The following is a 272,871-nucleotide window of genomic DNA, read 5'->3' as shown; positions in this document are numbered from 1 at the left end:
TAATTCAATGAAGATACATATGCCATCTCTTAAGACTATCAGTGTTCCTTTCTGCATCTTTGTCCCAGGCCATTATCTGTTTGTTTTCTTTAATCTGAATTCATCAACCCCAGATTACCTCTTATTGCTAGTTTCATATCTGAGGAACTCTCAGAGGTGGGAAGGACATAGAAAAGGAATAGAAGAGCCGGGCATGGTGCCACACACCTGTAATCCCAGCGGCTTGGGAGGCTGAGGCAGGAGAATTGCAAGTTCAAAGCCAGGCTCAGCAATAGCAAGGCGCTAGGCAATTCAGTGAGACCTTGTCTGTAAATAAAATACAAAATAGGGCTGGGGATGTGGCTCGGTAGTTAAGTACCCCTGATTTCAATCCTAGTACCAAATAAAAAGGGAACAGAAGAAGCCCCACATTGACCCCAGGCCCACTGTGTCCGCTATGTCAGCTTCTGTTTTTCCTGCTTTACACATATCACTGCGACCTTCCCTGCTTCCTCCTTTAACAGACACAGAAAGATTAGTCTGAAAGAGAGAAGGGCCTTTTTGAAATCTTAGCTAGGAAGCAGCAGAGCCTGGATTCAAACCCAAGCCTGTGTCACTCTGGGGCGAGCCCACATTTTCCCCTGGTGCAGGCAGCCTGCCTGCTGGTGAGTCAGCAGAGCACTCCGCCACCGGAGAGCTGCTTATGTTAGCAGTGTGGTATGCTGTGGTGTGGCTGTGCCATCCTTTATTAACGATTTCCCCATCGATGTACATTTACAGTGTTTCTGAGATTTCGCTTTTACAAACACTTGTTGCCAATAATATCCTTGTAAACCTGATTACACATATATGGCAGTATTATCAATAGAATGTCTTGTTTGAAGTAGAATGACTGAGTCAAAGGGTATGTGCATTGGGAATTTTGTGAGTCACCGCCAAATGGTCCATTCATCTCTATTAATTTCTCTGTTCATTTCATTCATTCAGAAATTGAATGAATTATGGAATTCTGGTCGTCTGCCAGGCACAGCTGCAGACTGGAGTCCCACAGTGAATAGGACAGAGCACCTGCAGGAGCACCTATTCTAGTGGGGCAGATGACATGTGGGCAGGGGAGATGCTTGGAAGCAAAGAACTGTTGGCGGAGGGTTGGGGAAATGTTGGTCAAAGGATACAAGATTTCTTGGGGCTGGGGCTGGGGGCTCAGCAGTAGCGCACTTGCCTGGCATGTATGAGGCACTGGGTTCCATTCTCAGCACTATGTAAAATAAATAAAGGACTACCAACAACTAAAAAAAATTTTAAAAATTTAAAAAATAAAAGGGATACAAGATTTCAGTCCAACATTGTGGCTCAGTGGTAGAGTGTTTGCCTAGCATGTGTGAGGCACTGGGTTCGATTCTCAGTTCCACATATAAATAATAAAATAAAGGTCCATCAACAACTAAAAAAAAAAGGGAATGAGTTCACTTAGTACGGCAGGGTGACTGCAATTAATAGCCAACATGTCATTTATTTGAAAATTGGTAAGTGAATAGATTTAAAGTGTCCTCACCAAAAAGAAGTATGTGAGGTAAAGCTTGAGGTAGCCATTCTGCAAGGTATACCTTTGTCAAGACACGTTGTACACTATAGATATAAAGGTTTTATTTGCCAAGTGGAAAAGAAAAAAAGAAAAGATAACGGAATTGAAAGTGACAGAAGTCACAAGGCATAACAGTTGGTCAACGGAAGTTTACTTTGCAGGGGTGACACTGGAGCAGAGACCTGAAATGAGCCCTTCAGGAAGATGCTGAAGAACTGAACCTAAAGGCCCTGAGGTGGGGTGGGTCCGAGAGAGGAAAAAACCAACTCTGTTTCAGTTTCCCCCACTGTCCTCTGCAGCAGCTTCTGACACCAGTTGTGTGCAGCGGTTTTCCCCGTGTGCTGAGCAGCCGTCAGACCTGCAGCAGACAGCAGGTGTCCCCTAGTGCAATTCAGTTCTGACAGTTTATCCAGAGAGCATCAGATCCCACAGATTGTGGTTCAATCCCCAAGACTGCCTCCTGCTTCAAATGACAGCCACAAACCCCGGCTTGTTTGACCTGTGCTGAGCAACAGTCTGGAAATCCAGATCTCCACAACCTCTTCCTCGGATCCATTTAATGTGCTAGAGCAGCTCAAAGAATTCAGGGAAACACACCAGTTATTATAAAGGGTGCAGATGAAGAGAGGCCGAGGGTGAGGAACAGGAGAAGGGTCTCAGAGTTTCCTGCCCTCTGGACACGCCACCCTAGGATCCAGAAGCTCTCTGAACCTGCAGGCTCTTTTGGATTTTTATGGAGACTTGATTGCATACACATCATTGATTACACCACTGATTACATCATTGATTACACCATTCCTGATCAATGCAACCTTCAGCCCTTTCCCCTCCCCAGAGGTTGGGGGTGGGGCTAAAAAATTCCAGCCCTTTAATCCTCCCTTGGTCTTTTGGTAACCAGCCCCTAACCTGTAGCTACTTAGGGGCTGCTGACCAGCAGTCAGCTCATCAGCATGGAAAAATATAGTTTGGAGATTTCCAAGGATTTTAGGAGTTCTATGGCAGGAAACGAGGTGTGTGGAGGTGTGTGTGTGTGTGTGTGTGTGTGTGTGTATTGTTTTAAAGACAAGGTCCCACTCTGTTGTCCAGCTGGCCTCAAACTCCTGGGTCCAAGTGATCCTCTGGCCTCAAACCCTGGAGTAGCAGGGACTACAGGTACATACCACTGGGCCCAAGGACCAAATACATATTTCACAAGGTCATAGTCTGGCCCTTCATGGATTGTCCCGGTGGTCAGACTAGCAGGAGCAGAACAGCAGGAAGGGAAGAGGGACAAGATTATTTAGGGACAGGATATAGACAGGGACAGATCCCTTAGGCCCTGGGGATGTGGCTCAAGCGGTAGCGCGCTCGCCTGGCATGCGTGCGGCCCGGGTTCGATCCTCAACACCACATACCAACAAAGATGTTGTGTCTGCCGAAAACTAAAAAATAAATATTAAAAATTCTCTCTCTCTCTCTCTCTCTCTCTCTCTCTCTCTCTCTCTCTCTATCTATCTATCTATCTTTAAAAAAAAAAAGAATTTGGAACTTCCAAGTGCAACAGGAAGCCATCGGAGGGCTATGTCCAAGGACTGGCATGTTCCAATGTGTGTGTTAAAGATTCCCCAGTGGTTGCCTATAGGCAGAAGTGGGTCTGGGCTGAGGGGAAGAATTTAGGAATGTAGTAAGTTTTTTGGGCCATGTGACTAGTTTCTGTGCACACAAGAAAAGTGAAATGGAAACAGCGCCTGCAGCCTGGCAGGAGTGGGACATCACAGGAGGCGAGGAAGCCGAATTCCTGCCTGCGCCAGAGGGCTCAGGAGGATGGTGATACTGATCAGGTGAGAAGGGTCAGGAGCTGGAGTTTGTTTTGAAGGAAGAGTCAAGAGACTAAATGAGTATAGAGGAAGCGTGACTCAGGGTGCTTGAAAGTTATCCTCGAGAGCCATTATACATAATGACTGTAGTTAATGACAATGTACTGTGTATTTAAGATTGCTAAAAGAGTAGGTCTCAAATGCTCTCACCACAAAAAAAATAAGCACATGAGGTAATGCACGTGTGATTTAGCCCTGCCACATGAATACAGGTATCCAAACATCACGATGGGCACCATAAAAAGAAGTGCTCAAGGTTTTGGGCTTCACCTGCTAGAAAAAGAGTGATATTCTTTATAAGCAGAGAGATGGACGGGCTGTGAGCTTAATTTTGGGATGCACATTGGACATCTAGTCAGCAGCTGGAGTTTTAGGGGAAGCTGGAATTTGAACATGACATTTTTTCTGTCTTTTCATTACAGAATTCTAGAGATTCACGTAACTGGATCCATGTAAGCGTATTACATGTAAGGAACCCCTGGTACCCAGGGCCAGGACCGTCATCTCCTCTTTGCTGGTGTCTTCTATTTGCCTCTCTCACATATAAACACACTGCTGTTTTCCTGCAGTTTTGTTTGTTTTAAGCAAGTCACAGATGTCCTGTCCTTTTATCGATAATTATCCAGGTATGCTAAATTTGGAGGTTGATCATGTTTAGATGATATTTAAAACCCTGGGATTTGCTGAGATCATCCAGGCTGAGGAGTTGGAGAAAATGAGAGATGAAGCTGGGTCTCCTGTGCGCAGGGTCAGGGGAAGGGCAGCACCCTGGAGAGAGGCTGAGGAGCACCCATAGAGGAGGCCAGGAGCCAGAGCCAAGGGAACAAAGGGCTCCCAGAGAGGGGGATTGACTCGAGGTCACCTGAGAAAGACAATGCTTTTTTAAAAGTATTCTTTAGTTGCCAATGGACCTTTATTTTATTTATTGATATGTGGTGCTGAGAATTGACCCGTGCCTCCCACATGCTAGGCAAGCGCTCTACCACGGAGCCACCACCCCAGCCCCAAGACCATGCTTTTTAATCCCTAGGCTTAACTATATTATGGACACTTCTGAATATTATAGTATAGATTCTATAAGGAAAAGTTTATAAGTACTTATTTGTCTATCTTTTGGGGGGTTGAGGTGTAACTTAGATTGTAAAATGTGTAAAGGACACAAATGTGATGTGTAAGGTCAGAGAATTTTTGCAAATATATATACACATGTAACCACCGATAGCCAGATAGCATTCGTAGGACCTCCGGGATTTCCCCTGTGCCCTTTCCCCCCACTCTAGAAGCAACCACAGGCCTGTCACTCTGGATTAGTCGCACCATTTGGAACTTCATACAAATGAAAGCTGACAGCTTGCTTTGTGTGTCAGAGAGCTACTTCAGCACTCTCTGCTTGGGAAAGTCTTCTGTGGCATTGCAAGTAGAGGAGGTTGTTCTCTGAGACTAGCCCTGAAAGGATACCCACATACAGATAATTTTATAGTATTTAAAACAAAAAGACTCTGCATTTCACTTCCAGATGTCTTGCAGTCTAGTGAATAAGTAATGAGCCTTAAGGAGAAAGGATCAAATTCTTTTTAAAGTTCCAGTGGAACTGTGCACGCCTGCGATCCCAGCTATTTGGGAGGCTGAGGCAGGATCACAAACTCCAGGCAGCCTGAGAAACTTAGTGAGACCCTGTCTCAAGATTTAAAAAGCCCGGCTCGGTAGTGCATGCCTGTAATCCTAGCCACTCTCCCTCAGGAGGGTGAGGCAGGAGGATTAAGAGTTCAAACCCAGTCTCAGAAATTTAGTGAGGCCCTAAGTATTCCAGTGAGACCTGTCTCCAATAAAATATTAAAAAGGATTGGGGATATGGCTCAGAAGTTAAATGCCCCTGGGTTCAATCCCTGGTACCAAAAAAAAAAAAAAAATGGTGGAGGTGGGGGTTAGGGATGTACCTCAGAGGTAGAGAGCTCCTGCCTTTCCCCAGGACTACAAAACCAAACCAAAAGTTCCAGCAAGAAGCACTCTCCTGGGTTTTGTATGTTGGTAAGTATTTCACGCAGCATAAAAACTCCAAATAAGTCTTTGAACTGCTGCTCTGGCCTTGATTTGAACAGCTTCCATTATGGACCACAGTAAAGACCTGGATGAATCTTGGAGATGTTTGTTTTAAGTGGATGTGGCAGGGAGGACAGAGCCATGGGCAGTCAGACAGAGACTGGAAAAGAAGAGGAGCCCAGGGTATGAGGCAGCCAGGATGGGGAGGTGGGGAGGTCGGAGGAGGAGGATGGGGTCAAACCCTGAAGAGTCCCCAGGTGAGGCTCAGGTTTTGCTGACCCAAAGGAACTCTGCTCTGCTATGGAGAAGATGTGCAGGGTCTTCCAGCCATTGAGCAAGTACACAGCAGGGCAGGCCTCCGGGTTCCTTCCAAGGCTCAAAGTCCGGCAAAAGGAATCACCATAGAGGTCACGATGGTGGTCACTGGGAATGGAGGAGGATATTGACTAGGAGGGACACAGAGATTGACTAGGAGGGACACAGAGGGGTTTTTTTTTTTTGTTTTGTTTTGTTTTTGGTACTGGGGTTTGAACTCAGGGGCACTCAACCACTGAGCCACATCCCCAGCCCTATTTTGTATTTTATTTAGAGACAAGGTCTTACTGAGTTGCTGAGGCTGGCTTTGAACTCATGATCTTCCTGTCTCAGCCTCCTGAGCCACTGGGATTACAGGCATGCGCCACCACACCCAGCTACAGAAGAGTTTTAAGTGGCTAGGAACTTCTAGCCTGATCTGAGTGGTGACGGCTCAGGTGAATGTATTTGTAAAAATTAATTGAAACTACACTTAAAATGTGTATACTTTGTGTACATTATATCTCAATAAAAGAAAAAAAAACAGCTTGCTTGGCCTTGGAGCTAGACTTTAATAGGAGGGCAGTGGGGGCTGTGAAAGATTTTGAGCATGGCAAAGCCCTGGTCAGTTCTGAGTGTTATAAAGGTCCCCAGGGCCACTATGGGAGATGCCTAAAGGGTGAGGCCAGGGGGCTGGTCTCTCTATAATCTTTTTTTCTCTTTTTTTATTAGTTACACATGACAGTACAATGATCTCGACATATCATACTCTCTATAATCTTGGGCAAGCTCTCACCTATCTCTGGGCCTTTTCTTCTCCACCCAGTCTTCATGCGAGTAGAAGCAGAACAGAAATAAGAGAGAGAAGTCACCAAAATTGCCAGAGATTGAGCCCCTAGAAGGAGGAACAGCCCTCTGATTTGTGTCTGCACCCCAACTCCTGGCACAGTAAGAAGCATTGATTTGGTGACAGGGGGTGGAAAGACTTCTAAAAGGGGGTCATGAGGATCTGAGCACCGCTGGGATGGGGGAGGGTAGGTAGGCCAGGCAGACCCAAGGAAATCTAGAACATGGTGTCTCTTCTGTATCCTCTTCCTTCCTTATTCAAAAGCTCCTTTTAGCCAGGTACCATGGTGCACACCTGCAATCCTGGTGATGGGAGGCTGAGACAGGAGGACTGTAAATTTGAGACCAGTCTCAGTAACTTAGCAAGACCCTGTCTCAAAATTTAAAAAAATTAATCAATAAAAAGGGCTGGGGATGTGACTCAGTGGTAAGGGTTCAACCTTCATAATTGGGTGGTTGGCTGAAGGCCCCTTTTGACCGGTTTTGACCCAGTTTCAGCTAAAACCAACAGAAGGGTGATTACTGTGAAGGTGAGGGACTTTGGGGCCCCAGGTAGTCAGAGGGTTCATTCTGTGACATTTATGCCAGGCCCTTGGCCTTGACAACATGGTAGTTGACAAAAATGAAAATACAGCTGTCCCCGAGCCTGCCTGGGCTAGCTGGCTAAGCGGCGGGGCTCCGGAGCGAGGCTGCCTGAGTCTCATCCTACCCTCCCTCCACCTCTCTGCTATGACTTAGGGCAGGTTTTTTAATCTCTGTAGCTCAGTTTTCTCATCCATAAAATGGGACCAAAGTGCCCACCTTGCCTCCTTTTGTAAGATCGTTAAGGGTTTAGCATGATGGTGGCCCAATAGTTATTAGTGGGCCAGGGACAGGTTCATTGAGGGGCTTCATGGAAGAGGGGACATCTAAGCTGAGCCTGAAAGAGGCCTAGGAAGGAGTCCAGCTGAAAGGGAGTGGAGCACAGGTGCTCGTGGAGGAACAAGTTTGGCCCGGGACTTGGCTACACGGCTAGCCGGGCCTCTTGCTGGGGCGGGTATCTGGTTTCTTCCTGGAGCCCCCCTTTACTCTCCAGCCAGGCTGGGATCCAGAGGAAGACAGCATGTGGTAGAGGCCTCAATTTAGCTCTCAGGGCCAAGGGGCGAGGCTGCCCGGGAACTTTTAGGGAAATCCAAAGATAGCTCAGCAGAGGAGGGTGACTTGCAAGCTCAGCAGAGGAGGATGACTTGCAGCCGAGTTTCCCCTTGAATGGGGGAAGCAGGGGTGAATCAGTGTCTCCAGCAGGAGTGGAGCTGCTTAGGAAGTCAGACCTGGGTTCGAGGCCCCAAGGCTACTTGGCCTCTGACTCACCCCGGGCAGGGCCGGGCAGGGAGGGAAGGCACAGCAGGGACAGGCTGGGTGTGAATCTGGCCTCTGCAACCCGGATGCCTGGCTTCCTAGCTGGGACCTGGGACCAGGCCTGGCCACTCCTGAAACTCAGTTTCTATATCTGTCCGATGGGGTAGGGTGGGGCGGGGAGTGGTTAATGGTGATTGTGCAGGGAACACAAAACTGGGCACCTGACAGGGCTCTGTGGCAGCCCCCTTCCTTTTCCTGTCTGAGCCCCGACAGACGCCTCCTGACCAGAAGTGAAACCAGTATGCCGGCGGTTTGGGCTCCTGCTAGCCTCCTGGTAAGTGAATGAGTCATCCTCTAGGTTCTAGTGAGACGCGGATAGAAGGGGGCTCGGCAGAAAAGCAAGAAGAGCAACCACACACTGGGTGTGAAAATCAGTAATAGTAATAACAATGATTCTCTCTCATGTATTTGGTTCTTACTAAATGCCCAACCGTCTGTGCCACTTCCTGTTTTGATCTTCACAGCAGCTATGTGGGGAGGTAGTGCTATTTTATGGGCAAAGTAAATGTTCAAAGAGGTAAAGCCACTTTCCCTAGGTCACACTGCAAGTATATGGCAGAACCAGGATGTGGAACCCCCCCCCCCCTCCATCTGTCTGAATTCAAGTCAAGGCTCTCTCCTAGCCTCAGATCTGGATGGGGTTGCTGAGGAGCACCCAACTTATAGAGTTGATAGGGCACTCAGGAGGCCTTTTTTTATAGGTGGGGAAACTGAGGTTCAGACAGGGCAAGGGCCTTCCACGGGAGGATCTACCAGTTTGGAGCATTTATAAAGAAACAGCAACTTCTGGCTTTGTTTAACATTTATTACAAAGTATAAGAGCAGAGATCGGTGAGTTGTGTGCCCCTCGCCATTCCTCCCCACCAGGTATTCTCTGCAGCTCTGGAAAAAATAGTGTCCTCTTTGCTGTCCACCAGGGGGCGCCGCCCCCTGCCTCTCAGACCCGGTTCCTTCAGCTCTTCCGTCCAGCGGTAACTGAAGCCTCCTAGCATCCTGGACTCTGGGCCCTTCCTGCCCTTCTCCCTGGAGAGCTGGAGTGGGTGGGGAGGCGCAGGTACCTCCACTTCTAACCGAAAGCCAGAGGTCCTCTATAGCAGCACAGTGAGAGTGGTCCTGATGAGGGCGTGTGGGGTAGTGCTGGCCATGTTCCCATCTGGGGTCTCTGGAGGTCCAAGGCTTCCCCTTCAGCCGCATCCCCTGAGGGCTCCTGCCATCGGAAAGTCAACCCACCCAAGGCGGCCCCCATTAGTCCTCACACCTTGAGGTATTTTCTTCACAGGGCTAGGTCAGGAGTGGCAGGGAGGATGCTCTTGACCTCCATCTTGGGAAAGGAGCCTGATTGTCCTCCATGGATCCTGAGGGGAGAGAAAGAGGGAGAGATGGGTGGACAGGCAGTCCAGAGAGGAGAAGGACAGTGAGAGTGGCACTTACCAAGATGGAAGCCGACAGAAGCAGTGGGCGAGGCGGGAGGAAGAGGGTGGGCGGGCTGGCACCAGGAGACCAGGTGCCGGGGGCATTTGGACACAAGCGCAGGCTGCACAGAGCTTGAGTGACCAGGAACAGGCAGAGAGAGAGAGAGACCAAGCAAAGAAGGAGGGGGTCACTGAGGGGCAGGAAGGAGACCAGGGGAGAAGGAGGGGCTCCCTCCTTTTCTCCCAGTCCAGCCCTGAACTCAGAGTCCTTTCCTCCTGGCAGAGCCAGAGCCCAAGAGAAAGTGTGGCCACATTGACACTGGCCACAGGTCCCCTTCCTCCGACCTTTCTTCCTGTCCAAGTCCCAGCCCCCTCACCAGCTACGTGGCCTCCTGACTGGCTTCTGGGAGCTGCTGTGGCCCCAGGGCAGTGCCCAGCAGCTCGGTTAGGGCGTCCAGTTTCCCTGCCAAGGCATCGATCCGCTTCTCCAGGGCCCGGTGCGAGCTGCTCAGGCCCAGCTGCAGGTCACACAGGATCATGTGCATCTGGGTGAGAAGAGAGGGTCAGGCGTCAGGGGCTGTCAGGGGCTGGGGTGGACTCCTCCCCACTCCAGCACTGACGAGTCCTTACTGACCCTTGAAGATTATCCTCAGTTATAATTGTTGCCCTTTCTTAAAGACCCAAAGCCCAGAACCTCTTAAAAGCCACAGGGAGCAGGAATCCTGTTCCCATCTTATAGCTGAGGAAACTGAGGCACGGAGCACCTAGAATAGGACCTGGCACATAATAGATGCTCATTAAATACCTGTGCAATTGATAGGCCTGGCTTCGAAATCCTGACAGCCCATTTACTGCACTCCCAAACTGGGGATTCACAGTGTGATTCCCGAGGCTCTGTGAGCTTTCTTTTTCTTTTTCATTTTTTGGTGCTGGGAATCGAACCCAGGGCCTTATGCATACAAGGCAAGCACTCTACCAACTGAGCCATATCCCCAGCCCCTGTGTGAACTTCCTATGGGAATTCTTGAATGCTGTGTTTTGAATTCAATAATCTTCAGAAAAGACAACCGGCCCGTTCTGGCAGACCTGGGCCATCACCTCCTCACTGACACCTGCCATGATGTTTTTTAAAAAATATTTTTAATTGTAGATGGACACAATACCTTTATTTTATTTATTTAGTTTTTTTTTCTTTTAATGTGGTGCTACGGATCAAACCCAGTGCCCCACGTGTGCCAAGCAAGCGCTCTACCACTGGGCCACAACCCCAGCCTGGCCATGCTGTTTTGGGGCTTGAATCTGTGACTGTGTTTACCATGGCATTGGTGCCAAGAGCCACTGTTTGAACTGTCGTGGCCTAATGAGAGAAAGCAAAGGCCACCACATTAAGAAAAGGTGCCACGAACCAGACCAAGGGCGAGTGACGTCACTGTCCCTCAGCACTGGTGGAATCAAATGGTTTGAGCGAGCCAGGTGAGACACACCTAGGCTGGCAGGCAGCCTGGCCCAGCACGGGGCCCCTTCAACAGTGAGCATCCCCTTCACAATGGATTGAGTTTTACTGAAACAATGTCACCTGTATTCTTGTCAGTGCTCCTAAGTTGAATTTTGCCATCTGTTTGTTCTTGATTTGTAAATTTGCTTTGGTTTTATTGTGTAAGAGTCATTGTTGGAAAGAATTTTATATCCGTCCACATTTAAGTAACTTGATAATAAAGATAATTTGAAATCAAACATTGGGGTGGTTGTTTTTTTTTTCCCCGGTACTTGGGATGGAACCCAGTGCCTCACACATGCTAGGCAAACACTCTACCACTGAGCTACATCCCCAGTCCTTTTTAAAACTTTTGTTTTGAAATGGTCTCACTAAGTTGCTGGAGCTGGCCTCAAATTTGATATCCTTCTGTCTCAGCCTCCCAGGTCACTGGGATTACAGGCGTGTGCCACTGCACCTGGCAATACTATTTTATATTATTATTATTATTATTTTGGTACCAGGGATTGGACCCAGGGGCATTTAACCACTGAGCCACATCCCAGCCCTTTTTGTATTTTATTTGGAGACAGGGGCTCACTGAGTTGGTGAGGCTGGCTTTGAACTTGTAACCCACCTGCCTCAGCTTCCCAAGCCACTGGGATGTGTGTGGGCCACCGGGCCCAGCTAAGATCCCCTATTTTAGAGCCAGATGTCCCTGCCAGAGGCCCAGCCTCCCCTTCTTCCAGACCTGGTACCTTGGAGATGTCCACCATGGAGTTCACTTGCTCTCGGAGCTTTCGGTGTTTCAGCCGCACCTGTCGGAACCTGTGGGGGGAAGCTGGGAGTCGGTTTTCCTACAACCTGGTCCCCAGCTGGCCTTAGCTGAGGGGTGGGATGAGGGGAGCAGAGACGAACATGGACAGAGCACAAAGAAGAGGTGTGCCTGAGAGCCTGAAGGTGCGGAGGAGCCCCCACTCTGCAGCAGCCCGAGACTCCAGGCCCACAGACGCATCCAGCCACATCCAGACCGAGATCCCCGACATTTGCTGAGCGAGACCACACGTGGGTGTCCTGACCTGGACACGCATGGGCATGCACACACACAGCCACGCAGAGAGGGGACAGGACACACAGCTGCCCTTACGTGTGGATGGCGGCCAGCAGCTTGCGCTGATGCCTGCGGGCAGCCCTGGAGTCCTTCCTGCGTGTGTGTTTGTAGTACATCCAGGCCTCCTGCAGCAGGCGGGCAGCTGACTCCTTCATCTGGCAGCGGGTGGCACAGAGTCAGTGGACACAGACCTGAGGGCTCTGCGAAGGGGGCACTCCCGGGAGCTGGCACAGGGAGGGAAGGGCCCTGCTCTGGGTGGCCTGCGCCCAGCCTACCTCTTTGGCATAATGGATGTCCATCATGAAGTTGTGCACGTGCTTCTCGGCCTTGTTAAACTCTAGCTTCCGGGCCACCACGGCCACCAGCAGGGCTGTGCAGCACACCCCCTGTGGGCACAGCAGGCACTGTGGCGTGAGGCTGTGGGGCTCTGGGGGCCAGCCCTGTGCCACCAACCCTCTCTTGAAATCTCCCAGCAGTCACAGGGGGCAGGGACAACCATCCCCAGGTGACAACCGGAAAAGAGGCTCTGAAAGGACCCACAGCCCAGAGCGCCCAAACAGGGTCAGAAAGTGCACGTGTCTGAGTCCAGAGGCTCTGCATAGCGGTCACACCCCACCAGCATGGCCTCTTTCATATCGGAAGAAGAAGAGCTGGTCAAGAGGGGCAGACCGCGGGTTCCCAAGGGGCCCCTTCTCACTACTCATTCTTAGTCGGCCATCAGGTCCCTGGGAGTGACCCTCACACTCCTGAGGTCTCTTCCCAACTCATTTCCCTCCAGGACAATCTTCAGCCCAGCCCCCCACTCACCCTGCTTGACCCGCGGGAGTCCTGACACCCTATTATGACCTTGCGCCCCTCACTCTAAACCCCACCTGGGCTCCCACTTCCCTGAACTTCTCAGCCTGGCTCTGGGGGCCTTCTTTGGTCCAGGCCTCGGCCCTGGCTGTGCTCTCCCTCACCTGCCTGAGTGCTCTCCGCTGAACACTTTCCTGGGCCTTCAGGGGCCTGTCAAATCCTTGCTGCTCCGTGGCCTCTGCCCTCTCTCCCTGGACTTGGAATGAACCCTCCTTGGAAGCTCCCCCGTCCCGTGTCTCAAGTCTCAATCACTTAGAGCGGTTCACTAGTCACCAACCCGGGCTCCCAGGACTGCCTAGGTCCAAGCCCAGTTCTGAGCAAGTCATTTATCTCTCAGTATTTCCATTTCTTATCCGAAAATGGGCACGTCCACGTCCTCTGTGGAGTGTCACTGTGAACTCCATGAGTTGACACCTGGCAAATGTTTGGGGCAGAGACTGGCACAGGTATGTCCCCAGTAAAAGTAAGCCATCATCCACCACACGGTGGAACCCTGGGCCAGGAGGGGGCTGTGAGCCTCACGTGCCTTATCTCTCTGGGTCTCAGTTTCTCCTTCTGTCAGGTGAAGGAGGTGGTCCCATTCAGTCCCAAGGGGCCTGGCCCTTTGGGAGCATTTTCCTGGCTAAGTCTCTGCCCCTCTTTCCTTGTCCTGAAGACTCACCACTGGGGCGGGGGTGGGGGCTCACATTTCCCTGCCCCCCATCCCCTGTGCCTATGGACCCAGGTCTTAGGCATTCAACATGTCCTCCCTAGGACATCAGAACTGGAGGCTCAGATGTGGGAGGGCAGAGGGAGCCAGATCTTGTGGGGAGATGAAGACCAGGGCATTGGGGGCCGAGCCCTGGGGTGGGATGGGGCTATGGTGTGAAGGAGCTGGATGGCTGGGTTCAGCAGGAAGCTTGAGCCTGGGGCTGAGGGGGCCTCAGTTTCATCCTTGAGAGCACAGGAACTGGGGCGGGGGTGGCTGTGTGTCTGGGACCAGTTATAGTAATGGTGCTCTCCCAAAGTCCCATTTACTGAGCTCTTCCTGTGTGCTAGGCACTGTTTGAAGCCCTTTACATGGTTTAACTCATGTAATTGTCTCAGCACCTGATGAGGAGTACACCAGCATCGGCATCCCCATTTTACAGATGAGGAAATTGAGACCTGGAGATTTTGCAGCTTGCCTAAGATCCCCAGCTGAGAAGCAGAAGTGGAGATTTGAACCCTTGGAGCCCGGTCCCAAAGGCATGATCCTGGTGATGACCCTAAGCCCTTGATAGAGGTTAAGAGACCAGATCCCCAGGTTCTAGAAGCAAATGGGCTGGGAAATCAGGAGTCGGGGGTCCCTGGGGCAGGAACAGGTCCTAGGATCATGGTCTATGGTCCTAGGTTCCAGAGAGAGCAAGGACTTAGTGGCTGGATTCCTTGGTCTCAAAGAAAATGGTTTTGTGTCTGGGTCCCTGAGAGGGGATAAGGCTGGGTGGGGAACAAAATTTTCATGAGGTGTCCCTGAGAACCCGTGTTGGCTCCATGGTTTCCTGGGGCTCTGAGGATAAGCAGTTTGGAGGGGGCAGGGTTTCTAGGGACTTGGACTCACCATAACTCCAGTGCAGAGACAGACAATCTTGCCCCACATGGTACCTGGCACCACATCCCCATAGCCAATGGTTAGGAACGTGATGGGGATCAGCCACAATGTGTCTGAGAGGTGCCCAGTGGCATTAACAGCCTGCCTATGGGAAAGGATAGGTTAGTTCTGAAATCCCACCCTAGAGATGACCAAGATGTTTGCTCCCCTCCACCCGCCATGTGCTCTCCCTCCCCATCCACACCTAGTCCCAGGATGAACCTGGGCAGTAAGTTCTAGGCTTTGGAGAGCCTCCTTTCTGCTATGCTTAGCCACTCTGGGCTGTGGGATTTGAACTTGAGCCTGGCCAGTTCCAAAGCCTGCATTGAGGCGGTCAAGGGGTTGGCAGAGAATGTGTGGCTAAGGACTGAGAGGGGACTGAAACCCTGCCTGAAGTCAGACCTGACAGGGTTGCACTCACCAGGAGAAAGGAGTACCTTTATCTAACTTCCACAAAGGTGCTGCATGGCCTACAAGTGGCCTTATAAAAACCCAAAAGGTGGAACTCTAAAAAATCTGTCCCTTGCTGAAGATCACCAGGTGTGGTGGCACTTGCCTGTAATCTAAGTGACTTGGGAGGCTGAGGTAAGAGGATTGCAATTTCAAGGCCAGCCTGGGCAACTTAGCCAGACCCTCTCTCAAAAATAAAAATAATAATAATAATAAAGGGCTGGGGATGTTGCTCAGTGGTAGAGCACCCCAGGTTCAATCCCCAGTGTGACAGAACAAAATAAAAACCCTGAGTTTTATACAGTTTCCAGGTGGCAGCCAGGACCCAATTCCCTGCAGGGACTTTCCAGAGTAGCTGCAAACACCTCCTTTCCAGGCTCACAGCAAATTCCTACAGGACCTCTATGCTAATTTGGAACAGCTGTCCCCTTCCTCCAAGGCAGATGCAACTGGTAGCCTGGGTTTGGAGGCTGAGCAGGTGCCCCGAAGTCCGAGATGGAAGAAGGGGAGCCAGAAGGGTGGGCTGCCTGGGGTCTGGGGGGGGCAGGCGCTGAAGGTCATCTGTGGAGCACTGGCTTGGATTGCTGTGTGGATGGGGACGTGAGCAAGGATGGAAACTGACCTGTCCCCACCGTTGGCGTCCACCTGCACCACTCTGAGCCACCCGCCTCCCTCCCTAAGCCGCAGGACCCTCACCTCTCCGCCACCGAGAGCACCCAGGCTGTGGTGAGCCAGAGGCCAAGCGTGAGGCCGAGCAGCAGGCGGCCCGGGTGCGTGTTCATGTACAGCTTGGCCACGAACCAGTGGCGGAAGCGGACCTGGTTGAGAGCACCGATGCTGCGGTAGGACGCGTTGAGCAGGACGCCGCTGCGCAGGAGGACCGCGCGGGGCACCAGGTAGAGGCGCAGCAGCATGGCTAGTGACAGCAGCGCCTCCCCCTCGCCCAGGAAGCCCGGCCAGGGCTGCGTCCCCTTCTCGCCCGACCCCGTCGCGCACGGCGGGCCCCTCAAGGGTGCAGGGTGCAGCCCGCACACCGCCAGCTCCAGCACGATCTGCGCCGCCTGCCGCGGAGTCAGCGCCACGCGCCAGTCCCGGAGCCCGTTGTCAGTCATGAACAACTGCCGGGAAGGGCGACAGGGAGGGGGTCAGGTGCAGGCCGGGCGGCGGCCCGCCCGCTCTGCACCCCGAGATAAGGTGGGGCGTCTGCTGGGCCCTGGAGAGAGAGATAGCAGTAGGGCGTCGAGCTGGACAGGGCTGGGGAGGGAGCTGGGCAGGATCCGAAGACCTCTCTCCACTTTCTCCACCAACCCTTAGTTTCTGCCCCCTTCCAGAACTTTCATGAACATTGACTGAACGCAGGCTGTGTGCCCGGCCATGTCCTATATGCTGAGGATTCGAATCGAACAAAACAGAAACCTCTTCCTCTTTGGAGTTTATAGGCACATTCCTGAGGCGGCTTTTAATCCTGTTCTGGGAACACATGTAGTAATTGTTCTAGCAATAACATCAGGGGAATCAACAGTCAAGATTTATGGGGCACTTCTCCCCTTTATGTGTTGTGCCTCAGTAGTGCTATGACACAGTGAAAGGGATAGTACCTCCATTTTATAGATGCAGCAATGGAGGCCCAGATGCTTCAGGTGGGCGGTGGCACACTTAACTATTGCTGAGAGTGCTGTTGCTGTGGCAGCTAAAGCCACTTAACTATGGCTGTTATTTTTATTCATTTTTTGCAATGCCTGAGATGGAACCAGGGCCTTTGGTATGCTATGCAAGCACTCTATCACTCAGCTACGCTCCCAGCCCCTCTAACACCTGCAATTAATAAGAATGATAATCTGTACCCTTTTACTAAGTACCTCTCATGTGCCAGGCACTGCACAGGGGCATTTCCATGCATGACCAATTTAAGGCCATGGTATAAAGAGAGAGGAAATGGAGCAATAGGACCTGGGAAGATGGGTCTGGGGAGACCGGAAGTGGGGGCATGGGGGTGCAAAGAGTTCCTCCATCTGGGGAAATATTGAGCCAGAAATGGGGAAATCAGGGGCAGGTACTAGCTAGGACCTTAGGTGACTTGCAGCTGGAATTAGTGGGAACAAAGATGGAAGACAGATCTGGAGGCTGGGCCTGGAGTAAGGTGGCCTGGGGCAGAGCGCAGCTGGCAGGCAGCAGGGCTGGAAGGGTAGGACTCTCTGCATCAGGAGTGTGTAAGGGGGAGACCAGGGGCTGCTGGTGGGGGAAGGGCCAGGGCTGCCCTGGGAGGTTCTGTCCTACTGTCCTTCTTAGTGGGCAAGGGTGTGAATACATCAGAGGGTGGAGGAGCTTCAGATCAGGAGGAGAAGGTAGAAAGTGTGGGCTGAAAGAGCACAAGGACACGTGGGGTTTAGGGTTGCAAAGCTCAGGGGTAGCAATGACCCTACCTGGATCTCTTTGGCATGGAAGGCCACGATCAGGCAGAGGAGCAAGATGGTGGAAATGCTGATCATGCACTTGACCAGGAATAGGTAGAGGGCCCACTGTAGGAAGGATAGAAAACACGTGAGGTCCAGGTCTCCAGTCCACCAGTCCCCTGTACCTTCCTTGGAAACCACCATCCCTTCCATTCCCCATTTCCTAGCCCCTAGACCAGTCATTCCTGGTGTTTCAGTTCAGAGACATCTCAGAACCATTATGCAGTCCCCAGGGAGATGCTGTCTTCCTTCCCAAATGGACAGCCCTGTCCCAGATGCCATGTTCATCTTCCTTCGTTCTTCTCCCTGGATTCAGACCCCCTGAAGGGAGACCTTGAAGCTCATGCACTTTGTTATTCTCCTGTCCCCTTCCAGTAAAAAATACTGCCTGGGTTATATTTTTCTTCAGAGCGTCTAGAAAAAGACCTCTGGCCTCCCCTTCACTCCTACCCAACTGATCCTGCCCTAGAATCAATGTCAATGCTCACCCAATTCCAGAAGAGACTAGAAACCACCATTCAACCCCCGAGAACACGACACCCTTCCCTGCTATCTTCCATGAGACCGAATCCTTGAGACCCCAGCCCCAGGTCTTAGAATGCCCCCCAGTTCTGCCCCCTGCACCTCCTCCTCCCCTCTCTCCTGGCTCCAAGCCCAGGGCAGATCTAGCCGGAAGCACAGGGCCTCCAGAAACCACGAGAACTCTTTTTTCCTCTCTTTGTGTGACAATACCTTGGAGGAATCTAGAATTCTAGAGGGGGAGATTTAGAGGGGACTGCTGAATTCCCTAAGAAGGGTTAGTTTGGGGTATACTGTCAGGGGAAGGGGCCACCTGCCCCCGCCCCCAGCCCTACACCTGTTTCTCCTAAGGCTGCCAGCTCCCCTGGTTGGACCTAGGCCAGGGCTCCGCCTCTGAGCAGGGGAAGAGGGCCAGTTTCCTGCCCCAGGGGGCCTCCCCCATCCCCTCCCTGAACAATGGTGCTGTTGTCCCTAGCCCTCCCCCACCCCTTCACCCTTCCAGGGCTCCCTGGTTCCCTGTCTGTCTTCAGTGTGTCTCAACCTCATCTCATTCAACAGCACCCCCCTCCCCACACTGCAGTGCACCTCTCTGGTGGCCCTCTCTACTCTCCCACTGAAACTGTCTCTACTTGGACCCTTACCCCTTTGAATTCCCCTTTCTCTGGGGATGGTTGTTTTGAGATCTCTCTTTCTGGTGGACTTTCTGCCACTCCATATGGATTTCTCAGTGATTCCCAAGCTCTATTTATGTTGGTGGCTGTCCCTCTCTGTCCCTTACTGCCTCTTTATCTCTGGCTCTGTCTCTCTCTCCATTCCTCCCCTCCCAAGCCAAGACACCTATCATTTTTAAAAAATATTTTGTTAGTTGTAGCTGGACACATACCTTTATTTTATTTACTTGTTTTTATGTGGTGCTGAGGATCGAACCCAGTGCCCCGCACATGTGAGGCAAGCGCTCCACCACTGAGCCACAACCCCAGTCCCAAAGACACCTATCTTGTTCCCCTGTCCTTCCCAGGCTTTGGCGCTTCTTCCTGCAGCCCCTCCCCCAGGACAGCAGGTGTCTGGGACCTTGCAAAATGAGCTCATTAGCTGAGATGGACGTGCAGAGGGGACAAGGAAGTTATCAAGGCAGTCATTGAAAGGAAGCGGAGGAGGGCCCGCTGCTTGTGTGAGAACTGCAGATCAGGGATGCAGCAGCTTTCCCAAGGTCCCACCCATGGACTGGACGCAGTGGCAGGTGGTGGAGGGAAGGAAGAAATGTGAGGTGAGGACAGGGAGGAAGAGAGTGGGGTAGGAAGGACCCCCTTGCCCCTTCCCATCTGCCAGGCTCCCCTGCCCCACCTCCCCTGCTGGGCGCGGTCCTGAAGTGTGGGAGCGCCGCATAGGCCCCGGCCATGCTTCCTGTTGGCATGGGCTTCGGCTGCCCCACCTCCTCACTGCCGCTGCCCTCTCCCTGGCCGCCTGGCCAGAGGAAGCTGGCCTGCCTTGACCTCCGTGTGGCTGCCGGTTCCTCCAGAGCTGCCCACTCCCCCATCCCCAAATCTAAGACTGAGCTTCACGTCCCTGTCTTTAGCAGCCCGGTCCACAACCCTGAGCCCAGACAGGGCTTCAACCTCTCCTTTCCTGTGGGCAATTCCGTTCCCTCTCAAGCCACTGATTCAGACCCTTGTCCTCCATCTGTCCCTATCACTGCCCAGACCAGGGCTGGAATGTGCCCGTAGCCTGCTGAGACCTGTTCTGGCCCCACCTACCCCCCTCAGAGTCAGCCCTTTCCCCCAAAGAAGTGTGGGAGCACCTAAGCCTCCTTCTCGCTCAGACTCCGGAGCCTCGGTTCAGCCCCCTCTCCCGGGGACCAAGGAGTTCAGGCTACACCAACCTGCCTCTCACTGCCTCCCAGGTGAGGAGCACGCAGATCTGGGGGAAGCTGGGCTTCTAAGTGACGGTGATGGGGGACGGGAGGTGCTTCCACTTCCCACCCCCACCCCGTCACTGTTCTGGGCTCTGCCCCTGGCAGTCCCGGCAGCGGGCGAACGTTAGATAAGGAGCCGCCGCCTCCTGGAAGAAGTTCGCCTTTCTCTCCACCCTCCCTTCACCGAGGCCGGGGCCATGGGGTCAGCCTTCCTCTGACCTCCACGGGGCCTGCACCTCCAGGGGTCCGGTTACAACTTTTTCAAAGACTGAAACACTGTGACCCTGTTCCCTCCCCAGCTCTTGCAGGGAGAGACCCCCACATTGAACTCTCCAAGGTCTCCGGAGCCAAGGCCCCAAGTCTCCTCCTCCCTCAGACCCAGAGATCCAGAAACTCACCCCTCCTCCCTCAACCCAGGGGTCCACGCCCAGCCCCCCTCCCTCCGACCCAGGGTCCAGCCCCAGCCCCCGCCCTCAACCCAGGGGTCCGACCCCAGCCCTCCCCTCTCAGAGCCAGGGGTCCAGGCCCAGCCTCCCATGCCCCAGCGGGAAGGCTGCACTCACCGGGCACCCCCCAAACCACAGCATCTCCGCGTGCAGCACCATGAGTCCGATGCCAATTCCCGCCAGCGCCAGCGCCCAGCCGGCCAGCCACTTCTCCTGCTCCAGCAGGCGCTTTCGCCGCCGCAGGGCCCCCAGGCCAGACACCAGCTCCCCGCCCATGGCCCCTGAGGTCTTGGGGCTCAGCCAGCTTCCTGCCCAGGGTCCCCCACCTCGTAATACGCAAATGGCAGCCACTTTGGCTTCCAGGCGGGCGGCCGGCTCTGCTCGCACTGGGGCTTTGGCTCCGAGGCACCGCGGAGCCCTGTGCCCTCTGGGGAGTGGTAACGTTGGCGGCTGGGCAGGGCGGGGAGGGGCAGGGGAGGTCCCTGGGTAGGGGGAGGCTCCCCAACCCCCCTTTCCAGACTAAGGAGGGGCTGGGGTGTGTCTTGGGGCAGAGCTAGAAAGAGGCATCCATCCACGTGGGAGAGACACACACTGCCACACAGGGGCTGTGACCAGAACGGTCTGCACCTTGTGATACCACCTACACCCACCACACCCAGACACCACAGGACACCCCGGCCGGAGTGGGAGCCTAACACACTGGGGCCCGCGACGCAACCTTCAGAGTGACTCACAACTCCCCACAAACTGAAATCTGCAGCCACACCCAGACACCACACACATGGTGTGACACACGCCGGCACTTAGCAAGGCAGGCAGTGTCCCCGGCCCACACGGCCACCCAAATATTGTCCCCACACAAGCACAAGCATTACATTCAAAACTGCCACAATATTCTCTGACACAGTCACACCCAGACATCACACCTAGGGCAATGCCTATCTGTAGCCATACAAACACAACAAGCACTACACAAACACACAATACGTATTGACACAGTGATACCCAAACGCCACTACACCCAACACATACAAGGCACTCGTGGTGTTCCGCACACCACACACCCATGTAGCGACAGCCAGTACACACAAACACGCAACACCTAGGCACACGGCCATGGCAGCCCCCGGCCACACAGCTCATAGAGAAACACACACTGACACACATCGCAGTGCATGGCCATGCCAAGGCACATGCTCACATGCTCATGAGGATGATTCACAATACACACTGATTCACCCGGACACACAACGTGCCCCAGTGTACAGCGTGGTTCAAATGCATGGTCAGAGACCCAGATCAATGGATGCCTGCTGAGACAGACACAGGCACACCTAAGGGGACCCAAGCAGCACAATGTATCCTTTCTTTTTTTGGTACCAGAGATTGAACTTGGGGATACTTAACCACTGAGCCCCATCCTCGGCCCTTGTTATTTTTTATTTTAAGAAAGGGTCTCACTAAGTTGCTTGGGGCCTCACTAAGTTGCTGAGGCTGGCCCCGAACTTGCAATCCTTCTGCCTCAGTCCCCCATACTGCTGGGATTACAGGCGTGTGCCACCACACCTGGCCAGACTGGTTCATCTTGACCACACCAAACACAACCGGGGATGATTACCCTGAGGTGGAGGGATTATGCCCCAAATGTAACACACGCCATCCCCTCTGACCCACAAGCCACAACTGAGCGTCACATATGACACCCGCACGCGCTGTATTTCAAGATGTGTGGCTGCACAACCACAAAGCATAAACAGTCGTATGTAAACATATGGCGACACAACATACTGACCCATTTCCCAAGAAAAACAACCTTTCACAAACAACCACCTGTCACATAAAACACCAGATGTGCCCCCATTGATTGCAGCCCACACCAGGGTGGCAACAAGACCACCCAGGACCCCAGACAAGCTCATCCACAACCACACAAACACAGCACACCTTGAGTGTTCCTTGGCAGGGAAGGGAGAGGCCCCCAACAGGGCATACACCCGGATGTAAGATGCAGGATCGCAACGCTGAGTGATACACAGTGTCACACACACAAGTTCCACAAAGAGACACAACACACACTGACACACAGCAGCAGTGTCAAATGTGGTGCAGTGTGACCCATAGTGACTCCCAGATCGATGTGCAGCAGGGAACACATACGTCCACACACTGTGTCTGCACACAAATCAGAACCTACCCATGGTGACACAGGGACACACTGACGTGGTCACACAAAACACCTCACACAGCAGCGCACATCAACCTCACCATGCACGGGACTCCTGCTCTCCGAGGAGCGTGTAGAAATAACCCTTCTGCCTCCCGTGTCCTGTGCCACGCAGGACCCAGGACCTGCCAGCCACAGGGAAATCAAACACTCGCGGACAGACGTCTGGCACCACACCAAGGCAACCCACAAGGACACACCCAGAGACACCAAACCACACACACAGACACGCCCGGTGACAAAAACACAACCCCTGGGGGTGCCTTGCCATGGGGCTGGGCACACTGTTCCTGATTACCACTCGGTGACATACATGCGGCCAGCGGCGGGAGAAAGATGGAGACACACCCAGGCGCACCCAGACACCACGCTTGCGTCTCCTTGGAGAAAGTGCAGCCACCGGCGGGTGCTCCTGCTCCTGGAGAAAGTCTGTGCCTGGCCGCCCGCACCCTCCCTCAGCACCTCTCCTCCCTCTTCCTGTCCCTGGCTCTCACCTCTGACTCCTTCCTCAACTTCTCCCGCTCTGGGCGCCTCTGGGTTCTCTTTCTCTCCTGTGTCTGTCTCTGTCACGCTCCCTCTCTAACTATGTCCCTGTCCATAGGTCTGTTTCCATTGCCTCTCTGTCTCCCTGTCTCACTGTGTCTCAGCCTCTTTGTGTCTCTGGTCTCCCTTGTATCTCTGTCTGGGTCTCCTTCTTTGGTCCCTGGTTTTCTATTTCATTCTCTCTCTCTCTGCACCTCTGCATTCACCATTGTCTCTCTCTCTCTCTCTCTCTCTCTCTCTCTCTCTCTCTCTCTCTCTAAGGATTGAACCCAGGGGCACTTGCCCACTGAACCCCATCCCTAGCCCTGTTTTGTATTTTATTAGAGACAGGGTCTCACTGAGTTGCTTAGCGCCTCACCATTGCTGAGGCTGGCTTTGAACTCATGATCCTCCTGCCTCAGCCTTGGGAGCCGTAAATTTTTTTGTTTTGAGACAAGGTCTTGCTAAGTTGCTTACAGCCTCATTAAATTGCCGAGGGAGGCTGGCCTTGAACTTGCCATCCTCCTGCCTCAGCCTGCCAAGCCGCTGGGATGACGGGCGCGTGCCACCCACACTGCTTGTCTGTTTCTTTTTCCACCTGTCTCTGCTCTATGGGCTTCATTCTGTCCCTAGGATTCTGTTTCTGTCTCTGTCTCTTGCTGAATTGAGGTCTCAGTCACTTTTTTTCTGTCTCTGTCTCCCTCCCTACCTCCAGGTCTCCCTCCCCTACCCCCAGCTTGTCTTTGGGTTTCCCTCTGCTCTTCATTGGCTCCCCTGTGGACAGCCCCCCCTTCCTTCCAACTTGGTCCTGGTCCCATTGAGGAGCTGAGGCCCAGAGAACCATTATGACCCACGTAAGAGTCAAAAGCCACAAAACAGCTCCAGCTTCTCCACAGCTTCTGTCCCCAGCTTCAGGTACTTTTGAGAAACTGACAGAGACTGACCCAGAGGGTGGGAGAGGACAATCAGAGAGACTGAGTGGGACAGCCAAAGAGAGATGTAGGAATCAAAGCGGGGAGAGGTCAGCTCAATGGCAGAGTGTGCTTGGCATGCACAAGGTCCTGGGGTCCACTCCTGGCACCACAGATACACAAGACAGGAACAACGAAAATCAGAGAGATGGAGGGAGAAGGGACTCAGAAGTGAAGAGAAAGAAAAAAAAGAAGCCTGAGCGGGCAGCCCTGAGGGTCATGGTGGGAAGGGGACCTGCCTTCAGCTGCTGAAGTTCTGGGCAGCAGGGTTCCGTGGGTAGGAAACAGCACTACCAGCCAGGCTCTCCAGCCCAGGGAGGGGCGTGGGGGCCGTGACTCAGGGCCCCAAAGCTTCCTGTGACTCAGCCTCCATCCCAACCCTGAAGGGGGAGTGGAGGGAGACAGGGTCTCTGTAAAGAAAGGGAGAACGAACACCAGAGGATCTCAGTGAGTAAGAGAAGGGACCAAGGAGGGCCTGGGGCCTGGACGCCTGAGTCTGAGGAAGGGGGGCTGGGGCCTGGACCCCTGGGACTCAGGGAGGAGGGGGCTGGGGGCCTGGACCCCTGGGTCTCAGGGAGGAGGGGGCTGGGGGCCTGGACCCCTGGGTCTCAGGGAGGAGGGGGCTGGGGGCCTGGACCCCTGGGTCTCAGGGAGGAGGGGCTGGGGGCCTGGACCCCTGGGTCTCAGGGAGGAGGGGGCTGGGGGCCTGGACCCCTGGGTCTCAGGGAGGAGGGGGCTGGGGGCCTGGACCCCTGGGTCTCAGGGAGGAGGGGGCTGGGGGCCTGGACCCCTGGGTCTCAGGGAGGAGGGGCTGGGGGCCTGGACCCCTGGGTCTGAGGGAGGAGGGAACTGGATCCCATAGTCCGGGTCCAGGAAGACTAGAAGAACTGATTCAGAAGTTCCCAGGGCTTCTCCCTGGCCTGGTCCCACCTGCCCCACCTTCAACCTAGCCCCATCTCCGGGCCTGGAAGGGACCCAGGTGCCTTAGGGCCCAGCCGGAAGGGGCCAAGGACAAAGAGTTGTTTAACTGGGAAGGGTGGTGGAGGGGACTGAAGAAGAGGGTGTCTCAGTGGAAAGGTCAGTTGTCGCCCAGGGCTGGTGCAGGGGAAGTCGGCAGGGCTGAGCCCCGGGGAAGACATCCTGAAAGTCAGAGGCCTGTGGGGGCCAATCCTCCAACCACTGTCTTTGGGACCTTGGCATAGATGGGCTCAGGGGAATAAGGAGACTCCCACCTTGTGGTGGTTTTGGGAACTGCAGGCCCTCTGTTTACCCAGTTCTTGTAATTGAGCCTTCCTGAGTGCCAGGCACTCTGTTCTAAGAACTGGGGAATATCATGATTAACAAAGTAGGCAACAGACCTGCCCTCGTGATGCTTCCAGGTTCCGGAAGACAGACCTCGTGGTTAGTTGACCTCAGTCTCTCATTTTCACTCAGTCTGTCACTGGACTGACTTCTCTGTTTCTCTTTTGGTCTGAATCTCCAAGAGCATGCCTTCCTCCTTTTTCTTTCTTTCTGTGTTTATTGATTTTCCCCCTTTTTTTTTTATCTGTGTTTCCCACCAAATAAGAATCGTGTAAGTTATTATATTAACATGCATACATATGCACATGTACACACACACACACACAAAGTCCTAGAGACTTTAGTTTTGTCTCCATGTGAATCTTAGGGAGGAGGGCTGGAGCATGCCTCCTGGGTCTGAGGGAGGAGGGGCTGGGGGCTCCTCCTCCTTCAGACTTTACCCTGCATGGGATCTAACATACATACAGCCTGCTTTAGAGAGACCTGAGTTCAGTCCAGCTGCTGTCCCTAGCTGGGTGTCCTGAGCCTTGTGAAATGGGGATGATAATTACTCTACCTCTGTCATAGGGTTCCTTGAGGATAAGGTGAGGTACACTGTCAGGAGCCTGCAACACAGGACCTGGTTTATGTATTTAGCACCTATGGTACATTGGGTCCCAGGCTGGCTGCTAATGGTTCCTTCCCTGGCTGTCCTGGCATGTGTCTTCTCCCACCAAGAAGTACAGTCCCCTCTCCTTCTGTCTGTCTTTGATGAATAGAATGTGGCATAAATGATGTCAGCTAGTTCCAGGTCCAGTTGTCAAGAGAACAAGAGACTTCTGTTTTTGTGCTCTTCAAACTTTAAAGCCACCATGCTATAAGGAAGCCCAAGCTAATCCCTTGGAGAGGGACTATCAGAGGAGAATCAAAACCTGAGCAAAACCTCCAATCTAGCCCTTGCAGAAAGTAGCCACATGAGTAACCTCATGAGACAGACCAGAAGAAGGGCCCAGCTAACCCTCAGAATCATGAGAAATGATACTTTTTTGTTGTTGATTTTAAATACTAAGTTTTAGAGTGGCTTGTTATACAATAGTAGCAAATAGTATATTCTTCTGTTCACTTCTGTATGTTTGAAGTTTTCCACAACAAAAGGGTACATATATGAACATGCGTGTACATATGTGTGTATACATAATACATGTATATACATATGAATCAATAATGGAAATTGCACTCCATGAATTGTAGCCAGTACAGTTTTGCTTCTGTTTGCCTCTGAGTCTTTCCAGTAAATCTCTGCTTGTCTTTTACACTTTCTTGTCTCTCTCCATCTCTTTCTGGGTATTGTCGCGGACCTTGCCCAGCCTCTCTCCCCTGCCTTCCCCTTGTGTCCTCCCATTGGCTTTTTGGCTGATCCTTCAACAGGCCACGCTATTTCTACCTCAGGGCCTTGGCGTTTTCTGTTCCCTGAACCTCTTCATGTGTCATTCCCTCTCTTTAGTTCTCTGCTCAAATATACTCTCTTTCTTGATAATCCCTTCCAGAATGGTCTCTTTCATCCCCTTATACATCCTGTGTCCCATTTCATTGTCTTATCTTCATTATAGAAATTATAACCATGTAAAGTGACTCTATTCTTTCTTTCTTTCCTTCCTTCCTTCCTTCCTTCCAATTGAAGCCAGGGGTGCTTTACTACTGAGTCACATCCCCAGCCTTTTAAAAAATTTTTCATTTTCTTCAGGGTCTCACTAAATTGCTTAGGGCCTCGCTAAGTTGTCGAGGCTGGCTTTGAACTCACAATCCTCCTGCCTTAGCCTCTGGAGTTGCTGGGATTATAGGCATGCACCACCATGCCTGACAACCTTATTTTCTTAATTGTCTAGTTGTTTAAGGACAGAGATTGCTATTCCAGCGAATAGAACAGTGTCTGGCATGTAGGGATGCTCAAGGAATATTTGTTGAAGTAATACTCTCTTTTGATGATACCGAATGACTCTTCTTTGACTCCAGGTGGGAAGGATGCGTCTCTCCATTTTCCACCTTTTGTGCGCCATTAGTCAAGTTGCTGTCTGTGGTTCTGAGACCCAACACCATGGATCTGTCCTTGGTGCTGACCCAGGCTTCCAGTTTCCTTAAACTAGGGAGGGTGGAGTCATCTTGGGAAGGGGCAGTGTCCCCTGTAAGACCCAGGCATTGAATTGTTTGCATAACTGAGGAAAGGCAGACATCCTGAGTGCCCAAGGGAGGGAGCAAACGGGTCACTGAGAGTTGAGTGGGGATTTGAACTCTCTTTCATCTATTCATATATATGTATGCACTTACACGGTCGTTCCTTAGTATCTGCAGAGGATTGATTCCAGATCCCTCTCTGCCTCCTGCCCAGGATACTGAAATAAAGGGATGCTCAAGTTCCTTATATAAATGATGCAGTATTTGCATATAACCTATGCATATTCTCTTGTACACTTCAAATCATCTCTAGGTTATTTATGATGCCTAACCCAGTGCAAATGATTTATATACGATCTGCAGTTGATCGAATCCACAGATGAAGAATCTGTGGATACACAGGGTTCACTATATATGAGAGCTTCAACCATAGAGAAATGAAGAGTACAATAGACTTCCAGGAATACATTTAAAATACCTTCTATGCTTCCAGCCGCTTCCTCACTTTCTGTGTTATTTAAATGCAAATCTCAGAAATGATATCATTTAATTATATGTTGTATTTTAAATTATTTGCTTTCTCTTGAGATATGACATACCTAGTAAAATCCACAAGTCTTAAGTGTATAAACTGGTGCAGTTCTACTTATATGTAGATTCGTGTGCCCCCCCCCCCCGCTGCCCCAGGCATCTCCATCTTCTCAAAAGGTCCTTTTACATCCTCTTCCAGAGATAGCAAGCATTTTGAACTTCTGTCACCAGAGTTTTAAAAGTCACAATATGGAAATCCAGAGAACTGGGTTCTAGCCTTGGCTTTGCTAGGGACACTATTATTTTTAATGAATATGTCATATGTGCAGAAAGTACATAAAGTACATAAAATCAGATGGGCATGATGGCACACACCTGTAATCCCAGCTGCTCAGAAGGTTGAGGTAGAAGAATCGCAACTTAGCATGTTCAAAATGCAAAAGGGCTGGGGCTGTAGCTCAGTGGTAGAGCACTCCTGGGTTCAGTCCCCTGTACCTCCCCCACCCCCAAATAGAAACAAGTTTCTAAAGGCCTCAGACATGGGTGAGGTCAGGAGGATCTGAAATGACAGGCTCTGTCGAATGTTCCAAGAGAATGGCATCAGCACCTGCTTGGCTTCTGGTGGGGGCCAGAGGCTGCTCCAATTCATGGCAGAAAACAGAAAGGCAAGCCAGTTCATGCCAAGGACACAAGGCACATGGGATGGCCTTGTCCTGTGATAACCCACTATCATCAGAAGGCCTCAGGTTCTCCTTAGGACCTAATCGCCTCTCAAAGGCCCCAAACATTGCACTGGGAATTAGCATTCAGCATGAGATTTGGAGGGGACAGACCTTCTAGGAATGAACTCTTGGGTCATTTTACTAAGTAAAGACCACCAGCCAGCTGAGGGCAAAGGAAACATGGGATGAAAAATAGAAGAAGGAAATTAAACACATCAATGGTGTCCTTGAGACCAGTTATGGGTATGCAAGCTGTAGCAGCTACATTTCTTTTCCTTGGCTTCCCCCTTCCTTCCTTTTTAAAAAATATTTTCTTGTATATGTTCATCTATTAATTTATTTTAATATCGTTTCTTCTTTCCTTTTATTATTTTATATAAGGATTGTAGGAGATCGTGACCCTTGTGGTGTTTTTTGTTTGTTTATTTTTATTTTTAATTTTTACCACTGAGCTACCTCCCAGTCCTGTTTTTTACTATGTTTTTAAAAAATATTTTCAGTTGTAGGGGCAGGAGTTGTAGCTCAGCAGTACAGTGCTTGCCTGACATGTGTGAGGCACTGGGTTCGATTCTCAGTACCACATATAAATAAATAAAGGTCTATCAACAACTAAAAAGAATTTTAAAAATATTTTCAGTTGTAGATGGACACAATACTTAAATTAATTAACTAACGTATTGATTAATGTGGTGCTGAGAATCAAATCTAGTGCTTCACACATGCTATAACCCCAGCCCATATTATTATGTTTTTAAATTTTGAGACAGGGTGTCGGTAAATTACTGAGGATGACCTTGAACTTGTGATCCTCCTGCCTCAGCCTCCTGAGTGGCTAGAAGTATAGGCAGGCACCACTATACCTAGTTGGTCCTTGTGTCTAGACATCAAAATTTTGTCAATAGAATCCATGCTTTTTCTCTGCTGTCTCCTTTGCTCCATCAAAACCAAATATTTCCTGCACATTATGAGACAACAGTAATTATTTGCTGAAAGAGTAGTACAAAAAATGGCTATAGATGACCACAAATTAAGATGACAAGACATGTATGTGAATGGGGTAGACAAAAATGAATGGTATGCAAGTTTAACTTCAATCAGAATATAGATAATAAAATATTAAATATTCCCTGGGTAATTCAAAACCAGTCAACAAAATGCAGACCATATCTTCTGGATCTTTTAGTCAATCCCTTTCTTTCTTTTCTTTTTTTGGTATTGGGGATTGGACCTGGGGTACTTTACCATGGCATTACATCCCAGCTGTTTTTAATTTTTATTTTGAGAAAGGATCTCACGAAGTTTCCCAGGCTGACCTTAAACCTGCAATCCTCAAGCCAGGCATGGTGGCGTATGCCTGTAATCCCAGTGGCTTAGGAAGCCAAGGCAGGAAGATCATGAGTTCAAACCCAGCCTCAGCAATTTAACAAGGACCTACTCAGTGAGACCCTGTCTCAAAATAAAACATGAAAAGAGGCTGGGGATGTGGCTCAGTTGTTAAGCGCCCCTGAGTTCCATCCCTGATACAAACAAACAAACAACAAAATTGCAGTCTCCTGGGTACCACTGCATCTGTTAGTCAATTCTTTTTTGTTTTTAGTACTGGGGATTGAACCCAGAGTTGCTTCACCACTGAGCCACACCCCCAGCCCCTTTTTATATTTTATTTTGAGGCAGGGTCTTGCTGAGTTACTTAGGGCCTTGTTAAATTGCTGAGGCTGGCTTTAAACTTGCCATCCTCCTATATCAGTCTCCCGAGTAGCTGGGATTACAGACCTGCAGCACTATGACCGGCCCATTCTTTTCTTTAATGTGTTTCCTAAAATTTAAGAGTTCATGTGAGAAGATGACTGACTATTGGAAGTCTTTACCCCTTTGCTCCTTTAGTTGTAATTAAATACATAATTTTTAAGAAAGGCTTTTTTGTTTTTCTCTTTGCCTCTTTCTTCATTTGCCTTTTCTGCACCAAAAAAGCTTTCTATCTATCTATCTATCTATCTATCTATCTATCTATCTATCTATGGGATTGAACCCAGGGCCACACACATATTAGGCAAGCACTCTAACACTGAGCCATGTCCCCAGTCCCCCAAGAAAACTTTTTAAATCTCTTAAACCTTTTATGGAAAATAATGTACATATAGAAAGAGCTCAAAATCATAAGCAGACAGCTCAATAAATTCTCAGATCAAGTAATACAATGACTGAGTCCCCAGGAACCTCTGTATTCCCTCTTCTAATCACTAATCCCCGTGGATAATCACTGTTCAGATTTCTAATTTCATATGTTAGTTTTACAAACTATGCCAACAAAGTTTTTTTAAAAAATTTAATTAATTAATTTTATTATTATTTTTTGGTACCAGGGATTGAACCGAGGGCTGCTTAACTACTGAGCCACATCCCCAGCCCTTTTTATTTTATTTATTTATTTTTAAAATTTTAAGTCAGGGTCCTCGTGAGTATTTGCTGAAAGAGTAGTAGGGCCTTGCTAAATTGCTAAGTTTCTGAGGCTGGCTTTGAACTTGCAATCCTCCTGCCTCATCTTCCTGATCTGCTGGGATTACAGGCTTGCACCACCATGCCCAGCCATTTAATTTAATTTTCAATACTGGGGATTGAACCCAGGGGCATTTTAGCTCTGAGCTACATCCCTGGCCCTTTTAAATTTTTATTTGAGACAAGATCTTGCTAAATTGATGAGGCTGAACAAGAACTTGTGATCCTCCTGCCTCAGCCTCCAGAGTAGCTGGGATTTCAGGTACTCCCATGAGCCACTGTGAGGGGCTGCTGATGATATTAACTGAGACAGCATCATGGATCCTTCCTAGCACTGTGACTGGGTTCTAGAGGAAGAGCCTGGGAAACTGTCACAGGTTCCTGTAGTAATGGCTATTGTCAGAACTGCTCCTCGGGTGGGGCAAGGTGTGACTGTTTCTTGGGGTGCTGGTGACTGGGTCCAGTTTCTTCCAGGCTGGCTAACCAGCCCTGGGCAGGGTGGTGGTAGGCAAGCAGGAGGGAGAGGGAGGTGGATGGTCATGGCCAGAGGGACAGGGGTGCTGCTCTTGTTTTGACATCATTTTCCAGCTGGGGCTGAAGCAGTGAGGAGAAGGAGGTGTACCCTGCCCAACATCCCGAGGTGGGGGGAACTATATGGAGAGCCAGAGGGGTCCTCCCAGAGAACTGACCAGAAGAGGGGCTAGGAGGGCCAGGGTCATGATGTGGGGCACCCGGTGAGGAGCAGCAGCTGTAGGGGTGTTGAAGGCCTGGGTCACGGAGTCCCTGTTGCAGAGATGCCCTTCACAGCAGGCGCCCTGGAGGTCAATGGCTGTCCAGGGGCTGGTGGTGCCCATGGTGGTGCAGGAGGGCCGGTGGCAGGTTCGGATGTACACAGGGACTGAGAAATTGCCTGGGGTGGGCAGTGGGGAGGGATCAGAACCAGAGAGGCAGTTGCACCTGAGCCTCCACCCTAGAGGCCATGTCCAGTGCCACGACTCAGTCCTCAGACTCACTTCAGTGCTTTCTCCTTCGGCCAGGGCCACGCCTCCTCCCGCAGATTGGGGCTGTCTCCCTGTCAGGCCTGTCTTGTGCCTCTGCCCTGGGACCCGCCTCGCCTCCACATCCCTTGCCCAGGTCCATGCCCCCTTCCAGCCCCTCACCGGTGGTCATTCGGCCATTGCCCTGGAAACAGACGCTCTGGTCCTGGTGACACTGGACCCGTCGGGACTTGTCAGGAGAGCAATCCTCGGGGTGGACGCCCACGCAGGCGTAGCACTCGGTGCCGCTGAGCCTCGGTGGGTCAGGTGCTAACAAGAGAAAGCAGACGCGCACCCAGGCAGTCGTTCCCAGGTTCGGTTCCGCGGCTGCGCACTGCACCGGGGTGCCCGCCGAGCCCAACGGGGAGGCTGGCGAAGGGGCGCGACCGCCGCGGGTGCTCAGCGGAGGCCACGCCCCACCCGGCCCCTGACCGCCCCGCCCCGCCCTGCTTTCCACCTTGACTCAGGTTGGGGATGACGTCATGGGTCACGAGGTGGTTGTTGCAAAAGTCTCCCACGCAGCCTCGCACCACCGAGAAGTCCGGCGGCAGCGCGTCTTGGTTGGACTGCATGGAGCCGGCCGTGGGTCCCGTCCAGCAGCCCTTCTTTACCAGGGTCACCGGTGCGCGATACCCTGGGGACGCGAGGAGGAGAGGCCTTGAGTTCAACACTCCTCCTTCTCTCCTAGCTCTCCTCTCCCCCACCTCCGCCAGGCTCTTCTCCCCTGCTCCTCCCTCCCTCCTTCCCCTCTTCCCCACCTAATCGTTCCCTCTCCTCTCCCTCCTTTCCCACCTCCTTTTCCTACCTTCTCCGTTGTCTTTTTCCTCCCCATCTCTCTCTTGTGCCCCGTCCACTCTTTTCTCTCTCCCCTCCTCTCCATCTGTCCCTATCCTTGGCTGCCTCGCTAGCAATTTCCCCTCCTTTCCTCTTTCCTCGCTCCTTCCCTCCCCCCCCTCTCTCTAATTTCTCATTCCCCTTCCTCTCCCCTCTTCCTTTCTTCTTCTGCACGCCCTTCTCCTTTTCTAGCCTCTGTGAGGCCCTCACCAGTGTCCAGGGACAGGACAACCTCAGAGCATCCGTGGGGACAGGAGATACTGGGGAACTTCATGTCACTGAGGTCAAAGGGCCCCGTGTAGGTGTGCTCAAAGCTGTAGCACTGCAGGGCTCCGGAACCTAGGAGGGGCGTAGGGGCGGCATCAGCAGGGCCAGGGCAGGAGCCTTTCCTAGGGACTCAGGGACCACACATGGCCAGGCCCCTCCGCCCAGAAGGAAGCTGGGCCTTGATGCCCTGAGAGAACAGGGTCTGTTATTGCAGCCAGTCATGGTTGGGTCTGTGTCGCCGCAGAGCAATGCCCTCTCTGCAGTTTTTCCCTCCAAGTTGTTCCAGGTCTCCACCCTCATCCAGGAAGCCCTCTAAGACTTAGATAAGGGAGGAGGAAGTGATTCATTGCCTCTGTCCATCCCTCCCCAAGTAAGCACGTTAGATACAGTAGCACTAAAAGACTTCCGACGGGAAACAGGTGCCCCAGTTGAAGTCCAGTGAGGTGCAGTTTGGTGTGATAATCTCACACACAGCCAGCCCAGTAACACACGCACAGAACACTAAACACTGAGGTAAGGCAAACTGAACTTGACACAGGTCCATGCACATCTCATAAACACAGATGGAACAGCCTGAACGAACCCATGCAGGGTTCTACAGTCTCACACAAAACCAGTGTTCACCTGGACGCCCATTACAAACACTCCAGCCCATGTCGCAGAACCTCAGGCTTGGGAGTGTGATTTTGTATACATTGTTTTGAGGGATTCAGAAGTGCAGGAAATCATACCAAGACACAGGGAACTACAGACCCAAGAATCACATATATGCAAATAAAACAAGAGACCACAATTAGACAAAGTTAGAGATTATTGAAAATGAGACCATAAGTACATACAGTTTAAAATCATTTAGGGATCCAAGATATATAGACATGCAACAGGTGCACACAGAGAAAAATACACACACACACATGTGTGTGTGTATATATGGAGAAAGACCCACAAATCAGAGATGCACAGAGACACAGTTACACCTAATTATATGCATCTCTCTTATACAAAGAAAATAAAGTTCGGAGATAAACAGAGCCACAAAAGCATTTTTTAAAATATGCAGACATCAAAATCTGGCACAGAGAAACACACACAAGCACAGAGACCCCAAGGACACACTGACAACACACAGAGCCCACACTCTCTCCAGGGATGCACAGATACACACGTGTGCACAGGAATAGCCTCCTTCTTGCCTCTCTTTCTCTTTGTAGCCATTGCCATTCTGAAATGACATGTCCCCATCCTAGACCAGTTAGGGGAAGAGGAAACCTGAAGATGAGGCCAAGGTCCCTGAGAGTTTGGAAAAGGGCACTGGTGACTCCCCAGAAATACCCTTGAATGTGGGGCTGGGCAGGGAGAGGGAAGGCTGGAGTAATGGAGAAGATAGTTACTGGAGAGAATGACTGAGAAGGGGAAGAAGAGAGAGGAAGAGAGAGAAATGAGTGAACATAGCCTCCAGCCTCCTCCCTGCCTTAGACCCAGGAGTCCAGCCCCAGCCCTCCTCCCCCTGACCCAGAAGTACAGGTCTCAGCCCTCCTCCCTCAGACCCAGGGGTCCAGCCCCAGTCTCCTCCCTCAGACTTAAGAGTCCAGGCCCAGCCTCCTCCCTCAGACCCAGGGTCCAGGCCCTAATCCCCCTTCCTCAGACCCAAGGGTCTGGGCTGCAGCCCTCCTCCCTCTGACCCAGCGGTACAGGCCCCCAAACCCTTCTTATATTGGGCTCCGAGGTTGAAGTACCTGTCGGACAGAGCACAGTCCCAAAGAGGCAGAGCAGAAAGGCCCTGGGGACCCCCATTGCCAGAGTGTGGATCTGCGCTGAGACACCCAGGACAACTCCTGCTGCTTGGTTTGCTGTCTGGCTGGTTCTTCTTAATGAGCCCAGGCATCCTGGCTGCCCAGCCTGGCCAGGATTCCTCCACCCCACCCTCCCTTATGTGGGCTGATCTCCTAGGTAATCATGACCTGGCCAGGATGAGTCCTGGGTGCTAAAGGAAGAAGGGATTCCTGTCCCAAGGAAGGAGCTAGGGGTCTGTAAGACTTAATTTGTGGGGCACAGTGGTGGGGTTTGTGGTTTCTTCCTCCCCTCCTCCCCATACTCTATCCTAGTCTGGGAATGGCCTCTTGCCTTCTCTTCTCTTTCCCTACATCAAAACACGCTTCCTGCACACTCAGACACACACAGCTCCCAATCCTGGGGCCACGTCTCCAGATTTAGAGATACACACACATCATCCCCTCCCTGGGGCCATCTCTGACCCTCACCTCCCTGCTCAGCCATCTCTCTTTGGCCTCCAACACCTCACTCTCTCCCAGCCCTGATCAAACTAGGCTGGGCTGGTGTCTGTCTCTTCCACCAGGCTGTGACCTCCTCAGGGGCCTCCAGGGATAGCTGTGATATTGCAGAATAAATGAGTGGATGAATCAATCAATTAATCAATCAATACACAAAGAGGCACAAGAGAGAAAGAAGACATATAAGAGTCAAGTGCAGTGGCACATGCCTGTAATCCCAGTGGCTCAGGAGGCTGAGACAGGAGGATCGCGAGTTCAACTACCTCTTTTTTGGGTGGGGGGTACCAGGGATTGAACTTGGGGGCGCTCAACCACTGAGCCATATCTCCAGCCCTATTTTGTATTTTATTTAGAGATAGGGTCTCACTGAGTTGCTTAGTGCCTCATTGTTGCCGAGGCTGGCTTTGAACTCACCATCCTCCTGCCTCAGCCTCCAGAGCTGCTGGGATTTCAGATGTGCGCCACCCTGCCCAGCTGGATTGTGAGTTCAATCAATCCCAGGGGTCCAGGTCCCGCCCCCCCCCCACAACCAGATGTGGACAGATGTAAATGTAGACACAGAGACAAACTCAGAGGGAAAGAGGGATACCTGATGGATAGTACATGACCACAGAGGGTATTTAATGAGAGTTTATTAAATGAATGAAACAGGCCTTGCTTTGCCAGCACAAATCCTAGCATGGGTGAAGATCTGAGAAAGCAGATGGCGCTGTCCAAGGAAGTCTATGGATGGGGAGCTGAGGGGTGGGCTGACAAACTAAGTGAGCTTTCTGCCGGCTCTGATGCTGTCTTTTCTCCCAGGGACGATGCAGACAGAGCTAAGAGCAGTGGGTGGTTTGTGTCACTGATCCTTCTGGTTCTGTCCCAACAAAGCTGTGATTGAGGCTTTCGATAATCCCCACTTGTACGAATCTGTGGCTCCCCCATCACTGATTTTATCATGTTATTTTAGAGTTTGCTTCTGTGTGGGTGGACATCCGTGTGAAGTTACTATTAATACTGTATTTTGTGGTGGTAGGGATGGAGCCTGGGGCCTCATGCACACCAAGCATGTGCTCTATCCCCGAGCTCCACCCCCAGATCATGTGTGTAATTTTGAAAATAGCTTTAAAAAATTGCATCCTAATGATTGCATAAATGACAAATGAAGTAGCCAGGTGCAGCGGTGCGCGCCTGGAATCCCAGAAACTCAGGAGGCTGAGGCAGGAGGATCACTAATTCAATATTTTGAATTTGTACTTTTCCACTGGGCAATTAGACAATGTCTCAAAATAAAAAAGTTAAAAGGGCTGAGGATGTTGCTTAGTGGTAAAGTCCCCTTGGACTTTACTCAGTTCTTTTTTTTTTTTAAGAGAGAGAGAGAGAGAATTTTAATATTTATTTTTTGGTTCTCGGCGGACACAACATCTTTGTATGTGGTGCTGAGGATCAAACCCGGGCCACATGCATGCCAGGCGAGAGCGCTACCGCTTGAGCCACATCCCCAGCCCTGGATTCAGTTCTTAATACCAAAAAACAAAAAATGAAATTAAAAAAATAAAAACACCAGGGAGAGGAATACGCTGGCACTGGAGGACACGCACACAGAATCACATGACATTCCGACGTTAAACAGGTGGGGGTATCTATATGGATGCCCCAGTAGGCTGCTGGAGTTGGGGACAGAGACCTTGAGCTAGGTCTTCTGACCTGTCTCACTTCCTGCTGCCTGGAGATGCTGCTGCCTGGGTCAGACACATCCACACGTGCCAGGTGGGTCAGGTGGACACTGGGCATTGCAGAGTCTGCGGATCATGGACCCACAGATGGATGGGATATCCAGTCAACATGATGGCAGCGACCGAGAGGGCCTTAGAGTCCTCTTGGTTTGACTAAATTTTAGACAGGTCTTCCTGACTCAGGGCCTCCAGTTGCTTAGAGGACTGCTATGTCTGAATGTGTCCCCCAGAAGTTCAGGTGCTGGATGGAAACCTAAGATGAGGTCATCAGGGTAGGGAACCCGTGACGGCATTAGTGATTTCATAATAAGAGACCTGAGCTAGTGCACCTGCTCTGTTTCACCATGTGATGCCCTTGGACCTTTATTTTATTCATTTATTTATGTGTGGTGCTGAGAATCGAACTCAGTGCCTCACACATGCTTGGCAAGCGCTCTACCACTGAGCCACAAACCCAGCCCCCACCTCGGCCTCTTGCGATGCAGCAAGAAGGGCCTCACCAGATGCCGGTGCCTATTCTTGGGACTTCCCAACCTCCAGAACCATGAGCTAAATAAAACTCTATTATGTACAAATTAGCTAGTATGTGGTGTTCAGTTATAGCAACAGAAAATGAATTAAGACAAGCACTTGCTTAAGAAAACTTGTCATTTCAATTTCTTTCTCTGCTCCCTTTGAAATGGAGGTGAATCTTTTCTGGCCCCTGGCTGACTTTTCAACCTAGAATTGTCTTCCTTAAGGACCTGGGAGCCAGGTCTGTGAAATATAATCATCAAAGGAGACGGGGCCCCTATCTCCCAGTCTTGTGTGAAGTTAGGAGCCTAACTCTGATAAGGGACAATGAGCAAGCACAGTTGGCTCAATCAGAGAGATAAACTTTTGCAACCTCAGGAATAACTCTAAGTCCTGGACACATCCGTTGACCAGCTTCCTTTGGTCTTTCTTCAGTACTTTTCCACTAGCTCTTCCAACATTCAAAAGCCCTCCCACTTTTGTTTCCGTGGACTTGAGTTTATCTTCCCTCCTCTGTGGCAATCTTGAATAACATCTCCCTTGCCTGTTGAACTTCATCTGGTGCAATTTTTCTTTGACGGGAGACACCCAGCCACTGTGGACACTCACAAACTCCCCTGCCCTCATCTTGCCAAATCTCTGTCCCTCCCATCAGGCCTCACTTCCCAGAACCTGTTCAGCACCTAAATTACTCTTCCTGCTTCTCTGGTTCCTGCCCCAGGCTGTCTGTGGGGGGGCCGTCCAGATGGGGGCAGGGTGGACCTTAGGGTCTCTGGAAAGTGGAGTCTTGCCTGGAAGAAATCTGGGTTCTCCAAAGCCCCTGTGGAAAGTGGAGGAGTTGGAGGTCGTCACAGGAGTTCACAGTTTTAGAGATTGAGGTTTATGGAGATGGTGGACCAATGGTTGGGGTGGATTTTGACTCTGGTAACCTTTAGCAACTTTTAGAGTCTTTCAGGTTATCAAATAGGAAGTTCCCCAATACAGGAAGTAGTGATCACAGGAAATAGTGATTATAAAAACATAATCTCTGGGTTCACAGGGAGCTCAGTGTTCATTGAATAGCCCTCTGCAACGCAAGATTCCCACCAAAAGCCCTAGCATTAAATGAAATGTATAGGGGGCCATTGGTTTGGAACAGAAATCCTGCACTAAGCCCAAAAAACTCAAGCCAAAATGGACCTAGTGACCATTACTAGTGTCAAAAGACAAAAATTACAATAAATGTAGCTTAAAGATCTTAATGGACTTTATTTGTTGTTCTCAAATCCAGCAAGACTTCATTCCTTAAAATAAAATGAGTGTTCTAATGAGCTGAGCAAAGGAGGTTGACTTTGTACACAGAAGCATTAACAGCAGATAAAAAGCAGATCAGTCATTTTAAAACAATTGTTCTTTTCTACAGGTTAAAGGAACCTTGTTGGACTGGCTAAAATGGCTTGTTTGGTGAGTTGACTATTATCTTTGTTTCTCCCGATTTCTTGGAAGGTGAGCTAATTTAATTTCACTTGGTAGCATGGGACTTTGGCATGAGTGACTCCATTTTGGTTTGGTCTTCTGGGCTTAGTGCAGGACCTCAATCCAAACTGATGGTCTCCTACATGTTTTATTTAATGCTAGACATTTTGGTTGGCACTTTTGGGTTTGCACACAGCTATACAATGAACCCTGGGCTCCCTATGAACCTAGAGATTCTTTATTATTTCATAATCACTTTTTAGAAATTAAACTTTAGTAATGAAGTCATTAATTACTTAAGAGCTTGGAGAAAACTGAGGCCATTTTGGGGTTGCCATTAAGGTACTATTTTAAACATTTTTATTTTAGGAATTTTTAAACACAAGCCAATGTACAGAGAATGAAGTACACATCATGCAGGCTCCACAATTGTTGAAATGTCACTGATCTTGTTCTCCTTTCCCTGTTGGTGCTTGTCAGAGCATTAGGTGTTTTAAAGTGGGGTCCTGTGTTATTTTGCTCAAAATATTAATTTTGCTTAAAACACCATTTAAATGTAGAATTTTCGGGGGCTGGGGCTGGGGCTCAGTGACAGAGCACTTGCCTAGAATGTGTGAGGCACTGGGTTCGATCCTTGGCAGCACCACATTAAAAAAATAGTATTCTATATACTACAATAAAAAATATTTAAAAAGTAGAATTTTCTTTTTCAGTACAGGGGATTGACCTCAGAGGCTACTGAGTTACAACTCCAGCCTTTTTTATTTATTAATTTTGAGACAGGGTTTCGCTAGGTTGCCCAGCCTAGTCTTGAACATGTGATCCTCCTGCCTCAGCTGCCTGAGTAGCTGGGATTACAGGTGTGTGCCACTGCCCCAGGCTCTCGAAATAATTTTTAACCGGGGCTGGGGATGTGGCTCAAGCGGTAGCGCGCTCGCCTGGCATGCGTGTGGCCCGGGTTCGATCCTCAACACCACATACAAACAAAGATGTTGTGTCCGCTGAAAACTAAAAAATAAATATTAAAAAAAAAAAAGAAATAATTTTTAACTGATTGTAAACAGTCTTTGTGTCCCAAATAGTTGAGAAATATTCAGTATTTCTTGCCTTATTTGAAACTACTCCATTAATCAAGCATTTCATAATCACAATGATCGTTTAAAATATTAAGCCCTAGTAATGTATAATCAGTTGCTTTCAGTCGTTATGTTCTACATTAACTGTTCTCCGTATATTATCAGAATTGTGGAATTTCCTTCTGGAACTTTAGTCATTACCTTGCCAAAATCTGAATCATGTATATTGTGTGCCAATTTTTTCTTTTGTTTTCACAGATTGTACTGGCAGCATCAATATTTCTTTCTCAAAGCATATCTTAATTTTAAAAATATTTCAGTAGTGTTAAATAAATTCAAATTATTGTGCAACCAACATCTAGAACTTTCCATCTTGCAAAACTGAAACTCTACACTCATTAAACAACAACTCTCCTTTCTCTCATCCACCCTTGCTTAAGTCCCTGATGTCTTAGTCTGTTTTCTGTTGCTGTAACTTAATACCATAGACTAGGTGATTTATAAAGAAGAGAAGTTTATTTAGTTCATGGTTCTGGAGGCTGAGAAGTGCCAAAGACCATGGCACTGATATTTGGGGAGGGCCTTTTTGCTGCATCTTAAGGGGCAGAGGGATCACAGTGTGAGACAGAGTGGATGTGCTAGTCACCACCGTCTTTCTTCCTCTTATAGAACCACTAATGCCATCAGGGGGCTCCACCCTGATGCCTTCATCTCACCCTAATTACCTTTTAAAGGCCTCACCTCCAAATTCCATTCATATACAAGTTTGGGGATTATATTTCCAACACATGAACTATGTCCACCAACTACAATTTTCTACTTTGTTTCTGTGAATTTGACTACTCTACACACCTCACGTAAGTGGAATCTTATAGTATTTGTCCTTTTGTAACTGGTTCATTTCATTTAGCATATTGTTCTCAAAGTTTATCCATGTTGTAGCATATGTCAAAATTTCCTTCCTTTTAAAGACTGAGTAATATCCCATTGAATGGATATACCATATTTTGTTTATCTATGCATCCATCAATGGACATTTGGGTGTTTTTACATTTTGGCTATTTTAAGTAATCATACTATCAAAATGGTACACAAATATCTGTTTGGGATTCTGCCTTTGAAATGTTTTGGATATATACTATATTGGATCTTCATTTTTAAAATAAGTGAATTTATTTATGGTGCCAGGAATTGAATGCAGGGGTACTCCGCCACTGAGCCACATCCCCAGCCTTATTTTGTATTTTATTTAGAGACAGGGTCTCGCTGATTTGCTTAGTGCCTCATTTTTGCTGAGGCTGACTTTGAACTCCCAATCCTCCTGTCTCAGGCTCCTGAGATGCTAAGATTGCAGGTGTGTGCCACTGAGCCTGGCTTAATTTTTTTTTTATTAGAGCATCACCACTATGCATAATAGTGAGATGCATTATGCCAGATTCATACATGCACAAAATTTGATCAATCTTATCCCCAGGATCTTCCCTTCACTGCCTCCCTCCCTCCTCTTATCTACTCTATGCATCTCCTTCTTCTATTATTATTGTTATTATTATTATTATTCATGATCTTTATTCTGGACGTGTCACACTATTCTAGTTGCAACCTTCACCTTCTCATTTTCAAATACTATGCTGCTCATCCTCTATAGTTTGAATGCCGTTCGTCCCCCAAGGTTCCTGGGCTGGAAGCCTGGTCCCTAGTGTAGCAGTGTTGAGGCGGTCCGGCCTCCTGGAGGTTAACTAGGTCACGGGGGCTCCACCCTCTTGGACTGATTAATGCTGGAGGGGGTTCGACCTTATCTGACTGGATTAGTTCTCATCCACGTGGGTTGTTACATAGAAAATCTACTCTGTCTGCTTGACCCTCGTGCGTGAGGCTGGTTCCCTTTCTGCTTCTCTATCATTGACAAAAAACGGGGCCCTTGCCAGAACACTGGTGCCATACTGTTTAAACCTTCCACTCACTGGAATGTGGGTCTTAAAAAAACTTCTTTTCTTCTTCTTCCCCCTCCTTCATTTTCCCTCCCAGTACTGGGGATTGAACCCAGGAGCTTGCACATGCTAGGGAAGCTACATCCCTATCCCTTAAAAAATAATTTTTTTTTTGTATTTTTTTGAGACAGGGTCTCAGTAAGTTGTCCAGGCTGGCCTCAAACTTGTGACCCTCCTACCTTAGCCTTCTGAGTAGTTGGGATTACAGGTGTTCACCACTGGGTCTGGCTAAATCTCTTTATATTTCTTTTTTCTTTCGTGTTTTGAACCCAGGGTCTTGTGCATGTGAGGCAAGCACTCTACCAACTGAGCTATAGCCCCAGCCCTTTATATTTCTTTATAAAGGACCCAGCCTCAGGTATTTTGTCATAGCAACATGAATTGACTGAGACATCTCTATTGTTGCCGTAGACTCTGAGGCCAAGATTAGCATACAGGACTTCAAGACCAGTAGCTGAAGAAGGGATTTAAAGAAGCTAGGTTAAATCGAGTGTGAAGTTGGGCTGTAAATCTGTCCCAACAAAGGGCCCAGTGTGCCCCAGGGAGGGTGCTGGCACTGGGCATGTGGACTCTCACCTACTACAGCAGGCTGACAGTGGCAGCAGCTGAGAGTATCCTTGGTCCTGAAAACATCTCAGAGTGAAATCATAGCACCCACCATCCTCCCACCACCCACCACCCACCTTAATTTTTGTGTATTTTTTCCACTTCCAGAGCTCAAAATAAGGATGAATTACAGGATATTTTGAGATGAAATAAAATGCTTATTCTTACCATTTCTTGGAGGTTAAACATTCTTTTTTAAGTGAAACTTCTTTTTAAATAATATTTTTTAGTTGTCAATGGACCTTTATTTTTTAATTTTTAATTTTTTCAGGTTTAATATTAAAAATTTAAGAGTTTAATATTTGAATTAGATGGCTGGGTATCTGGATTGGCTGGGGTTGTGGCTCAGTGGGGGAGCACTTGCCTAGCAGGGGTGAGGACTGGGTTCGATTCTCAGCACCACAGATAAATAAATAAAATAATTAAATAAAGGCCCATCAACAACTAAAAATAAATAAATAAATAAATTCTTCATTACCCCCACTCCCTTGTCCAGGCACTTCTTAAAAATGTTCTTTCCTGGTTTACACAAGGTGAAAGGTAGAGTATGTTCTGTCATTAATGAATCTGTGCTATGTTTGGCCAGAATAGCAAATGTGGGGGAAAAATTTCCTCTGTCATCTTATTTTCTCAAAAAAATTTTCAATGGAGAGCGGCCGAGTTCCGGCTCCCGGAACCGTCCTGGAACCGCCCTGGCTCAGGGCTGCGGAGCCCGCGGAGGCTGCTTCTTGGACCCTGCTACTATCAGAGCATACACCAAACACTAAGCGGCCGAATTCCGGCTCCCGGAACTGAGCCCGCGGGGGCTGCTTCTTGGAGCCTACACTTATAGGAGCTTACACCGAGCACGGAGCGGCCGAGTTCCGGCTCCCGGAACTTCCCTGGACCGGGGCTAGGAGCCCGCGGAAACTGTGTCTCGGTCCGGGTCCTGCTGAGGGCAGGTCAGGACTCACCCATTGCTTGGGTTGCCTGGCAAGGGGAACGAAATGCTGCCATTCGCATAGGATACCAACATGGCAGAGATCTGATGTCAGCAGAAAGCGGTGGAGGAGAGATCTTCATCAATACCAGCGGTGACATAAGCAGTTGGTCTCCTGGTAAGGGGGGTGAGGCTCAGTCACCCGAGTCTCCTCAATTTGTCCTCGAGCCAGAGGGAAGGAGCCGGGCCGCCGCCAGCCCCCGGAGCAGGCCCAGCGGCTCGCCAGCGTGGTGACCGCGTGACCCCAATTGGAGAGGGGGCGGAGCGGAGCCGCCACCCACACCCGCCAGGTGGGCAGACCCACGACCCAGTAGTACATGGGCGTGGTAGGAGGGGCAGGGCAGAGCCGCCCTTCGCGCTTGCAAGGTAAACAGACCTGTGACAGCCTGGCGGGACAGGCCCAGTGGCCTGCCAGTGTGGTACACACGTCACCCCAACTCGAGTAGGGGCAGAGCAGATCCTTATCCAACGCCCGGATCAGGCCCTGCCGGTGTGGTGGTCACGTGACCCCAATTGGAGTGGGGGTGGAGCGGAACCGCCACCCGTGCCCGCAGGGTGAGCAGACCAGTGATCAACCTGCAGATCAGGCCCAGGGGTCCGCAGGCGTGGTAGGAGGGGCAGGGCAGATCCGCCGCCCGCGCCTTCAAGGTAGGCAGACCTACAACAGACCGGCGGATCAGGCCCAGGAGCCTGCCGGCGGGGTACAAACACCACCCCAATTGGAGTAGTGACAGAGCAGAGTCGCCTCCCTTGCCAGGAACAGACCCAGCATCCTGCAGGCGGGGTAGTCACGACACCCCAATTGGAGTAGGGGCAAAGCAGAGCCTCCACCCGTGCCCGAAAGGTGGGCAGATCTGCGACCGACCAGCAGGACAGGCCCAGTGGCCTGCTGGTACGACAGACACGTCACCCCAATTGGAGTAGGGGCAGAACAGAGCCGCCACCAGCTCCCAGAACAGGCCCAGTGACCTGCCGGCGTGGTAGCCACGACACCCCAATTGGAATAAGGAGAGAGCAGAGCCACCGCCCGCACCTGCAGGAAAGATACGCAAGCAGTATGAAAAGACAAGGAAAGAAAGGACCACAAGCAATGCAGGTCAACGCAACTTTAGAAGAGGTAACAGCTGCAGCAGATGGAATGTCAGATAAAGAATTCAGGATATACATGCTTCAGATGATCTGGAGTATCAAGGAAGACATTAAACAGCAAAATCAGACAATGAAAGATCACTTCGACAACGAATTACGCAAACAAATCCAGGAAGCAAAGGATCAACTATACAGGGAGATAGAGGTTATAAAAAACAAGCAATCAGAAATCCTAGAAATACAGGAAGCAATAAACCAACTTAAAAACTCAATGGAGAATACTACCAACAGAGTAGAACACTTAGAAGATAGAACATCAGACAATGAAGACAAAGTATTTCAACTGGAAAAGAACATAGACAGCTCAGCAAGACTGTTAAGAAACCATGAGCAGAACATCCAAGAAATATGGGATAACATTAAGAGACCAAACTTAAGAGTCATTGGGATACAGGAAGGTACAGAGCTCCAAACCAAAGGAATGAGCAGTCTATTCAATGAAATAATACAAGAAAACTTCCCAGACTTGAAGAATGAGACAGAATCCCAAATCCTAGAAGCCTACAGGACGCCGAATGTGCAAAATCATAAGAGATCCACACCTAGACACATTATAATGAAGATGCCCAACATACAGAATAAGGAGAGAATTTTAAAAGCTACAAGAGAAAGGAAGCAGATTACATTTAGGGGTAAGCCAATCAGGATAACAGCTGATCTTTCAACACAGACTCTGAAAGCTAGAAGATCCTGGAATAACATATTTCAAACACTGAAAGAAAATGGGTTCCAACCAAGAATTGTGTATCCAGCGAAATTAAGCTTCAGGATGGAGAATGAAATTAAAACCTTCCACGATAAACAAAAGTTTAAAGAATTCGCAGCTAGAAAACCATCTCTTCAAAACATCCTAGCCAAAGTATTACAGGAAGAGGAAATGGAAAATAACAAGGAAAACCAACAGTGGGAGGTAGGACAGTAAAGGGGGGGGGGGAAACAATCAAAGAGGAAAACAAACAATGTTTAGTAACAGAAATAAACAAATATGGCTGGAAGAACAACCCATATCTCAATAATAACCCTAAATGTTAATGGCTTAAACTCACCAATTAAGAGACACAGGCTAGTAGAATGGATCACAAAACAAGACCCAACAATATGCTGCCTACAGGAGACGCATTTGATAGGAAAAGACATACATAGGCTGAAGGTGAAAGGTTGGGAAAAATCATATCACTCATATGGACTTCGGAAACCAGCAGGCGTGTCCATACTCATATCAAATAAAATAGATTTCAAGCCAAAGTTAATCAAAAGAGATAAAGAGGGACACTACATACTGCTTAAGGGAACCATACACCAACAAGACATAACAATCATAAATATTTATGCCCCAAACAATGGTGCAGCTATGTTCGTCAAACAAACTCTTCTCAAGTTCAAGAGTCTAATAGACCACCACACCATAATCATGGGAGACTTCAACACACCTCTCTCGCCACTGGACAGATCTTCCAAACAAAAGTTGAATAAGGAAACTATAGAACTCAATAACACTATTAATAACCTAGACCTAATTGACATATATAGAGTATACCACCCAACATCAAGCAGTTACACTTTTTTCTCAGCAGCACATGGATCCTTCTCAAAAATAGATCATATATTATGTCACAGGGCAACTCTTAGACAATATAAAGGAGTAGAGATATTACCATGCATCTTATCTGATCATAATGGAATGAAACTGAAAATCAACGATAAAAGAAGGAAGGAAAAAGCATACATCAATTGGAGAATGAACAATAGGTTACTGAATGATCAATGGGTTATAGAAGACATCAAGGAGGAAATTAAAAAATTCTTAGAGATAAATGAAAACACAGACACAACATATCGGAATCTATGGGACACATTGAAAGCAGTTCTAAGAGGAAAATTCATTGCTTGGAGTTCATTCCTTAAAAAAAGAAAAAAACAACAAATAAATGATCTCATACTTCATCTAAAAATCCTTGAAAAAGAAGAGCAAAACAACAGCAAAAGAAGTAGAAGGCAAGAAATAATTAAAATCAGAGCTGAAATTAATGAAATCGAAACAAAAGAAACAATTGAAAAAATTGACAAAACTAAAAGTTGGTTCTTTGAAAAAATAAACAAAATCGACAGACCCTTAGCGATGCTAGTGAAGAGAAGAAGAGAGAGAACTCAAATTACTAGCATACGGGATGAAAAAGGCAATATCACAACAGACACTTCAGAAATACAGAAGATAATCAAAAACTATTTTGAATCCTTATACTCCAATAAATTAGAAGATAGTGAAGGCATAGATAAATTTCTTAAGTCATATGATCTGCCCAGATTGAGTCAGGAGGATATAGAAAACCTAAACAGACCAATATCAATTGAGGAGATAGAAGAAACCATCAAAAGACTACCAACTAAGAAAAGCCCAGGTCCCGATGGGTATACAGCAGAATTTTACAAAACCTTTAAAGAAGAACTAATACCAATACTTTTCAAGCTACTTCAGGAAATAGAAAAGGAGGGAGAACTTCCAAATTCATTCTATGAGGCCAACATCACCCTGATAGCTAAACCAGACAAAGACACTTCAAAGAAAGAAAACTACAGACCAATATCTCTAATGAACCTAGATGCAAAAATCGTCAATAAAATTCTGGCGAATCGGATACAAAAACATATCAAAAAAATTGTACACCATGATCAAGTAGGATTCATCCCTGGGATGCAAGGCTGGTTCAATATACGGAAATCAATAAATGTTATTCACCACATCAATAGACTTAAAAATAAGAACCATATGATCATCTCGATAGATGCGGAAAAAGCATTTGACAAAGTACAGCATCCCTTTATGTTCAAAACTCTAGAAAAACTAGGGATAACAGGAACATACCTCAATATTGTAAAAGCAATCTATGCTAAGCCTCAGGCTAGCATTATTCTGAATGGAGAAAAACTGAAGGCATTCCCTCTAAATCTGGAACAAGACAGGGATGCCCTCTCTCTCCACTTCTCTTCAACATAGTTCTCGAAACACTGGCCAGAGCAATTAGACAGACGAAAGAAATTAAAGGCATAAAAATAGGAAAAGAAGAAATTAAATTATCACTATTTGCAGATGATATGATTCTATATCTAGCAGACCCAAAAGGCTCTACAAAGAAACTATTAGAGCTAATAAATGAATTCAGCAAAGTGGCAGGATTTAAAATCAACACGCATAAATCAAAGGCATTCCTGTATATCAGCGACAAATCCTCTGAAATGGAAATGAGGACAACCACTCCATTCAAAATATCTTCAAAAAAAATAAAATACTTGGGAATCAACCTAACAAAAGAGGTGAAAGACTTATACAATGAAAACTACAGAACCCTAAAGAGAGAAATAGAAGAAGATCTTAGAAGATGGAAAAATATCCCCTGTTCATGGATAGGCAGAACTAACATCATCAAAATGGCGATATTACCAAAAGTTCTCTATAGGTTTAATGCAATGCCAATCAAAATCCCAATGGCATTTCTTGTAGAAATAGAGAAAGCAATCATGAAATTCATATGGAAAAATAAAAGACCCAGAATAGCAAAAACAATGCTAAGCAAGAAGTGTGAATCAGGCGGTATAGCGATACCAGACTTCAAACTATACTACAGAGCAATAGTAACAAAAACAGCATGGTACTGGTACCAAAACAGGCGTGTGGACCAATGGTACAGAATAGAGGACACAGAAACCAATCCACAAAACTACAACTATCTTATATTTGATAAAGGGGCTAAAAGCATGCAATGGAGGAAGGATAGCATCTTCAACAAATGGTGCTGGGAAAACTGGAAATCCATATGCAACAAAATGAAACTGAATCCCTTTCTCTCGCCATGCACAAAAGTGAATTCAAAATGGATCAAGGAACTTGATATCAAATCAGAGACGCGTCGTCTGATAGAAGAAAAAGTTGGCTACGATCTACAGTCGGTGGGGTCGGGCTCCAAATTCCTCAATAGGACACCCATAGCACAAAAGTTAATAACTAGAATCAACAAATGGGACTTACTCAAACTAAGAAGTTTTTTCTCAGCAAGAGAAACAATAAGAGAGGTAAATAGGGAGCCTACATCCTGGGAACAAATCTTTACTCCTCACACTTCAGATAGAGCCCTAATATCCAGAGTATACAAAGAACTCAAAAAATTAGACAATAAGAGAACAAACAACCCAATCAACAAATGGGCCAAGGACCTGAACAGACACTTCACAGAGGAGGACATACAGTCAATCAACAAGTACATGAAAAAATGCTCAACATCTCTAGCTGTCAGAGAAATGCAAATCAAAACCACCCTAAGATACCATCTCACTCCAGTAAGATTGGCAGCCATTAGGAAGTCAAACAACAACAAGTGCTGGCGAGGATGTGGGGAAAAGGGTACACTTGTACATTGCTGGTGGGACTGCAGATTGGTGCAGCCAATTTGGAAAGCAGTATGGAGATTTCTTGGAAAGCTGGGAATGGAGCCACCATTTGACCCAGCTATTCCCCTTCTTGGTCTATTCCCTAAAGACCTAAAAAGAGCATGCTACAGGGACACTGCTACATCGATGTTTATAGCAGCACAGTTCACAATAGCAAGACTGTGGAACCAACCTAGATGCCCTTCAATAGACGAATGGATAAAAAAAATGTGGCATTTATACACAATGGAGTATTACTCTGCATTAAAAAATGACAAAATCATAGAATTTACAGGGAAATGGATGGCATTAGAGCAGATTATGCTAAGTGAAGCTAGCCAATCCCTAAAAAACAAATGCCAAATGTCTTCTTTGATATAAGGAAAGTAACTAAGAACAGAGTAGGGACGAAGAACAGGAGAAGAAGATTAACATTTAACAGGGATGAGAGGTGGGAGGGAAAGGGAGAGAGAAGGTAAATTGCACGGTAATGGAAGGAGACCCTCAGGGTTATACAGTGGAGGGGGTAGAGAGAGAGGAGGGGAGGGGAGGGGAGAGGTGGGGAGGGGGGAGGGTGGATGATGGGAAAGGCAGCGGAGCACAACAGACACTCGTATGGCAATTTGTAAATCAATGGATGTGTAACTGATGTGAATCTGCAATCTGTGTATGGGGTGAAGGTGGGAGTTCATAACCCACTAGAATCAAAGTGTGGAATATGATATGTCAAGAAATTTGTAATGTTTTGAACAACCCACAATAAAAAATTAAAAAAAAAAAAAAAAAAAAAAAAAAATTTTCAATGATCCAATTGATTTTATAATTGCTTTCCATTTTCTGATCTTAATTAGTTTTCCTTCTTGATAGATATCAATAGGATTACTACTTTATCTTAGAATTTCAACATCTTAAAATAATATGTAAGTAACAAGTCATTAGGTTTCAGTAATAGCTTATTTTTATGCTGATGAAATTTCTAAAATGATAAGACAATTGCTATAATAATATATAACAAACTGGTTATTGCATAATCCTGATTTCTGCCCACTCACATTCTTTATGGATGATTAATGGTAATCGGATATTAGTTAACATATAGTGATTCATGCCAAGGAAAAGACTTGTAGATTTAAATTTGGAATTTAACAATTCCAGTCTGGCAGAGAAAACAAGTAGCTGGAAATATGAACTGCAACATGAAATATCAAATACAACTGATATGCAGACCCTGGAAGGGGACTGTTTTCCTTAAAAGATGTTTTTTAGGGGCTGGGGTTGTGGCTCAGTGGTAGAGCGCTTGCCTAGCATGTGTGAGGCACTGGGTTTGAGCCTCAGCACCACATAAATGTAAAATAAGGATACTGTGTCCACCTAAAACTTAAGAATAAATAGTTTTTAAATTTTTTTTTTGAGGAGAGAGAGAGAGAGAGAATTTTAATATTTATTTTATTTTTTTTTAGTTTTCTGTGGACACAACATTTTTGTTTGTATGTGGTGCTGGGGATCGAACCCGGGCCGCACGCATGCCAGGCGAGCGCGCCACTGCTTGAGCCACATCCCCAACCCGAACAAATATGTTTTTAAAAATAAAATAAAGGTATTGTGTCCACCTACAACTAAAAAATAAATGTTTAAAATGTTAAAAAAAGAGATGGTCTTTATCAGATGCAATAGCAGCTCCTTGTTTAGAAGCACCAGCTATTTTAGATGATACAAGCAAGGTCTTTCCATTTCCAAACTGATGCAATGGTAGCCATCAACCCTGTTGGAACAAAACACTCTACTGCCACCTGCTGGAGACAGTTGCAACATACTACAAATCATATGGGCTTTGCAAATAGCAAAGAGATAACATAAGACACAAACATTTCCAAATATTTGTTTTCAAGATAATAAAGATGCCTGCACTGATAATGGTACCTCCTTAGGTCTAGGGTTCTTGTGCAGTGCCCTACATAAACAGCGGTATATGGTGATAGTGGAAAGCTTCACACAGGTGGGGCAGATGTGAGGGTTGGGTTGGCTCATGACAAAGCAGAAGACAGAAGGCTTTTAGGGAAAGACCCACAGTCAACAGTAGCAGGACTTGGGAATTAAGTAGGAGTGGGTTTTAGGACCATCTGAAGGGATGGTTGGGGTCATAAGGAGGCAAATCAAGTTAGTAGGTGTTGACGGATGATCATCAGTTGTGGGCCAAGAGACTCAGGCTCTAACCTGCATTTGCTGTGTCCTTGGGAGAGTCCGACTCCCTGAGCTTCTTTTGCGCACTCTTTCTGGAAGTGTTGCCTTCTGCCCTCTCAGGTCTTAGAATAATGGGTCCGGGACACAAGGGATCCAAGGAATGGTGTGTTCTCACTGCAGTTTTGGTTGCAGCAGCCAGGGGGAACTTGGCCACATTCTGGTCACCCTGGTGTCGCACACACCCACGGGCAGGTGAGGACTAGGGGCCTTAGATAAATGCTGGGAAGAATATGCAGAGGGTCTCTTGACCTGGATTCCTCCATTTCTATCCACAGCCTCCTGAAAGCTCCCAGCTGCCTTTAAATCCCACACCTCTTTGCCTTTTCCAAGGATTTACATTGTCCACCCCTTTCCTACCCTCCTCTCACTTGTATCCTCCGTTTCCCTCACTGCCCTTCACCCCCTCCTGGCACATCCTTCTACCCCCACTTCTCCTCCACTTCTCTACCATCATCCCTGCCTCCCTCACACTCCAACCCCGCCCTCTCCCACCACTTCTTTCCTTCCTCCAGCTCCCAGCCCCTTCTACTACCCCTTATAACTCCCCGCCTTTCCTCAGCCTCTCTTCCCCTCACTTCCCATCCCTTCTTTTCCAAGTTCATTCGACTATAGAGTGTTGAAGCTAGATTAGTGTGATTCATAAGGAGGTCAGATAAAATATGGGATGCTAATTTCCATTTGAATTTCTGGCAAACAATCGATAATTTTCAGTAAACTATGTACCAAATGTTTCATGGTGCCTCCTTATACTAAAGGGCTAACTGTTGGGGCTGAGTGTGTAGCTCAATGGTGGAGCACATACTTAGCATTCATGAGTACCAGAAAAAAAAAATCCAAAAATTCTTTGTTGTATATCCAAATTCCAATTTTGTTAGGTGTTCCTGTGTTTTTATTTGCTACATATGGTAATTCTGTTCCTGTCTCTCTCAGACTGGTATCCCTAGAGATACTACAGCTCTCAGGCAGTCCAGGTTCCCCACTCTGCCCAACTTAGTTCTTCAACAGTCACCCTGGGTTCCCCTGTTCCCCATAACCCAGCAACTAAATGGTTCTCACCAGGCAGTGCACTGGAGCTACAGGACATTACTCCAGCTCCATAAGGACTACTGGCTCTATTTGGTTGGGGCCTGACTTAACTCCATTTTTACTGCTATAACAAAATACCCAAGGCTGGGAAATTTATAAAGAAAATAGGTTTACTTAACTCACAATTTGGGGTAATTTTTTAATTTACCACATCCACTTGCTTTAGACATGTAAATTTTTATAGAGACAAAGAGAAATCAATGGGGATATGATGGGGGAAAATGATCATGTACCCTCTTAAGTTTTTGGCATAGGTACAGTTCTCTACAGGGCTTTCCATGATACAGTGGTAAGTTTCAAGTGTTTTCACTTGGCCATTTATACCATAATCACCCTTAATTCACAGGTTCAGAAGCCATCGAGGTGAATTCTACCAAATGATGAAGTGCATCTATCCAAAATATATATTAAAAGGTGGAGGAAAATAAATTAAAAGGTGGAGGAAAATAACCACAGGGTGGATTCATGCACTCATGGACCTCATTGTGAGATGGACTTGGGCCAAACTTGGGTAAACAATCAACTCGAAGTCCTAGTACAAGGGTCTGCTTCCGAGAACCTCCCCTGGAAACAAGCCTCTTGGCTTATGTTCCCCACAAGGAGAACACTGAGAAGTTTCTGCGCTGTTTTCTCAGGCAGTACCATTCTGGGGAAGCTGACATAAGGGAGAGCAGGGGAGGGCGTTGGAGATTGTCTGCCTGAGCTGACCACTGCTAGCTGTCAAGTGCGATTCAAGAAGGGAGATGAATTTAGCCACTGGCTCCTGTCACTCATGAAAGGCTCCAGACAGCACGAACTTGCTGTGCTTCCAGGTTGTGTTTGTCCGGGAGTTCAACGGGTTCTCTGAAGTGTCAAGTGCTGGCATCCACAGGGAAGCCCCAGGGCTTAAGGAAGAGGTGCCCAGTGCAGCCTGAGGTCAGGGGCTGCTGCTGCTGTGCCCATGTGGGCTGGCGTGAGTTCACATAGTGTTGGTTGCTGCTGCAGAGAAACAAGAGAAACGAGTTTCAGACTGGGTGTGGTGGGGCACACCTGTAATCTCAGACTTGGGACATGAAGCAGGAAGATCACAAGATCAAGGCTAGTCTGGGAACTTGGTGAGACCTTGTTTCAAAATAAAAACTAAAATAGGCTGGGGATGTACCTCAGTAGTAGAGCGCCCCTGGTTTCAATCTCCCCCCAACCCCCAATAGAAACAAGTTTCCAAAGACCTCAGGCCCAGGTAAGGTCAAGAGGATCTGAAATGACAAGTAAATGACACATGACATGAACCCTAATTAAGCTCTTTCACACAGTTGCCTAAACCTGGTGATTAGGATTTAAATTCTAAACTACTGATACTATGTCATTGAAAGCTGGCTGTCTACTAATAAAGTTTCTTCTGTCAATGTAGTTATAGCTTGCCAGGAAAATGACTGTTTCGTAAGTTTTCAAGTTTATTCTAATTTTTAAAATTATTTGTGTTCTTTTCTTTTTTTTTTTTTTGCGTAACTGAGGATGGAACCCAGGATGCCAATGCTTTACCACTGAGCTACATCCCCAGCCCTTATTTTTTTTGAGACAGGATCTCACTAAATTGCTGAGGCTGGTCTTGAATTTATGATCCTCCTGTCTCCTGAGTTGCTGGGATTATGGCATGCACCATTGCACCCAGCTGCTTCTTTGGTTTTCAAGCAATCAAGTTCCTGTATTAACTTCTGAGTGAAACAATTGAAATTATTTCTCATTCCTTCTTGAACCTTGAGTAATAAAGAGGTACATAAAACAATAGTGTCTTCTACAATCAGTGGCACCTTAGATTTGTTGAAATATTTTACATACATTGATTGCTAAAACACACTTTCTGACTTGTTCATTTATTTTAATATGGATGGTTTTAAAAATTATATTATTTAAACCTAAAAGAATGATGTAGGAGTCTTATTTTGGGGGAGGTGGATACCAGAGATTGAACTCAGGGACACTTGGCCACTGAGCCACATCCCTAGCCCTATTTTGTATTTTATTTAGAGATAGGGTCTCGCTGAGTTGCATAGTTCCTCGCTAAGTTGCTGAGGCTGGCTTTGAACTCGAAATCCTCCTGCCTCAGCCTCCTGAACTGCTGGGATTACAGGTGTGTGCCACTGTGCCCAGCAAGAGTCTTATTTAAAAGGTGTAAATATTCAAAATATTGGACTTTTGTAGTTATTCAGTCACATTATTTAAAATTTATATGCCATCTTAAATATATATCAAGGCCTTCTGGTGGGGACATGAATGTAAGTTTACAAAGACCCCTGATAGAAGAAACCCAAACAATCGCCCATGGGATAAAGTTTGAACTTTAAACATCTGTTAGGACTGTGGAGTGTTGAAGCTAGATTAGTTTGATTCAGAGGACTAACTAGCAATCCTCCTGCCTTTGCCTCCTGAGTGCTGGGACTAATAGCAGGTGCCACCACCCTACTATAAATCTGTTATAACAGAACTTTCAGGTGATTCTGGTGCATGCTAAAGTGTGAGAACCACTGAACTGAAGTTTCTTGGCAGTGCCAGATTCTTCTATTTCACCCCATCCTGATGCAACATTCCTGGTTGGGAGGAAGAGTCAAAGAATTTGTGATCCTCCTGTTTCAGTTTCTTGGATAGCTAGGATTACAGGCATGTGCCATTGAGCCAGGCTTGATCCAAATAATTATACAGCAGCATGTTAATTATCTCCTTCAAGGGCAGTTGGGATTAATAATTAAGATGCACAGCCATTACTTCCTTGATTTTTTTCTGGGTGACAATTGAGACAAATAAAAGTTTGATGTCCTCACAGTAAAATTCAAAGTTTTATTTTAGTATTTGGCCTCGGTATAAATTTTCACTATAAAACTCAGTAACTCAAGCCTTAATAGATCATATGGGCAGTGCTTTGTGCCACATGACTTGACTTCATCTGTAACTAACAACCTTTGCTTTCTTGCTTCGTTCCCCCTTGATGTCAATGAAATAACACAATTCTGTTTCCTTCTTCTTAGTCTCTGTGTGGCTGGTTCCCACTTCTTCATTTCCTACTTTGCCAAAAGTTTTGTGTCAGGAATAATTGTTGAATGTTGTCAAAATGCTAATTTTATTTATGGAATAATCATGATAATTTCCTTTAATCTATTTTGGTGAGTGACATACCTATATTTCCTGATGTTAAATCAACCTTGCATTCCTAGAAAAACTTCAATTTGAATTTAGTTTTTCTTTTCTTTTTTTTTTTAAAGATTGCTTTTTAGAGCAATTTTGGGTCCACAACTTAACTGAGCAGAAGGTACTGGGGGGATGCCCATAAACACCCTTGCCTCTGACACACACAGCCACTCCAGTATCAACATCCTGCATTGGAGTGAGAAACTTGTTACATTCAATGAATCAGCACAGACACATCATTATTACTTAAAGTCCATAGTTTACAGAATGTACATTCTATGGGTTTGGATAAATGCATAATGCCATGTATCCACTATTATGATATCATACAGAGTAGTGGCACTACCCTAGCAATCTTCTATGTTCTGCCTATTCATACCTCCTTCTCCCTCTAATCTCTGGCCACTGTGGATATTTTTATTTCCACAGGTTTTCCTTTTCCAGAATGTCAAATGGTTGGTATCACATAGTATGTAGCCTTTTCAGATAAGTTTCTTTCATCTAGTAATACACATTGGAGGTTCCTCAGTGTCTTTTTATGCTGTGATATCAGCTCATTTATTTTTAGTGCCGAATACTGTTCCATTGCATGGATTTACCACAGTTTATTTTTCCATTTCCCTACTTAAGGACATCTTGGTTACTTTCAAGTTTTGGCAATTCTGTGGTGGTGGACACCTGAAATCCCAGCAAACTGAGAGACTGAGGCAGGAAGATTGCAAGTTCAAAGCCAATCTGGGGAACTTAGAAAGGCTATCTCAAAATAAATAAATAAATAAAAAAGGCCTTGGGATGTGACTCAGTGGTGGAGCACCCCTGAGTTCAACACACAGCACACACACACACACATTAAAAAAAAAAATCTCAAAGTTTTGGCAACTATGAATAAAAAATGCTATGAACATGCATATGTAGATTTGTGTGAACATGTTTTCAACTAATTTGGGTAAATGTCAGAGAGTGCAATTGCTGGATTGTATGGTAAGAGAATGCCTAGTTTGCAAGAAACTGCCAAACTGTTTTCCAAAGTGGCTGTACCCATTTTGCAACGCTAGCAGCAATGAGACTTCCTGTTGCTCCACATCCTCACCAGCATTTGGTGTTGTTAGTTTTTTGGGTTTTATCTATTCTGATAGGTGTGATAATCTCATTTTACTTTTAAAATTCTCTATGACTCATGCATGATATTGAGCATCTTTTCAAGTGCTTATTTGCTAAATTTGTATCTTTTGTGAGGTGTCTCTAGATCTTTTGTCTATTTTTTTAAGTCAGGTTTTAATCTCTTATTGTTGAGTTCTTGGTACATTTTGAATAATGGAACTTTGTTTGATATGTCATTTTTTTCCCAGCATGTGGCAAATCTTCTCAATCTCTTGACAGTGTCTTTAACCCAGAAACTTTAATTTTAATGAACTCCAGATTTTTAATAATTTCTTTTACAGATCTTGTCTTTGGTGTTGTATCTAAAAATTAATGCCAGATCCAAGATCTTGCACTCAGATAGATTTCTCTTCTGCAATATTCTAGTAGTTTTTATAATTTTGAATTTACATTTAGGTTTTGATCAATTTTGAGTCAATTTTTGTAACTGGGTATAAGATCTATATCTGGGTTCTTTTCTTTCTTGCATGTGGATACCCAATTGTACCAGCATCATTTGTTGAAAGGACTACCTCTTCTTTATTGTACTGCCTTTGCCCCTTTGTCAAAGATCAGTTGACTATATGAGTCAATTTCTGAGGTCTCTTTTCTATTCCATGGATCTATTTGCCTGTTCCTTTTTTATCTTTTGGCAGTGTTGGGGACTGAACCCAGAGCATCATGCATGCTAAGCAAATGCTCTACTACTGAGCTATACCCCCATTTCCATTTGCCTATTCTTTTGCCAATACAACAACTGGACCTTGATTACTATAGTTTATAGAGTCTTGAAATAACTTAATGTTGGTCCTGTGATTTTTTTTCCTTCTTCTATATTGTGCTGACTATTCTGGGCCTTATGCTTCTCCATATAAATTTTAGAATCAGTTTGTCAATATCCACAAAATTGCTGGAATTTTGACTGAGATTTCATTGAATCTAGAATCAAGTTGGAAGAACTGGCATTCTGACTATACTGAGTTTTTCTATCTGTGAACATGGAATTTCTCTCCACTTATTTGTTCTTTTTTGATTCATTTTATTGGTCTTTCAGTTTCCCTCATAGATCTTGTACATATTTTGTCAGATTTATAACTAAGTATTTCATTTTGGAGAGACAATAATATTAAGATAGCATGTCTTTAATTTCAAATTCCACGTTAACCTTATATGATAAAACCCAGTTACAATCTTTTATTAGTTTTAGGAGCTTCGTGTGCTTTCCTTTTTTTGTGTGTGTGGGGGCATACTGGGGATTGAACTCAGAGGCACTCAGTCACTGAGCCACACCCCAGCCCTATTTTGTATTTTATTTAGAGACAGGGTCTCATTGAGTTGCTTATCACCTCGCTGTTCCTGATGCTGGCTTTGAACTCTTGATCCTCCTAGTGTGTCACCACACCCAGCCTCATCTGGTTTTATCTCCATTCCAGATAGAAAAAAGGAGACCATCAGACATGTCAGAAGAATAGGGTCATTACTGACAGATGCAACAGAGAAATCAGGCCCTGCTTAGAAAATGGAAGTGACATTTTGTATATTTAGAATGTAACAAAACGTGTTAATTATTACTTTTTAAAAATAAAGCAAGTAGTTATGTGGTGAATAACTACATATAATGCAGTCTCAGAAAGGTTCTTTGCCTTACCTGACCTATAATCTAGTACATCTGACTTCCTAATTCTGGCTGTGTTTCAATCCACATGTCTTTACAAGTGGAAAGCTATTTCTTAACCCAGGGCTCTCCAAACTTATCTGCTCAAGTCCCTTCAATATTATAGAAGAATGGGAGCCTACCTCAGCCACTTCATGACTTCATGTTACTTTGATTTCTTCTTTCTTTTTAAAAGTTATACTTCTGCTGCGCGACCAGCACGCTAGCTTCATACTAGAGGTTCCAAACATAGAAGTTAACTAGTGAGATCAAAATAAAGACACATAATCAATTTACCTTTTTCTTGCCCAGGTAAGAGACGGCTTCTCCCGGCTCCTGCCTCCAGCCACCTGGCGGTAGCGAGGTTTACACAAGAGACCAGCAGGAAAGAGGAAGAAGCATGCCAGAGAGTGGGCTTTTATTGGGGAACAAAAAATTCAGGGGAAAATTCCATCCAATGAAGGTAGAGGGGGACAGCATTCCAAGGTCAGGGTCAATGATTGGTTTCCAGGTCAATGGTCAGTCACACCCCCACACGGACAAGCCCTCCCACCTGGAAAGGGTGGGGAAGGCTCTGACACAGCTGGTCTGAACGCCTGACACCCAGTCAGGGAGGTAGACCAATCACGTGCAAGAACGGCTTCCCATATATACTGATTTGCACTCTTTCCAGAAAACATCTTTGATTCATAATACATATCTAAATAATACCAGATAAACTGCAAATCTTTTTCTGCATCTTAAACTTGATGCTACAGTAAGATGTAGCCAGGTGCACACGCCGATAATCCCAGTGGCTCTGGAGGCGGAAACAGGAGGATCCCAAGTTCAAAGTCAGCTTCATTAATGGCGAGGCACTATGCAATTCAGTGAGACCCTGTCTCTAAGTAAAAATACAAATTAGGGCTGGGGATGTGGCTCAGTGGCCGAATGAACTCTTACTTCCTATGTGTGAGCTTCCTTCTTTACTCTTTCTCCACCTTTGCACACTTCAGAGGGACTAGTTAGATTGGATCTTTTAAAAGGGCTAAGGTATAGCTCAGTTGGTAGAGTGCTTGCCTTGTATCTGCAAGGTCCTGGGTTCAATCCCCAGTAAAACACACACACACACACACACACACACAAAGTAACTGGGCTGGGGTCATAGTTCAGTGGTAGAGCCCTTGCCTAGCATGTGTGAAGCACTGGGTTTGATTCTTGACATCACATATAAATAAGTAAAGGTCCATTAAAAACTAAAAAAAATTTTTTTTAAATTGTAATAACCCAATATATTTTACAGATAATGTAACCGCAGTTTATTGCCGCTCACAATCACAACACACAACCACAGTTTTCCACATAGTGGCCAATAGTCAGGTAATTAAATTCATACCAAATTAGATAACATTGAACAGTTTTTTAAAAAATCACAGCTGGACAGTGATCCATTTTCATGGTCACCATGGTATGCAGACCAAGAAATGTCTACTTAAAAAAACATCTCACAGGGGCTGGGGTTGTGGTTCAGTGGTAGAGTGCTCGCCTAGCATGCATGAGGCACTGGGTTCGATCCTCAGCACCACATAAAAAATAAAGATATTGTGTCCACCTAAAACTAAAAACTAAATTAAAAAAAAACTCACAAATACTGAAGTCATCTTTGGTTACAGATATTAACAGAAAGAATCTTACAGATCTCTTCAAGTCTCTCGGTCCTAGAGACCGTCGCACAAACCCCCAGTCACTGCATTCATTCACGACCCCCGGTGTGACCTTCCACCAGCGGGACGTGATCTCTTAACCCCGAAAGAAGCCGACTCACAAGGGCGGGAGCTCAGACACTAACCATTAACGTAATTCCACACAGGGTCCCCACAGCGAATTCACCAGCTCAGGCCATGACACAGCCATCTGTTCAACCGCCAGGCACCGCGGCAGGTAATCTAAGGCACCCAGGTAATCTCGAGGTCTCCCTCAGGCCATTCCCTTGGACTTCACTCAGCCCTAAGTCCTCGGACGCCCCCATTCCCATCTCTACCTGCTCTGGACTCCAGAATGCCTTCCTCAGCCTTTGCTGGGAACATTTGGCTTCTCTCAACCACATCAAAGACCACGGAGCCGTGAGGCTCGTCCGAACCCGGAACAACTCACCGGCACGGACTCGGGACAAGGGCTCTCACAAGCCAGCCGAATTGCATGCCGGGAGCATTCCTGCCGCCCGCGCTCCAACTTCCGGGGGCGCTCAAGCTGCGGACTACATTGCCCAGAAGTCTCCGGGGCATAGAGCTTTTGGGGGCGGGGTGAGTCTCCTTGCCGAGAACAAGTTTATGATCCAATTCCCAGCCTCCGAGGGTTTCCCGGTTCTAATTTCCCATAAGCCTCCATGTCCACACTAACCTCGGTCTCAGGGTCCCTTTCCAGTGTCCATAAGGTTGTCGGACTCTGCGTGCTGAGTCGGTCGCGTCCGAGGAAGTAAATCAGCGCCGGGTGACTGGGAGGGCTCAGCGAGCAGTAGCGGAGTCGGATCTGAACTGGCAGCGAGGGTGCGGGTGACACCCGGGAGTTGCTGGAAGTAAAAAGGCCGGGACAGCTTGTTGTGTCCAGAGCCTCAAGCCTGCGTGCACGCGAGCAGCTGAACTGGATGGTGTGTGACAGACGGCGTGACAGGGCTGAAAGGTGACTCCGTGATGGTGAGTGCGACGGGATGTGATCTTATTCGAAGGTCTGGTTTACTTTGGCCACGTGCTCTAGGTTATCTTTAGGCTGTCTTTGAGCCTGTTACAGATAAATGACCACAAGAAAGTCTGAGTCCTTGAAAAGATTTCAGAAAAGAAGAATGAGACTTAGTTCTGCACGTGACCACATGACAGGCTCCTGGAAAGATATGATAGGGAAGTCCTGGAGGTAGGATCCTAAAAGAGGTGCTCCAGGAGCTCTTTAGGTACCATCTACATATATCAGAGCTGCTTGCAAGCAGACCTCTATCCTGAGAATTCCTATCAACTCAGAGATAAGACTCCAGTCTCCCTTTTAATTGTGTGGATGAAGGCAGATGTGGCTCTCGAAGTTGTTTTACTTTTTTTTTTTTTCTTTTTCAGTTTGTGCTTGGAGAAATGCTAGTGTCTTATTATGATTCCTGATTTTTGACCAGTGTTGCCAGGTTCCTAAAAAGTACTGGGGGAGGAAGAAAGATAATTTTTTGCATATTTAGAAATCAAGATTCAGATGAATTTGCATTTTCTTTCTTTTTCATATTATTACTTTTGCTTGATTAAAAGAACATTTACTTAGCTGGAAATATCTTGACTAGTATTGTCAGTCTGAGTCTCCCTTCTGGACAGTTACCCACCATGTGCATACACACAGTCCCCTGATCTTTAGCCATCTGTTTTATTAGCCATCTGTTTAACTCTTTTAGTGAATTCTAACGTTATAGAAATATACCTCCTGGAGATTCATGTTAGAGCTTTATTTTAGAATATGAGTACCATTCAAATACTGGTACCGTGTACAAACTTAAAAAAAAATCTTTTCCACAGTTATGATTTAAGGTAAGGCAAGGTAGGAGGGTTTTAAAAGAAGGCAAGATTTCAGCCAATAAGTGCCAATATTGTCTGTTTTTAGGAGTACAAACATGATTGAGCTTTGAGTACAGGGATTTACGGTTTGCACCAACAAGGGTAGGGACTTTCAAATAATCTGTAAGTAAAAATCTGTAATGTTGTCAAACATGAGTTGTTTCAGGTTCAGCTTTTGTGATTTGTGGGAGACAGTATTGTGTTGTGGGTAAGAGTAAGGGTGTGGATCCAGACTATCTGTAATCAGATCCCGGTTCTGCATGTAGTTAGCTGCATGGACTTCTGGACAATTGAGTCAGCTCTTATCTATTCACCTGTTTGGAGCATTTCTTGGAGCCCAGTTGATTATGACTGACACATCTACAAAATTCAGACAAAATAATATCTACTTTATGGGGTTGTAAGGATGTCAAATGAGTTAATATGTGTAAAGCTCTTTAGAACAGAGTCTGCCCCATGATATGAGTTTACTGAATATTGAAAGTTATGACTCTAGATCATTCTCCATCAACTTGTTATAGATCAGGAACAACAGAAATAAGAAGTTGATCATGATGAGTGCTTGCAAGTTAAAAAAGTTGCCAGAAGCTCAAATGCTCTAAGACAGGAAATCTTAGACTGAGGGTTTCTTATTCCATTGATAAGGTTCCTGGTGACCATAAACCTTTCAAAATTAAGACCAATTTTTTTCTAAGTATTTGTAAATGTGTTTTTGTAAGTGGGAAAACATGTCTATGATTTCATGAGACTGTCAAATGTGCAAAAGTATCTGGCTGCGTTGGTCTGGAACAAAGACTCTGGGAGCTAGGAAGGACCACATATAAAATTTGTGTCCTTTAATATGGAAATAGTTAAGTAAAAAGCAGTATATCTTGTGATAAAATATTATGCACCTAGCAAAAATTATGTTTATAAATAATCAGTAAGAAGGAAAAATATAAATGATATAATATTAAGTAATCATTATAATCATGAATAAAAGTACTCAAGAATATAAGTAATATTTGAATACCATTCACTAAATCAGGGTTTTAAAAGACTATCTTTAATCTACCATATCCAAAAGTTATTTTAATTAGTAATCCAGTGAAAGACAGAGGTATAGTCACATTTATTGAGCATCTATTGTGTACCAAATACTGTTCTGTTTATGTGCATGTATTTTGTTACACAGACTTTGAAGGTGGCTTACCTACTTCATTTTGACAGTGAACGTGTGTCATTGTATTGATGAGGGACAGCTACAGAAGGCTCAAGAGCTGGTAGGTATAATTTGTTTCACTGATTTTCAGTGTTAGTGCTGTTTTAGTTCCTTTAATGACTGAATACACTTCTTCTATCATTCAGTTTATTACCTTTGGAAATGTCTTTATATTTCTCATTACGGAGTAATGAAAAAAAATAATAATCCAGGAGATAGAGAGAGAAAGAAGTTAAAATTATGTCTGTAGAGTTAATCATTCTTAATATTTTATTGTATTTTTATTCAAATCTCTTTCCTATGAGCTTATGTCTGGTTTTGTTTCACAGAGTAAAATCACAGTAATTGGTGAATAAATGAGTTGAAGGCTATTTATATTTTAGCTTAAAAAAGAAATCTAACCCAGATGTGGGTTTTATTTTAACTGTATAATAAAGAGAAAGAGAGGGACGGGGGAGGAAGCATCAGTGATTCTTTTCTTATTTGAAAACCTTCAGGTACTTACAACACTTAGGATTACAGAAATACCATTTAAAAATTACCAGGCTCCTGAGTGTCTCCATGTGGTTTGGTATTTCTGTTTGGTCATTTCAGTGTAGCCTTATATTATGGAGTCAGTTTCCTTCAGAACAGGCGTTCCATTGAGAGCTCCTTAATGGGAATACAAGATGGAATACGTGATTATCTTTAATCTACTGCAATGTTTATTAAAAAGTAATAATACACCAGGCGCAGTGGTGCATACCTGTAATCCCAGCAGCTCCGGAGGCTGAGACACAAGGATCATGAGTTCAAAGTCAGCCTCAGCAAAAAGCGAGGCACTAAGCAACTCAGTGAGACCCTGTCTCTAAATAAAATACAAAACAGGGATGGGGATGTGGCTCAGTGGTCAAGTGCCCCTGAGTTCAATCCCTGGTACCTCCCACCCTTCAAAAAAGTAATAATTTGGGCTGGGGTTGTGGCTCAATGGTAGAGTGCTTGCTTAGCATGTGTAGGATGCTGGGTTCGATCCTCAGCACCATATTAAAATAAAATAAAAAAGTATTGTGTCCAATTACAACTAAAACAATATATATATATTTTTAAAAAGTAATAATTATGTGAAGAAGAAAAAATTAGTTACCAAGGCAACACAGATGTTTGGGAATTATTTTAAGGGTTACTTCCACATAGCAATAATCTCCAACATTAAGTTATTTTACAAAAATAAAATGTTTAAGGATAGATATTAATAATAGAAGGTAAGGTAAGAAGGACACAGTTGTAAATATTCAAGTAAACCCAAATTTGCATGGTAGAACAAGATTGAACCTCTGGTTAAGTTTTTACTTGACAACTACTCAGGTCATATTTTATTTTATTGTGGTGCTGGGAATTGAACCTAGGAGTAGGAGCACATGCTAGGCAAGTGCTCTATCACTGAGCCACATTCCCAGCCCCCAGGTTGTATTTCATAAGCCATCTTTTTGATCTTCTGGGAGGAAGGTATATTTCCTGAGAACTTGTTTTGCTCATATTATTATTTAGGAAAAATATATGGGCTCAAGGCTGACCTTTAAAATTGTAATAAGCATTACAAAACAAAACAAAACAAAACAACAACAACAAAAAAAACCCAGACCTGAGAAGCACACGTTTTTACAGTGGGGAAAATGGAAATAGTGGTCTAAGGTCTCTTTTTTATTATAATGGGATAAGGGCTAGTAATATCCCTCATCTTTAATAATAATGGCTAAAGCTTATATTTAAGCAATTATTATATGCAATTCAGAATTTTGTATGGATTTTATGACTTAATCTTCAATGCAGCTATCTGTGGTAGACACTGTTCTCATCCCTCATTTATTGATGAGGAAACAGAGGCACATTGATAATTGGAAATTGGTAACCATCAAGCTCAGATTCATATTCTGAGAGTGTCTGACACCAGAGCCTTTATCTTAATTTCAACATATATATGTGATCAACATTATGCTACAAAGTGGCCTACCTCAATAAGGACTTGGTCATGCATGTCTTTCTTCATCAATTAATATTAGCCAGTATCATCCTAACTAATGAGAGTATAAGGGGTCATAGTTATTAAGCCTTCAGCTTACTATTAAGATAGCTTCTAATTCTTGGGTTTCTGAAACTATTTTTGGTTGAATGACTTTGTGTATATATCCTGAGTACTTCACTGGCTATTTCTTATAGTTACATTTCTAGAAGTGGAATTGTGGGTAAAAATTTGTCCCCAATACAAGACCCTGTGATAGTAATACTTGGGAGCATAACATGCTTAGAATAAGTGTAAGACAGCCAGCAATAAAGGCCAATAGCAGTACAGGTGATCTGCCTTAGGAACTCACCAGAAGGTAACTGTAGGTAACACTGTTAGATCATAACCAACTTTATGGAGGCAAATGGAATTTTTCTGTAAGTCTTATACTTTTTTAGTTTTTAGTCTACTAATGGTAGCTGCAAATTGAATCTACTTGGATCAACCAGTTTGACATTTATCTAGAGACTGTCATGTCTAAGATAGGTTCAGATGTATAAACTGGTCTGTCAAGAAGACACAAAAGGACACAGGATCAAGATCTCATCATTCTATAACATTGCTTGGGGACCAGAAAATCAAAGATTGAATGATTTATCTCATATGTGGAAGCTAGAGAATGGGGTGGGGGGTGGGAATAAAAAAGGGGATCTCGTGCAAAGAGAAGGGTGACCAATAGAGTAGAGGAAGGGGATAGAGAGGGAGGGAGGAGGAGAGGGTGTGGGGATGCACTGGGGAACTAAATCTACCAAATTATGCTATGTCCATGTACAAATATATTACAATGAATCCAGCGTATATATATAGTGATAATGTACTAATGAAAATAATAACAATAATCATAGAAGGAGATCAGTAGAGTAGAACAAGTGGGTCAGGGAGAGGAAGGAGAGGAGGGGTAGGGAAGGTACTAGGGAAGGAGATTGAGCAAATTATGTCATGTGCTTGTATCACTGTGGCATCATGAATCCCACTATTACGTGTGACTATAATGCATCAGTAAAAATATAATAATTGTACATATTTAAAAAAATATATATATGTTTATTTTTTAGTTTTAGGTAAACATAATGTGTTTATTTTACTTTACGTGGGGCTGAGGATTGAACCCAGGGCCTTGCACATGCTAAACGAGTGCTCTACTGCTGAGCCACAGCTCCTAATAATTGTACATATTAACCATGTGATGTTTCAATACATGTACACATTATGCAATGTTTAAGCCAGATTAAACATACCTATTTTTGCAAAAAAGTGCAGATCTTTTCATGTTAGTGCCCTAGTTAAAAACAGCAACAACAAACCTTATTTGACCTCCCATTGTCTCTAGGGCAAACCTTTTTTTTTTTTTAATCAAAGGACATAGTTTATTAGATGAAAAAGATTGCTTGGGGGAATTCAGCCACTTTTCTAGGCAGAACATGGGCATATGTGTAAATCATGGAGTTAACATAGTACACAACCAGGGTTACAACAATTAAGCAGAATATCTAAACAAAAAGAATCTAATGATCACTATGAAAACATTATTAATATACAGATGTGTAACTTTCCAAATTGTTTTCATTTATTGACAACTTATTGTCTTTCTCTATTGATATATGTTTGTATTGTATAAATGTAATCATACTGTATATCCTATAACCTATTTTTTCTATTGACAGTCTATCTTGATTAGAAAAATTTATCAATTTCATATCATGAACGTTCTGTATGCCTCAAAAAGTCAACTTTTTGGCTCCTGAACAATTCCTTGTCCTTGCTGTCTAGCTCCTGAGTTTTGACTAACTTTTTTTAGTCCTGAGCCTATGAAGGAGGTTCTAGTTTGTACCAAGAGGCCCCTTCTCAGCCTGGAGGGGTGGGAATGGTGGAAGGAAGATCTGCTCTGGGCAGGACTGAGTAGCCTAATCACAGGTCCAGATTAGCATCCCTAGAACCAGGTGCTGCTGGAAACCTTCCTACTGAAGAGCCTTGGGGGCTCTTTGGGACTAGAGTTTAGGTTCCATAAATAGCATGTGGCGTGTGGGGTAGAAGTAGTCATGAAGGAGATTAAAGCTTATGGCAGCTTACGTCAGGATGGGCTCACTTAGGCACAGCTGGTCTAACTCTTCTTTTTACTTCCCCAGTTCTGGCTTTTCTGGATCCTGTGCTTCACCAATAGGGGAATCAATGGATCATTAATTAGCTCTCACAATTCTAAAACCATGACTGATGTAAGTTGGTATTTTTCTCTTCTTGAAATATTCTGATTTTTTTGGTCACATGAATTTTTCCCTTGTACCCTAAGCTTTCTACCTAACAGAACTCCAACCCTGAACCCACTTCTCAAGCCCTTTTGTTCCAGTCAAGATGGTGTTAAATAGCCCAGTGTCCACCCTCAGTGCCTCTCCCTTTTCCAATCAATGTCTTATTCATTGAATCTAATATTCAACATTTCCTGTGTGCTCAGTCATACATCTTAGATGTAATCTAACAGGATGATTTACTTGAGACTTGACAATAATCCTTAACTTAGTGGAAATCACTTTTCTGATTCAGAGATTTAGAGTACATTTGTGAGTATGCTTGAAAAGTTTTTGTGAATTTTTTTTCATATTCCTTAAAAGGAAAAGATGGCTAGCACTTCACATTTATAAGGAATTTATAGGTTGTAAGTACATGTATACACACTCAATTTTTATGTAATAGAGGAGAAACTGTGATTATTTATATATTTCCAGATAGATCTCGATAGCTGAGTTATTTTACTGCATCTAGGAAGTTTTTTTTTTTTCTGCTATAAGAGGATCATTCTAGAATATTGATGTTCTGCTTTGGTTGCCCTGGTTTTCTTATTTTTCCCTAGCTATATCATAGGCTTCCAGACTTACTTGATTGATATATTTTCCAAGTAATACGTGGGTTTTTGGTTTCAGGAATTGGTGACATTCAGGGATGTGGCCATCGATTTCTCTCAAGAGGAATGGGAGTGCCTGGACCCGGCTCAGAGGGACTTGTACATGGATGTGATGTTGGAGAACTATAGTAACTGGGTGTCACTGGGTAAGGTCAACTGCCTGAAATAATTTAGAATCTCTTCTCTGCAACATCACCTTTCTCCACAGGAAATTATAGAGCTATCTTCAAAGAACACAGATGAATTCCAAGAATGTTTCAATACTTTGTTGGGTTAGAGATGGGCTCATTAAGCACCTTGATTTCCCTATCCCTCAGTGAGCTTCATAACTTCCTCTGGCTTTCCCTGCAGTTGGCTCTCTTCTTCAATGACCAAGGGGCTTGGTTTGCATTGGAGGACATTCATTCCATACACCATGGTCAGAGAAACCAGGTCACATGCTGTGTTTACTTCCAGACTCTCTGTAGATGTGGTTCTCCCTCCTCAAAGTGTGGTTCTTTTGTTTGAGGAACCGTAAGAAAGCCAGAACAAAGTTAGTGAAGGAGAGAGGACCAAGAAATTTGTAAGGGAGATCAGTAGGAGCCAGATGATAGGGAGATGTGTTGGTTTTTTGTGAGAATTATAGATGGTTTTCTGAGCTTCAATGTCATGGTTTGGTTGGTGGGCATTAAGTTTTATCTTTTTGTTGTGAACTCCTACGCAAAAAGCATCAGCTTCTTCTGGGGCTGGTCAGAATGCAGCATGTCAGGTCCTAACCCTGACCTGCCAACAGAATCTGCCTTTACATGAGATCTGCCCAGTTATCCTACACATTCAGGTGAGAAGTGCTGCTCTTGGTTATTTTCTGACTCACATACAAGGAAAACAGCTAGAAAGAGAGACCTGATATACTTTGACTTTTGAGAGCCTCTGCACTTTATTTAGGGGCAGATTCAATGAATAGAATTCATTTAATAGTAAACACATTATTTACAAAAGATTTGAAGTTCAAAGTTCAAACCTATGAACTTTGCGTTGAACATTTTGTTAAATCCTAAAAATGTCTCATGAGATGTTTTGGTTTTCCTCTTAGCAAAATAACAATAATCATGTGCTAATATTAATAGCACTATGCTTTACTATATACCAGGCTCTGTTCTAAGCAGTATAAATACATTATTTAACCCTTATGACAGCTTCAGGTACCATCTGTCCCCATTTTTGGTTGAGAATACAGAGGCACATACATTTGAAACGACTTGCCAAGGTCACAGAGCTGGTAGAAGTCAGTGGCAGGTTCTAAGGTATATGTTCTCAACCACTGTCTATTTTCTCTAGAGGCAGAGCCTTGAATGAGTCTAAAACAAGGTCATTTTCTCTTCTCTGAAGTACTTACCAGTACTGTATTTTACCGTTGTTGTAAATTTCACTAAATTTTTTGAGCTAAGAAAATGTCTACACTATTAGGCATTTATTTTCTTGCAAGCAGACACTCTGTTCCTAAGGCAGATATGACTACATTTATTAGAGAAAGGGAAGAGCCCTGGATGGTGTGAGAGGGAGGACAAGCAGTTGGAACCCAGGAGAGGCAAGGCAAGGCAGAGGCAGGGAACATCCTCTCAGGTCACAGAGAAGAAGGAGCACCTGGTATGGGGCTTGGGAAGTTCCCTGTGAAGGACCAAGACCCATGGAGTGAAGACCTGAGACTTAGGATGAAACAGAAATCTCAGTTTGGGCTACCAAAGGAATGTCACTTCTTTTTTTCTCTTTCCACTGCAGAACCCAGGGTCTTGCATATGCTGGGCAAGTGTTATTCCACTTAGCTGCACCCCCAGCCTAGAATATCATCTTCATCCCATTTACCTGTTTTTGTTGTCTTTTCATATTTCCTGCCTATTTCAATGAGGAAAGTATTCTATTTATACTGGTGCAACCATTTTACCTGTATGTTGAATTTAGTTGTGCGCCTAAGTGAGAAGTGAAGATATGTATTCATTTATAAATTCTGCAGATATCGTATTGAGTACCCACTCTTAGCCAGGCATTGCATGGGACTCTATCAATACAGTCATGAACAGGATTGAGAACTTGCCCACTTTCATGCCATTTACCTTATAGTGGGGCAGGAACACAAATAAGTAAGCAACTAAATAAATACTATTCTGTAATTAGTCATGTTGTTCAGGAAAGGTATAAAGGAATAGAAAGCAATGGGGATACTTTTGATAAGATGTTCAGGGAAAGCTTTCTTGAATAGAGACACAGTCTGGAATAGTAAAATATTCTGTCCTATCCTGTTCAAAAATAGCTTAGATGTGTGGTAGGAGGTAGCTAAAAACATGAAAATCAGTGTCTTGAAATCTAAATTATACACAGAGGTGTGGCAAAGTTAAGTTTTTTTGAAGAAAAGAAAGGACTTTCCTCTTACAGAGAGGGACAGTTTATCCCAAGGTCGTTTTCCTTTTGCTATTAGTTCTTTTGTGTCAATTCATGCTTTTGTTGCTCTTTTCTTACATGATGACATGACATGGCATTTCTGATGCATTTAACCACACTAATATTGTCATAACATCTGAATGACAGTACTTAAAGCTTTACTTTTCCATCTTAAAATACAGTTGGCAGGGGCTGGGGTTGTGGCTCAGATGTGGAGCACTTGCCTCGAACATTTGAGCCACTGGGTTTGATCCTCAGAACCACGTAAAAATAAAAACAAATAAAATGAAAGTATTGTGTTCATCTACAACTATTTTAAAAAATACAGTTAGCAGTATTAGTGTTTTGTAAGATGATGTGTGGCATCATTGATCTTCACCATTGATGTTGATGTTTGAGTTTAGTTGAGTGAAAATGTGTTTTAAAATAGTCAAGAAATAAGTAAACTTAACTGAACTATAACTTAAAGTATTTGCTCTGTTTTATGAATAGCTTCTTAGAAACTAATTATATCCAAAAATTATTTACTGTCAAGATCATTGTCACTGAGTGTGTTAGAGAACTTATAATTTATTTATTTATGTAGTTAGTTTGTTTTTTGTGCCAGGGAATGAACCCAGGGGTGCTTAACCACTGAACCACATCCCAGTCCTTTTTGTTGTTTGAGACAGGGTCTCACTAAGTTACCCAGGGCCTTGCTAAGTTAATGAGGTTGGTTTTGAACTTGTCATATTTAGGCCTCGGCCTCCTGAGCTACTGAATAAAAAGCATGTACCACCATGCCTGGCTTTAAAATTATTTAATTAAAGTAAATATGTAGATTTGCATAATTTGCAGCATTATCTGACATTATCAGAATCAATCCTTTCATGCAAATCTGGCTTAATTTAAATAAATATAAATTTAATTGAGCATGCATTTTTGTCATTGTAAATATTTATGAAAGCAACATTAGCTTCATCTCAGAGTTTGGCAAAGAATGGTCCTGGAAGCCCAAACTACCTGTTTTTGTAATTCAAGGGGAATTGGGATATGCCATGCCTATTTATGTTTATATAACATCTGTGGCTGCTTTCTTGGTAAGAGGGTAGAGTTGAGTAGTTGGGACTGTATGGTCTTTTACAGAAAAAGTTTGCCAAACTACTTATCTAATGAGTACGACATATACAGAAAAATCTACATAGCACATAAACTTTTTTTTTAATAATAGAACTCTTACACCTTGATATTGTGATAGGCTTTTTTCATTCTGATAATATTCTTGGATTCTCTCTTTTTTTTTTTTTTTTTAGAGAGAGAGAGAGAGAATTTTTTTAATATTTATTTTTTAGTTTTCGGCAGACACAACATCTTTGTTAGTATGTGGTGCTGAGGATGGAACCCGGGCCGCACACATGCCAGGCGAGCGCGCTACTGCTTGAGCCACATCCCCAGCCCTAGCACATAAACTTTTGAAGTTGTTTTACAAACTTTAAAAACCTAATAGCAATGCTTTTTTTTTTTTTTTTATCTTATAAACAGAGCTATTACTTTAACTGGGAATCAAACCCTTTTTCCTTAGATATAGCTCTAGCAAGCATCAAAGATTTTCTTAAAGATCTATAACACTTTAAACACTGGGAGTCAGTTTTTTCTGTCTTAAAAAATTGTTTCAAGTTGGGCCATGGCCCCAGCACCTGGTCCAGAAAGAGGGCCTAGGACACATCTCTGTCCCTTCTGCTACCCTGTGCTCCCTGCCATTCCTCTGTTATCTGCTCAGCTGCAGGCACCACTGGGGACTACATAGGTAAAGTATCGCAAGTAAGGGCACAGGTGTGGACACCTCCCACCAGACTCACTAGGAAGAGGCCAACAGCACCTGTTATATCTGGCTTTTCCCCAAGGCCATTATATCAACAGTAGGGGATTGGGAAGGGCAGACATGAACCCTGGGAACACTCTAGTGTACTGGGGAGAAAGAAGGGCTCAAGCTTGAGGCCCAAATCTTTTGTGTCCCTGTGTCTTTCTCAGTCTCCGTTGTGTCTAGGAGATGGTGAGCTGGTTGGGTGCCAGTGGATCCCAGCCAGATTACCTGAGGATTGTCTTCCCACCCACCTTCCATCATGACTGGGTTCTGATGATTGCCCTACCTGAGGGTTCACAATCCCAGTTTTGCAGAATGAAAATCAATCATATTGATACAATGGCAATAAATAAATTATAAAAATTAAAAATAAATAAAATAAAATAATTATTGAATTATATTTTTAAAAGTTTATTTAAGCACTTGTTAGTCTCTATAAATGTAGCTCCTTAGATTTTAAAAATTTAAAAAATTTTCTCCTTTGTATTCTAGAGCTATATGGAATTGAAGAAGCATGTTAAAATTTAAAATCTGCTAAAAATGGCTACTGTAGTTCTAAATTATCCTGAATGAAAGGCTGCCACTTTGTTGGATATGCCTGGGAGTTAAGAAAAATAGTGCATATACATATAAAATGATGAATGCTCTAAAGTTGTTGTTTTGTGCTTGCAGATATTTCATTTAAATCAGAGCATATACAAAGGCATTATTTCTTTGAGGAGATACCAGTGATGTAAAGACTGATGAAGAGGGCTGGGGTTGTGGCTCGGTGGTAGAGCACTCGCCTAGCATGTGCGAGGCCCTGGGTTCGATCCTCAGCACCACATAAAAATAAATAAATAAAGTAAACAAACAAATAAATAAATAAATGGTATTGTGTCCAACTACCAAAAAAAAAAAAAAAAAAGACTGATGAAGAACATTTTGCCAACTATATGGTCAGGGCAGTCTAGCAGTGTGGTAAATCACTATGAATCTACATGGTGATCAAATTCTTACTATTAGGAACTTCAGCTGATTATGTTTTGTATAACCTGGTCAAAGTTTTCAGTAACATCTAGATTGTTTTTTTTTCCTCTTGCCAAAATCTCCTGAAAGACTTTATTCACTCCAGAGTTTGTTGCCTGAATTTCCAAACCTGATATACTGTTTGATTATTTGTGTGCAATTTATTAGGAGATAAGGAATGATCTCTACTTTCTAATTGGCTTATGTGCATACTGGGTCATAGAGCCCAATGTAGCTGATTCACAGGAAATTATTGTGTCACTTTCTATACCTTATACTTGGCACGAGTCATTGACTGTGGATTTTGGTGTCTGTAATCAAAATTTGAGCCACACCCTATTCCATGGCAAGATCACAATTCATGCCTAGCAAGGGACATTGGATAACCACACCCAGGAACATAAGGGCTTGACTGATGGAAGCTCACATTTTGGTTTAAGAGACTATCTGCATGGCTTCTCAATGTGATCTCTGAATTCTCCCCAAAACTATCAGATCATTAAGATCACAAGAGCTGAAAAATAAAAATAATTTGTTTAAAAAGGGATAACCTTGATTCTCAGGAGTAAGTTCAGTAAGTCTCCTAATCCAGTTTACTTATGGAAAGTATTATCTTAGATCCCTCCCAAATCCCCTTCTGCACTATAGAAGTTTTTGTTTTTCTGGTAAAGGAAATAAGGAGATGTGTTTTTTTTTTTTTTTTTCCTTTCAGATTTGGACTCAACATATGAGACCAAAAATATATTTTCAGAAAAGGACATTTTTGAAATAAAATTTTCCCGCTGGGATACAAAGGAAGAAAGTAAAACCCTGGGCCTTGAGGCATCCATTTTCAGAAATAATTGGAAGTGCAAAAACAAATTTGAAGGACTACAGAAACATCAAGGGGGATACTTAAGTCAAATGATTATCAGCTATGAAAAAATACTCACATACAGAAAAAATAAATCTCTTATTCAACAGGAAAGAATTCATGATAGAGAGAAACCGTGTGTTTGTAAGGAATGTGGAAAGACTTATAGTCATGGCTCAAAACTTGTTCAACATGAGAGAACTCATATAACTGAAAAACGCTTTGAATGTAAAAAATGCAGGAAAAACTTTTTTAGTGCCTATCAACTGAGTGTGCATCAGAGATTTCATACTGGTGAGAAACCCTATGAATGTAAAGAATGTGGCAAGACCTTCAGTTGGGGATCCAGCCTTGTTAAACATGAGAGAATCCATACTGGGGAGAAGCCCTATGAATGTAAAGAATGTGGGAAAGCCTTCAGTCGTGGCTATCACCTTACTCAACATCAGAAAATTCATATTGGTGTGAAGTCTTATGAATGTAAGGAGTGTGGGAAGGCGTTTTTTTGGGGTTCAAGCCTTGCTAAACATGAGATAATTCATACAGGTGAGAAACCTTATAAATGTAAAGAATGTGGGAAGGCCTTCAGCCGTGGCTATCAACTAACTCAGCATCAGAAAATCCATACTGGTAAGAAACCTTATGAATGCAATGTTTGTGGAAAGGCTTTTTGTTGGGGTTATCAGCTCACTCGACATCAAATATTTCACACTGGTAAGAAACCCTACCAATGTAATGAATGTGGGAAGACCTTTAATTGTGGATCAAGTCTTGTTCAACATGAGAGAATCCATACAGGTGAGAAGCCTTATGAATGCAAAGAATGTGGGAAAACCTTCAGTCGTGGTTATCGTCTTACTCAACATCAGAAGATCCATACTGGTGAGAAACCTTTCAAATGTAAGGAATGTGGAAAGGCCTTTAGTTGGGGTTCAAGTCTTGTTAAACACGAGAGAGTCCATACTGGTGAGAAATCCTATGTATGTAGAGAATGTGGGAAAGCCTTTGGTAGCAGGTATCAGCTTACTCAACATCAGATATTTCATACTGGCAAGAAGCTCTACCACTGTAAGGAATGTGGGAAGACCTTTAACTGTGGATCAAGTCTTGTTCAACATGAGAGAATTCATACTGGTGAGAAGCCTTATCAGTGCAAAGAATGTGGGAAAGCCTTCAGTCGTGGCTATCATCTTACTCAACATCAGAGGACCCATACTGGTGAGAAACCTTTCAAATGTAAGCAATGTGGAAAGGCCTTTAGCTGGGGTTCAAGTCTTGTTAAACATGAGAGAGTCCATACTGGTGAGAAATCCTATGAATGTAAAGAATGTGGGAAAGCCTTTGGTAGTGGCTATCAACTTCAGGTTCATCAGCAATTTCATTCCAGTGAGAAACTTTATCAACATGAGGAATTTGGGGAGACCTTTACTCATAGTGCAAACTTGGATCAACTTGAGAGAACTCATGGTAACAACAAACCCTGTAGATATAAAGATGTGGGGAGGCCTTTATGTGGACAACTTGCTCAGACAAGAAAATTGATCCTGGAGAAACCTTGTAATTGAAAAGATATGAGAGAACTTGTTAAACATGTTCAAGTCTTGTTAAACACGAGAGAGTCCATACTGGTGAGAAATCCTATGTATGTAGAGAATGTGGGAAAGCCTTTGGTAGCGGGTTTCAGCTTACTCAATATCAGATATTTCATACTGGACAGCTTAACATGAGCAGAAAGCTTACTCCAAAGAAACCATATGAAAGAAACCATACGAATGTATGCCAGGCAATGGTGGCACATGCCTGTAATCCCAACTACTCAGGAGGCTGAGGCAGGAAGAACTCAAATTGAAGGCCAGCCTGGGTAATTTGGTAAGACCCTACCTCAAACTAAAAAATAAAAAGGACTGGGGTTGTAGCTCAGTGGTAGAGCACCCCTGGGTTCATTCAATTGTTTGAATGATATAGCAGGAAAAAAGAAAAAGAAACTCTGTGAATGTAAGGAATATGAAAAAGCTTTTCCTTATGTGTATAGACAGTTTACTTGTCATCAGCAGATACATATTAGTGAGAAATATTTTGAATATAAGGAATATGAAAAGACATTTAGATTTTTGTGTGATCTTAATGAACATCAATTTATATTGATGTGAAACCATTTCCATGTAAGACGTGAAGATCTTTATTCATGGCACAAAGTCTAGTCAACATCAGAGAGTTAAACAAGTTAGAAGCTGGACGAGGTGGTGCATGCCTGTAATCCTAGTGGATTGGGAGGCTGAGGCAGAAGGAACACAAGTTCAAAGCCAGCCTCAGCAAAAGCAAGATGTTAAGCCACTCAGTGAGACCCTGTCTGTAAATACTAAATATGGCTGGGGATGTGGCTCAGTGGTCAAATGCCCCTGAGTTCAATTTCAGGTACAAAAAAAAAAAAAAAATGTTAGAAATACTTTAAAATGGTAAGGAATCTGGGAAGGATCTGAATTTAATTCAGTTCTTGCTTTCAGAGAATTCATACTGCTATGAAATATACTGTATGTCTGTAAGAAATCTGGGAAGGCATATAGACATGGTTAATATTATAGAACACATCAGAAACTTCATCCAAATGAGAAACTCTTTGAATTAAAACTGTAGGAAGGGTATCACTTGTTCACTCACCACCTAGTATTCTACACATCTGCAATTTCAATAATTACGTTTGACACAAAGTAAAAACTTGAGTGTTATAATAGGATCCATCCTTCCTGATCAGTTAGTAGTCTACCCCCACCCACACCATTCCCAAGGTACATATTTGTATGTTAACCAGAAGATGTGGAGATGATGTCTTATAGCACTGAAATGATGTCTCAAGAATGCTTACTAATACTTGACAAAGAAGGGATATTCTTTCGCTAAAGAGGCTTATGAAGTAGCATCTACAAAAACTCTTTAGGAAAAATTAAAAGAACCTCATCAGCTTAAAAAAGAACTGGTGAGTATTCTGGTAAAGAAAATTGTTCAAGTTTTTTTTTTTTTTTTTTAGTTTTAGGTGGACACAATATCTTTATTTTATTTTTATGTGGTGCTGAGAATTGAACCCAGTGCCTCACGCATGCCAGGAGAGCACACTACCACTTGAGCCACATCCCCAGCCCCTCAAGTTTGTTTAAACTGGTGTATTCCAAACTTAACCATGGAAATACTGATTCTTATTAACTACATCAGGAAATGCTATCATAACCAAAATAGGCTCTTAAAGTTAGAAATTTCAGCCACCAAGTCTAGATGTTAGCTTTGATGGACTGGCATCCTCATGCTTTCAAAATGGCTGCCTTCTGCTAATGTTTTCTCTTATTTGTGAATAAAAATGTTTCTTACAGGGGCTGGGGTTGTGGCTCAGCAGTAGAGCATTGGCTTAGCACGTGTGAGGCCCTGGGTTCGATCCTCAGCACCACATAAAAATAAATAAAACAAAGGTATTGTGTCCAATTACAACTAAAAAATACTTTAAAAAAAATGTTTCTTACATCTAGGTAGGATTGGCTCCTGAGTTTTATCAAAAGCCATTTCATCTCTTTCTGCACTTGTGTAATATTTGTTAATCTGATAAGTTATAATGACATTATTTAACTCTTTCCTCATTCCTGCATATACCCAGACTAGTCATTGTACATTATTCTGATGCATTACTTGATTTCATTTGCTTGTATTTTACTTAGGATTTTGTATCTCACAGTGAGGTTGCATTAATAGTTTTCATTTTTTGTTGCCTTTTTTTTTTGTTTGATTTGGAATTGCAATTACCTGTTCTTTAAATTATATGATCATTGGGTTGTTTTCTTTTGAAAAAGAGAGTCTTAATCTCTTGTCTAGTTTCATTTGTTGCCTTTTTTTTTGAGTACCCAACACAATTCCTTGTCGGAGGCTTCCTAGAGATGTAGTACCAGCTAAGACCCACATAAAAGAAGCATCCTGATGTGGCCTCTCATGGAAAAATCCTTCATTATATGATCTTGAGAATACTAGATTGGGAAGTCAGAGCTCCTTATGGGTCTGTATGATCACCCGTGCATGTGTTCTTTGGAGCACATAAAGAAACATTTCATATATATATATATAATTTTAGATGTTGAGAGACCTTTATTTTGTTCATTTATTTATATGTGGTGTTGAGAATTGAGCCCAGTGCCTTATGCATACTACGCAAGTAGGCAAGTGATCTACCACTGAGCCACAACTCCAACCCAAGGAAACATTTCTTGCTATGAAGATTGGGAGTGGGATTTCTGGGATTGGGTTGTGCATATCCCTGTGTTGAACTTTAGTAGTTGAGTCCTACCAAAGTTTAAATCCTTCTAAACAGATTTCCAAACAAATGTGCTGACTGACACCTATGACCAGAACTGTGTGAATATTCTTATTTTGCCACATCTGGTGAGTACTTGACATCATCAATTTAAAGAAATTTTTTTTTCTATATAGTCTGGTTGGAATATAGTGGAATCTCATAGTGATAACTGGTTTAAATTTGTATTTTTCTGATTTTTCATTGACTGTTCTACTGTTCTTGCAATCTTTCTCCATTCTTTGCTCTAGCATTATCTAGTATCATGTAACATCTGTAAAATCTGTAGAACAACACTTAACATTTAGGTCGTGTGTGTATGTGTGTGTTTGTGTGTGTGTTTGTGTGTGTGTTTTCATCTCCTATTAGTGAATTGGTTTTGATTGCTGTGGTGGAATCAGCCTTATATTTCCATCTCTATCTCCTAGTATGAACTACGACGCTATTTGTTTGAGTTAGTTAGGATACACTCAATAGAAATTAAAATATCAGTGACTAGAGCAATGAGAAAGTACCTTGAATCATATAACAAGTTTTTAGAAGGTCATTAAGCTCCAGAGATTTTTTTGGTTTGTAGAAAGTTCAGAGTCAGCCTCAGTAACTTAGTGAGGCCCTAAGCAACTTAGTGAGACCTTGTCTCAAGAAATTAAAAATCTGCTCACCTCCACCCTTCAGTCTGGACTCACTGTCTGACCAGCTGAGGCAAACCTGACCTTCACTAACCAGGGCTGTCTTTTGCTCTTAGCTTCGTGGGACCTCTGCTTTCCCATTTGGTAGGAGAAAGTGATCATTTTAAGAAAAAGCCCAGCTCTTGAAGTAAACACCTGATGTCTAAGTGATACAACAACCATGGACTATAGATTCTATCATCTGCCAGGAATTGTTTTGAGAACTGAGTATACAGTAGGAGTATATTTTAATTTGTGGGCCATAGTGTCTCTGTTACAACTACATAACTCTGTGGTTACAGCATGAAAGAAGCCATAATATATAAATGATAGAGAATGGCTGTGTTTCAGTGAGACTTTATGGGTAAAGACATTTGAATCTTGTAATTCCCAACTGTCACAATATGTCATTTGTCCTTTGATGTTTTTCAACCATTTAGGAGGCAAAACTATTGTTATTCTTAGCTCATTTGTCTGAAGCATTCAAAAACAGGAAGTGGGCTGAGTTTGGTACCATGGGTCTTATAGAAGAATAACCAGAGTCAAAATTCTTGCTGTAGTGGATATTTTATTTGACTGACAGATACGGAATAGAATAATCCAAGTATAAATAAAACTAAAAATCAAACATTGTGAAAAATGATCACATGAAAAAGGAAAGCCTGTTTTGAGATGGGTAATCATGCTTTAAATATGCAAGGGAAATGAAAAATTAAGCTGAAATTTGCAGAATGAGAATTAACATGTAAGGCAAAGACAGCAGAAGAGAATTCCTGAGAAAAGGCTTAGACTTTGAGAGGTACTGAGATCTCAGAGGTACTGGAGTATTTTTTCTGGGTAGGTACCTCATGTCTCTGTGGAGAAAGTTCTGATCATTTTGAATGAAACCTCTCCTCTAAGTCCACTCAGGCAGTTCCTGTGGGCCACTTAGAGCAGACAGCATATACACTGTGGCATGTGGAGGCCTGTATGACCGTTTCCTTCTTTTCCTCTTATATTGTCTGGGTTCTCCCAAGAAACAGAAAATAATGTGATATAATTGGCTCACATGATTGTGAAGACTGAGACCTGTCTGAGATCCTCCTGCCTCAGCCTCTTTCATCTCTGGGATTAGAGGCGTGCACCACCACATCCATCTTTTTATAACATTCCCATTTATTAGTCACAAGCTCAGGTATGTTTCCATGTTCACCTTCATAATTTTTTCTTAAATTTCCACCTACATCCTTTGCTCATTATTTTTCACAGTTGTGTATCCATCTATACATTAACATATATTCTCAGATAAATTTGTCAGTTATTTATGATTTCTATTTGGATGTCAGGTACTCACATTAAAGATTAAAATCATTTTCATTTGTTTTTATACTTTGGTACTGCATAATTCCTTCGTTATTTTTGTTGAGATAGAACATGTAACATAATATTTACCATTCCAACCATTTTAAGTGTATAATTGACACTAAATATTCACATTGTTGTGCAGCCACCAATACTGTCCATGCCAGAACTTTCTTATCATCCCAAATTGAAACTATTAATAATCCCCTTTCACCCTCTCCTCCACCTCAATCTCCTGTTATTCTTTCTGAGTAAAAATTTGATTTTTCTAGGTAGCTCATATTAGTGGAGTCATACAGTATTTATCAATTTGTGTCTGGGTTACTTCACTGAGAATAGTGTTTTCATGGTTTATCTATGTTATACCATATATCAAATTTATGTTCATTTTAAAAAGGCCAAATAACATTCTGTTGTATGTACATACCATATTTTGTTTATCCACTCACTTACTTATGGGTACTTGGGTTATTTAATGCTGCTATAAACACTGTGTACAATTATCTTTATGAGTCCCTGATTCCAGTTCTTTTAAAAAATTATTTTATTTATTTTATACAGGGGATTGAACGCAGGAGCGTTTATAACCAAAATAAGGCTTTAAACTTAGAAATTTCAGCCACCAAGTCTAGATGTTAGCTTTGATAGAATGGCATCCTCATGCTTTCAAAATGGTTGCCTTCTGCTAATGTTTTTTCTTATTTTTGAATAAAAATGTTTCTTACAGGGGCTGGGGTTATGGCTCAGCAGTAGAGTGTGCTTGCCTAGCACGTGTGAGGCCCTGGGTTTGATCCTCAGCACCACATAAAAATATCTAAATAAAACAAAGACACAACATCTTTATTTTATTTATTTATTTTTAATATTTACTTTTTAGTTGTAGTTGGACACAATACCTTTATTCTTATTTATTTATATGTGGTGCTGAGGATCAAACCCAGGGCCTCGCACGTGCAAGGCGAGCGCTCTACCTCTGAGCCACAACCCCAGCCCCCCCAACTCTTTTATTTATTTAGAGACAGGGTCTCACTAAGTTGCTTAGGATCTTACTAGATTACTGAGCTGGCTTTGAACTTGCGATCCTCACTAGATTACTGAGGCTGGCTCTGAACTTTTGATCCTTCTACTTCAGTTTTCCAAGTTGCTGGGATTACAGGCGTGAGCCACTGCACACAGCCAATTCCAATACTTTTTGGTATGTATGTAAAAGCAGAATTGATGGATCATAAGGTAATTCTATGTTTACATTTCTGAGGAACCAATTATTGTTTTCTACAGGAACTGCATCTTTTTAGTTTTGCACCATCAATATATAACGGTTGCAATTTTTCCATATCATCTCCAATATTTGTTGTATTCCTTTTCTATTTTTAAGAAATAACCATCCTACTCTATAGTCCCCCCGCCCCCCCAGTACTGGGGATTGAATCCAGGGCCACTCTACCACTAAGTGTCATCCCCACTCTTTAAAAAAAAATTTTATTTTTTGAGATAGGATTTCACTAAGTTGCTAAGGTTGGCCTCAAGCCTTCTGGGATTATAGGTGTATGCCAGCACAGAGCCGGCTCACTGTTTTTCATTTGTATTTCCTTAATGATTGATTTTGAGCACTTTTTCAGTGTGCTCATTGGTCACCTGTATAACTTTGGAGAAATCCAATGCTGGATTTTTAAAAAAAATATTTATTTTTTAGTTGTGTTTGGATACAGTGCCTTTATTTTCCTTATTTATTTTTATGTGGTGCTAAGGATCGAACCCAGGGCCTCGCACATGCTAGGCAAATGCTCTACTGCTGAGCCCCAGCCCCAATTTGCTGGATTTTTTTGAGATTTTGTTATTGTTGTTGAGCTGTAAGAGTTCTTTACATATTTTGGATATTAACTCTTGTCAGATATAAAAATTTCAAATATTGCTCTTATCATTTAGTTTGCCTTTTCACTATGTTTATCATTTTTTTATTATACAAGTTTTAAGTTTTTTTTTTTTTAGAGAGAGGGGAGAGAGAGAGAGAATTTTTTTTTAATATTTATTTTTTAGTTATTGGCGGACATCTTTGTTTGTATGTGGTGCTGAGGATCGAATCCGGGCCGCACGCATGCCAGACAAGCACGCTACCGCTTGAGCCACATCCCCAGTCCCTATTATACAAGTTTTAAATTTTGATGAAATATATTTTTTCTTTTGTTGACTCTTTTGTGACATGCCAAGAAATCAATGTCAAATCCAATGTAATGAAGCTTTCCATGTTTCCTTCTAAGAGTTTTACATTTAGCTCTTTGATCCATTTGAAATTAAATTTTACACATTGTGTTTGGTAGGTAATCCAGTTTCCTCTTTTTGTAAGTGCCAGGTTTGCAGAAAAAAAACTTGTGAATCCTGTGCCTGGTCTAGGGGATGGAACAGAGAGCACTTGTCATGTTAATCTCCAAGCCCCCCTGCCGCTCCCCCAGTATAAAGTTCAAAGAATTTCCAAAATCCTTGCTCAGAAGAAGAATTCTTGGGCGTGAGCCACCTGTGAACCCTGCAGTCAATAAATCTGCTTCCTGAAAGTACCTCTGGTACCCAGCCTCTTCTGTCCTACTTCATTACAGGACATTATGGAGTTACTGTTAATTGTTTTAGGTATCAATAGTTTAGTGGTCATACAGCAAATTATCTAGAATCCTAGGACTTGTATATAGTTTTTTTGCTTTGTTGTGCTGTGCTGGGCCTCATATCCTGGGTCTCACACATACAGGCAAGCTCTACCACTGATTACACTCCCAACTCCATATGTCATCTTTTTAGAGGTGAAGTGATACCCAAAACATTCACTTAGAAAACAGCAAAACAATATGTGTAGTATATAGGACAAAGTATGTATGTTGTTGTGGTTTACATAGGGGGTGACCCCCTCCCCAAAGCTCCTGTGTTAATGTAGAACAGTCAGAGATAATTATGAGAGCTATAACCTAACCAGTCCATCCTAGTTTGAATGGACTAAATGGGTGGTAACTGTAGGCAGGAGGGATACAGTTAGAGGAAGTGGGTCAGTGGGGGTGTGCCCTGGAAGGGCTGCCTTCCCTGTGACCTGCTCTCCTCTCTGCTTCCCGGCCATGATGAATGGAGCTGCACTCCTCCACCATGCCTTCTTCCATGATGTTTTTGCTTTACCTGGGCTTACAGCAATGGTGTTAGCCCACTGCAGACCAAACCTCTGAACCTTGAGTCAGAATAAACTTTTCTTCTTTAAGTTTTCCTTGTCAGGTATTTTGGTCACAGCAACAAAAACCTGACTACACATATGCCTATGAATACAAACAAGAGACATGCACATCCATATGGATTCATGTGTGTATATAACACATGTAAATACATATGAAAGACATATCAGGTATACTGCCACTAGGTGGAGAGTAAACAAGCCTTCATCACCCACTGAAAAGTTACCTCTTCTATAAATATTTAAGTCTGAAACTTGCATAAAATTGGAAAAAACTTTTCCAACTCAATATGTGTTTTTTGGTCACCCAACTGTTCATTTTTTATTTCTTCATACTGTAGCAATATGGCTTGCATTTTATCTGCTACAGAATTTATTACAAAAGAATTTCTTCAAATCACCCTCTGATTTTTCACCAGTTATACTCTCAAGATTTAATAAAGACAGGATATTTCCTTTGGGCATTCTTTAAGTGGATAAATTCGAAATAAGATTTCTTATATAACACATTCTTAAGGATTTTTTCCAGAATGAATGAGGTGAAATGATGATAGAAAGTTTTTTAAAATATCATACTCTGGTATCTTTCTTACTCATGAATTTATTTTTAATAATATTAATCATGGACATAAAAGAATATATTAAGTAAATACTAAGGTGCCAGAAATCCTTCCAAGGATTTTTATTTCATAACTTGTGTTATCTTTACCATGATGATATCATCGGGAGGTGGAACAGTGATAACAATAAAGGTTGTGCTACGGCTCAAGGCTTTCCTCTTTTCTCACTTCTGTGAAAACTCTGATGTTGAGCAAGTAGATAGCGACGACCAAAGGTCTTCCCACACTCTTTACAATCATAAAGGTTCTCACCACTATGAATTCTTTTATGGTTATGAAGGCTTGAGCCCCTGCTAAAGGTCTTCCCACACTCCTTACAATCATAGAAGTTCTTACCACTATGGATTCTTTTGTGGTTACGAAGGCTTGAGACCCTCTTAAAGGCCTTCCCACACTCCGTACAATCATAGAGGTTCTTTCCACTGTGAATTCTTTTATGGTTCCGTAGGCTAGAGCCCCTGCTAAAGGCCTTTCCACATTCCACACATTCATGAGGTTTCTCACCAGTGTGGCTTCTTTGATGTTCAATCAGTAGATAGTTGCGAATAAAGGCCTTTCCACATTGTTTACATTTATATGGTTTCTCACCAGAATGAATTTTCCTATGTTGGATAAGACCCGAACAACGACCAAAGGCCTTCCCACATTCTGTGCAGATGTAGGACTTCACACCATGATGACTTTTCTGATGCAGACACATATGTCGGTACAACCTAAAGCTCTCTCCACAATCCTTACATTCATAGGGTTTCAAACCAATATGAATTCTCTGATGTTCAACAAGGTGAGACTGACGTTTAAAAGCCTTTCCACACCGCACACATTCATAGGGCTTCACACTAGTATGAATCATCTGATGTCGGATCAGTTCTGAAGAAAACCTAAACGCCTTCTCACATCTATTACATTCATAGGGTTTAGGATTAGTGTGAAATTTTCGATGTTTAATAAAATTCCGGAGAATTACAAAGGCCTTTCCACATTCCTTACACACATAGGCACTCGCCCCAGTATGTTCTCTCAGATGTTCAGTAAGTTGTGAAGATTTTCTAAAGCATTTCCTGCATTTCTGACATTTATATGATTTGTTTACAGCATGAGTTCTCTGGTGGAAAGGAAGGGATACAAGTTTTCTGATTATCATTTGACATTCCACTTTAGTTCCCTGCTGTCTCCCAAATTCAATTCTCCATGGTGGCTCATTACTGAAAATAAACCCCATCAGGTTGAAGGTTTTATTTCTTTTCAATGTCTCCTTATGGTGTGAATTTATTTCACAAATGTTTTTTTCTGAAGACAGCTTGTTGGTCTCAGTTGAGAAATCAAAGTCTAAAAGAAAATGAGAAAAACAAATGCCATTTTTCCTATGGGGGAGGACAGGGAGGGGCTTTTTATATTAACAACAAGAACCGAAAGGTTGCCGGTGTGCAGTGGTTTGGGAGGCTGAGGCGGGAGGATTATGAGTTCAAAGCCAGCCTCAGCAAAAGTGAGGCTCTAAGCAACTCAGTGAGACCCTGTCTCTAAATAAAACACAAAATAGGGCTGGGGATGAGGCTCAGTAGTTGAGTGCCCATGAATTCAATCTGCAGTACCAAAACAAAACAAAACAAAATAAACCTGAAAAGATTATCCTTTAGAAACAAAGGATAGGGCTGGGGTTGTGGCTCAGTGGTAGAGTGCTCACCTGGTGCATGCAAGGCCCTGGGTTTGATTCTCAGCACCACATAAAAAAAAATAAATAAAAATAAAGGCATTGTGTACAACTAAAATAAAGAAATATTTAAAACAACAACAACAACAACAAAAGGATAAGGAAATTCTAAAATACAGCCATGATATTTTTAAAAGGCAAGAAGGGCTTGGAAGCTGGGTGTAGTGGCACATGCCTCTAATTCCAGCTGCTCGGGAGGCTAAGCAGGAGGATCATGAGTTCAAAGCCAGCTTCAGCAATTTAGCGACACCCTGTCTCTAAATAAAATACAAAAAAGGGCTGGGGGTGTGGTTCAGTGGTTAAGCACCACTGCGTTCAATCCCTGGCACCAAAAAAAAAAAAAAGGGCTTGGAAAGTTATAAAAGTTTACATTAGGATGTAAGGCATGAGAAGGCAAACAGAAAAAGTCAGTAGTTCTCATATTTAGTTATGAACCAGAATTACTGAGGCTTACACTACCTTTTAGGTATCTACTAGACAAGTCAATCAGAATGTACAGAAGTAGAGCTGTTCATCTGCATTTCTGACACCATTTACCAGATATTTCTCTATATCACTTTTCCACATGATTTATCTTGATTTTAGAATGAAACCCAAATATATAATGATAATAAAAGGCTCTGCCTTATCTCCATTACCTGGGAGTGTCCCATCACCCACAGGGGCTCTACATTTCAGGACTTTTATGACACTCTGGGCCTAAATCTTCTAATTTGTGAGAATATATAGATGATTGATTCAGATTCTTTAGAACTGTGATACTTTTGAGGTTTTCTTTTTATTTTTTCCTTGAGTGATTCTTATAGATTAAAATCTACTAATAATGATTTCATTGATTTGTCAAAATTTTTGGAATAATGTTTTTCAAAATATCATATTTTTGCCTGGCATGGTGGCACATGCCCCAAATTACAGCAACTCAGGAGGCTAAGGAAGGAGGATCATAAGTTCAAGGCCAGCCTCAGCAATTTAGTGAGGCCCTAAGCAACTCAGACCCTGTCTCAAAATAAAATAAAAATTAAATCAAATTAAAAAGGGCTGGGGATCTGGCTCAGTGTTTAGCTCCCCTGGGTTCAATCCCTGGAACCCCCCCGCCCCCCTAAAAAAGCCCTCAACAAAACAAGGAAGGAATTCAACAGGTAAATGGAAAATATAAAAATCAAACTGAATTTCTAAACTGAAAAAGACAGTATCTGATACAAATATATATATATATATATATATATATATATATATATATATATATGCTCTTTTAAGAGCAGACTCATTTCAATAGAAGACAAAAAAGTAAGCTAGAATACAAGTCAACAGAAAATACTCAAATTCCAGCACAGAGAAAAATGGAAGAGCAAAAGAAGGTAGTGATAGAATTGCAAGATCTGTTCAAAAGGTCTAGCATGGGTATAGTAACATTTCTAGAGGAGAGGAGAGGATGGCCAAGTATTTTCCAAAATCAGGACAAAGACTTCTACCTCTGGGTAGAATCTATCAGATCGCTGCAAGTCAATATTCCCACTGCTCTAACAACAAAAAATAACAGAAAGAAAATGATCTTGAGTCATTCTTCTACAATGAAAATCAGAGGCTCTTTTGTAGTAAAGAAGAAAACCAAGATCCTGTAATATCTGTTCTCTGTGTTGGAGGATCAGCAATTACAACAGAATATTTACAAACATTCAGAGCACACACATAATATGAAATTCATTTAGAAAAAATTCAGTTACAGCATAGGGCAGAGGAAGGCAGAAAGGCATGTGAATAGGGAAGATTGAGGCACAAAATGAAGGTTCCTGTTTCTAAATAACAAATTTCAAATCAATATTTTGAGAACATGGAGCAGAAATTTAGCTGATTTCCTGGCATATAATATATACAATAATCAATATATAGTAGAGAAAGCCGATACTCCAGAGAGCAAATTCTTACCCAAAGAGACCAAGTTGATATAATTCTCCACCATCACATCTCTGTATAAATCCCTCTGATCTGAGTTTAAACATTCCCACTCCTCCTGAGAGAAGTCTATGGCAACATCACTGAAAGTCAGTGGTACCTGAAATGATAAACCCATATATTAGTTTCAAAAGAAAACTTTTCCCAGATGAAATACATAAAGAGGCAATAAATATATAAAAAAGAAGAGTTTGAAGTTATGAGATCATTACATGGTTAAATGAGAGTAAATAACTTATCTTATGTGGAATCCTACATAATCTTATTCCTTTTGAACCACAAAAAATTACTTCGACAACATGGAAAAAGTATTTAAATATATGAAAATGAATAAAGTAATCAGACTTTCCAAATTAAATTAAATGGTATATATTAGGACATTACACAAGCCACCAACTAATAGTCTGTACAAGTTCTTCATGGAATATGTAAAAAGAATTGATACAATTCACCCCCTCAAAACATTATGAAATCTCTCCTACTCTGATGGAATAATAGAGATTCAATTTGCCATTCTACATGAAATAAATGAAAAACTGGATAAAATATGCGAAACATGGTTTCAACACAGAAAACACTGGATAATAGCAAACTATCATCTCTGAAATAACAAATGAGGTGTGACCTACAACTGATATAGCTCACTGTAAGAAGACAGTTTCTAGACTGTGGCACAGGAAGGGGGAACCGAAGTAAAACCCAGTGGACTTCCTGAGTATTATCCTCATAGCCAAACCAGATAAAAATACTATAAGAAAATTACAAGTTTCATATCCCTCATGAACATAGATGCAAAGATTCTAAACAATTTTTAGCACTCTGAATCCAACAACATAGAAAAACAATAAAGTTTATTGCATGAATTCAAGGTAGGTCTAACATTTGAAAACCAGTTGATATAATTCACCATATTGACCTCTTTGAAAACCTCTAGTTCTTGCTGATGGGAAGAATCACAGCCTGTGGGTACAGGAGTCCCCTGTATTTCTCCTTTGGTAGCAAAGCAATAAGCTGTCTTTGTCCTTTAAAAAAAAAAAACAACAAAACACCATATTAAGAAAGACCATATAATAATATCAATAAATGCAGAAAAAGCATTTGATAAAAATCCAACATCTAATCTTGATAAAAATTCTCAGCAAAACAAGAAACCTCAACCTAATGAATGACATCTACAAACAAACAAACAAACAAAAACCCATAGCAAGTATCACATTTATTAGTTAAAGGCTAAATGCTTTCCTTCAGGAATAAGGCAAGGATATCTACTCTCACCACTTCTATTCAGTATTGTGTAGAGGTTCTAGTCAATGCAACAGGCAAGAAATAAAAAGAATCCAGATTGTAAAATAAGTAAAATTCTCTTCATTCACAGATGATATGGCTAATGATATAGAAAATCCAGCAGAATTTTATGGAAAGTCACTGAAACTATTAAATGAGATCAGCAAGAAGACCAAGTTCAATATATTCAAATATTAATAACATAACATCTTTAATGGGACATAGTAGTTAGCCTTAGAGCTCTTGTCTAGCATATAGGAGGCCCTGGGTTCAATCCCCAACACCATAAAACAACAACAAAAACTGTACTTATATCTCAATATTAGCAAAAGCTGGTGGAAATTTAAATAAGAAATACTGAATACTGAGTGGAAAAATATCAAATACAAATTTTATAAATCAAATAAAAGATGTGCGATACTCATACTTTAAAACCCAGAAATAATGGCTGAGAAAAAAATTTAAAAGACATAAATAAATGAAGAGATAACATGTTCATGGATCAGGTGATGATTATCTTTGCAAATACACAGATTCAACACATTCCCAATCAAAACCCCAGCAGGATTTTTTTTTGGGGGGGGGGTTTGTTTTAGAAATTGATAAGCTGATTCTAAAATTCATTTAAAAAATATAAGGGACCTAGAATAGTGTAGACATCTTTGAAGAAGGACAAAGTTGGAGCACTATCCCTCTGACTGGAAAACTTATTATGTTAAACTACTGAAAAGAACATGGTGTTGGGCTGGGGCTGTAGCTCAGTGGCAGAGTGCTTGCCTTGTACAAGGTACTGGGTTCAATCCTCAGCACCACGTAAAAGTAAACAAATATAATAAAGGCATGTTGTCCATCCACAACTACAAAAACAAAAACAAAAAACAATGTGGTGTTGATATCAGAACACACAAACAAACCAAAGGAACAGAACAAAGAATGGAGAAACAGACCTACAAATATACAGACAAGTGACCTTTATTCCTTTTTTGGAGACAGGGATCTCACTATATTGTTGTTATGGTATGGATGTAGAATGTCCTCCAAAAGCTCATGTGTTGAAGGCTTGGTCACCAATGCAGCTATGTTCAGGGACAGGGCTTTTGGCAAGTGATTGGATCATGAGGAAGCTAACCTCATCAGTGGAGTTCATAACTGAATGGACTATTGGGAGGTGGTGGAAACTTTAGAAGGAGGGGCCTAACTGAAGGGAGTGGGTCCTTGGAGGTATGCCTTTGGGGACTACATCTTGACTACAGCCTCTGCTGGCTACCATGAGGTGCAGCTCTTCTCTACCACACACTTCCCACCATCATGTTCTGCCTCACCACAAGTCCACATGATGGGATCAAGTGACTACGTACTTAAACCTCTGAAACCATGAGTGAAAATAAAACTTTCCTCCCTTAAGTTAATTTTCTCAGGTATTCTGTGACAGAATACCTGATGAAAAGCTGGATAACATAGTGGCCCAGTCTGCTCTTCAATTCTTGGACAAGTGATCTTCTCACCTCAGCCTCTTGGATGCTGGCACTACATATATACGACTGCACTTGGCTCTGACTTCTAACAAAGGTGCTAAGACAGTTGAGTAGAGAAATACACTGGTAAATTGGATTTCATAAAAACTTATAACTCCTGGACTTCAAAAGTCGCTGTCAAATGAGTAAAGAGATAAGCTACCCTACAGAGAAATTAACTTCCACACAAAATTTGGTTCAGATGTTGAGACTGATGATCCTACCACCTAAGGAGGTATAAAAAGATTTATTCATATATGGTGCTTTCTGGGGAGAGTCAGATGATTAAGTAGGTAGACAAAAGGCTTTCGAGAACAGAGAAAGGAAAATACCTTAGAGTTTTTATTGTGTTTAAGGAATGGGGTTGGGCGAAGGTTCTTGCATGTAAGGAGATGTGTGTAGTTTGAACCAACCTTCCACTAGCACCAAAGGAAAGAGCCCCTGAATTTTCTTATCATCTTGCTCAGCTAGGATATGGAAGGGAAAGAGGATGGGGTGAGGCTTAAAAATGATCAGCAGTGAAACAGCACGAATGAAGTCTAATTACCCTATAGACTATGAGAAAATATTTGCAAACCATATGTATGATAAAAGTCTTATATGAAGACTAGATGGGCTGAGGCTTGGATTGTGGCTCAGTGGTAGAGCACTTGCTTAGCATGCGTGAGGCACTAGGTTTGATCCTTAGCACCACATAAAAATAAATAATAAAATAAAGGCATTGTGATCATCTAAAACTAAAAAATATTAAAAAGTATACATATATGGGCTGAGTTTGTAGCTCAGGGGTGAAGTGCTTGCCTAGCAAGTGTGAAGTACTGGGTTTGATCCTTAGCATCACATAAAAACAAAACAAAAAAATAAATAAAGTAAAGGTATTTTTTAAAAAGACTATATGAACAACTCTCAAACTTCAAAGCTAGAATAATAACTTAATTTTTTAAAAGGCAATAGGTTTGAACAGACACTTCATAAATGAAGGTATATATACAGCTAAGTAACAAATGAAAAGATATTTATTTGGGGCTGAGGCTGTGGTTCAGAGGAAAAGCATTCACCTAGTATGTGTGAGGAACTGGGTTTGAATCCTCAGCACCACATAAAAAATAAAGGTATTGTGTTTACCTAAACTAAAAATAAATGTTTTTTTAAAAAAGATATTTATTAAGCAGCATTATTTATTAGGGAAATGCAAAATAAATGTTGATACAAATTAAAACCACAATATACAATTATTAGAATGACTGCCATTAAAGACACTGACCATCTGAAGTGTCCCATGGATGTGGGAACAAAACAGAACTCCTGTACCCCACAGGTGGGAATGTAAAATAGTTTAATCACTTTGAAAAATCATTTTTGGTTTCTTAAAAAGCTAAGCATCCATATGACCAACCATTCTAATCCCAGTATTTATCAAAGATAAATAAAGAAAAGAATATGTGCCTATAAAGATTTGTGCAGGAATGATTACAGCAGCTTTATTTGTAATAACTAAAAATGGGAAAAATTCAAATACTCATCAAGAGATAAATGGATAAACTGTGGTATTACCTTAGAAGAGAACACTAGTGAGCAATAAAATGGAATGCATTACAAATATACAGTACAACCTGGATGAATCTCAAAATGTGCTGAATGAAATAAGACAGATCTTCCAAAAAAGAACATTATATAAGATTCCAGTTATATAAAATTCTAGAAAATGCAAACTATCCCATATAAAGAGAAAATAGAACAATTGTTGGGAAATAAAGGTAGGATGGGTGGGCAGGAAGGAGGCAATCATAAAGGGATATAAGAAAATGTTTAAAAGCTGGGTATGGTGGTGCACACCTGTAATCCTAGCAACTTGGGTGGCTGAGGCAGGAGGATCAGAAGTTTGAGGCTAGCCTCTCAGCAAGTTGGTGAGGCCCTAAGCAACTCAGTAAGACCCTGTCCCAACATAAAAAATAAAAAGGGATAGGGATGTGGCTCAGTGGGTAAGCAGCCCTGGGTTCAATCCCTAGTTCCAAAAAATGTTTGGACTGATAGATTTGTTCATTATGTTGACTGGTGATAGTTTCTCAGGTGTATTAATGTACATACCCAAATTTACCAGATGCCTTAAATATGAACAGTTTATTATCTGTCACTTATAATTAAATAAAGTTTCTATAAAAAGGCAAAAATTAAAACACTCATTTATGTCATTTATATCTCAAAAAAGCTGATAGCCTCTATCTTAGAAAACAATTTAAGGCCATGCATGAGGGCGCATGCCTGTATTCCCAGTAGTTTAGGAGGCTGAGACAGGTGGATGGCGAATTCAAAGCCAATCTCAGCAAAGCAACTCAGTGAGCCCCAGTCTCTAAATAAAATACAAAATAGGGCTGGGGATGTGGCTCAGTGGTTGAGTGCCCTTGAATTTAATCCCAAGTACTAAAGGAAAAGAAAAAAAAACAACTTAAGTAAAATTAAGTCAAAACACAAGTTTCTTATATGTCAGATTATGTCATAAGCATTTCCCTTATTTTGACAAATTAATGATTTCATTTAGTCCCTCTTGTCAGGTTTAATGTTTCTTAAAGTATTAGGTTTTATTAATAATAATAATATACATAATATTATACCATTTATATTGGACACAAATCCCAACCTTCCTTTTTTTTTCCTTGCAGAAAAGCATCAACTCCTCTATCAAGTTCTAGATGGACTTCCTTTCTATAATCCCTTACTGAACTACTGTTACTGAGTTAGAATACACTAATGCAGAATGATCCAGAACAACACTGATTCACTAAAGATAAGCAACTTCCCTTCCACTACAAAACAGACCTTGCTACCTTATTCATCTCTCTAGCTAGGCTTCTGATCTCTCTCTAGGTAAGACCCAATCCTCTCTCTACCCAAACCTAAGAGCTTATCAGAGCTGAGACTTCATCTTGCACTAAGACTTAGACCATTCACAACAAAATTTTCCTTTATCTATTCAAAAAACTATGGAGAAAGTTTTCCTTCTTGTGGTCCAACAAGACCATCACTTCTATATCATGAAACTGAGAATCTGACAAGGACAGCTTAAATATTTCCTTCAAGGAACTTCTTTTTTTTTTTCTTTTTAAGGAACTTAATTAATTTTTTCACTACTCAAAATCTGCTCTTTTTTCTTGGTACCTAGGGTTGAATCCAACAGCACTTAACTACTGAGCCACATCCCCAGCAACCTCCTCAACCCCTTTTCTTTTACCTTTATTTTATTTAGTTTTTTTATGTGGTGCTGGGAACGAACTCAGTGTCTCAAGCACGCTAGGCAAGTGCTCTACCACTGAGCCACAACCCAATCCCAGCCCATGTTTTTTCTTTCTTTCCTTTTTTTTGATACTGGGGATTGAACTAAGGGGCACTCAACCACTGAGCCACATCGCCAGCCCTATTTCGAATTTTATTTAGAGACAGGGTCTCACTGAGTTGCTTAGCACCTTGCCTCGCCATTGCTAAGGCTTGCTTTGAACTTTCAATCCTCCTGTCTCAGCCTCCCAAGCTGTTGGGATTACAGGCGAGCACCACTGCACCTGGTTCCTTTTTATTTTTTATTTGAAGACAGGGTCTCACTAGGTTGCTTACAGCTTTGATAAATTGCTGAGGCTGGCTTCAAACCTGAAATCCTCCTGCCTCAACCTGCAGAGCTGCTGAGATTATAGGCATGCACTACCACACTCGGCTTAAAACCTGCTCTTGAGAGAAGACTGAACATATTGCAAAATTAATTGATGAATAAGTAAAAGTAAGTTGACACATGGGAACTATGAAATGCGTCCAACAGCTGTCTTACAAAGGCTGTTTAGGGATAAAAACAGAAAATATTACATGAGTTAAAATCATAACTTTTCAAGAAATAGAAAGAGACATCAACTTACCTGGGCCATGATTTAACCATGCCGGCCTTCCTTGGTATTCCTCTATTAGAGAAGAAAAGTTCAGAGAGCCAGAGCTAGGGGAGGAAAAAGAGACTTTGAGACCTGGTGGACTTCAAAACTCTGAAGCTTTTTTTTCTTTATTCTTTCTTCTTCCTCTTCCTGCCATACCCTAAACATTAACACATGTCAAGGGATATGACACATCCAGACAAATCCAAGCCCTCTCCATTCAGACCACACAAGTGGGGACACAGAGAAAAGGTACCACTGCACCAAAGTGGATCCATCTGATCTATGGCCTCTCTCATTCTGAAGATGCAAACTCCAAGGCTAGGGATATAGCTCAGTTGGTAGAGAGCTTGCCTCACATGCACAAGGCCCTGGGTTCAATCCCCAGTACCACAAGGAAAAAAAAAAAGCCAGGATTAATTAGGCTGCTTATAAGAATTGTACCTTAAATATAAAGACACAGATATGTTAAAGAATGGAAAAATATATTAGATATAAATCAGAAGAAAGCTGGTATATGTGTACTTGTAACAGAAAAAATAGACTTTGATGCAAGAAATATTATAAGTAACAAAGGGGACATATTCTACCTTTCACCAAGAACAGAATAGTAGTCCTAATATTTGTAGGTACTTAATGAGAGAGCTTCAAACTATATAAAACAAAAGTCAACAGAAGTAAAGGCTAGACATTTAAAATTAAAGTTAGAGATTTTAACACTACTGTTAACAGAAAAGACAACACACAAAGCAAAAATCAACAAGTCCATAGAAGTTTGAACACAATCAAATTGAGTTATAAACTGCAGTTTATACATTCTTTTCAAACATTGATATCATAATTACCAGGATAATATTCTGGGTCAAAAAACAAGTATCTATAAATTTCAAAGGGTTAATACAAAACAATGGATATTTTCTTAAGTCTTTAGAATTAAAAAATAGGCATTCCTCAAATGTTTTCAAATATAAGGAGTATAATTCTAAATAACTATAGTTCAAAGAATAAATAAAAGTGGAAGGCACAAAATATTTTTAATTGAATGATAATGAAAATACAACTTATCAAAGCTTGTGTGGTGCAGTTAAACCAATGTTAACAAAGTCATGTTTGGATTTAAATGTATGTTTCAAGAAAACATAAAGGTTTAAAATTAATTCTCTACCTCAAGAAATAGAGAAAAGATGGGCTGGGGATATAGTTTAATCTTAGAATGCTTATTTAGCATGTAGAAGGTGCTGGGTTCTATCTCCACATTGGAAAAAAAGAGGAAGAAGGAGGAGGAGGAGGAGGAGGAAGAAAGAAAAGCAAATTAAACTTATAGAAAGTAGAACATACCAAAAGAAACCAATAACATTAAAAAAAAAAGAACTGGATATATAAAAAAGCAAAATGAGTACAGTCAGAAGCTACTTCATTGGAGAGATGAATAAACCAGTAAAAAAAAAAAAAATCCTGTCAATTATCAGGAATATAAAAGGGGTATCACTATATATACTGCAGAAATGAAAATGATAACAGACCTTATAAACAATTTTATGATGATAAACTTGAAAACCTGGAGGAAATTTTAAAAATTACTAGAAAAGGCAGTTTAAAATGATATAAGAAATGGCAAATCAGGATATTGCTATATGTATTAAAGAAATTAAATCCATATTAACTATCTTTCTACCACAATAATGTTAGGCCCAAAGGCTTCAGTGGCAAATTCTTTCATTTACAGAATTAAAAATACCAACCAAACTTGGCCTTCTCAAGTAAACAGAAATATATGGACCGTATCATGAAGTGAGCTGTCTTAGTACATTTCATTTGCGAGAGCAGATCCCTCATGACCCCCAGGTGCCCCTCAATTCCCTGTCACTCTCAAAGCCTCAACATGAATTTTGGCTTGGAACAAACCACATCCAAACCACACCACCTGTATAATTGTGGTATAAAAACCTATCAAGGACATTTCAAGAAAGGAAAAAATACAGCATATCTTTCCCATGGGCACAGATGCAAGTATATTAAAAAATATTGCAAAGAAAAACCAGTAATATAAATGACTGAGAGAGATTTATTTTAGAAATGTAAATGTCATTTAATTAAAAAAAAATCAATTCAAGAAAAAATTTTCTGTAAATTTGGAGCAATAGGGAACTTCTTTCATGTGATAAAGAAAATATATGGAATAAAAACTATAACTACCAGGCTGGGGATATAGGTCAGTTGATACAGTATTTGCCTCACATCAAGACCCTGGGTTCAATCCCCAGCACCACAAAACAAAACAAAAAACTATAACTACCATTAAACATAAAAGGAAATATGAACCACTATCTTTCTGAGTTGAAGAAAAAGTAATGTTGTCTGCTTTTATTGTATCTATGATTTGACTGAAATTTCAAATCTAGAAGTTTATCCTCAGGGAATAACTATAAAAAGACATAGAGGTCTATGTATAATGATATTCATTATGAGTTTAGTTTTTAGTAAAAACTTTGAAGCATAATAACTAACAGTAAGCAAGAGGTTACATACATTATAAAGAGAAAGCCCTGAAAGTGAGATCTTGTATTTACAGACCAGTCACTATGAGGCAGAACATTTCAAGAGAAAGGAAAGAGTCTCAAGTATTTGAAATTAAAGTGCATTTTATGAAGAATGAAGAATCATAAACTCACCTGAACTTTTAACTTTCAGATGTGCAACAAAAATTCTTTCTTCTTCCAGGATTTTTATTTGTCTGTTTTTTAGAGAGGCGTGGCACTGGGAAAAGAGGCAAGCAGAGAAAGTGAGTTTTATTTAAATAATAGTAACAGATGTCTCCTGAAAGGGAAAAGAGGGCCATAGCTGGTGTCCTCCTATCCCAAGAAGTAAGAGTATCTGTCCCTGTTGCAGAAAGTTCACTCCTTGTCCCCAGTGCCAATTAATGCCAATTTAATAATGAGGACATAGTTTTGAGAAAAAGCAAAAGGTTGTTTTATTGCTTTGCTATCAAAGGAGAAAAACAGGGGACTCCTCTCCCAAAGGCTATGAATGTCAATCAGGAGGGACAGGAGGTTTTTAAAGGAACCCTAGAAGAGTTACATTCCAGGTGTGCTCTGGTAGGGGGTCCCAGGGCGCCCTTATGGTATGCTAGGATTCACATGTTAATTTGGGAGATATTCCACTTCCCAGATCCTCAGACAGTGGGTGTGTTCAGGAGCAATTAACTAGAGGAAGAAAAAGATAACACTCCATTCCCTTTGAATCATCTGCCATCTTCCCCACCAACCAAGATCACCTATCTACACTGCCTGTCTTTAATTCTTGCTTCACCTGCTCACCTAACCCACACATTACCAGACCTGGGTAGGAAGGAGACTAGAACTGATCTTCCCAACCCAAGAGAGGCCAGGGTCATGTCGGAGCCTTTGGCCAAAGTTTTTGGAAATACTGTAGTTATGAAAACATGTCATTAACTCCTTGGAACTTCCAGAGAGGAACCTCCCAAAGGTAATCCTACTCCTGGGATAGCCTCATCAGGTCTACCCAGACTCCAGCCTTAAAATATGAGGCCATGTTAAAAAAAAAAAAAAAAACGAAAGAAAGTCTTTTCTCAAGATCAAGTCTGTCTTCTGGCTGGGATTCTCTATTCTAAGGTTCAAAATCTGGTTTCCCTCTTTTACTTGCTGCAGACCCCAAGTGACTGAAAGGAGAGAAGGCTGAGGAATCAGAACCTAGAGACATTAAGTAACAATGTCAACACACAGCCACAAAACTCTCGCCTACCCATAAGCCACGCATCCAATCAACCAGTTAGTGATGCGCCAACACAAACATCGTCAGAGACACAACGCAGTTCCGCAGTTCCCCGTCTGCTGCTCTAAGACTTCGCACAGGACAAGACCTGCCCGCTCTCTGGGTGTGAGGGGACCTTTAATTAAAGGAGTTTTTTGGAGGAAGGAAGATACTGTGCTGTGCCTAAGCGGGACAGAAAACAAAGACATAGGGCTGCCAGCTCAAAAAGGTCAGGGATTAAAGGCGCTTCTGAGTTCTTTGTTCACCTTTGCCGGGCTTTTTGCTAGGAATGGTTTAAGCTAAACAAGGAATGATTGACAGATTCATTCCCCACAATGCTTATAGCGCATGCGCCAAAGCTCCCATTCCAGAGTTTTACCCTAGAAGTGTGATATGCAAGTCCTACAAATGGGATCTTCAGCAGGGGCGGGGAAGGGGGGGTTCTCCTATTAGGTGACTCTAGGTAAAACGTGGGTCTCTGCGCATGCTCCTTCAGAAGGTCGGACACATTTTTTGAAAAACAATCTTGTCGCGAGTAGCGCCACAAGCCTGTAATCCCACCGGCTCTCGAGACTAAAGCAGGACCTAGAGTTCAAAGCCAGCCTTAGCAATTTGGGGAAGCCCTGTCTCTAAGTAAAACACAAAAAAAGGGCTGGGGATGTGGCTCAGTGGTGAAGGGCTCCCGGGTTCAATCCCTGGTACAGAAGAAAGAAAAATAGAATCTTGCTGTTCACTCTTTGAGGAAAACAGCTCCTCCAATAACAGAGGGCAGGAGGCCAAATCCTTAGCCTCACCAGTTCGGCTGCCTGAGGTGGGGTGGGGCTTGGGACCAGGGTCCCTACCTCACTGGGCTTCCTCGCCTTCGGAGCCTCTCACCCCCACCGCCAGGTCTATTCCGGATGTGAAAGCCTCCGCGGAATTTATTTTTGGGAAGGGGGTTTTGGGAGGGGGACACGATTTTCTCACCACGCTGGGACTGTGGCCACTGGAACACAGGAAGAAGACTAAAGGGTGAAAGGTGAGTCAACCTCCAAGGCTCCTGGGAAATGTAGTGCAGCTGGAAGAATCCTGACTCTGTAGCCCGTGCTCCAAGTGGGCATGCGCGGTACGACCAGGTACTGGAGCGGTCAGGAGGACAACGCTTTCAAGACGTTAGGAGAGGAAGGCGGAATCTGAGTCCCACCAGGATCGAGGAGCCAAGGGCAAGCGGACAGGAAATCTTCAGTTCAAGAGGAGGAGGTTGTGGGTTCCAAAGTGCAGTCTGCAGCATGTATCCAGGGGGAGAGCTCTATAGGGACAGGGACTTTGTTTTTTTTTGACCCTCCAAGTTGGTATTGTTACGAGGAGCCGCTCCAGAAAGCACTCTAAGCCCCAATTTCAAATTAAAAGAGAGTTTTATTTACCTGGCCAGGGACTGTCACCCACCGTAGAGACTCAAGTTCTGGGGCAGGACAGCAACTTCCTAGTCCATCCAAGGAGAATATAAGCACAAAAACCACAACTTAGTGACTTGCTTGTCCTCATGTAAGCTACCAATCACAGAAATTAAAACATTCATAAGTGGGGCCTGTGGGCTCTAGGCAGGGCTGGAATTTTCCAGTCAGCAAGCAAGTGATAAATAGAAGCTAAAAAGCATTAGCTTTGGAGTTCAGTTGACACTAAAAAAAGCATTAGCTTTGGAGTTCAGTTGACCACAGTCCGCGGTTCAAGCAGGTACTAGACAGTCATTTCCTGAATTTGGGTGGGGGTCTGCAGGGCAAGAATCTACTTCAAAATCATGTAGACCTACAAGGGCATTCAAACCCAGGATGTAGCTCACCACCACCACCGCTGCATCCTGAGTAGGGTACAATTTATGGGGTACAAAGTACAGAAAGACAATTTTTTAAAATAAGAAAACAGCTTTAGTTTCTATTTCCTAGAAATGGGTCATGCAGTTCTCCCTTCACAGGGACAGTAAAAAAAAAAAAAAAAAGAAATTAAGATGAAGTTTCTCTAGTCACATCTTTTTACTCAAATGACCCTATTCTCATAATCCCAGCAAGATGTGCATTGTTGAAAGTAACTAATGAGTCTCTACGAGAGCAAATGCTTTACACACTCAGTACTAGTAACTTGTTTGATGCCTACTTAAAACTACAGTTATCTTATGGCCTATACGCACATTTTCATCTGTCATTTTACTAATATTCATAAACCCTATGTCCTTTATCCTATGCAAGGCTACAAGAGCAGGTTGCTATGTTAATCTAACCTTATCTATATCTATATTAATCTACTTGCTTATTTATCTATAACTACTGACACACTGACTTATTCTATGGCTTAAATCCTATGTTTTACAGTTACATGATTTTTCTACTATTACTTAGGCTTATTCCTGGTTTCTTTTAAAGGGTTGTGGTCAGACCTGCTTGCATCGGTTTGATTTTTTCTTGTTAGTCTTGAACAACGTTGTAGTTGGGTAGACCTTTTTATCATTCTTTTTAAGCATAAAGCATGTAGTGCTTTTCTTTTAACCTTCCCCAATTTAAATTTGAACTCTTTACTCCTGTCCCTGACACTCAAGCCTGGAAAATGTGCCTTTCAGTTAATTATCACCAACTTTGAACCCTATACTTCTGTCTCACAATGAGAAAACAACAAAACAACAATCACCACCAACCCAGGCCGATTTGGAAAACAAACATTGATTTAGATTCCACCTGCTCATCCAAAGGAAAATTGCAGGATCCACCTAACAAGAGGAAGCTCAGCCTTACCCAAGATTCTGGGACGTGTAGTCCAGACCTTTCCTCTGGCTGGAGCACTTCCGCCCCGGGAAGGCGTGGCCACGGTAGTTGCTCCTCTGAGGGACATAAGGAACTACAGGGATACTACAATGTCCAGAATATTTGGTGGCACTTCGGCTGCCGGAGAAGAAGAATATAAAGCCCGCCGTTCTCGGAACTTTTCAGGCGATGCAAGTCGGCGCCAGCACTTCCGCGGGGGGGGGGGGGGCGCGGGGCGGGGGGGGGGCGGCCCAGTGTCCCGCGGGATCTTGGGAAGTGTAGTTCCGGAGCTCGGAGCCACCCGGGCACTTCCGTCGCGGGGTAGCGATCGCGGCCTGTGTAGTAGCTCTCAGGGCGGTGAGTGGATTTGGGGACCCTGCGGTCTTCTGTAACCTTTCTGATCTGATGGTAGGGTCAGCGAGATCTGCACCTGGGTCACCGAGAAGAGAAGCCGCGACTAGCGGCGGAGGGCGGGGTGGAGGGGCAGTGGCGGCGCCGTCTTCGGTTCCCTGGGACCTTTGCTGTTGGTGGGTTCGCGAGTCCCCGGGTTGGAGGCGGACCTGGAGCTCAGCCTTTGAGCTCTGGGCTCTGCTGCCCGACCCGCCTTCCCTCTCCTTCCCCACTCCCTGTGGCTTTCAGCAGCATAAGGTTCGGTAGGAATCTTTCAGAGCATTAGTTTCCTCACGTGTAAAAGGGAATATCCCAAGTACCTGTCTTAAACATCTGTTTTCAGTCTGAGAGTACAGGTTAAATGTGCAGGACAGTGTAGGCTTGTGGCCGGGTGTTGGCGTTACTGGTAGGACCACTATAGTAAACACTGTTCGTTTCCTTGCAAGGTCTTTGCAGTACCACTCGCTCTTCCTAGCGTAAAGAAGGCCGCTCCTGGACTACTGCTACATCCTCAGCCCCTGGACTACTTCTGACCTGTTTTTTTGAAGAAAGCGTGCATCGCTCACAGATGGAGTTTAATGAGATCCTGTGTGGATTTTCCAGTACCACAAATAAGATCATGGTATCCCCCAGCCTTCTTCCCTTCCCCTGCCCCGTCTTCTGAAAGGCTGCAGAGAGGAGGAGTAAATCCCAGACTCCTGGCAGCAGAGCCTCACTGGGCAGAACCTAGGATTCATCTTCCTGTTCTGTTCAGAGTGGAAGAAGGTATTTCGTTCATTAACAAATGTTTTTGCTACAAAAGTTAAATTATTGTTGAATAATTGGGAAAATGTGTCATGAATAATAGCCATAATAGGAAATATTGAGTGCCAAGTAATGTTCTAAGGGCTTGCTGATGAAAATTAACTCATTTAACCTTTACAAAGGCCCTATGATGTAGGTATTGTTATTAGTATTATTTCACAGAAGAGGAGGAGGTATAGATACAAAGAGCTTAAATTGCTGGAGGGCCTGTAATCCTAGTTGCTCCAAGTCTGAGGCAGGAGGATTGGGAATTAAAAGCCAGCCTCAGCAACAGCTGGGTGCTAAGCAACTTGTGACACTGTATCTCTAATTAAAATACAAAAAAAAGAGGACTGGGAATGTGGCTCAGTGGTTGAGTGCCCCTGAGTTCAATCCCAGGTACCCAAACAAACAAACAAAAAATAAAACAAAGAGCCTAAGTTACTTATTCTTTGTTACAGTGCTAGTAAGAACAATGGAGTTTCTGTCTAGGGCTTGTGTTCTTTATATCTTTGGATATCCTAAGACATACAATTTTGAATTAGGAACTAAAAAAGAAAAGCAATCCATATAAATATTCACCCATAAGAAACTAGATGCAAGGGAGTTATTTGGGAGTAAGTTGGAGAGAGAGGTTGGAATTTTATTATAGAGGATTTTGAAAGCAAGGTTAGTGGGTTTGGCCTCCTCTATAAAAATTTAAAGCATTATCAGTAACTTTATTTTAAACAATATGTATAGTTCTGATCATAAAAATTCATGCTCTTGGGCAGAGGAAAGAGCGCTCACCTAGCATGCGTGAGGCACTGGGTTCAGCACCACAGAAAAAATAAAATAAAATAAAGGTATTGTGTCCACCTACTAAAAAATAAATGTTTAAGAAAAAAATGCATGCTCTTTGTAGAGAATTCCAAAAGTTCAGAAATGTTAAGAAATACATTAAGAATTACTTGTCCTACTAGAATATAGATTTATTAACTTTTTAATGCATTTCTACTAGCAGTTTTTAAACAGGTATTGTCTATATTTATAAAATATTAATAGTGAATTTTTACTTCCTTAGCTCTTAGGTATCTTTTTTTTGGGGGGGGGGGCAGGGACAGTATTTCATCATGTTGGCCATATTAGCCTTGAACTCACAATTCTTCCTGTCTGAGCCTCTCTTTTTTTTTTTTTTTTTGGTACTGGGGATTGAACCCAGGATGCTTAACCCTGGGTTCACATCCCAAGCCCTTTTTATATTTTATTGAGCTATAGGTTGTTGCCGAGTTGCTCAGGGCCTAAGTTTCTGAGGCTGGCCTTGATCTAGCTATCCTTCTGCCTCAGTCTCCCAAGTTGGTGGGATTACAGGCCTAAGTCACTGTGCCCAGCTCTCTGAGTCTCCTGAGTAGTTGGAATTAGAGGTGTGTGTTACTACCTCATCTTTTCAGTTTTTCACTATGGAAATTTCTAGATATACCCAAAGCATAAATAGCTCCTATGTAACTTCAGTCTTTTCTAATCTTGATGCTTCTCCTCTTCACCTGCCACATTTTTCCCCCTTGAGTATTTTAAAGTGAATTCAGACACTGAGTAAGTAGAAGGTATATGTATGATGTGTGTGTATGTATGTATGTATATATATATATATATATATATATATATATATATATATATATATATATATATATATATATATATAAAGTTTTTATATGAAGAACAGGGACAGGAGATTATATTCATTTACTAGGGCTCTAATGAGAGAGTTCTACAGATTAAGTAGCTTAAATAACTGAGATTGATTTTTCTCATAGTTCTGGAGGCAAGAAGTTTAAGGTCAAGATGTCAGGAGTTTTGGCTTTTTCTGAGACCTTCCTCTTCCATGTGCCAAAACTCCTCTACCGCCCCTCTGTGTATTAATGTAATTACTTCTGTAAAGGCAGTATCTCCAAATAGTTACGTTCTGAGGTGCTGAGAGTAGGACTTCCAGATGAGTTTGGAAGGAACACAAATGAGCCTATAACAGATGTTAACAGCAACTCTTAGGTTCTTGCTCTTGGCAACTTGGAGAATATTATTAATGTGAGAAAGAGTTGTAGTTAGGAAAGGGAAGTTGGTGAATTTCTTTGCTGCATTGAGGCGTATAACCCTTAGTTTCTTTTCTCTGTCCTGTTAGGCTATAGGGACCTTTGATTCATGGACCTCATCATATTCTCAGAGTGTTCAGCAAAAGGTTGGCAGAGAGGAGTTACCAGTGTGTAAGTGTGATTCATGTAGCTGTCCCATCAGGCAACTGGAAATAGGGTGCTCCAACATGGCTCATGACACAAAAGGAATCTTCCTCCTGTCATTTGCAACTCAAAAGAGATCTAGACCAACTAGTCTAGTCTTGCCATGTGCCTGTGCCTGTCTGGTGGTGGGTTCATTCATTCTTTCAGTCAGTTTTACTGAACCAGTTACTTTCTTGGAGATGTTTTAGGTACTTGGAATATAAAACAATAACTGTTAATCACAAGAGAGATAGTTGATTTACTAATTATTTCTTTTCCCCCAGAGGGAATAGGAGAGGGCAAAACATTCTTACCAAGCAGAAATTGCTGGGCAGATATGGAATTAGAACAAAGCAAATCACAAATTTTGAATGCGGATTTTCTCCATGGTTGGGAAGAAATTCATAGTAGGTTCTTCTACCTATCTAATAATTAACTTAGAAGCAATAATTAACTAATACTGATCTCTTAAGCTGGATATTTTTTTCTCTATTTCTATCTTCTTCAGAATCAGAACCGTATCCTGAGATCTGGAAGGAGAACTTGTATTAGGGCCACTGTGTGTAGTTGATGCCTTGTACACTGTGCAGGGGCCTTGGCTGAAAGTTTGAGTAGTATCTGGAATCCAGCCTACATTTTACTTACCAAGGTGTGTGCAGCTGTAGTCACCTGAGTGTCTTTGTCAGTTTCGACTCCTATAACACACCACATACCAGGTGGCTTAACAACATACATGTATTTCTCATAGTTCTGGAGGCTGGAGAGTTCAGGATCAAGGTGTTGGCAAACCTGATGTCTGGTGAGGCCATGTTCTTAGGTTTGCAGGTGCCATCTTCTAGTAGCCTCATATTGTTCATACTGGGGGTTGAGGGACTAGCTCACTTTTTCTTCTCCTTTAAAAAAAAAAATTAGTTGTCAGTGGGCCTTTATTTTATTTATTGTATGCGGTGCTGAGAATTGAACCCAGTGCCTCACACTTGCTAGGCAAATGCTCTACCACTGAGCCACAACCCCAGCCCTCACTTTTTATTCTTGTAAGGACACTAATCCCATTGTGGAATTTCCACCCTCATGATTTAATTTTCTCCCAGAGGCCCAGTACATCACATTAGGGTTTTAACATATGAATTTTCAGGGGCCACATTCATTCAACTCATAGCACCAAACAAGGAACATTTTTGACTCCTTCACATGAAACAGCCATGTTGGTCCCTGGGGAATATATATTGAAGGTTTAAGCTGCCAGACATTTCCAAAAGCTTTATGTATATTTAGATACTTTGACTGACCTTCCTATGAGTTTGGTATTATTATTATTCCCAATTTTTAGATTAGATGCAAAGGCACAAAGTACTGGCAAGTGGAGATGTCATTATTCAAATACTGACGGGCTGGTTAGAGCCTGTCCCTTTCATAGCTTAGTTCTCATCTCCCTCAAGCAGATCCTTTGACTTCGGAGTCCTCTCTGTTTCTGTGTCTGTCTTTTATCCATAGTTCTCAGGCTGTCATTTCTCTCTCTGTCAGACTTAGACTTCCATCTGCTTATTTTTTTCTTTAGAAGCAAAAGAGAAACAAGATTTACAACACTGGCTCTGGTGTGAGAGCTGGATTCAAGGACCACTGCTGCCTCTTGACCTCACCTGTCAATGGGTATAAGAATTGTCATCATGATTTCTTGAAAACTTGCTGAAATGCCAGGTACTTTGCCAAGGGTACTGCATGAATTTATTCATTTATTCCCCATAATAATCCTATGACTAATATTCTGTTTTTCTTCTTTTTATAGCTGAAGATGGGCACCAATGTGTAGGTGGTTGGACAAAGGTCACCTAACTATCGTAACAGTAGCTTCTTCACAGGTATGTGTGAGGGACCTAAATGAGACATGTGCCAAGTGCTTCACAAGGCCTCTAATATCTACTTAGTGTTTATTTAATGTTAGCCATTATTGTTTTTATGATTATGATGATAATTAGCTTGTTAACTTCATTGACACTGATTATCAAATTTGGGGTTAAATAAAACTTAGAGAGACACAGGTTTTTGTTAAAGTTCCTTATCTCCATGATAAAGTCTTTTTAAGACCCTACCTTGTTAACAAGGTAGATTTTGCAACCCAGTCATCCATAGAGTTAGACACATAGACACAGAGGAGGAGTCACCAGTGGCTTGGGAGTGGGAGTTATTGCTTAGTGGGTTCAGAATTTCAGTTTGGGGTGGTACAGAAGTTCTGGAGATGAACAGTGTGGGTGGTTGCACAACATTGTCAATGCACTTACTAAATTGTACACTTAGAAGTGGTTAAAGTGGTAAATTTTACATTTTATATTTTATATCCCCCAAACCCCAGTCATTTAGGAAATCTTAAATATTATTTCAGAGGCATCAAGTTAAGCATGACAGACTAAGAGAATAACAGATACTCCAGAAGTTCGAGGTAGTTTTCATTTGAAAGCAACAACCTTTTGGCTTTTTTTCCTCATTCTCATGTTATGCCTTCCTAAGACTCAGTGTTCCCCGAAGGAGGAGGACACAATGACCAAATTCAAGGTGAGTTGGGCTTACTGTTCCACATTTTAAATTGTCATTTCTGAGAGATTACATACATCTTGCTTCTTTTTCTGAGGAAGAATTAAGGATAATAGTAGGCATTTGAGAAGCTCTTGGGTGCCAGATGCTTACTACCTTTTAGTATAGTTTAATTTTCATTGCTTTATCATTTTATAATTTGATCAAAAAGCATAGAAAAGTCAATAGTGGATAAAAATCTTCCAATTTTCTACTATTTTTTTTTTAATAAAATGACAGTTATTTTCCCATGCTGTTTTCTTCATATGCATTCAAATATAGGATACAAAAAATTTTATATTTATTTACAGGTAAATATAATGGTATATTTGTAATCATTGTATAGATAAAATTCTGTTATACCTTTTATAAGAACTATTATATGCCCAGCATTTTTTATGATTACATCATTGTGTTAGCTGTGACCAAAATACCTGACATGCTGGGCATGATGGCGTGTGCCTGTAATCGCAGTAGCTCTGGAGGCTGAGACAGGAGGACCTCAGCTTCAAAGCCAGCCTCAGCAAAAGCAAGGTGCTAAGCAACTCAGCAAGACCCTTTCTTTGAATTGAAATACAAAATAGGGCTGGGATGTGGCTCAGTGTTTGAGTGCCCCTGAGTTTAATCTCTAGCACCCCCCCCCCCAAAACAAACAAACAAACAAACAAAAACCTGACAGTAACAATTTAGTGGAAGAAAGATTTATTTTGGTTCATGGTTTTAGAAGTTCAGTCCATGGTCTGCTGGCTCCAGGGCAGAAATATGGTGGAGGAAATCTGCTCAGCTCGGGACAACGTGGAAGGAGACAGGAAGAGACCAGGAACAAATATAGTTCCAAGACCATGCTCTAGTGACCTGCTTCCTCCAGCCAGGTCTAACCTGCTTATCATTTTCACCCCTCCTGGTGAAGTCCATTCAAATTATTATTATTATTGTTTTATATATATATATTGGGCTGGGGATGTGGCTCAAGCGGTAGCGCACTCGCCTGGCATGCTTGCGGCCCAGATTCGATCCTCAGCACCACATACAAAGATGTTGTGTCCGCCGAAAACTAAAAAATATTAAAAAATTCTCTCTCTCTCTCTAACATATATATATATATATATATATATATACATATATATATATATATATATATATATATATATATATTAGTGTTGATGGATATTTATTTATTTATTCATTTGTTATATATACAGAGCTGAGAATCAAACCCAGTGCCTCACACATGCTAGGCAAGTGCTGTACCACTGAGCCACAACCCCAGTCCCCATTCAAATTATTAATTCATTAAATGGATTAATCTACTGATGAGGTCTGATTCCTCATAATCCAATCTTTTCACCTCTGAACATTGCTGCATTGACTAATATATGAGCTTTTCAGTGGATGTTCCAGATCCAAACCACAGCAATTAATATTCCATTAAGTTGGCATATTCTGTTGCGAGGAGAGTTGAGAGATAATTTTTCCCTGTTCATGGACATTTAAGTAGTTTAGAATTTTTACAGTTATGTTAAGGAACAGTGTAGTACAGTTTTCCTAGATCATAAGCCTTTCCCCAAAAAGGAATTTGAAGGAGTTTTGTTATTATTTTTTTTTCTAATATTTGAGGAACACTAAATTGAAAAAGCACTTTTGATATGTGGTACTTTGTATATAGACTATAAAAATACAGCATGATGTAACATGATCTAACTAATCAGAGATCCACACAATAAAGCTAGATATCTTTTACCCATGCTGGAGTTACACTGCAGATGTGTTTACTTCCTGATCTACATTTTTTAAATCCATTACATTAATTTATTTTATTGAAGTAATAATGTATTTATTTTTTAAAGCTATAATACAAGAAGACTTGCTAGGTACTTTTATTGCATTTAGATCTCAAACCAACCTTAAAAAGTAGTGCTTGGTTTCATGTGCATTGCTAAGAATCAGGATTATAGAATTTCAGAAAACTGCTAAAATTCACACTGGAGACTGAAGATTCAACTGATTCAGAAAGTCTCCTAAAGTTTTTGCTTGGATAAGAGAGCAGGGAAGGGAAAAGAATTCTCTGTGTAAAGGATTTAGGTGCTGGGACACAGAACTAAACCAGTCAGGGTCATTCCTGGTGAACTGGGATGGCATGAAATAATCACACAGAGACAGAGAAATACCTTTTTCTTTGGGTTCTGTGATGGCTCTTCTGACCCAGGTCCTGCAAAGGAGGCAAAGCCGGCAAGAAAGAGAAAGACCATGCCTTGAACCTGGTTTTTTTGGGGGAGAAGCCATTCAAATGAGGCAAGGGGTAGGATTACAAGGGAACAGGTGAGTGTAATTCAACCCCACCAGGTGACACCTACTCCTGGAGCCATGCCTCATTATCTGAGCGGAGGTAAATGTTAATGTGGGGAGCAATAATTGTTCAGTATCTCTTGCTCAGGGCTTAAGGACGTGTATTTCCAGAGCAGCTCCCAACACTTAGGCCTTTCTTTGTGGGTGCCAAAGTTGTCCTGGTGGGTTGAAGATACTACAGATCATACTGCCCCTTCTCAGTTCACGCTTCAGTGACCCATTGTCTATATTATTGACATAATTCATAGTTCTGCACATTCAGGCACAACTCTGGGGATGAACAGTGTTCAGATGAAAAGTTAAAACAGTGTTTAATTCTTATCAAGAAAATTCTTAATCATGAGTAATTCTATTTCCTAGGCAACATCTTGAAACAGTTTTGTCACAGTTGAGGGTGCTAGTGGATAAAATCTAGGGATGCTGCTAAACATCTTATAGTGCACCAGACAGCCCCCCATAGCCAAGAAGTGTCTGGCCCAAAATATCAGTTGTGCTAAAGTTGCGAAATACTGCCGTTACACAAAGCTATATAAGAATAATAGCAAAATATGGGTGGAAATGTCCAATATGTACACATACATACATATACCCAAAAACAAAAGTTTAAAATATTTAGTAGAAATTTAACAGAGACATAAGGTAAAACTCTAAATGGGATATAAGAAAAAAGATAATAATAAGCAAGGTACCAAAGAAAAAATTAAAAAGGCCAGTAAATATATGAAAATAGGATCTCATTAATCATCAAATAAGTGCAAGTAACCAAAACATGTTTTTTTTTTTTTTTTTACTAACTAGATTACCTAGAATTAAAAAAAAAGTCAGTGTTGTCTATGATAATTTAGATAAATATGTATATTCTTTTGGGGAAGGATAAAATAGGGGAAAATTTGAAACCTGTCACTGTACATCAAATTTTGAAGTTGCATATTCATTGATATTGTAATTTTCACTTCTAATAATTAGATGGACTAATATTTACAAAAAAGTTGATCTTTTCAGCATTTATTATGACAAGAAAGAAATCTTTAAAACTTATATTATGGTAAAGTTGACTCTGGTCTCTTAGAATCTAGAACTGCAACACATCTTTTCTACTTTTCTCAGTGTTACCCTTCTTCCAGTGGATTTTTGCGGCAGCATTTAGGTGGAGTCTGTTTGATGTTTTAGGAGGTGGTGACATTCAAGGACGTGGCTGTGGTCTTCACTGAGGAGGAACTGAGGCTGCTGGACTCTGCCCAGAGGAAGCTGTACCAAGATGTGATGCTGGAGAACTTCAGGAATGTGGTCTCAGTGGGTGAGGACAGATGCTCTGGTGGAACATTAGCTCCCTGTGGCACGTCTGTGTCCCTAGATGTGCAGGGCTTTGGAGTTTTCTTTGGAGTTTTCATCATGAGACAGAGTTGAAATCTTTTTGATTTTTCTCCCCTGAGTAATGTGTTTTTTGTAAATGAATAAGTTGACAATATGATTGCTGTAATTTTTGTCTTTTCTCAAATTGCAGTCATCTGGGCTGGGGATATAGCTCATTTGTTAGAATGCTTGCCGCACATGCACAAGGCCCTGTGTTCAATCCCCAGCACTACACACATGCACTACACCAAACATACACACACACACACACACACACACAAATTGCAGTCATCTCCAATTAGTGGGTCATGGTATTTAGTGAATTGTATGAAATTTTTTTTTTTTTAGTTGTTGATGGACCTTTATTTTGTTTATTTACATTCGGTTCTCAAACCCAGTGCCTCACACCTGCTAGGCAAGAGCTCTACCACTGAGTCACAACCTCAGCCTTGTATGAATGTTTCTTAATGAAATACATTACAGTAGAAAATACTGTACGTGGCCATAACTGCAAAACTGCATCGCATTGCCAAGAGCAGTGTGAGAGACAGTGGGGAGGGTACAGTGAAAACAGACATTTCTTTAAAAAAAAAAAAAAAAATTATTTATTTACTTATTTATTTTTAGCAGTATGGTGAGGAAAGCAGGTCATGACACGGCCACCAAGAAGGAGAAAAAGAGGAGAGAGGAGAGAGAGGACTTTTTTTTTCCAGTAATGTATACTAATGTCTTCATTATTGGGGTCTTCGCATAGAATATATTTCCTCTGTTGAGTCATGATTGAAAGTTTGGAAAACACTAGCTTTTTTTTTAGTTGTAGATGGATACAATACCTTTATTTCATTTATTTATTTATTTATTTATTTTATGTGGTGCTGAGGATTGAACCCCGGATCTTGCACATGCTAGGTGAGCACTCTACTGCTGAGCCACGACCCCAGCCCATAAACACTAGTTTTGATGTCCTGAAGATGATGCAGGGAGAATGACAATTTTTAGCAATTTTGGCCTCTAATGTATTTTGTTTTTGTCTTTTCGTAGGACATCAGTCCATCACACCAGAGAGAGAGAGAGAAGAGCTTTGGATGAAGAAGGTGTCAACTCAGAGTGGTAACTCCCCAGGTGAGAACCATGCATTTCTGCGTCTGTCCTTGTCATCTCCACAGCTTTGCTCTGAGTTAAACTAGTGCCTGGGTCTCTAATCACCGAAGTGGTCTTTATTCTGCCCTCACCCTTCAGTTGTGCTCTCTTATAAGTCCACTCTCCACTTTAATTGGCTCCTTTTTTTTTTTTTAATTTTTTTAAGTCGTTGATGGATCTTTATTTATTTTTATGTGGTGCTGAGAATCGAACCCAGTGCCTTACACATGCTAGGCAAGTGCTCTACCACTGAGCCACAATCCCAGCCTCTTTGACTCGTGAATGTTAGTCAGATCATGTCTCATTTCTTATTCTAAACCTCTAACGACTTCTTACTTCATTTAGAGTAAAATCCAGGTACCTAAAGTGGTTTATAATGTCTCATGTGTCTGTCTGCTCCTTGTTCCCCCATTGTTCTGTAAACACACCTGTGACTTTCCTCCTTGTCAATCAGTTCCATCCGTACTGGCCTCTCTGCTAGGCTGAGTGTGCTTGTGCCTCATCACCTGCTGCTTGGACTGCTTTTTGTAAGGAGTGGTGTTTCCTTCTGAAGTAAGGCCCCTCCCTTACTTCATCAGGTCTCTTCTCAGATGTCCTATCTGAAGAAAAGCCTTCCATGACCACTGTTAATTTTGCCTTCTTCCTTTGCTTCCCTTTTCCTGTTTATTTTACATCTAAGCATTGATCACCACTTATTATATTAACATATTTTTGTTTACATGATTATCTCACTGTATTCCCACTGGAATGTGACCTCAGAAGAAAGGAAAATTTTTGTCTATTTTGTTGGTCTATCCTCAGTGTATAAAATTGACCCGGCAGAGGGCAGGTTTCCTATAAATACTTGTGGAATGAATTAATGTGTTAATAATGGTTACATGGATTTTTTTCTATTAGTTATGGAGATACTTAAAGGTTGGTAAGTACAAATGTACAAATGTGTGATGAAACTCAATCTAGAACAGCTTTATTCGGTTAGGTGTCTAACCTATTTCTAGTTTACGAGGTTCTTTTGGATATAGGTAAACATATGCTAATATCCATTAATTCACTGTCTTAGTCTGTCGAAATTGCTATAACAATTACCCTAGACTGAATGGCTGAGCCAGTTGTACATGCAGTAAGCCGAAAAATTATGTAGAAGATTTTACCAGACACCTGCTGTAGCAAAAGAAGGCAAGCCTTTTGGTAAGGTTCAGCTTCTTGGTATAGGTTTCCTAGGAAGTATTATTCTTGCTCTTTGAGTATCAAATTTCTAACTTATAGCTTACTTATAAAACTTAGGAAAACTCTAAATTGGTGTCATTATTGTGCAGTGAATGGGAGCATAGTAGACTGTCTCTTGGTTTTGGGGCTCTTTTAAGACAGATAACCTAATGCATGATGATAAAGAAAAATAGAACCTTCTTAATAAAACCTTAGGCTATTGGCCTTATCATGTAACTGAACAGAGCTTATTCACATGCCTCATCTCTGAATTCTCTTTGTCCTTTTAGGAAATAAGAATCTAAGTGAGATAGAGACTCTCCAAGAAGTAAGGTTACAGTATCTGCCCCGTGATGAGCTTTTCTACTCACAAGTCTGGCAACAGGTTACAGGGGACTTAACTGGGCATCAAGATTCCATGATAAATATTCAAGGAACTGGCTCTTGGTTAAAAAAACAAGATGTTGCACTCTCTGAAGATGTGTTCAAGAAATGCTTTAACAAGGATTCACGTCTTCAAGTTTACCACAGAATCCATGTTGATAAAAAACATTACAAAAGGGAGACATGTAAGAAAGGTTCAATTTGGGATTCTCATCTTGAAGTTAACCAGAGACCCCATGCAGGAGACAAGCCCTACAAATGTGAAAAATGTGATAATACCTTCCGTCGATTTTCCAGTCTGCAAGCCCATCAGAGAGTGCACAGTAGAGAGAGTTCAAACAAATCTGATGAATTGTGTAAGGGTTTCAGTCAAAAGTTGCAATTTCCCCATCATCGGAGAGTCTGTACTGGAGAGAATCCATACAAGCATGAGGAGCATGGGAGGAGTGTCCGAAAAAGCTCATATTGCCAAGGTCCTCTGCTAGTCCACCCAGGAGAGAAACCCTATAAATGTGAGGAGTGTGGAGTGAGCTTCAGCCAGAGCTCTTATCTTCAAGTCCATCAGAGAGTCCACACTGGAAAGAAACCTTATAAATGTGAAGAGTGTGGGAAGGGTTTCAGTTGGCGTTCACGACTACAGGCCCATCGGCGAATCCACACTGGAGAGAAACCATACAAATGCAATGCATGTGGCAAGGGCTTTAGTTATAGCTCACACCTTAACATTCACTGTAGAATCCACACAGGGGAGAAACCCTACAAATGTGAGGAGTGTGGGAAAGGCTTCAGTGTGGGTTCACACCTTCAAGCCCATCAGATAAGCCACACTGGAGAGAAACCATACAAATGTGAGGAGTGTGGGAAGGGTTTCTGTCGGGCCTCAAATCTTCTGGACCATCAGAGAGGCCATACTGGAGAGAAACCGTATCAGTGTGATGCTTGTGGCAAGGGCTTCAGTCGTAGCTCAGATTTTAACATTCATTTTAGAGTCCATACAGGAGAAAAACCCTATAAATGTGAGGAGTGTGGTAAGGGCTTCAGTCAGGCCTCAAATCTTCTGGCCCATCAGAGAGGCCACACTGGAGAAAAGCCATACAAATGTGGTACTTGTGGGAAGGGCTTCAGTCGGAGTTCAGATCTTAACGTTCACTGTAGAATCCATACAGGAGAGAAACCCTATAAATGTGAAAAGTGTGGCAAGGCTTTCAGTCAGTTCTCAAGTCTTCAAGTGCATCAGAGAGTCCACACTGGGGAGAAACCATATCAGTGTGCTGAGTGTGGGAAGGGCTTCAGTGTAGGTTCTCAGCTTCAAGCCCATCAGAGGTGCCACACTGGAGAGAAACCATATCAATGTGCGGAGTGTGGGAAGGGCTTCTGTCGGGCCTCAAACTTTCTGGCTCATCGTGGTGTCCACACAGGAGAAAAACCATACCGATGTGATGTGTGTGGAAAGCGTTTTCGACAGAGATCCTACCTTCAAGCCCACCAGAGGGTCCACACTGGAGAGAAGCCATACAAATGTGAGGAATGTGGGAAAGTCTTCAGTTGGAGCTCATACCTTCAAGCCCATCAGAGAGTTCACACTGGAGAAAAACCATACACATGTGAGGAATGTGGGAAGGGCTTCAGTTGGAGCTCAAGTCTTATAATTCATCAGAGAATCCATGCTGATGATGAGGGTGATAAGGACTTCCCTTCATCATAAACTCATAAATTTTACGTTTTAGTATCTCAAATGGGTGCTGAAATAGTCCAATTATCAGAGCTGTCATAGAAGATAAAAGATTTGCTTAATAAAAGGGCTGGATTTTGCTAGAGATTGATAGTGGTTGAGAGACCAAACACAGAGAAGCCTCATAAGAATGGAACCATAGGACTTTATTCAGAACCTTCACCTCTAACAGATATATACAGACAAGAAGCTCAAGAAGGATGAATCTGATCTGGAAAAATCTAAAAAGTACCAAGATGGAAGTGCCAAAATCCATTCAATTAGAATATAATTTCCAAAAGAGTAGAGACCTTATTGACTGCCAAATCTCTGCATTTTCAGTGCCTAGTATATTGTATGCTCACAGTAATTGCTAAATAGTAGAAAGGAGACCAGTTATATTTAAAGTTTTTTATCCAGTTCATCTCTAAATTAGTTTCTGTAAAATTATCCTCAGATGAATTGTTCTACAAGGCTTAGAGGACATTTAAATTAGATATATGCACACATCTTTCCAACCCTGTGCATCCTATAAATGAAGATTTATCAAATTGGGGAGTGGTATAGCTCATTAGTAGGTTCATAACTCAGTTCAGTGGATTGTGGCCAGAATTATTGTACCTTATTGGGGTATAGTTTGAATTCAGTAACATGTATAAATCTCAAATCTGTGGCTTCCTAAATTGTTTTTTGGTGCTGGGGATGGAACCCAGGGTCTCACCCATGCTAAGCAAGTCCTCTATCACTGATCTACACCCCAGTTCACTTCCTAAGTTTTGACAAATGTGTACAATATTTTTGTTAAGCAGAAAGTTTCTCCATGCCCATTCCCAGTTAATCCCACCTTCAATGCCAATATATATTATGATTTTTACTCTATAAATTAGTTAGCTCTGTTGAATATCATATTGGTTCAGTACTTTTCTGTTTGTGGATCCTTAGGATTAGTGTTTCAGATTCAGAGAAAACATTTAACAAAATTTAGCATCTGTTCATGATTAAAAATTTCTTAGATAAAAGATATATGAAACATTAAAAAATTTTTAAATAAGGAATAATTTATATACACTAAAGCTGAGCTTTGGTAAATGTTTACTGTCAGGTAACCACCACCACAGTAAAAAACTTTTAAAAGTTCTAGTACCCCCTGCCTCAAAGTTCCCTTGTTCAGTAGTCAGCCCTTCTCCCCATTGCCAGTCTGTGGCAACCACTGACATGTTTTTTTATTACTTTTACTTTTCCCAATGGAATCTAATAGAATGTAGATTGTTGATTCTGGCTTTTTGCACTTTGCATAATGCTTGGGAGATTTGCACGTCTTCTTACATGTATCTGTCATTTCCTTTTTTTGTGGAGCGGGACAGTGCTCGGGATCAAACTTAGGGCCACATGAATGCTAGGCTAATGCTCTACCACTGGGCTCCTTCCCCAGGCCTCAAGTCATTCCTTTTATTGCTGAGTAGTACTCTGTTGTGTGGATGTACCACATTTGCTTATCCATTTGTCACTTGAAGAATATTTGGGTTTTCAGATTCAGCAGCTATGAAGAAAGCAGCTAGAAACATTTGCATACAGTTTTGTGTATCAACATGATTCCTTTTGTCTTCATAAATATCTAGAATTATTGCTGGGTTGTATGGTAAAAATATTTTTAACTTTCCAAAACATGGACAAACTTCTAAAATGGCTGTCCATTTTGTATTCCCATCATCAATGTATGAGAGTCCCAGTTCTTTCTCACCAAGATGTGTTAGGGTTTCCTTTTGTTTTTGTTTAATCTGTTGTGTTTCACAAGGCTTTAGTGGTATCTCATTTTGGTTGTCATTTGTGTTTCCCTAGGACTACGTTCAGTGTCTTTACATGTGCTTGTTTGGTGTTCTTATTTACTTTGGTGAACTGTTGAAATCATGGCCCTTTAAAAAAAAAAAAAAAACAGAAAAAACAACTGTGTGTGTTAAGGAAAAAAAAAAAAAACTCTGTGTGTGTGTGTGTGTATATAACTGATCCAAATACATATCTGTTGTTAGCCATGTGCTTTGCAAATATTTTATCACAGTATGTGGCATTTGTTTTTATTTGATTAACAGTATTTTTCACAGAGTGGAAATTTAAAATTTTTTGATAAGGTTCAATTTTGGACTTTAATGGATTATTATTTTTCTGTTCCCAGATATAAGTACTCTACCTAATCCAAGGTAACAAAAATTTTATGTCTTCAGGACTGTGAAGATATCTAGGACTGTGAGCCATTTGAGTTAATCTGTTAAGGTGTGAGGCCAAGGTCCCTTTTTTTGTATGGACACTCAATTATCTACCTTTTCAACACTGAATTGCTCTCTCACCTTTGTCGAAAATCTGTGTGTAGGTCTTTTTCTGGCCTTTGGTTTCATTGATCTTTGGATCTATCATTTTGCCAAATATTGCACAACCATAGCTCTTGTTTATGTATCTTGAAATAGGATAATGTAAGTCTTCCGATTCCATTGTTTTTCAGCACTAATTTGACTTTTGTTTATCCTCTTATAATCTGTAGACTCTAGCTTTGTGATTTTTAAAAGTGCATTCTTCTGATTTTTCTTAGGATTTCATTGAATGTACAAAATGAATTTAGAGACAATTGTCATCTTAGCAATATTGAATGTTCCACATCATAGACATGGTATAATTTTGTTTGGAACTTCTTTGGTTACTTTCATGAGAAGTTTGTAGTTTTTAGCATATAGATCCTGTACATATTTTATTAGATTTATACATAAGTATCCCATGCTTTTTGGTGCTAAATTAAATGGTACTGTTTATCAAACATTAATTTTCAGTTGTTCATTGCTAAAATGTAGAAGTACAATTTTTATGTACTACAATAGAAGTACAATTGTTTATATCCTACCCTCTTGCCAAACTGAATAGTTTAAATTGTTAAATAGCTGAAGGAAATCCTTCCTTCCTTTCTCTCCCCCATGTATTGTGCCCAGGGGTCCTTAACCACAGGACTACCTCCCAGACTTTTTTTTTTTTTTTTTTCCATTTTGAGACAGGGTCTCACTAAATTGCCTAGAGCCTTATTAAGTTGCTGAGGCTGGTCTCAACTTGTGATTCTCCTGCCTTAGTCTCTTGAGTCACTGGGATTACAGGCATGCACCACCATGCCCAACCCTTGGGACTTTGTGGGTGGATAATCATGTTATCTGTAAAAACTTTTTTTTTCTTTTTCCCTGCCAATCTGTATACCTGTTACAGCAACTGCATTGTGACATGGAGCAGCTCTCTCCAAAGTTAGGTTTGTTTTTCATGAATTGTGACAGTAGCCCCTTTGATTCCAAAAGGTGAGGAATGGGGTTTATTGTGAAATCTAGTACAGAAAGAGTAGTCAGTAGAAAGTCTAGAACAGAAAGAGTAGTCAGTGTTCATATTATACAGGGGAAGTTCTGCCAGCAGGAAGTTTAAAAGAGATGGTGGGAGGGCACATGCACTTGGGATCCACAGGGGAACCTTGTCAGGATTGTGAAGGAGGCAGTAGACATGGGAAGGTGATGAGGCTTATGGATTGCTTACACTAAGTCAAAGTGTAAGTTTCCTAGAATTGTCACGGTTCACCCCTAATATTTGGGTCAGTACTACAATCTCAGGTTTCCTGTGAACAAATATGTATTGGAGAAAGGTGAAGTTTGCAAATTGACCCAAATTAATTAGTGACTTAGGTTTTAAAAAACTAAAGAGGGCATGAATTGTTACCATCCAAAACCAAATGGGACAAGTTAAGGCTTGTTTGAGAGATCAAAGCAAAGAGAGCCAATACTTATTGCTTGAATGCATACAGCTGCTTTATCATGGACCAAATTTTGCATCCAAATTTGATAGAGGTAGGTCTCTGGACCTTGTTGTACGTCATGGTAGTTTAGCCAAGGTCAAAGTCTTATCAACATTTCTAATGTCTTATATGATGGCTTCATAAGTTTCTTTCTTTAGTACAGTATCATCACTAATTCCATAGCTGAGTGTGTGGGGATATACAGGCCCTTGATTGTCCTTTCTCCATACATTTTGAACAGTGGAGGGCTACAGAAATAGCCAATAGGTATATATAAAAAAAAAAGTATGTGTAAAATGGGATCCCTCAGATAAATGTAAATTGTAGTTTTGGTGGATAAATTGGGACAGTATAAAATATTAAGCTCGATCAGTAGCTTTGAAGCAATATCAGTAATATTTGGTAAGGGGCCTTAACTGGAGATATTATAGGGATTATGAATGTTATGAGGTATTCATTTTTACTCGTGTTAAGGGTAGGCCAAATAGGGCAACTGGAAGGAAAAAAAGGAGACAAGGATTCTTTTTGCAATGAAATTATTAAAAACAACACTTAATTCTTTCAACCTTCTTTGTTCCGACAACATGAGGTGTTCATAAATTTAATAGGTCATTGTTTAATAGCACTAGCATAACCGTTTGTAAAGGGATTGGCATTGGATTTCTGCAGTCTTTCTTACTCCCAACACTTTTGACAAAATATGTAGGGGCTTTCTATACCACTTCTCCAACTCTGACACCAAGTGGGTGTGTAATGAAATGATTTATTTCATTTCTGATAGTAAGTACCTGGTTAGCACCAGATCCCAAAGATTAAGGGCTCATTCCCATAAGACTCCCCCAACTGAGAATCCAGCCTTGAAGTCCCAGGCCTCTTAGTTCTGACCAACTAGCTCCCTCCTTGGATGCAAGAATTTCCTAGAATGATTTGCAGAACTCAGGAATTCCTGAGTTTAATTTCTCTTGCCAATCTATTACAACAGATAAAACAGCCACATGGAAGAGGTACATAGGGTGAGGTACCTGGGAGTGCCGGAGGCAATGCAGCGTTTCCATGCCCCTTCCAAGAGCATCCCTCTCCCAGCACCTATCAAGGTGTAGTGTTGTAGTCACCAACTTGGAAGCTCTTTGAACTCTCAAAGGGGTTTTTATGGAAATTTCACTATGTGTGCATGGCTGAGGAAATTTACCCTTAGATTGAGCTCCATCTGTGCCCCCTCTTCCCCTTCTGAGACATCAGTAGTGAGTGGGGCTCATGGTTCCAACTCTAAAAATGTTGTAGAATAAGAAGTGTTGCTTTCAAAATGTTCTGAATGTGCCGATATCTCTTTGTTTTGTTTTGTGGTGCTGGGGATTGAACCCAGGGCCTTGTACATAAGAGGCAAGTACTCTACCAACTGAGCAATATCCCCATCCCTGTATGGATATCATTTCTTTATACACTTAAAAAGGCTGCTTTTGTGAATTACATATAAAAATACATTTTTTTTTGTTGTTGTTTGTTTTGTAGTGGAGAGTGAACCCAGGGCCTGGCATGGGCTAGGCAATCATGCTACCCCTGAGCATGTTTTCTAAACATTATGTTAAAAATACTTTTCATGGGCTGGGATTGTGGTTTTGTAAGCGCTTCTCTAGAACGTGTAAGGCACCAGGTTCCATCCTTAGCACCAAATATATATGAAAAAAAAATTCATGACCTTAAAAAAAATTTTTTTTCGTGGCCAAAAAAGAAAAGGAACAACCAGAAAGTAAAAAAGAAAAAAATAAACTGGGAGAAAATATTAACAAGAAAAATGAGACATGAATACATAAACAATATTTAAATGAGGTTAAAACATAGAAAAGGTTTGGAAAATTTACCAAAAATTAATAATAATGACCCTTGAAAACACAAAGGTGTTCTATTTTATTTACAATACAGAAAATATAGGTTTAAAACTACATTTAGATACCGGTCTACCTCGCCTATTCTGCAAATCAGGCTTTAGCTTCATAACGTCAGATTAAATACCTTTTCAGTCGCTTACTGAGTCCTGGTTAATTCCTTGAAGAGCCTATCTCATTCGTTCCAACAACCCTGCCAGGCTGGAGGGTATTTACACTGTCTTTGAAATAGTTTTGTGTGAGGATTCGGGTGAATGTGAGGACAGCCCTCAGTTCACATCATCACATAGGAGCCTAGGAATGGGCATGCAAAGACGTTCCGTGGAGAAGCAACGCTCTCTGAAGCGTTCTGGGAAACGTCCATTGGTTACTTGGAGTCCCGCGTAGTTCCCCTGGGACGGGGGTGGCGGGGGAGGGGGGGGAAACGTCCCAGGAATTCTGGGAAGTGTAGTCCAGGCAGTCCGTAGCGTCGCGGGCATCTTTGCTTAGGAGGGCGGATGCCTGGAATTCTGGGAAGTATATTCCGGAAGGCTGAGTCAGACACTTCCGCTCCCTGAGCCGGAAGTTGCTGCTGTTTGTGTGTGTTTTTTTTTCTCATGGTGATTGAAATCAGTTTCTTGGGCCTTGGGAGCTCTTCCGAATTTCCTGGCCCCCCACCCCACAGGCACCCTCAATGACTCTGCCTTCAGTTTAGGGGAAAGGAAGCCTCCGCGGAGAGCAGGGGTTTGGAGCGGTGACAAACCAAGTTTCCGTTTTCCCCGCGGAGCCTGCTCGCGTTTGAGAGTCTGTGGTGGAGTCCCCGGGTTCGTGACCTGGTCAGGGCGTGTATCACCTGGTTTGAGGGTTTCCGGGGCTCTCGGCTTGTCTAATCCGCCCCTCTCCACCGCTAACGCGAGGCCACTTCCTCGGGTGGCCCACGTTGGGGACTTACTCGATGGGGGGGGGGGGGGCTCATTGTCGTCATTTTAAATGTACCATCCTAATGGCATGGCTTGGGAATTGCAAGAGGATCTTCAAAGCAAAGACTTAAAACCGTTACGAGCACCTAGTGAATGGTGGCTTTTCTTGTTACCATTTATTTCCCGCTGAATGGCGGGAGACGCTGGGTTGAGGCTAGAGAGCTCCAGCTGCCGGTGTTCTGGCTCTTGTTTGGGGTCCTTGCAGACCCGTTCATTCTGGTGCCTACTTGAGCAGAGGGAGGCCATGATTGAACTTCATTCCCATCAGAGGGTGCACAGTGGAGAAAAGCCATACCGATTGAGGAGTGTGGGAAGAGTTTTACTCAGAATTCCCAACTTTATTCCCATAGGAGGGTCCACACGGGAGAAAGACCCTATATTTGTAAGGAATGTGGGAAGAGCTTTGGCTGGGCCTCCGATCTTTTGAAACATCAGAGACTCCACAATGGAGAAAAACCATTCAAGTGTGAAAAGTGTGGCAAGAGCTTTACTCAGAATTCAGAACTTCATACCCATGGGAGAGTCCACACTGGGGTAAAGCCATGAAAGTGTGAGGAGTGGGGATAGCTTCAGTTGGGCATCAAGTCACCAAGACACCACGGTGGAGTAGAACCCTTCAATTGCAAAGAGTATGGGAAGAGCTTTGGACACAGTTCATATGTGAAAGTGCACAATGGATAAATGGCTTACAAATCAAGGACTTTGGGTAGGATTACATTGGAGCTCAAATCTTGATCTGTGTTTGAAGGTCCACACAGGAGATAACCCATGCAGATGTGGAGAATGCTATAATTCTTTCAGTCAGTCTCACAGTCTCAGTTTTGAACTGCATCAGAGCACCCCCACCCCTCACCCCCCGCCAAATTACCTTGGAAATGTGATGCATGTCTTTAGTTGGTCTTCACAACTACTCCTATTAGAAACCGTAGAGATGGGGGATGTCTGGGGTGGATCTGTAGTTCAGTGGTAGAGTGCTCGCCTAGTATTTGTGAGGCACCAAGTTCTATCCTCATCACCGCATAAAAATAAATAAAATAAAAGTATTATGTTCATCTACAACTAAAAAGAAAACTATAAAAAAAGGTGACGGTATGTGTGATAAGCACTCAGTTAAGTGTACCTTAAAATTCATCACAGAATCCATACTGGTGAAAAATTTTATCCAAGGAAATTTACGAGGGGAAACATTCATTAAGGAAAGTTTGATCATAGCTCAGCAGTGATCATAGCTCCAGTGGTCTGAGGACCACATAATAGAGCCTTCTTGTAACTGGTGAAGTAAGGGTCATATTCAGAAGTATCAAGAAAATGAATCCTGCAGAAAATAACTTGGGGAACAAACTTGAATTAAAATGCAGAATGCACACAGTACTGCAATCCAGAGCATTAATTTGAATATTATCTTACTACACTTGTCTCCTAGCCTCTCCCCATTCTGAATCTTTTGAATTTTTCTCATACTAAGACTGAAAGATTTTAAACAAAAGCAAAAACAAATGACTAAATGGTTTTGTTAACTGCAATAATATACTACAGCATATTTCATAAAGTTTTCGGTAGTGTTAATACAAGATTTACAGTAACAGTCTGAAAGATTGTGATGTAGTTACTTAATCCTGAGTTGATAATGACTTATAATTAATTTTTTATACTTCCAGGCAGTGACTGTATTTTGATGAGATTGTCTTCTGTTTGCTGTAGTATTTATTTTAATCAAACTTGTCAGGTCATAACTATGCAAAAATGGAAGGACACTTGTCAAATTCCCTACCCCATATTTTTGCTCTTTCCCTATGAATAAGTACTTTGAAAACTGGAGTTTGGTAATTTCATCAAATATATTCATTATTGGGGCAGGATTAAAATTTATGTGGTCTTTGTTGGCGGCAGTAAAAGTATGTCTTTTGGATAGCAGTATGTGTCAGAAGTATAATCAGAAATCAAAGAATGGGAAGTTATAATTTTATGAGGTTAAAGTACCAAAAGGTAGAACACCATATTGATGATGTTATTCCCCCCTTTCCCCCCAAATACTAGAGATTGAACGCAGTCCCAGTGGCACTCTACCACTGAGCTATATCCCCATCCCACTTTCAAAAATATTTATGTTTTTAGTTGTAGTTGGACACAATATCTTTATTTTTATGTGGTGCTGAGGATTGAACCCAGGGCCTCACACGTGCTAGGTGAGTGTTCTACCGCTGAACCACAATCCCAGCCCCTATCCCCATCCCTTTTAAGGGCTAAGACAGAGGTTGTCCTCCGACTTGTGATCCTCTGCCAGATCCTTTTGAGTAGCTAGTATTACAGGTGTGTGCCACTGAGCCTGACTTGTAACTCCATTTTTATTTTTCACTTTTTGGTAATGGGGATTGAACTCAGTGTGCTTAACCACTGAGCCACATCCCAACCCTTTTCATTTTTTGAGACAAGAGTTTTCATAGCCTAGATGAAATAGGCAAATTCCTAGGAGCAAAATCTGGCAACACCAAATTTTGAAGAAAGGATATCTAAGTCAACCTGTAACTAATAAAAGATTGCATCTGTAATTAAAAACTCTTCATAGGCTGCAGTTGTAGTTCAGTGGTAGGGCAATTGCCAGGCAAGTGTGAGGCACTGGGTTTGATACTCAACACCACATAAAAATAAATAAAATAAAGATACTGTATCCGTGTACAACTAAAAAAGTTAAAAAACAAACAAATGGGCTTGGGTTGTGGCTCAAGTGGTAGCACACTTGCCTGGCATATGCGCAGGTCTCTGGGTTGAATCCTCAGCACCATATAAAAATAAAAAATAAAGATGTCGTGTCCACCAAAAACTAAAAAATAAATTTTAAAAAATTATTTCTCTCTCTCTTAAAAAAAAAAAAAACCAGCTCTTCACAATCCAAAGAAAACCCATCCATTACCAGATGTCCTCTGGTGAATTCTACCAACATTTAAGGAATATTTACTGCCATAACTATCAAAACTCCTCCCCAAATCACATGGGTAGGCTCTTCTTTGTTCATTCTATGAGACCAGCGGTACTTTGATTCCAAAGCTGTAGACATTAAAAGAAAATTATAGAGCCATATCTTTTGTGAATACTGATGCAAAAACCCACAACAAAATACTAGAAAAACCTGGTTTGAGGTTGTGACTCAGTGGCAACATGCTTGCCTTGCACGTGTGAGGCACTGGGTTTGATCCTCAGCACCACAAAAAAATAAACAAAAATAATGATATTATGTCCATCTATTAAAAATACTAGAAACCCAAATTCAGGTGCATATTGAAAGGAATATATTCAATGACCATGTGGATTTATATCTGGTAAGTGGTACATATATGCCACATAAACAGAATGAAAAATAATGAAAAATAAAAATTGCATGATCTCAGGCAGAAGACTCACTTGACAGAATTCAACACTATTTCATGAGTAAAACAAGCCTCAACAAAATAGGAATAGGAATAGAAGGAACTATCACAAATAAATAAAAGGTTCATATTGAAAAACTTGCCAGTTATCAGACTAAATGGTGGGAGACTGAAAGTTTTTCCTCTAATGGAACATAGTAGGGTTGCACTGCTTTCTCCAAATTCATTCAGCATAGCATTGGAAGTTCTAAGAGCAACAGAATAATTTGTTATTTGAATGCTTTGGCATTCAAACTGGAAATAAAGATGTGAAACCATCTCCACTTCCAGATGATATGCTGTAAATATATAAATGTTCTATAGCTGGGGGCTGTGGTGGCACATGCCTATAATCCCTGCAACTCAGGAGCTGAGGCAGGAGGATTGCAAGTTCAAGACCAGCCTTAGCAATTTAGGAAGGCCCTAGGCTACTTAGTGAGACCCTGTCTCAAAAAAAAAAACACCCCCCTCAAAAAAAAAGGCTGGGATGTTGCTCAGTAGTTAGGTACCCCTGGGTTCAATCCTCAGTACCAGAAAACAAGCCACCCCCCCAAATCTATAGAATATATAAGAAAAACCAATTATGAAATCAGGGAAATTAGAGTATTGTGAGTTCAAAGCCAGCCTCAGTAACTTATGAAACCTAACCTACTCAGTGAGACCCTGTCTCTAGATAAGATATTTTAATAAGGGCTGGAGGTGGGGTGCTGGAGTTGTGGCTCAGTGGTAGAGTGCTTGCCTGGCATGTGTGAGGCTCAATTCTCAGCACCACATATAAATAAGTAAATAAAATGAAGGTACATCAACAACTGAAAAATCTTTTAAAGTAATAAAAATAAAAAGGGCTGGAAAGGTCGTTAAGTGCTCTTGTGTTCAATCCTAAAAATAGAAGAAGAAGAAGAAAATCCAAATGATATACATATAACTTGTGATAATTGAATTTGCTAAGTTTAGTGGTACAAGATCCAGTGTAATTTCATTAGAAGTAGTTATAATAATATTGTCTTCTGATTCCCATCTCAAAGGTGAAGTTTTCATCATTGCCTCATTATTAAATTTTTATGCAATCCATTTTAGTTTTGTTCATTTTTTTTCTAGAACTATATTTCATAAATGTACAAATAACTGTTACAATGTTGTTAATAATATCCTACAATTTTCTTTGATGTTCTCTTTTATTTTTCTGGCCTTGGTAATTTTTTTATGTCTTTTTTGCAAGGTCATTCTCACTACTATTGTCATTTAATGTTTTCCTCAATAGGAGTGTATGTGTGTGTGTGTGTATAAACTTAATTTCATTTATTTTACAATTTATCAATCTGCTCTTAAGTATTCTGCCATTTTCTTTCTTGGTTTTGTTATTCCTTTATGAAAGTCCTGAGATGGATATTTTTCCCTAATTGATTATTAGTTTCCCTTCTATTTTAATATACCAATTTAAAGCTCAACATTTCCCTCTGTATATCTGATTTTTGTGTTTCTTTTGGTGGTTCTGTCCATTTTTGCTTTATAAAATATTAGCTTATACTTTATGGTAACTTGAGCCTTTTAACCATTATAAAGGGTCCCTGAATGTTAATTATTTATTTATGTATGATGTTGGGGATTGAACCCAGAGCCTTGTGCGTGGGAGGGAAGCACTCTACCAACTGAGCTATTTCTCCAGCGGCCCCCCCCCCCACTATTTTTTTCCTTTAAGTTCATTTGCTTAAGCATTAGTGTAAGAAAAATTTACATTATAGAAATAATTTGAAACCTGGGATGATAGTATTTTTATTGAGAGAAGATTTTTATTTACTTTTGTGAGGGCCAGAAAATGCTAACAAAATACATCCACCATCATGCAGTTTCAGGGATTTGGTACTTTGGTATCAGTCCCTTCTAGAGAAGTCCTAATTCCCTTTTCCCAATACTCCTGTGGAGAAGGTCTTTGATGGTTACCAAAGGAAATGAACTCCTATTCCTTGAAAATGACCCCTTCAATAAGTCTGCTTTAGTTCATTCCAGATCTTATACAACACCATAACTGGCTAGCTTATAAAGAACAGATCTTTATTCCTCACGGTTCTGGAGGCTAGGAAGTCCAAGTTCAGGGTGCCAGGGGATTCAGGGTTTCTGAGGGTTCACTTCCGGTTCATAGGTAGTTCCTTCTAGTGATTTCTTCACGTAACTGAAAAAGCAAATGAGCTCCCTCGGGACACTTTACTGACAGTACTGATCCAATTCAGGAGGAAAAGCTCTCATGATGCAATCACTCCCAAAGGTCAGCTTCCTAATACCATTATCTGGTGGGTTTGATTTCAACACATGAATTTGGGGGTGGGGACGGTGACACAAGCATTGATATCACAGCCAATATCTATGTCTGCTTCTCAGTCTTCTATGTCTTCTAATATGTCTGCTTCTCAGTCTTCTAAGAATCTACAGTCTTCTAAGACTGACACACAACAATGAACAGACATTTGCCCAAAACCTTCTCAGGGATTTCTGGGAAGTGAAAACTAGGAGGGCAGAGTATTTGGATACTTCTGCTCCAGGGAACCGGACTTCGTCTCTCGGGAAATGTAGTCCAGGACTGAAGTACTGTGGCTGGTTTCCCGCCTAGAATCCTGGGACCTGCAGTCTAAGCTCAGAGCACCTCGCGTACTTCCGTTTCTAAGCCCTTCCTGTAAACGGGCCCTCTCCCCCGCGGAATCCTGGGAAGCGTAGTCCCGGAACTCCTGTACTCGCAGGCTCTTCCAGTGGGGGAAGGCAGTTCTGGGAGTTCTGGGCTGAGCAGTGTAGCCCAGGAGCTTTTGGTAGTCGTTGGTACTTCCGCTCCAGGAGGATGGCGTAGCAGCCATCTTTTCTCGGGCTTTAGTGGTTTTGATCTTCTTCCCTGAAACCTTTCGAATGTCTCCTGAATGTACTTGGGAACAACACTTAGCAGTCTTTCGTTTGGGGAGGACCGGCTGACAGCGGACGTTTGCGAATAGCGTTTTGCGTTCTCTAGGGCGGAGCTTCCTTGAATTGGGGGCGTACCTGGGTCGACGGAGTTTGAGGGTCTCCTGGGGGCTGGCGCCTCCTGCCCGACTCGCCCACCTGCGAGCCTGACCTGCAGCTTCAGACGGTCTCACCTCGGACCGCCTAGTTAACCCCTTTGTGCTTTTGATTGTTCTGTAAAAGGAAAATACAAGTTACACCTTCAAATGATGGAATATTTTGAGAAAAACGTGGTATACTACAAAAGATTTAAAACTGCCTGGTACATGGATTTTTCTTGATACTACTAGAAATTTTCCGAGAAGCGCATGTTTCTGGACTTCATCTGTCGGGAAATGTAGTCCAGGACTGAAGTACTGAGCGTCCTGAGGTCTGGAAGCAACTGTATTATCCCTAAACCATTGACCTTTTAAAGAAGGAGAGTGTTGCTTCTAGCTGGTCTGGAAGATGTGACTGTGACTGATTGGAGGTGGAGACACAACCCTGGTTTTTTACAGCCTGCTTTTCTTCACTATTCCTGACTTGTCCAAAAGCACTGCAGAAAAGAAGAGGCCGCAGAGCCCCACGTGAGTAAGACTTGTCATTCCACAAATGTCACATAAATCTGAGAATGTGTTACAGTTAAAGCCTAAGTTTCCAAGTTCCATTCCAAATGCTTTATACAGATGAAGCCCTTCAGAGTGCTTTGTGAAGTGGTACCGCTATTTTTCCTACTGTGAAGATGAGGAGACTGAGAAACAGGGAACGTAACCTGTTTGCCCATGGTCCATTGCTAGTAGGTGGCAGGAATAGCATTGGATCCTAAGCAAGGTGAATCCAGATCTGAGCTCATCCTGTCTTTGGTATGGTCTCTCTGGGTCATAGGACTCTGGTCACTATTGAGTGGAAATAGGCCGAGACTTGAGGGGATCTTGAGAGCAAGATGTGGATTTCATTTTATTTCAAATAATATTTGTTATAGAAATAACCTTTAATCATGGAAAACACAAATTTATAAAAAACTTTAATTACCACAACTATATCATGTAAAAATAACAAATATTAATAGTTTAGTGCCTTTTTTGTCATCATTGTGTATGTTTTTGTTTAGCAGAGGTCTTTTGGGGGGACACTAATAGTCACAGCAATGCTTTTGAGACTGGGATCCCCTAGGCATGATTGCACTCCCTTATCATCCCAGCTGCTCTGGAGGCTAAGGCAGAAAGATCACAAGCTCAAGACCAGCCTTTGAAACTTAGACCTTGTCTCAAAATAAATTTTAAAAAGACTGGTGATGTAGCTCAGTGGTAGGAAGCATGTTTTATCCCTCCTATGGAAAAAAAAAAAAGGAAGAAGAAATGAGTCTACAAATCAACAGCATTAGGATCACATAGTGAGAAATACCCAGCCTTAAGTCTCATCTAAGACCTTCCACTTTAGAATTTCTGTAGATGGAACCCAGAAATTGGGATTTCAACAAAATCCTAAGGTGATTCCTACACAGGCTCGGGAAAGGGACCTACTTGGAAACTCAGGCCTAAGGCAATTGATCTTGCCAAATGTCACAGTTGAAACTGAGCTGGCCACACAAGCATCCTACTCAGTCCAAAGATTTTGTTCAGTAAATGTTGTCAGTTATCGAGTCTTCTGAAAAATCCTGACATGAGCAGAAGGCAGCTAGCAAGTCTCGAGTTAACATGGAGAGAATTAGAAATGCGAAGATAAATTTTTCCTAGGATTTGGGGAATGGGTTCATTGCTCTTTTGTACCAGAGGATTTTTGTCTAAAGTGGCAAGACTGACCACTAGTTACTGTCAATTAATGCTAGATACTTTTTTTCTGTAGTCATTACTATTATTACTACTGTTGTTGTTACTATAACAATTTCCTGATTTCATTAGTTTTTTATTTATTTACTTATTTTGGTGTTGAGGATTGAACTCAGGGGCACTTGACTACTGAGCCACATCCCCAGCCCTATTTCATATTTTATTTAGAAACAGGGGCTCACTGAATTGCTTTGTGCCTTGCCTTGCTGGTTTGAATTCACAATCCTCCTGTCTCAGCCTCCCAAGCCATTGGTATTACAGGTGTGTGCCACCACACCTGGCTAGTTTTTATTTTCATATAAATTTTAAACTTTCAGAAAAGTTGCAAAACACTAAAAGGAAATCTCATACTCAACTGAGATTCACTAGTTGTTTGCATTTTGCCTATTTTCTCTGTTGGTAACCATGAGCCAAATAACACCAGGAACATATCTGTAACCAAAGGCATTTAATTTTATTTTAGCTTGCTGCAACAAGGGAACCCACACACTGTTGGGAATCAGGCCTGGGGTCTCTTGGTAAGAGGCAGTTAGGAGGAGCTGGTTGTAGCGTTTTGACTTGTATAAGCTGAGATGGGGAGAAGTGTAGGCAGTGAGTTTGTTCTGGATTTGATGATGTCAATAATCAGAAGTAATTTGATGGGGCTGGGGATGTGGCTCAAGCGGTAGCGCGCTCGCCTGGCATGCGTGCGGCCCGGGTTCGATCCTCAGCACCACATACAAACAAAGATGTTGTGTCCGCCGAGAACTAAAAAATAAATATTAAAAAATTCAAAAAAAAAAAAAAAAAAAAAAGAAGTAATTTGATGACCAAGTATTCTAATAATTTTTCCCTAGGAGGTGGGAGAAACCAAACAGATTAGAGTTTTCACTAGTAATGAAGTGGTCACTCATGTTAGTCAGGAGAAACAGTTATTTGGTTATTTTTTGTTACTATAGAATGTGCCTCTGTGTTGGAATGTCTTCTTTTCTTTCTTGTGCATCACTATCACTGAATGGCCTTGCCTCATTTTTGTTGGTCAGCTGGAAACATCAAGTATTGGCCCTTGCCACTACTAGCTATTAGAGCTTTTTTTTTTTTTTCTTTTCTACAGCTTTATGTATATATACGTATACATATGTGTTTGTATACTTATATATACACATTTTTTTCCCCAACTACTAAAACAAACTGGAGACAATGATTAAAATGAAATTAATTACATTGATAGCATACTGTTATCTAACTCACAATTCATAGTTAAATTCATTCAACTTTCTCAATAAAGTTGTTGTTCTCAGAGTCTTTGAGAACACTTCACCCCCAGGTCAGAGATTAGCCCAGTTTTATTGCACATTGCACATAAGTTTTTTATTGCATTGAACATAAGTTTTTGTTTCATTAGTCACTTTAATCTAGAATGATTCCTCAAACTTTTTCTTTTTTTGCTTTGGATATTTTTGTAAAGTATTGGCAAAGTATTTTGTGGAATGTCCCCACTCTTTTTAGTTTATTTGGTATTTGTTCATGATAATCAGGCTGTGTATTATCAGCAGAAGTGCCACAGAAGTGAGCAGGCTTCCTTCTCTGTGCATGATGTAAGTCAGATGTCACTCAGTGGTGGTCTCAGGTTTGTTCTTTTGGCTAAGGGCTAATACTTGATGTTTCCAGCTAAACAACAGGTTATCTTTTTCCTCAATACTTTGAGATTATGTAGCTATCTTTTTCCTCACAAACGTCAACCAACTTTTAGCACTCATCAGTGATTTTCTAGTTATTTTTTATTCTAAATGTATTAGTGTATGTGTTTTATAGAAAGGACTTTTTCTCTTCTCATTTATTTGTTACACATTATTTATAACAATATGAACTCAGATTTCTATCTTTCTCACTTAAACAGAGTGTAGATTGTCACACTTTTTATTGCAATATCTTAATTTTATCAGTTTCTTTACCTCTATGCATATGTGCTAAAAGGGTACTTCCCACTTAAAAAGGAATAGCAAAGGCTGGGGGTGTGGTTCAGGAGTAGAGCATGTACAGTGTCCTGGGATAAACCCCTGGAACCACAAAACCAAAAGGAAACATCACAGATTTCTATACTTTTTAAAGTTTTCCTAATCAATTTAAATACTGTTGTTGGTCTTCGAGTATACTTTAGTGGTAAAGTATTTGCTTAACATTCATGAAGCTTTAGGTACAATCCCCTGCACAGAATAATAATAGTAATAGTAATAGTAATAGTAATAGTAATAATAATATTGTTGTTGGGGTAGCAAATTATTAAAGACAACCAAATATTTTTTAGAAGTTTTAAGAGATTTTCACATCAAAGAGGGCAACAACATGTGAGCTCCGTGTATCTTAAAATATTTGTAGCAAGTACCTTTGCTTATTTGCAAGGAGCAACCACATGGGTTAGTTACATACTTTCTCAGTTTCTGATGATTTCTCTCTTTTTCCAGTTCTTCTTCTTAGGACTCTGCACTCCCTGGAAAGATAAATTAAAGATGAACACATTCAAGGTGAGTAGAACTTACCTTTCTCACTACTAAAAGTGCCTCTTTAAAAAGTGCTCAGAGATTGGAAGTGTTTCAAAGCAAGTCAAGTCATGAGGAGCTGCAGAATGTACCAGGTGCTTGTTTTGTCCCTTTTAAGTTTAGCTGGTTGGTATTAGTTCTTGTTTTATTTCATTTTTTACTTTACAAATAAAAGTCTATAGATTAATGGACAGGTATGCTCATAGTTATATGTTTCTGTTCATAACAGATACAATTTTACTTAATCTCATGTATTCTTTTTCTATGCTGGGAGTCAAATCCAGGGCATTGTGCATGATAGGCAAGCTCTCTGCCACTGAGTTATATCCCCAAGCCCCTAAATGCTTCATGTTTTCTATTTTTGTTGTTGTTGTTGTTTAATGTTATACAAATTTATTTTTAATTGCTTTACTAAATTTCCACCAAATTTATATACCCAGTTCTTAAACTATTCTCTATGTAAACATTTATTTTAGTTAGCACTTTCACTGTTTCAAGAACATTATAGTGAACAGTGTTCCTATATTTAGCTTTTTCTGAAAAGTCAATTTTGAAAAATACTGCAGTTTTAAAGGGATTCTTAATATACTAGGTGTTCAGAATTGAAAAGATATGTCCTACATGTGGTACCTTAGATATTTTGGGTAGATTTAAATACAGCCCAATGCATCAGATTTGACTACTGCTTCACATAGAAAAACATTGCTCAACATTTTCTTACCACAAGATTTAGATTCTGTCTTTCCCATGCCTGAGTCATACTCTGGGTATATTTCATTTACTGATCTATTTTTTTTCCTCTGTGGGTTTGGTACTAGCAATTGAACCCAGGGGCGCTTGACCACAGAGCCATATCCCTATCTCTTTTTAAATTTTTTTAGATTTTGAGACAGAGGCTGACTATGTTGCTGAAGCTAGCTTTGAATTTGGAATCCTCCTGCCTCAGTGTCTTGAGTTACTGGGACGTGTGCCTGGCTTTTAAATTTTTCTTCTTTTTTTTTTTTGTCCAAGTAATATATGACATTAATGTAAAAAGTCTAATGTAAAAAGTGGCACTAGAGAACTTGCCAGGCACTTATGCTCTATCACTGCATTTATGCCTCAGAGCAACTGTATGAGGAGGTACTGTGTTTCCTCTTCATTTTAAACATAAATAAAAGTGGCTGTGAAAAGTATTCACATGGAATACTAAAGATCTAAGGTGAAGGTATCAGGTTCTAGTAAAAGATGGAGAGACTTGACATTCCCTTTGGTTTATTTCAACCTATACACTATTTAAAGTCATCTGGCTCCGACCTCAGTGGGAAGGCAGCTGCTATCAGGCACTGTTGGAATTTAATTGATGAACAATTCTGAGGAAATTGGAAATCTTAATTAAAATGTTTACATTTACATCCATTAGATTTCTAGGGAGCTTACTTATTATAGTATAAGCACCAGGTCTCTTTTTCATAGTAGCATTTTTGGTAAGGCTGAGGAAAATCAGTGTATGGCATCAATGAGATAGAAGGAAAAGGGCTGGGAAACCTACACATGGCTCAGAGTCCAGTGAAACCTCCCACCCATTATTTTTCTCTTCTCAGTGCTATCCCTCTTCCAGTGGACACTGTAAGATTGAAGTCATGTGTGTGTGTTGTAGGAAGCTGTGACTTTCAAGGATGTTGCTGTGGCCTTTACTGAGGAGGAGCTGGGACTGCTGGATCCTGCCCAGAGGAAGCTGTACCAAGATGTGATGATGGAAAACTTCAGGAACCTGGTCTCAGTGGGTGAGGCCTCCCTCTCAAATAACTCTGGTGACCTTGGCATTTTAATGCTTTGATGCTCTTGAAATAGTTCCCAGACTTTCCTAATTCCTGTGGGCTATAGAAGCAGGATGTTTCTGATTTTTAAAGAATGATACATGGACAGTATATTACTATTCCTTGCCTATTCTTTTTCAAATTTTGCTTCTGTCCCATTATTGAATTTTAAAACCAATTTATTGAATCCTGTCAGCAATTTTTAATTAAATAAAAGAGGGTAGGAAATATTGGTGCTCCTTAGGAAGAATGGTACACATTCTAGCAAAAACTGGCTAACTGCATGAATGGTGTAAGGGTCAGTAGAAAGAAATTTAACAAAAACAGACATTAGATAAGTCATTCAGCTGGACATGGTGGTGTGTGCCTGTAATCTCAGCTACTTAGTCGCTGAGGGAGGAGGATCATGAGTTGGAGGCCAGCATCGGCAACTTAGTAAGACCCTGTCTCAAAGTTTAAAAAAGGGCTGGGAATGTAGCTCAGTGGTAAGAATGCTTGCCTACCATGAATGAGGCCCTGGGTTTAATCACTAGTATCTTCAAAAAAGAAGAAGAAAAGAAAAGGAAAGAAAAATATCATTCAGACTTTTTGTATTGTATGTTTTGTACACATATTTGGTTCATGAAATAAATTATATTTTGTGGTGCCAGGGATTGAACTCAGGGCCTTGTGCATGGAAGGCAAGCACTCTTCCAACTGAGCTATGTCCCAGCCCACATGGGTGATGTTTTTTTTTTTTAAAAAGTGTGATAAACACTATTTTCAGTGTCTTGAATATACATTTGTAACTGTTTCCAGTAAATTTTAGCTCTACCTTGTCATTTAAACTTATGACTTTGCCTGTTCATAGAGCATCAGTTCTTCAAACGAGATATATCATATGCAGAAAGAGAAGAAAAGCTTTGGATGATGAAGACAGCAACCCAAAGAGAGACAAGTTTAGGTAAGGACCAAGCAGTTTTGAATCTTTATAGTTAACTGTCCATCTCTTTTGTTCTCATCACCCCTGTTGCTGTCACCTGGTACAACTTGCAAACTCTTTCCTGGATTATTGCAGCAACCTTGGTACTGACTGCTCTCTCCCTTTCTTCCCCTTCTACAGTCTATTCTCTGACATGGCACTCAGAGTGATCCTTTGTAGCCTTAAGTTAGAGTGTGAGATATTCCTCTGCTCAGAATTCTCTTGTGGCTTATTTTACTTAGAGTAAATCCACATTTTATGGGTGTTCAGATTTATACACCTTTAGAAGACATTTAACATAGTGACACCATTATTGCTTGTGATGATTCTCTGATCATTTCTAGTCTGTTCTAAACATTTATCACTAGCTATTAAATTTTTTGCACATTTCATTAATGGTCTGAATTTATCAGTTTGGAAAACATTTTTGTCAAAGGCAAATATCTCTGCATCTAAAATTTTCTGTACTTTGCTTTCAAAGAGTCAGCATTCTTCTTGCCTCTGAATCTTGACTCTTGCTTGAGAAAGTAGAAACATGTTAGAAAGATTGTATAAAGGCCTTAGAAAAATTCTGGGCATGTGGCTTAGTGGTAGAGTTCTTGCCTGGCAAGTCTAAGACTCTGAGTTCAATTCCCAGCACTGCAAAAAAAGAGGAAGGGAAAAAGGAAGAAAGGAAGTAAGGAAATCTTTAGAATGCTCTAGTACACAAATCTTCATGCTTTTCTTTCACCCCAAGTGATTCTTACCATCTTTTATTTTGTCCTCAGCATTAACACACTTGGTGTACCCCTGCTTCATGTACAGCTTTGTGCCTTCTCAGCAAAACTGCACTTTCCATTCTTTTTGGATTTTGTATACTTTACTTTAAAAACAAAAACAAAACAAAACAAAAACCCCTTGCATCTGATCTAGCTCAAACTTGGATTTGGAATTATGAGAATCCCAGAAGTCAAATTGTGATTTATCTGTGCATCCATTGCTTGAACACCTACTAAATGCCAGTACTATTCTGGGCAGTAGTTATAAAACTCTGAGCTCCATTTTGTCCTTATTGGTACTGTGTTGTAATAGGAATGACTTGAAATTTTAATGAAAAGATTTAGTATGTCAGTAATTGTGTTCTTAAATGAGTTTCAGTAATGCTTAGTAGTTGGGAGCTTAATGGACCATCTCTTGGTTTCTGCCAGTAAACCAAAAGCCTTCATGTATGGTGAAAAACTGGACCAGGGATGTGATTCAGTGGTTAAGTGCCCCTGGGTTCAAAAAAAAAAAAAAAAAGGAATGTCATATATGGTGAAAAACTGTGCTAAACCATCCTGAGTTTTGTTAATGTCTCTTACTGTTCCTAAGTGAATCTTCAAGTAAAGCTTTTACTTGTTTGTGTCTCTGAATTCTGTTTTTATAGGAGAGAACAATCAAAGTGAGTTAAGGACTGTTCAAGACAGAGAATCCCATGAAAAACTTTCCTGCTGGCAAATCTGGCAACAAATTGCAAATGACTTAACCAGGTGTCATGGCACCATAATAAATAATACTCAGGTCCACAAACAGTGTTATTCCCCCTGCCAGGTTGGGACAGGACTACCTGTTCAAATTTCTGAAGATGAAAATTTTAAACAGAATCATAAAGCTGATGGTCCTAGCCATACTGAAGACTCAGAGTTTCCAACTTTGAGAATCCAGGATTCTTGGAGGAAAACTTCCATGATTGAATCACAGAATTATCAGGGTAGATATCAACAGATTTCCATGAAAAATAAACTCTGTCAGTACAAACAGAGTATTGACCCCATCAGTTGGATTTCACATCACCATGATGATCTTAAAGTAGACAAAAGTGAAAAATCGTATGGCCTCAATGAATATGGAAAAGAGAGCCTAAAGATTTTGACACTTTGTAAGCATAGAATGACTCCCCCAGAACAGAAGCCTTACAAGTGTAATGTGTATAAAAAAGGCTTCAGTGATTTCTCCAGCTTTGATCCTCAGCAGCAATACTCAGGAGAGGAGTCTCAGACATGTACTGAATGTGGAAAAGGTTTCCATGACAGCTCAGTTCTTTGTGTTCATCTGAGAGTTTGCATGGAAGGAAAACATAAGTGTAATGAGTGTGGTAAGGAATTCAGCCAGAGCTCACATCTGCAAACCCATCAAAAAGTCCACACAAGAGTAAAACCATACAAATGTGAGCATTGTGGGAAAGCTTTTAGTCGTAGATCAGCACTTAACGTTCATTGTAAAGTCCACACTGGAGAGAAACCTTATAATTGTGAGGAGTGTGGGAGGGCCTTCAGTCAGGCCTCTCATCTTCAAGATCATCAAAGACTCCACACTGGGGAGAAACCATTCAAATGTGATGCTTGTGGTAAGAGTTTTAGTCGGAATTCACATCTTCAGTCCCATCAGAGAGTACATACAGGAGAGAAACCATACAAATGTGAGGAATGTGGGAAGGGCTTTATTTGTAGCTCAAATCTTTATATTCATCAGAGGGTCCACACAGGAGAAAAACCCTATAAGTGTGAGGTATGTGATAAAGGTTTTAGTCGGCCTTCAAGTCTGCAGGCCCATCAGGGAGTACACACTGGAGAAAAATCATACATATGTACTGTGTGTGGTAAAGGCTTTACTCTAAGTTCAAACCTTCAGGCTCATCTGAGAGTCCACACTGGAGAGAAACCATACAAATGTGAGGAGTGTGGGAAGAGCTTCAGGAGGAACTCCCACTATCAAGTTCATCTAGTGGTCCACACAGGGGAGAAGCCCTATAAATGTGAGGTGTGTGGGAAGGGCTTCAGTCAGAGTTCCTATCTTCAAATCCATCAGAAGGCCCACAGCATAGAGAAACCTTATAAGTGTGAAGAGTGTGGGCAGGGGTTCAATCAGAGTTCACGACTTCAGATTCACCAGCTGGTCCACACTGGTGAGAAACCATACAAATGTGAGGAGTGTGGAAAGGGATTCAGTCGAAGAGCAGATCTTAAAATTCATTGTAGAATCCACACAGGAGAAAAACCATATAATTGTGAGGAATGTGGGAAGGTCTTTAGGCAGGCCTCAAATCTTTTGGCCCATCAGAGAGTCCATAGTGGAGAAAAACCATTTAAATGTGAAGAGTGTGGGAAGAGCTTTGGTCGGAGCTCACACCTTCAAGCCCATCAGAAGGTCCATACTGGAGACAAGCCATACATATGTGAGGAGTGTGGGAAGGGCTTCAAGTGGAGCTTGAATCTGGACATGCATCAGAGGGTCCACACAGGAGAAAAACCATATAAGTGTGGGGAGTGTGGGAAGCACTTCAGTCAGGCCTCAAGTCTTCAGCTCCACCAGAGTGTCCACACTGGAGAGAAACCATACAAGTGTGATGTGTGTGGTAAAGTCTTCAGTCGGGCTTCACAGCTCCAGTCTCATCAGAGAGTTCACACAGGGGAGAAACCTTACAAGTGTGAGATATGTGGTAAGAGCTTCAGCTGGAGATCAAATCTTACAATTCATCACAGAATTCATGTCAGTGATAAGTCCTTTAAAAGAGATAGTAAGAATAAAGAATCCACACGGGAAGAAAGTTCTATAAAATGATGTTTTTTGGAAGACTCAAGTGTCATGTGAATCCTTCAGTTCCCCCCAAAAAGAAATTTGTTTAATTGAATTCAGTGTTTCAGCCTTAGCTCTTCATGTCCCAGTGGTTCAGAGCACATGAAGGAACTCTCATCATTGGTATACTAAAGGTTTCAGTCAGAACCTTGAACTTTCCCAAGTGCTACTCAGAAGAGAGACCTTAGGATGAGTTTTATCAGGGATTTTGCAAATAGTATTATCATTGACATGCCAAAGTTAGTGTCTGCTGGAACGATAATTTATTTCATAAATGGAGAGACTGCTGAATCTGCATAATCTTAGCATTGCTGAGTACTTCATTGGTACTATATTTAATAAATGGGGAAAATGTGTAACTGAAAATTGCATTGGAATTACATACAGAATATTGCAAATTTGTAATCAGAATTCTGAGATGTGAAAGTAACCATAATAAAAGTAAGAGAGACAGTTGAAAGGTAGAAAAACACTCAGTACTTCAAACTACAATGTTTATTTGGTATTAGCCCCATTATGATTATCACCTGTCCTCTGCCAGACTTTCTTAAGAAGCTGTGTCCTATCTTATTGGACTTTGCCTAGTGTTCTTTTGTTTTATACAGTATATTCAGTTATTTTTGTGACAATATAGAATGAAAATGAATCTTGTTCATCTTGGAATGGTAGGACTCTATCCTACTATTGATATTTTTTTTAAATATGTTTTTGGTCATAGAGGGACACACAATAATTATTTATTTTATTATTAATTTATTTTTTATGTGGTGCTGAGGATCAAACCAGTGCCTCACACATGCCTGGCAAGTGCTCTGCCACTGAGCTACAGTCCTAACCCCAACTATTGGTTATTTTCAACACCATTAAGACAGAGGTTTGTCAGAAGTTACTCCTGACAGATGTTTTTCATAGTATTGTTGGAATTGATCATTTTCTTATTTTCTACATTTTCATCTGTTCTAATGGCTTTAATAAGTTTAATCAAACATGTTGCTTCTTGGGGCATTGATGACTCAATTTTTCCTAGCAGTGGAAATGAAGGAGGAGCAACTTGGAAAAAGAATTGGTCAGGATGCAGAATGTGCATCCTTTGGTAGAACAGAAACTTACTACTAGGAGATTCAAATGAGTAGGAAGCACATCATTGAGGTTGCTGACTCTCTAAACATGGAAGTAAGCATTCACCAATATGAATTAATTTTTTAATTTAAAATTATACGTAAATTGTACATATTGGTGGTATGCTGTATGATGCTTCAATTAGTAATTTAAATAATTGTTTAAACTTATCTGCAATAACATCATTTAAAATGATGGCCAAGACTTATGACAATACAAGAATAAATTTAATGTAGTGTAGGGAGAGCACCTTAAACTGGTGTGTGTCCATGTGCACATCCAGTCATGTGTGACAGGTTATTTACCTTACATAATAAACAGCAAGGAGAATCTTCAGGGATTTTTCCACATTTAGCTTTTGCATTTTAAAATTTTCAGTGAGAATTTTTGTAATGAAATACTGTAAGTTCACAGTAACACTGGTAGTAAAACTATATCAAATAAAATTTGAAATATTACTAAGAATATGTTAATGCCTTAGGGTTAATGAAACATAGCATATAAGATCAAAATTAAGAAATAAACTCTGGAAATCAGTTATTTTTTAAAAATGGTATACTTGTTCAAACATACGTTAGTGAGTGTGAATATCTATTTTCAGTTAATACACTTGAATCTCCTTGGGCATAAATCCATGCAGAGAGGTGTTTTTCCAGTAGTAGAAATTCATGCATCCTTGTTCTTGTGAGACTTGCCGGATAAATACAGAGTCCAGGGCACTACCTTGTCCTTTTTGGTGCTTGATCTGATTGGGGAAGTAGCTGAATTTTTCCAGACAGTGTGTGCCAAAGAGAATCTTGAGCTGTGGGGAAAAGGAATAGTATGCAGGCTGTTTACAAAGTAACAGGGTGAGGCAGATCCTGAAGATGGAGAGTGGAAATATTTAAGTTCTGGAGGTGTACGTAGAGAGGACAGCCTGACTCAGTGGAGCCTAGTGATGGGACCAAGCAGCTATGCAGGGTTGAAGAGCAGTTTTTAGGCAATTCAGTTATCTTGGCTTTGGGGCGCTCTTCAGCAAAGGGTACATGTCATGAGAAAAGCTAAGTATGGAAAGACTATGCTACCTCAAGTCGTGCCACATATCACAAATCCTGAGTCTTTGATGTTTTGTATGTTCTTAGTAGGTATATCAGGATAGCTTACCAACTCTCAAGGTGATTTGTAGTTTAACAGGTTCAACTAGAGGTTGGCACATTACCTCCTTTTGTACAGATCCAGTCCAGAGCATTTGAAGCTATGTTGGAATATGGCAGTGCCTAATTTATTTGTTGTCTATGCTGCTTTCTTGCTATGGAGATAGTTTAGTTGTTGTGGCACACTATAGCCACAAAACCTAAAGTATTTACATTCTGACCTTTTATAGAAGAACTTTGTTGACCACTGTGTTAAACCAAAATGATTGGTCTTTCATAACTGAAAAGATCACATGTAGTTCAGGGTTTAGACCTGGTTCAGTCAGGATTCCCAAATGATTTCCTTTTGGTTCTTATATCTGCCTTTCTGATTTACTTTATTTCTTAGGTTGGTGCAAAGATGGCAGTGGCAGCTGGGGACTACCTGCTTCTTCACAGCTGATGGGAGACAGCTGCATTTTTCATTTGTAGTGTTTGGTAGTTCACTCTTTACTCCCAATGTACATAGTATTCTGACCTTGACTCCCATCTATGGTCAGGATTAAACTTCTAGCTGTGTGTCTAGCTCCCTTGGCCTTTGTGGGCTATTGAGTTTCAACTCCCACTTGGCCTTCATGGCCTTGAGTTTTGGACCTCTGGAAGGTTTTTCTATTTTTGAGTTTTGACTACATACAAATATTTTAGGGAACTTTATATAGTATCAGCATATCTTTGTTGTTGAGAATAGAGGTACCAATAAGAAATTCAGTCAGTGGTTGAATGGCAACACATTGAATTCACAAACAGGCCTAAGGTCACAAGACATCAATTTTAAGTAGAAAATCCTGAAAAACTGGAATGGGAACATACAGCAGTAGGGCTGAGGGCTTTCACTTCCACACTTATCTAAGACCCTCCTTTGCCATTAGTAGGAGCTCCATCCTCCCCACTCTATGGACTGAAGAACCTATAATAACCTTTCCCAAGATAATTGGTCTTGCAAGGAGCTATAGATCTTTAAGACTTGCCTCCTTTACCTCTAGTATTTTTAGACCTATAATAAGTTCTCACAGGCAATGAGGAAAGGAGTCTTCAGGTAAAAAGTATGACTATGGGGGCTGGGGTTATGGCTCAGTCTTAGAGTACTTGCCTAGGATGAGTGAGGCTCTGGGTTTGATCCTCAGCACCACAAACAAACAACAACAAATAAATAAGATAAAAATGAAATTCTTTTTAAAAAAGTATAACTATGACACTATATTAGGCCAGCCAAAATAATGATTTTTAGATTTTGTATCAATAGAAACCTTAGAAAAATATATGGTTGCAGGGCATGGTGGCACATGCCTATAATCCCAGCTACTTAGGAGGCTGAAGCAGGAGGATCCCAAGTTTGAGACCAGTGTCAGAAATTAGCAAGACCCTGTCTCAAAAATTAAAAAGGTCTGGGGATATAGTTGAATAGTAGAGTGCCCCTAGGTTCAGTCCCCCGTACTGCAAACCTGTGTGTGTGTGTGTGTGTGTGTGTGTGTAAAGAGAGAGGGAGGGAGAGTGTGTGTGTTTTGTACTTTAGGACATAGAAGTCAGTGGAAAGAATACAGTGATAGATTTGTTGGTGTGGATACACTGAACAGTGATTGCAGACCCACTATGTTAGCTTGAGCACCTGAGGATGTCTTCAACAGTTTGTTGAAAAGAGAAGTTGGCTAACCCTTAAGTTAAAACACTAGAACTTTGTAAGTATGTCATAGAACAGTTTCTCGACGTTGGCACAATCAACATTTTAGACTGGATAGCTCTGTTTTGGGGGGATTTTCTGCATCATAGGATGTTTACCAGCATCATTGACCACTAGCCACTAAATGCCCATGCATGCATGTCAGTTGTAATAGACAAAAATGTCTAGACACCTACTCAGGTGTTCCCAGAGGGCAAAAATCACTCCCAACTGAGAACACTGTTGTAGATGGTATACAAAGACATAGGAATGCTGACATGCTGGAAGAGATTTGACATAGAAAACCTGCTCACCCAACCCTGTATGGGCCTAGGAGTGTGGTGTCCAGAGGACACTCTTTACAAAAGGTATGAGAAATTCCCTGGGGAGGGGATCATTGGCATCTCAGAGAGCTCTGTAGCGACTCTTCTTATGGACCAGGAATAAAAGTGGGGAATTTTGACATACAAATGGAAACTTGATGATGTGAGGATAATGGGATCCTGGAATGTCCAGAGTCAAGTAGGGGTACCTCATTGGCAGAGACAAAGTAATTGTGTTTATCATAATGATCAGAAAAGCAAAGGATCATCAGAATGGGTTAATAGGAAGAGATTTCTGCATTCACTCATTGACTGTGGCATCCCTTTGGCTACAGTAGATTAGAAATCTTGATTTGGTTAATTGGAAAAGCTCTAGATCTGGTAAATCAACTTAAGAGAGAATTGTGTCCCTTCATCTAAATTCTGTAATGTGAGTTACCACTTCCAGAGTACCTTGAATGAACGGCAGATCAGGTCCTCTTGAGGAAGTACCCTTGATATGCTACCCAAACTGAACTGTTTTATACTACTATAAATCATTCTAGCTTTCCCCAAAAGTGACTTGCAGCCATAGTTTGTGTGTATATATATTAGGTACATGGAAACAAATCAGAATTCAGAGTTACTACTGGAAACTACAGCTAAATTGACATTAACTTTTAGAACCCCAAAATGTCATTGTGGTTTTCCAGTTAGTAGAGAGATTAGAGACAACAAAAAAGTTAACGGATGTTTTTGCTCAGGTCCGAATGAATCCGTGAACCAATCCTATGATTATTTCCCAAACTCCAGAATGCAGAGTTGGAATAGAAATACTCAACAACTTGCAGAATCCTTGTATTGATTCCCTGACACATGGATGAGGGCTATTCTGGTAAGAAAGGGTAAAAAAATGCCTTGTATGTACCAAAATAGTAAAAGAAAATGAAAATGACGTTCAGAGGGATCAGTGGCATCAGCAGTATCTTGAAAGTTTCAGGGTTCATGATTTTTGTCACACCCTCATTTATTCACTCTGACTTATGCAGAGGATAAGTGAGTCTCAGAGAATGACAGGAAATTATTTTATTTGTTTTTATTTTATTTATGTATTATACTTAGTTGCATATGACAGCAGAATGCATTTCAACTCATCAAACACAAATGTAGTACAACATTTCAATTCTCTGGTTGTACACAAGGCAATTATTTTAAATTTAACCTAGAGTTGATACCAGTTGCAACTCCAGGATGTGGTGGTATTGCTGGAGCAAATCAACATGTGTGCTGGCACTGACATAGCTTTAAACTGATATGTGCTTTCTTCATTACACCTAATAGTAAATATTCAAAATCTAGTTTTATCTGATAAGGACATCAATGCACTCTTATAGTCCCAGCTTAAGGTAACATCAGCTTTCTAATATTTTCACATTTATCCAAGGTTTGGTAAACTGTGGTCCACAGACCTAATTTGGCTGCCAGTTGTTTTTGTAAATAAAATTTCATTAAAACATAGCCATGACCACTTTTTACATGGATGTTTTTGTACTAAAATGGCAAAGTTGTGAATCTAAAAAGCCTAAAACTTTTACTATCTGGCTCTTTCTATAATTTCTGATTTCTACTCTAGTTTGTAGAAATATTAGTTGTCTCTCCATTTCCCAGGACATCATACCAACCCAATATGATGAAAAAATTATGTGTTACATACACACACACACACACACACACACTCTGCAGATTGTACTTTGTAGGCAGGAAGAAGTAATCACAAAAGACATCTTGGTTAGACATATGCATAACTGTATACTAGAAATAACAAAATATTATTAAAATGGAATAAATTGCCTATATTCAGAAATTTACAAGGATTGTTTCAAAAATGTGAATATAGAAGGGATTAATAGATGGGAAAGAGAAATTAGAAGATTCTAGGCATGGAAACCATATTTAATAAAAGAAAAAAAGTGTTTTTGGATAAGAGAGTCTATGTGATTAATAAGAGGGTTTAAGTAAGTGATAAAGAAGGTCTGTATATTCCCTGACACATGGAATGAGGGCTATTCTGGTAAGAAATGGTAAAAAAATGCCTTGTAAGTTCTGGCTATATATGTTTTTTGATCAAGTAATTTTGAAGGAATTAAGGATTATACAATGGTGGTTAAACAACAACTGTTAGTTTGCAATATTGTAATATATTATTTCTTAAAGAGCTAAACTTGATTAATATAAAAACATCAATGTAATTGTGGTGCTATTACTCTTCTTTGTATATTAATATGTTCATATTTTCCAGGCATATGTCTTTAAGATTGAAGCTTTAAAAGAGAATTATATCAAGCTGGTGTTCTCCAAATAGTTGCATGGTAATTTTAGGCTTATAAGAATAAGATAGTGGAGATTTATTTATATCATTTAATGTTCTATAACTAGACCTATTATCAATAAGATTAATATAAAGTTCTATACACTGGGATACAATTTAAATGTAATATCATATTTTGTTAGCCAATATTCAAGTGACTTCAAGCAACAATATATGTAAATTTTCAAAATTATATTTAAGAAGCAAAGATCAGCTTCAATATTATAACACTTTACCTAAGATTTATAAAGAGCCCTGCCTTACCTGAGATAAGGCTCTGCCTCCCATCTTATTACATGTCAGAATGACTGACTACACAGTCAGCCAGACTTCAGTTAAAGTGCAGTACTCTTAATTTAAGACTGGTGAGACTGACTTGCTGGATATTTAAGATGAAGACTTAAATTAAAAGGTCTAAATTAACCAATATTTGGCTCTTACCCTCTGAGTCAGTCTGAATACAGGGAACAGGGAACTTCTCTAAAGAGCTTTTCAACTCTGGGCCACATAACCTCCTGATCAGGGAGATCAATGAGATCACTGGAGAATGAAAAGCCAATCAGTGCACTTGCTGTGAATAGGAAGGTCATTGGAGAAAGGAGACATCCCTGATGCTTCCAAGGGAAGCCACATGGTCAAGCAAGACTTGGATCCATCCTAGTACAAATGGCACTAGCAGAACTAAGAAGCTGCTCTCAAGTTCTCCCACGAGTGACCCCTATGGAAACTTGGCTGACTCTTAACAATAGATAGAAACAAAGTCAATTTTGCCCAGTTTGATCTTAAACACCTAACAAAATCAGTTAAACCCAAACACAGTCATTCCTGGGGGTAATGAAGGACAAGAACAGCTAGAAAAGAGGAGACAGTAGCAAGGCCAACAGTCTCCATGGGGAATGTTCAGTCAAGTATGGCCTTGGCTCCTCCCCATCATAGGGCCCCTATTAGTCCTCTTTATGTTTCTCCTAATAGGACCATGTCTATTAAATTGCCTACAGAAGTTCCTACAAGATCAGATGTGGGGAGCCACTCTGAATGATTCGCATCTTCTGTCTTAGAGCGGAAGGCCTTGACCATCACTACATTTTGTAGTGACTTGAACATTGCTCCCATTTTGGAAGTTTAAGGATGCGTCTTCAGACGTAGGATCTGCACTACAGCCCTTGGGTTCAATTACACCCACATGTTCCTTGTAACTCCACTCCTTCTTACCTTTTTTGGGTGGAACTTTCTAAGAATGAGGGTCCTGCTAATAAAAGCCCACTTCTGAATGTACTTGCACTCTCTTTCTCACCAGTCTCTCATGAGTATCCCTCGCTCTCCCATTTGGGGACCTTGAGGTTGAGAGCGGAGGAACCATCCTGAAGCTTGCTTAAAGGTAAAGTGTGTGTCTATTTTATCTGGTGTCCCTAGAAATTCACATGAGCAACCTTAAGTTCAGCTGCCCCCACAGCCCAAGGGGCAGCAGGTGGCTCCTGAACAGGGACTGCTTGGGGGTGAATTTCTAGGTTGACTGAGAGAGCGTGCTATAAAAATTTAGTGAACTGTGATTCTTTAGGGGATCACAGAGGAAGCAGACAGTTTCAGAGCCAGAGTTTTTAAAGAATTATCATGGGCAGTTCCATGTTTTCAGATGAAGAAATGTATTTAATAATTCTGGAGACAATAACCAACAAGAGAGGTAAACAAGTCAGAAGGACCCAGCTAGCTCAGTTCCTGAAAGCGGTTAGTGAAGTGTGCCCGTGGTTTTGTCAGCAAGACTCACCAGATTTACATACTTGGGAGAGGCTAGGTAGAAAATTATATAAAGGCTGCCTCTCTGTCAAGCTGTCCAAAAGTACAATAGAGAGGGATGGGGATGTGGCTCAAGTGGTAGCACGCTCACCTGGCATGCATGGGGTGCTGGGTTCGATCCTCAGCACCACATTAAAAAAAATAAAGATCTTGTGTCCACTGAAAACTAAAAAATAAATATTAATAAAATTCTCTCTCTCTCTCTCTCTCCCCCCTCTCCCCATCTCTCCCTCACTCTCTCACTCTCTCTTTTTAAAAAAAAGTACAATAGAGAGTGTTCAGAAGGTCTGGACCATTTTAGAAACCTAAAATCAAAAGTTTGGTGTCCTCTGAGCTGGTCAGACCCAGCAGTTTAGAGGAGCACCAAGGGGCATGTTCCAGAGAGGAAACTAGCTCAAATCAGATTTTGGTGAGGCAGATACAAAATGCAAAGGAACAAGATGGACAGGAAGATACAGATGAAAAAGAGTCACATTCTGAGGGGACTGAATCAGAAGGTGAGGACGACCTGGAGGAGGGTTTTACTAAATTACATCTAGCTGGCGTGGCACCTGCCATCCAAATTCAGCCACTCTTCTGCGGGAGAACAGGGTTCAATAATTACTCTGAACTGGCAATTGCCATGCTTACACCCCTACAACGTGGCCTTAGAAAAGCACAGGAAGCAGGGGAATATATTGCAGGTTTTCAGCTTTTGATCAGATGAACAAACAAAACCAGCATGTCCGCGTGCACGCTGCAGTTCCCTTTAAGACTCAAAAGGAACTCAAAAGCGCTTGCGGTACCTATAGTCCAAACTCACTCTTTGTGCAAAAACTGCTTGATTCATTATGCCACGAGTCTCTAACCCCCAAAGACTGGGATTTCAATGACAAAGGTTTGCCTTTTTGGGGGTGATTATCTCCTTTGACAATCTCACTAAACTGATTATTGTACTGAACAGGCTGAGAGGAATAGGAGGCAAGGCTTTGTTTGGTCCCCCTTTGGAGATGTTGGGGAATTTGTGGACCTAGAGAGACAATTGAATTATAATCTAGCCATTTATGATCAGATCACTGCATGTGCATAAAAAGCATGGCTCCAGATATCTTCCTGGGATGAAGCAAAATTAGATTTTAGCCAGATAAAACATGGATCAGAAGAACAATTCTCTGATTTCATAGCGTGCCAGTACCAGGCAGCTAACAGGTCAATCAGAGATTCAAATACCTCAGAATTCATAGTTAAACAGCTAGCATTTGAAAATGCCAATAAGGTTTGTCAGTATATCCTCCGAACCAGTTGGAAGAAAGGAACAATTTCTGAATTTATTCACCTTTGTGTGGATGTTGGTCTTATGCAATTATAAGGTTTTATGCTCACTGCGGCTTTAAAACAGGTACTCAGCCCAATCCCAGAGATGCCATTATCGTGGGCGGTGTTTTAATCATGGCAGGACTGGGCATTTGGTGCGGGACTGGGCAATTGGTGCAGGACTGGGAATCTCTGTGCAATAGGGCAAAAACCTCATTGGCAGCATTAGCAGACAGAAAGCCGCGTGACAAGGGGGGATGAGAACAGATATGGTGGTGGCCCGCCTGCATTTCTAACTTCACTTCTGCCTCCTTTGGGGCCAAAAACTGGAGGGCGGGGTCTACCCCAGGCCTAACAAATAATGGGGGCTCTGCAGTATGTGTGGGAAGAGGAGTCAGAGTGGCAGGCCTTGATGTCATCACAGCCAGCCATGGCGGAGCATCACTATTACCAGCCAGCTCCACCCAGACGGTACTTTAATGACCAGCCAGTAGTAACAAACTTAATCCCTGCTGAAATGGAACCATAGTGAGTTCCCACTGGAATCCATGGACCATTACCCCCAGATAAAATAGGCCTAAATTTGGGATGAAATAATTTTAAAGAAGGAATTCAGGTAATGCCAGGAGTTATCGATTTGGATTTTAGAGATGAGCTAACAGTCACTGGGAAATCAGAACATACCATTCGGCTCTCTACAAAAGCCATGCTGGCACAATTAGTACTTTTGGCTTATTCAGCAAATTGCCCCGCAGCTAGAGTCTGCGGCGCGCGCTGGGAAACGACGAGATAGCAACGCAAAGATACAGCGCTGCGGTTTCTGCAGGCTTCTGCCAGCTGTGCAATCACCATGCTCAGTGCTGAATTCTGGGTTTGAGATGGGGGAAGGAAGCGGTCCAATTCGGTTCTCCACACCGGTCAGACCACAGAGGAAGCCAGCGGCCACCATCTTGGAGAGCTGACGTCACCATCTCTGTTTTCCACTGATTGCAGCTCATTCAGCCACAGAACAGGTAATTTCAGGCTGCCATTTGCCTGCGTCTCGCAGACAAATTACTCAGGCTCAGTGCTAAAGAACCCACGGAAACTGCTTCATGGAGCCTGCTCCTATCAGAACATACACCGAGCACAGAGCGGCTGAATTCTGGTGCCCAGAACTGCTCTGGCCCAGGGCTAAAGAACCCGCGGAAACTGCTTCTCGGTCCGGATCCTGCTGAATACTGTGGAGGTAAATACCAACCGAGCCTTCATAGGCAGTAGCAACAGGATTGAGACGGGGCTTGTGAGGGCCAGTCAGGACTCACCCGTTGCTTTGGTCACTGGCAAAGGGAATGAAATGCTGCCATTCGCATGGGATACCAACATGGCAGAGATCTGATGTCATCAGAAAGTGGCGGAGGAGAGAACTTCATCATTACCAGCGGTGACAGAAACAGTTGGTCTCCTGGTAAAGAAAGTGAGTCACAAACACCCGAGTCTCTCTCACTTTGTCATCAAGCTGGAGGGGCAGAGCAGAGCTGCTGCCCGCGCCCGGAACAGGTCCAGCGGCCCGCCAGCGTGGTAGTCACGTAACCCCAATTGGAGCAGGGGCAGAGCAAAGCCGCCACCCGCGCCCGCAAGGTAGGCAGACCTGTGACCGACCGGCAGAACAGGCCCAGGGGTCCACGGGCGTGGTAGGAGGGGCAGGGCAGAGCCGCCGCCCGCGCCTGCAAGGTAGGCAGACCTGCGACAGACCGGCGGATCAGGCCCAGCAGCCTGCCGGTGTGGTACACACCTGACCCCAATTGGAGTAGGGGCAGAGCAGAGCCTTCGCCCGTGCCCGGAACAGACCCAGCAGCCCACCGGCGTGGTAGTCACGTCACCCCAATTGGAGTAGGGGCAGAGCAGAGCCTTCGCCCGTGCCCGGAACAGACCCAGCGGCCCACCGGCGTGGTAGTCACGTCACCCCAATTGGAGTAAGGGCAGAGCAGAGCCGCCGCCCGTGCCTGCAAGGTAGGCAGACCTGCGACCGACCGGCAGAAAAGGCCCAGCGGCCCGTCAGCGTGGTAGACAGATCAACCCAATTGGAGGAGGAGCACAGCCGCTGCCTGACCTTCAAGGGAGACTTTTCAACTATACAAGAGCAATATAAATATATAGGGGGAAAATTTCAAAAACACAACAGTCTCACCAAGCAGAAAGAAATGCGAGCAGTATGAAAAGACAAGGAAAGAAAGGACCACAAGCAATGCAGGTCAACTCAACTTTAGAAGAGGTAATAGCTGCAGCAGATGGAATGTCAGATAAAGAATTCATTATATACATGCTTCAGATGATCTGGAGTCTCAAGGAAGACATTAGACAGCAAAATCAGACAATGAAAGATCACTTCGACAATGAATTACACAAACAAATCCAGGAAGCAAAAGATCAACTATACAGGGAGATAGAGGTTATAAAAAACAAACAAACAGAAATCCTAGAAATGCAGGAAGCAATAAACCAACTTAAAAACTCAATTGAGAATACTACCAGCAGAGTAGAACACTTAGAAGATAGAACATCAGACAATGAAGACAAAGTATTTCAACTTGAAAAGAACATAGACAGCTCAGCAAGACTGTTAAGAAACCATTAGCAGAACATCCAAAAATATGGGATAACATAAAGAGACCAAACTTAAGAGTCATTGGGATACAGGAAGGTATAGAGGTCCAAATCAAAGGAATGAGCAATCTATTCAATGAAATAATACGAGAAAACTTCCCAGACTTGAAGAATGAGACAGAATCCCAAATCCTAGAAGTCTACAGGACACCGAATGTGCAAAATCATAAGAGATCCACACCTAGACACATTATAATGAAGATGCCCAACATACAGAATAAGGAGAGAATTTTAAAAGCTACAAGAGAAAGGAAGCAGATTACATTTAGGGGTAAACCAATCAGGATAACAGCTGATCTTTCAACACAGACTCTGAAAGCTAGAAGATCCTGGAATAACATATTTCAAACACTGAAAGAAAATGGGTTCCAACCAAGAATTGTGTATCCAGCGAAATTAAGCTTCAGGATGGAAGATGAAATTAAAACCTTCCATGATAAACAAAAGTTAAAAGAATTTGTAGCTAGAAAACCATCTCTTCAAAACATTCTCGGCAAAACATTACAGGAAGAGGAAATGGAAAATAACAATGAAAACCAACAGTGGGAGGTAGGACAGTAAAGGGGGGAAAATAATCAAAGAGGAAAACAAACCATGTTTAGTAACATAAATAAACAAATATGGCTGGAAGAACAACCCATATCTCAATAATAACCCAAAATGTTAATGGCTTAAACTCACCAATTAAGAGACACAGGCTAGTAGAATGGATCACAAAACAAGACCCAATAATATGCTGCCTACAGGAGACGCATTTGATAGGAAAAGACATACATAGGCTGAAGGTGAAAGGTTGGGAAAAATCATATCACTCATATGGACTTCGGAAACAAGCAGGAGTGTCCATACTCATATCAAATAAAATAGATTTCAAGCCAAAGTTAATCAAAAGGGATAAAGAGGGACACTACATACTGCTCAAGGGAACCATACACCAACAAGACATAACAATCATAAATATATATGCCCCAAACAATGGTGCAGCTATGTTCATCAAACAAACTCTTCTCAAGTTCAAGAGTCTAAAAGACCACCATACAATAATCATGGGAGACTTCAACACACCTCTGGACAGATCTTCCAAACAAAAGTTGAATAAGGAAACTATAGAACTCAATAACACAATTAATAACCTAGACTTAATTGACATATATAGAATATACCACCCAACATCAAGCAGTTACACTTTTTTCTCAGCAGCACATGGATCCTTCTCAAAAATAGATCATATATTATGTCACAGGGCAACTCTTAGACAATATAAAGGAGTAGAGATAATACCATGCATCTTATCTGATCATAATGGAATGAAACTGAAAATCAACGATAAAAGAAGGAAGGAAAAATCATGCATCACTTGGAGAATGAACAATAGGTTACTGAATGATCAATGGGTTATAGAAGACATCAAGGAGGAAATTAAAAAATTCTTAGAGATAAATGAAAACACAGACACAACATATCGGAATCTATGGGACACATTGAAAGCAGTTCTAAGAGGAAAATTCATTGCTTGGAGTTCATTCCTTAAAAAAAGAAAAAACCAACAAATAAATGATCTCATACTTCATCTCAAAATCCTAGAAAAAGAAGAGCAAAACAACAGCAAAAGAAGTAGAAGGCAAGAAATAATTAAAATCAGAGCTGAAATTAATGAAATCGAAACAAAAGAAACAATTGAAAAAATTGACAAAACTAAAAGTTGGTTCTTTGAAAAAAATAAATAAATTCGACAGACCCTTAGCCATGCTAACAAAGAGAAGAAGAGAGAGAACTCAAATTATTAGCATATGGGATGAAAAAGGCAATATCACAACAGACAATTCAGAAATACAGAAGATAATCAGAAATTATTTTGAATCCTTATACTCCAATGTATATCAGCGACAAATCCTCTGAAATGGAAATGAGGACAACCACTCCATTCACAATATCCTCAAAAAAAATAAAATACTTGGGAATCAACCTAACAAAAGAGGTGAAAGACTTATACAATGAAAACTACAGAACCCTAAAGAGAGAAATAGAAGAAGATCTTAGAAGATGGAAAAATACACCCTGTTCATGGATAGGCAGAACTAACATCATCAAAATGGCGATATTACCAAAAGTTCTCTATAGGTTTAATGCAATGCCAATCAAAATCCCAACGGCATTTCTTGTAGAAATAGAGAAAGCAATCATGAAATTCATATGGAAAAATAAAAGACCCAGAATAGCAAAAACAATGCTAAGCAGGAAGTGTGAATCAGGCGGTATAGCGATACCAGACTTCAAACTATACTACAGAGCAATAGTAACAAAAACAGCATGGTACTGGTACCAAAACAGGAGGGTGGACCAATGGTACAGAATAGAGGACACAGAGACTAATCCACAAAACTACAACTATCTTATATTTGATAAAGGGACTAAAAGCATGCAATGGAGGAAGGATAGCATCTTCAACAAATGGTGCTGGGAAAACTGGAAATCCATATGCAACAAAATGAAACTGAATCCCTTTCTCTCGCCATGCACAAAAGTGAATTCAAAATGGATCAAGGAGCTTGATATCAAATCAGAGACGTGCCGTCTGATAGAAGAAAAAGTTGGCTACGATCTACAGTCGGTGGGGTCGGGCTCCAAATTCCTCAATAGGACACCCATAGCACAAAAGTTAATAACTAGAATCAACAAATGGGACTTACTTAAACTAAAAAGCTTTTTCTCAGCAAAAGAAACAATAAGAGAGGTAAATAGGGAGCCTACATCCTGGGAACAAATCTTACTCCTCACACTTCAGATAGAGCCCTAATATCCAGAGTATACAAAGAACTCAAAAAATTAGACAATAAGATAACAAATAACCCAATCAACAAATGGGCCAAAGACCTGAACAGACACTTCTCAGAGGAGGACATACAATCAATCAACAAGTACATGAAAAAATGCTCACCATCTCTAGCAGTCAGAGAAATGCAAATCAAAACCACCCTAAGATACCATCTCACTCCAGTAAGATTGGCAGCCATTATGAAGTCAAACAGCAACAAGTGCCGGCGAGGATGTGGGGAAAAGGGTACACTTGTACATTGCTGGTGGGACTGCAAATTGGTGCAGCCAATTTGGAAAGCAGTATGGACATTTCTTGGAAAGCTGGGAATGGAACCACCATTTGACCCAGCTATTCCCCTTCTAGGTCTATTCCCTAAAGACCTAAAAAGAGCATGCTACAGGGACACTGCTACATCGATGTTCATAGCAGCACAATTCACAATGGCAAGACTGTGGAACCAACCTAGATGCCCCTCAATAGACGAATGGATAAAAAAATGTGGCATTTATACACAATGGAGTATTACTCTGCATTAAAAAATGACAAAATCATAGAATTTGCAGGGAAATGGATGGCATTAGAGCAGATTATGCTAAGTGAAGCTAGCCAATCCCTAAAAAACAAATGCCAAATGTCTTCTTTGATATAAGGAGAGTAACTGGGAACAGAGTAGGGACGAAGAGCATGAGAAGAAGATTAACATTAAACAGGGATGAGAGGTGGGAGGGAAAGGGAGAGAGAAGGGAAATTGCATGGAAATGGAAGGAGACCCTCAGGGTTATACAAAATTACATACAAGAGGAAGTGAGGGGAAAGGGAAAAATAATACAAGGGGGAGAAATGAATGACAGTAGAGGGGGTAGAGAGAGAAGAGGGAAGGGGAGGGGAGGGGAGGGGGGATAGTAGAGGATAGGAAAGGCAGCAGAATACAACAGACACTAGTATGGCAATATGTAAATCAATGGATGTGTAACTGATGTGATTCTGCAATCTGTATGCGGGGTAAAAATGGGAGTTCATAACCCACTTGAATCAAAGTGTGAAATATGATATATCAAGAACTATGTAATGTTTGAACAACCAACAATAAAAATTAAAAAGAAAAAAAAAGCTAATGGTGATTAGTAGAGGAAAGTGACTAAAGCAGAGAAGAGAGGAGAAAGAAGGGAAGTGCTAGGGAATGATATTAGCCAAGCTATATTGTTATATTGTGCATGATGTACATGTACAAATATGTAACAATAGAGCCCATCATTATATACAACTATAATGCACCAATAAAAATGTGGGGAAAAATAATAATTAGAAAAAATGACATACCATATTTTCAGAAGCATGGGTTAATCATAAACCAAAATTTTTCTTGCTGTATTTCATGATGTTTTCTGTAAAAGTATATTTTTAATTTGTTACATTTATGTTTCTCTTAAGAATGTTATTAAAGGTTTATCACAATAAATAAATAAATAAATAAAAATTTAGGTTTTATTTAAAAAAAAAACAATTAGTACTTTTATCTTTCTTTTCTGTGGACAGTCTTCTGAGGACCTCAGCTTCTGGGTTCCTGGACAGAGTGTACTGGGCTCAGTTAATCTGGTAGGAGCGCCCCATACTGGAACTTAAAATCAATCATAAAAAATTTTGAGGTATCTTAGATACTGGGGCAGATAAATCTTTTTATCTTGCAGTTTTTGGCCCCACAGCTGGTCTTTACATATTGCGCCTGCCAATTTAGAAGACATAGGAAGATTTCTCAACCTTCCCAGAGTGCCCAGTATCTTCGCTGGGAAGACTGAGATGGTAATACTGGAATTTTCAAGCCTTATGTTTTGGACACGTTAGTGGTAAATTTATGGGGTAGAGATATTCTAAACAGATTAGGATTATTATTGGTAACTCCAGATTCTATCATGTCATTTGAGGGACTTAATCAAGGATCTACTCCTAGGAAAACTGAGGGAAACTTACAGAAAGAGTACTTACCTATGACCCAATCTCCTCAACAGAGATTAATTAATGCACCCAACCAAAATTTGGTGGGGGCCCTGACCTTTTCCCTGACCACAAAAACAGCAGAAAAAATGAATTTGATTACAGAAGAGCCAATCTGGGTTAGTCAGTGGCCCCTAAGAGGGAAAAATACTTAAAATAGCCCATATGTTAGCTGAGAAACAGCTTCAAGCTGGTCATTTAGAGCCTAAGCTCAACCCTTGGAACACACCCATCTTTGTAATTAAGAAAAAATCTGGTAATTGGAGATTATTACAAGACCTTAGAGCTATTAACAGGTCATAGAGCCCATGGGAGCATTACAATCTGGGCTTCTTTCTCCTACAGCTATTCCTTTAGATTATTACTTGATAGTAGTAGATCTAAAAGTTTGTTTTTTCTCTATACCTTTGAAACAGAATGAGGAAGCTACCTTCATGGAAGGACCTGAAGAAATTGACACTGCAGTCTGCACAAATGATTCAACAGCAAGGAAAATTTAAATCTCCAATAATGATGCTAGTTGCAATATTAGCTCTATTGAGCTGTTAGGTAAAAGAGAATCAGGGAAAAACTTATTGGACATATTTTCCAGATCCACCTCTAGTATACCCAGAAATGTAGACTGGAGAATCCATCCCAGTATTTACTAATGTCTCATTCATGATGGGAGGATTCACAGACACTCATATTACTCCCAATAATGTGACTGGATTTAATTATTCTAGCTATAGTGCCCAATTACCTTTGTTTGGTCCCAAGATAAACATGCTGGATGTCTAAAAGTGTCATTTGAGGAAACTACAGCAATTGGGAGACCTAGACCAACTAATCATAGTGTTACTGGAGATTCAAATCCTTATATCACAGCAGTTATTGAAATGGGACTTTCTCATAACAAACCAGTCATCTCAGAATACTTCCAAAGCTCTTCATAATCAGATAGATATTAATGAAAGGATTGAGATCAAGCTAAATGCCTTAGTGGCTACTGACATAAATATTGGTAATGAACTCTTGGCTTTGAAATTCAAGGAAAGACTTAAATATCACACTAGCTATAAGTATGTATGTATTACTGCTGCCAAATACAATGCTTCCCAATGGGATTGGGAGAAGGTTCAAAACCATTTATTGGATATTTGGCAAAATAATAATAACAGCTTGAATCTTTTGGAGCTCCATCATAATATTCAAGATATACAAAAGTAAGATTGATTTTTTTTTCCGGATCCTACTTCTTTAGCTAATTAAATATTTAAAGAATTAAACAGCTTTAACCCTGGAAACATTCTTAAACATTCTGCATGGTATATCCTTGTATTGTTCTCTTTGGTACTAATTCTCTCTTTTGTTGTAATTGCAGGATGGTGAGCCTTCAAAACAAGAATTCAGGGACTCGAAATAGTGACTCATCACTGCTTTTTCAAAGAAAGAAGGGGGAATATGTGGGGAGCCACTCTGAATGATTCGTGTCTTCCAGGGTGGAGAGGCTTTGACCATCACTACGTCTCATAGTGACTTGGACGTTGCCCAGGTCCCAGAAGTTTAAGGATGTGTCTTCAGACACAGGTGTCGCCCAACAGCCCTTGGGTCAAATTACACTCACATGTCCCTTGTAACTCCACCCCTTCTTTTCTTTTTTGGAAGGAACTTTCTAAGAATGAGGTCCTCCCAATAAAAGGCCACTTCCAAACGTTCTCTCTCCCCCCCCCCTCTCTCTCCCCAGCCTCTTGTGACTATCCCTCAAACTCCCATTTGGGAAATTTGAGGCTGAGAATGGAGGACCTGTCCTGAAGCTTGTTTAAAGGTAAAGTGTGTGTGTCTGTGTTTTACTTGGTGTCCCTGGAAATTCACACGAGAAACCACAAGTTCATCTGCCTTGCAGCACATTATGAATCAACACCTGCACTTCTGGACATGTGTCCTGAATAAATTTTCACATATTTGTATAAAGATGTATAAAGACTCTATTATTATGTAGATGTTTCTAGTATCATCATTGCCAATGGAAAACTGGTTGTAATGGAAGAGTAAATAGATGAAATATTCTGAATAAAGACAGTAAACTATGTTAGGTATATGGGAGAAACAAGGATGAATCTTTAAATATATGTCTGAGTAAAGAAAGTAAAAGGCAATTAGATTTATGACAATATACCACCTATGTAAATTAAAAATATGTGCACAAAACACATTTTTTAAAAATAGTTTTTTTAGTTGTTGATAGACCTTTATTTTATTTATTTACATGTAGTGGTGAGAGTCAAACCCAGTGCCTCCCACATGCCAGGCAAGTATGCTACTACTGAGTCACAGCCACAGCCCCGTACAAAACACATTTTTGCACCAGGACACAAACAAAGAGAAATACATCAAACAAAATAATATCCTGGGATAGGGGAGGGAATAAGAATAGGAAACAGGAATAAATATAAAATAAAACTATTATATTTTTACACAATTTCTCCAGAATTTCAGCTTACTTATGTTGAAAAGAAGCTCTCCATTTGCTTTAAAATATTCCAGCCAAGCCAGGGTCAGTGGCACACACCTATAATCTCAGCTACTCAAAAGGATGAGTTCAAGGACAGCCTAGGCAATATAGGAGACCCTGTTCTTAAAAAATATTTCAGTCAAACAATTTTTAAGTGAGAATGGCCTACAAGAAAATATTTTCAGTGCACATAGAAAAAATAGTAGAAGGTATAAGGATTAGAAAAGAAGACATAAAAATTGTCATCATTTACAGATGATAAATTACAATTTAGAAAATAGAAAATAATTTATACATAAATTATCAGGATTGACAAATAAGTTTGTACACATGGTTAGATAGAAATTTCAGTAAAATTTTTAAAAAATAACTTTTATTTATTTATTTATGTGGTGCTGAGGATCAAACCCAGAGCCTCATACATGCCAGGCAAGTGCTCTACTACTGAGCAACAACCCCAGCCTGATACAGTACAATTGATTAGAAGTGACGTATTCAGTATTGTCTTCTCATCCTGAGATAAAATTTTAACCTGTTATCACCAAGTATTATTTGCAATTGTGTATGTTTTAGTTTTAGGTGACATTTTTCTAGGAATTTATATTCATTCATAAATATTTTCAAATGTACCATTATAATGTTTCTCATAATGTTTTCTTAATTTCTTTAATGGTGTTTCCTTTTAACTTTTGACACACACACACACACACACATTATATATTTATGGGAATATGACGTTCCTTACTGCATACAACAGGTAATGAGCACATTAAGGAAACACATTCATTATTATGTTCTTTTTTTCTTTCTGTTTTGCTCTACTAGTAGGGATAGAAACTGGGGTGGGGGCTGGCAGGTGAGCTCTACCACTGAGCTACAGCCCTAGCTCTTTATTTATTTTTTTTTAATTTTGCAGTTTGGTCTCAAATTTGTTATCCTCCTGCCTCACCCTACCAAGTAGCTGGCATTGCAGGCACTTTTTTAAAAATACACTCTAGTTTGTTTTCTCTTTTATGGATCTTCTCTTCATCATTTCCTTCCATATATTTACTCTGTATGTATTTTGGAATTTGTTTATGAAATTCTTTAGATAGGTTCACTGGGGATATGCTTTCACTTACTTTTTTTGTTTATTATTATTTTTTTGTTTAATTTTGGTACCAGGGATTGAACCCAGGGGCACTTAACAACTGAACCACATCCCCATCCTCTTTTTATATTTTATTAGCCACAGGGTCTCACTGAAGTTGTTTAGGGCCTCACTAAATGGCCGAAGCTGGCTTTGAACTTTCAAGCCTCCTGCTTCAGCCTCCTGAGTTGCTAAGATTACAGGCTTGTGCCCTGCTAACTTAGGTTTTTGCATTTTCTTTTAAGGCTCTATGTTTCCTTCTAAATACACACTAAAAACCAGTCTGATTATGAGTTTGTGATTTTCTTTGTGGTCTGACAATTTTATTTTATATAATATGTAATGCTGCTATTCCTGATAATTTGAAACTCTTTATTATGAAGTTCTATGTATCTTCTAATCCTCTTCTAGGCTAACTCTGTGCAATACTACTAAATTTTAAAATTAATTTCAGGGCTAGGAAAGCTGGTCTCTTTAGATAGGATTTTCATTTGTTTCTGCTAAGTTCACGAGAATGCTTACAAAACAAAACAAAAAAAAAAAAACACTACCCGTCTTTACGTATTGAAATTTGAAGTTCGCTCTAATTCCTCCCAAAGACTTAAAGACTCCCTTTCTCTTTTATCCTTACAAATATTGTGCAGTTCTTTGAGGTCTTAACAGGCACCCCTTTGCTTCCCATCCTAACTTCCTCTCTGAGCCCACTGAACCTAGCTAAACTTTCAATAACAACATCAGTACGTGCCACCAACCTAAAATGGGAAAACTTTGCCGAGCTTCGCCTTGGTATCCCAAGAATGCCCCCAAATTCAGGGCACTTCCGCCCACCCCCCAACCGTTGCAACTGCTCTTTTCTTATGAGGCTTTCTGGGAAATGTAGTCCGGTGAGGCATAGCCCAGAGACACTTCCGTTTCTGGCCGCTGGGACTGGGGGATTCTGGGAATTGGTCCAGGGGCTTCCTATTAGTCGGAAGAAGACTCTTTCCCTGTGGGAAGTGTCTAGGGGGCTCCTCTGATTGGCGGGGACCCTTCAAGCTTTCTCGTCCTGGTTGAGAAGCTCCAGTGCCACTGAGGGTTCGAGGATGGAGCTGGGAGCGGTTCTCCTTCCCCTGGGCAGAGCCTCCTTTTGTAGCCCACTGTTCGTTGCGGGGCGGAGGACTGCCTGGGTAGCGTGTTGCCTGGTTTCAATGTTCTCATTGTTCCCAGTGGCTTCCCTCACCTTTGTGTCTGCTCTGCCATTCTTAGCATTACATCGTTTTGCGAATTACTCAATCTCCATCTGCCCTATTCTTATATTTGAGGTGATATAGCAGACCCGTATCAATTTAGAGGAATTAATTCACTAAATGATCATAACAGATTTATGAGGTTTATGCCTACACCACCATTTTCCCCCTAAAGATAAGAGAATGGAAGTGCCGACAAGAAAGCAAGCTATCTTATTACTGAATGGGATATGCAGAGTATCTTATGTTAGGCAATCTGCAAAAGGGATTATATTCCAAGGGGACAAATTCCGGACCTTTGAAAAACACTTCTGGGCTATAAACTTTGGAATTTTTTTAAGCCTCTAAGAAGATTTACATGTGTATCAAATGTTATGGGAAGAATTCAGAAGCACTAGATTGCTTGTGAAACTGCTCTAAGAAAAAGGAAAGGAAAAACGGACCCTTTGGGCAAGGCAAAAAAATTTTTTCATTTACTTTTTTTTTTTTTTTGTACTTGGAATTGAATCCAGAAGGGGTTTACCACTGAGCCATATCCCCAGCCCATTTTATTTTTTGAATTAGGGTCTCACTAAGTTGCGTGGGATCTTGATGATTTTCTGAGGCTGGCCTTGAACTTGCAGATCCTCCAGTCTCAGCCTCCCCAGTCACTAGAATTATAGGCATGCACTATCATACCCAACCCCCACTTACTCTCTGTCTTTTTAAAAAATATTTTTATTTGTCAATTGCCGCAGTCTGGCTGGGCACAAATGCCACAGTCTGGCTGGGCACACGATCACGAGCCACCACACAGCTTGTAGATTCAAACAGCAATTCTTTATTCCCGAACTCACACCAGCCGTCTACAATCACGTTCTGGGGAAATCCACGTTCTCTTCCCAAATCCACGTTCTCTGCCCAAAATCCACCTCCACTGGGCTTCTATCTCCAAAATATATTGTCTGAATCCCGTGAGAACTCAAGGGGAACTCAGGCAGCAGGATACGCCCTATTCCCAGCAGGAATAATCTTAAACCTTAAACCTGGAACCTAAACTGGGAACGCCCTAAACAAGATTATCTTAAAACCGGGAACACCCTAATCTGCCTTGGTCCTTGAGCAAGGTTAAGTACATTCAATGTCACTGCAACATGGGGTACGCTGGCAAGGAAATTGTCATACTTACTTGGCTAATGGCTCCCAGCATCTCCCCCCTTCTGATTAATTAAACAACAAGCAATGTGGCTTAAGGACCGTGCCTGGTAGGTTGTCCAATTCAACATATGGTTCTTACCCGTCATCGGAAAACTGACCTTTAGGCGTCAGCCTCCTGTCTTAGGTTGATACCACTGCAATTGAATCATACCCGTCACTGACTACCGGTCCAGCATACAGCCATACTTGTAGATAGGTCTATGCACCAGTGGGGGGGTGAGGTTCTTTGCCTCACCTCTGTTGGCCCCCAAATTTGGCCTTGGTGCCAGTGGGGGAGTGAGGTTAATGTGGCTTATGGACCGTGCCTGGTAGGTTGTCCAATTCAACATATGGTTCTTACCCGTCATCGGAAAACTGACCTTTAGGCGTCAGCCTCCTGTCTTAGGTTGATACCACTGCAATTGGATCATACCCGTCACTGACTACCGGTCCAGCATAAGCCATTGGCCCCCAAATTTTAGACCATCACTAGCAGAAGGGAGGAGGATACAGAAATGCCACGACACCAAGCCAATTGACGGCTCCTTGGGAAAAATTGCATCACTGGTGACACCATCAGCAAAGATATGTCAGCACTACCACAATTAACATGGGGTGCGCTGGCAAGGAAATAAAAATTGCATCACTAGTGACACCATCAGCAAAGATATGCCAGCATTACCACAATTCGCTGCACCAAACGATAGTTACATAGTCCAGGCAAGTTCTGCAAGCAGTTCAAAGCAGAGGAATCTATCAATATGTCCATTTCCTCCCAAAATCCGTTTCCTCCCAAAGTAAGTTGACTCTTTGATTGAGCATTACTTGTTGAGTTCTTCACTGGCACTGGGATGGAGATAGGAATTCTGGCAATGATGCTAAAGAGACATTATCCTGAAAAGAATTATTAAATATAATGAAAAGGAAAGGTGAAAGTAAACAAACAGATCTGTTAACCTACTTTAAAAACAATGCTTAACAGCCTTTTACCTAATTTAAACTAGTAAACAAACAGATCTGTTAACCACCTTTAAAAACAATCCTTAACAGCCTTTTACCTAATTTAAACTAGTAAACAAACAGATCTGTTAACCACCTTTAAAAACAATCCTTAACAGCTGTTTACATAATTTAAATTAAACCATTTAAATCACGTGAATAAAAAAATAATAATAATTCGGATCCATTTTTTCATGAGCGCTCCTCATATAAGAAATATGGACATACGCACATACAGACATACAACACAAAACACAAGAGTGTACACAAACGTACAACACATAAGAAAATAGTAAAGGCCTTGTAGCTTTACCTAGGTGAAATCTCCATTGCAATGTTTAAAAACTCCACAGTCAAAAAATAAAACTGATCAGAAAAACATTAACCTAGGTTTGTATGAGCTCAAAAAATAAAAATAGAACCTTATGATGTGGAAAAATGCAATAATAAAATAGCTATTGAAAAAAGCATCCTGGTTAATCACTGTCGCAGATGTAAGAATGGCCAAGCTGGAGTTCTGGATATCAGCTGTTATGGATTTGAGTCAAATCATCTTCTTTTCGATCTGTAGAAACTGTTTTAGTTAATCTCTCTGGAATCCAAATGGGCTGCTGTTCTCCCTGTGGAAAAACACAAACAGACCCCCGACTCCAGACAATCACTGGGTCAGGACCTTTCCATTGTCCTGTTAGAATATCTTTCCAAAGTACTTTAGGCTTATGTACATTTTTTGGATACATATGCCTTTCCGCAGCACTAAGTCCTGATGAATCCAAATTTAAAAAGTTTAGAGTAAAAAGCGTTATTTTAAGTTTATCTTTGGGGGATATATACCCCCTTCCAATTCCCTCTTTTTGCTTTAATAAGTATGTCTGTATCTAATAGTTGTCTTAGCTTTTTGCATTTTCTATCTGTGTAATACCTTACTTGACATTTTCAACCATTTTCTATCTTATTTCTATCTTCCAGTTTTTTTTTTTCCTAAGGTTTGTATTTTTACCCTTAGTTGCTTATTTTCCTCCTAGTTTTTTTTTTCCTATTTTGTGGGTTTAAAATTATTGTCTTCCTACATCTTTTATCTTCCTTCATCTTTTCTATCTTTTTCTTTTTAACTTTCTATACTTCTGTCTTTAAAGTTTTCCACTTCAAATTTTTAATCTATCTTTCTACATCTTCTCTTTTTTTACCTTTCTGTACTTCTGTCTTTAAAGTTTTTCACTTTAAATTTTTAATCTTCTTTATCTAAATATCTTTTATCCTATTATCTTCCCATTTTTTTTTAAAGTAATGCCTTTAAGATTAACTAGGCTTCGAATGATACAATAAAGCAATCTTTTTTCCGCCATGAAGGTATCTCGACCACCTTCAATTTAACCTTTTAATTATCATCTATACTGTACTTTTAAATGTACTTTTTCACCACCTACAACTTCACTCTTTTAAACGAGGCTTAGATTTTGTTTAAATCGCTTCAGTGTTAGTTTACATGGCTGCCCTTCAACCAAAGGCTTTTTTTTTTTAAACTCCATTGAGAAGCTTTGTCTCAATCTGCCATGTACAAATACCTTTTTCTTCTTTCTTCCTTTCTCAAGCTTTTAAAGTAAGTCTAGTTTCCTCAAAATCTTTTTAAATGGCATTTACAACTTTTTACTTTACCACACAGAGATTATCTCATCTAGAAACATTTCTTTTTCCTTTAACCTTTTATATTAAAATATATTTCCACATCTTGAATCTTTTTATATCTCTTTTTTAACTGTTAACCCTTTTTATAAATTTACATTCTGAAACAACTCTTATAAAATTTCTGATTTAGACAAATTACTCCACTTTAATAAGATGAAAAACTTCCATGTTTTTTATGATCCTATAATACTATAATTGAAACCCAACTGAAAATTTTTCTACTCTTTGTATATAAATTACACATGATAGAATCTTAACACTTAGTAACCTTGTTTTAACAAAGACACAGACCAAAGCAATATTAAACCTTTTTCCATTTACCAATTTAGGAAAACACACATAATGTTTAAATATATTACCTTATGGAACTTAATAAGTAAGAGTACTTGATTTCATATTTAGTGGCTGATATTTTAACACTTTAGCTTTGTAAATTAATCAGATGTCTGTAAAAACCAAGATCTTAGACAAATGTAGTAAACAGAACTAGCATCTCTTTCTTGTTGAAGAAAAATCTTTCTACAGGATACCATGATGGTCCCATTGATATACTTAATAACTCATCTTTAAAAAGCCATTTGCTACATTTTTGTATTTTATCAACATATGCCTTAACTGTTCTTGGTCTTACTGGGGTGCCTCCTTTCTCTAACAATTTCTCTTCCTCGGAGGCGAACAACTTCAAACCTTGAGTCAACCATTTTCCCCAGTTTGCCTGAGAAAGTTCTAGAAACAGGCAACTTGAAATAAAAATAAAATAAATCAAAACGAGAACACATTGTTTTTTGAATTGGTCACCCATTCTTTCTCTCTACCTCAAGGGTGAGAAATTTCACTTACCTCTAAGCTTCAGAAGTTCCCCGCACGGGACGCCAAATGCCGCAGTCTGGCTGGGCACAAATGCCACAGTCTGGCTGGGCACACGATCACGAGCCACCACACAGCTTGTAGATTCAAACAGCAATTCTTTATTCCCGAACTCACACCAGCCGTCTACAATCACGTTCTGGGGAAATCCACGTTCTCTTCCCAAATCCACGTTCTCTGCCCAAAATCCACCTCCACTGGGCTTCTATCTCCAAAATATATTGTCTGAATCCCGTGAGAACTCAAGGGGAACTCAGGCAGCAGGATACGCCCTATTCCCAGCAGGAATAATCTTAAACCTTAAACCTGGAACCTAAACTGGGAACGCCCTAAACAAGATTATCTTAAAACCGGGAACACCCTAATCTGCCTTGGTCCTTGAGCAAGGTTAAGTACATTCAATGTCACTGCAACATGGGGTACGCTGGCAAGGAAATTGTCATACTTACTTGGCTAATGGCTCCCAGCAGTCAATGGACATTTATTTTATTAATTTATATGCAGTACTGGGAATTGAAAGGAGTGCCTCTTATGTGCTAGGCAAGCGTTCTACCACTTAGCCACAACCCCAGCCTCCCATTTACTTTTATAGAGTTTATGTTGTTTGCTCAAGACTTATAGTTAGTAAGAAGCAGAATTTCCATTTGAATCCAGAATTGGAGCCTCAAATCTGTGTTCATAATCTTTGTTGTACTTTTTTTTTTAATCCATAGAAAATAGTCATGTATATGGTTTGAGGAACACTTTCAAGAATGATGACCATGGCCAGCGTCTCAATAAGGAGTCCTCCTTTTTTGTCCAAGAATCCAAGCCACCCTAATACTTGCAATCTCAGATAATTAGCAAATAACAAAGCATAGATCTTCAGAAATATATTTACAGGAAATAAAGCCCCTGATAGAGCTAGTCCACATGGGTTCTGAAACTAGACAAGCAGAAAATGGCTTTGAATAGTCTGAATCCATCCCATTTATCGATTTATGATTTTATTTTGTGCTTTAGGAGTCTTGTTAAAGAAGTCAGAGTTAAGCCAACATGGGGAAAAAGGCACACTCATACGTTGCTAGGGGGAAAGAAAATTTGGTGCAACCATTGTGGAAAGTGGTGTGGAGATTCCTCAGAAAACTGGGAATGAAACCACCATTTGATCCAGCTATCCAACTTCTCAGGTTATACCCAAAGGACTTACAATTAGCATATTACAGTGATGCACCCACAACAATGTTTATAGCAGCTCAGTTCACAATAGATAAACTATGGAACCAACCTAGGTGCCCCTCAAAAGATGAATGGATTAAAAAAGTGATAAGTGAGATATATATATGATGGACTATCACTCAGCCTTAAAGAAGAATTAATTTATGGCATTTGCCAATAAATGGATGAAGGTGGAGAATATCATCCAAAAAAGCCAATCCCCCAAAACCAAAAGCCAAATGTTTTTTCTAATATGCGGATTCTAATTCACAAGGGGGATGGGGGAGGGAAGAATAGAGATACTTTAGTGTAGGTAGAAGGGAGTGAAGGGAGGGAAGTGAAGGAAAGGATAGTAGAATGAGTCAGACATTATTATCTTATGTACATATATAATTATAGGACTGGTGTGATTCTACATCACATAAACCCAGAAGAATGAGATATTATACATTATATATGATGTACAAAGTGCGCTCTACTGCCATGTATAACTATTTAAAACAAAATGTTAAAAAAGATAAAGTTAATGAATTTGTTCATTTTTCAAGTTTGAAATTCCCCGAGAAACGATTCCAGTGGCCTCAATTACTTTGAAGAGTGCATAGAAGTCTATGCTGAAGCTTGTGCGTGTGCGTTTTTTTTTTTTTAACTCTATGTGTAGTTGTGCTCAATATGTCAGTTCAGAATTATTTATGCTGCTAACAAAAGTGGAATTCTACAAAATATTCTGCATCCATTGCATATTTTTGGTCTTTGATTCTCTTTGTATCTAAAAAAATATCTTTCCTATTGGTTCATCCTGTTAAATGTAAACATTGAAAATTAAAAGGTATTCCTTTTTTTTTTTTTTCTTGTTAGTGCTGGGTGTAATTCTATTAGGAAAGGATTACATTATATGTTTCTTACAATCTCCGATTTTCATATTTGCTGTTAATTTTTATTTATTCGCTAGTGAGAAAAACCTAAACTTCTGTCAACAGGAACTGCTTCAGGTCTGCAAAAGGACTGGAAGTCGTGAAGAGGCTCCTGGAAGTCGTAGTCCCGAACCTCGGAGAGTTTGGAGACATTATTTTTTTTCCTCTGAGAGAGGGAATTCCGTTTTTCCCCCTCCGGGCATTCTGGGAAATGTATTTCAGAACTCCGGAAGTCATCAAGCAGCGGACGCGCAGCGTTCCTTCTCCTAGGGTCTTCTGGGAAGTGTAGTTTAGGCGTTTCGAGTAGTCTGAGCCGCTTCCGCCGGGGAAAGCAAAGCAGTCACCGTCTTTTGGTCCGGGAGGTGAGGCCGCCCTGCCTGCAGCCACAGCAACCCGCGGAACCTTTTCAGCCTGAGCTTGAGTCTCGCGGCCACCTGACGGCAGTTTAACATGGAGAAGTCGCGGCCGCCGGGGGAGGCCGAGAGGCGGAGGGCAGAAGCGTGGATCCCCTCGGCCCTCCCTGCTTACGGAGCCGCGCTCCTGCGATCCGTGTGAGACAGCTCCCCGTTGCCACCTCTGCGCCGTTTCCTCTGGGAGAGCGGTAAAGCCGGCAGGTCCTGCGGAGGAGCCTAGTTAGATGAGGCTCCGGTCAACGCTCAGGTCGGCGGCGGCGGCGCCTGGTCCCGGGTCGCCTTTTGCTGTCCACACAGTTCTGCGTTCGCAGCGCGCGTTTCACCTGGAAGCTGGCGAAGAGAAACGGAGGCCCGGCCTCGGGAGAAGCCGCAACCCGCCGCCTCATCCTCCGAGAAGCCGAGGGCGTTGTTTCACCGCAGCCTTTTCTTCACCCCTGAATCGGAGCTGGAGGGAGGGACTGTGCTGCCACTGAACCGAAGGCACGTCCTTGCTCCGTGGTCTCTTGCCATCAGCCGGGTTTCCTTCTCTCTGTAAATTATCAGGAGGAAAATGACCAGCTTTTTGTCGAATACCTGAGTTATGCGTAGGGCTCAGAAGTGAGTTTATTAATAACACCTCACCCTGACGTCCAGACATTCTTCTGTGGACTGTGTAGATTGGTGTAAGTACTGAATTTGATTTCACATCAAATAAGTCGTGTTCCAATTTACTGAATCCTTAAGTAACCAGCAGTTTCAACATTTGCTGCAAACTGCCTCCCCTTTTATTTTAACTATAGTCTTTTAAAGCATATCACAGATATTAGGCCACCTTAAATTCTTTTTTTTTTATTGGTTGTTCAAAACATTACAAAGCTCTTGACATATCATATTTCATACATTAGATTCAAGTGGGTTATGAACTCCCATTTTTACCCCAATTACAGATTGCAGAATCACATCGGTTACACATCCACATTTTTACATGATGCCATATTCGTGACTGTTGTATTCTGCTACACCTTCTTAAATTCTACCATGAGCTCTGCCGAAGCTTGTGTTTGACATTTGCTCAGTATCTCCTTCCATTCCTTTTCTTTCAAACTTTTTTTTTTTTTGTCATTAAACGTTTTTTAGAAAGCAGATGGATTTTTAAAGTGCAGTCAGGGATATTGAATCTGTTTCTTAAAGTGTATTTCTTTTCTATTGTATTTGTATATATTTTTAAATTTACCGTACTTCACGTTTCTTCTTTTTGCTCTACGTTTTTGACAGTTTTTTTTTTTGTGTGTGTGTGTGTGTGGTTCATTCCCCCTTCTTGTTATCCTCAACTGGCTTAGAATTTGCAGTCTTATGCCATTCTTTTAACTTTTAAAAATAATTAAAAGGGTCCTTTTCTGATATCATGAAGTACCAAGAAATGGTACTTTTAGAAAACTGATACCAGTATCAGTACCTAATCAACAAATACTAATTTTAACCAGCATATAGTCTCATTTTGAAAAAATATAGACTAAAAATACTTAAAATTTAATGTTCCTTGTTGTTGTTGTTGCTTTTTAAAATATTTTTTTTTAGTTGTTGATGGATCTTTATTTTATTTATTTATATGCATTGCTGAGAATCAAACCCAGTGCCTCACACATGCTAGGCAAGTGCTCTAACACTATACTACAATCCCAGCCCTATTGGTTTGTTTTTAATTGGAGACTAAGTTATAGGCCTGCTTTTTTAAAAGCCATCCTCATTATAGTTACTGTGATTTTTTTTTTTTTTTTTTTAATTCAGAGACTATTATGTAGCCAACATGTTGACAGATGTTTTCTTCCCGTTACTTCTTGCAGCTCATCTTTCAGGGTTCATATAGCCATACATTTTCTTCATTTTTGTTCACTTAAAATATCTTTGTTTCTCCCTCATGTAAATAATCATTCATTGAGCATAGAAAGGTTGACAATTATTCTGTTTATAGTAAATGAAGAGAATATCTTCTTGTTTTCAATCTCCAGTTAGTTTTCCTGTTTCTGTCAACCTAATTGTCATTCAAGTAAACTAAATATATTTTCTTTCTAGGAGTTCTCAGATTGTTATTGTTGTTTTCAGTTCTTTGCATTCTTTTAGTCTATCACTGTCCCAAGTTGTGCTGTGATTTATTAGTTTAGGAGTATATTTATTTTTATTTATACTGTTTAGAGTTCCTGTAGGAAATTCTGAGTAATTACCTCTTAAAATAATATGTCTCTGCCATTTCTTCCATTCGCTTCTCTCATTGCTTTTAGACAAATGTTGGAACCTTTTCATTTTAGTTTCCATTATCTTGATTTTTTTTGTCTTTATCTTTCCCTTTGTTATGTGTTTTTCCTTATATCCATGTACATATAATTAAAGGGAGCCTTTTCTGATATCATAAAGTACCATGAAATGGTACTTTTTAGAAAACTGATACCAGTATCAGTAAAATATTATTAGTGGGCAACAAATTATTAATTAAGAAGATATTTTAAATCAGGATTAGACTTTTCAGAAATTAAAGGTGATTTTATAGACTAACAATGTTTGCAAGTATAGTTTAGGATACAAAATATCTTTTTGTTTTGTTTTGTAGCTACAAGAGAAAGGGACTCCTGGTTCTTAGAACTTTCCATCTGTTCATTTAATACTTGGAGCTGCTTTATGAGGTAGGTACCATGTTTGATTCTTGTCCTCATTGACACACGACAAAAGTAGGGCACAGAGAGAGTTCTTAACATGCTCTGGGCTATTCAGAATTGTCATTTCTAGAAACCAAACCTGGCATTTGGCTCCAGAACACAACATCTTTTTAGCCCACATGTTAGCCTTTCATCTCCTACCATTCCCAGAAATTCCTACAGTAGGTGGCATTTGGTTGTGTTCGTTGGTCACACTGCCAATGGCATTGAGCTGACAGGCCTCCGAGTAGACGGAATCTACTTGTGCTCTGATTATGGAGCTATGTGGTGGCATCTGTCTGGAAGTGGGGACACTCGTACTCTTCTATAATTTCCACAAAAATCCATATGAGGTAGTGGGAGCTCTAACTTGTATCTCACATCTTCTTCATCCTTCTTCAGACATGCCTATTCAGGAATCTGACCTTCCCCAGAAGGAACAGGAACAAATGACCAAGTTTCAGGTAAGGGATTCTGTGTCTTAGGTATATACTTTTCTCTTCTTTGGAAAGGCTGATGGAAAATAACAGATTTTTTTTTTTTTTTTTGGACCCGGGATTGAACCCAGGGGTACTTAACCACTGAACTACATCCCCAACCGTTCTTATGATTTATTTTTGAGACAGAATCTTGCTGAATTGCTTAGGCCTCGCTAAGTTGCTGAGGCTGGCTTCGAACTTGTAATCCTCCTGCCTTAGCTTCCCAAGCTGCTGGGATTAGAGGCATGTACCACTGTGTCCTACAGAATAACAGGTCTTTGAGTATACATTGTATGCTAGATGTGTGTGTGTGTATGTTTGTGTTTTGTTTCATTTATTATCTTTACCATTTTACAAAAAATATTTGAAAAGAGAAACTTTAAGAACAAAATAATCTATATTGCTCTCTTGCTTGTAAACTAGCTCTTTTTACTTTCCCATATTCCTTTTTCAAGTTCATGTAACTATATATTTGCAATAATGGAATAGGTGAAATTTTGAACGTTTTTTTCATTTAGTTATATCAAATGTATTTCAGTGGCTATATTATATTCTATTGAATTGGAATGCCCTTTAAAAAATAAATTATTCCTATTAAAACTTTTAAGAGATTTAAGAATTTTACCATTTTAAGGAACACTATAGGAACATTTTGTCCCCAGAAAACAATTCTGGTGGAATTCTGCATTGTTTGTCCTTCAAGTTTTAGGAACTCTAAATTGAAGAGGTATATTTCATGTCAGTTCTCTTAGGTATTTTGTAAGTAGAGCATCCAAAGTATGACATGGTGTAAAGTTATTAAATGTTTTTATAGAAGGAGAGCTATAGTTTTTCCTTGCATGCGTGCGTGCGTGCGTGTGTGCATGTGTGTGTGTATATGTGTATGTGTATTTTAGTCACTCATCTATTTATTTTGTCAAAGCAATTGTATATAGGTAGTAGTTGTATATGGTCTAATAGTGTTTAAATACCTCGCCAGTTCTTTCTGTCTTTGCTTTATTCTTTAGAGCACTGTGTGAATATGTAGGTGATTTATCTGCATTTTAAACATGAAGATAGGGGTGTGGGAATATCATATAACTACCCACCTTTTCCCAGGTCACCTGTACATTCAACTCTGAAGTTTCTGACTGTTAGGTAGGAATATTTTCATTCCATTTTTATGAAGAGGTAGACAAGGCAAAAGTATTTTCCAGAAACTGGAGTGCATATCATAGAAGCACCTGCATATGACCCTTTGAAACATAAACTTTAATGGTGCCCTTCATTTGGGTCTCACCAAAGGGCTTGTCTCCTCTCTGTTAGGTGTGTGTCTTAGTCTTCTGAAAACCTAGATGCCTAAACTCAGTTTAATATAAGTAGTTTAAATTTTTCTTCAGCACAAGAAATCAGGCACAATATTACAAGACAATAACCAACTGGTGGGATATATTTAAACAAAGTAAAGGTCAATAGTTCAATTTCCTGCTAGGACTAGTAGGATAGCCTGATGTGGTGGTGCATGCCTATAACTTTAGCAACTTGGGAGGCTGAGTCAGGAGGATCACAGCCTCAGTAAGTTAGTGGAACTGTCTCAAAATAAAAAAGTAAAAAGGGATGGGGGTGTAGCTTAGTGCTAGAACGCCCCTTAGTTTAATCCTGTACCTTCTCTGCTAAAAAGAGTAAGATAAAACCCATTTGGATTATGAGGAAAAAAATAGGGGTTTCTTCAAAAAAGGAAGTGAATTTATGAAAAAAATAGTGTTAATAATGTGTATGAATATTAATAAAGAGATTTATTTTACTTATGTTGTGAAATTTTTTTTTAAGAGAATTAAGGTATATTTGGCCGAGTTTAAAGATGCAGGAACACTTGTATTCATGTGAAAAGTGGATTGAGAAAACTTTTCTAGGGACATTCTGCTAGGCTGCTTTTAAAGTTTTAAAAGTGACTGTTCTATGACTTTGCAATTGCTGCTTCTTGGCAAGATATCTCTCTTTCTCTCTTTTTCTTTCTTTCTCTCTTCTATCTTTTTGCTAAGATCTCCATAAAGGAATTTTTGAAGTATTGATTATAGGTAAAAACATATGACTAATTGTATATCATTTGGATTAGTTAAATATACATTGTTCCAAGGAATACTGTTCTTTTCACAATGGCGTGAAAGAGATTATAGCAGGGATGTGAATTGTTCAGTTTCTAAGCCCCTGTGGTGCAGTCTTAAGTGCTTTACATGTATTCACCTACCTAGTCTTTTCCAGCACCTTGTGATTTAGACAGCATTGAAGAGAAGAGGAAATTGAGATAGTGAAAAGTTAAGGAACTTGCCCAGGTTTCTGTAAACTAATAAAGGACAGAAATTTTGAAATTTGAACTCAGACAACCTGAGTCCAGAGCTGATCTCTGAACCAACTGTGAATCGGCAGATGGAAGCATCCAGGAAGAGCTATATACTGTCCTAGAGGGTTGCCGAAGGCCTATGAACTTTGCAAACATTTAAAACAGATAAAGAGTTTAAAATTGGGGGGTGGGGGTAGGGGACATTAAAGGAGGGACAGTAATTGAAACAAACTAACTGGGATCCCTTCAGATCTGTATGTACTTCTTATTCTGTTGTTTAATATCCTTTTCATGCTGTATTTATTTTTGGTTTGTTTTTGGTGGTACTGGGGATTGAACCCAGGTGTGCTTTACCACTAAGCTACATCCCTAGACTTTTTTTTTTTTTTTTGCTTTTCTATTTTTTTGAGACATGGTCTTACTAAATTGCTGAGGCTGCCCTTGAATTTGTGATCCTCCTACCTCAGCCTCCCAAGTTGCTGGGATTACAGGTGTGCACCACTGTACCACGCTTGTACTGCACTTTTTCTGGGGGAGCTGTAAAATTGAGGCTATGTGTGTTTGATATTGTAGGAGGCAGTGACATTCAAAGATGTGGCTGTGGTCTTCACCACAGAGGAGCTGGGGCTGCTGGACCTTACTCAGAGGAAGCTGTACCAAGATGTAATGGTGGAGAATTTCAAGAACCTGGTTGCAGTGGGTGAGGACAGGCACCCTCTGACACTGAACTTTAACTCCCTGAAGTATCTCTGTGTCCTCAGATGTTCAAGGCTTTGACCCATTTGAAATGGTTCCCTGCTCTTGAAGGCAAAATGATTTCTAATGTCTGGGATGATAGGGATAGGTTTTAGTGGTGGTTTTGCTACATGATATTCTTTTCTTTTGAATCACTGGTTCTCAGCTTGGGTGATTTTTCTGTCAGAGGACATTTGGCAATGTCTGGACCCAGTTGTCCCATCTAATGGGTGGTAACCAGGGATGTAGGCCTGCAATGCATAGGACAACGCTCCACAACCCAGAATTCACCAGTGCAAAGGATCAGTCTTGCCACAGTTGAGAGATGTTCTAGATGAACTGTAGATGGGCAACTTTGCTTCTATATTTTATCTTTCAAATTATGGTGGTAAACTACTCCTGGGTCATGAAGTAAACTTAGGGCTTTGTACTGGCATTTTCTTTTCAATGAAATATATGAGGGTAGATTATATCAGAATTCCTTATCAAAAACCACTCACAATTCATCCATAGCATTTTTTAAAATTTATTTTTTAGTTATAGGTAGACACAATGTCTTTATTTTACTTTATGTGGTGCTGAGGATTGAACCCAGTGCCTCACACATGCTAGACGAGTGCTCTACTTCTGAGCCACAACCCCAGCCCTATGACAAATTTTTAAAAAAATAATATTATTATATTTTTTATGCCTTTATTTATTTATTTTTATGTGGTGCTGAGGATCGAACCCAGTGCCTCACACATGCTAGGCAAGCTCTCCACCACAGCCCATGCTGTGACCACTTTGAATGAGTGATGGGAAAGACAGTGTTGGCCAAGTGTAATTTAATACATATATATGTCAAATGTATCATCTGAGAACTAGGCAAGACCTGAGTTTTTTCTTATAGTTCCTGATTTTAAAAAATTCTTAAAATACCACTAAGGATTATATGACTTAGGCAAAAATGTATTTTAGTTGTGTGTTCACCTTAAATATATGTATCTCTGCTTTTTCATAGGGTACCTTCCCTTCAAAGTAGATATGGTGTCCCAGTTGGAAGCAGAAGAAAAGCTTTGGATGATGGAGACAGAAACCCAGAGAAGTAGCTATTTTGGTGAGAACCGTGTAGCTATTCTTTCAGACATGAGCTAGTGAGCTTCTTACATGTATCATTGCCACCATAATCTAAGTGTTATCACCTCTCACCTGGATAATGACAAGCACCTCCATGCTGGTCTCCATGCTTCCTCCCTTACATTCGTATAATCTGTCTCTACACAGTAGCCAGGTGATTCTTTAAAAAATAATAAAAAAAATTAGAGCATGCCACTCCTCTAGTTAACCCCCTTCAACGCCTTCTCTTGTCACTCGACTGGGCTGTAAGACCCTGTCTGATCTTGTATCCTCCCCAAGTTTCTATTTCATTTTCTATCCTTTCTTCCTTGCTTAGATCGTTCTGGCCTTTTGGGTCCCCTTGGCGTGGACTTTCTGAGTTCTTCTGTTTCGTGGCTTTGGCTATTTCTGTTCACTACCTCAGCAGAACCCTCCAGCCCAGCACAGCCCCTTCCTTACTCCTTTCAGGTCATTTCTCAACTTTCATCCTTTAGAGAAGCCTTCTGTGTCTGTTGTGTTTAAAGTAACTTCTTCCTTCCACTCTCCATCCTCTTACCTTATCTCTTTTGTGGCTAAACACTGATTACCTAATGACATATTTTTTATTTTCTTGTTTATTATCTGTCTCATCCCACAAGAGTAGGGATTTTGGCAGTTTCATTTTTTGCTATCCACTCAAACCTCTGATGGGCCTTCTGTACTTAGAAATACTTGCTGAGAGAATGAATTATTAGGGTTGTGGTGGTGGCTCAGTGGTAGAGCACTAGCCTAACGTGTGAGGCACTGGGTTTGAGTCTGAGCACCACAATTAAATAAATAAATAAAGGTCTATGGACAGCTAAAAAAGGAAAGAAAAAAAATATCTATATATTAGTTGTAAATGGACACAACACCTGTATTTTATTTGTTTATCTTCTTTTGTGGTTCTGAGGATCAAACCCAGTGCCTCACACATGCTAAGCAAGTGCTCCACCACTGAGCCATGATCCCAGCCCAAGAATGAACTATTAACGTAATTCCTATTCACTGGCACAGGAATGGGAAAGCTCCCCTTGCAGCTCCCCCAGCCTGTGACCCCAGCCTTTCTCTGCTTGAAGGCTGCCTTGCCCACGTGCTGCCAGCCACCGTGCTCTTCCACTAGCTTGTCCTTGCCCTCCTTATCCCCCTTCACCTCTCACTGCATTCTTCACTTCCTTTCTCTTTTTTCCTCTTTAATTTGTGTATTTCTCAGTTCTACTATTTAAAAATTAAAAGTAAAAATTAGTTCATCCTAGAGGCTGTAAAACTCTCCCAACCCCAAAAACAAAATAGAGGCTTGTCTGCAAGCACACCAGTTGAGGCCCTGAATTCTGGAGTGGTTAATGAATATAACCATTCTTCTTTTGTCTGTTTCCCTTTTACGTCTACATGCTGCATCATGTTTAATGTGTTCCGGATTATTAGATACTTGCTTCACTTGACTGGGTCTCATTTTCATATGCAAACAACCTCAAGAATTATGGTCCTAAGTATTGTCATTTTTCATTTTTACCTAACAGACTAAGGTCCTTTAACAAATCAGGCAGCATTTTCTGTCCCCCTTTCAAAGATTTCCTTTTCTTCTTCAATACCAGTATATTTAAGGACTTTGCAATCATGCCCCATGTGCCAATAATATCCAAGAATTATATAATCTATATATTCCCTGTAGGTCACAAGAGCACAAATTACAGTGCTTGTTTTTATAGTGATTCTTAAAAACTTACAGAGAAGAATGGAGACAAATGGACCTTACATCCCTATTACTCCAAAGATAGCTCATTGATTTAGAACACACTAGAGTGATTAATGGGTAATTTTGGAACATCGTTTTACAGTGAATCTATAAATATAATTAAATGTTTAGGTAATTATAACATAATTATTATACAATTATAATTTTGTAGACATCTTTAGATATGTAGAGATTCAGACCTTTTAAATTTAGAAGGTAAAAGTTATTCACAATTATCAGGCTGTAATTGAACTCATGGTAATTTTTATCAATATCAATGTACTAGGCATTATGATTCATCAATTTCCACATAGTAACTTCAAGTTGCTACATTTTAGAGAAAACTACCCTGTGTACTGCCAGCTTCCTGCTTTCCCCCTCCCTTTATTGTAATATCTAAATAGTTATATTCTATATGCAGTTGTTTAGCAGTGTTGGATTGAACATTTTCAGTGTCCACGTGCACTGTCATACCTATGGAGATGAGCAGAGTGCTGACTAGGAAAGGAAAAATTATGGGGTTTTATTGTTTGTTTGTTTCTCTGCTGGAGATCAAACCCAGTGCCTCACAGTCCAGGCAAGCCTCTACCACTGAGCCACCACCCCAGCCTCTGTATAATAGTACTCTTTTGATATAGAAGTCTCACTGTGTTGCCCTCGCTGGTCTCAAAATCCTGAGCTCAGGCAGTCCTGCCTCAGCTTCCTGAATAGCTGGGATTAGAAGTGTAGAGGTACTCACCACCTCAACTTGTGTGTACTGGTATTTTTTTTTTCCTTTTGGGTACTGGGGATTGAACTCAGGGTACTTGACCACTAGCCACATCCCCAGCCCTGCTTTCTATTTTTTATTTAGAGACGTGGTCTCACTGAGTTGCTTAGCATCTCTCTTTTTGCTAAGGCTGGCTTTGAACTTGGGATTCTTGCGCCTCAGTTTCCCAGACTGCTGGGATTACAGGTGCATACCACTGCACCCAGCTTTAGTGGTACTCTTATTGCTTATAATACACTTAAGTTTTTGTTCTGCTTTTTCAAAAAATTGTCACAAATTATAGAATTGATTTCATAGTATACTAACGTATCCCAACAATTTGATAAAAATCAAATTACATTGGGAACAGAGTTTATGCTATTCTTGTGACCATTATATTCTAGTCGATATAAAAAGGACAAGACAGAAAAATAGGAAGTATATAGTAAGTCAGATAATGCAGAATAAATCTCCTTTATCCAAAATGGTTGGGACTAGAAGTATTTTGGATTGGGTGGGATTTGGGAATATTTATATGTACATAAGGAGATAATATTGAGGATGGACCCTAAGCCTAAACTCAAAGTTTATTTATGTTTCATAGATACCTTGTAACCTGAAGGTAGTTTTATGCGGTTCGCTTAGTACACCTGCATTTTGACTGTGACCCATCACATGAGGTCAAGCGTGAAATTTTCCACTGTGGCTCCATGTCAGCACAGTTTTGGGTTTGGGAATATTTTGAATTTTCAAATTAGGGATGATCAACTTATAATAAGTGCAGTGGAGAGAAATATGGTGCTAGGGGGTGGTAGAGCACTTCTCTAACATGCATAAGGCCCTGGGTTGCATCCCCAGCACTGTGAGAGGGAGAGAGATAAAGCATTATAAGGAAAATGGGAAGGATCGAAGGTATAGGAGTTAATGTGGAATTATTTTTACATTGAATGTTAGGAAGGTATTTGAACATAGACCTAAAGGAAGTGAGAGAATCAACAAATCTGAGTTTTCCAAGTGAAATATAATTCTTCTCTTCCGGGTTTATTTTTGAGAGCCTGCACTATGCCCTGTTTTATTCCTTCTCCCAACTTCTTTCTCCGTTGTACAAGATTAGCTTTCCCTTTTCTTCTACTTTTACAGACTTGAATTATTACCAGGTTTCAGAACAGTGCATGTTAGTATTCCAACCACTTTCCTAAATTCTTCTTTTTTTTTTTTTTTAAACTTTTCAGTTGTAGTTAGACGCAATATGTTTATTTTATTTATATGTGGTGCTGAGGATCGAACCCATGGCCTTGAATAGGTGAGCATTCTATTGCTGAGCCACAACCCCAGCCCCATTTCCTAAATTATTCTTGAAGTATAATTTCTACCAAAACCTAAAGTACTATTTTATGCCCAAAGAAAAGGTAAATAAGCTTTTAATTTATGTTATTGTGGTTGGAACGTAGATTGTTTTTTTGTTGTCTTGAAACCATCTGATTTCAAGCTTGTGGCTGTCATAGTAAACATCATATTTACACTTCTAGAAATGAGCCACATTTTACATGTTGGAGTTAGAAGACTCTTGATCCCACTCTTTACTTCCATCTGGATGAAAAACATGAGAAAAGGATAAATGATGTTGTAAGGACAAGATGACTCTTATAAGGCCTTACCCTATGTCCTTACTGTGATTTTTTTTTTTTTTTTGGTTCCAGGGATCAAACCCAGAGGCACTTAACCACTGAGCCACATCCCCATCCCTTTTTATTTTTTATTTTGAGAAAAGATTTCACTAAGTTCCTGAGCCTGGCTTTGAACTTGTGATCCTCCTGCCTCAGCATCCTGAGACTCTAGGTTTACAGGCATGTGCTACTTAATCTGGCCCTACTCTGAAATTCTGATATTTCTAAAGAAAGTATTAACCTGTCCTTATTTCTGAATGTTGCTTTCTCTTATAGGCAATACAAGTCAAAATGAGATGGAAACTCTTCAAAAATTTGCATTAAAATACCTTTCACATGCAGAGCTATCCTGCTGGCAAATCTGGAAACAGGTTGCAAGTGAATTAACCAGATGTCTTCAGAGGAAGAATTTCCATTTATCACAAGGTAATTCCATTCAGGTTTTTGAAAGTGAGAGCATTATAAAGAACCATAAAGGAAATGGTTCCAGGTATGCTGAAAATGAAGAGTTTTCAACTTTAAGAACCCAGGATTCTTGCCAGAATGCATATCTGAGCAAGTCACAGAATCTCAGTAGAAATAAGCAAATTGATGTGAAAAGCAGTCTGCATTTGTTTGAAGACTTGATGAGGAAATCACCAATCAGTGAACATGTTAAAAATGAGACAGAGCAGAAGCCCTGCAAATGCGACAAATGTGGCAGGAGCGATATCTATGGCTCCAATCTGCAGTTACCCTTTCAAGAGAAACCACATCCATGTAATGAGTGTGGAGTGAGCTTCCATTATAGTCCAGTGCTTCACCTTCATCAGAAGGTTCACACAGGAGAGAAGTGCTTCAGTCAGAACACACACCTGCAAACTCATCAGAGAGTTCACCCAGGAGAGACACTGGGTAAGTGTCAGGAATCTGGTGATTGCTTTAATAAGAACCCTTTTTATTCTCACCAGTCTAACCCAGGAGAAAAGTCCTACAGATGTGACAATTGTGGCAAGAGATTCAGTAGCAGCACAGGTCTCATCATTCATTATAGGACTCACACTGGAGAGAAACCTTATAAATGTGAGGAGTGTGGTAAATGCTTTAGTCAAAGTTCCAATTTTCAGTGCCATCAGAGAGTTCACACTGAAGAAAAACCATACAAATGTGAAGAGTGTGGCAAGGGCTTTGGCTGGAGTGTTAATCTCCGTGTCCATCAGAGGGTCCATAGGGGTGAAAAGCCTTATAAATGTGAGGAGTGTGGGAAGGGATTCACTCAGGCTGCACATTTCCACATCCATCAGCGAGTCCACACTGGGGAGAAACCCTACAAATGTGATGTGTGTGGTAAGGGCTTCAGCCACAATTCACCACTGATATGCCATCGCAGAGTCCACACTGGGGAGAAGCCATATAAATGTGAGGTGTGTGGGAAAGGCTTTACCCGAAATACAGATCTTCATATCCATTTCAGAGTTCACACAGGAGAGAAACCTTATAAATGTAAGGAGTGTGGTAAGGGCTTCAGTCAGGCCTCAAATCTTCAAGTCCATCAGAATGTCCATACTGGAGAGAAACGATTCAAATGTGAAATATGTGGGAAGGGCTTCAGTCAGTCCTCAAAGCTTCAAACCCATCAGAGAGTCCACACTGGAGAGAAACCATACAAATGTGAAGTGTGTGGCAAGGACTTCAGTTACAGTTCAAATCTGAAACTTCACCAAGTAATTCACACCGGAGAAAAACCATATAAATGTGAGGAGTGTGGGAAGGGCTTCAGCTGGAGGTCAAATCTTCATGCTCATCAGAGAGTTCACTCTGGAGAGAAACCGTACAAATGTGAAGAGTGTGATAAGACCTTCAGTCAGGCCATCGATTTTCGGGTCCATCAGAGAGTCCATACTGGAGAGAAACCATACAAATGTGGTATATGTGGTAAGGGCTTTAGTCAGTCCTCGGGCCTCCAATCCCATCAGAGAGTCCATACTGGGGAGAAGCCATATAAATGTGATGTGTGTGGAAAGGGCTTTAGATATAGTTCACAATTTATATACCATCAGAGAGGACACACTGGAGAAAAACCTTACAGGTGTGAGGAGTGTGGGAAGGGCTTCGGTAGGAGCTTGAATCTTCGCCATCACCAGAGGGTCCACACAGGAGAAAAACCTCATAAGTGTGAGGAGTGTGGTAAAGCCTTTAGTCTTCCCTCGAATCTTCGAGTCCATCTGAGTGTTCACACCCGGCAGAAACTCTTTAAATGTGAGGAATGCGGGAAGGGCTTCAGTCAGAGTGCACGCCTTCAAGCCCACCAAAGAGTCCACACTGGAGAAAAACCTTACAAATGCGATGTATGTGGCAAGGACTTCAGTCACCGGTCCCGTCTTACATACCACCAGAAAGTCCACATTGGCAAAAAACTCAAGAAATGAAAATTTTTTGTTGACTTCTGCCTGAATGTACAACTTCAAGTTTTTTGAGTCTGTGCTGGTGATGAAACCCTATTAAAATATCGAGAGTGGTAGGGGTTTTCTTCAGACTCAGAATCTAACACATACTTTAAAATGATGACGTAGAACCAGAGTAACAGGACTAGAATTCAAATTTCGGGAAGAAATTGATATTGCCATCCTGTTGGCAAGATCCAGTTAATATAAATGACCATCTTTCAGTGTGACTCTATGCTCAAAGGTATTGTATAAAAGGATATTTGCCATATGTTAACTAGTTATTATTTTTGATCAGGAAGGGTTTTGAACTATTTTTCCTTTAACTTTCCTTTTATACTTACAGTGGTCATTATTTTTACTAAAAAGCTGTAAAGCTATGGAAAAATAAAATTGCTGACTAAAAATTTCCTGTTACTAAGGATGTACAATATGATTATTTTATGTAGTATAAAGGGCTATAATTAAGTAGATTCCCAGAGATGAACTTTTGATCTTCAAATGTAAATTTATGTCTGCCATGATATATAAGAAAAGATATTCATTGAATCATTGTTTTAGTAGCAACAAATAACCAGTTGGATTGCCAAAGTATTTTATGCATTATCATTGCATGGAATACTATACAAACACTAAATGAGAGAAAGTAAATTTGTAGTTACAGAGGTTGGAAGATTTTCAGAATTTATTAATCTGGGAAAACATAAAACATGAGTTTTTGTGGAATCCTATTTTTTTAATAAAAAGTATAGATGTATAGATATTTCTAATTATCTCTAAATGATGAGATTTTGATTCATATGTTTATATTTTTTTATTTTGAAATCATATGAAACTTAGAAAAACTGTAAAATTTATATAAATTCTTTCATATACCCTTTACCCAGATTCATCTTAACACAATTGAGTCAGTCTTCACTTATCTGGATGTGCATATGTATACTTACTGATGCCTATGTATACACACTTTTTTATTAACCACACAAAAGTATATTGCAGTCATCTTGCCCTTACACTCAATACAAAGTATATTTTCCTAAGAATAAGAATATTTACTTAAAACAGCTATGCTATAATATTCAGGAAAATTTAATATTGATATTTAAGATCTTAATTCTTTCACAAATGCCCCTTATTACTATAGCTTAATTGTAAGTCTCTAAATCAGGTAGCATGAGTTCTCTAACTTTGCTTTTTCGAAATTGCTTTAGCTATTCTAGTTCTTTGTTTTTCCATGTAATTTGGAGAATCATTTTGTTGATTGAAAAAAAAAAAACAAAAAAACCCTGCATGGCTTTTAATGGGAAGTGTGTTGGAAGACTTGGCATGTTTGGGTCTTCCCATTCATCTATCTCTTTCCTGTTTACTTAGGTGTTTTATTTCATTAGTGATTTTTATTTTTCAGTGCACAGATATTGCTTGTGATTTGTTAGATTTGTAGTGAAAAGTTTTCTGAAATCTTAATGTATTACAGGTTTCTACTTGTTTATTTCTAGTATATAGGAATCCATTTTATTTATATTAATATTGTACTCCTAGAACTCTAGACCTATCTAAACTCACTAGTCTGGTACCTTTTAAATAGATTCTATATAATCATGGTGTCTGAAAATGGAGATACTTATTTCTTCTTTTCCAGTTTGTTTTTTGCTTGTTTGCTTATTTCTTTTAAGCCTTCCAAAAAGTTGTTGCATGGAAGAGTTGAGAGGTAATGTCTTAGCCTTTTTCTTGATCTTAGGAATTAGTCTTTTTTTTTTTTTTTTTTTTTTGTGGTACTGGAGATTGAACACAGAGCTTGGTGCATGCTAGACATGTGCTCTGCCACTAAGCTATGTCCCCAGCCCAGTCTTTTAGGTGTTATATTAGCTGGAGGTTTTTGTCACAGCCTTTATATGAAGTTCAGGGAAATCCCTCTGTTCTTAGTTTGCTGCAAAATTTTCACAATAAATGGATGTTGCATTTTCTTAAATGCTTTTTTTCTGCATGTATTAAAATAGTCATGTAGTTTTTCTACTTATTACTCATTCATTTTCAAATGTTGGAGTAACATTGCATTCTTGATAAATCGAATTGATCATGATATATTCTCATATATAGTATTCTACTTGTTAATATTGAGTTTGCATGAGGATTATTGGTCTGTTGTCTTCATGTAATATCTTTTTTTCTTATTTTGGTAACAAAATAATGATGGCCTCATAAAATGAGTTGGAAAGTGTTCTATCCTCTTTTTTTTTTCATTTTTTTTTTGAGAATTTTTAATATTTATTTATTTTTAGTTATCGGCAGACACAACATCTTTGTTTGTATGTGGTGCTGAGGATCGAACCCGGGCCGCACGCATGACAGGCGAGCGCGCTACCACTTGAGCCACATCCCCAGCCCAATGTTCTATCCTCTTTATTTTCCTAAAGTATTTGTGCAGAATTAGTGGTGGAGAATGGTGTCCTTAGTGTTTGATAGATGTAAGAGTTGAGGCCTGTTGTTATTTTGGAAGTTTTTTTTTCTTTTTAAGCTGGAATTCAGTGTTGTTAGATACAGGAATTTTGGATTTGTGTCTTTTAAGGAATTTGTCCACTTCACCCAAATTGTCACATGACATAAAGTTGTTCATAATTTTCTTTATTGTTTTACTATCATTAGAATCTGTAATCATGTCTTTAAATCCTGCAGTTAGTAATTTCTACTTTTTCTTTTCATAGTTTATTGATTTTTTGACTATTATTATTCTTTAATTTCTGTTTTTATCTTTATTATTTTCTACCTTCTTTTTGGTTTGTGTTTAATTTTCTCCTTTTTAGTTTCTTACGGTACAAACTTAGGTAACTAACTTAAGGCTTTTCTTCTTTTCCAATATAAGGATTTAATGCTCTAAATTTTCCTCTAAATGCTGCCCCAGCTTCACATTTTATTTTTTACTTTAATGATTTTTTTCCATTTTTCCCTTGTGACTTCCTTTTTTGATCCAAGGGTTGATTTCCAGCTATTTGGGGACTTCCTGAGATTATTTTGTAATTAGTTCTCATTTCACTTTGTTGTACTCTGAGAACATACTAGTGTTGTTTCAGTTCTTTTAAATTGATTGCAGTTAGTTATTGTGGCCCAGAATATGATCTATCTTAATGTATGTTCCATTTGCCATTGGAGAAAAAAGCATATTCTGCTGTTGTTGGGTAGAACATTTTATAAATGTTAGGTGAGGTTTATTAATAGAGTTATTGAGACTTTTGTATCCTTGCTGGTTTTCTTTCCACTTATTGCATTAACCAGTGAGCACAAAGTCTCTGATTGTAATTGTGGATCTGATTAGTTTTTCAGTCTACCAGTTTTGGCTTCATGTATTTTGAAGTTCTGTTGTTTTGTGTATACACATTTAATTCTATACCTTTTTAGTGAAATTACTCCTTTTATTATTTTTCAGGGGTCCTCTTTTCCTAGGTTAATTTTCTTGTTTTCGTGTCTACTTTGTTTACTTCTATTTTTTTATTTAAAATTTTTTTTTTTGTACTTGTAGATGGACAGAATGCCTTTATTTTATTTATTTTTATGTGGTGCTGAGGATCGAACCCAGTGCCTCATGCATGCTAGGCAATCTGCCCCTGAGCTACAGCCCCAGCCCCTGTTTACTTTTAATATCACCATTCCTTTCTGTTTGTTTCTGTTTTATTATTGCTTTTGAGACAGGGCCTTACCGTGTTGCTTAGACTGGATTCAAACTTGCAGTCCTCCTGCCTCAGCCTCCTTGTAGCTGGGATTATAGACATGCACTACTGGGCCCAGTTTCCAGCTTTCTTTTTATTTGTGTTGGCCTAATATTAATATATCCATTTTAGCTTAGATCATTGTTGCTTTATTCTCTAGTGTGACCATTTCTGCCTTGTTATTGGTGTGTATATGTCATGTTTCATGTAATTATTGATCAGATATTAACCCATACTTTTAGTTGCCTTCTGCTTTTTCTCCCTTCCCTTTCCTCATTATAACTTCTTCACCAATTAATTTGAAATTTCTAATGATTTCATATTATGTCCATACTTGACCTATTATGCTTCTTTTATTGTTATCTTAGTGATTATCATAGAAATTGCAATACACATTGTTGATTTCATGGGCATATGGAATATTTTTTAGGATAGATCACTAGACCATAACACAGGTCCAAATAAAAATAAATCTCAGGTCTCAATAGAATGATAAACATATACAATATATTCTCTGACCACAATTAACTGAAGCGCCTCAATAATGGGAGGAAAACTAGAAAATTCACACACTCTTAAAAATCACCGGGGCAAGACTGTGTCACAGGAAACTTAGAAAATGCTTTGGGATGAAAACAATTCTTCTGAGTTGAAGACATTTATGGTAGAAAATACCAAAAATAGTTCCCTATCCACATTAGAGGTAAAATATTACAATACTGTGTCTCTCCCAACTTAAAACAGCTTTCTTCTTCTGAAACAAATCCACGTTGAAGAAATATCCTGCAAGAAGTCCTTGTGTGTGTGCTTTTACAGGGCTGCTAAAGGTTACTTTGTTTTGGATTCCACCTAACTTTTTTTGTTCCCCCAAAAGCTATTGTTCAAAAGTCCTAAACCCTCATTCCTGCAAATGTGATCATATTTGGAATTAGGATCTTTAATCCAGTAAGATGAATTTGTACTGAATGGGATGATGGTCCTGATTCAATGTCTGGTGTCCTTATAAGAGGAGCTGGGTGTGTGCACAGGGAAAGGCTGTGTGAAGACAGAGGCCAAGATGACACCATGGCAAGCCAAGGAGTTCCAAAGCTTTCAGAGACTGCCAGAGGCTAGGAAGAGGCAAGGAAAAGCACACCCCTGGAGTCTTCAGTGAGTGTGGCTGTGTCCACACCTTGATTCCTGACTTGCCAGCTCCAGAATTGTGAGAAACATAGGTGCTGTGAGCCACGTATGTTTGAGATAATTTGTTACTGGATTCAGTCTGAGGAAACTGGTGCAGAATATAATGCCTCAAAGTATAATTCATTTTCTTTAGACAAAGGACACTTTATAGAGTCAAAATAATAGAAAACCATATTGCTTGTGGTGGATTTCAATAGTTTTAAATTGTTTCTGTAGTTCTGCAAGTCTTTAGTACAGGTGAGTGCTCATTTCTTTCACCCGATCTTTAGAGTAGAGTTCTAGTTTTACATTGTCCTATTCTGCCAAAGGCTCCCACTTCCATTTTGGGATCAGTTCATGATGTCTCCAATGCCTGAATGGCATCGCTTACCATTGAAAATGCACATAGTAAAAAAATCTAAATCTCAGAATCCCTGCCATTGCCTGGAAACTGAGGGCAATTTGGCAATAATCTTTGCTTATCAGAGGCACAGTGCTGCAGAAGGGAATTCTTAACAGTCTCACTTCTTAAGCATTCAGGAATTAATTTATCAGTGTCTTCCTTGGAGCACTGACTTACAGTGATTAATGGATGTAGATTAGAAAATGACACTGCCACTAAGTCATCAGGCTCCTGAGAAACATTGACAAGTGTATCCAGTGGAAGAAATGGGACTCCCAACTTCTTCATTGTCTGGTCTTGAAGGTTGTTGCTGTATGGATGTGCTAACTTAAGAGAACACAGCAAATAAAAGAACAAGATGCTGCCTCAGGGTGCTGAGGCATGAGAAGAGCTCCTGAGAATCCATTAATTTGTGGAGCATTTGTGGCCTCCTGCCCAAGAAGCTTTGTTGTTGTCGAAGACAAGATATCAAACCCCAGAGAAAGACCTGGCATATGGTTTTTCTAAAACTGAGAAACTCAGCGTTGGAACTCGGAAACTCCAAGTGGGGAATACTGAACAGCATCTCACTGTCTTTATGCCAGCCTTACAAGTTTGTGGTTAGAAAGATCTAGTTCTGACACAAGCACAGAAGTCTTCAGTTTCTCTCATCTCCTGCAACGGCCACTTCACAGTCGATCAATGCTAGTATACATGGGAGGTTAAGATAGTGTTTAAAAGGGTTACCCCTGTCCTTGGTCCACTGTGGTTAAGGACAGTTCTTAGGGATGTGTTTTTTAAAATATTTTTTAGTTGTAGTTGGACACAATACCTTTATTTATTTTTTATGTGGTGCTCAGGATCAAACGCAGGGCCTCACACATGCTAGGTGAGTGCTCTACCACTGAGCCACAACCCCAGGCCTCAGCGATATATTTTAAAATAAAAGTTGGTTGATCCATTTTTTCCTAAAAGTCACTCTGGCTAGGAAGTGGGGCAGCTAGCTGCTCTTGTGGCTTCTCTAGCATTGCTGCTTCAATTGAACCCACCCCGAGCCCTGATAAAATTGTAATGTGATTGTTAATAGTGTGAATAGAATTCCAGAGTATCCACATCATTATCACTGCACCACTTTTCCTTGAAACTCAGAATTTACCTTTAATTTTAACTGGCTGCTTTCACCCTCCCTCTTTCTTTCCCTTTGTCTTATAGGTGCTAATTAAAATCAACTCATGGAATCATCAAAGGAAAGTATTATTACCTCACATAATTTTTATCTCCATATGACTACCATTCCTATATCAGTTATTGAGAAGTTCCTTCCCCACTGATTGCATTGTTACTTTAAAAAATCATAAATGCAGCCGGGCATGGTGGCTCACACCTGTAATCCCAGTGGCTCTTGAGGCTGAGACAAGAGGATTGCAAGTTCAAGGCCAGCGTCAGCAACTTAAAGCAACTTAGTGAGACATTGTCTCAAAAATAAAAGGACTAAGCCTATGGCTCAGTGGTTAAGCACACCTGGGTTCAATCCCTGGTATGAAAAAAAAATCAAATGCATAGATGTGTCTTGTTTCCCAATTTCCATTGATTAATCATTTTCCAGTATTTTTTTATCAATATACTGCTTTTGTTATTATACTTTGGATGTGTATTCCATTGGAATACAGAAAGTATGGAAATAGAACAAGTTCAGCAATACAAGAAGGAATGATCCATAAGATGGCATATGTCACAGCACAAATGATCTGATTTCCCCAACAAATAACTGACAAAACAGAGGACCATTGTGATTTAAACAGATTTAGGAGGCATAACAAATTCAGTGGGTGGAACTTGTTTGGATTTTAATTCAACCAAAACAACCATTACAGGATCTTTGGAACAACAGGATAAATGGTATTCTGGACTGAGCATTACTTGATATTAAAGAAATACTGCTAACTTTTAAAAGTATGATATAGGTATATGTGAAGAAAGAACTTAATGAAGGAAATAAAGAGGAGAAGCGCCTTAACAGTAACAGGCTTATTTGGGATAAACCTGGGGAAAGGTGTCCCAGCCGAGATTGGAGCCTGTCTTCTGCTTACAGCCTAGGGGAGTGAGAGGGTGGGGGAAATTTTTGCAGTTTAGCTGTTGCTAGGGGGTTGTCAGAGAAGGATTCTTGGGGTCATCATGCCATTCTTCATGGTCACTGCTGTTCCATGTAGAACAAAATGTTTCTCAAGATTTCAGTTCAAGATAACAGGGAACAGGGTATTGTCTGGGATTAGGTCATGCTGACCATTGTTCTGCATCAGAGTGATCTAGGTGACAGTTCTAAAATGGAGGCTATGTTTCCAAATGGCATTGCCTAAGTCGAGTTGTCCCTTACAGTATAGAGATTCTTTTATTAAAAAATTTATGAAGGCTGGGGTTGTGGCTCAGTGGTAGAGCACTCACCTAGCATGTATGGAAGCACTCGGTTCGATTCTCAGGACCACATAAAAACAAAGTCCATCAAATTAAAAAAAATTTTTTTAAAGTTATGAATGCATAGATGTGATGCCTGGAATATTCCTTAAAATTTACAAGTAAGAACTGCTAATAAATGGATTCACTGATAAATGAGAGATACTAGCTAGTGCAGTAAAGAAACATTAAAAAGTATATGGCACAACCATTTAAAATGTATATGAAGATTACTTGTTAATGCAGAAAACACTAAATCAACAGATAAGTTATGGGTCTTTTTTTTTCAGATATTTCTAGCCCATCAAATCTAATGAAGACTTTAAACCTTACATTGAAGATTCCAGGATTTTGCATAACTTGCAACCTAACAAATTACCCTGACACTTTTTTGTGGATGCTGGCAAACAAGACAAAAACAAGATTTCTGGGGGTTTTGTTTGTTGGTTGGTTTTTGAGACAAAAGTCATGTTAGGACGTTTGTCTAGCATGGGCCAACCCTTGGGTTGAATCTCCAAATCCCCAACAAATAAAAACCCACCAGTCCTACTTTCTGAAAAGTAATTGTTCATTGAGTTCAACTAACTTATAGAAAAATATTCTGTATTTATGATTTCTAGAGCGGCTGGTTGTAGATGAAAACAGTTTTGAGCTGGGGAAGGGAGGTATGGAAAAGTGAAAGGACGAAAAGTTAAAGCGCTGAGGACGCTGTGAACCAAACGCACTTACATATTTTTAGAAATAAAAGTGACAACCTTGCATAAGAGCTACTTTGCTGGCGATTCTGGGAAGTGTGGTCCAGAAGCTCCAGGTGGTCAGCCACTTCCGCATAGCGCGGGGACTACTGCCCGTGTTCCTCCCAGGAATTCTGGGAAGTGTAGTCCGGGAGCCGAGTCCAGGCCTGAGCACTTCCGCCTCAGGAGGGCATCATCAATGCCCACTGGGAGGTGAGTATCCTTTGCGTCTGCTCAGGTCTTTCCTGGGTTGCGGGTGGAATACGGAGGTGTTGGCCCTAACTCTGGGGGAAAATAAGCCTTGGCGGCAGAGGCGACGGTCTGCGTCTCCCTCGCTTGTAGGGTTTTTGCACGTCCCTGAGTCGGGGGCGGGCCCCGGTCGCGCATCACTGCTTTGAGGTCTCCCCCGCTCTCGGGTCTCCTGTTTCCCCCGCTTTCCACACGCTCTGCAGCTCTCTGGCCGTGTAATCTTAGTAGTTACCCAACGACGCCGTTTCCCCTCTGCACAGGGGTTTATTTGTAGCCGACCTAGTAGGGGCTGGGAGGGTTATCAGAACCATCCTGGCACGGCTGCTGCCGGCGGCCAATTCCCGAGAAGCCCTCGGGTGCTGAGCTCCCTCCGCAGCGCCTTTGGTCCGGCTTTGAGCCTAATGACCCCTGGCCTGTGTCCCCCTTCTGTCGCATGCCTGGGGTCGCTCACTGGGAGTTATCCTGGACCAGGGACACAATCTCATATTCCATCCTCCTTTCCTTCCTCGGCCCCCACTTCTCAAAAAGGACTGCGGATAGTTGAAGGGTGTGACCCCTTGGCGACACCATCCAATGTGAGAGGTTGCATGCCATTTCTACTCCGTTATTATTCCTGAGCCACAGAGGAGGCCCAAGAGGATAATTCATCTACAGAATGTCACTCAGCCATCACTAGAAGTAAAGCCATCTGAAATGGCATGTCCCCATCTTTTTCTCCCTGACACCCTTCATCCTGATCTGTTGGTTGTTATTATTACTTGTCTCCCCACTGTAGTATCCATTTCATGGGCACAGGGACTTTCTTCACTGCTGTCTTTAATACACAGAATTGAAGATTTATTGAATGAAGAAACGAATAAACCTGGTCAGCAGTAATAAGGTGCTCAATTAATGTAAAATGTATCTTGATCACCTTTTCATGCAATCATTCATTTTTTTCAGCATCTCATATATTGCCTGCCTGCTGCATTAACGAATGCTCTACACTGGATAAAAAGCAGTGAACAAAACAAGGAGGCTTCCAGTCCCAAAGTGGGGATAGACTGAAAATAAATAAAATGTGCATTGGTATGTTAGAGAGTGAGAGTGCTAAATATATAAAGTGAATGGGAGAAGAAGGAAAATGGTGTGTGTGTGGGGGGGAGTGTTAAAATTATATAAATCATGTCCAGAGAAGAACACTTTGAGAAGATTATGAAACTATCTGATGGTGTTGTTAAAACTGATAGGGTTTACATCATCCAAAGCCCATGATTGACCCTTTTATGAACCACTTCATTTTTAAGGATGACCTTGATGTTACTCAGGCAAAAAAAATAAAATTTTAAAAGCCAAAGGAAGAAATGAGATGATACAGTCCATCCTCCCCTCCTCCCAGTTAGGGACAACCTCAGAGTTTTACAGCTTCAAGAAACCTCACAGATGAGTTTATACTGTCCATGTCTGAGTGTGTGTCTTCAGTCGTTCTTGGATTCCCTGTGTTTTGAGAACTTGCGACATTTTAGTTGCTGGGGACAAAAAGGTACCTAGGTGTTCCATGTTTCACAGGCAAAAACAGATGCTTAATCTCATCATTTCCCCAACTCCTCTGAAGACTTCTCAGCAGAATTACAGGATAAGAAAGGGAAGTGGTTCTCTGGGGAGGAAGAGTGGTGGGAACAGGGACAGGAGAGAACCTGGCAACCCAGGAATGAGCAAGGGCTGGGAACCTGGGCCTGGGAAAGTGCCCCTGCAGCTTGCCATGAGCAGGATTGCCGCAGTCTGGCTGGGCACAAATCACGAGCCACTGAAGCAGGAACAAACTTTATTTTTGAACTGCAGGAAAACACTTCACACAGCTCCCGGGGAATCCTCCCGAACACCGCGCTGCTTGTCCAGGAACCCCCAGCCGGAAATATCTCTCCCGGAAATCCCTCCTCCTGCACTTCCCCAACCAATGGGAACTCTCGGGGAATCCCCGGAAATCCCCACGAGAACTCCAAAATAGTGCGAGAACTCAAAAGTTGCGGCAGAGGCAGATAGTAATGCCTCGCCTGTCAATCAATACTGTTGGCAAAATGCCAGGGGCCATACAGACTCCGCCGTGGCTCTCAGCACAGGATGGAGCCAGGCCCTCTTGCTTTTCTCTCATAACTGCTGTGTGATGTCAGGTCTCCTTCAAAACCCTGCTACCAAGCAAAGCAGGAAGGTGCAGATGAATGAGGGCCAGGACAAAGGGAACTGGATGTTATGATGGGATAGTTTCCCCAAGCTTTTGAGAAGTGGCCACATTGCTTTTGTGCCTACTAGTGTGCCGCTGCTTGAAGCAGAAAGACCCAGGAACAACATCCATTCTCCTGTATTGAGTGCATCTTAACAACTTTCTGAAGTTGACTTTGTCGCCATGCCCGTTTTGTAGATGTGGTGATGGAAAGAGTCACAAAGAGCTAGTGAGTCAGGGGTCAGTGTTAGGATTCTGATGATCTGGCTTCAGCATCTCTCAGCAGAGTCCATGTCCTCCAGCTCCCCTTTTTCTGATCTGAAAGACACCCCAGTCATCTCTTCAGACTTAAAGATTAGAGAGGAAAATGAAGTCAGCTGGATTCAGATGCAGTCTCTCCTCACCAGCTCTGTCACCCTGGGTGAGGTAATCGCACCACTCCTCAGTTTCCTCATCCATTAAATGGGAACATCCCTTCTTGAGAGTTTGTATACTATGGCAGGCACTGAGACAAGATTTTTTTCTCCTATTTTAAAAATCAAGTTGTAATTCACACACATATAATCCACTTCTTTAAAGTGTGAAATTTAGTGTTCACTAGGTTGTTCAACCATCACCACTACCCGTTTCCAGAATACTTTCATCACACCAAAAAAAAAAAAAAAAAAAACCCAAAACTTACAGGTCTTATGCTTTACTACCTGCCCCCAGCCTCTGGCAGCAACTCAGACCCTGTGTCATGGATTTGCATAGCCAAGGCTGCTGATCAGCTCACTGAACACCCAAACACCGAAAGCACCTCTGTCACTTAGGATCTGTCATTACTCCTACAGTACTGTTCATTTAAATGAGACTGCTGGAGCTGGTGTGGTGGCTCAGTGGTAGAGCACTTCCTAGCTTGTGTGAGGAACTGGGTTTGATCCTCAGCACCACATAAAAATAAATAAATAACACTAAAAAAAGAATGCTTTTTTAAAAAAGTAACTGCTGTACAGTTTTAAAAAGTGACTGCTGAACATTTGTTTAAAATGAAAAAAAATCAACAGTCCTAGTTGTAGTTTTTCTTGATCACAGAGAGTGTAGGAGGAAGAGGCTGTACCACTGATACCATCCTAACTACACAAAGAAAATTGAGAAGTATTTGTACCTTTTATAAAACCACAAACTGATGTCAATTAAATATTACTACACAACAACACAGTACTAAGTAACATAGCCAATGGGACTCACAGACTGAAGGCAAAGACTAAAGGAATTTCAGAGGACACAGCATTGTACAGTCTATGAAATCTGGGTGTGATGATAGACTCCTTCATTGGACATGACAAGAGACATTCTCAGGGACAGTTTTAGGATGCACACTGCTGCTGTGCTGCAGTAGCAAGAAAATCAGGTGTAAACTTTTCCATCTACTCATACTCAAATCCCGTGAGGGAAGTACTATTTTTCTCAGTTTTACAGGTTACAAGTTTGGGGGAAAGGGAGGTAATTATCTTGACCAAATCAGCAGCGCCAAGATTTTACTACAGATCCTTTGGCTCCAGAGTTTGGTACATTCCGCTATCTTTTGTTTCCAACAACACCCAGGGAGAGAATGGCAAAAACCTTGAGAGCCACAAGGACTGTCCAGGGAGGCTTGCTGCTGAGAGTAGAGTAGATTGTTCATCGTGCAAGGGCCCCAGGATGCGGGGCCAGTGGTATGTGCTACTCTCCATTTAGAAATTCCCACAGAGCAGCAAATGGATTGGGGCCTGTCTCATGGCTTCTTTCCTCTTTCCCAGTTCTGACTTCCCAGGACTCTGCCCTTCCCCAGAAGGAGCAGGAGAAGATGACCAAGTTTCAGGTGAGTGGAGTTGGGATTTTCATCTCTTAAAATGACATCTCTCTTCTCAAAGATGAAACGTCTTTTTTTTCTTCCTTGGGAAAGACAAAGGAGGAAGATATATTTGTGACCTTCCAGTTACTTGGGTTTTTCTGGGGGGTCAATTCTTTAAATTTTTGTATTTAGCTTTTGTTTACTTTTTAGTTTTAATTGTTTTATCATCATCTTTATTCTGCAAATAATAGTGCAGAAACTCATAGATATCAAAAAATAGGGGGAAATACACATTACTATATTAGTTACAAATCATCTCTATTCTCCATACTATTTGCATACCTTTATAGATCTTGTATGTTTTGTATATGTATGCTTTTAAAAATATATTTTATGTAATTAAGTTAGTGTATGTAGTTTTCAATTTTTTTTAAATAGCATCACTTGAGTTTGTTATGATCCAGCATTTTTTATGTACCTGTCTCCAAAATTTTCCATTTTTAATGTAATCTTTCAGAGACTACCAACAAACATACACTGCATGCATCTAAATAAATTTGTTTTTGATTTGTAAGAATTTCACATGGGATTCTTTGAAATGAAATATAATTACAAAAGTCACACAGATCATAAGAAAGTGACAATCATACACCCGTTTGACAGCTGTGTTATTGCATTAGACCATCACCCAAAACAAGATACAGACATCTGTCTTTCCCCCCAAAACTTCCTTCGAGGGCTAGAGTTGTAGCTCAGTGGTAGAGCACTTACCTAGCATGTGTGAGGCACTGGGTTTGATTCTCAGCGCCACATATAAATAAATAACAATAAAGGCCCATAGACAAATTTAAAAAATTTAAAAATAAAAACTTCATTTGAGTCTCATTACAGGCACTTTCTTACTCCCCAGAGGCTACCCCTGCTCTGATACATCATCATGTATATTTCCTTGTTATCAAACTTGACATACTTAGTGGAATTGTGCAATACAGTCGTGTTTTTGTCTGATGTTCTTTACTTAGTACAGTGTCATTGCATGTATCAATTGTTCTCATTCCTGAATTGTATTATATATTATAAGTATGTAGCAGTTTATCCTTTTGAAGAATAAACATGATTCTTTTGAAGAGCAAGGCTTTTTGCAACTTAAATTGTTCCATGTAAAAGTGTCAATGTGCAAATGGTTGTATTTTCATGTCACGTGTATCACCCACATCCCACTTGGGTGATGGAATCAGGATCCCTCTGCATGGTGTGGGCTGGTGGTAAAAAGACCACACAGACACAAAAGTAATTTTTTCACAAAGCGGGGGTAAGATGTCTCTGCAATCTTAAGAGTCCTGCTGTCACACTGGAAGGCAAGAGAGCAAGAGAGAGTGTGCACCCAAAATCCCTTTATTTATAGGGAAATTAACAAAGAATTTTTGATAAATGTTTTTCAAATAAGGCAGGGATGGGCTGACCTAGCCCCAATGGGTAATGCCCAGGTCCAGAGCTATGAGAAAACAGACTTATTTCTTTGCTGAGTGAAGGTGGAGGCCACCTGTATCATGCAGCCCACAGCGTGCAATGGCAGACCAACACCCCCTTGGCTCAAGGCTGAGAGAGAATTCTAAACAGCTCATGGGCAGCTACCCACATATTCCCCCTTTTTACTTTGGAAGAGTAAATGATGAGCCATTATCTCAAGTTCCTGGATTCTTGTTCTGAGGGCACAACATCCTATCATCACAATACAAAAGAGAACTAATAGCATAGATAACATTGCAATAATATACCATGGATAATGTTTAAGCATGTTTCCAGGATTAAAGCCATTTAATTCTTGAAGTATATGGTCAGCTAGAGAGGTAGGATCCAAAAGATCAGTTTTACTTTTTTGAATATCCTGGATATGGTGATGTAACTCCAAAAGATCCAGGCTAGCTATTATTATTGCTCTACCAAATACTCGTTAGATGGTTTTTAACCTTTTTCCAATCCCATTGGGAAGTATTGTACTTGGCTGCAGTAACACAGATACATTTATAATCAGCATGGCACTTAAGCCTTTCCTAAACTTGAGAACAGAAAGCTCATTACCAATATTTATGACAGTGGCTTCTAGAGCATTCAATTTAGTTTCAATCTTTTCATCAATATTATCTGATTATGGAGGGCTTTGGAAGTATTTTGAGCCACATTGTAAGAACATTTGCATGTTGAATGTTTTGAGATATACCCACAGAGGCTGTAACCATAGAAGCAATGAATGAAATTAAAACAGACACTCCAAGGATTATGAGACCAAGAGCTCACTTAGGTCTGGTTAACTGAGCATGCATCTGTTGTAAAACCTGGGCACCAGCATCAGCATACCATTGTTCTAAAATGTTGGCTGGTAATAAGACAAAAGAGGGCTGGTGAAGGATCAGTGTTCCTTTCCCTCTGTTATATCTAGTAATGCAATTAGTTAAATTGCACTTTTTACAAGCTATAAGATATTCATCATCCTTTCTCTAAATTCTCACATTTCCAATAATTAGAGCATAAGGAGATTGAACACAGGCTTGCAGGCCATAGCAGGAACCCTCCGTACAGTTCCTGCCTATGAAATCAGGAATAGTGCAGGAAATCTGAGGCTGTAATTAAGCGCCAAACATCCTTCTAGAAGCAGCCTTCACTGAAGGTTAGGATATTACCAACAAAGACTTCAGGGTTCATGGATTCTTACATAATTGTCTTTGTCATTTCTAAGAGACCAGTCTAAAATGTACCCACTATTTCTAGAAACTTTATGTTGTACTCCAAGGCATTTGCACAATCCATCCATTTAGGAAAAGTGCCAAATTCCATTGCACAAAGGTTAGGACAGTGAGGTATTGGCGGATGTTCTGTGGAAATGACTGGCTTGTTATGAGACAGTCCCATTTTAATAACTGTTCTAACATATGGCTTTGAGTCCCAGGGGCCAGTGTGATTGGGTTCTGACCCAACTGTCTGCACAACTCATGTTCTTCCTTTAATAACTAACAGCAATAAAGTCATGGAATAGTGTCAATGACTTTTGAGGAGAATGATCTAGGTGGAGCCATTCAATAATTCCCAATGATTGCCATATTCCTCCTGTAGGAGTATGAACAGTGGGAAATGCTAGCAAGTATATAGGCTCCTGTGGATTAATTCTGGTAAGATGTGCAGTCTTAACAGCAGATTCAACCTTTTAAAAGGCAATCCTTGCTTTTGCTGTAAGTTGATGAGGAGAAGTTGGAGAAGGATCCCATTGAAGATCTCAATCAGAGGACTCAAATCTGCAGTGGTTAGTTTTAAACTTGGTCTCAGGCAATTGATATCACCTAGTCTCACCAGTGTCCCATGCTGACGAGATGGGCTGGGTTTAAAAGAGCTTGGTGGCAACATTAAACTAAGAAAATGGCAAAAAAAAGCACAGGACACAGAAGTAATTTTCATATTGAGGGTGGGACTGCTCTGTGATCTTAAGGGTCCTCTTCCATGTTGGAAGGCAAGAGAGCAAGTGCACCTGAATTGCTTTATTTATAGGGAAAAGACAATAAAGGATTTCAATAGAATATTCTACACCAAATAAGGCAGGGAATAAGGTTTCAAAGGTGGAGTCTTGCTTTGTGATATCTTGTGGTCAGCAAATTGACATTTTGGCAAGCCACACCCATTTCAGGTGCTGTGTGGGATCACAGGCAGAGTGAGAGGAGAAGGCGCACTTGCATCACACAGCCCAATCAGTGAGCACCCCAGACCTGTGCCCTCATTTATCTACAATGCGCATAGCTCACACATACCGCCCATGGATGGCTCGAGACATCCTAGTAACTTTTGAAAGTCATTAAGAGTATGTAAACCATTAACTCTTATTTGTAGATTTTGTGGACAAATTATGTGTCCTTCAATTACATTACCTAAATATTAAGAAGGAGAGGTCTTTTGTACCTTTTCAGGTGCCATGCATAAACCAATTGCAGTAAGTGAATTTTCTAATTGAGCAAAAATTTTCAAAATTACATCTGGACTAGCATGATCCAAAAGAATATCATCCATGTAATGGATAATATATACATCGGGGAATTCTTTTCTTACAGGAGCACTAGCCTGAGCTACAAAGTTCTGACAAAGCATTGGGCTGTTACACATACTTTGAGGCAAAACTGTCCAGCAATATCTTTTTATTTTATTTTTTTTTAAATTTTTTTTAATATTTATTTTTTAGTTTTGGGCGGACACAACATCTTTGTTTGTATGTGGTGCTGAGGATCGAACCCAGGCCGCACGCATGCCAGGCGAGCGCGCTACCGCTTGAGCCACATCCCCAGCCCAGCAGCAATATCTTTTTAAAAAATATATTTTTATTAGTTGTTCATGGACACTCATTTTATTTACTTATTTATACGCAATGCTGAGAATTAAACCCAGTGCATTGTACATGCTAGACAATCATTCTACCACTGAGCCACAACCCCAGCCCTCCAGCAATGTCTTTTAACTGGTTCTTTGAAACTTATAGCCGGAATGGTAAAAACAAATCTCTGACAATCATCTGGATGCAGTGGGGTAGTGAAAAAACAATCTTAAACCTATTACCATTGAAAGATAATCAAAAGGGATGGCTGTAGGAGAAGGAAGCCCAGGCTGTAAAGCTCCCATGGGTTCTATAATGTGATTAATTGCTCTAAGATTTTGTAATAGTCTCCATTTGCCAGATTTTTTTCTTAACTACAAAAACTGCTGTATTCCAGCAACTAAAAGTAGGCTCTAAGGCCAGCTTGAGGTTGTTCTTGGACTAAAATATTGGCTATTCAAAGTCTCTCCCCTGTTAAGGGCCAGTTAACCCCGATGGGCTTTTCTGTTAGCTAGATCATTTTTTTCTGCTGTTTTCCGGGCTGGGGAGGAAGTCAGCTCCCTCATTAAGAACTTTGATTGGGTGAATTAAATTGAGTCATAGGTAAATACCCTCTTGCTGATTCCCTTTTAATCCTTTAGGAGAAATAGAACCTTGATTAAACATCTGAGGTGACACCATAGAATCAGGAGTTATTAATAACACACCTAGGTTACATAGAATAGCTCACCACCATAAATTTACTGGCAAAGTATTGAGGACATAAGTTTTAAAAAGTCCTGCATTGCCATCCGTATCTTCCCATTGGAGGACTGGGCTCTGAGAAGGCTAAGAGATTTGACCAGTCCTTTCTAAGCAGGCAGGGGCAGTATGCAAAGACAGTTTTGGGGCAAATTTCTGCTGGAAATAACTAATTTATCTGCTCCTGTATCTCGTATGCCTCTAAAATTATTTGGTTGATTTTACGATCCAATAGATGGTGCTCTTGCTTGATCAATTGAGCCAAATAGGCCTGGCCGGGGGACCTGGAAGCCGGGATTCCACCCAGACCATCCGCTAAGCCTTTCCCTGCGGATCAGCAAGGCAGAAAAATTATCTGTGCAATTATATCCTTGGAGAAAACTGAATGATGCAATTTGCTTGAACCATAATCTTTATTTCCCCATTAAAATTTGTATCAATAACACCAGGTAACACTTGAATTCCTTTTTGAGTTAGGCTGCTTCTTCCCAATATTAAACCTATCAATTTATGGCAATGACCCATAAATCCCTTAAGGATTTATTTTGAATTCCAGGGCTGGTCAGAGCTCCAAGCTCCGGCCTATGAACTTAAACTGTCTCTGATGAATTGTAAGATTGGGCCTGCACATAAGGAAGCTGGGCTAGAGTTGATGAGCATGATCTGGAGCCTTTGGCTCTGCCCTCTACTGTTTGGTGGGGCCGGGGTGGTCCCACTTCCAGTTTCCCTACAGCATAATCAGAGGCTGGCCATTTATGGGTGTGGCCTCCCCATGCCTTGTAGTTGCCCCTCTAATAGGGCAGCCAAAAATCCGGTGAATTTCCTTGCCTTTGTGGCAATCTACAATCCCTTGCCATGTGCCTGACTTTACAGCAATTAAAACAGTGCCAGCAATTAAAACAGTGCCTTTGGTAATTACAACAGTGCCTTTGGTAATTTCTTTTCTTTGACAGAGTTTGCAGAGCCTGCTTTAATGTGGTAGCAATAGTTAGACCTTGCAAATGCATTGGACCTACATTGGAACAAAGACGGATGGATAAACTTGGACACAATTCCTTTCTTAAAATGTGGCTGAATTATTTCTTGACAGACTTTATTAACATTTTCATAAGCTAGATTTTTAATCAACACCTTGGAGACATTTGTATCCCCTACCATGCAGCTTGTAGCCTGGCACAAATGCCCCACAAAATCCAAAAACTTTCCTGTGGTCCCTGTTGGATTTGACTGAAACCTACTTTTTTTCCCTCCTTTATTAGGCAATTCCCTCCATGCCCTTCTGGGACATGCCCTAATCTGATTATAAACTTGTAAATCATACTTTAACTGCTGTTCCAAATCAGTAAATTGTTCTGACCCAGTCAACATCTCTACCATAATGTCAATCCCATGTTTTTTGTTAGTTTCTGACTGCTTAGAGCAAAGATCTATCCAATCAGATCTCCACAGTAAATAATCACCTCCAGAAAGACACACTTTAGCTAGTATGACCCAGTCATGAGGTGGCAGAGCCTCACTACAGATGGATTCTATGAGGCTTTGAACAAAAGTTAAGTTTGCTCCATATGTGGAGCAAGCAAATTTCAACTCTTTTAACATTTTAAAAAGGAACAGCAGCATGAACTCGCACATGTTGGTTTTGCTCATTTATCTGTTCAAAAATTGGAACGAATTTAATTCTAAAATATCTTCTCCCTCTTGTATTGCAGTTCTGAGACTAAGTTGGAGGGGAGAAAGATTTGTAAGGGCCATGTTGAAGAGATTAAGCCTCAACCTTCCTGAAGAGAGAGGGGAGATCCGGATTGATGGAGCAGGACCACTTAAATGTAAATTCTGGAGGCCTATTTCCAACCCAGATTCCTCCTCTGACTGTGAATCCTCCTCCAAATCCCCCAGCACGGTTCCTCCCCCATCATCTTGCATCTCCCTTCCTAATGAAATTTGACCTGGGGCATTTCCCTGCCTAGCACTGGTCTGGAGCAAAGACTCATGCCCCAGCAGCTGGATTTCTTGACTTTAACCTGATAAGAATGGAACAGGCTTAGATTCTGCTTGGAGGCTTTCTCTCTGAGTTTCAGGAGTTACAAATCCAGCCTGGTTTTGTTCTACCCTTAATCTTTCTTCCTGCCTTTGATGTGTCAGGTTACCTGCAGACAGAGAAATCCTCAGAGCTGGGAAAGGCTGCCTACCAGGTTTGAGGCTTTGACTGCATCTCTAAGACCCGCAAGTAAGTCTTTTGAAGACCACTAACCAAAATCTTGGTCTGAATATAAACACATCTCTATTGCAGTCAAAATTTTTTTCTTAGTTGTTGATCTTTATTTTATTTATTTATACATGGTGCTGAGAATTGAACCCAGTGCCTCACACATGCCAGACAAGTGTGCTACCGCTAAGACAGCCCTGCAGTCCAATTTTTTTGTACATTTTTGATCATACTTTTAGACAGGTCAGCTGAAATGCAACCTTCAAATAATTTTCTACCAAGCCTTTCCCAAGAATACAAATCAAGCGATTCCTCCTCACAAAACCATGGACAAATGTCCCTAATCATTTCTAAAAACTGATCGAGCTGGGCTCTTTTTATATCTTTTACTCTTTGTTTAATTATCATCATCAGAATTGCAAAATAGATCTCCCTTTCTGAAAACACAGAATTCCCCATGCTTAACAACTAACTAACTTTTCTCTCTACTTTCAAAAACCAATCCACAACACTCTGAAAAATATAAGTGCAATTTTCCTGTGAGAGAAAACCAGACCCACTATGTACCTTGAATACACATGATGAGTAGTGCCTGTCCAGGAGCCAACTACCACCCACATCCCACAATGGGTGTTGGAATTGGGATCCCTCTGCGTGGTGTGGCTGGCAGTGAAAAGACCCCACGGACCTGGAAGTAATTTTTTCACAAAGTAACGTCATAAGTTCCACATAATTATTAAAGCTAATCTTGCTTCATCAAGTTATTGAAGATGTCCATACAACTGTTTCTTTATACATAAAAATTATTTTGACGTAAGTCCTTTAAGATGTCATTGATAACTCTATGTTATATGAACTCTAAATGAGACCACTGTCCTAAACAATACTGTTCACTTATTTTTTACCCATCCACTGTTGAAGTACTGATTCCCCATACTTAAATAAACATTAGGTTTACTAATGATACTAACAGTTTTTCATAAATTGGTAAATATAGGGCTATTCATTTTTCTATTTCATTTTTAATTAGTGGTAAAAAACAAAATATCTTTCCTATGCTTATTAAACATGTACTTCCTATTCTAGAGAGATGTCTATATATATATATCTCTCATGCTCCTAGTAAAGGCTACCTCTCTTAAGTTAACTCTGTCTCTCAACTCATTTCAAATTAAGATAATTATGTAAGTTAATCTAGAGCTAAATTCAAAATACAAATTGTTATATACAACTTATTATATACTTCATTTTGTAATTCTGTTAAAGTCAAAATCAAATCATACATTTAGTAAAAATTGTTTCTATTTACCATAGTCCCTTTCCAACTCAATAATGTCGACCTTAACATAGCTAATAAGTAATTTTTGTCAAGTTTCATGACCAATTAAAGATAATAAATCTTTTCTTATTATTAAATACTTGTACTATACTAAACTTTGTCTATGACTTAAAACCAATGATACTATGATACTATGCCAAACTTTTATTAAATTTTAACAAATAATAAAAGGGGGGGGGAAACAGTACCTTACATGTATGTACTATATCTTAGAAAATATTTCAAAAATTTTTTCTTAATTTGTGATAAATTTCTGCTGAACATGGCTCAGTAAGTTAAATCAGATTTCAAGGGATAGAATCTAAACCTGTCATCATGGGAATGGCTGAAAAACCTGACACAGGAGGGTAAACCTCCACCCACAGATTTCACAGCCATGTAAGATTCACAAGCTGCCAGGTAAGAAAAATCTATGAAGAGACTTCTGTGGATCCATTCCCGAATCCATTCCCATTCCGCCCTTAATGTACTTTACAATGCGGACTGGAAAATCCACCTAGATTTAATGATATTGACTATAATGGTCAGCTACCTATATGTTGATCCCATGGTAAGAATGCTGGCTGGCTAAGGGTATCTTTTGAGGAAAAGACAGAACATGGGGAACCTAAACCAGCAATCATGCTGGTACTTAGAATTTAAGACTATACTTATATACCTGGATAGTTTTCAAAATAGAAAGAGTATTGAGATGAAATTTTCCCAGACAGGTCAGTTATTTACATAGAATATCCATCAATGTATTATTGCCCTAATCATTCTACAATAGAATTTGGCACCTTTCCTAAATGGATGAATTGTGCAAATGCCTTGCCAGTACAACAAAATTTTAGACTGGTCTCCCAGAATTGACAAAGACAATTATGCAAGGATGCCATGACACCTGGAGGTTTTATTGGTAATATTCTTACCTTCAGCAAGGTGGCATCTAGAAGGATGTTTGGTGCCTAATTGCTGCCCCAGAATCTTTGCACAACTGACAGACCTATGCCTGATTTTGTAGGCAGGAATTATAAGGAAGTTCCTGTATGACCTACAGGCATATGTTTAATCTCCTTATGCTTTGTTTATTGGAAATGTGAGTGTTAACAGAAAGGATGATAAATATCTTGTAGTCTGTAAATAATGCAACTTAACCAATTGTATCACTAGTTATAATAGAGGAAAAGGACATTCATCCTTCACCTCAAAGGAGGCTTTGTCCTGTTGCCAGCTAACATTTCAGAAAGGTGGTAGGCTGAAGTTGGTGTTCTCGCTTTACAACAGGTGCATGCCAGTTAAACAGACCAAGTGAGCTCTTGGTCTCATGATCCTTGGAGTGGCTACTTTTCTTTTATTCATTGTTTCTATGATTATAGCCTCTGCAGCTGTCTTAAATATTACAACATGTGAATTTTCTTAAAAATTTGGCTTAAAATACTTCACCAAGTACCAGGAAGGGCATAGAAGGCCTATGTGCTTGTTAGACTGTGACAGAACAGGAGTGCACAGGTTCAGTTGATGTTTGAGAAAGGAGGGGAAAGTGGTCAGACCCCTGGGACCAAACTGACCTGACACTTCTAAGATAGTTTGTCAGCACAGGTGTGTCCCTTATCCAAAACGCTTGGCACCAGGAGTGGTTTTGATTTTAGATTTTTGGGGGATTTTGTAATAGTCACATAATGAAATATCTTGTGGATGGGACCCAAGTCTAATCACACAATTGTCGAGAGCCATCTGTGGACTATGTGTGGACTAAACTGGCATGGTACCCCTGGTGTCTGGAAACTTCCAGCAGCAATTCCGCTGGTTAAGACTGCCCAGATACATGTGAATTTCTATTTAGCTCTGCCAGGTTCCACACAGTACCAGAGACGGGGTGATCTGCTGTAGCCACACAGCCTCTCTGAGATGGGTGTGGCCTGCCAAGATGCCAATCAACCTGTTGACTGCAAGACATCATGAAGCAAGACTCCTCCCCTGAAACCTTATCCCTGCCTTTGATGTTCTCCCTTAAATAAAGAATCAGAGCAGTTTTTTTTACGTCTTCTGTTTCAGCTCCTACCAGGACTGGAAGAACCTATCAGACACTCTCTTAAAACAATAATTCTGACTGTCTTTTATTTCTTCATTAATTACTTCAGACTTTATTTTCTCAGGCTGCTTATCTCCTCCTTCACAGGAAAAATTACCCTGGCAAGGTGCTCATACAGAATTCATTTGTTTCTTATACACTTATACACATAGCCTGAAGGTAATTTTATACCATATTTTAAATAATTTTATGCACGAAAAGAATTTCATGGTGCAGAATTTTCCACTTGTGGCATCATGTCAGTGCTAAAAATGTTTTAGGTTTTGCAGCTTTTCAGATTTTATATTTTTGGGTGTTCAAATTGTATCAGTCAAATTAAAAAAATATGTATATCCCATGATTCACCAGTTACAGTTTTAGGGCACTTACTGTTGGAATATTCCCAAATGGCACCACATTAAATATAAAGGGGTTATTTTTTAGTTTGCAAGAACTTCCCACAAACCCTTATGCTGGGATTTAACCCAGGGTGAGCCACACCCCAGCCCTTTTACTTTTTTGAGACAAGGACTTGCTAAGTTTCTGAGGCTGGCCTCCAACTTGCCATCCTCCTACCTCAGATTTCAAGGGATAGCCTTCTGAGTAGCCGGAATTATTGGTGTGTGCAAAACACCTGCCTTTAGTTGCATGCTTTTGCTGTGTTTGTAGAAAACCAGTGTATGGAATCAGCATTCAGGATAGAGAAGGGGAAGAAGCAATTTAAAGTTGTCAGAGTCATCAAAATTGAGAACATCTTTAGGCTGGGGATGTAGCTCAGTTGGTAGAGTGCTTGCCTCACATGCACAAGGCCCTGTGTTTTATTCTCAGCATCACAAAAAAAAAATTGAGAACATCTTTCCACTTGTCCTCATACCTGCTCAGTGTGCCCCTCTCCCAGTGGATGTGGGTTTTGTGTGTTCTCTGTTGCAGGAGGCTGTGAACGTCAAGGACGTGGCTGTGGTCTTCAGTGAGGAGGAGCTGGGGTTACTGGACTCTGCCCATAGGAAGCTGTACCAAGAAGTAATGCTGGAGAACTTCAGAAACCTGCTCTCTGTGGGTGAGGACCAGTGTCCTGAGTACTGAAAAGTCAACCCTCTGGAGTACATTGTTTGCAAATATTTAAGACTTTGGGATTTTTTACAAATTTTTTTAGTTGTAAATGGACACAATACCTTTATATTGTTTATTTATTTGTTTTTATGTGGTGCTGAGGATTGAACCCATTGCCCTACATGCATGAGGCAAGTGCCCTACTGCTGAGTCAAAACCCCAGTCCCAAGACTTTGGGATTCTTGAAATGCTTCTCTGAACTTGGGAGTATGGATTCCCTAATTGTTGAGGGACACTTTGTACTTTACTCTTCTCAAATTTCAATTGCAGAATCTTGGTGGGTTTTAAAAGTGATTGGTGAGTTACACCATTTTTTTTTAAACGCAGTGGAGTAGAAATACAACTTGTTAGGAATCACATATAGTACTCAAGAATAGTGAATGAAATAGGAAAGGAGAGGTAATAAAAGTGGGTGTTGGTTAGCATCAGATCCACTGGTCACTTGTGTTGAGAGCCACAGCCGAAGGGGCCCCAGCAAACTTCCAGCTGCCAGCAAACTTCCAGCTGCCGGCTGATGATTGGCTCACAGCAGCCCCAGCAACATCTAGCTGATTGGCTCCTCTGCGGTGATGCTCATTGGAGATGCTCATTGAGCTGTTTCCTCGCCCTTTCAGACTGCCAGCTGATGATTGGCTCACAGCAGCCCCAGCAACATCTAGCTGATTGTCTCCTCTGTGGTGATGCTCATTGGGCTGTTTCCCTGCCCTTTCAGACCATGGAACTGCTCATTGGGGGACTTTTTTGGCTCCGCCCACACGACCCAGCCAATCTGCCTCAAGAGCAGGAGGATGGTGGGAGGTGTGGAGGCTTGTGGTTGAGAGAGAGGCTTGTGGGAAGCTGGTGGTGGCAGTTGGGGCTCTGAGGGTTTTTCCTGAGGAGCTGTTTTGTTTGGCGTGTGTGGTTCTAAAAATAAAGTTAGGTTCTTTTGACAAGTGGCTCCTGATTGTGCCCAGCCAGACTGTGGCATTTGGTGGCTCACACGGGGAGCGACTGAGGGTAAGTGATAAGGTAAACTACTCGCCCCTGAGGGCTGGGCGAGAGGATGGGTAGCCATTTTAAGATTCCTCTTTTGTTTTGCTTCACTTTTGTTTTAAGTTGCCTGTCCCTGGAGATGTGTAAGATGGAAGAAAAACCGCTCACATCTGAGGAACAGATAGGGAGAAAGGACGGATGGACATTTCAGGAGGATAGAAAAGCTATTATAATGATTTTCTGTTGTTCCACTTTTGTTTCATTCTGGCTCAGTTTTGTTTGGCGTTATCTTCTTGGGTTGTATTATAGTAGAAATATTCAATTAAATTATATAATTATATATAAATTATATATAAATATATATAATTTATATAAATTATATATAAATTTATAATAAATTATAAATATATATATAATATATATAAATTATATTATATATATAATATATATAAATAAATTTATATAAATTATATAGTAGAAATATTCAATTAAAAGAGAAGGTCTCTCGAACTAGTCAGACAGAGGAAAAAATTCAAGTAAAAGAGAAGGCCTCTCAAGCTAGTCAGACAGAGAGGAATTTTGCAAGGAGATGGCTAGGCGAAATGCAGCAGCTGGTTATCCTCAGAGAAATCTAGATATGTTGTTAGGAAAGGGACCTTATGAGGATCAACAGCAACAAATTGCATATGATCCTGGTGTACACGCACAAATTGCTGTAGATGCAGTTAAGGCATGGAAGACTTTACAAGGACATGGAGGTTTACAAGGTCAATTATCTAAGGTAATGCAATGAGCTAATGAATCTTACGCTGAATTTATAGATAGGCTTATTCAAACAGCTACCAGAGTTTTGGGGAATACAGAACAAGCAATGCCATTAATAAAACAACTGGCTTATGACCAAGCAAATCGTTGGTGCAGAGATATCATTAGACCATGGAAACATGAAGATTTAAACACATATAAATTATGTAGAGACATTAATGAACAAGAACAAGTCATGGCAGCTGCAGTAAAACAGGCTTTAGATGCCAGAGACATTAATGAACAAGGGCAAATTGTGGCAGCTGCAGTAAAACAGGCTTTAGATGCCAGGCCAAGAACATGCTACAATTGTGAACAAACAGGACATTTTAAAAGGAATTGCCCCATAGGAGGAGGGTTTCACAAAACTAGGTATCAAAGGAGTAGAATATCGGGTATTTGCCCACGATGCCGTAGAGGGAGACATTGGGCTAATGAATGCCATTCTCAAACCACATAGAGGGTACTCCATTATCAAAAAACGAACAAGGACCAGGTGTTTATCCACGATATCGTGGAGAAAGGCATCGGGCTCCATTGCCAAAAAACGGACAGGGGGGCCCAATGCTCCGGGGCCCAAAACCACAAATATACGGAGCACTGGAGGAACCCAGCAACCCCATCAGGGTAGTGCCCAGGACACATTGTCCATCAGATCCCTCATCAGACAAACCAGAGGGAGCGCAGGGTTGGACATCTGCGCCTCTGCCAGAGCAGTACTAACTCCAGAAATGGGAGTTCAAATCATTCCCTCAGGGGTAAAAGGACCTCTTCCCAAAGGAACAGTAGGCTTATTATTGGGACGCAGCTCTTCTACTCTAAAAGGACTTATGATAAGTCCTGGGGTAATTGATCCCGACTATGAAGGTGAAATAAAAATTATAGCCAGTTCTCCAAAGGGTATATCAGTAATTTCACCAGGAGATAGAACACCACAGTTACTAATAATACCCAGCCTACATGATAAATTTTCCAGTCGTGCTGTAGAAAGAGGTTCCAAGGGATTAGGCTCCACAGGTGTAGATTGGGCTATGCTTTCTTTAAATTTAGATTCTCGCCCCATGCTAAAACTAAATATTCAAGGACATGAATTTAATGGGCTACTGGATACAGGTGCAGACCTTAGCATCATCTCTCGTCAAGAATGGCCAAAACATTGGCCATTACAACAAGCCACTCAAACGCTTTGAGGCCTAGGAGTGGCGACTAATCCCCATAGAAGTGCAATGGTATTAGATTGGAAGGATCCTGAAGGATGTGAAGGAACTATACAGCCATATGTATTGGATCATCTTCCTGTAAATTTATGGGGATGAGATGTCCTAGATCAATTAGGTTTGACAGTAACAAATAACATCAACCAAAATGCACCCACTATTATGACTAGACAAGGTTTTAGGAAAGGAAAAAGATTAGAAAAACAAAAACAAGGTATAGCAGCACCAATACAAATAGATCAAGGAACAGACAGATATGGGTTGGATTTTCAGAAAGGGCCACTGAGACAATAAAAATTACTTGGAAATCAGAAAGACCAGTATGGGTTCTTCAGTGGCCCCTGACTAAAGAAAAGATACAAGCATTCCATGACCTGGTCAAACAACAATTAGCGGAAGGACATATACAACCTTCTGTATCTCCCCATAATACTCCCATTTTTGTCATCAAAAAGAAATCTGGTAAATGGAGATTACTGCAAGATTTAAGAGCCATTAATAATGAAATGGTTATTATGGGACCTGCTCAATCGGGGATTCCTCAATTGTCTGCTTTGCCAAAAACCTGGTATAGATATTAAAGGTTGTTTTTAGTTATAGATATTAAAGATTGTTTTTTTTCAATTCCAATTCATCCTGAGGATAGTCCACGTTTTGCATTTACTATCCCTGCACTGAATCATGAAGGTCCTGATCAGAGATATGAATGGAAAGTACTCCCTCAAGGGATGGCTAACAGCCCAACTATGTGTCAAATTTATATTAACAAAGTAATCCAGCCACTTAGAAATCAAAATCCTGAACTACAAATATTTCGCTATATGGATGATGTATTATTACCACACAAAGATAAAAACACATTGCTAGAATGTTATGCCACACTTACAAACTTATTAAAAAATTATAATCTAGAGATAGCAATAGATAAAGTACAATTAAATTTTCCAATTAATTATTTAGGAGTTCTATTATCCTCAACCATGGTCTGTCCACCAAAAATTCAAATACGAGTAGATCAACTCAAATCACTTAATGACTTTCAAAAGTTATTAGGAGACATAAATTGGATAAGGCCTTATCTAGGTATACCAACAGGAGAGTTGGGACCTTTATTTGATAACCTAAAAGGTCCATCAGATCCAAATGCACCCCGAATGTTAATGCCTGAAGCAAGAAAGGCATTAAAAATCATTGAAACATATATGGAAAATATGCATTTGGATAGAATTGATATAAGTTTGCCTTTATTATTTATTGTACTACCAACAAAAAATATTCCTACAGGAGTATTTTGGCAAGAAGGTCCATTATTATGGATACATTTATCTTATTCTCCTAACACTATTCTTACTAGGTATCCTGAGGCTGTAGGACAATTAATACTCAAAGGAATAAAAGCAGCAAAGGGAGTGTTTGGAATTTCTCCCAATAAAATTATTACTCCATATACTATGAATCAAATTGATGAGTTAGCTAATGAGTTAAATACTTGGGCAATAATCATGTGCAAATCTAATGTTTCATTTGATAACCACTTACCATCTAATCCTTTATTGTCTTTTTGGTCTTCTCATCCTGTAGTTTTTTCCAAAAATGACAAGAAAAACACCTATCATGAATGCTCCAAATATATTCACTGATGGGTCAAATAATGGTACAGCAGCAATAGTTACACCTGATCAAACTTTTACATTTTTAGTACCCAAACAATCAGCTCAAAAGGTAGAGCTTAATGCAGTATTACAAGCTTTTGTGATGTTTAAAGATTCTGTATTTAATTTATTTTCCAATATAATGCTATAGTATCCCTTGAAGATGCTGGTAGGATTTCCCCTTCCTCTACTGTTTTCTCTTTGCTTTCCACTATACAAAGTCTAATCTGGGATAGAAAAGATACATTCTTTATAGGACATATCAGGGTACATACAGGATTGCCTGGAGCCCTTAGTTTGGGCAATGATTTAGCAGATAAAACTACACATAACATAACATATTTTCTCTACACTAGAAGAAGCTACACATTTTCATAAAAAGTTCCATGTCAATGCTAATACTTTACAAAAGCGTTTTAAAATAACTAAGGAACAAGCTAGACAAATAATAAAACAATGTCAAAATTGTGTGACCTTTTTACCACAAGTTAATCTTGGAGTCAATCCTAGAGGACTGATACCTAACCATATTTGGCAGATGGACGTCACACACTTGCCAGAATTTGGAAAATTAAAATATTTGCATGTTACAGTTGATACTTCTTCTGGATTTTTGATGGGTTCCCTTCATGCCGGAGAAAAAACTAAAGATATTATAGCTCATTGCTTACAAAATCTTTCCACTGTGGGCGTTCCAAAACAGTTAAAAACAGATTATGCCCCTGGTTTTACTTCTACCTCTTTTAAACAATTTTGCTCATCATTTGGCATTACTCATATAACAGGAATCCCATACAATCCACAGGGCCAAGGCATAGTTGAAAGAGCTCATCAAACTATTAAAATGTACTTATTAAAGCAAAAAAGAAGGAATTGGGAAGGGGTATATATTCCCCAAAGATAAACTTAAAATAACACTTTTTACCCTAAACTTTTTAAATTTGGATTCATCAGGGCTTAGTGCTGCGGAAAGGCATATGTGTCCAAAAAATGTACGTAAGTCCAAGGTACTTTGGAAGGATATTCTAACAGGACAATGGAAAAGTCCTGACCCAGTAATTGTCTGGAGTCGGGGGTCTGTTTGTGTGTTTCCACAGGGAGAACAGCAGCCGATTTGGATTCCAGAGAGATGAACTAAGGTCCTGACCCAGTGATTGTCCGGAGTCAGGGGTCTGTTTATGTGTTTCCACAGGGAGAACAGCAGCTGATTTGGATTCCAGAGAGATTAACTAAAGCGATTTCTACAGACCAAAAAGAAGATGATTTGGCTCAAATCCATAACAGCTGATATCCAAAACTCCAGTTTGGCTATCCTTACATCTGCGACAGAACCAGGATGCTTTTTTTCAATATCTATTTTATTATTACCCTTTCCCACATCATGAAGTTCTATTTTGTTTTTTGAGCTCAAACAGACCTAGGTTAATGTTTTGCTGATCAGTTCTATTTTTTTGACTATAGAGTTTTTAAACATTGCAATGGAGATTTCACCTGTAAAAAGTTATAAGGCCTTTACTATTATGTTATGTGTTGTGTGCACACTTGTGTTTTATATTGTATGTTTGTATGTACGTATGTCCATATATCATATATGATGAGCACTCATGAAAAAATGGATCCAAATATTTTTTTTATTCACGTGATTTAAATGATTTAATTTAAATTGGGTAAACAGCTGTTGAGGATTGTTTTAATATGTGAACAAAAAAGGAGGTTAACAGATCTGTTTGTTTACTTTCACCTTTCCTTTTCATTATATTTAATAATTCTGTTCAAGATAATGTAAATTGTTCAGAAAATTGTTTTCTTTTAGTGCCTTCTGGAATGTTACATAATTTTTTTCTTTAGCCATTATTGCCAGAATTCCTATCTTCATCCCAGTGCCGGTGAAGACAAAGATAAAACCAATCTACAGCTTCTGCAATAGCCATCACTGAACTGCTTGCAGAACTTGCCTGGACTATATATCACTTGTATGCATTGTGAACTATCTGTTGGCGCAGCGACTTGTGGTAGTGTTGGGGTATTTTTGCTGATGGTGTCATCGGTGGTACAATTTTTCCAAAAGGAGCCGTGAATTGGCTTGGTGTATCCTCCTCCCTTCTGCTTGTGATGGTTGTTCAGCTAAAATTTGGGGGCCAACAGAGGTGAGGCAAAGAACCTCACCCCCCCCCCCCCCCGCTGGTACAAAGACCTATCCACAGGTGTGGCTGTATGCTGGACCGGTAGTCAATGACCAGTAAGATCCAATTGCAATGGTACCAACCTAGGACAGGAGGCTGATGCCTTGAGGTCAGCTCATCCGACGATGGGTAAGGACCATATGTAGTATTGGACAACCTAAGGCAGGCACGGTCCCTAAGCCACATGCTTGTTGTTTAAACAGAGAGGGGGAGATGTTGAGAGCCACAGCCGAAAGGGGCCACAGCAAACTTCCAGCTGCCAGCAAACTTCCAGCTGCCATCTGATGATTGGCTCACAGCGGCCCCAGCAAACTTCTAGCTGCCAACTGATTGGCTCCTCTACGGTGATGCTCATTGGGCTGTTTCCCTGCCCTTTCAGACCATGGAGCTGCTCATTGGGGGACTTTTTGGCTCCGCCTACGTGACCCAGCCAATCTGCCTCAAGAGCAGGAGGAGTGGGGGAGGTTGAGAGGCTTGTGGGAAGCCGGTGGTGGCAGTTGGGCTCTGAAGGTTTTCCTGAAGAGCTCATGTGTCATGTGTGTTCTAAAAATAAAGTTCATTTCTTTTGGTAAGTGGCTCCTGAATTGTGCCCAGCCAGACTGTGGCAGCCCTCTGTTCCTAGGAGAAGAGAGGTCAAGTTGTTTTATTTGTTCCCAAGGAAAAGAGTCTGTGAGTAACTGGTTGATAGAAGTAGGAACCGATAGCCACAGCTGGTTAAATGTTACACTTCCTATAAGGTGATGTCCAGACCAACTAGTCCAGGAGGATTGTGGTTTGGCAGGCCTGATATCATGGTTTCCTTCTTTTCAGCCTGTTCCAGAACAACTGGACCTCAGAGTAGGAGGACCAGTTCTAAGGTGCTTGAGACCCAAGAAAGAGACATGCAGATCCGGATTTCACAGAGCATGATTTATTGGGGGACTTACTGATGGAAGATTTGTCGTGGGTGACAGCAAAACCAGTTGAATTCCAATAACTTGGGTCAGAAGGAGGAGCAGGTAGCTGGTGACTTCATCCTGGCTGGAAGGTACCTGGTTTATCTCTAACTAATATCTAAGAGGAACATGCATAAAGCCAGATTATGGTTATAAAGCTCCACATGCCACTTGAATTGTTTTGTCCAGTTTTCTGGGAAACCATGCAGAAAAACTGACTAGGATAACTCTGGGGCAATCATGGTGGTTACAAATCAAGATGGCTGCCATCACATCAAGCTGAATCCATATACTGTCATATCTGCCCTCTCAGTGTTAGGTCGGTTTGAGAAGGCTAAGGGAACAAACACCAGGCAACCCACACGTGACAGAAGCACCAGTCAGGTGCTGAGAGAACCACCTGTCAATCAGTGGGGTCTCCTGACCAATCCTGGATCTCAGCAAGCTGCCCTGACCAACCCCAGTAGGACAAGGGACTCTAAAAACCTCCCTTTCCTGTCCCAAGCCCTCCTCTCCTGCCCTAAGCCCAATAAAAATTCCAATCCGGATGAGCCTGCACGCAACTCCCCTGACCCGCACTGTTGGACTGGGGGGGGGTCTCACCCGAAATCAGATCTCAATAAAGCCTCATTCAGCAGCCTTTTAATCTGCCTCCTTTTGGTCACTGGTGCCTGACCTTACATCTGGTGCCAAAACCTGAGAGGGCTTTTTGGGCCTTCCCCATACCTTACATCTGGGGTGGAGACCACCCTCTCCTTCAAATGAAACAGGAAATTCCATAGCTGCTCTTTCTTTCCCTCTCCCTTCATCCAGGTCGACAGGAGTGGCATAAGTTCCCTTGTTTCCCTGACCTTCCAACCCCTCTCTGTCCTGGGGGGGGGGTGGGTCTATCCACGCACTTGCCATAGACACCCACCCATTTTGTTCAAGGCCCCAGGAACAGTGGAGAGGCCTCAGTCCTCATGTGAGCCATTTCGATCCATTTAGGCCCCCGATGGACTGAAGGGATGTCTCAACCACCCCCAGCCCTTATCCATTCCTTGGGTGAGTGTGATCAAAATTTGGGACACCTTTTTCTGCTCCCACTCACCCCCAAGAGTGCCCGGAAGGTCATGGGAAACACTGAGTCCTTCTTAGACCCAAAACACCTTTGGGTTGTCTATATTCCAATTTTGCCAAATTAGAACTCACTCAAGACCTACACCATAAGTGGCTGGTCTTTTACTCCACTGTGGCCCGGCTCCAGTAGGACTTAGACAATGGATCAAAATGGCCCCCAGAAGGAACTTTTGATTTTCAAATCCTCACTGATTTGGACAATTTCTGTCACTGGACAGAGAAGTGGGCAGAAGTCCCTTACATCCAGACTTTTTGAGATTCGCTCCTGTCCTACCCTCTGCTCTTCCTGTCCTACTGCTCAAGTTTTTCTTGCTAGGGAAAATCCCAAATCCCTTTCCCATTGTTCTCCTACATCTTCTTCCTCATTCCCAGATCCCCCCCCCCAGCTGCTCTCATCCCCACCTTCCTGTCTTCCCCCTCCCTACCCAGGCCAATCCTCTCCCTCCTATCCTCCCCCTCCTCTCCTCCCCCTCCTCCTGCAACCACAGCTCCTCCTCTCCTGCTCCCCATAGCTCCTCCTCCGCTGCTCCAGGACCCTCCTCCTCCCTCCTTCTCCTCCTCCTCTCCCTCCTCCTCTCCTGCAGTCATGATTCCTCTGCCCCCTCCTCTACTGATACAACCCTTCCCCTTTCCCCCTCAATGGATCCCTCCACCCACTCACTCCTCTCTTCTCCTGTTAGTGCCCACACCTGGTCCCTCCAGGCCCTCTTATCAGCTAACCCAAAGCTTTTTTGTCCTCTCAGGGAAGTGGCTGGTGGCAAAGTGATTGTCTGTGTACATGTCCCCTTCTCACTTCAAGATCTTTTCCAGATTGAAAAGTGCCTTGGGTCCTTCTCTTCTGACTCTTCTACTTATATTAAGGAATTCCAATACCTCTCTCAGACTTACCATCTTTCCTGGCATGATGTTTATATAGTTCTCTCCTCCACTCTTACTGAGGATAAGTGAATCTGCATCCAGCAGGCCGCATGAGATCATGCTGATCAAATTTGTCTAGCAGATATAACTCTCTCCACAGGTGAAATAGCCATTCCCCTAACCAAACCAAACTGGGGCTACCAGGATGGCCAATGAGGTCGCCATCACTGTGCTCACATGGTCCAAAATCTTATAGTGGGCATGCAGGTGGTTTCCAATAAGGTGGTTAACTTTGATAAGCTGAGAGAAATCACCCAGGATCCAGATGAGAATCCAGCCTTATTTCTCAACCGCCTTACAGAGGCCCTCACCAAATATACTAAGCTGGATCTTGAGTCTCCCTCCAGGGCTACAGTGTTATCAACCCATTTCATTCCTCATTGGCCCATGATATTAGAAAAAAAGCCCAAATGGGCTGAGGAGTGCCCTCAGACCCCTATCTGAGATCTAATGCCCAGGAGGAATCGGCTGAGCTAGGCAGGCAGGCAGGCAGGCAGGCTCAATTGCAGAAAAAAGTAACACTCCAAACCCAGGCCTATGACTCCAGCAAGAGCTCCATGGGGGACCCAGCATTCCTCTCCACCAGGGGATTGCTTCAAATGTGGATGCAAAGGTCACGGGGCTCACCAATGCCCAAAGCCATGGTCCCCCCTCCAGGCTGTGCCCACCTGTTAGCAGACAGGACATTGGAAGAGTGACTGCCCTATGGCTGGCCCTTCCTCAGCACCTCCACATGGGGGTATGACCATCCAAGTTGTCCCTTCTCTTGAACTATTGGGGTTCACAGAAGACTGAAGAAGCCTAGACTCAAAGACCCCCATCACCCTCTCTGAGCCCAGGGTAACGTTCCAAGTAGTGGGTAAGTCCATAACCTTCCTTGTGGACACCGGGGCTACTGATTCTGTCTTGCCTGCCCACTCTGGGCCTCTGAATGTGGATTCTTGACAACAAAAGGATCACCAGTGGTAAATGCCTCTCTGATTTCCTGACACTTAGAGACACTACAACTGCATCATGAGTGGCCATCATACACTGCAGAGGACATCAAAATTCCTCTGGCCCTATAGCTATAGGCAACAATACAGCAGACTCCATAGCATGAGAACTAATGGCCAAATCCTCAGCAGCCTCTATCCTATTTCTATCCACCACAATTAAACCTAACTATTCTCCACAGGAACCACAGGACCTAATAACATGAGGTGGCCATTTCCAGGAGGCTGGCTGGATCTTTCTGGGGGATCAAATTGCCCCCCCCTAAACAGCAAGCTTACAGTTTACTGATGGACATTCATAACTCTCTTCATATTAGCCCCAAGCCCCTTTTCCAGTTTTTACAACCCCTCTTCTTCCCAGGAATGAGAACTACTCTCCAACAGGTCCACTCGGCTTGTTCTATCTGCTCTACAGTATCCCCACAAGGGGGCCTCAAACCTAAACTCCCCACACATCAGATGAGGGGCCACCAGCCAGGCGAAGACTAGTAGATTGACTTCACCCACATGCCTAGGCACAAAAAGCTGTGCTACCTACTTACTTTGGTTGATACTTCTCCAGGTTGGATAGAAGCCTTCCCTACCTCCAGGGAAACTGCTGACACTGTCACCTCCATCCTCATTGAGCAGATCATTCCCAGGTTTGGACTTCCTGCTTCCATCCAGTCAGACAACAGTCCGGCCTTCACTTCTCAGGTTGTTCGACTAGTCTCCAAAGGCCTCAACATCACCTGGAGACTCCACATCTTCTACCAACCCCAATCCTTGGGTCAGGTTGAGAGGGCTAATGGCACTTTCAAGGATCATCCCTCTAATCTTACTATTGAACTCAGGTTCTCCTGGCCCAATCTCCTGCCATTGGCCCTCACCTGAATTCAGGCAGCCTCTAAGCCCCCTCAGGCCTTAGCCTCTTTGGGCTACTCCATGGGTGCCCTTCCTTAATCAACCAAAGCTTTCCAGTCACTTCTCCTCCCCTTGTGTCCTACCTGCCCTATCTCACACTTCTACACAAACTCCTAAGGGAACACGCAGACCAGTGCCTTCCTGTGCCATCTGTTGCCTCAATCCCAGTGCAACCACAAACCAAACTGGACCCTCTTCAACCGAGTGACTCAGTCTTACTTCAGGAACTGCATCCTCTATAATTGGAACCTCACTGGATGGGACCCCATAAGTCATACTTACCACCTCAATGGAAGCCAAGATTTTGGGCCACTCCCCCTGGTACCATGTCTCCTGCCTTAAAAAGGCACTTGTTCCAAATGTCCAGCTCTGGACTTCCACCACGCTGGGGCCACCAAACTCAAAATTTCTCACCAACCCTCTTCTTCTTTTACTAATCATTAATCTCTCTCAAGCTTCTATCCCAACCAACTGATGGCGCTTCTACATCCAAGTGACATGGCAGCAGGATGACACCACACATTCTGTTTATGGGTCAAGGCAATTGCCCTTCCACTGGCTGAAATCAGGCAATCACCCTTAAAATTACTGAATTCAGCGGAGCCACCTGGTCCCAGGTATGTGCAGCAACCCTCTGCTTCCTATCAGACCAAACTGAGGAATCTTGTAAGTGCTGGCCCGACACCTATGGTGGGTGCCCTTATAATTCATGCAAGAAACACTTCCTAGATAAGCCTTGCTATGAGAAAAGAGCATACACCAAATTAACATTTGGGACCCATGGGACCCTAAATAGGCTTCTGGTGTTTATGGTAAATTTATTCTTGGGCTTTTGCCAAGTTCCCCTTGGCCTCTATCCGAATCTGCAGAACTCAAATTCCCATAACCATCCAGGAGCAAGAGAGGGAACTCCAACTCCAGCTGGATGCAGTTGCCCATCCTAAAGCTGAGCCTTTCTCTGGATGGCCCTAATGCGACAGGGCCTTCAGCTTCTCAATTTACCCAAAGTTAATAACATTTCAGACTGTTTCCTCTGCGCAGGTTTGGATCGTACTCTGTTAACTGTGATTCCCATTGATCTTCCTCTCCACACCTCAACTAGACCCCAAGGACCCCCCTCTCCAGCCTTTAGGAAGTCCCTCTTTTTTGTAACTCATCAGAGAATTTCCCCTGCTGCTACACTGCCTCTGGTTCAGCACCCTGTGACCAGATTATTTGAATTTCTTCCCCAACCTTTGCTCTCTCGGGGTTCTTTTCCTGGTGCAATGGTACCCTAACAAAAATCTAAGCCTCAGAATGCCCTTCACTTTTTGTGTTCCTTCCACCTTGGTCCCCCAACTAACTCTGTACAGTGAGGCTGAATTAACATGGCTTGTCACCACCTCCCTTTCCAGGGAAAGATGAGCCGTCTCTCTACCCATAGGGGTTGGATTCTCCCTGGCCTCCTCACTTGCTGACTCCAGTCTGGGGGCAGGAGGACTTGGTTCTGCAGTAACCGCTACTCAGAAGCTTGAACAACAACTTTAGGAAGGGGCAGAGGCATCGGCCGCCTCTCTCACTTCCCTACAAAGGCAAATAACATCCATTGCCCAAGTTTCATCACAGCACCGTGGAGCCCTCCATCTCCTGACAGCAGACAAAGGAGGAACCTGTCTATTCCTGAAAGAAGAATGCTGCTACTATATCAGCAAAACTGGATTGGTTGAAAAGAATGTCGACAACTTCCATTCTTTCAACTGGGTGAAAGTCTTAAACAGCAACAATCAAATGACCCCTGGCCAGGCTGGCTAAACTCTGCCTTCATTAGGTGGCTGACTCCCATTCTCACTCCTATATTAGTCATAGGGCTTCTATTAATGATTGCTCCTTCCCACTTCACATTCACCTGAAAGCACATGGGTGAAATTGCCAGAATGACCTACAACCAGATGCTCCTATACCCCTACAGTCGCCTCTCCATCCAACTGACACCCGAGCCACCCACTTCCCCTCAGCGCCCCTAGCCACAGGAAGTAGCCAGATGTAAATCGGCAGCCTATATCATGAAAAAGACTGGTATGTTAGGTCTGTTTGGGGTGGCTAACAGAACAAAGCACCAGGCAACCTGTGTGCATGAAAGAACCACTAATCAGGTGCTGACACAACCACCTGTCAATCAGTGGGGTCTCCTGACCAATCCTGGATCTCATCAAGCTGCCCCGACCAACCCCAGTAGGACAAGGGACTCTTAAAAACCTCCCTTTCCTGTCCCAAGCCCTCCCCTCCTGCCATAAGCCCAGTAAAAATTCCAATCCAGCTGACCCTGCACACAACTCCCCCAGACCTGCTCTATTGGACTGGAGGGTCTCACCTGGGAGTGAATCGCAATAAAGCCTTGTTCAGCAGCCTTTTAACCTGCCTCCTTTTGGTCACTGGTGCTTGACCTTACACTCAGTATCCTGCTCTGAGACATTGAATGAAATCCAGGTAAACAGGGTTTTCATTCTTAAATACCTTTCTATTCTCAGATAATGGATATGTGTCTTATGAAGGGATTTTAACATCCTATGAGGGACACCAAAGGATTCCTGGGTCAACCAAAGGATTCCTGTGACACCAAAGGATTCCATGTCAGTGGTAAGTAGTATTCTACACTGGTGTTGAGGGTCCACTTCAGGGACCATGAACAGGGGGCCAGTTACCAGGTGTGCAGATGGGTTGGGGCTTCCTCCAGGGCCCTGAAAGGACTCCTTCTGTGTCAGTGGATAAGTCCCTGGCAGTCAGCACTGGCTCTGGACTATGGCCAAGAGGGGTGGAATTGAGTTACAGGGATGGTCCAGGTTCCCCAGTCAAGACGGAGCTCTGCAGGCTGCCTCTGGTGGCCAGATGAGCTTGATTCCCCCAAGTTCCTGGGTGGTCAGGACTGGCTCTCAGACCACAGATTAGCCATGTTGTAGGGACTGGAGCTGCACCTTAGGGCCACTTCAAGATCCACAGTGTGACTGCGCCTGGCTGGCCTGTCAGGAAGGGTATAGAGGGGTGCCTGGAGTGTGGGTCAGAGCCTGTCTGATAGAGGGGATGCAGTCCTCACTTGTGAGCCTGGACTGTGAAATAACAAGTCCAGATTTAGAATCAGGAGAGACTTTGTTCAAAAGAGTATTAAAGAGAAAGCTCTGATCTCAAATACACAAGTGTCTCAAACAAAAAAGGGCTTTTCTTTTATAGAGCATGGGGGAAGCCACCCAGGAGATACATGATTGGGAACTATCCCGGCTTTCCTGAGGTATCAGACCACCCAAGGTATGAGATCTTTGTCTTTGCTCTACTAGTGAGACAGCTCTTGTAGCTCTGCAGTTGGGCGTAGCCCATTGGGAACTGGACAGCCCATCCCCTACCTTACTTGGCAAAGAACATTCCATGGAAAACCTTTGATGTCCCCCATATAAACAAAGCAAGCACAGGCTCCATCTCTTTCCAGTGAGAAAGCTTAATCCCTAAGATTGAAGGGCCATCCGCCCCTGCTCTTTAAAATTAGTTCCTGTGTACTGTGATGTGTTTTTTTTTCCATTTCCTTCTTTTAGCTTTTATTCTGCAGCCAGCCTACTCCACGAAGAGGGACCCCGATTCTGCCTCCCACACAGGACGTGGGCGAGAGAGCAGGCAGGTAGTTTGTGAGGCAGGCACTGGGATGAGCAGGAGCTGAAGTTTGAGATTTCACAGGAGAAATTCAGCATCTTCAAAGATGTCCCACAGATGTCCTTGAAGATGCTTGAGGAACTCAGGAAAGACTCAGAAAAATGAGACTACTGCCCCCAAATCCTCTGCTCTAGGAATATCAGGCCTGTTAAACTTGGACTGGACACCTGCCCTGGGCCCAGCAGGCCAAACCCAAAACACTTAAACCTAGTGACTGAGCTTTCACTGGTCACAGAACACGCTGCGGCCAGTTAACTGAGTAGGCTGTAAACAACTAGCTAGTTAAGCTGTACCCCTGTGTCCGGTGGATTGACTAGGCTGTAGCTAATCATATATTTTTTTTAACCATACGATTTATTTTTATTTTTTTTAGTCATACATGACAGCAGAATGTATTTTGACATATAATACATACATGGAATGTACATACATCAATCATATTGTCTATTCTATTCTGCTGCCCTTCCTATCCCTCCTACTCCTCCCCTCCTCTCCAATCCTTTCTCTCTATCCAATCTAATGTGACACACTTTTTTTTTCTTTTTCTCATCACAACATCATATATGTATTCTGTATAACAATGAGGTTCTCCTTCCATCTTCGGTGCAACTCCCCTTCTCCCTCTTTTTCCCTCCCACCTCTCTTCCCTATTTAGTGGTAGTCTTCTTCTCATGCTCTTCCTCCCTATCCCATTTTGAGTCACCCCCCCTTATATCGGAGAAGACATTCAGCATTTGTTTTATAGGGATTGGCTAACTTTACTTAGCATGATCTGCTCTAATGCCATCCATTTGCCTGCAAATGCCATGATCTTGTTATTTTTTAGTGCTGAGTAATATTCCATTGTGTATAAACGCCACATTTTTTTAATATTTATTTTTTAATTCTCGGCGGACACGACATCTTTGTTTGTATGTGGTGCTGAGGATCCGCACGCATTCCAGGCGAGTGCGCTACTGTTTGAGCCACATCCCCAACCCAAATGCCACATTTTTTTAATCCATTCATCTACTGAAGGGCATCTAGGTTGGTTCCACATTCTAGCTATTGTGAATTGTGCTGCTATAAACATTGATGTGGCTGTGTCCCTGTAGTATGCTCTTTTTAGGTCTTTTGGGTATAGTCCGAGAAGGAAAATAGCTGGGACAAATGGTGGTTCCATTCCCAGCTTTCCAAGGAATCTTCATACTGCTCTCCAAATTGGCTGCACCAATTTGCAGTCCCACCAGCAATGTATGAGTGTACATTTTTCCCCACATCCTCACCAGCACTTATTGTTGTTTGACTTCATAATGGCTGCCATTCTTATTGGACTGAGATGGTATCTTAGAGTAGTTTTAATTTGCTTTTCTCTGATTGCTAGAGATGGTGAGCATTTTTTCATGTATTTGTTGATTGATTGTATATCCTCTTTTGAGAAGGGCAGAGGAGCCATCCCGGGGCTTGAATTAAAGGTAAATTGTGTGTCTGAGTTTTATTTGATACCTTAGGAAATTCACTCAAGTGACCTCTAGTTTGGCTGCCCGTGCTGGTAAGGGGCAGTACCCCCTCAGGGATTGATTGCCTGATGCAGGTGAACCTCCCCCTCAAGCTCTGCCTAAGATCCCCCACTGCACCTGAGATGGGTGTGACCTGCCAAGATGTCAATCAATCTGCAGATCACAAGACATCACGAAGCAAGACTCCACCCTTGAGGCCTTATCCCTGCCTTTGATGTCCTTGTTATAAATAAACCAAACATTGGCTCACTTGTCCTCTCCTTCTAGTGTGGAAGCTGGACCCTTAAGGTTGCAGAGCCATCCCACCCTCAATTCCAGAATTATTTCTGTGTCATGTGATTTTTTTCCTTGTACTTCACAGACAGCTCACTACTCGTGGCGGGACACAGCTTATCTTGGCTGGGCATGTCACGAGCAAGATGTGTGGGTCATGGCAGCAGCCTAGTGATAAAGATTGGGAGCCAGACTCCACAGTGAGTTCCAGATTTAGGTCCAGTCTAATGATTCATTTCATTTCTGATGCCAAGCACCAGATCCCACAGATTAAGGGCTCATTTTCATGATTGCTCCTAATCAAGTCCAAACTTGAGGTCCCAGGCCTCTTTTAGTTCTGACTGACTAGCTCGCTCCTTGGATGCAATCATTTCCTAGAATGATTTGCAGAACTCAGGAAAAGAGTTTATTTTCTCTTGCCAATCTATAACTACAGATAAAACCGTTTTGAGTCACAAGAAAGAGGTGCATAGGGTGAGGCACCTGGGGGAGGGGGAGGCAGTGCAGTTTCTCTGCCCTTGCATGGCCCTCCCAGCACCTATCAAGGTGTAGTGTTGTGTTCACCAACTTTGAATGCTCAAAGGGATTTTTATGGAAATTTCACTATGTATGTGTGGTTAATGACATTTACCCTTTGACTGAGCTCCATTTGTGGCTCCTCTGCCACTTCCTAGATGTCAAAGGAGAGTGGGGCTGATGGTCCCAACTCCTCCAGAAATGTTGTAGAAGAAGAAGTGTTACTTTCACAACACTGTGAATGTAGCAATGTCACTTCTGTTGTACACGTTAAAGAAGGCCAATTTTGTGAATTACATATCAAAAATATTATTTTTCTTTTTTTCTTTTGCAATGGGGAATGAACCCAGAGCCTGGCATATGCTAGGGAAGAATGCTACCCCTGAGCTACATCCCCAACCTCTCAAAATATTTTCTAAACATTATGTTAAAAATATTTTTCATGGGCTGAGATTGTGGCTCAGTGGGTGCTTCTCTAGCATGTGTAAGGCACTGAGTTAGATCCTCAGCACCATATAAAAATAATACATAAAATACAGCTAAAAAAAAGCCATAGCCTTAAAAATTTTCTTTTCATGGCAAAAAAAGAAAAACAACCAGAAAAAAAAACTGGCAGAAAATATTAGCAAGAAAAAAAGAATCATGAGTATATGAATAATACTTAAATGATGAGGGGGAAATGGTGGGAAAATCCAATAAAATTGGGCAAAATATTTGGATAATTTATCAAAAATGTAATTGCTGCCCCTGTCCAGCATGGGCAACTGAACGAAAGTCATTCATGTAAATTTGGGGTGACACAAAATACCATGCAGACATGGAATACATTTTTATAAGCTTCAGGATGGCTTCCCTGGCTCCTGGCCTCAGGCTCCCATGGGGGGCGGGGGCAAGAGGAGAGGCTGATGAGAGAGAGCGAGAGAGAGCTTGCCCCATGTATGTTCTGGAGATGGCTTTTATTGGGGGATGCTACTGCTTAGAATATTCTATCCAAAAAAAAAAAGGGGGGGGGCAAAGGTAGGATTACAAATGAACAGGTGAGTATAATTCAACTCCACCGGGTAAGGCTTACTCCTGGAGCCACGCCTCATTATCTGAGCGGAGGTAAAGCCAAGTTATTGCAAATAATTGTTCAGTATCTCTTGCTCAGGACTTAAGGTCTGTATTTCCAAAGCGGATCCCAACGTGTAATAATGACCTTTGAAAACCAAAAAGTTTCCTGTTTCATTTACAATACAGAACATGTATGTTAAAACTACAATTAGATACCAGTCTACCTCGCCCATTCTGTAAATTATGCTAAACACCTTTTCACACAGTTCTCTACTGAGTCCCCATAGTCATTCCCTGTCAATTCCTTGAAGATCATATCAAATTTGTTTTAATAACCCTGCAAGGCTTGAAGGTATTTACTCCGTCCATGGAATAATTTTTTTTGAGGAAGAGGGAAAACATGAGCACTGAGACCAGTTCACATAAATTCCCATGAGCTCAGAGCAGTATAGCCGCCAAGTTAGCTGAAAAGGAAACGGCTTCTTTAAGTCTTCTGGGAAATATAGTTCAGACGCTTGTGGACACGCATGTACTTCCGCTCTGACAGGCCGGTCTTGGGAATTCTGGGAAATGTAGTCCAGGCGATCTGTGGCCTGCGGGTGTCTCTGCCTACAAGGGCGAAGGCCTTGAATTCTGGGAAGTGTATTCGGGAAGGTGGGCTGAGTTATAGATATTTCTGCTCCTTGAGTGGGAAGTCGCTGTCTTTTTTTTCCCGTGGTAGTTAAGATCAGTTTCTTGGGTCTTGGGAGCCCTTCCGAATTTCCTGGCCCCCACCCCCGGCACCCTCCATGACCTGCCTTCGGTTGAGGGGAAAGGAAGCCTCCGCGGAGAGCAGGGCTTTGGGGCGGTGACGGCCGCAGTTTCCGTTTTCCCCGAAGCCTGCTCGCGTTTGGGGCTCTCTGTGGTGGAAGCCCCGGGTTCGTGGCCTGGTCAGGGCGTGTGTCGCCTGGTTTGAGGGTTTCCGGGGCTCTCGGCTCGCCTAATCCGCCCCCCTCCACCGCTCGCGCGGCCACTTCCTCGGTGGCCCACGTTGGGGACTTACCCGATCTCGGGGGGCCTCATTGTCGTTCTTTAGAATGTACCATCCTAATCTCATGGTTTGGAATTGCAAGAGGGCCTTCAAAGCAAAGACTTAAACAGTTACGAGCTCCTAGTGAATGGTGGCTTTTCTCCTCCCTGAATGGGCGGGAGGCCCCGGGCTGGGGTCAGAGAGCTCCTGCTGCGGGGGTTCTGGCTCCTGTCTGGCTCTGCAGGAGCTCTCCGTTCATTCTGGTGCCCACTTTCTTCTCTTTTAGGAAGGGTGGGGTTGTCTCCAACTTGAGCAGAGGGAGGCCGTGATTGAACTTTTTTTGTCCAAGCCTGTGACACGATCACATATTTAACAGCACGCTTTTCTCCCCAGCCTGACTGAGGGGAGGTAGAGGTAGTGGCTTCTTGACTACTGACAGCAAAGCTCCTGGTGAGTGCGACCTGACTTTTTTCTCTTACAGGGATATGCAAGTCTATTATAGGACATGGGCTCTGGCCTGAATTTTGACCTTAATTGCTATCTTCATTTTAAGGACTCTAGACAAATAAATACATGTAGGCCACCCTATGGCTCTGTGGAGAGGTACAGGGTTTTTTTTTTGTTTTTTTTCTTATTTTAAATATGAGGAGATTGAAGTGCAGGGAGTATTTGTTACTTGATCATACACAACCAGGAAGAGTGAAAGTTAGGGTTAGAACTTAGGCAGGCCTGGTTTATAGCCTGAGTTCATAACCTCTCAGATACATTCTCATTGAGCCATAGAACTTTTGGAATTAATTGGAGAATAAGTTGGGACTCCATAGTAGAGACCGTGATAACAAGGCTCATGGATTTTTCTTGAATTTTTAATAACACCCTCTTTTCCCTTAGTTTACCCCTAATGTTTTACATACTTATGGAATCATATCATTGTGGAGTATTCAGAAACATTAGGAGGAAAAAGTTTTGTTTTTTTGTTTTTGGTTCCAGGGATTGAACCCAGGGGTGCTTAACCACTGAGCCACATCCTTAGTCCATTTTATTTTTTATTTTGATACAGAGTCTGGCCTAGTTGCTTAATGCCTGGCTTTGAACTTGTGATCTTCCTATGTGTTCGCCACCAAGCCTGTTTGAGGAAAAAGCTTTTGACTGCCTGTGAATCCAGCATAGGATAGTAACTGTTAAACTTTGAAAGCATTTTCTTTAGTGGTTCCTTGTGTGCATTAGTAGTTATTTATGAAAAATGTTATCATATTTTTTGTTTTCCTTTTTATCTATTTTATCTGGAAATTTCCAAACATCTCCAAGAGAGTAAACTAGCAAATTGCTACATTATCATGCTCATTTTTATTCTTTTTATTCTTTTTCTTACTACTCTTTTGACTTTACTAATATTTAAGAAATTTTATATCATTTCAAATATATAGAAATTTGTGAAAAACCATAAGAAGCACCTCTCATCTTTTGGGAAAATTTACCACGTTTTGTCTGTTTGGTTTGTTTATCCTCCTCAGCCAAATAAATTCACTATGAATTCTAGAGATAGTGCATTTTTTTAGCTTTCTCCAGCAAGGAAGCCCACAGTCTAGGTATTCATCAATGCTTGATAAGAGGCATTTGGGAAGATCAAGTTATAGGGTTTCACATAATATGCTAGATAATTTTAAATACTAAACTTGATAATGTTATCTATGGAATATTAATATCAATTAAAAGACTACTAATAATTACTTCTGTTATCTATTAGATTGTGCTATGTAACTGCATGTTGTCTAATTGGCAGTCTCATATTTAAATCTGTTCTGGTTTTCATATAAAGTCCTTAGAACATTTTCCCTCAGGTCAAAGTTTAATGTATTCACTTTAGTTGCCATGTTTTTATGCTCTTTAAACTGGAAAGATTGGATAGGTTTTGTCTTTTTTTCTTCTTCACGTAACTGAAAAATATAGACAGATCATTTTGGACAAAGGTATTCATTGTAGTGTCTAACATGTTTTCTCTTTAGGTTTAGATTATGCATTTTTTTGGCAGGGATGCTACAGAAGTGGTGAAGGGTCCTTTTTATTGTGGCATGCCAGGAACTGAGTGATATTTGTTTGTTCCTGTATTGGTAATCTAAATTTGGTTTACTTGGCCAAATAATATCTATCAGATTTTTCCATCATAAAGTTCCCTTTACAAAAACAATCTTAAGAGCTGGGTGTGCTGACAAACATCTGTCTTCCCAATGACTTGGGAGGCTGAGACAGGAGTATCATAAGGTTGGGGCCAGCCTCAGCACTTAATGAAGCCCTAAACAACTTAGTGAGACACTCTCAAAAAGAACGGGATGTGTCTCAGTGGTTTAACACCCAGGGTTCAATCCCCAGTACCAAAAAAGGGGAAAAAATTGTCATAAAGTTACTTTTGGGGAGATATTTTATTAGTGGATATTCTGTTGTAAAGAAAACTTCTCCTCTCCCCCTTTTTAATTCATTCATTCAAGTATATTCAATCAATGTGGACTCTGAATTCAGCTATTTAAATAACATGTAGGTTAATAATTGTTTTCCAACTTTTTGAGTTATATTTTACATATCACCATTTCAAGTGTACAATTCAGTGATCCTAAGGTACTTTAGATTAGTAGAACCTGAGGTTAGTAGAGTAACCATCATCTAACTTAGTTGAGATTGTTTTCTTTCCTCAGTTATATACTATATGCCACTTATAGTTAAACCTTATTCTCACCCCAAATCTGTAGCAACCTCTAATCTACCTTTTCTATACATTCATTTGCCCATTCTAGATATTTCATAGAATCATACTATATGTGCTCCTTCATGACTGGCTTCTTTCACTTAGTTTAATGTCCTCAAGTTAAGCTGTGTTATATATGTCAGTACCTCATCCTTTTTAGTTTCAGAGTAACATGCCCGTGTATGTGTATGCCCTAATTTGTTTATCCATTTATCCACAGGAGGGCATTTTAGTTGATTTTGGTTTTGCTTTATGAATAATGCTGCTGAGAGCATTCACATGCTAATCCACTGAACTGGAATGTGTTGGTGAGCAGCACCCTGGCCACCCTTTCATGTCTTGTTTTCTGCCTTCTGTGGCACTTTCTAGGCACAGTTCTGCTTTCCTGGGATCGACGGGCCTTAGGACTCTGCCTACTCCAGGAGGAGGAGGGAAAATGACCACATTCAATGTGAGTAAGGCATGTTTTTCTCACTGTAAAAGTTCCATCTTGCAACTCATATTGTCAGGTTTTCTTTTTTGAAGACATTTGTTGGTCATAGACTTCCTTTGTTCACTCTGAGTTGACCTTGTTATTAATTCTTGTTTTATTTCATATTATTTACTTTATAGAGTAGAAGAACTTGTTTGAGTAGATAATTATTGCACTTCATACTTCCATGCTCACATGTTTACCATTTTTGTCTTTGTGTACTCTTCTTCATATGTATATACAATTGTATTCCTATTGATGATACACCTTGAATTGTAAATTGCAATATTTTTTTCCTGTTACTGGGGATTGAATGCAAGGACACTCTTCCTCCGAGCTACAATCCCTACCCTTTTTACTTTTTATTTTGAGAGAAGATATCAGTAAATTGCTAAGGGAGGCCTGGAACTTGCTGTCTTCCTGTCTCAGCCTCCCAGGTTGCTAGGATTACAGGCAGTTTTAATTGTGTAAATTAGGATTACTGTAAGTTTAATTGTGCTGTTTTTATACACTGTAATGTTCATAATGTTACATGATATTCATCTTTTATGGTGTATTGTGCTTATACACATTTAATTGATTTAGGCATTTGACTTTTTTAAGCAACAGTGTAGTGGCGACTTTCCTATATATAGACTGTTCCCCCCAAATCAATATTGAAAACAGTGTATCAGGTGTTTTTTGTTTGTTTGTTTTTTCAGCAGCATAATTTGAAGCTCAGTTTTGAAAAGGCATTTGGACATGTACCTTGTTAGCTGTTTTATGGATAAAGCATCCAAAAACTGCACCATAGGCTGTCTCTGCTGCTCCACACAAATATTCTTGAAGGTTTTTACCCAGGAAGAGCTGCACTCTGTGGTCCCCATGGCTGTATCATTCTGTGTTTTAAGTGTTGCTTAAACAGCAAAACTGAGCACAGTTGTACACTAGACGGTTACTCCTCAGTAGTACTCTTGAGTGTTTGAAGTAAAGGTATAGGACTTTTTCATCACTGCGCTTCTGGTGAATCACAGGAAAATCTGTGTGTGTCATTGTGGGGGTACAGATGGCATGAGAGGGAAATTTGAGATGACCAAGTTTCAAAATCCAGAACAGTTTCCCACCCATCCTCTCTGCCTCCCAGTAAACATTGATAAGATTGAGGTCAAGTGTGTTTAATGTTATAGGAGATGGTGACGTTTAAGGACGTGGCTGTGGTCTTCAGTGGGGAGGAGCTGGAGCTGCTAGACTCTGCCCAGTGGAAGCTCTACCAAGATGTGATGCTGGAAAACTTCAGGAACCTGCTCTCAGTGGGTGAGTTTAGTTCCTCACTCTGATGGCGTTTCAGCTCCCAGAAGTGATTTTTGTATCCTTCAAGTTTGAATACGCAACGAGAACCTCAATTCCTAGTAAATTTTATCTAGATGTCACCTAGCATGTGTTTTAATCCTGAGTGTCTCTGCATGTTCCCAACCATTCAAACAAGATACATTCCACTTGATAAGGAAAGAGAAGTTTTGGATGATGAAGACAGCTACCCAAAGAGAAGGGAATTCAGGTGTGAAGCAAGCAAATGTGTGTTCTTGTACTTGACTCTTCCATCTATTTTACTCTCCTAAGATGCTGGGCAGCAGCAATCAGGTCCCGGTCATCCATCCAACCATGAGAGTAAACATCTGATACTGTACAGTACTATATTGGGTAAAGGATGTGAGATAGTATTTTATGAACTAAGTTTTGTGTTAGATGATTTTTCCCAGATATAGATTAATATAGGTTGTTGTGAGAATGTTTAAGGTAGGCTAGGCTAAGCTCTGGTGTTGAGTTAGGTAAGTATATTAAATGTATTTTTTAACTTAATCATGGGCTTATCAAGGTATAATACCATTTTAAGTTGTGGAGCATCTGAACTTTTGTTTTCCTATCTCTCCCTTTTGCTATATAATCTCAAAGAAGGGGAAGTTTGTCTCTTTTGTTTATACCTGTGTCCTCACTTTGTAGAATAGTTCTGGTGTATTGCAGGTATTGGCAAACACTTAACCCAATGAATGAATTAATGGATGGGGGGACTTCACTGTCTCCAGGGTCATTGAAATAGCTAAGGAGTGCTACACAAACCAAATGAATCAGAACTGTTGGGGGGAGTTTTTCTTTCTTTTCTTTTTTAATCTTTTCAATCTTTGGCTGCTAATTCAATTTCCGCCTTCTTGGTTTTCCTCGACATGATTGTGTTGTACTATGTGCATTTGACCTGCTTCCCAGGAAAACTTCCCAGCATTCTTCCAGTGACCACATTGAGTAACGCGCCTTTACTCTGAATTTTCCTGAGCCTGCCATAGTTCATTTATAGGAAGAAATCCTTCCTGATATCCACCTCTGAGGCAGCTCCCTAATCAAGGGAAAAGAAGTCTTCATTTCCTGAGGTCTCAGACAACACCCAGCTTTCAGGCTACCTTTCTCCTTTGAATGATTTTCTCTCTGCAGCCCTTTGTCTTCTCCAAACTCAAAGGCCCATCACTGCACCCAGGTTTTGCCTTCCTTGTGCATGAAAGGGAGCTGATGGACGTGGCTGAATGCTGCCTATATTTCTGCGCATATTTCTTAAATACACAGTATATATATTTAATCAATATTTTAAACAAATGTAGTTGTCAATATGTTAAAGAATATAGATTTCACACAATTTTCCCTTTATTATATAAGAGATATAATTTTGTATTTTGAACTGGTGAACTTTATACCCTGGAAGGAATTGGTAAACTGCTCTCTCAAAACATAAACTTCCTGAAAGAGATTCCTTCTACTCATAAAACTTCTATCTCTAATTGACAGTATATTAAATATATCTGCATTCCCATGTGTATCAGTAGTTACCTATTTACCTGTTAATGTTTTCCAAGATTTGTCATTGGAAGTTAACATTCAATTTGAAACACTTAATTCAGGACTTGGTACTATCCTGACCAAAGTTTTTAGTGTTTTATGAGCATGAGAAATACATCTTTCACCATAACCAGGATGGATGTTTTCTCTTTGTGTAGCTATACCTGGGAGACTTCAGAAGGCATTTCATGTAATAACAACTTTCTTGCTTGTCACGAAGCTCTGATAGTTTCTATTCTAGTCCTTTTTTCTAAATCCTTACTATAAAGTTTTAAATTTATTTCATAGCTTCCTAAAGGTTTGTAGTCTTCGGTTTGAAAATGGTTATAAAGGCATAATTCCATCCTAAATTTTTGACACTCTATTTTCAAAGAGTGCAGTAGTTGCTGGTAGAACCAACCAAGGCATAGCCCCTCACACTTTTGTTTCACACCTGGTAATCCTTGCCACCTTTGGTTTTTTTCATTTGGAGCATCACCTTTTTATAGATATCTGGTGTGGGCTTTCAGATTCCTGTCACAACTGGTATGTTCACACACACACCACTCTGCCTTGTGTGTGTATGTGTGTACTACTAGGCATTGAACCGGGGGGTACTCTACCACTGAGCTACTTCCCCAGCACTTTTCAGTTTTTATTTTGAGACAGGATCTCCTAAGTTGCTGAGGCTGCCTGGAACTTGAGATTCTACTGTCTCAGCTTCCTGTGTTGCTGGGATTGTGGGTGTGCACCACCATGCATGGCTTGTCTGTCCTTTTCTTATTTTACAAAACCAAGTTATCGTCCATGTTAATTTGGTATAAGATTAGGTATGCATGTTATAAAATTCTTGTGCAGAAATACTTTGAAGATTTTAACACTCCCAGGTATTTGATATTTATGAATGTCATGAATTTAACCAACTACAAAGTTTAGAGAGACAGTTTATACCAAGACTGCACTCACTTTATACCAACTAAAATTTGTAGTTTCCCAGCACTACCTTCACATTGACTAATTCACACAACTTTGCTTTATTTTTATAGAGGGACTAGTGCTATATTTGAAGTAGAAAGAATCAGAACTCACTGAATGGTTTTACTTTCATGGTTACAGAAATTTACAGGGAAAAGATGTGTATTACAATTTGCCTATAGGAAAATCCTATAGCACAGAGTCTAGAGAAGTACTGTGTATAAGTGGTTTTCCTCATACTCTTCCCATAGAGTCCAGACATGTTATTTCCCCAGGATTAAAGTATGACATTGTACAGAGACCTGGTATTCAGAGTTGTTTTTGTGGCTCCATTCCATAGGCATCATTATATAAGTCTGACTGTTTGATAACTTCCCATGTGATTAATTTCAATCTCCTGGTCAGCTGATTCCACATGACCTAAAGCCCCACCTTAAATCACATTGTTAGCCTTTTTGACATGGGAACATCCCCACCCAAATGTGTATAAGTCATAATAGTAAATCATATTGTTAGACTCTCCAGAGTGACCCATGACTCCCCAGGCAAATAAATAAATAAAAGATCCTCCCCAAACTAGGTATTACAAGGGCCTGGCGATTATCTCTCTGAACAGATCTAGACTCCTTTTGGTAAGGTTTCTTTCTTTCCTTCATGAAAATATACTAGAATATCCAACATAAATCCAAAGACACAAAGTATTAACTATGCCATTTTTTATTAATGTTCTGTTGACCAGTATTTCATTATATGCATGATTTATTATGATAATTGATAATTTAAGATCCTAGACTGCCTAGGAAATTCAGTAAAAAATATTAATAGGTTAACTCTTTTTATCACATTAAAATTTTTATCACATTAAAATCTTTTTATTTTTTCTTGTAAGTCACATTTGGGATTTGATGTGTTTTAAATAGTCTCATACAACCAGATACCATGGTGTACAATGAAAACAACATTTTCCTGTACAAAACCTGTATTCATTAAAGCCTCGTGTCCTTTTTCATGTTGAAAACTCTAACAGAGCCTTACATTGTCCACATTTCTGAATTCTCTGCCCTGATAGGAGGCAGGATCCAAACTGAACTAGAGACTTTTCCAGAAGCAGGACCACATGAAGAGTTATCTTGGCAGCAAATCTGGGAACAAATTGCAAGTGACTCAACCTTCAGTCAAGACTCAAGTATTCGCAGCTCTCAGTTCCCCAGCCAAGGTGGCTCACTGTGCCAGGACGGGCCAGGATTATTTCTAATTGACACAAGAAAGAAAGTTTACCTGGATGATGAGTGTAAGCAGTCCCTCAGTGATGTCTCCAACTTTGACCTTCAATGGTTATACTCAGGAGGCAAGTCTCATAGATGTCTTGAGTGTGGAAAAAGCTTCAGTTGTAGCTCAGGCCTTCGTATTCATCAGAGAATTCACATGGGATTGAATTGCTATAAGTATGATGAGTGTGGAAAGGAATTGAGTCAGAGATCCTCCTGGCTGCAAACTCATCAGAATGTGCATACTGTAGAGAAACCATTCAAATGTGAGCAGTGTGGGAAAGGCTTCAGTCGTAAATCTGTGCTTAATGTTCACTGCAAATTACACACAAGAGAGAAACCTTACAAATGTGAGGAATGTGGACAGGCCTTCATTCATGATTCACAGCTGCAGGAACATCAGAGAATCCACTCTGGGGAAAAACCATTCAAGTGTGACGTATGTGGTAAGAACTTCTGTGTTAAATCAACACTTCACAGGCATTTCTTGGTGCATACAGGAGAGAAACCATTCAGATGTGACACGTGTGGTAAGAGGTTTCGTCGGAAATCAGCCCTTAATAGACACTACATGGTCCATACAAGAGAGAAGCAATATAAATGTAAGGAGTGTGGGAATAATTTCATTGATAGGCGAGAGCTTTATAAGCATCAGATGGTTCACACAGGAGAGAAACCCTATAATTGTGAAGAATGTGGGAAGAGGTTTAGATGGTCCTCCTACCTTTTGAACCATCAGCGAGTCCACAGAGGAGAAAAACCATTTAAGTGTGAAAAGTGTGGGAAGAGCTTTACTCAGAATTCATATCTTCATTGCCATCTGAGGGTGCACTCCAGAGAAAAGCCCTACCGATGTTAGGAGTGTGGTAAGTGCTGCAACTAGAAATGTAGTCTAGACACGTATGTGAGATTCCACACAGGAGAAAGATCCTATGCTAATAAGGAATGTGGGAAGAGGTATTTCTGGGACTCCAGTCTGTTGACACATCAGAGACTACAGTAGAGACAAACAATTCAAATATGAGTGTGTGGGAAGAGATTTATTCAGAATTCACAACTTCCTTTCCATCAGAGAGTCCATAATGGAGAAAAGTCATGAAAGTGTGAGGAGTGTGGGAAGAGCTTCAGATAGGCATAGACTCATTTGACCCATTAGAGACTCCTCAATAGAGCAGAACCATGCAATTGTGAAGACTGTGGGAAGAGCTTTGGACACACTTCATACATTAAAGACCAAGAGAAAGTCCACAGTAGATAAATGCCTTAGAAATCAAGGACTGTGGGAAGAGAGAAGCCAAGCAGGAGAGAAGCCAAGCGGGTATGGAGAGTGAGGTAATTGCTTTGGTCATCCCTGAGATTTCAACTGCATTAGAGCACCCCTCAACCCCTGAGAATTACCTTGGAAATGAGATGCGTGTGGTGATGTTTTGTTTGTTTGTTGTTTTCTTAATATATATATACTTTTAGTTGTCAGTGGACCTTTATTTTATTTATTTACACAGTGCTGAGAATTGAACCCAGTGCCTCACATATGCTAGGCAAGTGCTCTACCACTGAGCTACAACCCCAACCTGCGGTGAAGTCTTTAGTCAGTCTTTATAACTAGTCTCATTAGAAACCTCATAAATGGGGGTGGGGGTGATAAGCACTCAGTTTAAATTCATACCTTATACTTCATCAAAAATCCATGCTGGTGAAAAATGTTATCCGAGGAAATTTACAAGGGAAACCATTCATTAAGAAATGTTTCACCACAACCAGTGGTCTAAGGACAGCACCCTTCTAAGTGGTGAAGTAAGGGTTTCATTCAGAAGTTTGACAATTATAGTTATCATTCAAAGATAGCCCTTAGGAAAAATAAGTTGGTTAGGCATTTACAAAGGTATAATGATTCACATGTCTACTAGACATGTCCCTGAGGGCAGGGACTTTGCTACTGAATCTCCACAACTTTAACATCGATTAGCATTTGGTAGGTGTGTTCAGAACCTATTTGTTAACGAATCAAAACTAGAAAACATACAATATTTGAAAATTGTATCAAGACGAGGAAACCTGCAGAAAATAACTTGAAGAACAAACATGAATTAAAATGCAGAATGCAACTAGTGCTGCAATTGAGAGCACTATTTTGGATATTATTACACTTGCCTCCTTCCCTCTCCCCAGTCTCTGAATCTTTTTAATTTTTTTCATATTACGCCTGAAAGGTTTTGTTAACTGCAATAACATACCACTGCTTATTTTTACAATTAAATTTTCAGCACTGTTAGTTCAAGATTTACAGTAACACTTTGAAAGGCTCTGATGTAGTTCGTTAATCCTGAATTGGTCATGACTTGTGGTTCTCTGCACTTCTAGGCAGGGTTTGGCATGATTGTCTCTGGTGCTGTAGCTTTTTTTTTTTTTTTTAAATCCATCTTCTGAGGTCAGAACTATGCAAAATTAGAATGATATTTGTCAAACCCCCTACCCCATATCTTTCTCTATCCCTGTGAAATACATGCTGAATAAAATGGAGTTTGGCAATTTCATCGAATATATTTCTTATTGGGGCAGGATTAAAATTATGTGCTCTTTGTTTGTGGCAGTAAAACTATGTCTTTTGGAAAGCAGCATGTTCAGAATGTACAATCAGAAATCAGAGAATGAGAGGTTATAATGACGCTTCAATACCAACCAGGTAGGGTTTTCCTAAATGAGAACCATTTATTTAGAGAAGAGCATTTAGTGGAAATGTGGACGTGCCTAGGATTTAGGGTTTAGCTGCAGTGATCACAGAAAGTATTATATTTATTTATTTATTTTTTGATACTGAGAATTTAACCCAAGGGTGCTTAACCACTAAGCCCTATTGAGCCCTATCTTCCACCCCATTTTCATATTTTATTTAGTGAAAGGGTCTCACTGAGTTGCTTAGGGCCTTGCTGAGTTACTGAGGCTGGCTTTGAACCTGTGATCCTCCTGCCTCAACCTCCTGAGCCGCTAGTTTCTATTTCTTCAGTAATATTTCTTCATTATAATAATCTTTTCCCTTACATTGTAAAGCACAGTTATGGAAGTTTTGAAAAATCTTTGCTAAAGCATCAGTGGACAACTGCCTTTTTGAGGGTAGTCTGAGACCTGCAGGTCTTTTAAACAAAAGTTTAAAAAATCCAGCTTCTTTTAAACAAAAATTAAAGAAAAATCCTTGCCTCTTAATTCCATCTGGATTCTCAAGGTTGATATTCATTGATTTGTTTCCCCCTGATAATGGTCATGTTTTTCTGTCTTTCCCTGGGTCAGTAATTTTGGATCATAGCCGGAAATTGTGATTAAGATACTGAGGATATCTGAGTTCTATAATATTCCTCCAGAGAGTACTGATTTTCGTTCTTAAATCGTATTTGACATTTAAATCAGCTGGCCTCAGACTGAAAGTGCTTCCCACGTGTGGCAGTTCAAATCTCAATTAGGTTCTTCACATTATTTTGATTAAAGTCTGTTCTGTTTGCTAGCCAAGGTATGCGCTAGCTAGATATGTGGTGGCATTTATACACACATTTTGGGAATTCCTCCCTTTGGTTCTCTCTTCCCAGGGTCTTCTCACTACCAAATTTTCCATCATATTTGCTTGAACTCTTCTGAGTCTTTTTCAGTTGGAAAACTGCAGATTTCCTCACAGAGTTTTAGTTGCCTTCAGTTTTGCCAATTGGGACTTGCTCCCAGTCCATAAAAAGCAGAAAACTCCGTCATTCACTCCTGACAGTGCTGAAACCACCCAGGGGATCTGCCTGCACTTGCTCATTCTCCAGGGCCATTGGATACACACCAACACATATATTTTAAAATATAGAAAATAGGTAAGCTTATCAAGTATTCTAATATTTAGTCTAGAGTTTATGTAAAGTTGGTATCTGCTGAAACTTCAGTATATCAGGAATTACTTACTATATCAGGAATGGAACCCCATATAAAAGTATTTAAAATGCTTCTACCACACTCCTCTTTTGCTCTTTATAGAGGCTTCCCAACCATCTCATGCCGATTCATAAACTGTCTCACAGATGACAAATTTCAGATTTGATCAATTGTTACAATTTTTTAAAAACCCAGGAGGGTTGCCATTACACTGTAGCCTCCTTCTCATCACCCCTGTAGCATTCTGAAGACAGACAGACCTGGTATTGGCACTAGTGTGCACAAAATGTGTGCAGGCCACAACTGATCTGAACCACACAGCATACCTTGCATCATCCAACAAACACTCTGGCCCAACTGTCTCTTCTCTGCCTTTTCTATAATCACTGGAAAAATACATGACCAGCTTTCCTTCTTGCTAGCGTTTCACGTAAGATGAAGTTCTGGGCAACTGGCAACTTGCTGGCCTTTCCAGGCTTACTGGGGTGGGGGGGGGGAGATTGGTCAAGAGGACACACAGTGGTAGTGTGAAGAGGTGACAGATGATGGATGCCATATGCTTCTAAGTTCAAAGGGGCCTTTAAAAAAAATAAGAATGAAAGAGGTGAGCTCCAAGAGGGAAGTGGCAGTTACAGAATTTGATTTGTTTGAAAGTGAGATGACAGTGTATGGTGTCCAAGGACTGAGAGGCCATGTTTTAGATGTTGTACCCTGCAAGTCCTGTGGTAAGAGAAGTGGCAGGGGGGAGAGAATGAGTGTGGAGAGAAAATCTGTCAGGGAGGAAAAGGGAGAGTCAGATTGTTGATGACTGGATGGAGAAGAGCAGTGGGCAGTGGGCAGTTTGACATGAAAATCCATGCCAGGGAAGCAGACTTCGAGAAAACAGACATCCCATTTCCAGGCCTCGTGCTGAAGGCGTGAGAGAGAAGATGGATATCAGTATTTCTTCTAATGAAGTTATTTAATAAGGATGTAATAAAAATGAATATTGCTGCCCCTAACCTGTGTGGGCAGCTGAACTAAGGGTCGCTGGTGTGAATTTCCTGGGACACCAAGTAAAACAGACACACACTTTACCTTTAAATCAAGCTCTCGGCCTCAAGCTCCCCAAATGGGAGAGTGAGGAAAGTCAGAGAGGCTGGCAAGAGAGAGTGAGCAGTTTTGGAAGTGAGTTTTTATTGGGGGGACCCTCATTCTTAGAAAGTTCCATCCAAAAAGGGTCAGGAGGGGCAGGGTTACAAGGACAGGTGAGTGTAATTTGACCAGGGGGATGCAGGACAGCACGCCTACGCCTGAAGACACATCCTCTACCTCGAGGATTGGGGCAATGTCCAGATCACTGCAAAAGTGACTGACAGAGCCTCTCTGATCACGGGAAGGAAAATGCGAATCATTCAGCAAGACAGCTTCCCACAGAATATAAGCATAAAAATAATTAGATTAAATAACTACAACAAGGTCCTTTGTCCATACATAGCTAGTCTAATGATTTAAAAAATTTCTGCAAACAGTTCTTGAATACTACCAAAATTTGTATTTTGCAATAATATTTAGTGATTCTAAAGCTATCTGCTGTACACTGGAGGCCTAAACAAATGAGTAAACATATTGATGACCCGTTTCTGCCCCTTGGAAAATAGAAGTCAGTATGGAGGTGGAGAAGACAAGAAGAACTGTGCAATAGTTATTTATTTGATATTGGAGGTATCAGTAGTTTACACATAACCCTGATATCTCAATGATGAGTACACAGGAGACCAAGAGCTTGGTTATACTAGTCCTCACTGAAAGAAATTGAGCTCTCTAGATAATCTCTCCAGAATCTGGGGCAGGGAATATTCAAGATTTTTTTTTTTATTGTGCCATAAAACAAGGGCTCATACTGACAATAGGAAGCCATTGCTAAATACAGAAAAAGTGATGGAATACAAAAGTCACTACTCGTAGTCTTCACAGTAATAAGTGATTCAGGCAAGAATCAGCAAACACTAAGACAAAAACTAATGGGGTAGTTACAAAATACAGAGATCTCCCCATAAAATACTAATTTCAAAGACAAAACAGGAACGGAGAAACCTGGCAGTCACCAGTTTATTCAAGTGATCAAAACTAGGATCACCGATGAAGCCAACACATTTCCTGTTGTGACACATCATTCATGGATTACTCGGGCCACACACACTTACCTTGTATCTAATCATGAAGACTCAAACCCAAATTTAGGGATGTTCTTCAAAATAACTAGCCTGTACTCTTCAGCAATGTCCACTTCATGAAAGACCAAAAAGCTATGGTACTGATCCAGATTGAAGACAAACATGTAAACTAAATTGCAGGATGTGGACAATCTAGATCAGATCCTAAAACAGTGCTGTGCACATATGGGGCAGTTGTCTAATTTGAATAAACTAGAATAGGAAATATCATCAACACATAGTGGTCCTATAATGTGTTTAGAATTTCTCCTCCTTGGCCTTGGTGGGCCTTCATGACCCCACAGTTCACTGGCTGAGGCAGAAGGGGTATCTTCCAAGGACAAATAGAAAAGGCCACAGTATTTGTGTGAGCTTTCCTCAGGAAAGCTTTGTGGCTTTGGGCCACAGTGTGATGTCCAGTTACTGTGAAGTCAGTGCTGCAGATGCCACATGATAGACTTTCTGAAAAATACCAAAACGTCTGGAGCTGCCACGTGGGAATTGAGTGCACCATAGCTTTGAGCAATGAGTGTGGGGCTGTGGCAAGCCAGCCATGGGCCGTGTGTGTGTGTGAACTATAGAAAAGAGTACACAGGAGAGCACACAAAGTGGACTGAAACAAAGTTGCCCCTCTGTTTTGGGGGCTTTGCTCTGGTCTTTTCACTTGTTCTGCCATGACCCCCACATAGCTAATGAGATGGTTGTGGCCTTCCTAGATGTCAGTCAACCTGCTGACAGCAAGACCTCCTGAAGCTAGACTCAACCCTGAAACCTGACCCCTTGCCTCATTTGAATGGCTTCTCCCCAATAGAAGGGTTTAGCATGTGCTGGTTCTCTTTGGTCTTTCTCGCCTGCCTTCTCCCCCACCCCTTGTGGGAGCTGCAACTGAGGAGCGGTCACTGAACCCAAAGAAAAGGTACTTTCTGTGTCTGTCTTTATTATTCCCCAAATTCACTTGGAGTGACACTAACCTGTTTAGTCGTGTGATGCAACACCAAAATGTGGGGAGCCACTCTGGACAGGAACTTTGTACACACCTTTAAGTCCAGCGTAAAGAGGTACTGAACTGGTATTGCACCCACTGCTCTGCAATTGGACCTTACCTCCACTCGGATAAGAGAGGTGCAACTCCAGGAGTGGGCATCCCTGATGGGGCTGGATTACACCCACTATTTGTTGTAACCGTACCCCTTGCCTCATTTGAATCGCTTCTCCCCAATAAAACTCGGGTTTGAGGCATACTCCCTCTCTTTCTTGCCTGCCTTGCCCACCTTTTGGGAGCTGTGGCTGAGGAGCGGTCACTGAACCCAAAGAAAAAGGTACTTTCTGTCAGTGTCTTTATTTAGTCAGCCCAAATTCACTAGGAGTGACTCTGATTTAGTCTTGTGTCCCCCACGTCAAAAAGAGTTCTTTCAGCTCAGACACTCGACATGTGGACCAACAGGTCTGACTGCAGTTATGCTAGACCCAAAAAATATATGGAATTCTTTGTGTAATTCTTGAATCTTTTGTATTCATAAAGGTTTTTAAAGCATATTTAGAAATTACAAGAAAATACTATTACCTTTAAAAGTATCAAGATCATATATATATATACGTGTGTATGTATGTAGATGTGCATACCCATATACACATGATCATACAAATCTTGTCTCTGAACATTTTTCTAAACATATTCTGGGTATCTACCAATGTCAGTAATCATAAATTTACCTTCTGTGACTTCCTTGTGCACAGTATGCCACTGCAGGAGTGCACAATCCAATCGATGGATGGAAAGTTTGCTGTTACCTACAGTGAACATTCTCTTATGGACCCCTGTAGCACAGGTTTACATGCCATGAGGTAAAGTAACAAAACTAAGATTTTGCTGAAAGAGACTGTCCTTTATGCATTATTTGGTTTCACAGCTTTGGTAAAACTGCTAATAGTTTACTGTAAACAAGTTTTTGAAGTTAAACAAAAATCATCCCACTGCCCCCTGCCAGGGTAAGCCACTGTTAGCCTGTTGATGCATGTTCTTCTGCACATTCTCCTCATACCCACAATCACCTTCAGTGACACACATTTCCACTGACTGGATCACACCAGGGAGGCTGTAACCTTTCCCATTAATAACCTGTGTTCTTTTCATGTCCTCGTCTTTAACGGCTGCAACTAACACACAAGATTTATCCAAACCATTTATTACTGCCCTACTTTAAAAAACTCAGGATATCTTTGTGAACAATCTGTTAGTAAAAAGGGCTCTCTGGTACATACTGGCCACCCAGTCTTCAAAGCTTACGTTGTTCATTCAGGTGAGCGCGCTACCACTTGAGCCACATCCCCAGCCCACGTTGTTCACTCATAGTGACAAGTGCACACAGAATGCTGTGGAAATGTGGAAATGGAAATCCACTGAACTCATTGCACTTAATAAAAATTTGCCGGCTATGGTTTGAACATGTCCCCTAGAATCTGTGTTGAAATCTTAATCCCTAATACAAGTGGTGAGGGGAGCCTTTAGGAGGTGATCGAGTCACAAACATACCCAAGCTGTTATGTCCTGGGAGTGGCCCACATCCCCTCTCCTACCCTCCCTACTGCTGAGAGGATGCACTCAGAAGCCCTCGCCACATGCTGGTCCCTGGATCTTGGATTTCCCAGACTCCAGAACTCTAAGGAATCTGTTCCTTATCAATTACCCAGTCTCAGGAATCCTGTAGAGCAGAAAGAAGAGACTAAACCACTGCCAAAGCCTCGGGGCCCCGATCAAGAACTACACAGAAACAGGAACTGACCTAAGCCTGGACGGAAATAATGAGAAGAAGCCAATTAAGAATTCAAGTTTATTTAGAAACTTTTTGTCATCAGTAACTACTTTTCAAGGAGTTAAGAGTCAAGCTCTACCTTGATAAATTAGTGCCCCACACTTCCAATCATGTAAATTGTCATGTGTTGTTAGATTAAATTAAAAGCATTTTTTAGTCTATAAAATACAAATGACACTAAAATTTATATTGTACAAAACTGACACACTGAACAAAGAACTGAGGCTGGGTGTCGGAGGGGGGCACTCGTGAGGCTGTCTACATTTGTCCTGTGGATGGTGATATTAAATAACGCTCTGTACTTCAATAATTCTGGAAACTGTTATTAAGGCTACTTATAGGAGTCCTTATGCATATAAATTTATGAATTTAGGACAGGGACCCACTTTTCAAATAAATTTTTCTCCTATTGGAGCCAACCACAGCTCTGCATGGCAGAGATCTGGGGAGAAGGTCTTCCCATGTGGAAGTTACACTTTAGTTGACATCAAATTTTGTCAATCATCATTCTTTTATCAAAGTCCTACCCATAATCCATTCATGAATCTCTTTCCTAGAAGACTATCAAACATCAAGATTCTTTGTCACAAATGGTGACACTTTGGAACGCTGGTTTAAACACTGATCGTATCTATAGAAGTGTTTCTTCATCTGCGAACTCTGACATTTGTAAAGAATTTATTGCCTGAGTCCTTAAAATGGCATTTTAGAGAGCTGCTTTCCTGTGAAAGCTTCTGTTCTGAAGGAGCCACCTGAGGGCTACACCACCTTGTCTCCTCTACAGACTCCCTCCAGCGTGGACCCTCTGGTGGTAGACAAGGTGCGACCTCTGGCTGAAGCCCTTGCAGCAGACGTGGCAGATGTACGGCCTCTCGCCCGTGTGGACCCTCTGGTGCGTGTGGAAGTGGGAGGCCTGGCTGAAGCCCTTCCCGCACTGTTGGCAGGTGTAAGGCTTCTCCCCCGTGTGCACCCTCTGGTGGGCGCTGAGCCCTGCGCTCCAGCTGAACTCCTTCCCGCACTCCTCGCACTTAAAGGGCTTCTCCCCGGTGTGGATTATCTGGTGGACTTGGAGGTTTGACCTCTGGCTGAAGGCCTTACCGCAGGTGTCACATTTGTAGGGCTTCTCTCCAGTGTGGACTCTCTGGTGGGCCTGCAGGTGCGAGGCCTGGCTGAACCGCTTCTGACACGCCACACACTTGAAGGGCTTTTCCCCAGTGTGCACGCTCTGGTGGGCCTGAAGGTTGGAGGCCTGGCTGAAGCCCTTGCCACACTCCTCACACTTATAGGGCTTCTCTCCGGTGTGGACGCGCTGATGATTGTGCAGGTTCAGGCTCCAGTTGAAGCGCTTCCCACACACCTCGCACTTGTACGGCTTCTCTCCAGTGTGCACCCGCTGGTGGGCCTGGAAATACGAGCTCTGGCTGAAGCCCTTCCCACACACGTTGCAGCGGAATGGCTTCTCCCCGGTGTGGACCCGCTGGTGGCTCTGGAAACTTGAGGCTGAGCTGAAGCCCTTGCCGCACTCGTCGCATTTGTACGGCTTCTCCCCGGTGTGGACGCGCCGATGGCTGTGGAGATTGAAGCTCAGACTGAAGCACTTGCCGCACTGCTCGCACCTGTACGGCTTTTCCTCCGTGTGCACCCGCTGGTGGGTGTGAAGGTTGGAGCTACAGCTGAAGCGCTTCCCGCAGTCCCCGCATTTATATGGCTTCTCCCCTGTGTGGATCCTCTCATGGGCCTGGAGGTGGGACCTCTGGGTGAAGCCCTTCCCGCACACCTCACACTTGTACGGCTTCTCCCCGGTGTGGACCCGGCAGTGGATGTTGAGGTCCGTGCTGCGGCTGAAGCCCTTCCCGCAGCTCTCACACCGGTAGGGCTTCTCTCCCGTGTGGATAGGCAAATGGGCGTACAGGTGTGAGCTCTGGTTAAAGCTCTTGCCACACTCGGGGCAAGTGTAGGGCTTCTCCCCAGTGTGGACTCGCTGATGGGTCTGCAGGTTGGAGCTCTGGCTGAAACCCTTGCCACACTCATGGCACCAGTAGCGCTTCTTTCCCGTGCGAACGGTCTGCAGTGCAGGAACACCCGAGGGGTCGGCCCCATGAACGCTCCGTGCCAGAGGCTTCTTTCCAAAGAGAACCTGCTGACGCCCAGGACTGGGACTGTCCCTGGAGGCTTCCTCATGTCCAGCAGTCTGGTGAGTTTTCCGCCCTGGGTGAACGCTATGCTCGGTCAGAGGGGAAGTCTTCGCTCTGTCCTGCCCCGCATCACTGTGGTGGTGTGAACTGCAACTGAAAATGTCAACATGGGGGGCAAATAAACACAGTTTGCTTTTCATCTGTTTACAACTTTTCTGATGGTTCTGTGTCTCACTGCAACACAGTTTACTCCAAGAACTCTGAGCTCTTCCAGTTGGAAACCCCTGGTTTTCAATAATGGGATGATCCCCAAGGAGATTCACAAGAGAGCCATCCTCCCCAGCTGCCTGGACGGGCTCTCCCACTCCCACGTGGCAGGAGCCCCCGCACTGCTTGGGGAACTGAGAGCACCTCCCTTGACTGTCTACCCCGCAGTCTTGACTTTCAGTCAGTCCGTTCACAACATGTCTCTTGATTTGCCAGCATGAAAGCTCTCCCAAGGAAAGGCACTTCAGTCCTGCTTCATGACGACTCTCCACCCTGCTTTGATTCCTGCCTCCTGAAAGGGCAAAGAGGAGTTAAAGACAGAAAGTGCCAGCAGCAATGATGGGGACTGGGGAGCTCCGAGCCCTCTTTCTCCTCTGTGAACATTAAAAACACTGAAGACTTGCTGCAGCCACGTTATAGACGCTCTGGAAAACAAAGGCCTACAGAGATAAGGAGAATGCTGAATCAAGACAGAACCACGCTTAAAACGGCACGAGATCCATGGTCAGCCAGGACCTGAGTATTCCTCTCCCCTGAGCATGTGTTTCTCTGCACCTGTGTGTGCCTTTCCCATTTTCCAGTTTATGAAGCTACTTCTCAATGCATTTTTATTTATTGTATGTCATGATGAAGGAAGCAGGGATCCAGTACCTACCCCCAAACTGGAGGGAGCAGAGAAGTTCCTCCAACATCCATGTGAGCTACATGAAGGCTGGTCTGTTGGGGCCCAATGCAGATTAAGGATGAGAAAATGCACGAGAAAGCACAGTGAGCACTGGCCAGGATAGCTGCAGGGGGACCAAGAGGCCCAGCGAGGGAAAAGAGGTGATGTGTTGACAGAACCCTGCAGGCCCTGACATGGGATCTGACTCTGGTTCTAAAGATCTAATTTCCCAGTGTGTGGAGGAGTTGGAAGAATGAACACACACACACACACACACACACACACACACACACTCAGTCCCGACACATGCCCAGAAACAACAATGAGATTTACTCATGGAATGTAAGGATGGTTTAACATGAAAATCAACGTAATATAGAAAATGAACATAACAAAGGGGGAAAACTATATGATCCTCTAAATTGAGGTGGGAAAAAAGTATTTGACAAAATTAAAAATCCTTTCATGATAAAAACATTTAACAAATTAGGAACAGAACCACCTCAAAAAGTTATAAATGAAAAACCCACAGCAAACATATTCAATGTTGAAAGAATAAAAGCTTTTCCTCTAGGATCAGTACAAGGCAAGGATGCATGCTTTCTACATTGAATGTAACGTGACCAGAGCAGTTAGACAAGAAAACAAAAAAGGCGTCTAAATTAGAAAGGAAGAAGTAAAATTTTTACTGTTTATAGATGACATGTGTAGAAAATCATAAAGATTACACACATGCTCAAGCTGATAGAATAAATCAATTTAACAAAGTAGCAGGACACAAAACACCCCCAAAACAGCTGTTTCTACATTATAACAACAAACTATACAAAAAAAATAAATCTCACAATAGCATCAAAAATAATAAAATACACAAGAATTAACTAAGGAGGCAAGAGACTTGTACACCAGAAACTACTTGATGAAAGAAATTAAGAAAGACATAAACAAATGGAAAGACCTCTCATTTTCATGGATTAGACTTAATATTATCACTTCTACTCAAAGTAATCTACACATTGCATGAGATCCCTATAAAAATCCTCACTAAAATCACATTTTTTTCCCTGCAGAAATAGATAAACTCACCCTAAAATTTTTTATGGACTCTCAAGGAACCTAAATAGCAAAACAATTTTAAAAAGAAGAAAAAAATGCGTACTTCCTGGTTTCAAAGCTATCATACTCAAAATGTAATACTAGCATAAAGACATAAATACATAAAGACAAGCTAGGTATGGTGGTGCACACCTGTAATCCCAGCAGCTTGGGACACTGAGGCTGAAGAATCGCAAGTTGAAAGCCAGCCTCTGTAACTTAGCAAGACCCTGTCTCAAAATAAAAAGAGCTGGGGATGTGGCTCAGTGGTTAGGCACCCCTGGGTTTCACCCCTGGTATACCTTCCCCCACACACATACAAAAAGACCTACTAACTAATGAGATAAGAGCCTAGAAACAGGCCTCACACTTTTGGTCAAGTGGTGTTTGATAAAGCTGGTAGGACAAATAAATGGCAAAAGGACAATTTTTTCTTTCAACAAATTCAGTAATCGGTTGTGCAATAAACTGGAAATTCACATGCGAAAAATGAAGATAGGCCTAGGGGTAAAGTGCTTTTGCAAAACAACACAAATCAAAAAACCTATCTTATACCATGTACAAAAGTCAACTCAAAATGCAAAGACCTAAATTTAGATTTAAAACTGTACCACTCTTAGAAGAAAACATGGAAATAGTCTCACAACCTTGGATTTACAATCAATTTTTTGGATATGAAAACAAACACAGGGTCAACAAAAGAAAAAAAACTGGAGTCCACAAAAATTAAAACTTTTGTTCAAAAGACACTACCAAAATAGTTAAAAAGGCAACAAACACAACAAGAGAAAAGATCTGCAAATCTTGTATATGATAAGGGATTAAAATCCAGTCTATAAATAGAACTCAATTAAAAAAAAAAACCAGAGAGAGAACTCCTAAACTTAACACCAATAAAAAAAGAAAGATTTAAAAATAAATAGGCAAAGGACTTGAATAGACATTTCTCCAAAGAAGAAACACAAAAGTCCAATAAGCATGAGATGCTCAATATCAGTAATCATTAGGGAAATGCAACTCAAAACCCCAATGAGATACCACTTGACCCCATCGGGATGATTATTTAAAAACAAAACAAGTATTGGCAAGGATGTGGAGAAATCAGAATCCCTGTGCACTGGTGTAGCAATGTAAAAAGAGGCAGCTGTTGGGGAAAACTGTAACCATTTCTCACAATCAAACACAGACTTATCTTAAGACCCAGCAATTCTGCTTCTTGGTTATCAACGTACAAGAAAGGAAGGCAGGAAGGTAAACAGACATGTATACCAATGTTCACAGCAGCATTATTCAACAAGAGACCAAAGGTGAAAACAACCCAAATGTCCATCAGGTGGATGGGAAAAGAAAATGTGGTACAGACCACAGTTGAATGTTATTTTGCCTTAAGAAGGAAATTCCAACGCATACTACAACATAGATGAACCCTGAGGATAACATATAACTGAAATAAGACACAGAAGGACAGATACATGATTCCACTTACATGAAGTACTTTGGAGTAGCCAAATTAACAGAGGTAGAAGGCAGAATAGGGGCTGGAGGGATGGGAAGAACAGGGAGTCATTGCTTAATGGGTACAGAATTTCAGTCTGGAACAGTGGAAAGTTCTGGAGATGGACATTATCATGGCTGCACAGTAATGTGAATGTACTTAGTGCAACTGTATGCTGAAAAATGGTTAAAATGCTCAAGCTTATGTGATATATTTTACGACTAAAAACAAATATGTTAGCTAGTTTGGTGGCATAGTGCTTAGACACAAACTGAGGCAAGCTGCCATGGAGAGGGTGGGGAAGATAGCACTTTTAGCAGGCTGATCAGAGCAGGCCTCGCATGAAGACCTCTGAGCAGATACCAGTGAAATAAGAAAGGGGCTGGAGCTAAGCCTAGTGGCACATGCCTGCAATCCCAGCAACTCGTGTGGCTGAAGCAGGAGATCACAAAGGCCAGCCTGCGCAATATAGGGAGTCGCTGTCTCAAAATAAAAATAGGGCTGGGGATGTAGCTCAGTGGTGGAGCACCCTGGGTTTAATCCTCAGTAGAGGAAGGAAGGAGGGAGGGAGGGAAGGAAAGAGGGAGGGAGGGAAGGAGGGGGGGGAGAGAGAGAGAGAGAGGGAGGGAGGGAGGGAGGGGTTGGAGGTTTATTGGATAAACACATTCTAGCCAGAGAAAAAGGAAAGGCTCTGATGCAGAACCATAATGATCATATCTGAACCAACAAGGATAGCAGAGATAAACAAGGAGGGAGATCACAGGAGAAAAATGGAGAATAGTAACGTAACGGGAATGACAAATCCTCCATGGCCTTACAAGCCCCTTACAAAGGCTGGATCTTACTGGTGGAATGAGAGCCTTTGGGGGTCTGCAGAGGAGAGTGGTGTGGTGTGACAGGTTGAGGCCTCTCTGGTGGAGGGTGGAGAAGAAATCCTACCAAATGGAGGCAGACCGTGGGCCACCATGACTCCACTGCAGCTCGCATCTGAGAGCCTACCTGTGTGAGTGTGGATCTCCTTCATCCAGAGCTTTTCCTCTCGCTCCAACTGGGATATCATATCTGGTTTGAAGGACTGATGTCCTGTGAAAGATGATTTAAGTGAAAATATTTAAGGCAAAAAGTTCTGAAAAATTTTGATTCTGATCCCATACTGTAGGCTCTGCCTGCCCACCCCAGCAGCATCTGTCAAACATTTCTATCATGACACAGGGTAAGAAATATTTACCATCATTAGAAATTCTTCATACACACTGTTGAGATAAAAGAATTAATGCTCAGTTTCTAACCAGTGCCTGTTTCTTTTTCTCTCTCTCTCTCTTTTTTTTTTTTTCAATATTTACTTTTGGGGTTGTACCCAATACCTTTGTTTTATTATTTATTTTTATGTGGTGCTGAGGATCGAACTCAGGGCCTCACATGTGCTAGTCGAGCGCTCTACCACTGAGCCACAACCCCAGCCCCTGGGCCTCTTTCCATCACTTCCCTGCCAGCCCTGTGTCCCCTACTGCTGGCATCTACAGTTATTGCTACAACACGCTGCATTCTCGCCAAGGAGCTCCAACACTGTTACCCTCTCATTACACAAATGTGACACAACTCACTAAATTTCATGATCCATCGATAAGAAATGAAGACCCAGAAGCAGCCTAAGCTCAACTGCTCATTTCTAATTCATTTATAAAAGATAAGTTTGCCTTAGAACAAACATCAGCAATACCTTATCTCTACTCTCCAAAAGAACTGGAAAACTGAGTTCTGAGGAGTTCTACTCTTACTATCATGGGAAGAGGTCAGAGATGCTACTAAATAGCCTAAAGTGCACAGGCTCACCCCCACAACAAAGAATTATCCAGCCCCAAATATCAACAGTGCCAAGACCGAGAACCCTGCTCAAAGGGTTGATGCCAATTACACAGGCACCTGTCCTCACCCACTGAGAGCAGGTTCCTGAAGTTCTCCAGCATCACATCTCGGTACAGCTTCCTCTGGGCAGAGTCCAGCAGCCTCAGCTCCTCCTTGCTGAAGACCACAGCCACGTCCTTGAATGTCACTGCCTCCTACAACATCAAGCACGTGTACCCTCAATCTTACACCCACTGGCCACTGGGACCTGAGAAACACTTTTAGCAAGTTCCTGTTATTTTCCTTCCACAATCATACCCAAAAGGCTGGGGGTTGGCAGGTAAAAAAGAAAACTCCTGGTACATGTAACTTGTTGCCCTTCACACAGTTAAGTCCCTACAATAACTGCCTTTGTTAAATCATGATGTTCCTACATGTTACAATTTGAGAGTACCAAATCTTGTCAAAAAGTTTGTGCATATTTTGTACCAATAGCATCTGATAGGAACTATTTCCTTCTCTCTCTGGGCAGTACAGGTTGAGCACGCCACATCCCACAACCCCAAATGCTCTGAAATCTGACATTTTCCAAGCAACAACATTACTTAAAAAGTTTTAGATATTGGAGTACTCTGGATTTTTTATTAGACGCTCAACCAGAGAAATCTATGTAGATATTCCAAAAATCTTTGAAATCTGGTCCCAAGCATTTTGGATAAAGGACAGTCAACCTTACCACTCTTTTGTTGCCAATCTAACAGGCACTCCGTAACCCTCTGGGGCAGGTGTGTAACTAGTTCTGTCTTCCCAGGAACAGGCTATATCTGTCAATTGCAGCTGCATTCAGGACCAAGATTAAGAGCACAGGCTCTGGAAACCAACTGCCTCAGCTCACATTCAAAGGCTCTGTCCTCTATTTGCTTTGTGACTTGGACAAGTCATCTAACTTTGAGAAGTTTTTAAAGTACTGAGATACTTCAGTTTGTTCATCTGTAGAACAGTACCTACATCATTAGGCCCCTGAAGGGATGAGTGAAACCATGTGAAGGACTTAGGGGAGTCCCTGATGTACAAATGTCAGTCATCAGTATTATCATTTTCATCCATTTCATCATATTCATTGTTGCACATAAAACTGATGACTTTGTGTGTATTTGGTCATTCCAGATAATGTACAATTTGAAAACTTAAAATTTAAAAACTATAAATGATTCTACAAAATCAGGTTTTTACATAGGTCTCAGCCAAACTTGTCTGATTATTTCTTTAGAATAAGTTCCAAAGAGTGGTAACTGCACTGTCAAAAAAAATTGCACTTTTATTTTGCTAATATAACAGCAATTTTCCCAAATAACTTGTCCTGTAAGAGATCATAAATCCTGCAGCTTCTCGATTCTGGCCCAAACTGAACATTACCTCAATTTTAAAATGTTGGGTAATTTGGTAAGTAATAAAACAGTTCTTTTTAAAAACTTCCATTTATTTAATTAAAAAAAGACTTCTTCACATATTGTCTATTCATCTACTTTGCTCAGTCATTCTGGAGTATATTGTGCATCAGGAAGATTCCTACCAAGAATATTAAACCTCTTTCAGGCATGTACAATTTCACATTTCCATCCCTATTTATTACTTGTCCCATAACTTTGTATATAGTGCTTTTCTTCATGGAAATTTCTGAAGATTTTGCTTATTTCTGCATTTGTTTTGGGATTCTCAGCACCTACGTAATAAATGACCAGTGGACACCTGAGCAAGGCAGTAAGAAAGGGGACCAGGTGAAGGACAAAGCTACATTTGGAGCCCTTCATCCATTTGGATGTGCCAGGCACACATGCAGTATGGCCTTAGATTCCTGAAGGGAGAACTCCCATTTCTTCTGGTTCTTCATTCACTAGAAAGGAACATCTGAAACACCTGGCTTAGGCCATGAACATGTCAGCTGGGCTCAGAGTGGACTTCAGTAGGAATTGCTTTTCATTTGGAAAAAAACCTGTTAGTTTTTACACTAATATTTGGAAATAAAAGGCAGGATCCTGGCATATAACAATCCCTCAAGTGTGTGTGGTGCTCTCTGACCCTTCCCAAACAAGATAAAAGTATGTCTGATCTTTGTGAAAGGAGATGTCATTTTAAGAAACAGAAAGGCCAACCCCACTGACCTGGATCTTGGTCATTGTTCTCCTCTTCCTTCTGGGAAAAGGCAGAGTTCTGCAAAAGGAAAGACATCATGAGAGAGTGCTAGGGGCGCAGTTAGTTCACACTTCATGTGAGAAAGAAGTGCCCCTTTCTGCAGGCGACATAGTTGCACACAGGTTAGTGAAGAGAACAGGAGCCAGGAGCCAGCTACGGAGAGTTGCCTTTGCTCATTAACCATCCATATTACAGTCCTAACCCAGATGCGGTTCCTAGCACAATGAGCACCTCTGAACCTGGGTATCAAAAAATGGGAAGCAGACACACAGGGAACATAATGGGTTCAAATTCTGACATTTGTACTTATCTTCTACAGACAGCAGTGTAAAGCTTAAGCAAGTTATGAATGTCTCTGTGCCTCACCTCGGTCACCTGTAAATAGGGATAATAATACTTAGATGCTATTTCCTATAGTCTCAGACAAGCAAGCGCTATTATGTTTCATAAAACTGCCCATGGCAATGTGCTTTTCAAAAAGTGAATCTTTAAGGAAACTCAGAATTGAGTGATCACTGTCATGTGAGTAATCACTACCCTCAGAAAAGTCTGTAATTGTGGCCAGTTGTCTCACAATTTGTTCCATCAATAATAGTAATTAATTGTCAAATTTTTTTTACCTCTAATAGGTAAAACTCCTTGCAAATTATTAAGCTGGCAGAACCTCACCAAAGTCTCTTTTCATCTGCATGAAGGTAATGACCAACGAAAACTTAAAACTCTCTAAGAAATGGTGTTTTGTAACACTTATTAAAGGAGTCACCCCGCAAAGCAGAGATCAGAGCATGACAGTTTCTCTGTCTCGATAAACACAGAGGGCATTCTCCATGCTCCTACTGGAAGCAATCCGCTACTCCTTCTTAAAATGAGATCGGAAAACCCAGAACCCCATATCTGGCAAGGATCTGAAAGGGAACAGTGGCTCTGCACGTGGAGCTCCCACTCCATCCTGGACTCAGAGGAATTTCCAAACCAGTGCCATTCTGAGTATTACAACAGAGGGAGAGCATGCAACATGAAAATGTTTTTAAGCATTTAATATACGTAAAAAAATTCACTGAACTCTTGCAAAACACCGCTGGGCAGGCTCTTAACCTTTAAAGCCATAAGGAAACTGAGACAAGACGAGATTAACTTGCCCAGCACTTTACTGCAAGGAACAAGCACGTCCGGCGGTGTGGTGAGGCGGTTTGTGGCAGCAGAGTGCACAGAAGACCCTCAAACTGAGGCACGCACAAGCCCACCCCCAACACGGGAAGCTCTGCCCCCGAGGACGCAAAACGCCGCCGCTTCGCAACCCCGCCCTCCCCGCTGGCTTTTTTTATCCAGGACGCGGACCCGGTCACCGCTGGCCTCAAGCCCAGACTGAGAGGGCTCGGAGAGGTCGCAGGGACCCGCGGCTGGCTCACCTCCCCCAGAGCAATCGCGGAGCCGACCTCGCCTTCTGGGAGCGGAAGTGCCTCCTCCCGCCCACAGTCCCTGGACTCCATTTCCCAGAAGCAGAAGCAACCAGCATCACACCTCCAGAACTACACTTCCCAGAATCCCGAAACGGAAGTACTTGGAAAACGTATTTCCGGGACTACACTTCCCAGAATCCCTAAGCGGAAGTGCCTGGCATCACGCTCCTCCAGAACTATACTTCGCAGATCCTTGGCAGGACAGCGCTGCGCCTTACGGGTATCTGACTCAAGCGAGTTGGGTTTGGGGTTATTCACTCCTCTGGCTGATTCCTTTTTGTTGTCCGTTTCTTAAAGCTCATGCGAAAACAGTTGTGTGTGTGGAGGTTATAATCCCAGCTACTCCAAAGCTGAGGCAGGACTGCAAGTTCAAGGACAGCCTGGATGGCAGGGCAAGACTGTCAAAGTTAAAACTAGAAAGGGCTGGTAGAGTGCTCCTATTCCACCCCTAATACTGAGGAGGGAGGAAGAGAGAGCGGGGGGGAGAAGAGCAAAGCTCACATGATGAAAGTCAGTTTCAAATCCACGTTTTTGGGGGGAAGCAAACGGGAATGAGAATCTTGAATGGCAGGCTGGGCTGCGCTGGACACCGAAGGTAAGAACACTCGTGCTGAATACCGGCTCCCCAAAGACCAACATTACAACCCGGCAAGGAATCATCTCCTGTATTAAGAGAACACCACCTCCCCAGCATTGGCATCGTGACAGGGCTAAGTGTTGGAGCTGCCAATGTAAGGTTAGAAATTATTGAAAATTTTTTGAGTTAAGGTGAGTCTTTTGAGTGGGGGATTTGATTAGGATTGCATGAGGAACTGGAGGATACAGTCCAGGATTGATGGAAATAGGGAAGATTTTTTTGAGCAAGAAATCTAAGGCCCAGTCTGTTAATATTTTAGCGCTCTCCTGAGCCCAGATATCATTTGTCAGGTCCAATGGAAGGTATTTAAGGATGAGCTTGGCCCACATAATTCGTACTAGGAAAATATTAAAAAATAATGTAAGCAAATAAAAAAGTGAACCAGAATGTATATTTTAAGATAAAGGAATATTCGTGAGTTGGGAACTGGGGTCCTATCCCTTACCCTAGAAGGAGGGCAGCTCCACAGAAAGCCAAGAAGAATGTGAATATACAGGTCTGTCTGGGTTTCCCCACAAAGTCTATTAGCAATCGTGCTTTTGTAATGAAATCTCCATAAACTCCAAAAGGACAGCATTTGAGAAGCTTACAGATATCTGAACATGTGAATATTCCTGGAGGGTGGTGCCCCCAGAGAGGGCGTGGAAGCTCTGTGTCCTTCCCTGATACCTCATCACATGCATCTCTTTTATTATTTATAATTTCCTCTTCAATAACCCAGTAAATGTGTTTCCAAGTTTTGTAAGTCATTCAAGAAAATTAATTGAACCCAAGGAGGGTTGTAGGAACCCCAGTTTGCAGCTGTTCATTCAGAAGCACAGGTAAAACCATCTGGAGCTTGTGACTGGCATCTGAAGTAAGGGAGGAAGTTTGAGCTACTCACTAGTCATAAGAACCAAACTTTGTTTGAAAAATGAGATGTTTGCCTGTGGAGAAGATAACAAAGGATTGATTTAAAACAAACAAACAAACAAAAAAAACTCCTGGAACTAATAGGTTTCCAGGAAAACAGAGTCTGAACTGAGTTAGATTAGAGGCCATGCCGGTGACCACTGCAGAATTTATTGCTTACTTGCTGGTGGGGAGGAAATCCGCACACACCTGGTATCACAAGTCTGTGTTGAGTGTGGTATAAGACCAGAGGTAAAAAATGCTATTCTGACAGTTATCCAAAAGAAACCCACTTTTTAATTTTAATTTAATTTTGAGACAGAGTCTCACTATGTCAGCCAGGCTGGGCTCAAACACACAATCCTCAAGTGTCCAACTCCTGAGTATCTGGGATCATATGCATGCACAACAGTGCCCAGCTTTTAGAAACCACTTTAACTATAAAGACATATATAGATTAAAAGTAAATGGATGAGAGGCTGTGGCTCAGTGGTAGAGTGCTTGTCTAGAATATGTAAGACACTGGATTCGATCCTCAGCACCACATAAAAAATAAATGAATAAAATATAAAGTAAATGGGTGAAGCTGGGCACATGCCTGTAATCCCAGCAACTCAGGTGGCTGAGGCAGGATGATTGCAAGTTCAAAGCTAGCCTCAGCTAAAGTGCTGTGCTAAGCAACTCAGTGAGACCCTGTCCCTAAATAAAATACAAAATAGGGCTGAGGCTATGGCTCAGTGACCCAGTGCCCCTGAGTTCAATCCCCAGCACCAAAAAAAAAAAGTAAATGTATAAAAAGAAAAAGAAATGCTAACACTAATCAAAAGAAAGCTAGGGGCTGGGGATGTGGCTCAGCGACAGCGCGCTCGCCTGGCATGCGTGTGGCCCAGGTTCGATCCTCAGCACCACATACAAAGAAAGATGTTGTGTCCACCAAAGAAAACTAAAAAATAAATATTAAAAATTCTCTCTCTCAAAAAAAAAAAAAAGGAAAGAAAGAAAGCTGGGGTAGCCACATTTAACATCAGAATTCAAAACGAAAGTAGACACAAACTGATAGAACTGCAAGGAGAAATAGATGACTATGTTACCATATTTGGAAACTTCAACATGTTCAGATTCAGCTGGGCATGGTGATGCATCCCTGTAATCCTAGTAGCTGCAGAGGCTGAGTCAGGAAGATCACAAGTTCGAAGCCAGCCTTAGCAACTTAATGAGACGATGTATCAAAATGGAAAGGGCTGGGGTGTGGCTCAGTGGTTAAACACTCCTGGGTTCAATCCCTGGTACAAAAAAAAAAAAAAAAAAGGTAAGATTCATTAGGCATAAAATGAGGACAGGCGAACTCAACAGCATCCTTAATCATATACTACATAAACTACTTCATCCAGCAAAGAATACACATTCTACTCAAGTTCACATTCACCAAAGCAGAATAAATTATGGGCTGTAAAATACATATTAATAAATTTCAAAGAAATCATATAAGAACTTCTTTCAAAATACAATGGAATTAACTAGAATCAATAGCGGGGTGGGGGGAGATAGTTCCAAAATATGTGGACATGGAATAGCACACCTCTAAATAATATATGGGCCAAAAAAGAAATCACAAAACTTAAAAATATTTTGAAATAAATAAAAACACAACCTAGAAAAAGTTGTAGAATGCTTAAGAAAGCAGTGTTTATGAGCTATTTATAGCCCAAATTCACGTTAGAAAAGAAAAAAGATCTAAAATCAAGCATCTAAGCTTCTGTGTTAGAAAACTAGAAAAAGAAGAATAAATTAAATCTTCTGCTTGAAGGAAAAAAAGAGGGAAAAAAGAGCAAAAAAGGGGGGGGGGCAAAAACTCTTACGAGTTCTTGAAAACAGGAAATCAATAGAGAAAGTCAACAAGGCCAAAAGATGAAAAGATCAATAAAACCAATAAGCTTCTTTCCAATACCAATTGTCCAATTCAATAAAACCAATAACACCACTTCAGTCATGAGCACCTACAGCCCAAACCATGGAGGCAACTAGACAATGATAATGAGTTGTGCAATTGAAGACACAGAGACCACACTACTGAGCTCACCCAAAATCAAGGGTAACCCCAGCACACCCAACCAATATTCTAGCACCTTCCACAGGAAAAATAATTTCTCCCTACAGTGGGGAAAAACATTACCATAACATTGGAAAGGCATCCCTTGCATTAGTTGCACAGATATCAATGTAGGAACACAAGCAACACAAAAAAAGCAAGGGAAAATGACACCTCCAGGGAAACATCATAATTTTTCAGTAACAAACCCCAAATAAAAAAATTTGTGCAATGCATTATAAGGAATTCAAAATAATGACATTAAGAAAACTCAGCATGATACATGAGAACATGGCCAAAAAATTCAATGAAAGAAGGAAAACAATTTATCATCTGAAGGAGATATTCAAGAGATACAAAAAAAGAATGAAGCAGAAATCTTGCCATTAAAGAATTTTAAAGAATTCAGGGAATGAAATAAAAAGTATAACTGAGAGCCACAATAATGTACTAATGAAGTAAAAGAATTTCCAATCTTGAATTAGCCCATTCAGGAAATAAGTTTATGCCATATTATAAAAACAGGAAGACTGGCTGTGGGAGGCAGTCTCCCTGAAAGACTGGCATTCTCCTTCCTGTGATGGAAAGAGGCTCTGTTGGTCACTTTCATAGTGACCTCAATATTGCCCCCATCCTCTAAGTAGCAGAATGTGTCTTCAGGCATAGGTGTGCCTTCCTGCAGCCCCAGGGATCGAATTACTCTCACCTGTTCCTTTGTAGATATTACCCCTTTGCCCTGTTTGGAATAGAATGTTCCATGGAAACACCCTTTGTGTGTCCCCTTCTCTTGCTCTGCCTTTGGGTGTGGCCTTCCTAGATGTTAGTCAGCCTGCTGACAGTAGACATCATGAAGCTAGACTCAACCCCCTGACACCTGATCCCTTGCCTTATTTGAATGGCCTCTCCTCAATAAAAGGGTTCAGCATGCACTTCCTTGCTGTCTTTCTGTGGACCCTTAAGGTCAGAGGAGCCGTCACAGGACCCCCAAAGAATAAGGTATCTCTGTCTTTTGTGTGGTTATTTCATGCATCCCAGTTCCTCTGTAGTGACCCTGAGTGTTTTTGTAGTGAGGAACGCGACAACTGGCAGAAATACCAAGAATAAATCAATTACCACTTAAACCATAAGTTGGGCATAATTAAAACTAATTTTCAAATTCTTAGATATAATGTGATTCAGAATAAGCTTCAAACACAATGTAATAAAATACAACAGCTACTAGATGGTGCATGGCAGGACATCAGAAACAGCAGACAAACTGGATTGTTTTATGCTGAAAGTTTCTATCAACAAACAATAGCATAAACTAACCATCTAGGCCTACTGGGTATTCAGTGTCAGCAGATAGCTCACTACACATAATTAAACTTTAAGATGGAACATCACTGATAGTCTGTCCCACCACAGCAACACCCCAATATGCAATGATCATAAATATCAAATTTCAGCTAAAGGAGACCCATTATACAAATGAGGATTCTGTATGAACAAAGAAATTATGCATAAATGGTCATCATCAGTGTATTATACATTCAAAGAGATTACCCCAACCATATATTATTACCCCATAAATATAGCAACTCTATCTATACATTAGGAACAGTGGAAATTTTATTTAGAAACAAGCACTGAGGTGCAATAGTATACTCATACCTCAGGGTCAAATGCTCAGGTTATTATAAACCCAGAATGTGTAAAGTTGACAAATGTAATCAAGATTAATAAGAATGGAAAATGTTACCTATCCTCCCATTTCCCCCCAAATCTCATACAGACATTTGCTTGAAACATAGTATGGTAGAATCCAAGAAATACCACGGGTGCATGTGACACACATGGACAATGTTATTGAAATAGCATTGGAGGAACTGAAACAATAGCTGGTGTCTTACATTAATAATTGGAAAATGTAAAGAATTCATTTCAGCTTACCAAACATGCAGTTGCAGTACTAAATACATATTCAGTTGCACTTGCAAGATATTGAAGTCAATATTGAATATTGAATGCAAAATGCTGGTTCTTCCTACTAATTCATAAATCCTTCAAAGCACACACCATGCACAGGTTCATGGTCCAACAGGAACACTCTGACCTTAATCAAGATGGGCTGGTATAATTTGACCAGCACAATTTGGTCATGTCTAAAAGAAACACTGCTCTTGTTATTAGCAGTGATATTTGGATTCTGCTACTTAAAACTTATGCCTCCAGCACTCTCTTGGGTCAGAACACCTGGGCTCATACATTGAGGAATCAAGGGGTAGAGTGTGAAGGGCAGGCTGTGTCCTGCTTTGAGTTACTCTATGATGAATAGAACAGTAGTTTTCAGACAGTATTTAACCCTGAGTTACTTCATTTATAAATAAATAGTTTACCATGAGTTACTCCATTTGGAGTATATAAGGGATGAGATAGAATACCTTGTTTGTACAAGTGAAGAGTCACCATCTGTCTAACACAATCATAGGCACAAACTAATAATTGTTCTAATAAAAATGACCTGTGCACCTAATGAGTTAAATCAGAAACACATAAATGCATGGGTATACCAAAACCATATAAGAAAAACCAGCCCATGAGCTCATCAAGCCCACTAGACCACCAAAGTAACTCCCTCCCCTAAGATCTAACCCTTTCTTAGTCTTTCTGTACCTTATATATAGTTATCCTAAAGTGTTATATGTTACTTGAGTTTTGTAGATATTAGTGATTAAGGATGAAATAAAGGAACCTGTGATTGCTGCCTTATGACTATCAGGTGAAACATATTCCATGAACTGCAATCACTGAATGAGGTATAGCTTGGGAATTTGTTATGCAATAAATTCTGACATTGTGGAAAGATGCAAATGTATTTGATCAGTTCATAGTTCTGTCACTGTGACACTACCCACAAGACACTGGCTGTCAGGATCCAAGTAATCCCTCCCTCCAACCATGTGGGGTCTTTTAGCTGGATGTGAACCATAAATGGTGTTTAGCTCTTTGGGGTTGAGCTATATCCCAGACTGTGAGATTAATAGCCAGCAAAGAACACCTAGGAGGTCAGGGGGTGCAGGGAATGTTAGCCTGTTAACATAACTATGGGTTAACTAAGAAAGTTAAGTCAAGCTAACTCCATTCTGCTCAAACACCTCACCCTGCTCCCTCCCCCCTTCCCCCTTCCTGCAAGAGCCTGCTAACCCTGAGGCCGACATCTCCACCCACCTGCACTCTGACCACAGTGCTCACAGACTTTCTGAATATGTAGAGGGGCCTGCCAATTCCAGGAGCTGGAGGCAATGTGTCTGCTCCTCCTGGCCCCTCCCCTCTGTGGTTCTTGAGGTTTTGAAGCTTTTTCTCCACCTTCAATAGCATGGGCTAAGCCCACCCCCAATGCATAACCCAGGCTTTGACTTAGAAAATTTACTTCAGAGGCAGTTTGCTGCTGTTCTCTCTGTGCGGACGCAGCCTTGTCAGATTTTCTGACAATAAACTTGCTTCTGCTTAGCATCAGTGTGTTCAGGTGATTTAGTTCTAAGGCATTTTCCTAACAGGGACCAGGTCCAGACTAGAATGAAGTAAAAACATGATAATGGACTTTAAGGGGGGAATGAAAATGGAAGCTTTTAATTTGTGAAGGAGATCTCGACCCAAGAGGCAACTTGGCACAATTATAAACTGTCGCAGCATGTGACTGAATCAGACAGGGTCACTCCAGGTGAATTGGGCTGGCACAACAAGTCACACAGACCCAGAAAGTACCTTTTTCTCGGGGTTCAGTGACTGCTCCTCTGCCCCAGCCCCCACAACAGAGGCAAGAGAGGCAGGCAAAAGAGAGAGAGCATGTCTGAAACCATCCTATTTATTGGGTGGAAAGACATTCAAGAATGTTCAACCCAAATAAGACAAGGGATTGGGTCTCAGGGGGTTGCCTGGTGATGTCTTGTGGTCAGCAGATTTGACTGACATCTTGGAAAGCCACACCCATCTCAGGTGCTGTGTGGGATTAAAGGCAGAACAAGCAAAAAGGTATGTCACACAGCCCAGTCAGAGCAGCGACCTCAGTCCAGCCCCCTCATGTGCCCATGGCTGGCTCCTGACAATAAACAAATGAGATAATGAAAGGAATCCAATTGTACCAAAAAGGAGAGGTGTCTGCAGCAGATATATAAGTATTCCTAAGACTCCAATAATTGGGGTATTTGATTTGAAGGTGGGCCCATGCCCTTGAGTCAGAAATAAGACTTACTCCAGGGTCAATCACCAATGATATTGCATGGCCATTCACCATCCCTGTAGCCCTGGGATCCTGAGGTGACTGGGGCAGTGGAGTCTGGGCCCCCTTCATTCCAGTAACTCAGTGAATGAAACTTCCCCAGGTATCTGTGCTGGGGGAAAAGGTGTCCTCTCCCAGGGACAGTCTGTCTTCCAGTGTCCTCATTGCCTGCAGTTGGGACATGGCTTGTGGGGGGAGCTCAGATTAGGGCAGATCCTTGCCCAGTGTCCAGTTTGCCCACATTGGAAGCAGGGCCTGGGAGGTGCACAAGAGGGTCTGGGGCCATGAGCTGCAGGGACTATTTTAGGGCCCTGGATGGTGGAAGCAGAAGCTAATGTTTAGTTTTAAGCTGTTTTTTTTCTCCTTTTTGCCTCATCTTCCCTGTTGTTAAAGACATTGAATGTCACATCTAAAAACAACTGCTTGGGAGACCCAGGACCCTTCTCTGAGTTTCTTGTGAATGTCAGGTGCAGACCTGCTGACAAAGTTAAAATGAAGGAATAGACTGCCACCAAGACTACAGACATACAAGTTTGTATATTTGGTAACAGCCTCAGTAAGTTGGGCCAAAAATAGGGTGGGATTTTCATCAGGTCTCTGGGTAGTTTCCTTTATGTTTTCCCAGTTTACCTGGGTGTGAGAATTTTTTGTCATGCCTTCAAGGAGGCAAGTAACCATGTGTTGGAGTCCAATGACCCTGGGGTCTTGAGTCTGATGTGTCCAATCAGGGTTAGCTGCAGGGATTGCAGCATCTGTTGCTGGGTGGATATTTCGGTTTTGGGCATGTAGGAGGTTCACATGATCCCTAGTGGCCTTCCAGATGTGGGCACTTTCATCATTGGTCAGGGTGGAAGTTAATATATAATATACATCTGCCCAAGTGAGGTGATAGGGCTGAATGAGACTCCTTGCTATATGGCAGGATTTTCAGAAAATGAGCCTAATCTGTCTTCTATTTGAGACATGTCTCTCATGAAGAAGGGGATACGGACTTGGACACTCCCTTCAGTCCCTGCCACCTCCCAGAGAGGAAACAGATGTATTTTGGGGAGGGTTATTGACCTTGTATGTGGAGTGGGAGTGGCAAAGGGAAGTGAGAATGTGGGGTTTTGAGGAGGAGGGTCTAATGGGGAAGCAGTGGGACTTTGAGGATGGGAACCTGAAGGGGAGGGGGAGGCTGGAGAGGAGGCTGTGGGACCCCAGGAATCTCTAAGGGGGGGTTCATTGGCTATCTCTGGGGCTATGAATAAAGAAGAAAGTTGTGAGTCCATACTTAGTAACTGCACAGCAGAATAAGGTTGGCATAGGGAGTGGTTTGAGCAAAGGAAAAAGAAGGCCTGGAGGTAGGGAACCTCAGACAACTTGCCATTCTGTATTCAATATTTTTCCAAAGCCTGGAGAATTTCTTTATCAAGAGTTCCATACTTGGGCCATTTATACTGTTTGAGTGCTGAGTCTAATGAGGCATTACTTTTGAGGTCAGTTTGGGAGCAGAGGGTCTTAAAATTGGTAAAGAAACGGCCCAAGGGGCAGCTGAACTTAAGGTCGCTTGTGTGAATTTCCAGGGACACCAAATAAAACACAGACACACACTTTACCTTTAAACAAGATTCAGTATAGCTCCTCTGCTCTTGGCCTCAAGCTCCCCAAATGGGAGAGTGAGGGATAGTCCCAAGAGGCTGGTGAGAGAGAGTGAGCCAGCATGTTTGGAAGTGGGCTTTTATTGGGAGGACCCTCATTCTTAGAAAGTTCCATCCAAAAAAGGTAAGAAGGGGTGGAGTTACAAGGGACTTGTGAGTGTAATTTGACCCAAGGGCTGTAGGGTGATGCCTACATCTGAAGCTGCATCCTCAAACTTATGAACTTCTGGGACAGGGGCAATGTCCAAGTCACTACGAGATGTAGTGACGGTCAAAGCCTCTGTGCTCTGAAATGGAAGACATGAATCAATCAGAGTGGCTCCCCACAGTGTCTCTGGGAACTGACTGGGTAACTTCCATGTTTGGAGAGACTTGACAGAAGCGATGCTTTAAGAGCAGAGTGTCCCCTGAACTCTTATGTCACAAGGGTGCCAGTCATTGGACTGGAATTTTCCCACTGGGGTGAGGAACCTCCTGGGTGAGGGACCTCCCAGGGTCCTGGATGGCCAAAGGGTGGGTATCTCTCTGCTGGAGACTAGATGAATGGAGTTTTACCTCTCCAGATAGATGCGGAGGCCAGTGGTGGATGCAGAAACAAAATGGCAAGGAAGTCGTTGATCCATGAAGTTTTGCTGGGTGTGTAAGGGAAGGGAATGTTGGTGAGGGGAGGAAATATAAATAGGGTAATTTCAATAGCCATAAAGGACTTGATAGAAATCCTTGCACCATCCAAATGGCATCAAGCCACAATTATCTAGCAGAAGGTCTATTTTTGGTACCCTTGAGGGCTGTCAGGTTCAGATTTAAGACATAAGACCTTCCTGCAATACCAGGGATGGCCCTGGCCAGCCTCCTTCAATGGCCTTAAGTCTTCCTGTGTCCTATGCACCAAATTTCTCCCACACAAAGCTGGCAGTTGCTCAGCTAAAGTGGACTGCAGAGGCTGTGAAGGGCTGTGTTCTACAGGGTGGGCAGGGGACACAGTCAGTTTGAGGATTCAATCTTAGCTTATATGAGTGGTGGCTGGGGGACCCCCAACTTTCAGAAAGCCATGGAAGTTCCAGACGTTTGATGGTAACTTTCAAGGCCCCATCAGTTGTTTAACCTGTGGGGAGAGGGAATGGGTTTTTTGGGTACAGAGACGGACAAAATATTACCTTTCACCTGCTTCCCAGTTAGGGAACCAAAATGTTAGCACAAAATGACTGAGCCAAGTACAAATGTCACTGATCATCACAGCCTTTACTCAGCAGTGGAGTCGTGCATCTGGTGGACCCACCTTCCTGATGGAAAATGAGCCACTGGCCAAGGAGGAATCTGTGCTTGTAAATGCTACACTGAGAGGTGACTTCATTATTGACAGAGCGTGTCAGTTTGGGCACTCAGGAAACAGGTTTGTGAGAATTTGAAATTTGCTTTTACTGGGCAATGTTATTACTTGGGTAAGAATGGGGTGGCTGGGTCAGTGTTCCCTTCACGATCCCATCGTACTGTCACTGGGAAAGGATTTATTTGGGAAGATCAATGCTTTGGCTTCCTCCCAGAGGCTTCCATTTTAGGCTTGAAGGATATCTCCTTCCCAGGGACTGTCTCCTCACTGGGTGATGTTTGCTTCCCTCCCAGGGGTTTTCCTGTCACTGGGAATGGATGTCCTGGGAAAGGATCAACGTTATCAACCTTTGGCCATCTTCCTCACTCCCTTTTCCCAGACCACACTATTTGGGGTTTGCCATTTTCCATACCTTACAAGTGCTGTTATGAGCAATCAGAGGCAGAGAGGTTAGGTAAGTCGCTCCCCCGTACAGGTGTGGAAGGTGAACTGCGGAAAACCAGCCCCAGTGAGTCTGAGAGGGGCCGCACCCAACCTGGAAAGCGAGACTCTTCCCAAGTGCGAGGCCGTTCTGCCCAGCAACCGCCATCGTCATCTCATCCCCGTTCCTCAACATCTGCTCTTTTCCTCCCACACCGACAACTTTGTTGTTGTTTCCTCATAAGCAGGTCAGGAAAGTTCATAGGAATTGCGGGATTCAGAAGCGACGAAAACCCCAGTGGAACAACTGGCCAAAAGCTCGCCCCTCCGCGGGGTAAACACTGTCTTCTGCCATCTTTTCCCAGAATCCCCACGCAGCCTCCTGGAGCGGAAGTGTCTGTGACTACAGTGGACTTCCGGACTCCACTTCCCAGAAGGCCCCAGGACAACGCCCCGCCCCACCCTGCCCAGTGAGGTGAGGGAGGCCATGGTGGGGGGGCGCTCGCCCTGACTTCCCAGAATGTCAAGGGGGCTGCGTCCGCAGTCCCGCCTCCCCCAAGAGCCAACGCTCTAGGGTTCCTGCCCTGCGCTGCGGAGGGCGCGGAAGGCCTCGACCCTGTCATAATCTGAGAAATTGTGGATTACTTCGTGAGTGACAGGATTCAACTTCTTTAAATCCTGGAGAGGAAAATATTCTATAGCCGTGGCGTTCTGGAGCTGAAATGCCCACAAAACAAAACCCAGCGTTCTTGGCAAACGAGCACCGCCCACGCACCACCTGGAGCGGAAGTTTCTTCAACCCCGTGGTGCGCCACTCGGCGACGCTCCTCGCTTTTCACGACCGTCCTTGGGTTTGGGGTTGGGAGTGGGGGTGCTGCGATGAGCTCGTGGCCTCATGCCTGCGGGACAAGCGGCCTACCATTGGGTGACATCCCAGACCCCAGAGTCAGAATCATCGAGTTCGCCCTGAATGAATTTTTGTTCTCTTAGTTGAGCCCGATCTTCCTTTTTCTTTTTCAACACTTTTTTCTTTCACATCTGATTAAAGGTATGGTTATCAAGAAAATATCAAGTATAGAAGAGAATCAAGCTTGAAATACAGAAAGAAGATTAAGAACCATTATAGAGCGGAAGCCATGTGCTGTTAAAATGGAGATGTGGAAAGGGAGTCAGCCTCAACTGCACCAGACAACAAATTTCACGCAGGTCTCAATTTCGTGTTGACTGGATTCCCTTGTTTGATGGGAACTTGGGAATCAAGGCAAATGTTGAATTGTTCATTTTAAAGAAATGTGTCAAGTGGGTGAAAGCTACCCTAGCAGGAAATTGGAGAACTCATTGGAATATTAAAAGGGGTAAATCCTACTTACAATCTTTAAAATGTCTCTTCTTCCATCCATTGTCAGATATCACATCACCTACTTCTAACCTGCTCCGTCATAAATCAGATAAATCAATCATGTGCCTTACTCTTCCATTAACAGTTGAATACAGGGAGGCCTGGTTTATTATGTGAGATAGAGGCTCAAGTCCAGAAGTTGAAGAACAACATAACCCAGAAAGCTTGTTCTGCTCAGGTTTCCTTTGGACAAAAATGAAATATTTTTTTCTAGCATGATTTACACGTGCCCACACATACACATAGAAGAAACAGTAAAATGTCCATAAACTTATCTTCCAGGTTCAACAATTATCAGCATGTTGTCCCTTTTGCTTTACCATTTTTTCTGTCATTCAAAAAGGCTCAATCTGTGATGCCAAAAAAAAAAGTACACTTATTTGGGGTCTTAAATTTGCATTTCATAAGCAAAGATTCCAAGAAAAACAAGAATGCGTTCCCTTTGGGAGGGGCTTAGAGGGTACTTTTATAGGTTTAGAAAAAGGAGGAACTGAGTTAACATAGGTTGTCAAAAATTATTATTAAAGGATAAATTTACTTCTGTAGATATTGGTGTAACACAGGTCCATTAGTTTTATAAAATCCTCAGGAGGTTTCCTCTCAGGAAGCCTCTGGGCATGTAAGAAAGTGGTCACCACAGCTTACAATAAATTCTGGGTCATACAATGGAGTCACTTCTGTTAACATTACACTTGCTTTTTTATTACTAAAGTAGATTAAATGCAAATCCTTGATATCTTGTCATTTCCCAAAAAATAATTTCATAATATTCCTCAAAACATAAGAAAACTTACATTTATAACAAATCCATTAACAAAATAGTAAGTTCTTAAATAATCTATCCTGATTTGAAATTCCAAACTCTCTCAAAAGACTTTACACCCTGTTTTAATAATAGAATATATCCATTCATTGCATATGATTATTATATAATTTCTGAGAGTCTCCTGTAATCTACAATTGACCTCTTTTATCCCTCTTCACACCCATGGCCTGCTAAAGAAGCTCCATTTACTATCATTCAGGACTCCCATATATTGGCTTTGTCTGCCATTCCTGGATCTGTCATTTATTTTCCTCACTCACCTATTTTCCCCATAGACTGGAAATTAGATTTAAAGATTACATTAGATTCAGGTTCTTCATTTTTTTAGGAAAAAAAATGGCTTAAAGGTGATTCTAAAATAGCTGAACAAACATCCATACCATGACCAACTGAAAGTATGTATCTCAAATGCTGGGAAAAATCTCTTTATAATTAGAAAAAGTGAGAGACTTAAGAGAAGGGAACCATTCAAAGGAATCAGACCTCACAATATATGAATATTACCTCTCAAAATTTTTAATAAAACTTATTTTCCAGTTTATATGCAGGCATGTATTAAACAACATCACATTGACAATAGAAAAACTTTTTTTCAGATAAAAATGGCAAAAACATTTTAATTAGAATGGATGCATTAAAAAAATACTACTGTTCCTTCATTGCAAGTAATAATGAAAAAATTACAAATAATCCTCCTACTTAGAACAACTAGGGAAAAAATATCTCTCCAAATTCAATTTTAAAAATATCTTTCAGACACCATCAGAAAGTCAACAAGGGAACTGAGGTTGTGGCTCAGTGGTAGAGCACTTGTCTAGCATGTGTGAGGCCCTGGGTTCAGTCGTCAACACCACATAAAAATAAATAAATAAAGCAAAAAATTTTAAAAAAAGTTAACAAGGAAGTGGAGAAATAATGAGTCAAAATGGAACTGAGGAGCCAAGAATTTGGAGTGACTTTTCCCCTAGGATGATTACCTAGTCTGTTTAAAGGTCTAGATGCTCTGCAGCACTTTCACTTCTTAAGTAGCTGGGGAGACAAATGTTGGGGTTGAGTGCTTATCAAATGGGAAGATACTCCAATAAAGTCATACTGTTTTATGTAGAGAATTCCAGTACACTGCACACAGAAAGTAAGGTTACACATTGATCCTTGTAAACAAAAATCTGGACATTATAGAAGTCCACAACCCATAACAACACTAGACACAGAGCAGGGGAAAGCCTTAAGAAAGCCTGCTTCTTCTAGCAAAAGGCCTGGAAAAATAGTAGCTTTGTGGAAACCTTTTAGCTAAATCCATCCTCCTTTAGGTAATATCAAAAGCAACATTCCTCCATTTAGCCCTGTTGTCTTGGTAATACAGACGGTAGACCACCCATAGACGGAAAGTGGTTTCAGAGAAGAAAAGGAGGGAGAAAGGATTTGGAAATCAACCTTCTGACCCCAGTTAGTCTGGCCACAGGCAGTTATTTAACAGCCCCTAGACATGACTAACCACAAACAGTGCTTCCTCTTGTACCAACAGACCCTCATTGTCACCGCTGTGCTAATTCTTAGAAATCACTTTTCTCCATTTTTGCTGAAGACGACAGAATAGTTGATCTGTCCCTTTCTGAATCCTATATCCCACCAATTACCTATAGGGATAGATCAAACCCATAAAACCCCTAAACAACAGACACCCATTGGCAACCCTCTCTTGGGACCCTCCTCCCCCTGCAGTAGCTTTGCTTGCTTTCTTTATATTACTCTAATAAATCCTGTTGCTTTGCTCTCACCCTTGTGTCTATAGATTTCATTCTTCAAATTACAAGACAGAACCCACCAACCCACATCTGTGCTACCTTAAAGACTTGTACATCTTTCCCTGCACTAATCAAGTGCCCCCTCTGCCTCCCTGCCTGAAGCTGCAGAGACTGTGGAGTTCTGTTGACCATTCCTATTTTCACTACATGAATGCCAGTCAAGAGGAAGAACCCCACCCTATCCCAGCTAGAGATTGGGAGGAGAAATTCAGAGAGGAAGGGATCTGGAAAAAAAGATATTTCATCAAAAAGGGGAAAAGTGACAAATGTGACAAGATGTTTATTATTGTAGAATCTTATGGGACTGGGTGAGTCCAACTTTTTTAATATTTGAAAATTTTATAGCAAAACTCATATCACCCAATCAGTTCAAATTCTATTTTTGTGAATTAAAGCAACCATAGTAACTTCTCTAAGCCTGGTTTTTCATTTCTGCAATTGAGATGTGTCCACTTCCTGAGAATAGAAACATAATTTCTAGAAGAAATGGAGGACATTCCAACTCACTGTAAGTGGCTAACATGATTCTATTCTTGAAGAATAGTAGCATAATGACAAAGGATAATTAAGAAACAGGAAAACCCCATGAAATTGCCATTTCTTCCCAGTCCAGTTTAGTTAGGTGCAGCCTACACAATAGGAAGGAAACATTCAGAAGCAGTAACTATTTAGTCTTCCTCGACTGTATGATCTCCTCTTTTCTCCCAAACACCTCATGTCCCACACAGCTACCCTAGACTCTTAAACAACTCACTTGCTACTCAGGCCTATGGCTCATGTTCTTTTCCTTATCTCAATTTCCTTAATGCAATCATGTCACCTAGGTCCTAAATATCTTAAACAGGAGTTAAAGAATTGCTGCTTTGGCAAGAGTCAATGTAAATTCCTATTGATGAGGCTTGAAGTCTTCCTGTTTTCATTTTCTAAAACTTTACTTGTTCCAGTCATCCCATAGCCTGAGAAGATTCTTTAAGTTCATTGAAATCTAAATATTGGTTTTCAAAAATCTCTCTCCACAGAAAATCCTATACTCTGGTTACCCACATGCTCCAAAGACACTGCCTATATGTGCACAGCACATTGCTGTGAAGGAACATTGTCTAGTTTTGAGGATGAAGCTCAAGTTATTCAGATATTAACTCTCAAACTATGAGTCAGAGGGGAAAAAAAGTAGTATTTAATCTACTATCAAATGCACCCACTTAATTATTTAGTTCTTGCTTTTTTTTTACTGTAGGATGTCTGAGCCCAAGCTCTCATAAAACTTTCCAACTTTTATCTGCTTTCTTGAAAGTTTTAATCAATACAATTTCACAATCTTTCACATAACTTCAGTATCTAGATCACCCAGGTTCTGGTTTTGTTTGTTTGGTCCTGATCCCTAGAAAACATGGCCATCTTTCAAACATCAGCTGTTAGGAATAGAATATTATGAAAGTTATTTTATCATCTTCCATAAAGGATTTAATTCTCTGAGGGCAGGCAGGTAGAGGAGAGCAGATCACCTTCACTGAATGGAAGATTAATACCAATCTTGAAATGGGAGAACGTGGATGCTCTCATGTACTTTCGGAAGAAAGGTGTTCAGTAAACATTAAAAGACCTATCTTTGAATCCAGAGATCCTACTTCTAAAAATTTCTTCTACAGATACAGGAAGAAAATATCAGGTCTGTAACTCACTCCCTCACTTACTGGAGATATCTAAGAAATCATATTAAATCAATCACACCATCCTATAAACATGTAATTGGTATTTTCTAGTCTGAAGATAATGAAGAAATTCTAATTTAAAAATAAGCTTTTAGGGGCTGAGGTTGTGGCTCAGTGGTAGAGCGCTCACCTAGCATGAGTTCGACCCTCAGCACCACATAAAAATAAAGATATTGTGTCCACCTAAAACTAAAAAATAGATTTTTTTAAGAAAAGCTTTTAGATGAATGTACCTGATCTTTCCAAGTTGCTTATTCAAATAAATTTGGAATTTTAAAATGCATATCTAGAATGTTATTTGCTGGAGGAAGAAAGTCAGTTATGCAATCTCTTTATCCAAATATGAACGAGTAATCAAATACAAAATCTCACAGTTCCCAAGCTTTCTTCATCTTAGCTGGCATGCATTACATACATTGTTGGTGTCCACCTGTTAATCTGAAGTCAAAATGCTTCCTCAAGCCTAATTATAAAGTTGAACTTCATGATTTGGGGTCTCTTAAAAAAGGAGTGCTATATCAGGGCCAGAGTTGGGTAAATATTGAAACACATTTTTAGTATGCATCTGTTAGTATCAAAAATGTATTTCAGTGCAGGAAAAAGGACAATGAGATGGCTC

General features: G+C 41.6%; 10 protein-coding genes and 1 long non-coding RNA gene across 34 annotated transcripts; 7 read left to right on the top strand and 4 right to left on the bottom strand.

The window, feature by feature from the left end:
* Positions 1–8,782: 8,782 nt before the first annotated feature.
* Positions 8,783–22,630, bottom strand: Kcnn4 (potassium calcium-activated channel subfamily N member 4). 4 transcript variants are annotated; one of them, XM_046455556.2, is made up of 9 exons: positions 22,505–22,630; positions 17,333–17,428; positions 15,606–16,027; positions 14,430–14,565; positions 12,271–12,381; positions 12,032–12,150; positions 11,643–11,712; positions 9,788–9,955; positions 8,783–9,353 (listed from the first exon to the last, which is right to left on the bottom strand). In XM_046455556.2, the coding sequence occupies exons 1-8, from the start codon at positions 22,505–22,507 to the stop codon at positions 9,791–9,793; spliced, it is 1,122 nt and encodes a 373-aa protein (XP_046311512.1). In that variant the 5' UTR covers positions 22,508–22,630; the 3' UTR covers positions 8,783–9,353; positions 9,788–9,790. The 4 variants fall into 4 exon arrangements, with proteins under 4 accessions (XP_046311512.1, XP_046311514.1, XP_046311511.1 ...); XM_046455558.2 differs by having other exon boundaries at positions 22,434–22,545; XM_046455555.2 differs by lacking the exon at positions 22,505–22,630 and adding an exon at positions 20,357–22,406.
* A 6,688-nt stretch (positions 22,631–29,318) lies between these two features.
* Lypd5 (LY6/PLAUR domain containing 5) lies at positions 29,319–61,139 on the bottom strand. 3 transcript variants are annotated; one of them, XM_046455561.2, is made up of 5 exons: positions 60,800–60,906; positions 33,240–33,368; positions 32,653–32,829; positions 32,319–32,465; positions 29,319–32,068 (listed from the first exon to the last, which is right to left on the bottom strand). In XM_046455561.2, exons 1-5 carry the CDS (start codon positions 60,843–60,845, stop codon positions 31,809–31,811), a joined length of 759 nt encoding a protein of 252 aa, XP_046311517.1. In that variant the 5' UTR covers positions 60,846–60,906; the 3' UTR covers positions 29,319–31,808. The 3 variants fall into 3 exon arrangements, 2 of the variants coding, with proteins under 2 accessions (XP_046311517.1, XP_046311518.1); XM_046455562.2 differs by lacking the exon at positions 60,800–60,906 and adding an exon at positions 35,033–35,183 and having other exon boundaries at positions 29,323–32,068; XR_006854179.2 differs by lacking the exons at positions 29,319–32,068; positions 32,319–32,465; positions 32,653–32,829; positions 33,240–33,368 and adding an exon at positions 52,916–53,801 and having other exon boundaries at positions 60,800–61,139.
* Znf283 (zinc finger protein 283) lies at positions 61,042–86,003 on the top strand. The gene is given in 7 exon segments (XM_046455547.2): positions 61,042–61,451; positions 63,514–63,601; positions 67,708–67,748; positions 67,751–67,794; positions 68,497–68,623; positions 74,456–76,084; positions 76,087–86,003. Coding segments are annotated over 6 exon segments (1,944 nt in total). The 5' UTR covers positions 61,042–61,451; positions 63,514–63,569; the 3' UTR covers positions 76,158–86,003.
* Positions 84,716–101,875, bottom strand: Znf404 (zinc finger protein 404). Of its 6 annotated transcripts, XM_046455550.2 has the most exons (9): positions 101,658–101,875; positions 100,299–100,357; positions 99,738–100,183; positions 98,887–99,031; positions 97,797–97,881; positions 95,116–95,189; positions 89,335–89,440; positions 88,392–88,518; positions 84,716–86,083 (listed from the first exon to the last, which is right to left on the bottom strand). In XM_046455550.2, the coding sequence occupies exons 6-9, from the start codon at positions 95,133–95,135 to the stop codon at positions 84,900–84,902; spliced, it is 1,437 nt and encodes a 478-aa protein (XP_046311506.1). In that variant the 5' UTR covers positions 95,136–95,189; positions 97,797–97,881; positions 98,887–99,031; positions 99,738–100,183; positions 100,299–100,357; positions 101,658–101,875; the 3' UTR covers positions 84,716–84,899. The 6 variants fall into 6 exon arrangements, with proteins under 6 accessions (XP_046311506.1, XP_046311504.1, XP_046311507.1 ...); XM_046455548.2 differs by lacking the exon at positions 98,887–99,031; XM_046455551.2 differs by lacking the exon at positions 98,887–99,031 and having other exon boundaries at positions 99,862–100,183.
* An 80-nt stretch (positions 101,876–101,955) lies between these two features.
* Positions 101,956–118,599, top strand: LOC124100180 (zinc finger protein 45). Of its 6 annotated transcripts, XM_046455541.2 has the most exons (10): positions 101,956–102,023; positions 102,503–102,821; positions 104,995–105,076; positions 105,597–105,737; positions 106,647–106,786; positions 106,875–106,947; positions 107,594–107,638; positions 111,173–111,299; positions 112,397–112,477; positions 113,992–118,599. In XM_046455541.2, the coding sequence occupies exons 6-10, from the start codon at positions 106,891–106,893 to the stop codon at positions 115,788–115,790; spliced, it is 2,109 nt and encodes a 702-aa protein (XP_046311497.1). In that variant the 5' UTR covers positions 101,956–102,023; positions 102,503–102,821; positions 104,995–105,076; positions 105,597–105,737; positions 106,647–106,786; positions 106,875–106,890; the 3' UTR covers positions 115,791–118,599. The 6 variants fall into 6 exon arrangements, with proteins under 6 accessions (XP_046311497.1, XP_046311498.1, XP_046311499.1 ...); XM_046455542.2 differs by lacking the exon at positions 104,995–105,076; XM_046455543.2 differs by lacking the exon at positions 105,597–105,737.
* Positions 118,600–128,623: 10,024 nt separating this feature from the next.
* LOC124100176 (zinc finger protein 226) lies at positions 128,624–146,012 on the top strand. 2 transcript variants are annotated; one of them, XM_046455531.2, is made up of 5 exons: positions 128,624–129,398; positions 133,085–133,144; positions 134,799–134,952; positions 135,809–135,901; positions 137,325–146,012. In XM_046455531.2, the coding sequence occupies exons 2-5, from the start codon at positions 133,130–133,132 to the stop codon at positions 139,496–139,498; spliced, it is 2,436 nt and encodes an 811-aa protein (XP_046311487.1). In that variant the 5' UTR covers positions 128,624–129,398; positions 133,085–133,129; the 3' UTR covers positions 139,499–146,012. The 2 variants fall into 2 exon arrangements, with proteins under 2 accessions (XP_046311487.1, XP_046311488.1); XM_046455532.2 differs by having other exon boundaries at positions 128,629–129,398; positions 134,799–134,925; positions 137,325–139,973.
* A 22,648-nt stretch (positions 146,013–168,660) lies between these two features.
* Znf227 (zinc finger protein 227) lies at positions 168,661–183,084 on the top strand. The gene is made up of 6 exons (XM_046455533.2): positions 168,661–169,437; positions 171,360–171,432; positions 171,847–171,908; positions 174,817–174,943; positions 175,982–176,077; positions 180,521–183,084. The coding sequence occupies exons 3-6, from the start codon at positions 171,849–171,851 to the stop codon at positions 182,650–182,652; spliced, it is 2,415 nt and encodes an 804-aa protein (XP_046311489.1). The 5' UTR covers positions 168,661–169,437; positions 171,360–171,432; positions 171,847–171,848; the 3' UTR covers positions 182,653–183,084.
* Positions 183,085–189,136: 6,052 nt separating this feature from the next.
* LOC124100189 (uncharacterized) lies at positions 189,137–214,525 on the top strand. 3 transcript variants are annotated; one of them, XR_006854186.2, is made up of 5 exons: positions 189,137–191,309; positions 192,288–195,388; positions 202,596–202,680; positions 206,982–207,108; positions 212,999–214,525. It is a non-coding gene; the product is annotated as an uncharacterized LOC124100189 (long non-coding RNA). The 3 variants fall into 3 exon arrangements; XR_006854185.2 differs by having other exon boundaries at positions 191,874–195,388; XR_009227915.1 differs by lacking the exon at positions 202,596–202,680 and having other exon boundaries at positions 189,137–195,388.
* Positions 214,526–227,196: 12,671 nt separating this feature from the next.
* LOC124100187 (zinc finger protein) lies at positions 227,197–246,422 on the top strand. 2 transcript variants are annotated; one of them, XM_058582980.1, is made up of 5 exons: positions 227,197–227,334; positions 229,994–230,075; positions 231,263–231,389; positions 231,562–231,633; positions 234,982–246,422. In XM_058582980.1, the coding sequence occupies exons 2-5, from the start codon at positions 230,061–230,063 to the stop codon at positions 236,037–236,039; spliced, it is 1,272 nt and encodes a 423-aa protein (XP_058438963.1). In that variant the 5' UTR covers positions 227,197–227,334; positions 229,994–230,060; the 3' UTR covers positions 236,040–246,422. The 2 variants fall into 2 exon arrangements, with proteins under 2 accessions (XP_058438963.1, XP_046311519.1); XM_046455563.2 differs by lacking the exon at positions 231,562–231,633.
* Positions 244,093–266,637, bottom strand: Znf235 (zinc finger protein 235). 5 transcript variants are annotated; one of them, XM_046455536.2, is made up of 6 exons: positions 266,503–266,637; positions 257,862–258,053; positions 253,752–253,800; positions 251,678–251,804; positions 250,744–250,827; positions 244,093–246,782 (listed from the first exon to the last, which is right to left on the bottom strand). In XM_046455536.2, exons 3-6 carry the CDS (start codon positions 253,764–253,766, stop codon positions 244,867–244,869), a joined length of 2,142 nt encoding a protein of 713 aa, XP_046311492.1. In that variant the 5' UTR covers positions 253,767–253,800; positions 257,862–258,053; positions 266,503–266,637; the 3' UTR covers positions 244,093–244,866. The 5 variants fall into 5 exon arrangements, with proteins under 5 accessions (XP_046311492.1, XP_046311495.1, XP_046311491.1 ...); XM_046455539.2 differs by lacking the exon at positions 251,678–251,804; XM_046455535.1 differs by lacking the exons at positions 257,862–258,053; positions 266,503–266,637 and adding an exon at positions 255,192–255,313.
* On the top strand, positions 264,419–267,875 carry LOC124100190 (uncharacterized). Its single transcript, XM_058582981.1, has 2 exons — positions 264,419–266,153; positions 266,384–267,875. The coding sequence occupies exons 1-2, from the start codon at positions 265,981–265,983 to the stop codon at positions 266,982–266,984; spliced, it is 774 nt and encodes a 257-aa protein (XP_058438964.1). The 5' UTR covers positions 264,419–265,980; the 3' UTR covers positions 266,985–267,875.
* The last annotated feature ends 4,996 nt before the right edge of the window (positions 267,876–272,871 follow it).

This window comes from Marmota monax, unplaced genomic scaffold (assembly GCF_021218885.2).
Source record: "Marmota monax isolate L192 unplaced genomic scaffold, Marmota_monax_Labrador192_F-V1.1 WCK01_AAM20220418_F8-fsc00149, whole genome shotgun sequence".
NCBI lineage: Eukaryota > Metazoa > Chordata > Mammalia > Rodentia > Sciuridae > Marmota > Marmota monax.
This window is presented reverse-complemented; position numbering and strand designations above follow the sequence as displayed.

Bases quoted from the DNA above. Each gene is read 5' to 3' on its own strand.
- Kcnn4 (XM_046455555.2), bottom strand. From the start codon at position 20,515: ATGGGCGGGGAGCTGGTGTCTGGCCTGGGGGCCCTGCGGCGGCGAAAG. The intron at 17,429-20,356 runs GTGAGTGCAGCC...TCCTTCCTACAG, and splicing joins TGTGGTTTGGGGGGTGCCCG to TGGGCCCTCTACCTATTCCT. The intron at 12,151-12,270 runs GTAGGCTGGGCG...ACCCGCTGCCAG, and splicing joins ACATCCATTATGCCAAAGAG to ATGAAGGAGTCAGCTGCCCG.
- Lypd5 (XM_046455562.2), bottom strand. From the start codon at position 35,090: ATGGGGGTCCCCAGGGCCTTTCTGCTCTGCCTCTTTGGGACTGTGCTC. The intron at 33,369-35,032 runs GTACTTCAACCT...CGCCCCTCCTAG, and splicing joins GACTGTGCTCTGTCCGACAG to GTTCCGGAGCCCTGCAGTGC. The intron at 32,069-32,318 runs GTGAGGGGCTGG...TGCCCACCCCAG, and splicing joins CAATGGCCGAATGACCACCG to GCAATTTCTCAGTCCCTGTG.
- Znf404 (XM_046455550.2), bottom strand. From the start codon at position 95,135: ATGGTTAAATCATGGCCCAG. The intron at 89,441-95,115 runs GTAAGTTGATGT...TTTTTTTTAAAG, and splicing joins ATGGTTAAATCATGGCCCAG to GACAAAGACAGCTTATTGCT. The intron at 88,519-89,334 runs GTCAATATGGTG...TTATCATTTCAG, and splicing joins AACTAGAGGTTTTCAAAGAG to GTACCACTGACTTTCAGTGA.
- LOC124100180 (XM_046455540.2), top strand. From the start codon at position 106,891: ATGTGTAGGTGGTTGGACAAAGGTCACCTAACTATCGTAACAGTAGCT. The intron at 106,948-107,593 runs GTATGTGTGAGG...TGCCTTCCTAAG, and splicing joins TAACAGTAGCTTCTTCACAG to ACTCAGTGTTCCCCGAAGGA. The intron at 112,478-113,991 runs GTGAGAACCATG...TTGTCCTTTTAG, and splicing joins TCAGAGTGGTAACTCCCCAG to GAAATAAGAATCTAAGTGAG.
- LOC124100176 (XM_046455531.2), top strand. The intron at 134,953-135,808 runs GTGACCTTGGCA...GCCTGTTCATAG, and splicing joins CTCCCTCTCAAATAACTCTG to AGCATCAGTTCTTCAAACGA. The intron at 135,902-137,324 runs GTAAGGACCAAG...CTGTTTTTATAG, and splicing joins CCAAAGAGAGACAAGTTTAG to GAGAGAACAATCAAAGTGAG.
- Znf227 (XM_046455533.2), top strand. From the start codon at position 171,849: ATGCCTATTCAGGAATCTGACCTTCCCCAGAAGGAACAGGAACAAATG. The intron at 171,909-174,816 runs GTAAGGGATTCT...TTGATATTGTAG, and splicing joins AACAAATGACCAAGTTTCAG to GAGGCAGTGACATTCAAAGA. The intron at 176,078-180,520 runs GTGAGAACCGTG...TTTCTCTTATAG, and splicing joins CCAGAGAAGTAGCTATTTTG to GCAATACAAGTCAAAATGAG.
- LOC124100187 (XM_058582980.1), top strand. The intron at 231,390-231,561 runs GTGAGTTTAGTT...CATTCAAACAAG, and splicing joins CAGGAACCTGCTCTCAGTGG to ATACATTCCACTTGATAAGG. The intron at 231,634-234,981 runs GTGTGAAGCAAG...CTGCCCTGATAG, and splicing joins CCAAAGAGAAGGGAATTCAG to GAGGCAGGATCCAAACTGAA.
- Znf235 (XM_046455535.1), bottom strand. From the start codon at position 255,298: ATGCTGGTTGCTTCTGCTTCTGGGAAATGGAGTCCAGGGACTGTGGGC. The intron at 251,805-253,751 runs GTCAGTGGGGTT...TTGATGTTGTAG, and splicing joins GAACAATGACCAAGATCCAG to GAGGCAGTGACATTCAAGGA. The intron at 246,783-250,743 runs GTAGGCTCTCAG...TTGCCCTTTCAG, and splicing joins GGAGATCCACACTCACACAG to GAGGCAGGAATCAAAGCAGG.
- LOC124100190 (XM_058582981.1), top strand. From the start codon at position 265,981: ATGTCACTGATCATCACAGCCTTTACTCAGCAGTGGAGTCGTGCATCT. The intron at 266,154-266,383 runs GTTTGTGAGAAT...CTTCCCTCCCAG, and splicing joins TTTGGGCACTCAGGAAACAG to GGGTTTTCCTGTCACTGGGA.